Source organism: Ambystoma mexicanum, chromosome 2p (genome assembly GCF_040938575.1).
Source record: "Ambystoma mexicanum isolate Mex_15411 chromosome 2p, UKY_AmexF1_1, whole genome shotgun sequence".
Classification (NCBI taxonomy): Eukaryota; Metazoa; Chordata; class Amphibia; order Caudata; family Ambystomatidae; genus Ambystoma; species Ambystoma mexicanum.
The window spans coordinates 48754011-49042368 of record NC_090923.1 but is presented as its reverse complement, the minus strand read 5'-3'; the positions used below and the strand labels follow the sequence as shown (position 1 = coordinate 49042368).

At 46.2% G+C, this 288358-nt stretch overlaps 2 protein-coding genes and 2 long non-coding RNA genes across 6 annotated transcripts; 2 read left to right on the top strand and 2 right to left on the bottom strand.

Annotated features, from left to right (window-relative positions):
- The first annotated feature begins 59552 nt into the window (after window positions 1-59552).
- LOC138566184 (mitogen-activated protein kinase 14A-like) lies at window positions 59553-251360 on the top strand. Of its 3 annotated transcripts, none has more exons than XM_069643222.1 (12): window positions 59553-59801; window positions 130204-130333; window positions 136385-136443; window positions 138632-138743; window positions 181672-181701; window positions 184103-184150; window positions 204798-204912; window positions 209814-209885; window positions 220514-220593; window positions 246931-247009; window positions 248283-248456; window positions 250866-251360. In XM_069643222.1, exons 1-12 carry the CDS (start codon window positions 59683-59685, stop codon window positions 250925-250927), a joined length of 1080 nt encoding a protein of 359 aa, XP_069499323.1. In that variant the 5' UTR covers window positions 59553-59682; the 3' UTR covers window positions 250928-251360. The 3 variants fall into 3 exon arrangements, with proteins under 3 accessions (XP_069499323.1, XP_069499322.1, XP_069499324.1); XM_069643221.1 differs by lacking the exon at window positions 59553-59801 and adding an exon at window positions 114513-114662; XM_069643223.1 differs by lacking the exon at window positions 59553-59801 and adding an exon at window positions 114769-114813.
- On the bottom strand, window positions 237715-239022 carry LOC138566185 (uncharacterized). The gene is made up of 2 exons (XR_011301861.1): window positions 238208-239022; window positions 237715-237825 (listed from the first exon to the last, which is right to left on the bottom strand). It is a non-coding gene; the product is annotated as an uncharacterized lncRNA (long non-coding RNA).
- Window positions 239786-243412, bottom strand: LOC138566087 (uncharacterized). Its single transcript, XM_069643103.1, has 3 exons — window positions 243226-243412; window positions 240138-242843; window positions 239786-239812 (listed from the first exon to the last, which is right to left on the bottom strand). The coding sequence occupies exons 2-3, from the start codon at window positions 241215-241217 to the stop codon at window positions 239786-239788; spliced, it is 1107 nt and encodes a 368-aa protein (XP_069499204.1). The 5' UTR covers window positions 241218-242843; window positions 243226-243412.
- On the top strand, window positions 245083-246390 carry LOC138566186 (uncharacterized). Its single transcript, XR_011301862.1, has 2 exons — window positions 245083-245897; window positions 246280-246390. It is a non-coding gene; the product is annotated as an uncharacterized lncRNA (long non-coding RNA).
- Window positions 251361-288358: the final 36998 nt, after the last annotated feature.

Here is a 288358-nt window from a genome sequence, read left to right as displayed (position 1 = left end):
TCATCCAACATGGCGCCTGTGCTTGCAGTCAATGGTCTAGTTCTCAGGACGGGAGACGGAAGCGAAGCTCTGCCTCCCATCCCGGAAACGCTACAAGAATCCACGTCTCCTGGACAACAACGCGTTGCTACTGCTATCAGAGGCTTCGCTCCGTGAGTTGCCGTTAGAAACCTTACGTTACTATTTCCTTAGAACCTTTGAATCTACTAACCCTTGATTTCTCTCCTTTCATTTTCGAGCAGGGAAGCCCCGCCTCCTCTGTCACCCACGCTTGCGTTACCGACTCCATTCGGCCACCGAGAGCGGCGTGTTCCAACCTCCACTCTTGTAAGCTCCTTTCTGTTTTGTACCCGGTAACCGGACTTATAGGTCAGGCCTTTCCCCCTCTAAATTTCTCTTTCCTTATTCCTCCCAAAGAAACCCGGCTTTTCAGCGTGCCATCCCGCTCCTTCTCGGAACCCCATTTGGAATCCATCTCTAAAGGCACACACACATACAAACAGCGATTGGAAATCCTCTGCCGATACCCAGTTCCTACCACTCGCTCCCAGTGGCTCTCAACCAGGTATTACTACTCTCATCCAACACTCACAGGAAATCCGCTATCATCACCTTCACTAACTTCTATACGTTTATTCCCAGTTTTTCCTGAGCCTGATACTTCATAGAAGAACCACGTACCTACCGTTAGAAGACATCATCCCGCAAGATCTTTGAGAGTTTGAAACCAGCTCTACACACAGCGCTCTCTACCGGCCACCGGGTTTTCTTCCCCACGAGGGTTTCCCGGCAGTCACCTTTCGATACCTGAGTTAGAAGGTGTCGGAAGCTGGTTCCAGGTAGATCTATCTATTCTACATTTCGGAACGAAGACAAGGTAGGCCTTGTTGTGTTGTTCTTGCCGGCGAGTTTGCATGTGGGGGTTCTCCAGAGAGTAAAGAGTTGAATTGTAACACCAGCTGCAGTGACGGAGAAAAGGTGACGGCACAGCTCAAATCCTTTGTGCGCCCCTCGTCTTCCCTGGTGATGCAGTATTGGTGAGAAACCATGCAAGAAAAAGGTGGAACGAGCCAAGACTCAATGGCCCCTTCATCGTAGAGGACTGCACCCGGTCAGCTGTCAAGCTCAAGGGCAGAAGAGCCTGGCTCTTCCTAAATGACATTAAACCTTACATAGGGGAGAGTCCTCCAGCTGCATCCAGCTGCAAAGAATCTACAAACTACAGGGAAAAGCCTCAGCACGTGCAGATGAGATCCATGACGAGGAAGAAGGACGCATGAGCAGAAAAGACAAGACGAAAGAGCTCCTTGTGAAAATCTTGGCGTGCACTGAACTTCTCCTCTAAGCACTGAAAGGACAAAAGCAATAAAGCGAACACTCTGTGCAGCCAAAGGTGCAGGGTAAAGAAGAGAATCGCGTACCCAAAGCCACAGTAATGCTACTCATATGAGCATTTAAAGCCACATTAAGCATTGAAAAGGCCCTAAGACTCTGATAAGCGGAAAATAAGACATTCCTGAGAACCAAAAGCGATATCCTGAAGAAACCAGTACCAAGACTTTGTCACAAAACTCATGGTCTCCCCCAGTAGAAATATTACAAAAGATGTGCTTTCCTGTTTTCGATTAGTATTAGAGACATATCCATCACTCATAGGGAGAGACACCAGTATCCCAGATTCTATCCAAAATCCAGCCAACAGGAAGATAATACGGCAACTACTGACTGTCCTCGCAGAGGCTTTTGCCGAAGTGCCAGAGTACTGGGAATAAGGACAAATGCTACCACCTCAAGTGATCTTCGATGAACTGACATAGACCTTATTTTTCCAAATCACAGAGGAGTGCCCAGGAGCTGTTGGGAGAACCACAGATACCCTAACCTTCATCAGAGATCCAAGAAACAACGAATTCCTAAACCAAGTGTGGTACAAACTGAATTACGTGGTCACATCCACGCAGCAGGAAAGTGCAAAAACTGTTCATGTCACAAGAAAGGCCTGTGATCTAGAGACTAGAAAATAAGAGCGAATATCGTTGTCACCAGAAGACAGCAGATACGCATATCAAGTCTTCTTCCACCTCATTGAGAACTTTCCAGAAATAGTGGGTAGACCCAACAATGTTGACGTATCCACATTCCTCAGAGACCCCGTAAAAAATGCACAATAAAACATGCTCCTGAGAGCTATCATAGCACAACTAAGAAGCAATTATGGACATCCACTGCTGAGAATAGCCTTAGAAGGAGGAGATCCAAAGTAGAATTTTTTGTCATCCTTCCGCCGTGAAGCAGATAGAGGAAAGAGACACTTCTTCAACTTGTCACCAAGAGACCGAAAGAAAGGACACAAGAACTTCACCATCTTATTTTCATTTCCTTCATTTTCTCATTGTTTCCTATTTCTTCCTATTTTTTCATATGTTCACTTTTATTTTTATTTCTGTTTTTATTTTTACAACATTTTATTTTGTGTGATTTTTAGCAGTTCCATCTCTTCATTCCTTCGCATTGAACAAGTTGTGTCCTTAGGACCAAGACAAATTCGAGGAGAACACTGGGACCTCACCTAGTATAGATATGCATAATGAATGTGATGTACCGAAGATGCTAGCCTAACCCTTTTCCATAGTCTAGCACAGGAACTGTACTGAGTTCCCAGAGACTACCGTCGTCACTCACATGAGTGGGGACATTTGGAGAATCACTCGTCCCTCTAATAGTAACAAACTCTCGATTCACGAGACCAGAGCAAAAGAAGGAATAAATAATTGACTATGAACTCAATCGAAATGGGGGCCCAGAACGGTAACTTGGTTTTACCCCCAACAGAAGGGCTCCCACACTTCCCTGGAAGAAAATGCTGCAAATTGTCGTTCCGAACGATTGTGTGTATATGTATAGTTATTATTATTGTTTTCTGTCATTAACAATCAGAACTGATTTCTTTATTGGTGCGCGAAGTGCCCCAATCTCAGTGCCCCAATCTCAGTGCACCCACCAGATAATGATTATCTGGGGCCTACGAATGCACCCAGACCCTACATAGTCATCCCAGTCCCAGTAAAACCTGATGATAAAAGTAACAAACTCAATTTAAATGTTAAAAACAATGATTTAGACAATTGAGATAACAAATGAAAAGAAAAGCTGGAGACAGGGTCAGCACGGAATGAATGAAAATGCTGCACTGACCACTGCACGCACTCACACACAGGATGCACACAGACAAGGGCAAGTGTCAATGGCTACAGGGCCTCCAATGAAAGCAGCAGAGAAGAGGAGACTGCATGCCGAACAATCTATTCCAGAAAACAGTGGTAGTACTCACGAGGAGCTAAGTGAACCACTAGAGAGAAAGGGCATAGCAAAATCCCTCAAAATAACAGAAGTGGCCACGAAAGAACTCACAGAGAAGACACACATGCTAATAGATTATTTGTTCCCATTCATACTCCAAGCGAAGAAACTGCAAGAGGAGCAGAAAAACAGAACTATAGAAACTATAACAGCAAGCACAACTGCTCCAACGCAAGGAACAAGCCGCAGTGCTACAATACAGCCACGAGTTGGGAAGTTGGTGAACAAATGGTGGTTACGGGAAGTTTATGTCAGACTACAGAAGGGAAGGAAAGGCAGCACAAATCCTCCTCCTACCACAGCGATGCAGTCGAGGCAGCCTGCTCCACCGAGACACCCAGAGAGGAAAAGCAGCACAGACGCATTTAGAGACATAGTCATAGCAAACTACAGAAGAACACTGAGAATCAAGAGAAGCCCACATGAAGATAACAATAAACTTAATGATTACCTGGTCAGCACAGCCTATCTCGGAAATAACATATGGTACCAGCACATGAAGGAATTAGGACGAACACAATCGGAAGGAGACTGCTTTGTCTGTGCTTTCCTACCATACAGCATGGCAAAATCCAAGATCTTTGTGGCTGTAGAAATTGATGTCCCTACAGCACATTGTATGTCACATGTAGCAATGTGCAACACCAGAGGACAATTTATGGGAAGAGAAGCCTCGTTGATGTGAGCCAATGAAAAGGATTACCCAGCTGAAGATGGCTACGTCCAAGACAATAAAACAAGAAACCGAGCACATACAAGGAATCACGTGATCAGGTACGAGAACCCTGGCATCAAAGGATCAGGGATAAGATGGAAAGTTAACCCTAGACTAAACGTTCAAGGAAAGACTGCTGAAGAGGCTCAAATCTGGAAGAACAGAGGCCAAATGCAGATCTGGGGGTCAGTGGTCTCCCCAGATGGATGGGAAGAAGGAGTAGTAATCTGCCGAGCATGGATGGTCCTTGGAGCCTGCAAGGAAGCAATAGAGAATTTGCAGAGGTTATGCAAACCTCTGTGGGCAAGGTTGGTAAAACTGCTAACATGGGTCGAAAAAAGAGGAGGACCCTGCAAACAGTACCACTGGAGAGCCCAAAAATAAGTTTCAGAAATGATGGCACAAGGAAGATGGGAGAGAACCAAAACTGCGGACGAATCTTTGAAGCTCCAGGAATGACACAGGGAACTGCAGTTATTATGGACCATTACTGGGCGTGTGGATCCAAGGCATACATAAGGCTGCCGAAAAACTGGGGAGGCATATGCAAAGTAGTGAACATCCACGTTCCCGCGCTAGTGATCCCTAAGAATGACCTGAAGTTGGACAGTTTCCCGAAAGCAGATGCTCATCTAAGAAGAAGGAGATCTGCGGAACAGGTATCCAGGATGAAGAGGGATAATTACTTTTCTGCCAAATCAGAAGAGGCATTCAATGCGATCCCATACGAGCACATGCTGTTCAGCCTCACCTCAACAGTATTCCCAACACTACTCCTGCCCCACATCCAAGTTGGAATGAATACTAAATGGTTGCAGATAACCAGATGGGAGTTATTGCAGACCATCAATACCACCATAAAAGGATTCAACGCAATCAAAGAAGAGCAGAGAGCAATCAGATTTATGACCCTCCAAAACAGATATGTGTTTGACATGATCACTGCAATGGATGGAGGTGTTTGTGCAAAAATCGGAGAATCATGTTGCAAATTTGTACCATCACACGATGAAGAAAACGGAACCCTGACAGAGGCCATAAGCATGTTGACAAGCCTAAAAAACCAGATGATCGATGAAAGTGATGAAGTGGACAATGACAGCTGGTTTGGGGACTGATTCCCATGGGTCCCACAATGGATGGCTGATATATTCAAGTTCCTGGGAGCCTTGCTAGCAATGGTGCTGCTAGGATTCTGTGTTATCAAAATAATCATCACACAGTGCCAGAAAACTGCAAAGAAAGCCATAGGTATGAAAATAATGATTGATGTCGAACCAGGATGGAAGCCCAGAGACCTGACTGATGAAGAAATAAGAGTCTTCGTGAAAGCCAGCAAATTTGCGCCAGAGGGAACAAAGTTCACATATCTTAAGAACCGAAGAAAGTATGAAGGAAAATGGATCTACTGCAGCCCAAATGGACAATGTCAGCTAATGACATGGAACAAAGACGAACATGTGAAAACAGCAGGGAGTTTGAAGGGAGTGATAAAAATATGGACTCCAAAGGCTCACACATTCACACCATCATGTACGAACGCAGAGGACGATGAACATGACACTGAAGAATCAAAAAATATGAATGCAAAGGAGACTGCAGAAATGGTTGATGAACCGACCAGAGGGGGGAGTGTAGAGGAGGTCCCAGACATGGCCTGCACCCCTTCCCCTCATTTCTAGGTATCAGGAGTGTACTCGCCAAGGTATGTGACGTATGAAGAGCGAATGAACCTACAAAGAGCTGCACTGGGACTCTGCCTAGTATACATCAGAAGATCCATACTGGTTGAAGCACCCATAACCAGACAACCCTGGGCAGCATGGTACCCTATTAAAAAGCCATACCAGCCGCTGATACGAGATGAGGAGTACCGACACACGGTCCATGAAGAAACCCCAAAAGCCTTAATGGAAGGCCAGTGGAAATGACACAAGAGCCTGAACAGACCTGTGAATGAAGAAAAGCAGCTGTCAAAGATAACACGCCAGTGCAAGTAACTACGAAAATGAATCTAATAGACACAGAGAGGAGACAATGTTACAATGTGAGGAAACAGTGCTACGAGACAAGATGGAAGCAACCGTCCTGTTAAACATGTGTAAATAGGCATGAAACGCAAGATGCTAAGAAATCGATACTGCTTGCAATGCTTAGTAGAAGATAGAGCGGCAAACGCCAACCTTATATCTACCTCAATAAGAGACATTATACAAGTGCGACTCCATTTTGTAAAAGCAGAAAGGTACTCAGGCGGCCAGAGGCCTGACAGGCCAAGTTTCAAAACCCAGCCAAAGGCAAGAGAAGGAGCGGAATCAAAACTCAACAAAGAGCGGCTCATGACTAGGAATCGAGGTCAACCAGATAAGGGGAGGAGAGCGTCAGATCACAAGACTCCAACTTCAGAGCATACCAGCCTGCCTCATGAAGGTCAAGATAAGGGGGGCCCATGCAGGTGGCTAGGCTGACACAGAATTAAATGCACTAAAAGCTGGAAACTGATGCAGATTCATGGTGAACTAACACGTGACCAGCCAGGCGCGAAGAAGTACCATTGCCTGATGTCATCCAGGACCCGAGGATGCCATAACTTTTCCCGATAAGAGACTACAGTTTCGAGGCCATCCTTAGCCAACTAATTGACACGTCACCCTAAAACAATGATTGATGGAAGGGAGGCAGGGTGAAACTTGGGACACCGGGCACAGGGGTGTCCATTCTGCATGCTGCTAATTAAAAGTGGACATTTATGTCTAGGGGTGTAACCTGCCCAATCACAATGGACCAAGTTATCTGGAGTCCTATAGATATTGTAACCAATAGGACGTCATAGTTATAGTGATGTCTATCACGCGTGATGTAGAGGGATGGGCGTAGACGCCCACCCGATAGGAGTTATCCAATCCGCATGCCCTATTATCATATACAGCTATAACACCTATACTTAAGTTACCTTTCCTAACCAATTACATTGCATGATGATTTTTGTAAAGTTAGACGTCAATGATGACGAGTTTTATGCATAAAAGTGGCTGTTCAACTGAAGTTCGAGGAAGTAGGAACGAGACAGGTGATCGCAATGCTGCTTATTTCCATTTATTTCTCTGTTTGATGTAATTGTCATTAAGCGGACTTCCCTTTGCCAACTTACTGAGTCCTCATTATTGAGTCGTGTTGGAGTAAGTGAATCCTGCACCCCCTGTCCTCGCATGGTGCAGCTATCTTGTCTTACAAGTTCTGGAGGGTGAGCGCTGACCAATGGGCCTGTCAGTAACTTCTTCCCCTCCTGAACAGGGGAAGCACGAGACTTGAGAGGAGGGGAACACCCCCCCCCCGACCCCACACTAGCAACGCCACTGTACAGCGGCCCATCAAATAATCAACAGAGTTCTCTGCAGATCAGTCCACACCTGCCCAGGAAACACCACATGGAAACAATTTATGTTGTATAGGCACCTTACAAATGGGCAATAAATAAAAATAAACTAAATTAGAAAAGCCAGGAATACTAGAGAAGGCCTTCAGACCCACCCCATGGACATCCCCGATAGTGATCATCCAGAAAGCCAAACAGCCCTGCCAAGTCTGGCCTATGTGTAGATATGCGTTTACCAGCATTGCTATCAAAAGAGAAAGACATATCACTCCAGTGATCAATGACATAATTGCAGACTCAGCCGAGCCTGATTCTTCTCCAAGCACGATCAGAAACCGAGCTGTCACCAGATTAAACTGCATAACTAATCGCAAGCAGTCCCCACCTTTTGGACCCATGTCGGACATCAAAGGTATGAAAGGCTAAGCCTCAGATTCTCTTTGGCTTTTGAGGTTTTCCAAAGTGCCAAGGAGCATCCTATTCAGTCTAAAAGGTGTCATAGACATTAGGGATGACATTCTGACATACTCCAGCTCCCATATAGATCATCCCCAGCATCCTCATGCAACATTCCAGCAACTTTTAAAGAATGGACTATGGTAATGCTCTTCTCTTAGGGGCAAATAAAGGGCACATTGCAAAATGTCAGACAATTCACAATAACGCGGTAAGAATCATAAAAAGGAAAACCAAAAAAGAGCACATCGGTGAAGAAGAAGAAATCTGCACTGGTTATCTGTGGAGGACAGAATTCAGTTTAACGCTCTTACCGTGGCACACAGGTGCCTACATGGGATAGCGCCATCTTACCTTAAAGAGAAGATCGTCCCCTACGTGCCAGGTTGGCCCCTTAGATCAGAAGCATTGGGTCAAATTGTGACCGCCCCGTACAAGAAAACTAATGCACTTAGCAAAGCATTCCATATTTAGGTTGCCACCAAATGGAATGACCTTCCTACATCAATAAGGCTTGAACCCATATACGCCACCTTCCTCGAAAAACTTAAAACTCACTTTTTTAGGTGATGACGTCATCGAATTAGAGCCACAACCCCCTAAACTGAATAATTGTTAGATGTTGTCATGTTTCAGTCAGTCGACTTGTCCTTGTCTGTTTGTAGCGCCCAGATTCCTGAGGGCTCACGGCGTGATATGAGAAAATACAAATAAATAAAAAGGCCTCACCCTGCACAAAGAAAAGTGTCAATATTTCAAGCACACATTAAAATTCTTTCGGTTCAAACTTCACCAAAAATGTATGCACTCTGACCCCAAAAAAGTGAGTGATATTAAGTTACTGTGGGCATTAAACAAAAATGATCGAATCTCTCCAGGATCTCACTGTAATGAAGTACCACTGAGGCAGTTATTAGATAGTACTTTAGTTTATTGTTGGCGGGTGTGTTTTATATACAGACCTCTCTTTACTTTCCTTACCTCAGTATATGCATTTGTTGAAAGTCTCACTGTGCTTTTATTCTTTCATACAACATTTAGAAATAAAGTTTTGTTACATGGGCACTTTCTCTGTGTTAATTGTGATGCAGAACCACCTTTTTGCCCCTTTTCCCAAACGTGTGTGCCTTATTACAGTTCCGTAACGTTGTTGCCTTGGTAACGTTACTAAAAGCAACGGCACTGTAAACAGTTCCTGAAAATGGCTGCCACGTTTTCGGCACGCTTTTAGGTCCTTTCCTTTAATTCTCATAGCTTTTACTGGCGTATTTCCGATTACCTTAATCTTCTTGTTTAAGGTGAAACGTTCACGTGCACTCTCAGGCAGGAACGCCAGGGCAGCAACACGAGCGCTCTGATCGTCTGTGGCACAGCAGCGCCTTTCCCTTGGTACAGGTATCGGGCAGGTTCCCTCACTCACTCGGTATGCCGCACAACTTCTCACTGGCCGGCTCTGGAGTTTCTGCCCTCCTGGGGCTCTTAAGTAGTGTAGATACTTCTCGTAGCCATGTGCAATGAAGTAGCCCAGGGGCAGTTATTAGATAGTACTTCGGTTTATTGTCAGAGCCCCCGGCGCATATGGCCACCGGGGCGTCTTCTCATCTGCAATGGTTCTCGAATGGCAACATTCCAGAACTGTACATTGTGCACAGCACTCTGGCACTCTAGCACTCTGGCACTCTGAGCAACGAGACCCGTAGATAACGCTCAACCGATTTAACACACCATGGAAATTGCTGGATCATCATCAACAACATGTCTATCAGAACATGACAGAAGAGATGTCCTGAGAAAAGACTTTGGAATACTTTGATAGGAAGAAATTCACAGAATTACTGGAAGATGTCAGTCCATGCAGCCTTGCCACCGTCCTGACACTGATGAATTTGACGAGTCAGCAAGAAATGATGGCTTTTGCCAGCAGAGCCCTAACTGAGACACAGCAAAAGTACTCCCAGACTGAAAAGGAAGTAAGCATCATCCTCTGGGGTACCTGGTACTTCCACCTCTAAACGTCTAGGCACCGGAGTGGACAACAACCACAAGCTACTAATACCCAGTTTTCAAGGGTCAACACAGAGGCCTCTGCCCCGTATTAAGAAATGGCTTCTCCAACTGCAGCGATACAATTTCTTACTGAAGTTAGGGCCAGGCTGTGACATAATGGTCATCTTTGAGAGCGGAATAACCTGAGCTTTTTTAATTCCATTTCACAAAAGGATGTGTGTAGTTCTATTTATTGAGGTGAGGCCTGCTAATCAGAGCTCACCTCTTTAATGCTCTGTGCCAGTAAAAGCATAGTGCAACCATCTGACTTTGCTGGGGCAGTCCCCTGACAGTCTCTGTAACTATTTTGCAGTGTCAGCAGAGAAGTTTCAAAGGTCACACGTGCATTCCACAGTTCAGCCTACTGGAGCTCAAATTTCTAAGAAGACAGTGGGATGCCCTTGTAGTCAAAGACACCCCTTTCCCAAAGTCATAACCATTTGTCTTGGGGGCCTGATGGCACAGTTCACTTTAAACATGAATCCAGGCTAGCTCGACAGGGTGGCTTTGAAGATTACACATGTATAGAGCCGCAAGCAATTTGATTCAAATAATTGTCCTTTTCCAGCCTGATGACCGGTGACTCATCCATGGCAGGGCTATGCAGACTGAGTTTGTCTGGCCAGGATCCTACCGAGGCACCACCTGGATGGATGCAAATAGCTGCTCTTTGATGTTCCAGCAAATGGGTTTCACCTCCTATCGAGCACAGGCTTTTCGAGAAATGTCTGCCAAGATACCACAAGAAGTCCTTACATTGGTGTTGATTACTGGAGTTATGTTGAAGTAGGCAGACAGAATTAGAGGACAGAGTAAGAGTAGCCTGGGACAGAGGTACAGTTCACTGAAGGGTTCCAACATCTTGGCTCTTGTTGGGGCATCTCAAGCGTCATGCACTCTCCATGCTTCTTGCAGACAAAGCACTCTAGGTATGATGTGACAAGGTAAAGCACATGTGTTACAGCAGCCCAGAATGGAGCCCTTACAGAAGGCTAGAAAGGAATCAATCGGAAGTGGCAATTGTCCAATGTAAGGGGGCAAACACTCCCCTTAATAGATTCATATTTCGACTATAAAAGTAGGATTCATCTGAAATGGTGTTGGAAGTAAAGTCTGCTCCAATGTCCCCTGCCATACAGGTGAAGACAAAGAACTCAAAGGAAGAGGCAATGGGCCTCATTACAAGGTTGGAGATAGCCTTGCTGGTTTTACCGGCAAGGCTACCTCCATATCGGCATGAAAATCTGGCACCCGCGAATGGGCAATTACTGGGGTATTCCAGCCCCGCCAGACCAGAGGATGCCTGTAGCACCGGCACCGTTCATAACGGTGCCGGTGCTACAGGCTTACTGTGCTCGCGGATGCCTTTCCTTCCGCCAGGCCTGGAATAAAAGGCACCCGCGAGCACAACTCAGAGTTTGCCGGTCCAGTAACAACAGTACCGGCAAGCATACCGGTACCGTTGTTACCGGACCGGCAACCTCGTAATGCAGCCCAATGTCTTTTCCCTAACCATTCGCAGGAAACATTGGGAATTACCAGTTGGCTGAACAAGGCCTACTGCAAACAATACCAGCAGTACCCAGGACCTGCTCAATGGAGGTGGCACACCCCTGCAAGTGACTCTACAAACCCTCCTGGATGTGCAGTCCAGAGAAGGACTACCCTTGCCTTTAGAAACCCTGGACTGAGTCTCCCATAATCCCAACTGCCCATAAGCAGCCCAGAGTCTGCTTTCCTCCTTGAGCCGACTCGAAAAGACAGACTATAAGTTGCTATATGGCCCATGGTGCCACATTTGGAACACAAAGAAGCTTTGATCCGCCTACCTGCTCTTTTGAGCTGCCTCAATGCTGGTTCGACCCATCAAAGTCAATCTCTCGACCCTACTCACCAGCCGGTCTACATTGAAGAAGTGGACTCGCTGCATCTCGACTGCCAACTCGATCCAGTGAAAGCCAACATCCCACTCATCTCTACACTGACATGAACCACTGTAAGCCACAACCTCGACCCATCTCTGTGCCACTCATCCATTGGGAGCCCCTGTTTTAAATGGTCTCACCTGTGACCCTCCATTGGGAAGACCGTACCAACACCATCTCGATGTGCATTGCTGTGCCTAGAAGCCCAGCGCCTGTTGAACTCCACAAGCTTTTGAAGGTACTGCCAGTGGATCTCTCCCTCTGATCCATCTATGAGGGCCTTAGTGACTAATAAAATCCCCTCTCTACCCTGGCAAAGCAGGGCACAAACAGAGAGGCATCACAGTCCTGGTGGAGAGGAAACAGAGGGTTTTAGCAGCCCCACCAGAACAGAAATAGAAGGATCTGGTAATGCGCGTACTGCACAAGCTTGAGCTTGAGGAGAAAGGGAGGCCCCCAGACAGTATTCTGAGGGGGAGGGAAGTGTATCAAGCAATGGCACTCAAGGTGAGCCTAGTCGCCATATCCCCAAGGCCCTGATCTAGCTATATGAGGTGGGGAAAGACGTCTCTGACTGTTCGAGGCATTGCAGTTACCCTCCCAACTTCTAGGGTTGGAGGAAGGATTGTGTGGTACAGCCCTGAGGAGTCACCTACCAACACGACGGACTGATGTCATCATTCACCTGGCACCTGAGGAAAGGTCTTTTTATTCTAGAATTAAAGCCACCATCCTCAGATGGTTCTGAAAGACTCAAGAACCATGGGTGTAATTTTAGGGGGGACAGGGTTGTTTGTCCCCCCAACTTTCATGGCACGCGATTTTGTCCCAATTCATTTGACTGGGGCACATTTTCTTCAGATGTCATGTCCCCCCCAACATTTTCAGCATAGTTACTCCACTGTCAAGAACAATACCTGAGGAGTTTTGATGAACTCACAAAGAGGGTTGGTCAAACATTTGAGACATTTGCTCATTTGTCCTTGTATCTGAGTAAATGGGTGACTTGAGGGGGCAGAAAGTGGACAAGAATAATACAAACCAAAGGCTGCTGCAAAGGCTGCTGGCAAAGGCTGCTGGCAAAGGCTGCTGGCAAAGGCTGCTGGCAGGTCTGTTAATATATGAGACCAGAGAAATCCTCAGGCAAGACCACCTGTGACGATTGCCATTTGGTAAGTGGATAGGAGCCCCGGCCTGTTTTTATTACATTAATAAAATGATGGGGGTTTTCCATCTCTGAAACAGAAATCTGCTGATCTGATTCCCCTTTCGTATGCTATATGCCAAAAGCATACTATTTACATGTGTCCTGCTGCATCAGTAGCCTGATTTGCAGTGCGTACCCTACCAGTGGCACAGAGCAGGTTCAAAGGTCACAGGTGCCTATTTGACAGCTGCAGTGACAGCCAAGTCTCTGCAGCACAGGGGCTGTATCTAAGATATGCACCCTTGATCCAAAACCCTATAATTATGGGTCTATATCCTGCTGTCAGAATAATCTTTAAATATCAACCATATCCGAATTAGGATATGGTGGATGGTATTTTCATAATTATTAAAGCCACATCAAATTTGATATCAGAAATGTGTCCGCTCCTGAGAGGCAAGCTCAGCTGTGGAAGGTGATGGGTATTCGGGCAAGACGGGTTGAGTCTGACAGGACAGGAACCTGAATGGGCATGACTCTTCTTTGATCTCTTTGTGAGGTCACCAACACCCTCTTGCAGGGACAGAGGCGCATCAGACAGCTGCCCTGGGCCGAGGCATCATAGGAGAACCCCCATTCCTAGGGAGAAGCCTCACACCAGGGTGCTGCATTTCTAAAGACATTTGATCCTAGTAAGAAGGAAAGGAGGCAGAGTTAGAGTAGCCAGAAACGATCTGTTCTGTTGCAGGAGACCTCTGCCATTTTGATTCTCTCTCTCCTTCCTGTCCCCTCCACTTCCTCTAGAGCCAGGCACTTTCGGTGTGATGGCAGAAGGGCAAAGTCTACCTCTTTCAAGAACAGTGATTGGGCCACTAAGGCAGGCTAGCTTCAGTCCAATCACCGGCTGGCTTTTGCCTTTTAAAGAAGCTGACTCCCACCACTTCTTAGAATTGTAGAGATGTGGAGTGTACGAGCACCCCCCTCCCTGTTCCAACGTGACAGGCATGAACGGTGCATATCGCTACTGGTGCCTACACCCTCCCCACCACTATACCGCCAAAGTGTCAAACACCACTCACTGAAGCAGCCCTAGAGACCATAGCCGGATGACATCACCGAAGCAATGAACCTGCAAGCGATGGGGCAACTAAATGAGTTGTAATTATGAAGACGCGAGCACGCTTACAGTCACTAAGATAGTGCTCACCCTACCTCTCTTATGCTGAACTGAAAATCACACAATAATACATATAACTGCTTGCTTGATGCAAAACACAACTAAACTGAGTGGCCATGTAAACCAAGATGGACGACCCAGCGATGTTAGTTGAATGGGAGCAATCAGGGGACCATAAGACTGTAGGGAGAAAGATTTATTCTTGCAGAGCCAGCGAAAAGAGACAAGTCCGGACCGCTCACCAATTGCCAAGGTCACCGTGGGAAGGCAGGTTTGAGCCTGCATTGGAAAAATACAGACGATAAGCAAATCCGGGGCGAGAGACATACTTCTATCTGAATAAACAAAGAAAGCAATGTTGCAGAAATCTCAGGTTCTCATCAGCTTACACCTGACACATAGGAGAAAACAGCCAGAATAAATCTCCAGGGGACACAAGAGGCAATATCATCCATAATAAAAACCAGCCAAAATCCTCACAAATTACTGAGCAGAATAATCTGAAACGCTGTCCCTACACACATGACTTGCCGTGTCAGAGAAGGCCTATTCCAGAATCTCCTTCCCATCCATTTAATTGGGACAAAACATACAATACAGTATGAAGGTGAAAGCTAGAATGTCCTTTGATGCAGCCAGGGGAGTCAGAGAGTGGTAACCTTACTGGGGCACGGGGTGCCCTTGGGCCCTTCTCACAACCCCCTATTGTGATCATGTGCTGGTAACCTTCCAAAGCACCAGGGCTGCAAGTCCCCACTGCCCGATCGCTACCCACTTTTAACGCTCGCACACACTTTGTTGCAGCAGCCACTCACAACACACTAGTGTGACATAATTTCACTTGCATCATTCTGTAGGTGGTCTCAGGCGGAACTGCCTGATATGGTCGGACCAATGGGATCATCCATCCTATATAGAATACCTAACCTAGCCATGCCATTCACCCAATCCCATCTCATCTGAGGTTTTAGAAATGTATCGCTTATTTGGGGGAGGAAGGATAGCTCAGCAGCAACACGTTTGTCTTGAAGTAATACAGCGCAGCGCAACAAAGGTTTGAATACTGTTCCCACAATTAGGAACCACTCGGTATTATAGTGTGTTATAAAAGAACAATTATAATTATTTGTGACATCACAGTCACATAAAACCCTGTTGACAAGCATGTAACCAGTTGAGAGCATTGTAACTCCTGAGCTGTCCAGTGCTATCCCCGTTTCCTGAGATCTCAGTAATAAAGCAGTGGTCCTGTCACATTCCTGTACTTCTATGTTTCTTGAGTGTGGGGTTTCCCTGGAATCAGACACCTTGCTTATATGATGCTTCCCCCTGTCCCCCCAACCCCACCCCCACTTCAAATTCATTCTGGAACCACCTGAGAAAAACTCACTGGACTTCCAAGTCACTTATTTATTTATTTATTTTCACAAACACGTGCCAAAAGCTATTGGGATAACGTACATTAGATATCCCACAGAGATTGAGATAGGCAGTATAGAGACTGAGCCGAAAGACAGTGTAAGGATCTGTGCCCTATAAGTGCATACATGTGGGCATTTACACACACTGCCCATGATTGTAAGAACTCGGAAGGTAGAGTACTGAGACGTCTTTTTCCTGCCCTTTGAGGCTCCTCGGTTTAAAGACATTCGGAAATTAATTGAACATCTGTAAACAACGTTTGTGGTTAACAATTGAACCTTTGGTACAAGATAAATTCCAGTATGTATGTGAGTATGAATTGTATTGTGTGATATAGGCTTGTAGTAATAAAACACTCTCCGTAGAAGAGGTGTTTGTGAAATAAATAAATAAGTGACTTTTATATATATAAATAACATCAAGATTTGGGACTATTTTCTTTGTTTTTTTTGTCTGTTGAAACCAGAGTCAGCAGTGATTGACTATAGTTGGTCTAGAGCATTAAAATACAGGAGAAGGAGTTAGTCTGTGATTCGTGTATATGATATTGTGATTACCCTTTTTATACCACAGAGCCCCCAAAAATAACAAATTAAGGGTTTGACCTACTGTATATACCTTTTTACAAGGACATCTTTTCAAAGACATTGCAGCTGAAATATTTCTGTCATCCACCTGTCTACAAAGCCCAGAGTGCTCTATTCACTATAAAGTCTGCTTTCTCTAAAGGGGGAGAGGGGGGTGGAGAATTTAATTAGTTGTGTGTATTCTTAGTTTGAACAAAGTCCATATAGAAGTTAAATGGATGTTATTCTGTTTTGGATTAATTGCACGTATTCATACCTCTGAACTCACACGCTTTTGCCACCCACCCTGCAAGCGACTATCTCACCCGCCCAGCTCCCTCCCCACCCATGTAAGTCAATGGGTTTTCACCCGCCAACAGCAAAATCGAGTGCTTTCACCCACCCAAGCATCACAAAACGTTGAAAGCTATGCGTATGCTGTATACATGTATAGACTGTGTTTTAGGAACATTTGCGCCAGCCTCAATCTTCAAACATGATAAGAAATTAGCTCCACGATGAATTAGTTAAATTCAGTCATGCTGCACCCGATTTTAAAGCTTGCTGCTAACACCAGACAGCACAAACCTACACCTGTTAATATCAGGAGAGGAAAACGCTGCTTGTTGTGGCACAATTATGTTACGGCACGCATGACGTCATCACGTTAGGCGGATGACATCCGACATAAATAACGTTTGCAAATGATGACCGCTGCCAGCCACGCTGAACGCGCTGGTTATGCTTATAAAATCTGGTAGATTACGGAGTCTATTGGAAGGTATGCTTGATATTGGGTATTTTCTCTAATCGTAATTCACAACTTTTTTTTGATCCTGGGCTCATACTTACTAATGACATCCAAACATTATACAAATCTTTGTTAACAGACATAACTGAAATAGAACTGAGGTTTACCTAAAAAAAGAAAAAGCATTATTGGAAATGCTGTTACAGAAAGAAACTCAAAATTGTTAAATGGACAGAGTTTGAACTAAACAAGATACATTTCTCAAGTAGGGCAGAAAAAAATAGTTTGTCTAACCAATCTTTGATTAAACTGTGGTAAGTATCTAACATACAGCTAGCCTTTGGTTTCAGACCTGTAAGGAATACCTGGTATCAACAGTAAAACAGGCACAAGTGACCACAGTTCAAGGGGGTTTATTGAACTTCAACCACGATATGATAAATACCTACCTAATCCTAAATCTACAGATGGGAGCACACTACGACAGTCAAATAATAATAATGTAGTCCTTGTGGAGTGGAGTCAAAATAAAAGGGCATATACTAAAAAACCTACTGCCAATCCTTACCGCTAAATACAAATAGTGTGGGGTAGAGTTCATGAAAAAGAAAGAAGTGTTCACAAAATGATATGTCAAGATGATCAGGCCGTTGGCCTCCCTTCCCCACGTTTTCTGCACGGGACAAGGCGGTACGCTCGGGCAAAGCACACACTCTGGCTTCTCCGGCATGAGGATACAGTTCCATTACCAGCATCAGGTCCTTCTGTGCCCAAGTCTCTTTACTTTAAAGTCTCTTGACTCAGAGGGCCTGATGTACCATACAAAAATACAAAGTTCCTTTCCTTTCTTTAAATACTCAATTCAGGTGACTCACCCTGTATCCCCCCTCTTCCGGGGTCAGATTCCCCCTTCTTACAATGTTCAAAGAATATACTTTGTGGGTGACTCAAGGTACACCCCAGACCCCCCTCAGCCAGGCTCAAATCCTTCCTCTTACACAATGAGTCTCCCTCAAACGGGCTTGGATCAATTTCAGTTTGCATTAAACTATCGAAGACTTTCTAATGTGCACAGAGTTAAAGGAGAGTTCCGGGACTTTTTTTTTATTGTCCCTACGGTTCTGCCATGTGTTTTCAAGCATAACTCGGTAGATCGTAGAAAACTTTCCTATGGACCTTACCCGACTTTTCGTCCATTAACGCACTCGAAATCAGCCGCCATTTTCTGATAATCCTATCATTTCCCCCCATCGCCCTGGCTCACCTGCTTTTGCGGCACTAAATCAAATCCCCCGCCCCTGAGCCTGACATCAGCAGACGCGTACCGCCCATTTCCCAACGCCAAAGCACGTTTCGTGTCAACAATCGCTGCGCCTCAGCTAATGAAGTGTCGCCATGGAAATGGCAGGACGCCTCTTTCCTCTATAAGTATAAACACACCGTTTCACAACACACAGCAGCAGATTTTCGATTCCATTACTCTCTGTGTGTTACTTTGAGTATTCTGTGACTCGTTTCTGTGCTCTGGTCAGCTACCTTCGTTGATTGTAGCCCGTGTGAACAGATACCAGTACCACCGCTATAAATTATTTTACTTTCTTTACCACACAATGGCTACAATAATGCCGTATATGTACGAGCCCGAGTACACCGAGGAAGAACTACTGGAAAGGCAAGCACGCGAAAACGATGGGGATTCGGACGGCAGTTGGGAGGACCAGTCAACGGATGAAGAGCCTGGACCATGTCGCATGGACGGCGTCTCCACCTGGTGCACGTGCAATCGGTGCGAGCTAATGCCAACTGAGGAGGAGAACTGCTGCTGCCGTGAAAATTCCGGGTGCTTGGCCTACATTTCGGAAGGCGAGCCAAGTCCGCAATGCATCACCGAGCTGCCAGAGTTCAGGGAAGCCTGCCTCTCACGGACAGTGTTGAGGATGATGATGGTGCTTATGCACGAACTTTGCGGCACTGTTCGTCCGCGTAATCCGAGTAACGAGTAAGTATACTCTGGTTGTGATGTCAGTGATGCCACTACTATTTCATGGTCGTCTCATCATTCGAATGCATGTAAATTGGTTCCATGTTGTGCATTTTCTAGATAGAATTTTTTTCAAAGCAGAATGACATTTTTTACCTGAATCGACAGTGATAAGAAAGTTTTGTCATTTTAATACAGTTTGCATCTTTCATTTTCACAGGTGGTACAGGCTGGTGGCCTATCGTTGCTTCACTTGGTGGCTTCACGGGAGGCTCGGACACCGCGTTCGGAGAGTAATACCTGCCTGTGCGGTACTTGCCATTAGACAACATTTCCCCAGCGACAGTGGACAATACCGCGGATTTTCCATGGATGTGCTGCAACCGCAACTTTACAATGTGTAATGTTTATTATTTATGTTCAATTGAAATTAAGATCTAAAATAAAACCCAACATATATTTTAACAATGGTTGTTTTGATTTTTTAAATGAATCTAGTGTGTCTCCATTGAATAGTCTTCCTGTGCCTTGTCTTGTCACACCACATGTCTCCGGCCAGCATCCTCCCTCACGCTGGCCGCCCACCTTCAATCCACATAACCGTTGAACCCATATGCAGCAGACATACATATGTTATTTTGCGGGTTGGCATCAAGCCTCCCGGCCTTGCCTCCTCCCCCAAAAATACTTACCACACCACTTTGTTCAAGCGTTGGCAATAAAAGGAAGGCCGTTGGATTTTATTGACACAAAACATGGTTATAGGTAAATAATCAACATGGTTGATCATAATAAATCATCCTTTTGGGCACCGGGTACAGAGATGACCCCCTCTGGCCCGTGCCGCCTTGCCACCACAGGCCAGCCTGCTGCTGACTAACTGCCTAGGCATCCAGGGTCTCCAGGGTGAACTGCACCCATATATTCTCCTGGGAGGCTGAGGTATTTATAAACTCACCCCCCTGCCTTCCATGTACTAGATCCTTCAGCCTGCCTCTTACATGCAGTTAGATGGCCTCTCCTTGGTGAGGCCCTGCGGCAAACGAGTCTTGTCTGCACGACCACCGCCCCAATCCACCCCCCGCCCTATCAAAGGCAGTTCGCACCGGGGTACTTGCGCTGGCAAGTGGAGCTGTCAGGGAGCGATAAAGGCCAAGAGGTGCCAAAGACCATGTACACTTCAAAGTGGTCTATAGAGCATGGGTTGTTGTTCCCATGTCTACCTCCAGACCCCGTGTCTCCTGCCAAGCATCCCCCCTCACGCTGGACGGCCCCCTGCAATCCACATAAGTGTGTCTCCATTCACGAGTCTTCCTGTGTCTTGTCTGCACGACCACCGCCCCAATCCACCCCCCGCCCTATCAAAGGCAGTTCGCACCGGGGTACTTGTGCTGGCAAGTGGAGCTGTCAGGGAGGGATAAAGGCCAAGAGGTGCCAAAGACCATGTACACTTCAAAGTGGTCTATAGAGCATGGGTTGTTGTTCCCATGTCTACCTCCAGACCCCGTGTCTCCTGCCAAGCATCCCCCCTCACGCTGGACGGCCCCCTGCAAACCGCATAATGCCACGACATATACACATCATTCATTCACAAACACACCCCTGTTTCGAATTCTTTATAACCCACTTCATATTTCGAATGAGAACTTCTTTGCGCTTTGCTAGTCAACCCGTGAAGGTGCTGGTTATCTGCTCTTCGTCTCTGTGAACTTCCGTGACCACTTCGAGCAAACTCGTCAGTTTGCAACCTGTGAACTGCTCCCTATTCTACGACAAGAAACTACTCTGATCCCTGCATCTAACTGTTTGTTCGTCAAGGTAAGGCCATGTACCCTAATCATTTTGCGTCCAATTTTTTAATTTATATCGATTTGCTAGTAGTCATCAAATTGCATCCATGTTTTCTTTTCGTTCAAGACAGTACATGCAAGGAACTAGTCACATGTTCTGAGTTTAGTCAAATTATTTTTCTATTTTTTTAAAGTTATTCAAATACTTATCTGCATGTGAATAACGTGTATAGTTACAAGAACCAAAACGAACCTTGCATTGGACCTTTTATGTGTCATTTAATTTTTTAACATGATCTTTACTTTTCAGAACTTTCCACAATGCCTGCCTGTTCCATTGGCGGTTGCCCTTCGAAGACCCATAATAAATCTGAAGGTACTATAATGCATGTTTTCCCTAAGACAATAGATCAGATAAGAGAATGGGTCCGATATTGCGGATATCCACCGTCTGAGCTTGAAAGTAGAGTCCTAGAAGTCTTTGCGGACAAGAGGGGTGATCGATACCGCATCTGCAGCAGGCACTTTAGCTCAGACATGTACTCCACATCATTGCTAATAAAGAAGAACACACCGCGAGCGAGGCGAAAATTGCTCTCAACCGCTATTCCCACTCTATTCGTCCACATCCCTCCACTGGTGAGTCAAGTTTACGTATTTATCTCTCGGCCTTGCGGTAGTGTGTAGCATTAGCTAACAATAATTTCCCCATTTATGTATCCACTCAATATGAAGGCGGAAGATTCTCCATCCGTGTCGTTATTGCAGTCATCAGCCACTTCAAGCGCCTATCGGGTAATCTTACTTGGCTATTCTGCCACTGACTTGTTTTAGGCATGTAAATCAATAGTTTTAATTTATCGTGTAATTATTTTACCTAATGGTACACCCTTGTACTCGTCCTCTAGTCTTTGTTTTCAGTTATAATTATTGTTATCCAAAATAATTCAAGTACTGTCTTTCAGGGAGATGCTGAGGAGTCCAACGTATTGACGACTACCGTTGATGTCACTCAGATGCTCGAGGTACGTTTCAGGACAGTTCCATCGATGGAGATCATCAGATCTTGCATTCTTGTAGCGTGATTGTTACACACAATGTTTCTTTCGTTTTTAGCCATTGATATGTCCTTCTGTCGTCGCCCTCCTATGTGTCTTCTTTTTTCAATGTTGTGTTCATTACTAATGAAAGTCCTATGTTTCAGGGAGTCGATGGAGCATTACTCCAAGAAGAAGGGGGAGCGTGCAGTTACGGGTCGGCGCAACAGCTTGCAGAAGTGTGCACCGCAGTTACATCGTCCCTTGATGTTCTTATGCATTTCGAGGTATGGATACTGACAGTTCGATGAAGCGAAATCATATGACGTGATTACATCCGCTATACTTCCTTCTTTATTAACGCAAGTACTATGTTTCAGGGAGATGACGGAGCTTCTTCTACAAGAACATCACCCCTAGTAGTTGATGCAGATTTCTGGGTGGTGACACTTCCAACGATCGAGCAAATCGAATCATATTTAGATATCCATTATTTATTTTAGACAACTGATCATTTGTGCAGGTCTATTTAGATGAGCCGTTCACGCCTGCACAAACTTTCTGTTCTTTTTATCAAAATAGAAAACCATACTAATGCAATTACTGTGTTTCAGGGAGTCACTGAAGCATCATCTTCAATAATATCATCAATGGAAGTCTATGAGGAGCCCGAGGTATGGATCTTGACAGTTCCATCTAACTAGATCAACAATGCGTGAATAATTGTCGTTTGAATGTTCTACACAAAGCGCTCATTCGTGTTTTGCTATTGAGATGTACGTGGGTATTGGTCCCCAAGTACATTTTGTGTTTTCGATATTATTATACATACTAATGAAAGTTCTATGTTTCAGGGAGTCCATGGAGCGTCAGTGCGTGATGGATGTGCTTATCAGGAAAACATAGTCGTTGCAGCGCAAGAGGAAGTGGAGACATGCACACACGAGTCGGAGCAACAGCGTCCTGATGTTGAAGTTCGAGGCAAGAAAGTTTCAAAGAAAAGAAAGCAAAAGAAGGTTAGTGTCCTGGTCACTATATTATGTTGTTTTTCACTGTTAATAGTTCAATACTGTAACGTGTGTTTAAACTGAACATCCCTTTTCCAATCTGTCCTCTAGTTGCGAGTGGGTGTACGAACTAGATCTACACAGACAGTGAAGCGAACGAGAGATGTTGCTTGTCAAACCTTTTGGCAGGGACTTGAGACTGGAGATGCATCGTGCCAATGGGAAGAATATGAAGTGATTGACAACAGAGCTATACCACCACCAGCCATTGATAGTGAATGTCCTCCTGGTAGTTCGGATGCAGTCGGAGATCAATTCACAGAATCCACACCCGCAAAAACTAAGACCGCGAGAAAGTTGAAGAAATTGTTTTATTCACCCATCGCCGGAGAAGGAACAGATGTTGCAATGGAAGAGAATGAAGTGGACGACAATGAAACACCATCAATATCACTGAACATAGCGGAAGACGATATCAGAGATTCTACCTTTCATGTGAGTGACATGTCCTCAACGTTACAGGCCGAACCAGCTGGGATGCAGAGTGACAGTATAAGGAAAGAGGCCAAATTCATTGTATTCGATAGTTGTTTGATTGATCTTATTATTCGGATGAAATGTGGGCATTCGGTTGGTGGGGAAGTATGTGGGGAGCCATTGATTAATGTGACTCGTGCAATTCGAGGCACTAACCTTAAAATACATGCCACCTGTACAAAATATCATCCTTTCACATGGTCTGCACAACCTATGCTGGGACAACTGCCAGCAGGCAATCTACTTTGTGCAGCGGCTGCACTTTTTAGTGGTTCAAGTTTTAAAAAATTAGAGTCTTTCTTTCAGTTTGTGGGAATCCATTTCATTGCGAAAACTCAGTTCTACAAATACCAAACCGATTATCTATTTCCAGCCATTAGCGAAGCTTGGAGAATGGAAAAAATGTCTATTGATAGTACATTCGCGGGCAAACGGTTCAGGCTAGCCGGTGATGGACAGTGCGACAGCCCAGGATTTTCAGCCAAGTACTGCACCTACCACTTTCAGGACATGGAAAGTAAGAAAATTGTGAGTTCGGTGGTCGTGCAGGTGTCACAAAGTACATCCTCAGTGGCCATGGAGAAAGTTGGCTTTGTAGCATCATTGCAAGAACTACAATCGCGGGGAATGGTGATCGACCTGATAGCCACGGACAGACACGTTTCAATTGCCAAGACAATGAGAGAACAGTACAAAAATATAAATCACCAATTTGACGTTTGGCATCTTGCAAAATCAATCAATAAAAAATTGTCGGCTGCAGGTAAAAAAAAAGAATTGCAAGGTATTTCACAGTGGTCCAAGTCAATCAGCAACCATCTTTGGTGGAGCTCAAAAACATGTGGAGGGTCGTTGGAAATTCTACTGGAAAAATGGCGGTCAGTAATGCCACACTGTACGAACGTTCACCGATGGAACACGAACCAACATTTTCACAATTGTGAACATGGCCATTTGTCCACAGAGGAGGCACGGAAGAAGAAGTGGTTGATTCCTTCATCACCCACTCACAAAGCCATTGAAAAGATTGTATTTGATAAAACTATAACAAAAGCTTTGAGGGGACTCATGGAATTCTGCCACACAGGAGATTTGGAGGTGTTCCACAATATGTGCCTCAAGTACAGGCCAAAACGATTGCATTTTGGCATGGAGGGCATGATAAATCGGACTCTTTTAGCGGTCTTGGCACATAACCATAATGTTGGCCGTCAACAAAGTAGGACGACCGGAACTTTAGGGACGCTTCGCTACAATAAGGCCTTCACTAAAAGAAGTAAACAATGGGTGATCAAACCAGTGTTTGAGGATATGCAATATGAGTTTATTGAGAAACTTATTGTTGACGTCCTAGATAGGCACATAAATGGAGTTGTGAACGAACCTGTGCAGGGGACAACTGCATTGCCACCCAACATTGCCTCTGTTCCATGTCCACCTAAAGAAGAACCCATTGAGAAATACACATCACGGTTTAAATGATTGTAATTTGATTGTCTGTTCTCTCGAGTCTCCTCATGTCGCAGGCCCATTGAATATGTGTATCTATCCAACCTTGTTCATTTGCGCATTAAATTAAACCAAACAGTAATATAAATAATTTTTCAAAAAATATAGAATGTCTCCGTATTTATGGTTCTGTGGGGCTGCAAAGCACGCAGACAAAATGCAAAGATGGAGTGTAAATTTCAAGTCCTGTGAGAATGCCTTACACTGAATGTATCTAACTAGGAATGTGTGCTCGTTCAAAGTGAAGGTCAGCTGCTTTGATTTTTTCTCGGGTGCCAGAATGGCCCACGACTCAGTATAAGGTTCTATTGTATTTTGACCTTGACAGGCCGGGACCACGTAAGAAACGATAATGAATAGAATTTCAGAAACGAAAGCCATTTAATGTTCGTTCATTAGAAGAAATAACGTCGGCATAGAAGGAGTGGTATTTCGGGGCTGCCCTACGCACAGACACAATGGAAAATGCAAATATAATGTAAGTAACTCTTTAGATGAGTTTATACCGCAATTTAATTACTATACAGTAGCTTTAAAGACGGGTTAAGTTGTACTTGTTCGTTCTATGTGGCATATTGTTTTGTACCGCGCACTATCTTGGGGAGAACCGTCTACTTTTACGGAAGCACCTCAAAACCTTTGCTTCTGCTTTCTCTCTCCCTCTCCCCTGCTACAACTGGTCCACTGTCTGCGATCTCGGTCCTGGGCCCTTCCACTCTCCACCTGCACTCCCTGTCAACCCCTGCACTGAGGGACTGTGTCAGTATCCTACAGCCCCCCCTTGACGTTTAAAACCCAGTTGCACTGTCCTAGTTATGAAATAATTTCCCGACCGAATATATAAAATGAATAATTTTAATAAAGATCTGATGGTGAGACTAATTTCATTTTTTATGTTTTTTAGGTACATCATTCACTACTGTCTGTGTCACGAGTACCAGACACCGGCGGACGGCTTCTACAGCCGCCAGTTGCTTCTCCGCGTGAACAACGTTACCACCCTGACCATTTTATGGGACGATCGCCAAGTACAAGTATGCCCTTACGCGGTACTAACGGCTAGATGCAACATACAGACCGTTGTGGTGGCCTAGTGCCTCGTTGTTGGAACAGCCATGCGATTATCAGTGCGACCGAAGAGCTTATTTTATCGTAAACCAACACCCTGTTTACTGCACACGAACATCGCTTGCCTCAAGACGAACTATTTTGGATCGAGAGCAAATAAAAATGAAAATCGCAGAATATTCTCTAAACATTTGATGTCAAATAAATGTACTTTACCAAATTTATAATCTTGCGGTTTGATTTAAAAGTACAGTTTCATATTGCGAATTGTGGCGCGCTGTGTTGTGTGAGCTGATCTGTGTTGATTTCCGGGTTCTGTGTGGAGTCGCGTAGAAGACGCCTGGGCGCGTTTGCCTACGCAGCACAGTCACGTCACGGATAGAGGCGGGGAATATGAATGTTTTGATAAAGTCTGTTTCAGGGGCGGGGGATTTGATTTAGTGCCGCAAAAGCAGGTGAGCCAGGGCGATGCGGCAAGTGATAGGATTATCAGAAAATGGCGGCTGATTTCGAGTGCGTTAATGGACGAAAAGTCGGGTAAGGTCCATAGGAAAGTTTTCTACGATCTACCGAGTTATGCTTAAAAACACATGGCCGAACCGTAGGGACAATAAAAAAAAAGTCCCGGAACTCTCCTTTAAGCTTGACCCGTTGCAGGACCACTACAATCTCAAAAAATTCCCTTTTCACGGTCGCCAACCATTTGGATACCTAACAGAAACTATCAAATGAGCACCCATGTGGCGCAGGACCACTCTGTCTACGGTATCTTTCTTGGCATCCAAAGTTCGGTCACTCCTCTGGATTTCAATTATATTCACATCGCTCATCACATACATTTCACACACTGTTATTTACCGGATTTTTTCATACATTGTAATTGTTGCCACTTGCAACCTTGGTCTTAACACAGGCTGGCCTGGTATCAGTCTCTCTGACTCACCGGCTGTGGTGGCTTTACTGGCACTGCTTTGTTGTAGGAGCAAAGGACAGTACCACAGCAGCAATCGCTCCTCCTCGCCTTGGTTACAGATGCAGAAGAGCCCTAGGTACCTACGACACACAATGCAGGTTTCTTCAGCTTCAGTCTCAGGTCCTAGGCTTTTTACTTTCCAAGGTTCATGTAAGTAACGGTCTGAAAAGGTCAAGGGCACTTCCCTCCTTCCAACCCTTTTTGGTCTTGCGGTCTTTCTCCTCGTATTAAGCTGCCATCTTGGAACTGCTGCTTCCTCGAGTGCTGTGCCTTGCACAGATTGTGCTTTCGTGCTCCGCCTTTTATCGCTGTGGAGAAGTGTGATGGAAGTCAGGTGTGTGTAATGATCAGTGATTGCCTGACATTGCCTGACCATTGAATTGGTAGATGTCAAGTATACGGCTCTGGTGTAAGTCCATTTTCGCTCACGGTGAGCTGTCCGGGAGAAAGGGTTTGTGTCGGGAAAGGAAGTGGGGTTAAGTTCCTAAGTATCCTACCTAGTAGGATAGGGAAATATGTTACAAGGAAGGGGATACCGCATCTCACCATCCGGTGTCCCACTCCCACCCCCCAAACAACCCCATTCTAGTTGATCCTCCCACAATGGTCCACCGCCAGGAACTGGATCCAAAAGCGATGGCCGTGTCCTGGCCACCTGGATGAGAGATCTTCTGGGACTAGCGGGTGAGACACCTTCAGGTTTCTCACAGAGCATACTGATTGCACACGCTAAAATATCCAATAGCTAATGATTATGGATGAAAGCTAACAAAATGGGAAAGACTTGTGTCTTGATTTAAATATATAAATCATGGAAATAATTATGATTAGATATGAACATAGAAACACTCAATTGATATGCTGTATTTCCTAAATTCTGTTTTTTTCTTCTCCTGATGCTAACAAGTGTTGGTTTACTAGGTAACTAACCATTCTATTTCTGCATTTATAACACGGTCTCCATTAATGTTCAATCGAGATTTTAATTTGTGGAGAAACTGTGATGTTTTGTTTAATGCACCAGGGCTGCACATGGACATATATGGCTGGCTGCAGATGGACCAATGGCATATGAAGGCAGTACATGGGCGCATGAGGTCTCATCTGCCATGTGATGGCAGTACCTAGATATATGAGGGGGACTTGGCATATAACAGCTGCACATGGGCATAAGGGCCTGGACCAAGGCTACACATGGACATATATGGCTAGCTGCAGATGGACCCATGGCATATGAAGGCAGTGCATGCACATGAGGCGTCATCTGCCATGTGATGGCAGTAACTTGATATATGATGGGGACTTGGCATATAACAGCTGCACATGGGCATAAGGGCATGGACCAAGGCTGCATGTGGACATATATGTCTGGCTGCAGATGGTGTCAAGGAGTTCCCCCCTTCTCACCTGAGTTCGATCTTTGCTGGATTTCTTGGTCGATGCCTTCTTGCGAACTGATCGAGTCTTGAATAAAGCTGCATGAGTCTCTTCGACTCCAGCGTGCGTTCAAGGTTCCGGGATGCAGGGATCCAGGAGTCCGGGAAAGTAACAGGGTGCGCAACAAGCACACGAGTCCAGTAACCAAGAAAGGAAGGAAAGGGACTAGGATGGGGTAAGCTGGTAGGAGCAAAGGATACAATACCGCGAGCTACGGAGCACACGTCTGGTGGCTACTTCGCAATAGCATTGAGACGCGCGGGGCCGCAGGGGCGTGGCACATTTATGGGACGTACAATGTCCGCTGTGAAGGCTGGTGCGAGGCGTGCCATGTGATACGGCCATGTTGGAAGAAACAATGAATACAAGCCCCCGTCGCGATAAGGACCAGGAAGTCCAGAAGGGGCGCGTTCTGTGGGTCATGACAGATGGACCTATGGCATATGAAAGCAGTACATGGGCACATAAGGCGTCATCTGCTATGTGATGGCAATACCTAGATATATGAGGGGGACTTGGCACATAACAGCTGCACATGGGCATAAGAGCATGGACCAAGGCTGCATGTGGACATATATGTCTGGCTGCAGATGGACCTATGGCATATGAAGGCAGTACATAGGCCCATAAGCCGTCATCTGCTATGTGATGGCAATACCTAGATATCTGAGCGGGACTTGGTATATAATAGCTGCACATGGACATAAGGACCTAGATCAAGGCTGCACATGGACATATATTGCTGGCGGCAGATGGAACGTTTGACATATGAAAGCAGCCAAAGGTGCTAGAGGCGTCCTCTGCCATGTGATAGCAGTACCTAGATATGTGAGGGGGACTTGGCATATAATGGCTATAGATGGGGATATGGGCCAATACCATGGCTGCACATGGACATACATGGCTGGTTGCAGATGGACCTATGGCATATGAAGGTGGTACAGGGGCACATGAGGTGTCCCCTGCCATGTGAGGGGATAGGCCAGGTCAAGGATAATATAAAATCTAATAATCTTTATTGTTCACATATTAAATCACATAACATATGGTGCTGAATCCATGGTAAAACAGCATAAAAACAGACAATGAATATGGAATATGTACGGATAAAGTGCATGTCGCCTCAATCAGCTGTTTACAAAATTTCTAAAAAAAATGTAAGTCCTCTTGAAATCTCCATGCTTGAGAGGGGTTTTTCGTTTGTACCCATGCAAAACCCCTCCAAAATGGATACAGAAATCGAATTACGCAGTCTCTTCCATAAAATCAGACTAAGAGACTATTCCGGGATGAATGAAAGAGAACAAATCGATGTGGAGTCTAACACTCTGCTTAGGTGTAAGTCCACCTTTACTCTTAGCCTTAATATGGTCTCTGAAGAGACAGCCATCTTTGAGAAGGCAGTACTCAGAGACTTCAACCTGCTATACAAACGCTCTGATAGTCATCCAGGGACGCCAAGCTTTAATTTTTCTAAAAACAAATGGGACTGCCTCAGAAAACTCAAGCAGACCCGACCATCATAATTAAGCAGGCAGACAAGGGCGGTGGTATCTGCCCAATACGATCAAGAGGTTATGCAACAACTTGATAATCCTTTATTTAATCAAAAATTGAGTGGAGACGAGACTGAAGGGAACAGTAAAGAAATTAATGTCATCTGTATGGTGGCACGTGAGGCTGAAATCATCAGTGAAAAGGAATTTCTATTCCTGACGGCCAAAGGGACTAGGGTCCCGCTGTTTTATGTATTACCAAAAATACATAAAGATTCCATCAACCCTCCTGGCTGCCCTATAGTTTCTTTGTGTAGTTCCATACTAGAACCATTGGGCCAATTTTTGGATTACTTTCTGAAACCACTGGCAGCGAATACTGACACATATATATTGGATACCACAGATGCCATCAAACATCTTGAAAACTTACCATTTAATCCGGAACATGAGATATTAATAACTTTGGATGTAGAGTCTTTGTACTCAAACATACCTCAATCTGAGTCTCTGTATATAATTAAAAGCTTCTTAGATAGCCGACCAGACATCCAACATGTTCCCAATTATTGGAGATAGCTCTTACCAAGAACTATTTCCGATTCAAGAATACGTATTATTTACAGGTTAAGGGCACGGCAATGGGGGGGCTTTCGCGCCCAATTAGACAATCTTCTATGTATACGTGTCAGTTTGAGAAGTCTCTCATTCTACATGATTCCAACCCCTTCCTCTCATCTATAAGAGGTACATAGACGATATAATTATCATCTGGGATACAACTAAGGGGGATCATACTGCCTTTTTCCCATGGATTAACACCTTAAATCCACACACAAAGTTCACTATGTCGACCAGCAAAATCTCGCTTCCATTTCTGGATTTGGCCATTAAGATTGACACAGATCACATATTTGTAGATTTATTTCGAAAAGAAACAGACCGTAACACCATTTTAAGATTTGATAGTTTTCATCCCCAGGCCCTGAGGGAGAGTATCCCCTATGGGCAGTTCTTGAGAGCCAGGAGAAATTGAACTAGAACCAGTGACTACTCTATACAAGCTGGAATCATTTACAAGAGATTGACGGCTAGAGGGTACCCTCCATACCTATTGAAACAGGCTCGTAAAAGAGCCAGATATCAACAACGCGATACCCTGCTTACCAGGCAGAGTAGGCCAGATATCACAAATCAACGCATTGTATGTGCCACTACCTTCAACTCTCATCACAAAGAGTTGAAAAAATGATAAATAAACACTGGCATCTCCTCCAACTTAATAATCCTGATCTAGAGCGCCCACTGTTTGCTTTTGAAAAGGGCAGAAATCTCAAGGGCTGGCTCTCACAAGCAGACCGTATGAAAACCGCCCCCCAGCCAGCGACCATCCGTTCGCAATGGGGGCTTCAACCAATATTAGGACACTTCCCATGCGGGTTCTGTAACGCATGCAAATCAACCTCGGCCTGCTCCACTGTTACCATCAATGAGAGATCATGGGCTCTCAAGCAACATACTATGTGCAATTCTACCAATGTGATCTACGTTATTATATGCCCATGTAAGAAATCATACATAGGAAAAACAGCAAGACCTATAAAAACTAGGATTTCAGAGCATAAGTCGAGAATCCGCCTCAACACCAGCAATGCCCCGCTAGTATCTCACTTTTTGGAATTTGGACACAATTGCGACGATTTTAAGTGGTGGCCGCTGAAACGGGTTGTAGGGACTGATCGACTCAACACTGCAGCAAGACTCTCTCAACGGGAATAGTGGTGGATGTACCAGACTGATAGTTACCATAATGGTTTGAACCGCCAAGAAGAATGGCTCCACTGTATTACCTGAGGGTCAAAGTGCTGTCCCCCTTCTTTTTCCAAACATGGGTGTTCACCCTGGTGGACGATCTGTGGCTTTGTATGAATGATGGAATTGGTTCAGGGGTAAGGACACCATGCGCTTTAACAGGCATAGTGCTCACAGGGCCATGTCTTGTTTGAGATTGAATATATAGTGCCTTGCTTAGGCTGACACTCCTTGTGGTCCAGGCCTGTGCCCCCTTTTCCATTTGTATGCATCTTATGAGACAAAGGGTTGCTCTCGCTATCTTTTTTATGATATCTACATCATAACACTGTTGCAGTGTTCTTATAACTAGGCACATATGGACCACTGTAGTGGGGTCCATTTGAATTTTCCAACCATTCATCAGAGGTAGAGCTGTGTTTTCCCCCATTATCCCTTTCCCTCTCCCCCCACCACTCCTCCCCCTCCCCTAACTTTTGCTGAAAAATGTGGGTTCTATTGTTGGACACCCATGGACTAACACACAGGTCCACTGTCTCTTTAAGAAGTCACTTGCTGGATTCCAAGTCATGTGACCACGACATGAGGTCACGTGACTTACAGGCTTCCACTATTTCAGGAAGCAGCAGCAGTGGGGAGTTCGGTTTTCAAACATCCCGGATGCACGCGAGGGCCGCCGGACCATTCTACATGCAGACCCACACACGGTCATGAACTCCGACGCACGCGATTGAGCGAACGATTGCCCCGCGCAGCAGATGCATTTTTCCTTCATCTCGAGCAAGGTATGTAAATGCCCGCCTTGCCCCGCCTTTTCCATCTCGGGTTCTTTTCCCCTGTCCCCAGTTTTGTGGTTATTGACACTCCCCGGGGCTCAGGAAATCTACGCTATGCCTGGTACAAACACATACGCACCATTGTCAGCAGCTGCATTGACTGGTGTGGCTGCACAATGAGGTGCATCCACAGCGGCATACAATTGCAGACTTTGGGACACAGACTTTTATATAAATGCGGGCGGACACAAATTGCCCGGTTTTTGGCTTAGGAGCCAGCTGACGGCGCTGTTGACCATTCAGCACCACCCTATAAAGGACATTTTGAATTGACACAAGCCCATTTTGGCTCGACGGTTAACCTGTTCAATGTGCTTTGCAGTTTAGGGCGAGGTTGAAGCGCAATCTAATAGAAGAATGAATGCTCGCGGATATATTTTGGCATGTCACGGAATATCCCTGCCTTTTTTCACAAGTGATTACAGCAGCGCACAACGGTTGCCCACCATTGTTGCTCACTGATTCCAACATATCAGACGTGAGCAGTACAGTGGATGGGACACATAGGCACATGCGGCTAGTCGGCCATAATATGGATCTATGATCTATAGATGTTATATGTGTTCCCACACCACATCCCCTTTGGCTGTATTAATAGGTTTTCTTTTTCTTCTTTCTTTTCAGCCAGCAGTCATTTAGCTGGTGGAAGCAAGATTGAACTCTTCTATCAATGAAGTGAACCTTACTCCATCAAGACACAATAACCCCGGTACTGAGGGGTTCCCTCTTTCCTGTGTTTTTCACCCAGGCGGAGTTGGTCTTCTCCCATTTCAAAAGGTTTGAATTTTATGTTGTATGGATACTGATTGGGTGTGCTGTCTTAGTTTTACATGTGTATGCCACTGGGATTGTAGTGAGGCTCTAAATTAATTTAGGCTCTCCTCTCCCGACCACCTGGTTGTTTGGATTTATTTATTTAAAGATCCACGCTGGGTTAAGTGGGGTGGATCACACTTCTACATCCCGCACCCTATCATGGGCTCTGCAGTATGATTCTGTATGGAGGCATTAATGCACTTATTGGATTTGTGATGAGAACCATAGTGTAACGATTTATGTCGAGCAACTGTGGGGCTGCTAGGCTAGGTTAAAGATTTTTTAATATGCGGTTTTGAACTTTGTTGCGTGTCTGTTTCTTTTCTTTTCTTTGTTCTTTTCCTTCAACTTTTTGATGTATTTTAGTGATGAATTGGATAAAGAAGGAACACATGGATTATACACAAATACAGAAGAAGAATTTGGCCATGGAAGGACACATGGACTAATTTCAAGATGTCTATCCATTGACCATACAGATACCAGTGTGGCACATGAGAACGGTGGAAGTCACACTAGGTACCGGTGGTTGACTGTTTAGGTCGAAATGGTGGCTAGCATTGCAGCTTGCACCTTTAATTAATTTTGCACTGCAAGCCAGTCCATTAAGTTATAAAAGTAATTTCTGCCACTTTAGAACACTAGATTGGAGAAGTGTTGTAATTTTACAAATTTTGTATTTTCTTATTTTCTTTATCTTCTATTCTTAATTGATGGAATAGTTGCAGCCAGGCTTAGAATTGATCTTTGGACTGTGCATGCAGTCTGAGACCGGGGTTAGGATTAGTACCCTATTAAGGGATCCTTCTCTCTAGCTTTATGCTCCCCGTCCCTCTCTTCCCCCTTCCCTTCAATTTGCGTTGACCCACCTGCAAGACTGTTTCTCCTTTCCTTTCTCTTGGGGGGCGATTGCACTTTGCACCTAGTATTCATCCTGCATTGCAGGGATCTCAGGCGGGCGACATGCACTTTATCTGTACATATTCCATATTCATTGTCTGTTTTTATGCGGTTTTACCATGGATTCAGCACCATATGTTATGTGATTTAATATGTGAACAATAAAGATTATTAGATTTTATATTATCCTTGACCTGGCCGATCCCCTCATTTGGGCTTTCATATCGTTGGTTACTTACCTTGCGTGATTCTTCTAGCAGTTTGCCCCGGGTTACCCCCTCTCCCTTGTTCTCTTGCTCAGTTACTCCCCAGGGTTTACGCGGTAGGGGACGCCTATCCTTGATCAAAAGCAGATTGACCTACGGCATATAGACTTTGCTTTACCGGAACTCACTTCCAACATCACTACTAACACTGTCAAAAACCTCCCAGTGTTTTTGTTCAGTCATTTTTCTGAAGAACAAAGGTGAAAAGTTGTTTGAGACCTTAAAGTCACTTCATGCCCTGGAGATGACTGCCCCACTAACATCTTCAAAGAGTCACTTGATCTACTGGTTCCTTGGGTCATCAAATTAATCAATGTATCTGTTGACAAGGGCTCTGTTCCATCCTCATTAAAAGCTGCCTGGGTAACACCTCTGTTGAAAAAGGACAATCTGGATCCATTGATTACAGATAATTATAGGCCGATAACCTATGTGCCTTTTATTCTTAAAATCTTAGACAAACTGGCATACATTAAACTGCAAGCACATGTAAAGGAACATAACATCTTGGGCACACGACAGTCTGGCTATCGAGCACAGCATGGTACAGAAACGGCCATGCTTGACCTTAAGTCAACTCTGGCTGGCATGGCAGGTAAGGGTCATCCTGCACTGCTAATGCTCTTAGACCTCTCTGCAGCCTTCGATCTTGTTGATCACGCTCTACTAGTGACTAGGCTCAGATAGGTCGCCAACTGCTCCTCTTTAGCATCCAATTGGATTGCTTCTTTTCTAGGACCTCGCACAGTTCGGGTCTGTATTGGAAGTGACCACTCCTCCCCATCACACAAACCAGTGGCGTTCCTCTGGGTTCTTGCTTATCACCGCTCCTATTTAACATATATACAGCCGGCCTTTGCTTGATCTGTTGAATAGTCTGGGAATCCAAAATACCAACTACCAACAACTCAGCTTAGCGGACTCTATAAGAAAGACCTCTGTGCTCTTAACACCTTATACAACGCCATTCAGAATTGGATGGCATGTAACTCTCTGGCCCTGAATTGCAAGAAGACCGAACACATGATCGTTGCCACCAAAAATAGTAGCAGCCAGCTTACATCTGACTACTCAGTTTTTTGATTGTGGGTCATACTATTTCGGTCTATAAGAAGGTGACCCTGGATGAGGAATTGTCCATGAAGCACCATGTATCTCACATTTGGTCTGCATGTGGTTTATCAACAAGCGCATACAATATATTCGTCCTTTTATCACCACTGAAAATTGCGGTTTGCTTTCCACTGGCTTAATCAACTCCAAGCTGGATTATTGCAACCTTTTTTTGGCCTGCACCACCACTCTCAACATCAGAGCCCTTCAGATCATGCAGAACAATGCTGTAAACACCACATTCCAGCTCTCTCTGCATACACATGTCTCCACATTTAGGAGAACCTTACATTGGCTCCCCGTGAAACAAAGGATCTCACACAAAGTCCTTACATTGGTTCACAAGTGCCTGTCTCGTTTATGTCCAGCCTACCTATCTGATCGTACTAAAAGTAACACCATCACCAGAAATCTTCGATCATCTGCAGCATCTACCCTCATCCAACCCAGATTTAAAAGGGTGCGTTTTGGCGGCACAAGCTTTGATGTTCAAGCTCCACTTCTCTGGAACGCTCTTCCTGTTTCCATACGCCTTATGAACAATTGCTCTTCATTTAAAAAGGCCAATAAGACTCATCTTTTTAACCTCAGCGATTAAAGAGTCTTTTTTTCTTCCCTTGTTCCTCACTGGTCTGATCTCTTTGCTTGTTGTGTGTTTTGTCTTGTTTTATGTGCACCCTGAGGTCTACGGGCATGAGGCGTGGTACAGAAGTAATAAATAAATATGAAGGCAGTACATGGGCACATGAGGCGTCATCTGCCATGTGATGGCAGTACCTAGATATATGAGGGGGACTTGGCATATAATAGCTGCACATGGGCATAAGGGCCTGGGCCAAGGCAGCACATGGACATATATTTTGTAAAATATCATACAAAATGTATGATATTTTACAAGTATATCAAGATGAAGTGAAAATTAGAAAATTGAGAAAGAGTTACAGAGATGAGCGAGACTACAAAGAAGATAGGGTTTATACCTTCCAAACAAAATATGATAATTGCATTAGAACACCCTCCCGCAACCTTACACCAAATACGTCATCTGCCAGCTCAGAGGCAGAATCAGAACCAGAAACGGTAGAAAACGAAAACTTACCCAGACAGGAAAAAAGTTACATGAACCAAATCAAAAGATACAAAAGGGGTAATAGAACCCAGACACAGAAATCAGTCCGTTTTCAACTATCCCCAAAGGCGAATGCCCTAACACCACCACAAGGAGGAGAGGAAGGAGGGGGGGCTCAAGCAACGAAGAACAAGAGCAGGTAGCCGACAAAAGACTACCCAACGAGGGCAACCTCGAAAGAATCCAACAAGAACAAATAAGTCACAATTTGGTACTTAACCTTTCATCAAGAACTCTTTCAGAAGATGAGACTACATTGCTTAATAAAGGGCTGTATTTTGCCCCGACACAGAGGCTCAATGATATTGATATACATATTGAGCTCTTCAGATTCATACGTAAACTGAGACTTAAAAAAATGTTTGCGACACGAGCACCCGGCCAATATCTGCCAAAACCAATCAAAATGCCAGAGAGTGAGTTTTCAATACAAGATATAGAAGACATTTTTACTTTAAGATCACTATCAGAAGATGATAATTTTGAAATGCACAATCTACATGAATTAAAAATCAAACCCGATCTTTTGATCATCAAAGAACTAAAAACCAAATCAAAATGTAATCCTCAATTGTCATCAGACAGTGTAATTGATACCTTCTATAAAGTGGTCACACATGACCTCTGGGAATTGTCTGCACAGAAGAATTATGCCAGAACTCAACATATGAATGATAATCTCACTAAGGGAGAGAGACGAGCTCTGAAAACTCTATCAGAAGACACAACTATAGTTATTAAAGAGGCTGATAAAGGTGGTAACAGAGAAGATTATCTCAAAATGGCCATGAATCATCTGACAGTACCCGGGTGTTATAAGCAACTCAATCCCTTGGACAGACAAACAACTTTAATACAAATTGAGGAGGCAATTATGAGCTGGCACAGAAAGTGACTCATAACGGACGAGGAGAAATCTTACTTCAGTTTACATAATCCTATCACCCCAACAATGTACTTTCTGCCTAAGGTCCATAAAAGCTATCAAGACATACCAGAGGGACGGCCAATACTGAGTGGCATTGGCTGGATCTCAGAAAACCTCGATCTCGGAATATCTAGATGAAATTTTGAAACCACGAGCGACACAGGTCAAGTCTTACTTACGGGACTCGACCAATCTTATACAAATGATCCAATCGGTTGTCTGGAAAGAAACCTTTGTATTAGCTACATTGGACGTTAAAGCATTGTATACATCCATACAACATAAGTGGGCCATAGCATCTATTCAATACACCTTTAGGAAAGATTCCGTGTCATATTATGGCCAAATCCAGATGTTGAAAGAGATGCTACAAATTACTTTAGACTCCAATATATTCACGTTCAACAACTGTCTATTCCAACAACAAAAGGGAGTGGCCATGGGGACAAAATATGCCCCCTCTTTAGCTAATATCTTCATGGGGATGCTGGAAGAACATACCATATACTCAGACATATTATTTCAAGAACATGTTAAATTATGGACTCGCTATATAGATGATATTTTCCCAATATGGGATGGACCGATAACTATACTGCAAGAATTCACTGAGCGATTGAACCATAACCAGTTTGAAATTGAATTTACGGGGGAAGCTAATACTAAATCTATTAACTTTCTAGATCTGAATATTTTTGTGAATGAGGATCACCTGGAAACAAGAACGTTCCGAAAACCAACAGAAGTTAATTCAATCCTACATGCACAAAGTTGCCATCAACGTTCAACCATCCGCAACATTCCCTTAGGGGAATATATACGCGCCAGACGGAACTGTAAGAATGACCGAGCCTTCCGACAAGAGTGTAACCTGCTGAGGGGTCGATTCCAACAAAGGGGTTACCCCAATAAGTGGATACAAGAAGCATTTGAAAAAACAAAAAATTTGCAACAAAAGGATACATTAATCCCAAGAAAAAGAGAGGAAGACCAACAGAGGAAATTTATGTTTGTGACACAATATAACAAAGATCATCATCTTATTAGAAAAACGTTGCAGAAGCACTGGTATTTGTTACAATTGGATGAACATTTGAATACATTTCTTGACAATACTCCTAATATGATATTCAAGAGAGCTAATACACTCAAATCAATAATTTTGTGAAAACAAGGATATAATATGAGGCAGGGTAACCAAAAAGGAAACACACCAAACACAGGTTACAAAGGAACATACAAAGCACTTTACTTTATACTGAATCCAGTTACAAAAGAACAGAACAAAATTCAGGTAGCTATCGACTCTCAGTACAACACAGCGAACTCCGGCGTGGTTCGGTGTGCTCAGTGAGTACAATTATTCATTGAAACAGTCAGGCTTTTATGCATTTCTCCAGCCTGTTGTCCAGCCTTTCTGCAGGTTAACCATTCCATAAATAGGTTACTGCTCTAGGGTCCCTTGCCATGTCAAATCTAGTTCATCTTAGGTTTATACATTAACAAGAAGAAATGGTAATAATGTATGCTCTAGGCCTAACATTACAATGCGGGACTTAATTTATACAATATAGTTAAGCAGGTGTTCTCATTCAATTATAGATCAGTTTCGGTGATACAGGTAATCCATTGCACACAGGCCAGCAGAAGGACAAGGTCTCAGCTCATGATCCTAACAAGTGGCCTGCAGGCAAGTTATACATTAGCTGTACAGAGGTCATGACAATCGAGTTCTGTTCTGAATAACATAGGCTACCATTTTAGCTCACATGGTGACTTTATAGAGCAAGAAAACCTAAAATGGCGGCTTGACCCAAAATGACAGTTTACATGGTTTCTAAGGTCAGGACCTTGCAATGCGAGTTTATTCACATGTAGTTTATAAGCAGCTTGTTAGCAGCTTGGCGTAGGCCAATATACATATATTCATAGCAATAGGAGGCACGATATAATTTCTAGTTTGACAAACCCTCCTTTTGGCCTATGCCAAGTGCTAAACTACTTCTGATCTCCCTGCAAATAACTCCATGTGTCATCGTCCATACACCCTGAATAGCTGTCAGAAATATCTATCGCCATTAGATCTTTTACTAAGATCTCTTTCAGTACATACTCCTTAGAGGTTTTATCCGGGGCATACACTTTATGTCCTATTGTACCTATCGCCTGAGCGCAACATCCTCCTAGCATTGAACATATACTTGGCAGACATTGGATACAACAACAAAGAAATAGCAGAATTCCCAAAATAATCAGCAAGACTGAAAGCACTTTCCAAACTCAAGACCGCAAGAAGTCCCAGAACCACGCGCTAAGATCCCAATTTCCCTCGGGAACATGCACTTCTGAACTAAGAATGTGCAGATTCTGTATTGCCTTAAAAATAGTTGGGGAGGAATCCGGTATGAAAACACAGCAAGCAGACCCCACTAGTTTACATACTCCACCACGTTCAGCCAGAATGACATCTAATGCCATCCGGTTCTGAAGCGCTACCAATCTGATCGCTTTCTGCTCTAAAGTCATATTATAGAGTATATCTGTGGTCCGGTTGATGGTTCTCTCCAGTACTCTCGCTAGTTTCCTGATATCCTCGGAATTCGCTATCTGCCCAAAGAATGGAAGGAATGATTTCGCTACATCTCCTAAAACCTGTGCTGGAGTGTCGCCATTCTCGTCCCGCCGTGGACGAGCCTTCGAAACCTCTACAGTACTTGCTATAAACACCCCAGGTAACAGGATTCCTAGATAACAAGTTCCCTGCCAATCCCTGGGCAACCATGGAAATGCTACATTACCGCAAACAAAATAGATAGGTTCGCCTACATACAAAGGTCTGTCTTCCCCAGTCAAATTTGCAACGTTGGCACAACCTTTAAAATCTCCCATTGACCGGGTGCCATTCCTCTGTATGCAGAAAGAAACTGAATCGGGGCTATGGTTAACAGTATAAGAAGGAGGCACGGCATCCTTATTGCCTATCGGAGCCATTTTAAAGGAAATCAAAGATTGGAAAGGACGAGACAGTCTATCAGAAGGCCTAATAGAAGCAATATTGAGCTTACTCCTATTTGCTAAAAGCGAGCATCCCAGGGGAGTCAGAACACGTTTCTCAAAACTATTCAAATTAGTGCCATCAAAGTTCCCCGAGATGCTATCGTTCCATCGGCCAAAGAACAGTGCTCTAAGTGAAGCATAACAAGCAGTTGTCAAAGGTAAAGGGTGAATATACCAACCTAGCCCCTTATCCCCATGTTGCAGTAAATGTGAGCAGACCCAACAATTAGACTTATTAAAAATGGCATGTGTTGCATTCATTATAAGCAACAAGGTATTATTGTGATACTTCTGTCCATGCTGTGAGTCCCTAGGTGACAGAGTATGCAAATGTACAAAAGCTGTAGGAACAGTGGGTACAATTTCAGTCGGCAGCAAAGACTCTAACGGATGAGTTTCTTCGAAATACCAAAGGCCTAAGACAGTGACTATTATAAAACCAAATATTATCATAAAAACACAGCAATACATTTTCGGGGCCCAGGCTCATTGTTCATTGTCCGAGTTGGTCACCCCCTTATTTATAAATCCAATACGAGCAGCAGCGGTGGCGGTAGCAGGCATTGTAGATTTTCAATTGACGACCCCAATGTTCGTTGCTGGCAACACTACGGTCGCGCGGCTTCTTAGTCCTTCCACATCCCCTAGCCAACAGAATCCCCTTCCTCAACTTTTTGGGCAAAAGCAAGCCCTTGATGATCCTTTCCTTCCTTGAATGCACAGCCGAACCATGCCGTATGTCTATCAGATGCACAGCAAAACCGTGCCGTATGTCTATCTTCGTGGCCGGAAGTTGTATCTTGCTGTGCCTAGTATTGTTTGATCCGAGAACAAGATGTCGTCACTTCCCGTTGGAAGCAACGTATCAGAGGCAAGTGAAGTTGGAACAGCAATTTCCGGGAGCAAAATTTTCGGAGAGTGCGGAGACAAAATGGCAGCTTCCCCAAGCCTCACAGGCTCAGAAAGATTCTCTGACGCACTCTCAGTGCTACTCACTGCTTTGGGATCATTGGTTTCAGTGTTAGCGAGGGGTTCTGTTTCTTCTGTAACGTGTGGCACTGGGTGAGGAAGTTTCTTGACATGCGTCGCGTGGATCCAATGCTTCCGGCCTGCGACATGCACCGCTGTTTGGGTGACCAGCAGGACCTGGAACGGGCCCCGCCACCGAGGTGCAAGGCAGGAAGATCGGTCAAAGGATTTGACCAAAACCCAACTTCTAGGTTGTATACTGTGGCCTGGTCCCTCGTATCGCGCGGGTAAAGCGTCTCGTACCTGGTGATAAATGAAATACAGGTTTTTAGTCAATTGGTTACAATAGTCGGAGAGAAGTACATTTTCTACATCGCGCAATGCGCAGCTTTTAGGCAAACCCCAAATATAAGAAGGTCTCCCCATTACCACCTCAAAGGGAGAGAGCCCAGTCTTAGTTTGAGGGGTTGTCCGCATTGAAAGTAACACGATCGGTAAGGCGTCCGGCCATTTTAGTTTGGTGCCGGCACACGTCTTAGCGAGCTTGTTTTTTATGATACCATTGTGTCTTTCCACTAATCCGGCGCTCTGAGCATGTCTGGCCGAATGGAATCGTTTGTCAATTTGCAATGCCGTACATATCTGTAGAATTACAGCAGCGATAAAATGCTGACCATTATCCGACCAGATAACTCTCGGCAAACCGAACCGTGGGAAGAATTCCTTTAACATGGTCTTTGCAGTGGTCATGGCTGTAGCGTCTTTAACAGGGAAAGCCTCGACCCACTTACTAAAGGCGCAAATGACCACAAGGACATATTTTAGATTGTTACATCGCTCCATTTCAATAAAGTCAAAGTGAATCACTTCAAATGGGACAGAAGGAGGCCCAAAGCTACCTCTTGGATTCTTCTAATGTGGTATCGGCTTGGATATCCCGTACAGACCCAACACCCTCATCCATTGCATAGGAATCTACAGTCTCCCTTGAAACATACATCTCCTTGAAGAGATCAGTGGCAGTTTGTCTAGCTATTTGATCAGCGAAAGCATTCCCTTTCCCTACATCATCTATAATCTTGCGATGTGCTGCGCACTTAATGATCGCTAACCGACTAGGGAGCGCAAGCGCTGAAAGCAATTGTACTATCAGGGAGTCATGTTGGATCTTGGTGCCATGCGAAGTTAAAAACCCTCTCTCTGACCAAAGTCTCCCAAAGTTGTGAGCCACCCCAAAGGCATACTGGCTATCAGTATATATGTTTACTGTTAGCCCTTCGGAAAGCTCACAAGCTCGAGTCAATGCTATCATCTCTGCGGCCTGCGCAGAGTTATGCGTAATTCTCTTGGTCTCCACAACCGTACTCAATGTAGTGACTGCATAAGCAGCTGTGGATGTACCATCCAGTAGTTTGAAGCAGGAGCCATCACAAAACAGCTCCCCTTGTGGGTTATCCAAAGGAGTGTCCCTCAAATCAACTCTGCCTTTTGTATCTTGTTCAGTAGTATACAGGCAGTCATGTGACTCTTCGTCACCGCAAACAGTATTTTGCGGGAAAGGTAGGAGTTCAGCCGGATTAAGAACGCAGCACCTCCTAATTTGAATGTGGGGAGCAAACAAGATTAATTCATATCTTGTCAGTCGTGCGGAAGTGAGGTGTTGCGTTTGGGTTTTGTTCAATAGAATATCTAAAGAGTGAGGCACCATCAGGGTTAAATCATGGCCTAGGACCATTCCCTCACTCTGTTTTACAGACGCAGCAGCAGCAGCGACAGCACGCAAACATCTTGGCAAAGCGCATGCAACAGAATCAAGGGCTGAAGAGTAGTAACCACATGGCCTATTCTTCCCTTCATGTTCCTGCGTTAATACAGCCAAAGCACATCCATCACATTCATGCACAAACAACACAAAGGCCTTCTCATAGTTCGGTGTGCCCAAAACTGGCGCCGAACATAATGCAGTCTTGAGCAACTCGAATGAATGTTGATGCTCCGTATTCCATGGCAATGGTGAAGAAATACCCTTCTTCGTCAAGGCCAACATCGGTTTTATCACTAGTGAGAAGTTTGGGATCCATAACCTACAGTAAGAAGCCATACCTATCAAGGCTCTAACTTCCTTTTGTGTATTTGGGACAAACATGCCAGAAATGTGTTTTATTCTTTCAGGTGTCAATCTTCTTCCCTCCTTTGACAGGAGATAGCCTAAATAGGCGACCTCCTGGCAACAATATTGAAACTTAAGCAAAGCTTTGTGACCATGCTTAGCTAGATGGATGAGCAACAACACAGTGCCCTCTTTACAAGAGCTCTCAGAGTCAGCGGCTAAAAGCAAATCATCAACATATTGAAGCAACGTACAAGTAGGGGGCAATCCAAGGGTATCAAGCTGCTCTTTCAAAGCCCTACTATAAATACTAGGACTCTCAGTATAACCTTTAGGTGCACGAGTAAATGTGAATGAGCGTCCCCCTAAGGTGAACACGAACAAGTATCTACTATCCTCATGTATAGGAATACTGAAGAAAGCATTCTTTAGGTCCACAACACTGAAGTGAGTAGCCGTAGCTGGAATCATGGTTAATATTGTCGTCACATCAGGCACAATTGGAAATTGCGGAGCGACGACTTTATTAATGGCACGTAAATCAATTATAAAACAAAATGGAATTGCATTATCACCTTTTCTGTACACGGGTAAAATCGGACTATTGCACAAACTTCCTGCAAACCCCACGATGCACAAAATCGGAAACAATACTCTTCAAAGCTCGCTCGCCTTCAACTGAGATCTTATACTGTGGAATACGGGGCAGCTTAATTCCCTGTTTCAAAACTATTTTAACAGGCTCAATCTGCAAAACACCGACATCATTGTCATCAACTGCCCACAAACACTCTGGTACATTACTGAATTCTGGCGGCAAAGGTCTAGTCAAGAATTGCGAAACAGAACATTGCTGTGGTGAAATCGTCAAACGCACTCCATCAGAAGAACAAGGAATTGCCGCATTTAATTCCTTCAACAGATTCAACCCCAGCAAATTCTCTCCACAATTCGAAGTCAAGAGAAATGGACAGTGGTCCGTAAAGGGACCCAAAGAAATAGGTACCGGTGAAGAAACCGGACAAACAACTGGTGTGCCAGAAAACCCTACAGAAACATTGGTTTGCCCTGACAGTGGAATGCTTGGAACCCGAGAATGATCAATGGAGCCCTTCTGTGCTCCAGTGTCTATCAAAAATTGATGTTTCCTATTTCCCACTACCATTTCAACGTAGGGACCTTTCTGATTTAACGGGAATAGGTGTAGGTTCCAAACCCTGCTTCGGGCAATCCTAACGAAACAAAATATCATCAAAAGGAAGCTCTTCAGATAGATATGCAGCAGAAGGATGATGAAATATGTTTCTAGTATCCACACTTGAAGTCTGATTATCCTGTGAAAAAGGTTGTTGGGGATCCTGCGAAAACTGTCCTCTACCAGGGCCCCCTACACCCGGGCGACCTCTGGATCGTCTCCCCATATTTCCAAATGTGTTATTCGACCTCTGTCGAAGGACGGGGCATTGTGCACACCAATGACCCGCCTGGCGACAATAGGCACACTGGTTAATATTCACAGGACCCAAGGGCACATTCCCTTGTGGAACATACTGACCTCTAATCTGCGAACTACCCCCTCTGGGGCCTCTAACTATTTGCTGTAACAATACTTTAGTCTTCAAATCACCTTTTCTCTTCTAGACTCTATCTTTTTCATTATTGACACGGTTCTCGTAGTACTGAGCCATGTGCAGTACTTCTGATTGGGATTTCGCCTGCCAAGCGCTCTCAGAAGACATAATTTGTGACTGGATGTCAGGCAGCAATCCACGTACAAATTTGTCCACAAATAATCTTTTCCCAGACTCTGTGCCTAAGTCTTGTCCACTGAAATCCGAGAATACCTGTTTGAACCGATTAAAGAACTCGGTAGCACCCTCAGATTTTCCTTGGACACAGGCCGTAAGCTTGTCCCAGATAATTCTCTTTTCGGGGATTATAGTTTTCAGTTTTGCAATGATTCTGTCAGGCAAAGTTAGTATCACCTGAGGTGGTCTCACACCAGCTGGCCTTTCCCCATCAAGGCTAACTATGTTAGCCCATGTATCTCCCAACCCTGGTACATCGTCTATAGTTCTAACTTGTTTCCACAAATCTATAGACAGGAGTACAGGGAATAGCAAATCAATGTCGCCTAGGGTAAACACTGAGGACTGCAAAACGGACTCTATCTCTTTATAGAATCCTGTTGGATTTTTCCTAATGTCAGGAATAATTTGTCTAATAGTATTCACTTCCTGTCGTGAAAACGGGACGTGAACAAACTGCGATACATAATGTGCAGGAATGTCCACAGCAGGTGTACCTGCTGCAGCATTAGCAGGAATCTCAACCTTTGGGACAAATGTCGGAGGAACCTCTCTCATAGGCAACTGAGATGTAGGCAACTCCGAACGCTTACTAAGCAACAGAGCTAAGTCGAGCGCTAAAGCAGTTGAAGAAGTGTCAAGTGAAAAAGCTCTCTTATAAATGCTCAATAACTCTGTGGGACAACTAACCTTTCTCTTTAAACATTCATCCTGCAGGTACTCTACCATTACCTGTATCACTTTCCTCTGCATTTCTAGCGTATATTGACTGTGTCATATACCTCAACTGGAGTTATCGATCTGTCTGAAATCCATCTAATCGCATCTTTTGTACAAATCCGCGCTTCCTCAGATGTCGATTTACGACACGGAAGAAATTGTTTCTGTACATACATACTTTCTTCTTCGTCATCCTCATTCCGTAACCTTTCCAACTCCTTTCTATACTCAAATATCCTCTCAACATGTTCATGTACCTTCTCCACAGTGTCTCTTGAAAACGCTAAAGTATTCAGGTCCCTCAACCCTTGTGGGAGGTCTGCATTATTTAATTTACCCCACATTACACATAAATGAATCCCTAAACCTTCAATGAAAACATTTTTCTCAGGAAAATTATCCATATTAGAAAGTGTGGCAAGAACATTAGCTCGATCATCTCTCTCCATACAATGCTTAGCCCATGCAAACAAATCCTGTTTCTTTTCTGTAGGAACAGTATTACGAGTAACAATCCTCGACCCTGCACCCTGATCAAGCGGTACAGACAGGCAAATTCAATAGACGTACTATTACTGGTGCAATGGGAAGAGGCAGAGGAGCAGTTGGAGGAACAACCAGAGGAATAGGAGCAACAGGTTGAGCAGGAAGAGCAGGAATAACAGCAGGAAGATGTACAGCAGGAGGAAGAGGAACATACGGAGGTGGTGCAGAGGCACCAGGCCTTCGTTCATTTAACAATTTGTCGATAAACTCATCAGAAACATGAAGATCTTTAGAAGGATAGATTTTATGAATACCGAGTGAGAAAGCACTGTCCATATTCCTAACCGACTCAGACTGTTTGTCCTGATCATATAACAACGCCTTTTCAGCGTTTGTTTTATGACGGCGTGCATGTTTTTCCCTACTTTTAAGCTGCTGCAATGCTTCTCTTTTCCAATTTTGCAAAACATCAAATGCTGCAGGTCTGGCCTTCTTTTTTAACAAGACTGACTCTAAATATTCAATATGAGGGATCTCAAAACTACCATTGACTGGCCACTGAAGTTCGGAGGCATGTCTGGTTTGTCTGTGCCAAATTTTATTAAATACTACACTTCCAATGCCATGCTTACAGTACATAGTACATGCCGGTGACCCCTCCTGTGGTGCCGGATGGCTAAATTCCAAAGATTGTCTATCGCTGTGGAATAATGCCCTAAAGCAGCTAGACAATTTCCCAGGCATTTCTCAAATACTGGGTGTTACCTGGTCAATAATTGTGTCTGCAGATACAATCCGCCAAATTCAAATTGTCAGGGTTGAATTAAGAGTCGGGTAACGACTCACCTGACCAAACCTAAGGAGGACCGATTGGTTTACAAAGGACTTACCTAACAAATTTTACTTTGTGTATGGTGATTTCGGCAAATCTTGACCCTCGTCAAGATGCCGTCTCAGACCACACGGCTATCGTCCAGGGAACAGATCGTGCAGCGCTGTTGAGGTGTTGCGTCTCGTTCAGTCGGGCCCGTTATGTCACACCGTCCGATCCCGGTCCGATAGCGTGCGTCAACCTTCAATAATCCTTCATCAATCTTGAGGGTCCCTATTCGGGCGCCAACTGTGAAAACAAGGAAATAATATGAGGCAGGGTAACCAAAAAGGAAACACACCAAACACAGGTTACAAAGGAACATACAAAGCACTTTATTTTATACTGAATCCAGTTACAAAAGAACAGAACAAAATTCAGATAGCTATCGACCCTCAGTACAACACAGCGAACTCCGGCGGGGTTCGGTGTGCTCAGTGAGTGCAAATGTTCATTGAAACAGTCAGGCTTTTATACATTTCTCCAGCCTGTTGTCCAGCCTTTCTGCAGGTTAACCATTCCATAAATAAGTTACTGCTCTAGGGTCCCTTGCCAGGTCAAATCTAGTTCATCTTAGGTTTATACATTAACAAGAAGAAATGGTAATAATGTATGCTCTAGGCCTAACATTACAATGCGGGACTTAATTTATACAATATAGTTAAGCAGGTGTTCTCATTCAATTATAGATCAGTTTCGGTGATACAGGTAATCCATTGCACACAGGCCAGCAGAAGGACAAGGTCTCAGCTCATGATCCTAACAAGTGGCCTGCAGGCAAGTTATACATTAGCTGTACAGAGGTCATGACAATCGAGTTCTGTTCTGAATAACATAGGCTACCATTTTAGCTCACATGGTGACTTAATAGAGCAAGAAAACCTAAAATGGCGGCTTGACCCAAAATGACAGTTTACATGCTTTCTAAGGTCAGGACCTTGCAATGCGAGTTTATTCACATGTAGTTTGTAAGCAGCTTGTTAGCAGCTTGGCGTAGGCCAATAAACATATATTCATAGCAATAGGAGGCACGATATAATTTCTAGTTTGACAATTTGTCTATCCATATTACCGGAGCCAACAAGAAATAATCAAATTACATGGCTCACCCAAATGGAGCATGGTTTGAGGAAGTGTGGACACTGTTCAATGTGTAAATTTGCTGGAGACAAAGTTACCTATATAGAGGGTAACAATGGACGGAAGTTTGTGATAAATCAGTTCATTAACTGCAGATCTAAATATGTGGTCTATGTGATCAGATGCGTTTGCAAGAAATTGTATGTGGGGAGCACCATAAGGGAATTGCACATTAGAATTAGGGAACACCTAGCTAAAATTGGGAGTCAGGATACCACCCTGCCACTGGCGACACACTGGCAAAAGAATCATCAACTAGATGATAAATCTGATATTCAGTTTTTTGGTATAAAACAAGTTAATATGAATAAGAGGGGTGGTGACAGAATGAGGGCATTGCGCCAGGCAGAAGCGCGAATTATTTATTTTTTCAATGCAACCGTATGGGGTCTGAGTTTAGATGCAGAAATGGCATCTTTTCTGTGAATGCACCTAATAGGAATAAGATCTATTAACGTGATGTTCCAACTATCATGTGTAATATGCGAAGTACTGCCACTCCTGTTAGTTGTAGAAGAAACGGGTATGAACCTAAGGTATTTAAGATTGGGATATCTGGATCCAGTACAAGTCAAAATGTGTATACCCCTTTAAGGGTTTTCTATCAAACAAGACTGCTGATCGCGCATTACCTAGACTTTTAGGTATTTTTTGAGTGAATTGTCATTTTAGAATTATACATTTATTATGTTTTGTCTTACAATGATTGATAGAGAGATATTGAATTAATGCGCAACTAGATTAGCACAGCTAGCGGAATGGATACGTTGCTTAGTAACACCTTGAGGCGCATAGTTACGGCTTCTGGTTGTCATGGGGACATATAAAGTAGTCCCAAAATGGCGCCGGCCTAGATCGAGAGAAGCCGACGCGTGAGACTGTCCTGCTAACTGGCGAGTGAGTAACTTTTACAATACAGAGTTCTGATAATGTGGTTGAGGATTTTCCTCTAAAATTGCCCCATAGCTGTTTGGGCGGGTTAGAATGTCATAAACGGGGATTAATGTTTACTCGTGATAACGCTGCATGGCGTAGTGCTATGCGCGTTTAACTGTATGGAGACCGTTGCATTTGGACAAAGCAATATGCTTGAATTAACATGAAGTGTAATCTTACCTACCTTTAATCATAGTATATGAGATGAACTAATTAATAACGTATCTGAACCGCGCAGTGCACCAGATGTGTGGAGACACATTAGAATAATATTAATGAGAAATAGAACAATGTCAGCAGAATTAAATGCAATTTTTGACGGAATGCAAGCTAAACTATGCTTTTCGATATCATTATACAATTTTGGGGATTTCAAAAGAAGTATGATATAGACTTTCCCGTCATTTTTTCTTTTTATATGAAATAGACTACAACGGGATATAACCCTTTATAATTGCGAAGAGTGAGGAATCATTGAACAGCCTAGTGGGTAAGTCTTTACCTGGAAGCTCTGTGGCCTTTGTGGTTGAGTATATAATATTTAGGTATTGTTCCTTACTCATATTACATTTGTTGCCTTTTCTCCCTTCCTGTTTGTTTCTCCTGCATCCACACCACCACTTGGGTAATTTTGCATTTTTTCATTTTTTAAATTTTGAATATGTATGATGTAACACATTGCCATGTGAATGTTTTTTAGGTTAAACCTAAGTATTCATTTTTTCAAGCCATATTTTGAGAAAGGCCTTTGATGGCCAAAACACGTGTAAAGCAAGGGCGAGTGTGATAGTAAATCAATATAAATAAATAAAGGCGTAATTTCCTGGACTCTCCTTCATGCTGTTGCATGTTATCTGTTCACATGGACATATATGGCTGACTGCAGATGGACCTATGGCAAATGAAGGCAGTACATGGGTGCATGAGGCGTCATCTGCCATGTGATGGCAGTACCTAGATATTTGCCAGACATGGCATATAAGGGGTGTACATTGGCAAATGAGCCTGCACCAGGGCTGTACATGGACATGTCTGGCTGGCTGTAGATTGGCCCATGGTATGTAAGTTAGTACATGGGCACATTAGGCCTCATCTGTCATGTGATGGCAGTACCTTTCTATATGAGGGAAGACGTGGCATATAATGACTATACATGGGTATATGAGCCTGCACCTGGGCAGTACACCGGGATATCTGTCCAGGGTCGGACTGGGCCATATAATTGTCTCTGGCACCAATGAAAAAGTGACCCACAGTTGCAAATGGCTATTTATTCCTTTTGTGACAATGTGTGAATAGTACTCAAGGGGGAGTTTTTAGATAAAATGTGATGCACGTTGTGCATTTTAAAGAATATTAACTCAGCAACACTGGTCAAAACTATTAGCTGCATAGTTATGTTATGTTATGTTACTTTGCATTTATATAGCGCCTTATGTACCATTGGTATGGTCTGAAGGCGCTGGTAGGTTGAACGCCCTTGGGAACCGAAGTTCAAGTCAGTAGAGAGAGTAGAGAGAGTCAAAGGGGCGTGTGAGCACCGGATATGTGTGCCAATGGCGTGGTATTTGTGTAATAGCTGCTTCTTAGCGGTAGGTGTGGTGGTTGAGAGATCAAGAGTATGTGTTCGTTCTGACAGGATTTATCCAGAACGATTGTGGCTGCGTTAGGCCTGAAGAGAACGCCTGGCTGGGGGTGTGTAACCAGTTGTGTTTACTTAGAGTAATGGGGAGTATGAGGAAGATGTTGGTATGAGAACAGCTATACCGAGTGGTGTCATAGTATCTCTGTGTTCTAGTTGAATGGTGGTGTAAAGAAGAGAGTAAGCGTGGGGATGTGATATGATGGGTTACATGCTCTTTCAAACGTCCCATGCATTCCAAACCATTCCATCTAAGTCACGCAATTCTATGCGCTCCTATACGCTCCACGCACTCCAGTCCGCTCCACGCACTCCAGTCCGCTCCACGCACTACAATCTGTTCCACGCACTCCAATCCGTTCCACGCACTTGAATCCGTTCCAAGCATTCGAATCTGTTCCATGTACTCCGATCCGTTCCGTGTATTTCTAAGTTGTTTTATGCACTCCAGCCACGTATTTCACCCGTACCATCCACATACTTCCCGTACCGTTCACATATTACACCATTACTTTCCACATACTTCATCCGTCCCATCCACAAATTTCACCCGTTTCATCCACATACGTCACCCGTTTCATCCACATACGTCACCCGTTCCATCCACATACGTCACCCATTCCATCCACATACATCACCCATTCCATCCACATACATCACTCGTTCCGTCTGCTCTACGCACTCAACGGCTCTACGTACTCACCCGCTCTAGGCACTCATCCGCTCTACACAGTCATCCGCCATAGGCACTCGTCCGCACTAGGCACTCGTCCGCTCAAGGCACTTGTCCGCTCAAGGCACACATCTGCTTTATGCCCTCTCACGCTCTACGCATTCACCCGCTCTACTCACTCACCCGCTCTATGCACTCACCCACTCTATGCACTCACCCGCTCTTACCTACCCCTCTGCTCTCACGCACACCTCCGCTCTAACGCACTCATTCGCTCTTATGCATTCGTCTGCTCCATACACTCGTCCGCTCTACCCACTAGTCTGTTTATGCTAGCATTCATCCACTATACATACACTTCCGTTCTTAAACACTCCTCCGCTCTACAAACTCTTCTGCTCTGGGCACACTTCCGTTCTGCGCAGTCTTCCACTCTGCGCAGTCTGCGCACTCTTCCGCTCTGCGCACTCTTCCGCTCTGTGCACCCATCACGCTCTGCGCACTCATCCGATCTGCGCATCCATCCGCTCTGCGCACCCATCCGCTACACGCAGTCATCCGTTCACCGCACTCATCCGCTCTATGCACTCGTTCTTTCCACGCACTCATCTGCTATATGCACTCATCTGCTCTACAAAAACGTTTGCTCATACGCACTCATCCGCTCTATACACTCATCTGCTCTATACACTCATCCGCTCTATACACTCATCCGCTCTATACACTCATCCACTCTGCACATTCATCTGTTCTATGCACTCCTGCGTTCTACACACTCCTCCGCACTTACGCACTCATCCGCTCTACACACTTGTCCACTCTACACACTCATCCGCTCTACACTCATCCGCTCTACACATTCATCTGGTCTATGCACTTCTGTGTTCTACATACTCCTCTGCACTTACGCACTCATCCGCTCTATACACTCGTCCGCTCTTACACTCATCCGCTCTACACACTCACCCGCTCAACACACTCATCCGCTCAACATACTCATCCGTTCTATACACTCATCCGATCTACACACTCATCCGATCTACACACGCATCCGATCTACACACTCATCTGTCCAACACGCTCATCCGTTCCACATGCTTCATCCATTCTAACGATTTCATCCGCTCCATTCACTTCGTTCATTCATCATGCATTATCGATTTCAGGCCATGTCACTTGTCATACGCACTGGATCCATTCCATGCTCTCTATCTGTTTCATGCACTACACTCGTCTCATGTACTTGAATTGTCTATTCTGTACTTTCCATTTATGCCATGCACTCACACAGTCGGTATCATCTGTCTGTGTACTCATCAACCTTGTATTCATCTTTCCATCCTCCTCTCTTTATTAATTTCGCCCATTTTGTTTATTTTGTCCATTGCACTCATTACATCCATTTCATTAATTTAAACCTCATTACTGTTTTCGTACGATTTATTCTTTTTATCCACTTCACTGCTTTGATCTACTTTACTCGTTCTATTCTGTTTGTCCTTTTAGTTTACATTAGCGGTTATTGGTAGTCGATTTCTCGCATGGATCTTGATGTTGTATTGTTATTTGGCTTATTGTTATTCAAGATCTAGTTGTTTGTTGGGTTAGTGACATTGAGATGCTGTTATTCAGTTTGAGTTAGTTTACGTACGGGTTGGTTTTGGGGGAAGAGCCAAGTTTTCAGTAGTTTGCGGAAAGACATTAGATCTTCAGTTAGGCGCATGTGGGGTGGGAGTGCGTTCCACAGCGTGGGGGCCAAAGCTGAGAATGATGATCCGCCTAACCTGTCTGAGTTTGTTTTAGGTATGACTAGGAGGCCGGCTGAGCTTGATCTTAGAGTACGTGGAGGGTGATAGGGTTTTAGCTTGTCTTGAAGATATTGAGGTCCGGTTTTATGCAATGCTTGATGAGAAATGCATAAGGTTTTGAAAGTCACCCTTCGGGCCACTGGAAGCCATTGCAGAGTTTTAAGGGCTGGGGAGATGTGGTCTCTCGGACCGAATGCTAGTTGCAGTTTGGCTGCAGCGTTTTGTGCTTTTTGAAGTTTATTCAGTTGGTAAGCGTGGACTCCGAGGTAGAGGGAGTTAGCATAGTCCAGTCTTAATATAACAATTGATTGGACCATAGAGAGTCTATTGGGAAAGGAGAGGTATGGAAAGATGCGCCTAAGAGTTTTAAGGTGGTAGTGGCAGGACTTTGAGACGTTGTTGACTTGGCGCAAGAGTGTTAGGTCAGAGTCAAGGGTTCATCCAAGGTTTTTTACTGAGTTAGAGGGCGTCTGTGAGTTGCCCATGGCAGATGGCTAGGGTAGTGGGTGTGGAAGAAGTTTGGCGTTGCCACATACCATGATTTCAGTTTTGGAGGGGTTTAACAAAAAGTGGATTTGGGTCATCCAGAGCTCTATGTCGAGGAGGCAAGGTCAGGTCGACGGTTGGGTTTTGAGTTCAAGAGTTTTAGAATTAGTTGAGTGTCATCAGCGTAGTTGTAACGCAGGATGTTGTGTGAACGAATTATTGGTGGGGGGTGCTCAAGTAGAGATTGAACAGAAGGGCAGATAGGCATGCTCCTTGTGGAACTCCCGTGTCGACTGGTCGGGCTTGGGAGGAATAGGTGGAGACTAGCATTATTTGGTACCTATCTTTGAGGATTTAAGCTATCCATTTTAGAGCGGTTCCACGAATTCCTAGGGAGTGGAGGCGGTCAAGGAGGATTGAGTGATTGATTGTGTATGGCGGATAGGTCAAGAAGGATTAATGCGGCGCATCCTGCGGAGTCTGCCGTGGTTTTAAGGTCATCCCAGATTGAGGTTAGGGTGGTTTCAGTTCTGTGTCGGGCTCTGAAACCTGATTGTGCGGGGTCTAGGAGATTGTTGGCTTCAATAAAGGCATTTAGTTGGGAGTAGGCGGTTCGGTCAATGAGTTTGGCGAGGAACCTGGTGTTAGAGATGGGGTGGGAGTTTTTGGGCTCGAGAGGGTCGAGGGAAGGTTTTTTTGTTAGAGGTTTGACATGAACCATTTTGAATTCGTCAGGAAAAATACCAGAACTCATTTATGATGGATCTTGCGTGTTCTCCTGCGCAGGTAGAAACGAAAATATCTTTGAGGGTTGTGGCCGAGCAAGGGTCTAGCGGAGAGCCGGATGGTTTGCGGGCAGAGAGAAGTTTGAGAAATTGGTCGGGTGATATTGGACTAAAGGAGTCGAATGTTGATTGCGCAGTGGTCGCAGGCGGTGGGTTGGCCAGTATGGGGGAGGGTTGCCTGGTGGATGTAAGAGAGCCAGTTTGGTGGTTAGCACATTTGTTCTTTCGAGAGCCGTGGCGTAAAAGTGGAGAGAGAGTGAGTCGCACAGTTCTTTGCTGGGGTTTTTGCAGTTTAGGATTCGAGGGTTGTAGTGGGCTTTTTTTGCTTTCCGGATTTCGGCCTTGTACTGATGAACGTGTCGGGCCAAGATGGCTCTGGTCTCTTGGATTTTGTCTTTCTGCGAATTGCGTTCTACGTATTTATATAGTTGTTTAGTGGTCTTCAAATCAGGTGTGAACAATCTAGGGAACAGGCCACGGTGGGCAGATGGTTTGCAGGAGGGTTTGAGCCACATTAGTGAGGTGTTGAGCCATGAGTCAAAGGCGTCGGGGGTTAGTTGTTTATTGAGTTGGCAGGTAGGTGGAGGACACTGGAGGAGTGCGTCGGCTAGGTCAGGAACGATTATTAGTTTTTTCCAGCATTTGCGTAGATTCAGAGGTTCAGGTTCGAGTACAGGAAGCGGGTCGGGTGAGCGAATGGCAAAAGAAACAATTAAGTGATCGGACCAGATGATAGGGGTGGGGGGTTTAGATGTATCAGGTTGTGGGAGCTAAAGATGACATCAAGAGTGTGTCCTTTATAGTGAGTCGGGCCGTTTATATGAAGTTGGAGGTTAATCGACTCTAGACCGGCAACCAGGGAGTGTGTCATAGGGTTGGTGGGGATGTCGAGCCATATGTTGAAATCTCCAAGAAGGGTGAGGTTGGGATGGTTTAGTTGAAGGGTGGCAATAGAGTCGCAGAGGTTGTTTGAGAATTGTCTATAGTAGCCAGGGGGTCTGTAGATTATTAGGAAGCTGTGTGAGAACGATGGGGAAAGGGATAGTTTAATGAGGAGTGATTCGCAGGAAGGAATGGAAGGTTGATTGTCGATGATTGAGGCGTGGAAGTGAGACTTGAAGACAAATGCTATTCCCCCTCCTCTAGAGGGACAGTTCAGTGGGATGAGGGAGTAGTCAGGGCGAAGGCTTCATTGGCGATTAGGGTGAAGTCGTCAGAGAACCAAGTTTCGGTGATGAAAACCAGGTCTGGTTTGTCAGAGGCGAGGAGGTCAAAGATGCTGTGTCTGTTTTTTGCTATGGATCGGGCATTAAATAGGATGCAATTCACTTCGGTAGGTGAGGTTGGTGTCGGAGCTGCAGTGGAGGGGGGTGGGGTGGGAGAGGGTGGAAACTGGGGAGGGAGAGGGATGGGGTGGTTGATGATCGATGGGAAAAGTGGGCAAGCAGAAATGTTGGCGGGTTTCGGGTGGGAGTGGATGGATGTGTGTGTTAGGGTGATTGGGTTTGGCGCGGGGGATTTGAAGGTGGGGTGTGGTCGGTTAGGAGTTTCAGTTGCGGTCGGTGAGAAATCGAGGGAGAGGGGTTTCAGGAAGGGTGAAGCGAGGGGGGATGGTGTTGATTGAGGGAATGAGGTGGTGGGTCGAGACAGGGGAGGCGATGAGTGCTGAGAGATTGAGGGGGACCAGGTACGTTTCCTCTTTAGTGTCTTTGTTGCGATTGGTGTGTGCGAGAGGGTAGGGGGGTGAGAGGGGGAGCGGGATGAGGCTTCTGTTCTTGCTAGGGCTAGGCGTGTGGTTTTTAGGGAGGGGAAGGGGTGTGGTCGGGGGGATGATGGTGAAGGTTAGTGGGAAAAGTGGGGGGTGCATGATTGCAGGGCAGGGTGTGCCCGGTATGATAGTGAGGGGAGCGGGCATGATCAAAGTAGGCTGGTCGTTGGTGGGGTTCAGGGGAGCAGTGGTTTTAGGGTGGTTGGCTCACCATCGTGCCCCTCTGGCTTGGTGTTTGGAAAGGGGATGGGTAGGGGATGTGAAGGAGGGTGGGATGATTTGGGAAAGGGGGACAGGAGGCAAGGCTGACCGGAGAGTGGAGGCGGTCCACGATGGTCGTTTCCGGACGACCCTGGTGGATTGGGTGCACTCATGGTTAGTTCGTGCTATTAGGTGTAGTTTCAGGTGCAACTTACACTTTATGTTGGATTTATAAGTTCGGCTATCTCACTGGATGAGATTAGTCTTGGTTTCTGGGTTCCGCTAAGCAGGGTGATATTATTCAGTTATTCTAGGTTTTAGTGTACTAATTGTAACTAGGCTGCAGATATTAGGCAGTTTTGAAGTGTAGCTAGACCTTAGGACATGCTGTTAGGGGGCCTATTTAGTTGCAACTACAGCACAGTTACGCCGTTGGGTAGACTTTCTTCTAGCAAGCTGGAGTACAGGTAAGCTATTAGGGAGAAATTGAGTGTGGCAACGCCACATGTATGCTTTTAGGTGGACTTTTAAGTGCAATTCAGGAGGACTTTCTAATTGTAGTTCTAAACTCAATCGGGGCACGCCATTAGGCGCACTTCTAGATTCAGGCAATGGCCGCTAATAGGCCCACTTCTAAATTTGAGTTTTGCGCAGATAGTATATTAGGGATGCTTCTATATTCAACTAATAACTCAAAGCTAATGGACACACCTTTGCACAGAGCGGGATATTATGTACACAGAGAGGGTATTAGGTACACTTCCAAGTTCAATTTGCACAGAGAGGGTATTAGGGACACTTCTGAATTCAACTAGGGCACGTTATTAGGCACACTTCTAAATTCGGGCAAGGTGCGCTATTAGATCTACTTCTACATTTAGCTTTGTACAGAGATGATATTAGGCACACTCCTAAATTCAACTTTGCACAGAGGGGATATTTAGGCACACTTCAAACTTCAAGTTTTGCACAGAGAGGCTATTAGGCACACTCCTAAATTCACCTTTGCACAGAGGGGATATTTAGGCACACTTCTTAATTCTTTTTTGCACAGAGGGGATATTAGACTATTAGGCACACTTCCAAATTAAACTTTGCACAGAAGGGATATTTAGGCACGCTTCAAACTTCAAGTTTTGCACAGAGAGGCTATTAGGTACACTTTTAAATTCAACTTTGGACAGAGGGGATATTTAGGCACACTCCTAAATTCACCTTTGCACAGAGGGGATATTTAGGCACACTTCTTAATTCTTTTTTGCACAGAGGGGATATTAGACTATTAGGCACACTTCCAAATTAAACTTTGCACAGAAGGGATATTTAGGCACGCTTCAACTTCAAGTTTTGCACAGAGTGGAAATTAGGCACTGTTCTAAATTCAACCAGGGTGGACTATTAGGTGCCCTTCTAAATTCAACTGTGTACAGAGAGGCTATTAGGGAATACTAGTCAGTTGGACTAGGGCACGCTATTAGGTACACTTCTAAATTAAACTTTGCACTGAGAGGTTATTAGGGACATTACTCAGTTCAACCAGGGAACGCTATCAAGCACACTTCTATATGCAATTCAACTACAGATGGAAGAGATTACAATGGTTTCGCTTTCGGCGGATGAGTGGTAGGGTAGTATGGTTTGAAGTAATTGTTGCAGTCCCCGCCCTTGCCACACTTACTTATTGTCGGCTTCTTGCTTCTCCTGCGGATACCTGCAGGAGCCGTCACTGAAAAAGCTGTCTTTTGCCTTGGGTCCTATAGCCGATGGGCTGCCGGGCAGAGGGCTGCCCTGGGGGGATTGGCAATGAATGGGAGTCCTCTTGTCAGGACCAATGAGAGGGGAGTTGGGCGGGAATGGGAGGCGGGAGGGCCAGGCTCCAGGCACGAAAAAGAACCGGTGCAAGCCTGTGAAGTAACTCATGAGACTGGCCCACATTGGCAAAAAAAAGTGCCCCACTTTGACCAAAAAAACGGGCCCACACCAGCATTTTGTGTTTTTGGTACGGCCAGACCGAGCCAGTATATGCGTGAATAGATCTCCTATAGGCCAGTCCGAGCCTGTATCTGTCTGTAGATGGGCCCATGAGGCCTCATATGACATGTGATGGCAGTACCTCGATATATGAGTGAAGACGTGGCATATAATGGTTGTCCGTGGGCATATGAGCCTGCACCGGGGCAGTACACCTGGATATCTGTCTGCAGATGGGCCAATGAGTCCTCATCTGCCATGTGATGGCCCTGCCTATATACATGAGTGTGGCTGGATGTGGTGGCTGTCCAGGCATCCCATGATGTCCTGTGACACATGGGTGATGCTGCTGTGCGGCATTGGTATAACGCCACACCTATGGGCTTTGTCAGTATTGTCTTTACTTTGCAGTGGCATTACAATCCTTCCTTAGATAAGACCCTGGGCCCCTCCTTCCCCCAGGGCGCGGCTGCATGCTGGGATGTTTCGGGAACACATTCCTTCCAGTCACAGATAAGAAACCAATCCTGCTCCCGGATAGCCTCCGCCCCCTCCCTGCTGCCCCATCACACACACCTGGCCCCGGGAGAGGGAGGGGCTCAGCTCACCTGGCTGCTTTGAAACAGCTCAGAGTCACCCACTGAGACAGACGGCGCCGTCCAGCTTAGAGGTGACATGGCAACTCCGGCCAAAAAGGGCTTCTGCAGGCAGGACATCAACAAGACCCTGTGGGAGGTGCCCCTCCGCTACAAGGACCTGCGGGCGGTGGGCTCGGGGGCCTACGGGACCGTCTGGTGAGTGCTTGGAACCTATCCACGCGCACGCTCACTGTGGTGCTTTGCCTGTGGTGGCCTGTGCAGAAGTGGTGGCGAGAAGACCACGCGTGGCTCGTCTTTGTTGTTACAAAATGTGTATGTTTGTTTATTTGTGTAGCGCGCTAAACCCTAGGGTATCTAGGCGCTGGAACTTAATTTCATTCAGTGAATAGTTTCACCTGTCCATCATTTGCCTAAACAGTGCTTCAGAGTTGGCGAGGTGAGGCAGTTATCCATATGCCTGGTGGGGGGGGGGGGGGGGAAGATTCTGCAAGTGGGGTTCATATCCCTAATCTGATCGTTTTGGGGGTAAAGGACCATTTGTGCTCTCTAGAGCTACAGACAAAAGATTCACAGGAAAGCTTGCATATTTAAACATTGTGCAATAGGCAAAAAGAACTGCAACTCGGGTGGGACTGCAGTGGTGTAACTGCACTCAGACCTGCAGGGAGTGGTAAAACTGCACTCAGACCTGCAGCGATGTGGTGTGCAGGGATGTGGTGAAACTGCGCTCAGACCTGCAGCGATGTGGTGCAACTGCACTCAGACCTGCAGGGATGTGGTGCAACTGCACTCAGACCTGCAGGGATGTGGTGCAACTGCACTCAGACCTGCAAGGATGTGGTACAACTGCACTCAGACATGCAGGGATGTGGTGCAACTGCACTCAGACCTGCAGGGATGTGGTGCAACTGCACTCAGACCTGCAAGGATGTGGTGAAACTGCACTCAGACCTGCAATGATGTGGTGAAACTGCACTCAGACCTACAGGGATGTGGTACAACTGCACTCAGACATGCAGGGATGTGGTGCAACTGCACTCAGACCTGCAGGGATGTGGTGCAACTGCACTCAGACCTGCAAGGATGTGGTGAAACTGCACTCAGACCTGCAATGATGTGGTGAAACTGCACTCAGACCTACAGGGATGTGGTACAACTGCACTCAGACATGCAGGGATGTGGTGCAACTGCACTCAGACCTGCAGGGATGTGGTGCAACTGCACTCAGACCTGCAAGGATGTGGTGAAACTGCACTCAGACCTGCAATGATGTGGTGAAACTGCACTCAGACCTGCAGGGATGTGGTACAACTGCACTCAGACCTGCAGGGATGTGGTGCAACTGCACTCAGACCTGCAGGGATGTGGTGCAACTGCACTCAGACCCGCAAGGATGTGGTGAAACTGCACTCAGACCTACAGCAATGTGGTGCAACTGCACTCAGACCTGCAGCGATTTCAGACCAGCAGGGATATGGTGCAACTGCACTCAGACCTGCAAGGATGTGGTGAAACTGCACTCAGACCTGCAGCAATGTGGTGCAACTGCACTCAGACCTGCAGCAATGTGGTGCAACTGCACTCAGACCTGCAGCGATTTCAGACCTGCAGGGATGTGGTGGAACTGCACTCAGTCCTGCAGGGATGTGGTGAAACTGCACTCAGACCTGCAGGGATGGATGTGGTGCAACTGCACTCATACCTGCAGGGATGGATGTGGTGCAACTGCACTCATACCTGCAGGGATGGATGTGGTGCAACTGCACTCAGACCTGCAGGGATGGATGTGGTGCAACTGCACTCAGACCTGCAGGGATGGATGTGGTGCAGCTGCACTCAGACTTGCAGCGATGTGGTGCAGCTGCACTCAGACTTGCAGCGATGTTGTGCAACTGCACTCAGTCCTGCAGGGATGTGGTGAAACTGCACTCAACTTGCAGGGATGTGGTGTAACTGCACTCAGACTTGCAGGGATGTGGTGAAACTGCACTCAGACCTGCTGGGATGTGGTGGAACGGCACTCAGTCCTGCTGGGATGTGGTGGAACGGCACTCAGTCCTGCAGGGATGTGGTGAAACTGCACTCAGACTTGCAGGGATGTGGTGGAACTTCACTCAGACCTGCTGGGATGTGGTGGAACGGCACTCAGTCCTGCAGGGATGTGGTGAAACTGCACTCAGACTTGCGAGGATGCGAGAGGGAGAGGGGCGGGTCGCGTTAGTATCAATGACCGTCCCCACCCCCTTCTGCGTTCCCGGAAACCTTACCTCTCTCCGATCACCCCAGCCCAGCCCCGCGGGCCTTGCATATTCTTTGCCTGACTTGTGACTGACGTTGCCTTAACAATCGAAGATTTGCCAACACCCCGGACTCCCCAAGAGACCAGTCCTCGCCTAATCACCACCACTTCGAAACTTGGGGTCAGGCTAGGAGTTCGGGGCCTGGCACTGCTGAAGTGGACACACGAATCCCCATGATTCTCGTGGGACAGGTGGACCCCCTCCTCTCTGCTCACACGAGAGGGGGGCTGTGTTGGTAGAGTGTGAATTGGTGGGATTACTGGGAGCACATGTGCGCGTCCCGTGAAAGGTGCACCCCGTCTTATTCACAGGTAGGTGGACACTATCGAGAGCGTGGCAGGGACGTCAGCGACGGGGATGATACCCAAAAGGGTTGGGAAATGACCTGAATACGTGTGGTAATCCCCACTACTCCAAGCGCTGCTCTTTCCTCGTCACATTCATAACTTAATAATGTCCACAGCCTTGTCAGACATGTCTAAGTGTCCCCTTTAAAAGTCATTGACTTCACCCCACCTTTAATATCTTATGGACTATAGGAGGCCCTTGCGCCCACCAGACCTCAAGTAGGGGGTTGGATCTGGAGAGAGATGGACGTGCTAACAACAGGCGACGGGCAGAGGGGGTAACATCAGGAGTTGGCTGTATCAGGAGAGGCGGTGGGGGTAACATCAGGTGTTTGCTGGATCAGGAGAGGCGGTGGGGGTAACATCAGGAGTTGGCTGGATCAGGAGAGGCGGTGGGGGTAACATCAGGAGGTGGTTGGCTCAGGAGATAGGGGGTAACATCAGGAGTTGGCTGGATCAGGAGAGGCGGTGGGGGTAACATCAGGAGTTGGCTGGATCAGGAGAGGCAGTGACATCAGGAGGTGGTTGGCTCAGGAGATAGGTGGTGACATCAGGAGTTGGCTGGATCAGTAGAGGCGGTGGGGGTAACATCAGGTGTTGGCTGCATCAGGAAAGGCGGTGGGGGTAACATCAGAAGTTGGCTGGATCAGGAAAGGCGGTGGGGGTAACATCAGGAGTTGGCTGGATCAGGAGAGGCGGTGAGGGTAACATCAGGAGTTGGCTGGATCAGGAGACGCTGTGACATCAGGAGGTGGTTGGCTCAGGAGATAGGTGGTGACATCAGGAGTTGGCTGGATCAGGAGAGGCGGTGGGGGTAACATCAGAAGTTGGCTGGGTCAGGAAAGGCGGTGGGGGTAACATCAGGAGTTGGCTGGATCAGTAGAGGCGGTGGGGGTAACATCAGGAGTTGGCTGGATCAGGAGAGGCTGTGACATCAGGAGGTGGTTGGCTCAGGAGATAGGTGGTGACATCAGGAGTTGGCTGGATCAGGAGAGGCGGTGGGGGTAACATCAGGAGTTGGCTGGATCAGGAGAGGCAGTGACATCAGGAGGTGGTTGGCTCAGGAGATAGGTGGTGACATCAGCAGGTGGTTGGATCAGAAACGAGGGAGATTGGGTAATATCAGCAGGTGGTTGGATCAGGAGAGAGGTGGAGCTGGTTGGATTAGGAGAGAGGGCAGGGTGGTAACATCAGGGTCTGGCTGGATCAGGAGAGAGGGGGAGGGGGTAACATCAGGAGGTGGATGGATCAGGAGTGAGGTAGAGGGGGTAACATCAGGAGCACTGGTGTAGAAGGGGCCGGAGCAGCCCCAGTGGAGCAGGGGGCCCTGCCACCCCATGTACTAGGGCCACCACATCCCCGTCGAAAAAAATACAAAATGTAAAAATATGTTTCTTTTTTAATTCACTATGGGCCTCATCATGGCCTTGACGGTATCCCAGCGGTAATGCCAACAGAAATATCATTACTGCTACTCAGCCCAGCGCAATTAGCGCCAGATCACGAGTAGCGCTATGGCTGTAAATCCCCATTGGGTCCATTGGACTAGCACTGTTCTAATAGCGCCGAAAAGGGCGGAAAGTTGAGATTTTTACCTACAGCAAAAATCTGCAGGTAGAACTCTGACTTTCTGCCCGGCTCATGATTGGGCCAGCCCTTAAATACAGCGGTAATAGCTTTACCGCCGCATTTAAGAGCTACCACACACATCGTGATGAGACCCTATGACTCCACAAGGAAATCAGTCCTGGAAATAATTTCTTTATGAAGGCAGAGTGATGACAAACAGAAACCATTTCTTTTTGAAGACCGAAGGACTCCCCCCCCCCTCCTCTCCCCTCCATGTCATGGGGTAGAGGGAGCCCTAGGATTTCAAAAATAAATGGTTTATTTTTGTCGTCACTCTGCTTTCATAAAGAAATTATTTTCGTTCCGATTCGTCCTTTTAACAGAATAATTTCTTCATTAAGTCAGAGTGACTTCAAAAAGAAACCGTTCCTTTTTGAAGTAATAGTGCTCCCCTCCATCCCATGACTTGGAGGCCTCCCGATCCTATGCAGATGACGGGAACAAGCAATCCTGGCTGTTGCAGGGACCTTAAGGTCTCGTTCCGTGGACCAACAGATAAATATAAGAAAATGTGTTTTCTGTGTGTGTGTGCATGTACTTGTGTGCATATATATGTGTAAAATGTAAGGTGGTTGCCTGGGTGTGCCTGTGTGAGTGTATGGTGAAAGGGTGCACACTTAAATGTATGGGTGGCTGGGTGTGCATGATGAATGGTGTTTGTGCTTGTGTTCATGGGCGTAACAAAACCCACATTTTGGGGAGGTTAACCCTTAAAATGTTGCAAGAGGCACTAACTTCATGGGCAGTGTGGGAGGGGCAAACTTATTTGTGTGGGGGCATTTAACTTATTTACGCATTTTAATGAGACTATTCTAGTGCAGCTTTAATGTTACAAGCAGTTAACTCTCTCCTTTAGTCTGAAGCACCCACTTACAGACTGCTGTGAGAATGAGCCTTCTCCTTTCCCCCTCTCTGCCCTTCCATTCACTCCCCTGGCATGCAAGTATTAAACCCACATCATGATTTCAATTGCCTGAAAAAGTATGCATTTGAATGCAAGTACTAACAGTGAAATACTTTACGTTAGTAATTGCCGGGCTTTTTTTTAACGGGGGAAACCCAGGTGCCGTTTAACATCTGGCAACTGCTCTGTAGGTCAGCCAGGTCGAGTCAACATAACCCCCAAAATTTCAGAGGGGGGAGATGAAGCCCAGTGAGATCAATGGTGTTGCACCACTGCCTGTGTTTAATACCATGTTTAATTAATGGTAATCTTCATTACTCCTAGCTCTATTCTTCCTCATCCCTGCACTTACCTATGAGGCAAGGTACCTCATACTTCAGCACTGGGACAAAGAAGAGGGGCATAGAGGTAATTCTTGGCATAGGAGCTTATTTTGGGGTGTGTGGCAGGGGGTGGGAGCGAGAGGGGATGTGTTGGCGGGGATTGCACGATCATTCGTAATTGTCATCCACGTCCAGGCTAAGCAGGCATGATATGTGGTATTAGTGGTTAAAGAGGCACTTCTTAGTTTGGCTTGACTTTTTTTTTAACTGGGCATATCTGATAAAACAGTCCTGCTAAGTGTAATTACCTGGCTAGACTGGCATTTGGGTGCTGCCAGTCTAGCCGTTTCTTACTGTGGCGTTGTACACTTTTCTGGGCATTTGTGAAAACACAACCATGATGAGTGTTATTGCTTTGACTAACATTTTGGGGCAATCAGTCTAGGCAAGTCTAAATGCAGCCTGGCATGCTTTACTAAAATATGTTACTACGTTTCTACAGTGGTCTATATTGTGCAGCCAGTTGGACATGTTTTCATTGCGGCATGGCATTATTAATAACAAAGCATTAAACGAATTAAAGCATTCATGTTCTTGTGCAGTGTTGGTGACTTGCATATATTGGATTTTTTGATTGGTGGTACCCTACAAAACAATTACAAACGCCCTGGCCTTTTAGCCAATTTCTCTCAGAAAGTGTGTTGCATAATGCATAAAACACATTTATCTTTCTCCTTGTGCAGTATGTGGTGTACCCCTGCAGCAGCACGTGTGCGCTTATAGTGCAAGCGTGGTAATCAGGGGAGTTGCTAGGTCTGGAAAAGACCCGGGGCTACGCTGATGTCGGAACTGTTGGGACTGGGGGCTAGCTAGTCTTTTGGCTGTAGCTCCTGAGATTCTATCCGGGGCTACAACCAAAAGATCAGGGGCTATAGCCCCCTTAGCCCCCCCTAGCAACGCCCCTGGTGGTAATCTAGGCCGGCCTAGAGTGTGGCACGACCCGTGATTTTTTCCCAGGCTGGGGAGGGGACTCCTCAGTATGGCTCTTAGGGGGGGCCCCCACACTTTGTGCTAGACCACTGATCAGGAGTTGGCTGGATTAGGAGAGAGGCGGGGGGGTAACATCAGGAGTTGGCTGGATCAGGAGAGAGGAGGAGGGGTAATATCAGGAGTTGGCTGGATCTGCAGAGAGGTGGGGAGTAACCTCAGGAGTTGGCTGGATCAGGAGAGAGGCGGAGGGGTAATATCAGGCGTTGGCTGGAGAGAAAGAGGAGAAGGATTCAGAGGAGAAGGTGGAACAACATCGGGAGGTGGTGGGAAGGAAGAGAAGGATGAGGTGGAATAGCACCAAGAGGTGTTTGGATGGGGAGAGATGTGCAGGTGGTCCTTTCAGGAGGTGGCTGAGGAGAAAGAGAAGGAGGAGGCGGAATAACATCAGGAGGTGTTTGGATGGGGAGAGATGTGGAGGTGGTCGTTTCAGGAGTTGGCTGAGGAGAAAGAGAAGGAGGAGGCGGAATAACACCAGGAGGTGTTTGGATGGGGAGAGATGTGGAGGTGGTCGTCTCAGGAGTTGGCTGAGGAGAAAGAGAAGGAGGAGGCGGAATAACACCAGGAGGTGTTTGGATGGGGAGAGATGTGCAGGTGGTCCTGTCAGGAGGTGGCTGAGGAGAAAGAGAGGGATGTGGCGATATAACATCAGGAGGTGTTTGGATTGGGAGAGATGTGCAGGTGGTCCTTTCAGGAGGTGGCTGAGGAGAAAGAGAAGGAGGAAGCGGAATAGCACCAAGAGGTTTTCGGATGGAGAGAGATGTGAAGGTGGTCCTGTCAGGAGGTGGCTGAGGAGAAGGTGGAGGCGGAATAACATCAGGAGGTGCTTGGATGGGGAGAGATGTGGAGGTGGTCCTTTCAGGGGGTGGCTGAGGAGAAAGAGAAGGAGGTGGCGATATAACATCAGGAGGGGTTTGGATGGAGAGAGATGTGGAGGTGGTCGTTTCAGGAGGTGGCTGAGGAGAAAGAGACGGAGGAGGCGGAATAACATCAGGAGGTGTTTGGATTGGGAGAGATGTGAAGGTGGTCCTTTGAGGGGGTGACTGAGGAGAAGGAGGAGGCGGAATAACATCAGGAGGTGCTTGGATGGGGAGAGATGTGGAGGTGGTCCTTTCAGGGGGTGACTGAGGAGAAGGAGGAGGACGAATAACACCAGGAGGTGTTTGGATGGGGAGAGATGTGGAGGTGGTCCTTTCAGGGGGTGACTGAGGAGAAGGAGGAGGACGAATAACACCAGGAGGTGTTTGGATGGGGAGGGATGTGGAGGTGGTCCTTTCAGGGGGTGACTGAGGAGAAGGAGGAGGACGAATAACACCAGGAGGTGCTTGGATGGGGAGAGATGTGGAGGTGGTCCTTTCAGGGGGTGACTGAGGAGAAGGAGGAGGACGAATAACACCAGGAGGTGTTTGGATGGGGAGAGATGTGCAGGTGGTCCTTTCAGGGGGTGACTGAGGAGAAGGAGGAGGACGAATAACACCAGGAGGTGCTTGGATGGGGAGAGATGTGGAGGTGGTCCTTTCAGGGGGTGACTGAGGAGAAGGAGGAGGACGAATAACACCAGGAGGTGTTTGGATGGGGAGAGATGTGCAGGTGGTCCTGTCAGGAGGTGGCTGAGGAGAAAGAGAGGGAGGTGGCGATATAACATCAGGAGGTGTTTGGATTGGGAGAGATGTGCAGGTGGTCCTGTCAGGAGGTGGCTGAGGAGAAAGAGAGGGAGGTGGCGATATAACATCAGGAGGTGTTTGGATTGGGAGAGATGTGCAGGTGGTCCTGTCAGGAGGTGGCTGAGGAGAAAGAGAAGGTGGAGTCGGAATAACACCAGGAGGTTTTCGGATGGGGAGAGATGTGAAGGTGGTCCTGTCAGGAGGTGGCTGAGGAGAAGGTGGAGGCGGAATAACATCAGGAGGTGCTTGGATGGGGAGAGATGTGGAGGTGGTCCTTTCAGGGGGTGGCTGAGGAGAAAGAGAAGGAGGTGGCGATATAACATCAGGAGGGGTTTGGATGGAGAGAGATGTGGAGGTGGTCGTTTCAGGAGGTGGCTGAGGAGAAAGAGACGGAGGAGGCGGAATAACATCAGGAGGTGTTTGGATTGGGAGAGATGTGAAGGTGGTCCTTTGAGGGGGTGACTGAGGAGAAGGAGGAGGCGTAATAACACCAGGAGGTGGGTGAAGCGAGAACCATAAGGATTAAGTGGCACAACCACAGGTGGGGCTTGAATTACAAATCGCATGTGTACTTCCATCCGGATGGGTCGGAGAGGGAATTATGAAAGTGACGAAGAAGAGAGGGACTTGTCAATTTCCATCATCGGTCTGGCATTATCCCTTCTTCCTGGTTACTTTCACATTTAATGGCCGAATAACAAAGCTGTGGTGACCGGAGGCGCCATGCCCTTTAAAGGAATGCTCTCAGGCTTATAGTTGCTGCAAAATGACAGTTTATTGACAGAAATTTGAGGAAAAGGAGTCAGACACACAGTTACTACAGTTGTTGCAGTTCTTGTGTCTTCCATTGTGTTGCTCTGCGTGTGGCAGGTGTGCGTCTGTCATGTGTGTTCATGCTTGAACCAGTATTAGGGAAAGTTAAAGCAGGCGAATGTCAGCTGCTTTGAGCTTCGTGGAACGCACACACCTTTGCAGCAATGAATGGCCGAGACGAGAAACCTCAGGGGGTCAAAACCCGACACGGACCCTGCAGGGAAGGCAGGTTGCCGGCCCCCACAGGACTTTGTTTTTACTCAACTTCAAACTTGAGTACAGTACAGGCTAGCTAGAAATGGGAGAAAAAACTCTTTCTATCTATAGGGTGAGCGGGCCCTTTGCAGGCCTTTTGTACCAGAACTAAGACTACACTTTTTTTATTTCAGCGCAAGCATCCCTCATAGGATACAATTTGGGGCAGGCACGGGTTGCTGGCCCTAGAAATAGTTTATTTTCCTCTTTCCAGAGCCTGCCAAGGCTAGAGATAAACACGGTATGTTTCTCTGACCTCTTTCTATTTCTAGCAATGGCGCCCATTTGCGCGGGAAGGAGCATTTTTCTATTTTTGACCAGCAACCTGATACCACCCTGCAGGGCAAAAAAGGAAGGAGATAAACGATAAGGGAAATGTGGGTATGGTTCGCTCCCTCCGAGTGCCTTACAAATACCTGGGAGCTACTGGATTTGTAAAGAGGTGACTTGTGAATAATCGCGAGGCAGTTCTAATAACCCGAGGCATGTTCACCTATCGTGCTCCTATACAGAATAAGCGCCTCACACCCACCAAACACTGCAATCTCGTTGAATTATCTACTCTTTCTGGAGCCCTGGCTAGTGAAGCTACATGTGTGAGCCCAGGGACTGTCAGCCTTTTGTATGCACTATATAAACAGTCCATATTATAATATAATATAAGGTCTATGTTCCATAAATTATGCATGAGTATTTTTCTGTAATGCACAATTAAGGAATCAATTTCTGTGTGACCCCAATTTTGCAGATTACAGAGAAAAACCAGAGCAATGCAAAGTGATTTGCTCAGGAGCACACATTTTGGGAAAGCCAGAATTGTAGGCATGTTTATCTATTCCACATTTTGCAAATTATGTGGCAGTTTATAATCCATCCCATCCCATCTTTAGATGTGCACCAACATACAATGCTGCACAGTTCTCTTTAAAAATCTATCCTGCGTTCAATAAAGCTACATTAAACCACATGGTAAATCAACCAAACAATGTATAAGAACTCTAAAGGGGAAAAAGAAACACGGCGTGTTTGCTCAATACATACAAAGCAATCCAGTAAAGTATGCAATTTCAAAATAAAGTGTTTGCCATTCTCCACAATGACATTTCACATGCAGGAAAGGCAAACGACTGTGAGTATGCTCAAATTAGTGAGCTCAACTAAAATATGAATTGGTGATTGATTCGTGTGGTGTGTTCAAACGCCTACATATATAAGGATTTGCCTTAGCATACAGGAATATGATGGTAATTTAGCTCAGTGGGTTGAACGCCCACGGCGGGGATGTGTGTGACTGTCAGATGTTTGAATCTTGATGTGCCCAACATTGTATTTCATCATCCAGTGTCAAAATAATGTCCATTATGTTAGGTAATACTTACTCCTATTAATAGCATGCAAAGACAAAGAGCTGGGACATGTTTATAAAGGGACAAGTTCCAAAAACCGACATTTACTACATACTACTAGTCACCACGTGGTATATGTTAGCCAAGGCTGTAAATATGAAATCTCCCAAGTACCTTTGCGGCGCAGCGACACGCCGTGCGGTGGGTTGCTTAGCAACCGTGTACTGTTCTGGATGGGAGTAACTGCCAGTAAGAATATTTTTGGTGGTCAGTAAAGCTAATGACCTTGACACACAACTGCTGACTTTTGCGATGTAACACAACTCCTTCATTAAGCCAGTATGATCTGATATGATATATCGCGCTCATACACAAGTGTTTCAGAGCGTGACCAGGCAAAGGGAGGGGAAGAGGGGAGGAAAAAAGTAAACGATCCTACTAGGCCCAGTGACATTGAGAACGCGCAAGTGCATGGAAAAGGGGAAAAGGGGTGAAGTGCGTGGAGGGGGGAGAAGTGGAAAGAGCGGAACAGAGGAGAGAGCAGAATAATAGGTGAAATAAATCAATAATGCAGTGAACAGTGGTAGTGTAGACTGCAAGTGGCAAGTGCATGATCAGTCAGATGGGGTGTATCTGATAAGTGCAGAGGAAGAGTCGGGGACTGTATGGGTACAGATACAGACCTCAGTGCCAGGGGTTGTCCGGAGGCAGTGCAGGAGGGAGCCAGGGTGGGCCGGTACCAGGGCCCGGGGAACAGAGGGTGGCCAGCTGCATAGTGCCGAGAGAGAAGCAGATCAGCAGGGGGGCTAAACGCGGAAACGAAGAGGAAGGTCTTGAGGTGCGTCCGGAACCGGAGATGGTTCTCAAACATGTGCCTCGACAGCAGGATCTGAGATGTTCTGCCAGTTCTGGTGCTTTGGCTCAGGCCATGTTGCTTTCTTATACAGTACTGAAGTTACATTTCCATATAAAATGCAGGACTGCAAGTTTCAGGTTTGCAGAATGCTGTGGATGTGGGTGCCAGGACTGGGAGAGAGTCTCTAGCCTGAAACGGAGCAGCCCGAAGAAATACTAAGATGGGACTAAATTAAAAGGCAATTAAGTAAACGCCATACAGCCCTGGCTGTTCAGTCAGCTGCACCTTGCATTCTGGGACTTGGAGTTTTCCTCCTTCTCATATCTTTGCATTTCCTCCAAATGCAAAGTGCTAGTGGCTAAAAAGCCAACTGCGAGAATTCGGCAGCTACTGTCCTGCCAGCGCTCAGTCCAGACTACAAGGAAAGACAGCATTGTAATAGCCAACCCTACATGTGTAAAGATGAGGCTGGAATGATCGAAGATGTCACGTGGTGTCAATCTCAGAAAAATAGAGGATCAACACATTGGTTACAGGGAGAAGCAGCCAAGGTCATCTTGCCCAGGCTTGGGACAAAGAAAACTCCTGACCAAGAGCACAGGGAAGTGCGGCAGCACTTTTAGGTGTAGTCTCAGACACCAAGAGTACAGCTAGCGGGGCAGCACTTTCATGTGTAGTCTCGGACACCAAGAGTACAACTAAGTGTGGCAGCACTTTCATGTGTAGTCTCAGACACCAAGAGCACAGCTAAGTGTGGCAGCACTTTCATGTGTACTCTCGGACACCAAGAGTACAACTAAGTGTGGCAGCACTTTCATGTGTAGTCTCAGACACCAAGAGCACAGCTAAGTGTGGCAGTACCTTCATGTGTAGTCTCAGACATCAACAGTACAGCTAAGTGTGGCAGCACTTTCATGTGTAGTCACAGACACCAAGAGTACAGCTAGTGTGGCAGCACTTTCATGTGTAGTCTCAGACACCAAGAGTACAGCTAGTGTTGCAGCACGTTCATGTGTAGTCTCAGACACCAAGAGCACAGCTAAGTGTGGCAATGCATTCATGTGTAGTCTCAGACACCAACAGTGCAGCTAAGTGTGGCAGCACTTTCATGTGTAGTCTCAGACACCAAGAGTACAGCTAGTGTGGCAGCACTTTCATGTGTAGTCTCAGACACCAAGAGCACAGCTAAGTGTGGCAGCACTTTCATGTGTAGTCTCGGACACCAAGAGTACAGCCAGTGTGGCAGCACTTTCATGTGTAGTCCCAGACACCACGAGTACAGCTAAGTGTGGCAGCACTTTCATGTGTAGTCTCAGACACCAAGAGCACAGCTAAGTGTGGCAGCACTTTCATGTGTAGTCTGGGACACCAAGAGTACAGCTAGTGTTGCAGCACTTTCATGTGTAGTCTGAGACACCAAGAGCACAGGGAAGTGTGGCAGCACTTTCATGTGTAGTCTCTGACACCAAGAGTACAGCTAGTGTGGCAGCACTTTCATGTGTAGTCTCAGACACCAAGAGTACAGCTAAGTGTGGCAGCACTTTCATGTGTAGTCTCTGACACCAAGAGTACAGCTAGTGTGGAAGCACTTTCATGTGTAGTCTCAGACACCAAGAGTACAGCTAAGTGTGGCAGCACTTTCATGTGTACTCTCAGACACCAAGAGTACAGCTAAGTGTGGCAGCACTTTCATGTGTAGTCGCAGACAGAAGGAGGAAGTGTCAATGGGTACTTAGTCCCTTGCGGGAGGGGGGAACGTTCTGAGAGAGAAAAGTGGCAAGGTGTTCGGGAGAATTCTCTGTTTAGGCTGAATTTCCTAACCTAGTGAGTCCCCAGCAGCTTTGCTGCATTTCTGGAGTTTATTTTTTTTCTCCTGCCAAGAGTGAGACTCTTTTTCTCCCACTCTTGGACATGATTTATGGTGTTCCTTTGACTGTTAATGTGTTTTATGGGCTATGGGGTCCTTTACTCCATAGGGTCTCATGTGTTTTTACTATGTGTGTTACACAGCACCCTCCGTGCAGTGAAACAGGGGTGTCATAGTGACACCCCACCATAGACTCCATACCCTGGGACTGACTACTGTCTCCCAGGGCATGTAAAGTCACCATTGGCTTTACTAGTCCCAAATTATGAACAGAAACCAGTATAAACCATCATATTGTGGACGTACTGGTCGGGGCAATTTGATTGCCCCGGGGTCTGTTAGTCGAGGGGGCACGTCTCTGTCCCCCCTGATCGAGTTTGGCTGGTGGCAGTGGATACTACTTTTTATATTCGACCGCGAATATATCCTTATGGGATTTTCCCATTGTTCGAGGCTACCAACTTTAATTATTTAATTCTCATAGCCTCGAACATACAGCCGGTTTATTTATTTAATATTAATTCGCCGGTTGGTATTTTTTGCCAGGACTCGATTCTAAAATGGCATTTGTGTTCTCTTCTGTGACTCCAACCAAAGTCGAGCCCTTTGTTCCACTTTTGGCGGGCTTCTCCACAGAAGCCTCCAAAAGTGGTGCCACTCTGTCTGGGTACCACAAGGGGTGCGGGAGGGGGTTTAGGCACCCTGGACTGAGTTACATTGGTAACTGAAGTCGCACTCTTGTGTGATTGGCCCAAGTGGTGAGCCGGCCGGCTCACCACTTAGCATGTTTGATTGACAGCTAGGCTGAGTGAATGGGGGTGTGCTGCATAAAAGCAGGGCTTTGGAGACTGGAACTTCAGAAGACGCCACAGGCCCTGAGAATCCGACGAGGGAGAAGCTGAGCTGACCTGCTAGGACGACACCACCGGTGGAGCCCTGCGGAACCGACTCACCACTTCCCGACGACAGCGAAGATCTCCCGGCTGGAGAGTCTTCTTCCCCTGACTGGTGGGTACAACCAGTTTACCTTCTTTTTCTCGCATCCCAGGACGTCTTGTGGTCGAATTGCCCGTGCCATGCACCCCGGCAACCAGATAGCCACTTACCACTGGACCGCGAACCAAAGGACCGCTCCTTTTAACTGAGAACTCTGCGGCTGGTTTCTTCCCTGGCAGTGCAACGGACTCCTGTCTTCCTCCCCGACGAGATCCTCTCTTCCCCCGGATGAAGCACCGACTTGCATCCGCTGCCAGGAACAACTGCCCCCGCTGTAGTATTCTCACAACTTTAAGGTACCGTGTCCGCCAGGCCTCCCTTTCTAAAGATTGCTACAAGGTAATAATAACCCCTTAACCTTCTGGACTGGGCTGGCCGCCTTGACCATCTAACCGGTCCCCCTTTCTTTTGGTCCAACTCTTTCTGAACCTTTTCGAGACTTTTGTGCACTTTTTAACCATGTGACCTTGGACACATTTCGTTCTGATCCTCTTAAAGTGAATCCGGCTTTCTGAACTCTAACTTCACGGTTTGACTCTGCCTTCCTCTCTTGGTGTGTTCTTGTGAAAGTGTTGGAATCTGTTTCATTTTACATCCTGCTTTTCTCTCCCTTTTAAAACGAATTATTAGAGTGCCATGTGCGTTAAGCGCTCACCGCTGTCTGAAAATAAGTGCAGCTTTACTTAAGACTTGTCTAATATTCTTTTAAGGGAGTGTATATCTTTTAGTGACCGTGTTTGTGAACTGCTTAATATTAGTGCCTTTGTGTTTTATTAGATGTGGTTTTAAATAAATAATTATATCTCTTTTACACCAAGCACTGGTCAGTATTTGCTTGTTCTACTATGTTCTTTTGACCTATTGTGAATACTCTGTATACTGCCTAACTCTTCTTGAGGGAAGTCTGACTCCTCAGCCACAGCTACCAAGTGAATCTGTGTGGTACAGACTGCTACCAAGTGGGTTTACTGCCAAACACCTGTAGTCTTAAATCTTTTGCAGTGGTCCCAGAGGGAACTGCACACGTTTCTGCCTAACACAAAGGGGGCATGCATTTGCAGGCAAGCATTGGCGTGTACAGCGACTAGCCGAAGGAAGCTCGCACAAGCAGGTTAAAGGCAGTTTGGTGCAGATGAACCTGCACTCTATCCTTCCTTGGGACCCGCAAGGTAAGCGGACTGGCTGTACCTGAGCAGGGAGGGGAACACAGAAAGGGTCGTGCAGATGGGGCAGCGTTGGACCCTGTCCTAGCCTGTGGAGTGTGTGGGGGCGCCACATCCTTTCACTTGCGGAGCCCAGAAGAGAGGCTGTGTGCCCGCTATGTGCCTAGGACAGGGGCGTAGCTTGTCGAGGGTATCAGGGGGGCCACTTCCCTTCACTCGTGGAGCCCAGGAGAGAGGCTGTGTGCCCGCTATGCGTCTAGGACAGGGCCGTAGCTAGTGGAGGGTGTCAGGGGTGCCACATGCCTTCACTCGCGGTGCGCAGAAGAGAGGCTGTGTGCGTTTAGGACCGGGGCGTAGCTTGTGGAGGGTGTCAGGGGCGCCACGTCCCTTCACTCGTGGAGCCCAGGAGAGAGGCTGCGTGCCTGCTATGCGTCTAGGACAGGGCCATAGCTAGTGGAGGGTGTCAGGGGTGCCACTTCCCTTCACTTAGAGAGCCCAGCAGAGAGGCTGTGTGCCCGCTGTGCGTCTAGGACAGGGGCGTAACTTGTGGAGGGGTGTCAGGGGCGCCACATCCCTTTACTCGCGGAGCCCAGAAGAGAGGCTGTGTTCCCGCTATGCGTCTAGGACAGGGGCGTAGCTTGTGGAGGGGTGTCAGGGGCGCCACATCCCTTTACTCGCAGAGCCCAGAAGAGAGGCTGCGTGCCTGCTGTGCGTCTAGGACAGGGGCGTAGCTTGTGGAGGGTGTCGGAGGCGACACATCCCTTCACTCGAAGAGCCCAGAAGAGAGGCTGTGTGACTGCTGTGCGTCTAGGACAGGGGCGTAGCTTGTGGAGGGGTGTCAGGGGCGCCACTTCCCTTCACTTAGAGAGCCCAGAAGAGAGGCTGTGTGCCCGCTGTGCGTCTAGGACAGGGGCGTAGCTTGTGGAGGGTGTCAGGGGCACCACATCCCTTCACTCGCGGTGCGCAGAAGAGAGGCTGTGTGCGTTTAGGACCGGGGCGTAGCTTGTGGAGGGCGTCAGGGGCGCCACGTCCCTTCACTCGTGGAGCCCAGGAGAGAGGCTGCATGCCCGCTATGCGTCTAGGACAGGGGTGTAGCTTGTGGAGGGTGTCAGGGGCGCCACTTCCCTTCACTTAGAGAGCCCAGAAGAGAGGCTGTGTGCCCGCTGTGTGTCTAGGACAGGGGTGTAGCTTATGGAGGGGTGTCAGGGGCGCCACATCCCTTTACTCGCGAAGCCCAGAAGAGAGGCTGCGTGCCTGCTGTGCGTCTAGGACAGGGGCGTAGCTTGTGGAGGGTGTCAGAGGCGACCCATCCCTTCACTCGCGGAGCCCAGAAGAGAGGATGTGTGCCTGGTGCGTCTAGGACAGGTGCATAGCTTGTGGAGGGGTGTCAGGGGCGCCACTTCCCTTCACTTAGAGAGCCCAGAAGAGAGGTTGTGTGCCTGCTGTGCGTCTAGGACAGGGGCGTAGCTTGTGGAGGGGTGTCAGGGGCGCCACATCCCTTTACTCGCGGAGCCCAGAAGAGAGGCTGTGTGCCCGCTATGCATCTAGGACAGGGGCGTAGCTTGTGGAGGGGCGTCAGGGGCGCCAGGGGCGCCCCGTCCCTTCACTCGTGGAGCCCAGGAGAGAGGCTGCGTGCCTGCCATGCGTCTAGGACAGGTGCATAGCTTGTGGAGGGGTGTCAGGAGCGCCACTTCCCTTCACTTAGAGAGCCCAGAAGAGAGGTTGTGTGCCTGCTGTGCGTCTAGGACAGGGGCGTAGCTTGTGGAGGGTGTCAGAGGCGCCACATCCCTTTACTCGCGGAGCCCAGAAGAGAGGCTGTGTGCCCGCTATGCATCTAGGACAGGGGCGTAGCTTGTGGAGGGGCGTCAGGGGCGCCAGGGGCGCCCCGTCCCTTCACTCGTGGAGCCCAGGAGAGAGGCTGCGTGCCTGCCATGCGTCTAGGACAGGTGCATAGCTTGTGGAGGGGTGTCAGGAGCGCCACTTCCCTTCACTTAGAGAGCCCAGAAGAGAGGTTGTGTGCCTGCTGTGCGTCTAGGACAGGGGCGTAGCTTGTGGAGGGTGTCAGAGGCGACCCATCCCTTCACTCGCGGAGCCCAGAAGAGAGGATGTGTGCCTGGTGCGTCTAGGACAGGTGCATAGCTTGTGGAGGGGTGTCAGGAGCGCCACTTCCCTTCACTTAGAGAGCCCAGAAGAGAGGTTGTGTGCCTGCTGTGCGTCTAGGACAGGGGTGTAGCTTGTGGAGGGGTGTCAGGGGCGCCACATCCCTTTACTCGCGGAGCCCAGAAGAGAGGCTGCGTGCCCGCTATGCATCTAGGACAGGGGCGTAGCTTGTGGAGGGGCGTCAGGGGCGCCAGGGGCGCCCCGTCCCTTCACTCGTGGAGCCCAGGAGAGAGGCTGCGTGCCTGCCATGCGTCTAGGACAGGGGCGTAGCTTGTGGAGGGGTGTCAGGGGTGCCACATCCCTTTTCTCGTGGAGCCCAGGAGAGAGGATTTATTCCTGCTATGCGTGTAGGACAGGGGCGTAGCTTGTGGAGGGTGTCAGGGGCGCCACTTCCCTTCACTTAGAGATCCCAGAAGAGAGGCTGTGTGCCTGCTATACGTCTAGGACAGGGGCGTAGCTTGTGGAGGGTGTCAGGGGCGCCACTTCCCTTCACTTAGAGAGCCCAGAAGAGAGGCTGCATGCCCGCTGTGCGTCTAGGACAGGGGCGTAGCTTGTGGAGGGTGTCAGAGGCGACACATCCCTTCACTCGCGGAGTCCAGAAGAGAGGCTGTGTGCCTGGTGCGTCTAGGACAGGTGCGTAGCTTGTGGAGGGTGTCAGAGGCGACACATCCCTTCACTCGTGGAGCCCAGGAGAGAGGCTGTGTGCCCGCTATGCGTCTAGGACAGGGCCGTAGCTTGTGGAGGGGTGTCAGGGGCGCCACTTCCCTTCACTTAGAGAGCCCAGAAGAGAGGCTGTGTGCCCGCTGTGCGTCTAGGACAGGGGCGTAGCTTGTGGAGGGGTGTCAGGGGCGCCACATCCCTTTACTCAAGGAGCCCAGAAGAGAGGCTGTGTGCCCGCTATGCGTCTAGGACAGGGGCGTAGCTTGTGGAGGGGTGTCAGGGTCGCCACATCCATTTACTCGTGGAGCCCAGGAGAGAGGCTGCGTGCCTGCCATGCGTCTAGGACAGGGGCATAGCTTGTGGAGTGTGTCAGGGGCGCCACTTCCCTTCACTTAGAGAGCCCAGAAGAGAGGCTGCATGCCTGCTGTGCGTCTAGGACAGGGGCGTAGCTTGTGGAGGGGTGTCAGGGGCGCCACATCCCTTTACTCGTGGAGCCCAGGAGAGAGGCTGCGTGCCTGCCATGCATATAGGACAGGGGCGTAGCTTGTGGAGAGTTGTCGGGGGCGCCACATCCCTTCACTCGTGGAACCCAGGAGAGATGATGTATGCCTGCTATGCGTGTAGGACAGGGGCGTAGCTTGTGGAGGGGTGTCAGGGGCGCCACATCCCTTCACTCGTGGAACCCAGGAGAGAGGCTGTGTGCCTGCTATGCGTCTAGGACAGGGGCGTAGCTTGTGGTGGGATTCAGGGTCGCCACGCCCCTTCACTCGGAGAGCCCAGAAGAGAGGCTGTGTGCCCGCTATGCATCTAGGACAGGGGCGTAGCTTGTGGAGGGTGTCAGGGGCACCACATCCCTTCACTCGCGGTGCGCAGAAGAGAGGCTGTGTGCGTTTAGGACCGGGGCGTAGCTTGTGAGGGCGTCAGGGGCGCCACGTCCCTTCACTCGTGGAGCCCAGGAGAGAGGCTGCGTGCCCGCTATGCGTCTAGGACAGGGGCGTAGCTTGTGGAGGGGTGTCAGGGGCGCCACATCCCTTTACTCGCGGAGCCCAGAGGAGAGGCTGCGTGCCTGCTGTGCGTCTAGGACAGGGGCATAGCTTGTGGCGGGTGTCAGAGGCGACACATCCCTTCACTCGCGGAGCCCAGAAGAGAGGCTGTGTGCCTGGTGCGTCTAGGACAGGTGCATAGCTTGTGGAGGGGTGTCAGGGGCGCCACTTCCCTTCACTTAGAGAGCCCAGAAGAGAGGCAGTGTGCCTGCTGTGCGTCTAGGACAGGGGCGTAGCTTGTGGAGGGGTGTCAGGGGCGCCACATCCATTTACTCGCGGAGCCCAGAGGAGAGGCTGCGTGCCTGCTGTGCGTCTAGGACAGGGGCGTAGCTCGTGGAGGGTGTCGGAGGCAACACATCCCTTCACTCGCGGAGCCCAGAAGAGAGGCTGTGTGTCTGGTGCGTCTAGGACAGGTGCATAGCTTGTGGAGGGGTGTCAGGGGCGCCACTTCCCTTCACTTAGAGAGCCCAGAAGAGAGGCAGTGTGCCCGCTGTGCGTCTAGGACAGGGGCGTAGCTTGTGGAGGGGTGTCAGGGGCGCCACATCCCTTTACTCGCAGAGCCCAGAAGAGAGGCTGTGTGCCCGCTATGCGTCTAGGACAGGGGCATAGCTTGTGGAGGGGTGTCAGGGGTGCCACATCCATTTACTCGCAGAGCCCAGAGGAGAGGCTGCGTGCCTGCTGTGCGTCTAGGACAGGGCCGTAGCTTGTGGAGGGTGTCAGAGGCAACACATCCCTTCACTCGCGGAGCCCAGAAGAGAGGCTGTGTGTCTGGTGCGTCTAGGACAGGTGCATAGCTTGTGGAGGGGTGTCAGGGGCACCACTTCCCTTCACTTAGAGAGCCCAGAAGAGAGGTTGTGTGCCTGCTGTGCGTCTAGGACAGGGGCGTAGCTTGAGGAGGGGTGTCAGGGGCGCCACATCCCTTTACTCGTGGAGCCCAGAAGAGAGGCTGTGTGCCCGCTATGCGTCTAGGACAGGGGCGTAGCTTGTGGAGGGGTGTCAAGGGCGCCACATCCCTTTACTCGCAGAGCCCAGAAGAGAGGCTGTGTGCCCGCTATGCGTCTAGGACAGGGGCATAGCTTGTGGAGGGGTGTCAGGGGCGCCACATCCATTTACTCGCGGAGCCCAGAGGAGAGGCTGCGTGCCTGCTGTGCGTCTAGGACAGGGGCGTAGCTTGTGGAGGGTGTCAGAGGCAACACATCCCTTCACTCGCGGAGCCCAGAAGAGAGGCTGTGTGCCTGTGCGTCTAGGACAGGGGCGTAGCTTGTGGAGGGGCACCAGGGGCGCCCCGTCCCTTCACTCGTGGAGCCCAGGAGAGAGGCTGCGTGCCTGCCATGCGTCTAGGACAGGGGCGTAGCTTGTGGAGGGTGTCAGGGGCGCCACTTCCCTTCACTTAGAGAGCCCAGAAGAGAGGCTGCATGCCTGCTGTGCGTCTACGACAGGGGCGTAGCTTGTGGAGGGTTGTCGGGGGCGCCACATCCCTTCACTCGTGGAGCCCAGGAGAGAGGCTGTGTGCCTGCTATGCGTCTAGGACAGGGGCGTAGCTTGTGGAGGGGTGTCAGGGGCGCCACATCCCTTTACTCGTGGAGGCCAGAAGAGAGGCTGTGTGCCTGCTATGCGTCTCGGACAGGGGCGTAGCTTGTGGTGGGATTCTGGGTCACCACGCCCCTTCAACTCGGAGAGCCCAGAAGAGAGGCTGTGTGCCCGCTATGCGTGTAGGACAGGGGCGTTGCTTGTGGAGGGGTTTCAGGGGCGCCCCAAGCCTTCACTCGTGGAGCCCAGAAGTGAGGCTGTGTGCCTGGTGTGCGTCTAGGACAGGGGCGTAGCTTGTGGAGGGGTATCAGCGGCGCCACTTCCCTTCACTCATGGAGCCCAGAAGTGAGACTGTGTGCATGCTATGCGTGTAGGACAGGGGCGTATCTTGTGGAGGGGTGTCAGGGTAGCCACATCCCTTCACTTAGAGATCCCAGAAGAGAGGCTGTGTGCCTGCTATACGTCTAGGACAGGGGTGTAGCTTGTGGAGGGTGTCAGGGGCGCCACTTCCCTTCACTTAGAGAGCCCAGAAGAGAGGCTGCATGCCCGCTGTGCGTCTAGGACAGGGGCGTAGCTTGTGGAGGGGTGTCAGGGGCGCCACATCCCTTTACTCGCAGAGCCCAGAAGAGAGGCTGCGTGCCTGCTGTGCGTCTAGGACAGGGGCGTAGCTTGTGGAGGGGTGTCAGAGGCGACACATCCCTTCACTCGCGGAGCCCAGAAGAGAGGCTGTGTGCCTGGTGCGTCTAGGACAGGTGCGTAGCTTGTGGAGGGTGTCAGAGGCGACACATCCCTTCACTCGTGGAGCCCAGGAGAGAGGCTGTGTGCCCGCTGTGCGTCTAGGACAGGGGCGTAGCTTGTGGAGGGGTGTCAGGGGCGCCACATCCCTTTACTCACGGAGCCCAGAAGAGAGGCTGTGTGCCCGCTATGCGTCTAGGACAGGGGCGTAGCTTGTGGAGGGGTGTCAGGGGCGCCACTTCCCTTCACTTAGAGAGCCCAGAAGAGAGGCTGTGTGCCCGCTGTGCGTCTAGGACAGGGGCGTAGCTTGTGGAGGGGTGTCAGGGGCGCCACATCCCTTTACTCACGGAGCCCAGAAGAGAGGCTGTGTGCCCGCTATGCGTCTAGGACAGGGGCGTAGCTTGTGGAGGGGTGTCAGGGGCGCCCCATCCATTTACTCGCGGAGCCCAGAAGAGAGGCTGTGTGCCCGCTATGCGTCTAGGACAGGGGCGTAGCTTGTGGAGGGGTGTCAGGGGCGCCCCATCCATTTACTCGCGGAGCCCAGAAGAGAGGCTGTGTGCCCGCTATGCATCTAGGACAGGGGCGTAGCTTGTGTAGGGGCTTCAGGGGCGCCAGGGGCGCCCCGTCCCTTCACTCGTGGAGCCCAGGGGAGAGGCTGCGTGCCTGCCATGCGTCTAGGACAGGGGCATAGCTTGTGGAGGGTGTCAGGGGCGCCACTTCCCTTCACTTAGAGAGCCCAGAAGAGAGGCTGCATGCCTGCTATGCGTCTAGGACAGGGGCGTAGCTTGTGGTGGGATTCAGGGTCGCCACGCCCCTTCACTCGGAGAGCCCAGAAGAGAGGCTGTGTGCCTGCTATGCGTCTAGGACAGGGGCGTAGCTTGTGGTGGGATTCCACAAGCTATGCCCCTGTCCTAGACGCATGGCGTAAATTCACACTCTAGTGCAGTGGTGCCACTGCACTGGTGTGCATGCACACTCTATCATTGAGGGGAGGGCCTGTTGAGTGATTAATTCACTGCCCATGTATGCCCCCAATGCCTTCGTGCGCTCGATGCCTGTGTGCTTTCTGTCACCACTCTCTGGGCCAGCTGCCCACACCAGCCCTCAAAGCAGGCAACCGGGCAACAAACCCACCCACACGCCTCAAATAAACACGTTCCTACCAGAGTCTGCTAAAAGGAACCCCCCCCTGTCATACGCACCTCACAATAGGGATTTAATTGCCACTTTGGAAGCACCTTCCACTTTCCCAATGGCTGGCACACAAATCAGTCATTCACTGTCTAACCACCATAGCGGACAGTCTGATGCCTCTTGGCTAACCATGAAATGCCACTGACCGTATCATGCATCAGTGAAGAATTGTATTATTTCTTTTTTATTTTATTCCTTAAGGCGTGCACCTAGCTCAAGAGCAGCGGAGCACAGTACAGGGTCTGGGTAGCCAGTGTTTGGGGCTGGATATTTTTCAACAGTAGCACAATACTGTGTGAGTGGTGATCTGTGCATCAATTCAGATAGTCCTTGGTCAGGTGTTGTTGGAAAAGTCACATTTTCAGAGATTTATCAAATTGGAGAATTGTGGGGGTATTCTGAGCCGACACTAGGATTGCGTTCCAGAGGGTGGGTGCATGACAGGAGAAGACTTGTTTGTGAATACTCTCTTTGTGGACGTGTTACCCTTCGAGCCGGTTCGCGAATTGGCTGTGCAAGAAGCGTGTGCCATAAGAAATGTGGAGCTTAGCTGCCAGGTACGCTGCTGTGCTACTCGTGATTGGTTAGTAGATGGTACATTCAGTCTTGAACATTATCCAGTTTACTTAAATAAGGACCATCCTCTACTTTGATCGGGACTGGGGAAGTGTAGAAGATTAATGCAAAACATGGTGTCGCAACCAGAAAGTTATTTTTGTATGGAATGTAATCACTTACACAATAATAGAGGCCTGCTAGTTCTGGGAGGTTTGTAGATTCACCGCCAATCTCATGGAACCTGTGATTATCTCAACATTAATCTGCAAGGGCTGGTATATTTTGTACCTTGTTTCCCATCACAAAATTCGGTTATTTAATCAAATTTATTTTTATTCTTTGTAGATTATAAAAATGATTAACCAAACCAATTTCTCAATAATGCAAATGTAATCGATTCATACATTCAAGGGTAATACAGTGGCAAGTGTGCAAAATAATTTAACAAAGACATAAAGAATAAATAACGGGAAAAAAAACATATTAAGCATATTGTCATGCTAGATCATTACTAATGAATATTGTTAGAAAGAGTCCTGGCCATAGAAATAAATAGTGGACCCAGGGGTCTACATGGGTCTCAGGCTGTGCATGAAAGAGACTAAACGCCCAGGAAGGTGTGATTATTCTGTATCACGCAGGGCCTCATACGTTTCGGCAGGAATTGATCATTGGTTCCGCCTTCTTCAGGATCAATAAATGAAAGATTTACAAGCAACCCCTGAGGAATAAAATTAAAACAAAATGTTATTTGTGGCCAGGCCAATCGAGAAGGTTTCCTTGATGTCAATCCTATGAGATCTACTGTGCTTTAGAGGATAGTTCAAACATAAAATCCGCTTTACAACCATGTCACACCTATAGTACTATTAAAAGAAGAAAATTCCAGCAAGGGTGGGTGAGGGAGAGACTACAGCATGCACTGAAATTTAGTGCATTGTTCTAATGCAACCCCAGAAGCAAATTGATATTAGGAGTTCCAGAGTGAAGGGAAACCCATCCAAGGGAAAGTGTCATGAGTGTACTTAAAAAAACTCAATTTACCCACTTTACAGAAACACCTGAGTGGCTGCTTCTGGATGGATGTGGGGTGAGAAGATTGCTCAAGAGTATCCTGGTCTGCGGAGGAGGCCAATATAGTTTACATTTAACGCGGTTGATTCAGTCAAGTTTCTGTGCACCCGCTATAAGACATGCTGCAACGTGCTGGGTGCGCCATCAGGAGAGCATTTTCCCCATCGATGTGTGAGACCACAATAGCCTGCACTACGGTCTGGAAGTCCTGCGATGGGATGAAGGGCTTGATTTTGTGAAGGGCGAAGATTTGGAGATAGGCCATTTGGGCATTCTTGGCTGTGTGCTTATGGAAGGACAGGCTGCTGTCAATGGTGAAGCCTAAATATTTTTCTGTAATCTGAGAATTGTGCATCAAATGTGTTCTATCGTTTAGCCCTTATTGGACAAGTTGTTGTTTAGCGGTGGGTCTTCGATGGGTTAAGTTTGAGGTATGCTATCAAAATCCAAGAGTGGATGATGGCTATGTAACTGCAGTGACGACTGATGTCCTGGGGGCTTTTTAGTGTCATGTACAACTGAGTATCATATGCGTATTAGTGGATGGATATTTTGGGATCTTTGAGAATTGTGGCAGAGGCTCCATGTAAAGGTCAAAAAGGATCCGAGAGAGGATGGAGCCTTGGGGGGACTCCACATGAGACTGGGAGTCATTTAGAAATCAACTTGTTCATCTGAACGGCTTGGTGTCTGCCTGAGAGGTAGGAGGTTAACCAATTCAGGACAGTGCCATAGAATTCCATCTTGTCAGCGAGAAGGGAGAGGAGGATGCAGTTGTCCATTGTGTTGAATGCAGCCGAGAGGTCAAGGAAGACGAGGAGGCATGGGTTGCCCTTATACATGATTTGCAGGGCACCATCCACCACCTGGATGGTGGCTGCCCAAATGCTACATTTGGGACGGAACCCTGACTGATAATCGCTTAGGAGGTGTAGTTGATTGATGCTGGTGAGTAGTTGCATAGCAACTACTTTTTCAAAGATTTTGCCTAAAAACATGAAGTTCATAGGTAGTTGACCAGGTCGTCCTGGTCTAGAAACATTTTTTTCAAAGGAGGTCATTTGAGAACAGTCTTGAGGGAAGGACCCTTAAATGAGGATGACATTAATGATGCTGAGTGCGGTAGGTGCCAGAGCCATCAATTGTTTAATGATGGAGGGCGGTATATCGTCAAAGTAGGAAGTAGGTTTGACGGCAATACGAGAGAATTTAGCTGAGGGGCAGTGTACACACTGAGGTGCAGGGGGGATAATGCTGTGGGAGGTTGAACCATGATCTGTTGGATTTTGTTGATTCCATTACATTATTTTGTCTGGGTCGCTGGCACCTACGGTCGGGTGAGGATTTGTGACAATGCTTTACTGCTTCAACGAGGGCTTTGCTCCTGTTGGAGGCTGCTGCGATGATGGTGGAGTAAGCATCTTGGGCCTCGTTAATCAGGAACCTACAGTTGGCACAGAGAGATTTGAGGTTAGTGAGATCGCCAGGGTAAAGGTTTTTGTGCCACCTTTGTGGTACCTGCTTTCTCTTCCAATCCAAGAATGTCCCTCTTTAGGATCTCATGCCTGGTCCACCTTACTACCCATCCTGAAGTCTGAATTTATCCAAACAAAAGCTATTCTCTGTCCATGAGACCATTTACAAACGATATGGAGTAGAACTCTTCATGTAAAGGGCTAGACCCTCTGGAATGCCCTCCAATCTCACCTAAAACCCCAGCAATATAGTTATAGATGTGGACCCCATGGACTTCATTGCTACACAAGGCAAATCGTGACAACAACCGGTCAAGCTCCTGAAGCCAGACAAATGACTGTCCTCATCTAGCAAACCAGACCCGCCTGGTCCTCCTTCTCCTTCAGTGCACCTTAAACCCATTTCTTAAGTACACTGAGGGTGCCTCAAGATGGCATGTTCCACATACCAATACATTTCATCTGGTTTTAAAACAGTCACATTACCCCACTTTGCCACCAATGCAGTGGTCCCTGTTAAGCAGCACACTGCTGGGTGGGCAGGTCTAGCCATGTGCCAGCACCCGGGTTACTTCTAGGAACCATCTCATGCCATCCTCCTAACAGTAAGCACACATTCCCACTTCAATCTGTCAGGATAAAACAGAGGGAGTTGAAGTGTTCCTGAGATTCATCCCGTCCGCGTTACATGTTCTCACTTCTGAGACACCACCCACCACACTTAGGCCTGGAAAACAGATTCCAACAAACACTGGAAGGGGCTGAAAGTGTACTTGATCCTAGTTCTGCGAGGACGATACCACCATCCCAGACATTTGGGCCTCATTAAGAGTTCAGTAGTATGGGAAATAATGTAGTGAAGATCCTTTCATCACTGCCAATTTTTTGCCCTTCCGAATTCTAGTTTTATTCATTTATTTTTTATTTATTTTGAATTTTTGTAATGCACCTCTTGCCCGTTGACCTCAGGGTGCACAGAAAAAACAGAACACGACAGACAACAGAGTTGTTAGGACAATCTAGAAAGGAAGGGAAGCCAGGTGACCAGATATTTAATCTGGTGTAAGATTGAACAGATGGGACTTGGTCAGTTTCTTAAATTCCTTGAGGGAATTTGCCAGTCTTTGGTCCAGAAGAAGCTTATTCCAGGTTAGTGGGGCTTGGACGTCAAAGATGGTTCCACCGAAACTCGAGAGCTGGAACCTAGGTTGTGCAAGTTTGTGTGGGTCGTGAGATCGTAGTTTGCGGCTCAGCGACAGACCTATGAGGCGATCGGCCAGAAACTGAGGCGCCTCATTTTTCCAACATTTATAGGTAATAGACAGACGTTTATGCGTGACACAATGTTTTATGAATAACCAGTGAAGTTCCCTCCTGTACATGATCTCTCCTAGTCAACCCATGAACAGGCCTAACGGCACCGTTTTGTGTAACCTGAAGCGTCTTGATGTTAGTTTTCGATGTGTCTAGCACCAGACTATTACAGTAGTCAAGGTGTAAATTCACCAGGCCAGTAGCCAGCAGAGATCTGTTACTGAGCGATAAGTATGGGTGGATGTAGTTAAGGAGTTTGGTGATATAACCTCATGATGCACAAATATGAGTTACCTGTGGCTTCATGGTAAACTCAGCAACCAAAGTAACGCCCAGGGTCTTAGTACTTTTGGCTACTCTGATGTTACAGCCAGAGATAGTAAAGCTCTCATATTCCGAGCCAAGCTTTTTGAGTCTTTGTCCAGGAATCAGTAGCTCAGATTTACCAGTGTTCAAAGCCAAAGAATTTGTAGCCATCCATTCCTGGATGGACTCATACATTGAGCTGATGGCTCAAGAGTGCTGTGTGTAACATCCAGACAATTCCAGTATAACTTGAGTGTCAGCTGCATAATTAGTGGTCACCCAAGAGGGCAAGGAGGGGCCTGGTGTATATGTTGAACTATGTGGGGAAAATACAAGACCCCTAGGGGATCCGACAGGTAACAGTTGCCGGATCAGAGCTAGCACTATCCATTGCCACCCTGGCATTCCTGGGACCCAGGAAAGATGATATCCAGAGTGTGGCAGAACCGGAGCAGCGTGGCTGTTCCTCTAACCTGCAAACCAATAATGAATGATCAACCAAATCGCAGGCCGCAGAGAGGTCAAGTAACATGAGAAGGGCTGGCAGGCCTTTAGCAACAATAGGAGCGAGGTTGGACTTCAGATCCAGCATGGCGCTCTTGGTGCTGTGCCTGGCTCTGAAACCCGATTGTCGTGGATTGAGAATGTTGCTACTTTCAATTAACTCTTCAAGTTGGACATAAGCAACTTGATCCATGATCTTCAGTAGAAGAGAAATATTGGTTATGGGTCGATAGTGTTTAGCAATGGCGGGATCCAGATTGTTTTTCTTCAATAAAGGAGTGATCCAAGTTTCCTTGACTAAACAGGGCACATTGCCTTCTGTAAAGGAAAGGTTAATAGGTTTGGTGACCCAGAGGGCAACGATGTCCATATAATCCTTGAAGATGCTAGAAGGGCAGCTGTCACCAAGGCAGGACGACGCCTTCATTCCAGTTATAATCTTGCAGATCCGAGCTTCAGTGCAATGTCTGAACTCGAAAGGAACAGGTGAAACATTGTTTGCGAACTGGACCATTGGACGGGAGAGAAATGCCAGTGAGGCAGGGAGAAACATGGGCATTTATAAACTAGAAGAGTGTTTGGTACTGCCATTATAGATGGACATGTACATCTACTGACTAGAAGAGTCTATGGCAGTGAAGCAGGGAAGAATATTGCTCCCTGCTTCACTGCCATATGCCCATGTTCATGCCTGCTTTCATGCCATAGACTCTTCTAGATTCTAGTTGCTTGTATATGGCAGTACCATTGACTCTTCCAGTCATCACACTCTCATTATAATGTAACTGACCTCGGGAAGACGAATATGCTTTCCTAATGTCACTTCGGGGTCTCCCCCAGAACACTCTTTTTACTTAGGACCCCTTGTTTTAGAAGCATGTTGGAGGGTATTAGAGGGGATGCAAAGTGGTCATTGTGTATATCCATCATGAGACAGAGATCAACGGGATGGTATGAATGTTTGCATGAGGCCAATGGGCCTCATTCCGAGGTTGGAGGTAGCCATGGCAACCCCCTTACCGTATACCGGGTCCGGGTTCCCTGAATGGGGAATTACCGGGCCATTCCAACCTTGGAGCCCCCATAGGGCTCAATGGGAATGGGGACCATGCTAACAACGGGAACGTTCTTAATTGTTAGCCTGCTGGTCCTTTAGCGGCTCCCACTAAGGGTGGCTGGTAAAACCAGCCGCCCTTAGCGCGACCCGCTGAAGGACCTCATAATGCGGCGGTAAGGGGTTAACGGCACCAGCACCTTTGCTGGTGGCGTTAACCCCTTACCACCCACCTCAGAATGAGGCCCAATATCTTTCGTGTTGCTTTTATGGAATGAACTCATACACAGGCTGGCGAGGGTGGTGGGGTGGGCTGGCGAGGGTGGTGGGGTGGGCTGGGCTGGGTGATATCCCCATGAGAGAAGGCAATTTGCTGTTTTCACATATGTTAGATTACGGTATGGATTCAGGTTGGAATTAGACGATGCCGGCAGAACAGTTCCTTAGAGGATTTGTCTGCCTCGCCTTGCGGGACTGTCATTTTGCCATTTTTGTTCTTGCGTATGCCGGTCTAAAGGGTTAATGAACCTGACTTTCAATCAGGTCGCCCAAAAGTTCGGCCATCATCTATTAGGTTCTAAGTTTTTTTGGACAAATATACCACTTGGCATGAGGTGGGTTGGCGGGAGCTAAGGGAGGGTCAGAGTGCCAGGGTGGCTTGTCTAGTTCCACTCTGCATTGGGGAGGATTTAGTGGGGTGTCTGGTGGTGGGACATGACTGGCATGTGGGGACTGGCTGAAGGAAGTGCATAGCTGTTGCTGAGGTCGCTTCCCATGAGTAACTAGACCCTCACAGGAGTAGATATAGAGTTTCTATATATGTAGGGTATACATAAAGCACGGGACTAGCTGGGAAGCAAAGGAGAGCGGTGCACAGGGGTGACACCCAGGAGGTTACGGGTAGGGAGCTGGGGTACTGAGGCTTGGCTTGGGCTAGCTTCTTTATGAATGATATCGTTGAGTTACCGATGATCTGACCATAAGAGTGGTAAACAACCCTTCATGTGGTCCTCCGCAATCACGACAAACTGCTGGTCGGGATTCTAGAGCTGTCCAGCTAGGAGATGGAGGCATAAGGGCTGCGATCTCCCGGCTCAACTCAAGACACTGCAAACTGGACTAGAAATCCTTTAGGACATTTTTACCTGCATGCAGCAGCAACACCCACCGCACACCACCCGACTCCAGAGAAATGGCCGTGATAATCAACCGGCAACTGCCCAGAGCTCAATGTAGGTTCTGGATCACCTTTTCAGTCTCCAAAGAGGTCCTCTAGACGAGATCGCCACGCGACGAGCATCTCATCCGTGTACGATAGTTCAGTCTTTGAGATACATTTTGTTCTGGGCTGGTGGTGAAGCGTAACTACGAGGCGGATAGTGAAGTCATCCAGGAGACCAAGACTCTTTTGGCTAAAATCAACTGATTGTAGATTGAGCAACATTGGGCTTCATTCCGAGATTGGAGGTAGTCATGGCTCTATTTGCGCCATGACTGCCTCCAACAACGGTACCGGCACCGGTCTCGTTCAATGGGGATTTACCGGTGTAGTCCGGCCTTTGCGGGACCGGTAAGTCCCCATTGAAAAAAACATTCCCCATTCCCATTTGCGCCCCCATAGGGCTCAATGGGAAGGGGGAAGTAGCTAATAACGGTACCGCAATTTGTGGTACCATTATTGGCTCTGATTTCCCTTAACGGGTCCCGTCCATAACGCCTGGTCAGACCAGGCGTTAAAGGAGGGACCCGCAAAGGGAACTCGTAGTAGGGCGGTAAGGGATTACCGGGTGCCCGTTATCCCTTACCGCCCCACTCGGAATGAGGTCCATGGTGTATGAATTAAGGATACTCATGCTTTATTGAATGCCTAATTTGAAATTAACTTAAAGCTAAAGATTGATGATCTATTTAAGGTAATACTCTGTAAATGTACCACCTCTTGTCTACAAATGTTAGTTCAATCTCTATGCTTATCTCAATAGTAGGAGGCCGTGGGTGACGGCATGCAGGGGAGAGAATTTAAATGGAAAGGCTGAAGGATACGTATCTTCCTAAAATCCCCCCTCACCCTCTCGAGGCAGAGAAAGTCATTTTCTGAACTTCAGCAGATAGAAAGGGCCTCATTACACGGATGGCGGTAAGGATTTACTGGTACCGGTAAAATACCGGTACCGGTAAATCCTTACCACCTTACTACGAGGTCCCTTTGCGGGTTGGGGGATTTAACGCCTACTTTTTGCAGGCGTTAAAAACCAACCTGCAAAGGGACCCAGGGAGCTAATTACGGTACCGCAATTTGCGGTACCGTAATTAACACCTTCCCCATTCCCATTGAGCCTATGGGGCAAAAATGGGAATGGGGAAGGGCAATGGTGGAAGGGGGAATGACCGCCCCGCCAACCTTGGAATGGGGCGGTAATTCCCAAGGCGGTGCCGGTATTTTACCGGCATGAACCATGGCGCTAATAGCGCCATGGTTCTCCGCCATCCGTGTAATGAGGCCCAAAGTGTTCAGCCCCTGCCACCTGGAAAGTAGGCTTTCAGCATGACCCTAACTTCCCGATGCATGAACACAGAAAGAGGAGAGACCCTGCCCTCTAGCAGTAAGGGGGATGTAGTCTTCTTATCCGCCAGAGTACAGTTGGTATATGCCAGCCACACACCATCTCTGTTTCTATGTATTGATACTTTGTCGATTCAACAGAGTCCAGTTGATCTGGTTTGTTATAATGATTCATGTGAGTGTCACAAAGGTCCCTTTGAAGCTGTTCAATTTGTCATTATAGTATGTATTTTCTAACTGTATAATAATATTGTAGTATTCTGCCACTTTTTTTCCCACCAAATCTTTATTGCTCAATTCAGTTTACATATGTAATTAGCTGTGCAACTCCATGTCATTTTCCGTCACTTTTTTTGATCAGCACGGTCTAACTTTACCCCGAATCAGTGCTCATTCCGTATGATGCATTGTTATGACCCCCCCCCTACTTGAAGGCAATGACTCACGAGCACAGATTAATGGTGAGTGGTTTGGGAGGTACCTGTAGTCACCCAACGTGGCATGGCAACCCACGGTGGCATTGCTTGAACTCCTCAAGGGCTGTATGCTCTTCAGCTCTGGCTCCCGGGCATGGTACGAGGAGGCACCACGGGCAGCAGTCGGCTTGCTCCCAGTCTCAGCTGCCAGACTGGACTCAACATGTATTTTCCACCTTGGCGTCATAGTGGAAGCTTCTGTGACACACATGTCTCAATCATGCGCGCTTCGACGCCTTCTCCACCTCACATTAGTTATGTTATGGTGTGGAGTGCAGTACGCAGAGTGTTACGGTTATGGCCATTTATTAAGCGCAGGGTTCACCCAACGGGCATCTTGGCGCTAGCTTAGGCAGGGAAGCGAGTAAGACAGGAACTAAAAAGGATGCTTTTTAAGTAACCATCTAAAAAAGAGATAAATGTCTGTTGGTGCGCAAGGGGAAGAGAGTTCCACAGCTGGGCCGCGGCTACAGAAAAGAATCGACCGCCAACGCAAACAGATTTAAACCGTGGAACAGAAACAGGCCAAGCAGCTGCCAATGAAGCGTCCAGGCTCGGATGTATGGATGGAAATTAACCTGGAAGTATTCCGCACCAGTGCCAGATTCGGGTGTCCAATGTAGATGGCTCAGTGCCGGAGGAATATGTGCACATCTGGGGGTAGCGGTGGCTACTCTGGCCGTGGTATTCTGTAGAGCCTGAAGCTGCTGTATCACATAGGCAGGTTACGCAAGAAATAAGGAATTATAATAGTCCAAAGACCACATAACTAATGAGGACACCACAAGTGCCCGAAGCTGAGGAGGAAGAACCTTGTGCACGGTTTTTAGTTGAAAATAACCCCTCGGACAATCCACGCTGATCTGAGGTTCCACGGACAGGGACGCACAAATCCTTCATTAACAGGACGGGGGAAGGGAAAGGGCCCAAAGAGGACGGTCAGAAGTCGGGGTCCCAAAAAGCAGTGGCAAAGAGGGCCCACCACAAGCACCTCAGTTTTCCCGCCATTTAACTTAAGCCAGTTGTTACACATCCATTCTCCCATGACTGCGATGCACACCCTGAATTTGTTCGCAGTCTCAGGAAGAGAAAGATCTAAACGGATCCAGATTTGGGTGTCATCTGCATAAGAGTAACACGGGAAGCTGTGAGAGAAGATGAGTTTAGTCAAGGGCTGGATATAGATGTTAAATAGTACCAGTGAGATGACAGACCCTTGGAGGACCCCGTATGAAAGTACCGTGGGCGTAGAATGGAAAGGAAGGAGAGAGAGAGTGAGTGTGGTATGATCAGAAAGAAAGCAAGAAAATCAGGATAGAATGGCACCAGAGAGGCGAGATGATCATGCATGATGACAGGGTCGATCGTATCAAAGGCAGCAGATAAATCAAGTAATAGTAAAGCACCAACACCGCCTTGATCATGCAGCCGAGCCAGATCGTCAACGACGGAAACCAAGACACCCTCAGTGCCGTGTCCTGGCCGGGAACCAGACTGGGACGAGTGAAAGAAGGAAGATTCCTGAAGAAAAGAGCTGAGAAGAAGACAGACTAGAGATTCCAGGAGCTTCATCAGGAAAAGGAGGAGGGAAATGGAACAGAAAGTAGCCAGAACCAAAGGGTCTAGGGATGGCTTTTTCGGAAGAGGGTCAATCGGGCATGTTTAAGAGAAGCAGGCATCTGACCAGTGAGAAATTAGGTACTAACAGCCTGTAAGACCAGAGCGGAGACCCGGGACAAAAATGTCCTTCAGAAGAGAGAGAGGAATAGGATCTGTGTGGGAAGAAGATTTGAGCCTCATGCAGCTGCTATAACGTAAATACAGGAAACGCAGACTAAGAATGAGCACAGGTAGGGACAGTAGCCACAACCTGAGGATCTGTGGACCTTAATCCAGAGCAACAGATGTTCTCCCGAATTTGGTCTATATAATAGTTCGAAAGGGAATCAGATAAGGAATAGGACGGGGCGATAGGCTCAGATGGAACTGTAGACAGAAAGCGAACCACTTAAAAAATAATTTAGGTTGGTTAATAGAGATTTCCACCTGATGTGAAAAATGGGCGCACTTAGCCTCAAAAATGGCTTTATGATACAGAGCTGAGATTTGCCGCAAGACCTTGCAGCAGGGCAATAATTCCAGTGCCATTTGCGTTTGGCTTGCCTCTGTTGGCGGCGGGGTGCATGATGATGATAATTAAACCAGGGCCCAGATACGCTGTCCTTAGTTTAAGCATTTTAAGAGGGGCAAGAATGTCAGCAGTTGCTAAAACGGCCTGCTGGGCAGAGATATCATCACAAGAAACCAAGCAAGAGTTTCGACAGGAAGGGAGGCGGGGCTTGTTTGCGGACTCAGTAGTACGAGTCCATTCCCAAGAGAGAGTTGGTGGGGTGGGCAGTTCTCTTTCCTCGGCTGGGGCCTCCCTCTGGAACAGCCTCCCTGCCTCTCTCAAACCTGAGCAGAACCGCCTGCAGTTCTGGAAGCAGCTCAAGACCTTCCTTTTTGCTTCCTCTTTCTCCCTTCCCCTCCCCTGCTGATACCCTAATTGCTCTGCCCACTGGTCACCTGGTCACCCTCGGAACTCGGGCCCAGGCTCCTGCATGTCCAGTTGCCCTTGCACTGCCTCCGGGCTCGCCAGCACTTAAGGGTCTGTATCTGCAACCCTACAGTCCCTTCTCTCTGCACTTATGAGCCACCCTCCGGTAGCACTTATTGATTTACCTACACTTCTACCCACTCACCCCCTTGGCACTTCTTCCCTCCCTCTTCCCTGCTGTCACGTGTTCTGATTGACACAACGCCTAGTAAGATCATTGTTTTGTCATCCTTCTGTCCCCCCTCCTTATCTTGTCGACCCTAGAAACACTTATGTACAGTCGCGTTATTAATTACTTATCATATCATATCAAGAGAACAGCACCAGAAAGTGGTCAGACCAGGAGACAGAGTGTGCCGGAAAAATAGTGACCTCAGTCTTGGGAGCAGAAATCGGGTCCAGTGCATTGCCTAATAGGTGGGTGGGGCCATTGACCAACTGGGAAAGCACCAATGAATTAGACTGAGATGAATCTGCAGGTGTTGGTGTCTAGAAGGTTGTTGGGTTTTGGATTGAAATCGCCAACAACCAGAAAGTGAGAAAGCTGAAGCTGAAAATCGGCCGCTAATTCTAAGAAAGAGTCGCCAAAGGTAGGATCAGAACCTAGAGGGCAGTAGTTAGGGAAACAACAAACCCGGCGAGCAATGCCTCCATTTGAATATTCTGATTCAAACCCAACAAGGTCACCACAAAAGGAGAATTAAAAATAATAGCTACTCAGCCACCACGGCGAGGAGCAATACAATCTAAATGGGAAATGCTAAAATGAGTGGGCAAAAGCTGGAGCATGGTAGGGCCAGAAAATTCGCAAAACCATGTTTCGGTGACACAAGTAAAAATAGGAAGGTAATCGCATAGTACATGTGGCAGTGCGCTGCATGAGGAACATAAAAAATTGTAAAAAAATAAGTAAATAGGTGCACACCTAGTTATCTGTTAATAAGGAAAGTAGTTACAACACTTTCAAAATTTCGGGTGCTGGGGAGGAATACAAGCCCTGACACTGGAGCCTGTGTAAAACATGAACTAAGAAAAGTGTCTAAATTTAAAGACACTCCCGTCCCCTGCACACCATTAAAGCTGAAATAAATCAGTCAGTACAATACTTAGATATTCAAAATTATATAATTAAATGTTGGGTTATGTTATGGCAATGTCTCAGTTTAGGCTGACAATGCAGATCTGATCAGTAGAATGCTGTGAGAAGAATGCCATGACATACACTCTGTAGCATCATACGGAATGGTATTGCTTGAGGAGAGACAGTTGATGTTATGCTGGGCAGAGGGTTGGGGGTCTCTATCTTAGTGACTTGTAATCTATCAATAAACCACTTGTCACTTCTCTGGCTGGTCTGGTGCCTCTACATATGGCGACGAGGATGGGATATGGCACGCTGGCGCATTGAAAAGGACTGCTGCCGCCCATTTAACGGACCCGCGTTTCAGCAAAAGAAAGCGGTCCCGAGGCTCTGAGACCCCCAGCCACGAGGCCTGATGAGGAGAGGTCCTCCCACCACCTCGCACGACTGAACTGTGTATCTGCGGATCCACACCTGCTTGCTGGCCCGCGGATGCCAAGCCATGTGCAAGCCTGAGCGGCGACCCCAAGCGGAGCTCACCTGCCTAGTGAACGGAGCGGTTCCCAGTACGCTGCTCCCCGGATCGCTGTGCCATCTGGTGTTATACTTGCGGATGCGGTCCCGTGTGAGGTGATCGGGGGGAAGCGTTCGCCTGTCCCAATCTTTTTGGAAGGAGGCCGGGAGGAGGCTGGCATTGTCGCGAGGGGCGCACCCTCGTGACAGAGGAGGCCGGGAGAAGGCCGGCATTGTCGCGAGGAGCGCACCCTCTGATTTCGCGCGCATGCGCACATCACGTGTGCGGAAGCGGCGCACAAACTTGAGCGTACGAGTGGAGAGAATCTGCGCACTGCGCTCGTGCACATCACGTGTGCGGAAGCAGTGCGTGAACACGCACGGCCGAGGGGAGAGGATTTGGCTGGCCTCCCTTGTGCACGTGCTGCGTGGAGAGAAGCTGATCTACGTGCCCGTGGGAAAGCCTACATTGCGAGGCAAAGCTTGTGGAGCTGGTCGGAAGCCCGGCGCCTGCCATTTGAATTGCAGTGGATACAGTGACTTCCAACTGAGGTGAGTGCCGCCTGGGGGTCCCAGCACCGCCTGGGGGTGTAGTAGTGTGTATATTGGTGGTTTTTCCTGTTCCTGTAGTGTCAGACACCGTGCTGAGCACGCATGACTTTGTCAGGCATACCGGGGCCACAGATGTTCTTGCCCTCCCCTGGTCCTCCAAGGATAAAATGGGGACCCTGGAAGAAGGGTTTTCTCCACTACGTGAAAGCCACTTGTGGGAATGGCATGTCAGTGGAAAGGAAGGAGTCTATGCTTATGCACTTGCTGGGAAATGAGGGGCAGCGGATTTTTGAAACTTTACCCAATGTCAGTGAGTTGGATGCTGAAGAGGGCATGAGCGATTTTGATGCGGCACTAGCCAAACTGGATAAACATTTCGAGTCAAAATAAGTACTGTTATGGAACGGTATCATTTTGGGATGAGATCACAACATGAGGGCGAATCGGTAGAAGACTACGTCACTGCTCTGAGGCATCTGTCTATGAATTGCAAATTTGGGGAAAGCCTAGATGAACACATTAGAGATCAATTCATGTTGCACTGCTCCAATGACGAGATTAGGGAGGAAGTCTGGCTAAAGGATGATCCCTGCCTGGATGAGGTTATCGGCATAGGGAAAAGAATTGAACATACTCTACAGTGTGTTGCAAAATTGGGGACGAAGGGTACCAAAGTTGAGCAACAGGTTGAGGTTCTGAGAGTGAGTGACAGAAAAAGGGATGTGGCCAAAACACAGAAAAGACAGAAAGGGAAAACATCCAAATCTGGTGATGTGTACCAAGGGAAAGGTGGCAATGCGACCCAGATATCTAATAGAATTCCCCAAAGGGAAGCTATACAGAAATTGGGAAAAAAGAGAGATGAACGTTTATGCTTTCGATGCGGAAGTCTTCGCCATCTATTTTCATCACCGATATGTCCGGGGAGGAAGTCAAAGTGTAACATTTGTAAAAGATGGGGACAGTTCGAAAACTGTTGTTCTAATTATAATATTGGTGCTGGGAAAAGTATATTGTTAATTGAGGAATGTGAAGGCTCAGATAATGAAATTGTGACGGTGAATATGGTTCAGTGTAAAGATATAGATGAGTGCGAGCACCCTTCAGCATGGGTTGAGGTAAATGGGTGTCAGGTTAAGATGCTTGCAGATTCTTGCTCTAAAATTACCTTGATGTCAAAAGCTGTATATGAGAATGTGGTTGGTGGAAGGATGGATGAGTTGAGCCCGTCGGACAAGACACCTGGTGGCTATAATGGTAGCAGAATTGAGGTGTTAGGGTGTTGTACGGCAAGGTTCAAATTTAAAGACAGAGTTACGTATGGCAAGTTGTATGTCACAAAGAATGGTGAGACGTTATTAGGATGGAAGGAACAAAGGGGTCTATGTATCAAGTTAGATCCCAATAGCGAAGAACAGGTTTTGAATGTAGGGAAGGAATCTGTGTGTGAGGGTTCAGAAGTGATTCCCAACAGTCTGATTGCTGATTATCCTGATGTTTTCAACAAATGTGTTGGTTGCCTCAAAGGTATGATTCATAAAATTGTCTTAAAGGATGGTAGCAAACTGGTGGTGGCTAAACTCAGACCACTGCCGCTATTGATGCGCAATGCTGTGAGTGTAGAATTGGAGAAATTGATGAAAGCTGGTATCATTGAACCAGCCAAGCGGTTCAGTGGATCTCCCCTGTAGTTGTTGTTAAGAAACCAAGTGGGGAGTTGAGGGTATGCATCGACCTGAGAGAATTGAACCGTTGTGTGGTGGCAGATCGACACCCTCTACCCAACATGGGGGAGCTGTTGAGCAGGATTGGCAATGCCAAATTCTTTGCCAAATTAGATATGGCTAGCGCCTATCATCAGATTAACCTAGATGTTGAGTCACGCAAACTGACAGCGTTCATTACGTATGACGGTATTTACCAGTTTAAGGGCATGCCATTTGGTTTAATTTCAGCGTCTTCTGTTTTCCAAAAAGTGATGGATGGGTTATTCAAGGGTGTTACCAATGTGTGGTGTTTCCAGGACGATGTGTTAATCTGTGGAAATACCCAAGATGATCTAAAGAAAAAAGTGGAAACAGTATTGGAAATATTTAGAGCCCGTGGAATTACTTTGAGAGGGGAGAAATGTGTCTTTTCCACTCGGGTAGTGGAATATTTAGGTCATCAAATATCTGAAGAAGGATTGAAACCAAAAAGAGAGCTAGTTGATGGTATAAGGAAAATGCAATCCCCTAAAAATAAGGCAGAACTACGGTCTTTCTTGGGGACAATAGAATTCTATCATTGTTTCATAAAGAATTATGCTGATAATGTTACTGCGCTGAGGGCATTATTGAGAAAGGGTGTAGAGTTCGATTGGAGTTTGGAGTGCAAAAGAGAATTTCATGAGATTAAGTCGAAAATTGACATGGCCAAACCTTTGGCCATGTATGACACTAGGAAAAAGACAATACTAGCGGGGGATGCAAGTGAAACTGGTATTGGTGTGGTGATGTCTCAAGTTGGAAAGGACGGATCAGAGATGGTGGTGTTACTTGCTTCACGCATGTTGAGGGGAGCTGAACTCAACTATTCTGTCTTGGAAAAAGAGGCACTAGCATGTCATTGGGGAATTGAAAAGGTGAAAAACTGTGTGTGGGGCCAAGACTTTGTATTGAGAACAGATCATAAGCCTTTGAAAGCCATATTTGAAAGTAAGGGACTGGACAAAGTGTCAAGAAGGGTTGCATGTTGGGTAACCAGACTACAATGTCATACGTTTAGTATAGAGGTTGTTGCAGGAAAAGACAATTTACAAGCAGATCATGCGTCAAGAATAAGAGTGTACGATGAGCATGGCATCAAGGATTATGCTGATATTGAGTCTATGGTTTTTACCACTGGAGGAGGTGTAATTCACAAAGAAGAATGGAACAATGCATTTGCTCTGGATGACATGTGGAAGCGCATAATGTCATTCATTAGAGGGGGTTGGCCAGAAAAGAGGTTGATGAAAGGGCCTTCTGGGAGGAGAGGTGTGAATTATCCATGAAGGATGGTTTGATATATCGGTGGGACAAGTTAGTTGTGCCGAGTTGCCTGAGGAGAAAACGTATTGATATTGCACATCAAGGACACATTGGTACGTATAAGACCAAGGAGGTGATTAAGGCCGATTATTGGTGGCCGGGGCTGGACCGTTAGATTGAGAGGGTAATTGGAGGTTGTATTGATTGTACCAAGTCAGGGAAGAACATATCAGCGGTGGCACAGCCAGTGAAGGGAACTGAAAGTCCCAATGGTGTTTGGCAGGATTTGGCAATGGATATTTTAGGACCTGTAGACATGGGCAAGGGTAGAGGTAATTTTATTGTTGCACTAGTGGACATGTTCTCGAGGTGGACAGAGTTTAAAATAATGAGGGACGTCACACGACGGTCCATAGTGGCATTTCTGGAGGAAGTGTTTGAAAGGGAAGGATTGCCTAGGAGTATGTTGACGGATAATGGTCCACAGTTCACGGGAAGCTTATTTCAAGAGTACATGTACAAGTGTGGTGTTAAGCACAAAAAGACGGCATTGTATTATCCCCAAGCCAACGGCATGATTGAGAGGATCAACCGTAGCATTATGGAGGATATCGGAAGAGGCAGTACATGTGGTTTGGACAGGAAGGTGACTGTAAAAGAACGAATGTATGCTCTGAGAATGGCTCCCAATACTGAAACGGGAGTTAGTCCATTTGAGTTGATGAGAGGGCAGAAGGGAAACACAGTATTGTCGCAAGGTTGGTTGGGCCGAGCGAGAGAGACAGATAAGGTAGTGGAAGAAGTAAAAAAAAAGATTGATGAACGGAAAAGTAAGTGGGTTGAAAAGGTCAATAAGAAATTCCCTAGAAAGAGGACAAGTGTTGAAGTAGGTGACATGATCAGAATAAGAAAGGCGGTCATAGCAAAGAAGGGGGATCCTCTGTATTCAGATCCTGTTAAGGTGGCTCAGGTTTTTGAGGGTGCTGTGAAATTGGAGAGTGGACAAGTGTGGAATCTGTCGTGGGTTGCCATGGTGAGGAAATAAGGTGGGCTCACATTTGGCGACCCCACAATCTTATAAGTTTTTTTTTTCTGCTTTGCTTGAAATGTTTAAAATGAATGTATATAGTTTTATTTGAGAAGGGAGGGGGTTGTGTTATGGTAATGTCTCAGTGTAGGTTGACAATGCAGATCTGATCTGAATGCTGTGAGAAGAATGCCATGACATACACTCTGTAGCATCATATGGAATGTTATTGCTTGAGGAGAGACAGTTGATGTTATGCTGGGAAGAGGGTTGGGGCTCTCTATCTTAGTGACTTGTAATCTATCAATAAACCGCTTGTCACTTCTCTGGCTGGTCTGGTGCCTCTACAGGTTAATAAACCAGAATTGAAACACATAAATACTTTTTACAAATTCACATAAATAATAACAAATTTCACATATGGCCATCATAAAAAAGCAATGGAAAAAAAGAGCAAACACAATATTCTTTTGTTGCAATGTGATTTCCAACTCTACGCGTTTCGGGGAAACTCCCCTTCTTCAGGAGCAAAAGAAATCTGCAATAACAAATATACATACAATTAATAGTCACCTCTGCATTTGGTAAACACACAATTATACTTTGTGCAAATCATTATTAATAATCACTTCAAAGAGAGCAAAATAACCTTGCTCTTACTCAATATTTTCATCAATTTTGTATTTTCATCAATTTTGTATTCATGGTTGAAGAACCATAATTGAACGTTGGTGTGACTCCAACACATGAAGCAAAAGCAAAAATGGTAAAGAAAATTACCTCTGGTGTGTTTTTCTGTGTAGTCTAGCCCAATGCAAGAATCTTATCCAGGTTAAGAGGCATCGACTCCTGAATCAAATCTAGAGTGAAACCATGAAAGGTACTGGATTTAACAAGAGAGTCTGTATAATCAACTAGAACCGCAAAATGCCAAATGAAGAACTAGAGGCTTACCCAAACGTTTAAAGAGGAATCAAAGATCCGTAGTTGGATCCACAATAAAGAAGCCACAGGGCTATGGGAACTACGATATATGTCAAGATGGAGTAGATCACCACAGGGCTATAGGAACCATGATGGAATTCAAGGTGTAGTAAAATCAGGAGAGATGGAGATCCTAAAGGAAACCGTTAAACCAGTGATTAATATCTTCTTGCCGGTATCTATCTGACTAAAGAAATGACATAATCTATCAGCGGACAACCTTTACCTCAAAAAATGAGCAAAATGCTCAGTTGTTCATGTTGTCGCTTAACTCGCCATGGAATAATGACTCCCATATTCAAAAAACATTTTAGCCACCTTCCGATCCAAAATTGACGTACTGTCAAGAGAGACGGATATCTACCAAAAGAATAACCATAGAAAGATAGTGAGTCACTATAGCCTAAATATCAAGCTTCGAAAGCGCCCCCAAATATGTTAATGATCTCAGTACTTACAATTCAAGGGATAAGCTGCTATATAAACGTAACTGTGATGCGTGCACCACACACCTGGTGTCCGCATACTGAGTACACATACTGAACCGGTTTAAATACAACCAGGAAGAGAAGCGGTCACATGACTGAAAGGACAAAGAATAGTCATCCGAAACTGGAGTACGGGTGATGATGAATATATGTAATTAATTCATTGATCTTGATGCACAATGATCCAGGGTAAAACTAAAGGACAAATGATTAAATAGCAACGTCACATGGCAGTGTCATATGACACTGTCACGTGACGCAAAAGTAAACATACACTGCCGTGAGGAAGAATGTATCACCTCCTGAATGACAGCTTGAAGATGCAAAATAAATAGAGATGAATGACGTTGATGCACAGTAATCCAGGGTGAAACTAAAAGACAAATAACTAAATAGCAACGTCACGTGGAAGTGTCACATGATGCTGCCACGTGACGCGGAAGTAAATATGCACTGCCGTGGGGATGAACGTATCACCTCCTGAATGACAGCTTCAAAATGAAAAATAAATAGAGATGAATAACGATCCAAATGATAGTCCATATGAAAAAGTAAAAAGGTAATAATGCCCAATAATGAAATGGACATAGAAAAAAGACTCAAAAGTCAACCACTGAGAAAAACTGGTTCATCAACCATACCGATGAATATCTATAAACTTATAGATTCAATTGACAGAGAATACTCCATCAGTCATCAGATGATCAACACAATGAGTGATCAAACAACTCAAAAAATAGACCTAAACTCAGCTTCAGATTTTAACCACTTCGAACGAAATGTATTTTTGTGGGCCACAAGTCAGCAGGCATTCAATAAAAAAACCTTTTAAAAATGAAACATGAAAAATATGTGCACATCTGGGCCTAGAAGTGGTACTCTGGCCGCAGAATTCTATTGAACCTAAAGACACCGCATCAGATATCAAATAGCCGCCATATCACAAAGGCAGGTTACGCAACAAATAAGGAGTTATAGTTGTCCAAAAAAGACATAAATAGGACACCACAGGCGCCCGAAGCTGAGGAGGAACAAGTTAAAGAACCTTACGCAGGGTTTTGCAACAGGGAAAGAAGGGAGAGTGAAGAGGATTTAATAGCAGGGGAAAAAACATTAGGGAATAAAGTAGAAGGGGGAGCCGGTTGCAGAAGCAGCTGGCGTGAAAAAGTAGATCAGAGGGTACTTACAACATTTGTCCAAGGGATATTTTTCGGCAGTTCGGCTGAGGCCCGGATGGGTACAGACGGGCTAGACTTTGACGTGACTTTGGCACGCAAGGTACGTCCTGCTGCACTCATTCGCTGGGCTTGTCCGCTGTGCTCCCGGATGACAGGAGACCTAAGAACACACATAGTATTTCAGAGGCCAATCCCTGTGTACCTCAAGAGTAGACAGGGAAGGCAGACTATGTTGTGTGCAGGTAAGATAACAAATAATCATTTCTTTATTGTGTATTTAGAATTGACTATATATCACATCTGGACTTTTCTAGTCACTATTACTCTTATTCCAAATCCATGGCTGATCTTCTAAGTGGCTGGAGAGGGGGAAACTCAGAGGTGCCTTATGCACTGAAGCTCTGGGCTTTATGACTTTCGCTGGAAGATTTGATTTACTAGGTGGAAACAAGTGGATCCATCTATAACACACAGTGACCCACACAAAGTGTTAACGATCAATACGAGGTTCGGGTGGTCCCAGGTTACCACAGTCTCTCAGAAGCATAGTGCGGGCCGGCTACCGTATGCAGCTGGTACAAGAGGAAATTGCAAAGTCCCAGTGCTGGTGGGCTATTTTCACACTCCCTTCAGATACCTGGATTCCTGTCCAATGCAAGATAGGGGGAAGTTGTGAGGGAGGGGTAGACCCCTTTAAAAGTGAGAGAGAGGAGAGCGAGGGGGGAAGATAGATTGAGAGAGAGAGAAGTCAGAAATGAAGAAGAGGAGAGGGGGTGAAAGAAAGGATGAAGGAGACGGGGGCACACAAGGACAGATGGAGGGAGAGAAAGAGAGGGTGAGAGAGAGTAGGGAGAGGAGAGAATGTGGGTAAAAAGAGTAGAATGAGTGGAAAGAGAGGGGAGAATGAGGGGGAAGAGGAGAGAACTAGGGGGAAGAGGAGAGAATGGGGGGAAAGGAAGAGAGCTAGAGAGTGATGACTTAGAAGGGAAGAAGATGAAAGGGGGTGAAAGAAGGGATGAGAGCGAGAGGGGGAGCGGGTAACAAGAGGATAGCTGGAGAGAAAGAGAGAGAGAAGGGAGAGGGGAGAATGAGGGAAAAGAGTAGAATGAGGGGGAAAAGGGGGAGAATGAGGGGGAAGGGAGAGAGCTAGAGAGAGAGGAGTAAGAAGGGAAGAGGAAAGGGGGTGAACGAGAGGGTGGGAGAGAGGAGGCAGAGGGTAGCATGAGGGGGAAAAGAGGAGAATGAGAGGGAAGAGAAAGGAGTAAGAGGGGGAACCATGGGAGAATTAGGGGAAGAGAGAGGAGAATGAGGGGGGAAGAGGAGAATGAGGGAAATGAGAGGAGAAAGAGGGGGAACGAGAGAGAGGAGAAGAGAGTAAAAAGGGGGGGAACGAGGGAGAGCAGAACGAGGGGGAAGAGGGAGAGAATGAGAGAGGAGTCAGAAGGGAAAAGAGGAAAGGGGTGATAGAATGGATGAGAGAGAGAGGGCGACAGGGGAAAAAGAGGAGATGGAGGGAGAGAAAGAGTGGTTGAAAGAGAGAAGAGAATGATGCGAAACATAGAATTGGGCGAAAGAGAGGATAATGATGGGGAGCGGAGAATGAGGGGGAAATAGAGAGAGTAGAATAAGGGGCGAGAGAGAGGCGAAAGGGAGGGCGAGCGAGAAAAGGCATCAGAAGGGAAGAAGAGGAAAGGGGTTAAAGAAGGGATGAGAGAGGGGAGGAGTGAGCAAGAGGAGAGATGGGGGAGAGAAAGAGAGGGTGAGAGAGAGGAGCATGAAGGGGGAAAGAGTAGAATGGGGAAAGAGAGAGGAGAATGAGGGGGAAAGAGAGTGTAAAGAAGTGGCAGAGGCACTCTTAGCAGTCACCCCGATTACCAGCAAGAGCGTACTTTGGCCCCAACAGCATCCTTGCCACAAGAACAGAAGACTCAACCATAAGGCACTGTTTACTGTCTTTATTATCAATCAAATTGACAGGGATCACACAGGAACAGCATCTCGTTCTAGAAGTTCTCATTCTCCAAACGTGGGTTACACCGTTTCAAAGGCTAGTGACGTCATAAAAACAACTTACATCCCAAAAACCTATCAGGGATTGGGATTGGTTAGTCAAGGAAAACTATATATTTAATCCATAGAGTAGGTCTGGTTATTGGATGGCCATATCTGGTGGCTCTTCCTAGGGCCACCTCTAAATGTTACAATTACAAAGTTGCAGGTTAATGGGGAAATTATTGGCCACTGCAACATAGTGTGCTTAATGTGAAAGGTAGCTACGGATTGGGCAGAACAGGTCTTCTCGGCCTTGGGACCTTGGGCAGCGACCAGGCTGAGTGAAACTATTCAAGGCAATGGGAAGGATCATGAAGGTGCTGTGTGTCCCCAGTAAGTTGCCATCTCTGATCGCCGGAGCCCTGAGAGCTTACATTCAGCTTTGAACCTCGGTAGTAACTGTATTGTTCCACCTCTGGTTCGATGGGAAGAGCTTTCCCCATCTGTCTCGAGTGAATGGGCATTGTCCTGTTTTTCCAGGGCATGTGTGTATGGACCACGGAATGGAGCTTTCCTGCTTGTAATTATGGTGATTTTAGTCTATATTCCTTGCAGGTGGTAAACTGGAAACTTTCCGTCTCAGCTTGTCCTTGGCAAGGCTGTGCACTGTGTCCGTGCTGGAAGCTCTGTCTGCTTGCCTTCAGCTGAATCAGGCTTCTCCGTGTATTCGAAGTTCGTCTTGCTTTCTCCATTCAGTTCAACACACCTTTGGATTCCATCTTTGTTCTTATGGCCGTCGTTGTTAGTTACAATTAAAGGGATGGTCTAGTAAACATTTTTATTTAAAAAATAGATAGGCAACATAAAAAAAAATACTAGCATTCTCCGTTTTAAAACTTCCTATGTAAAATTTTGAGCTATTCAAGCTCAAAATTCGCAAAAGCAAGCACATGGGCGCATCCATTTTGTGAAATGGAGGCCCTCCTGTGCTGGCTTTTGCTTTTGCGGCACTAATGAAGAAAAAGCCAGCCAGCTGTAGTAAACAAAGGCTACCGCTGGGTGGCTTTCCCTTCATTAGTGCTGTAGGCGGAGGACGGGGACCGGAGACCAGAGCAGGAAAGCTGCAGCTGAATCTCGGTAAGTGCTATTTATTTTTTTTTTTAAAAATAAGCACTAGCTGCGTTTTTTTTTCTAAGTTTTCCAGGCTGGAGGAGCCAGGAAAACTTAGAAATAAAACCGCAGCTTTACCACCTGCAAGGAATATAGACTAAAATCACCATAATTACAAGCAGGAAAGCTCCATTCCGTGGTCCATACACACATGCCCTGGAAAAACAGGACAATGCCCATTCACTCGAGACAGATGGGGAAAGCTCTTCCCATCGAACCAGAGGTGGAACAATACAGTTATTTTTTAAATAAAATTTTTTAAAATTTTTTACTAGACCATCCCTTTAAGCATGAGCAAGATAATTGTACGTATTCTTAAGATATTGCTGTTGCTGCATAGCTAAAGATTTACGGGTGTAAGTGTGTCAGTCCTCTAACTACTATGAGTCACGCACATTTGTTACGTGTCTATCTGCAATAAACTAAATTGTTCGTGTAGCTTCATGCATGGATGCCTATATGCTTCATGTCTAATGCATCTGTGTCATGGTGTCAGTGGTGACCTCTCATCAGCTTCTTCAGGTTATAGTCAGTTGACTCTTCTGTCGATCACAGCTGGATCTCTTCCATATTGACAGTCGGGTATGGTTTGAATGGCTGCCTGAGTGAATAACATTTCTCCCATCTGCGATACAACACTGATGGTGATGAAGCGTCCAGGAGCGATGTACATCTCTCATTTCTCTGCCTTCCGGCTGCAGGTCAGGTGGGGGTCACGAGGTCCACATTTGAATCTTCCACTTCAAGAGAGCAGAGAATGAGGGGGAAAGAGAGAGAGAGAGAGGAGTCAGAAGGGAAGAAGAGGAAAGGGGGTGATGGGATGAGAGAGAGAGAAATGGGGAGAGAGGAACAAGGGAAGAGATGACGGGAGAGAAAGCAAGAGTGAGAAAGAGAGAGAGGAGGGAGAGGCGAGAATGAGGGGGAAGAGAGAGGAGAATGAGGGGGAAAGGCAGGTGAATGAAGGGGAAAGAGGTGAATGAGAGGGGACGAGAAAGAAGAATGAGAGGGAAAGAGAGGAGAATGAGGAGGAAAGAGAGAGGGGGAAAAGAGGGGGCAAGAGAGAGAGGAGAATGAGGGGGGAAGGGAATAAGAGAGGAGTCAGAATGGAATTAGAGCAAAGGGGCTGAATGAAGGGGAGAGAGAGAGAGGGGAGATGGAAAGGGGAGAGAGAGGAGGGAGAGGGAAAGAAGAGCAGAAGTGGCGGCAGAGAAATAGAGGGTGAGGGGAGAATGGGCAGAAAAAGAGTAGAATGAGAGGGAAAGAGAGGAGAGTGGGGGTAGGGAGGAGAATGAGGAGGAAGAGAGGAGAATGAGGGGGAAGAGAGGAGAATGAGGGCAAAAGAGAGAGATAAGAAGGGGGAAGAGAAGGGAGAGGGAGGGTCAAGAGAACAAGAGCGAGGAGTCAGAAGGGAAGAAGAGGAAAAAGGGGTAAATGAAGGGCTGAGAGGGAGAGAGAAGAGGGTGAGGGGAAGAAGAGGGTGAGGGGAAGAAGAGGAGAGGTGGAGGGAGAGAAAGAGGGGGTGTGCTAGAGAGGAGGGAGAAGGGAGAATGGCTGGTGAAAAGAGTAGGACGAGGGGGAAGAGGGAGAGAAAGAATGGCGGAGAAAGAGAGAGAGGATAATGAGGGGAAAGATAGAACGAGAGAGAGGAGGGGAAGATAATAAAAGGGGGAATGAAGGGGTAAGAGGGGGAGAGAGACAGGATGGACACGGAAAGAATTTGGGAGGTGGAGAGCGAGGGAGAAAAGGAGCAAGCGAGAGTGCAAGGGAGAGACAGTGAGGGAGGGAAGAGGGAAAGAATGAGGGGGAGGGAGAGAAAGAAAGATAGAGAGTGGTAGAAAGTGCGAGAGGAAATAAAGAGAGTAAGGAGGCAAAGGCCGAGGAGAGGTGAGAATGAAGGGGATAGAAAGAGAGAGGTAGAGGGAGAAAGAGGGGAGGATATTGAGAGAGAGCAACAGAGAGACCATGTGAGAACATAGGAGCGGTATTGGAACTAAGCCTGTGTTTGGTTGAACCTGGCAAGCTTGTGAACCATAGAGATGTGAAGACCCTGTTCCTGAAGGAGGCTCTATCCAGAGAACACCTGTAACTAAGAGGCATGTTGTGCCCCTAAGGGTCACCTTCAATCAAAGGGATACTCAGCCCTGAACCAGAGGGTGATGAGACAGTGAAAAGACCCTGAACCAGAGGGTGATGAGACATTGAAAAGACCCTGAACCAGACAGTGACGAGACAGTGAAATGACTCTGAACCAGAGGGCAATGAGACATTGAACCAAAGGGTGATGAGACATTGAAAAGACCCTGAACCAGAGGGTGATGAGACAGTGAAAAGACCCTGAACCAAAGGGTGATGATACATTGAAAAGACTCTGAACCAGAGGGCAATGAGACATTGAACCAAAAGGTGATGAGACATTGAAAAGACCCTGAACCAGAGGGTGATGAGACAGTGAAAAGACTCAGAACCAGACGGTGATGAGACATTGAAAAGACCCTGGACCAAAGGGTGATGAGACATTGAAAATACTCGGAACCAGAGGGTGATGAGACAGTGAAAAGACTCAGAACCAGAGGGTGATGAGACATTGAAAAGACCCTGGACCAAAGGGTGATGAGACTTTGAAAAGACCCTGAACCAGAGGGTGGTGGGACATTAAAAGTCCAGGAACCAGAAGGTGATGAGACTTTTAAAAGACCCTGAACCAGAGAGTGATGAGTCATTGAAAAGACCTAGGATGAGAGGGTGATGAGACAGTGAAAAGACCCCGAACCAAAGGGTGATGAGACTTTGAAAAGACTCTGAACCAGAGGGTGATGAGATGTTGAAATGATCCTGAACCAGAGGGTGATGAGACATTGAAAAAACACCCTCAACCAGAGGGTGATAAGATATTGAAAGGACCCTGAACCAGAGGGTGATGAGACATTGAAAAGACCCAAAGACAGTGGGTGATGAGACATTGAAAAGACTCGGAACCAGAAGGAGATAAATCATTGAAAAGACCCTGTACCAGAGGGGGATGAGACATTGAAAAGACCCTGAACCAGCAAGTGATGAGTCATTGAAAAGACCTAGGATGAGAGGGTGATGAGACAGTGAAAAGACCCCGAACCAAAGGGTGATGAGACTTTGAAAAGACTCTTAACCAGAGGGTTATGAGACATTGAAAAGACCCTGACATTGCACCAGCAGGGTGAGAAAAGCCTAAGAGAACCTAAATTAGTCTCACTAAATTATTGATGAAGTCCTCAGAGAACCTTAGAGTGGTGATAAGACTCGGCAACAGAAGTCTGAGGAAATCCCAAGTGAACCTAAAAGACTTTGAACAAGAGAATGGTGAGAAATTGCAACCAGAAGCCTGGTGAAACCTTAGCAAAACCTAAGAGCGGGATGAGATGGTATACCAGAGGGCTGGGGAAAAACTGTAAGAATACCTTAAAGGTTATGTACACTGAACCAGAGGGCATTGAGGCACTGAACAAGAAGCTTGTGGAAAACCTTGAGAGAAGAAGAAATAAGTTGAGACACTTGTGAGACCAAAGGGAGGGTTGAAGAAACCACTAGAATATTGAGAAGAGGTAAGCCGTAAACCAGGTGTCGCTTGAAGAAGAGCACACCAGAAGACATTAGGTGCACTGGAGAGAAGAACATGTTTGGGAATAAAACTACATATGTAATAAATAAAGAAATAAGACCAAAGCAACTGAAGGTCCTCACCACCACTGAAATGAAGGATTGAAAAGCAGTTTCTTCATTCAAATCTCCCCTCAGCCAGACTCCCCAAGACCCAGAACAAAGAAATCAATTGTTTGCCTTTAAGAGAGAAATGAAGAGTGAACTGACATCGCCCTCCCCATGAAGCACACCTGGTTGACTCAAAGGCTTGTAGATTCCTGAGGGATTGGGTAGGTCCTGAACGGCGCAACTGTGGTTCTTGCAGATCACGTGGAGCAGGCATCCTGTTTGACAGGAAGCTCAGGGTCTCTTCTGGCTATATATGCTGATCGAGAAGGGCATTATATAATGCCCATTATATGTCTAGGAGAGACCTGAAAATGTGTACTATTCAATGTGTGCTCATAGTTTTTGCCGCCACTGAAGAAGAGGTTACAGCTTTTTCCAGGTCTGTATCATGTTGGTTGGTTATAACACAAGCCTCACCGCGCATCCAGTCCAGAGCAATAGCAATATGGTGAACGCCCACCTCTTTAACGATAAAAATGGCTCTGCGGGTCACTTTGAAAATTACGTCTACGACTGTCGTTTTTCTCTCTACTTCACATTTTATTTCAAGACTATTGGCCTCATCACGAGTTGGGCGGGTTCCCGGCGGTATTACTGCCGGCATACTGCCCGGAATAATATCGTCACTGCCACCCGGACCAGCACTATTAGCACCACATCAAGGGTTGGACGGTAATGAGTATTCCCCAATCAACCCATTGTGGCATTTTTGGCGTAATTAGCAAGCGCTAATAGTGCAGTGCTAATTGTGCCTGAAAAGGGGCGTTAAGTTGGCGTGTCTACCCCCAGCTTAGAGGTGGGGGTGAATTCTGGCAGAGTCGTAATTGGTGGACCTTTAAATGCAATGGTAATAGCATTACTGACGCATTTAAGGGCTACCACCCAACTCGTTAGGATGCCCTATTATCGTGAATTATTATCACATCCTCCATCTTGAGCTGTGGGAAAGATGGCACTGCCCTGTCAGACCACGCACCGGTGCCCTTTTTATGCCCTACTGTGGCTGGCTTCAGAGACGTAAGGGTTAATCTCTCTCGTAGACTAACACTCAACATTGTTGGGTGTCCCCATAGTTTGTGGGTGCAAGGAGCTCCTTCTGGCATGCCCTGTTTGTGCATCTTAGTAACTGAGCAGAGCAGCATCCAAGTCCGAGGGCTTGAATCCTGGTTCAGGGGTCTAGTCCTTGATGGCCAAAGCTTTGGAAAGAATCAAGATACGAACCATAGCCAACAGTTTGGGCTTTTGTATAGGCAGGGGATATGCATTTGCCACGCACTGCCATTATGGTACTACCTGGCATAAGAAAGCAACAGCTGAAAAATGGTGTGATGGCCTGCACACAGGCATTAGCTGGGCACTGCTATCCTAACTTATGCCCGTAAACAAGCCAAAACTATTGGCTTTATTGAGGCTAACTTTAAACAAAACTTCAGTGCAAGGAACAGATATAAATCAAGCGACTGAAGGGACTCTTGTTTAAGATATTTTCATTACACCCATGGCACATTTACAGCTGCAGCTAAGCCATAGTGGGCCTGATTCATGGAACGATTTCCTATGGGATTGCGCCATTATGAAACTCTTCCATGAATCAGGCCCTAACTTTCAAGAGACTGCTTATACATAACACTGGCGCAGCACAGTTTGATGTTACTGCTTGCTAGAGCTAGCTCAAAGAGCTCATCGGAGGACGTGGTTTGGCCTGGGAGGGGCATCCAGTGAGTGGGAATGGCCATGGCAGTGAAAGGGTGGGTAAATAATGAAATAACACCCATACATTGTAGGCCCCTTCCTTCTCAAGTCATCTCCATCCTCTCTGGGCCCAAATGCAATCGTTTTGCTTATAGTTCAGATTTAGCGCCTTCTCGTAGCCAAAACGTAACAGCTAAATGTGATCTGGGAATATACCACTCAAGGAAAATAGAACTTTCCCAGCTTCCCTCCATAGTCAAGTATCGGTAGAGAGGGGGCACGGTGGATGAAATGTCTCGCAGAAAGAATGGCAATGATGGTACACCCCTGCCTTGCTTAGCAACAATGGAAGCCTACTACAGGTCACCCCTGCCTTGCTTAGCAACAATGGAAGCCTACTACAGGACACCCCTGCCTTGCTTAGCAACAATGGAAGCCTACTACAGGACACCCCTGCCTTGCTTAGCAACAATGGAAGCCTACTACAGGTCATCCCTGCCTTGCTTAGCAAAAATGGAAGCCTACTACAGGACTCGCAATATTTAAATGGGAGCTTCACAGAATTGCATACACAACCGAATAGTGCTCGATATCCGTAAATGGTGTAACCAAGCCACCGCACTCCGGTCTCCCGAACCTTCACGTCGCAGTACAGATACCTACGGACGGGGCTAAGCAGAAAATGCTTACTTTACTCCCCTGGACAACCTGGTCAGAATGTCCCTCACACTCGTCCCATTGCAAGAAGCTCACTGCTTCCCGTCAAATCGGATTTCCCATCTATTGTACGTTCCTCCCGGTGTGTGTATATATAAATATTTAGCACAAGGCAAAGTCCACCAACAAGGTGCCAACTCGTCTGGTAGGTTGCTAATTCTTATGCTACCCTGCTAAATCCAGCGGCAGGGTGCTCACTCTTCTGGTAGGGTGCCATCTCTTCTAGTAGGGTGCTCACCGTTCTGGTAGGGTGACAACTCTTCTGATGGGGCGCTCACTCTTCTGGTCAGGCACTCACTCGTCTGGTAGGTTGCTAATTCTAATGCTACCCTGCTAAATCCAGCGGCAGGGTGCTCACTCTTCTGGTAGGGTGCCAACTCTTCTGGTAGGGTGCTCACTCTTCTGGTAGGGTGCCAACATTGCTGGTGGGGCGCTCACTCTTCTGGTAGGGTGCTCACTCTTCTGGTAGGGTGCCAACTCTTCTGGTAGGGTGCTCACTCTTCTGGTAGGGTGCTCACTCTTCTGGTAGGGTGCCAACTCTTCTGGTAGGGTGCTCACTCTTCTGGTAGGGTGCCAACTCTTCTGGTAGGGTGCTCACTCTTCTGGTAGGGTGCTCACTCTTCTGGTAGGGTGCCAACTCTTCTGGTAGGGTGCTCACTCTTCTGGTAGGGTGGCAACTCTTCTGATGGGGCGCTCACTCTTCTGGTCAGGCACTCACTCGTCTGGTAGGTTGCTAATTCTAATGCTACCCTGCTAAATCCAGCGGCAGGGGGCTCACTCTTCTGGTAGGGTGCTCACTCTTCTGGTAGTGTGCTCACTCTTCTGGTAGGGTGCCAACTCTTCTGGCAGGGTGCTCACTCTTCTGGTATGGTGCCAACTCTGCTGGTGGGGCGCTCACTCTTCTGGTAGGGTGCCATCTCTTCTGGTAGGGTGCTCACTCTTCTGGTATGGTGCCAACTCCGCTGGTGGGGCGCTCACTTGTCTGGTCAGGCACTCACTCATCTGGTAAGGTGCTTACCCTTTCAGCAATATGACCACTCTTCTGGTTGGGTGCAAACACCACTAGAAGGAAGTGATTTACCACAGTGCAAACGTTTTTGGTATGGCACCCACTTTCCCAGCGATGTTCAGATTTCCAGGACACCCTGGAATCTCGCCCAGCACAGCAGAAATTCGCCCAGCATGTCGCCCACTTCTCCAACATATTCCATACAGTCAGCAATAGCCAGTGATGGATGGAAAGGGCACAGCCAATGTTTTTCAACCATCTGGAATTCCCCGGGATAGCAGCAATTTCCCAACATGTTATAGCTTGCCCATACAAGTGCAGAAAAGAGCTAGCCATGTTCAAACCGTCAAGAAACTGGAGGTGCTGCATAGCCGGCAAGATAGCTCAGCGGGTTGAGCGCTTGCTGCTGCAATCTATGTGTGATCCGGCAAGGCCAACTCAGCCATTCATCCTTCTGATGTCGATAAATGAGTACCAACTTCGGTTGGGATGATAAATGTATGGACAAATGTTCTCTGTATAGCGCTTTTGTTTAAGGCGCTATATAAATAACAAATCATAATCATTATCCCACTGGATAGAGTCCTTTGTTAAAAATGGCACGTGTTGTGCAAAAGCACTGTGTCAGGTGTCAAACAGCACCCACACAGGAAGCAAGTAAAATGGTAATACTGCTCCCCAAATTAATTGCAAAGGGAATACAGACCACGTAGGGGGCCCCAGACAAATAGCAGGAAAATAAAGGATGAACACACAACCATTTCGCCACCCCTTAATTGCACAATAAACCCTGATGGTGGTCGGCATTGCTGACCAGGCAATGGTGTGGCGCCCAAGTCACCCTGGCCCTAATGTGGGCGTCTATCCATCATCTGACAGGTAACGCCCACCCGCAGAGGGGTACGTACTGCTATTCTTAGCACCCCAGCATGTTTTACACAGTACTAATAGTGGGCTTGGTTTAAGTTGAGAAATGGTCCAGTTGCCATTTTGCAACATGAACAAAATACAAACCAAAATGGCTGCCATGGATGTACGGAGAAGGGAACTATATGCAATGGCCCCACAGCAATGGCCACGGCGGCCGTTGCTCTGTAGAAGTATGGCTGGAACAGCAAGAGTTCCTGCTGTTGGCGATGACCACAGGTAAGGGGGGGTTTGAAGGGAGTGGGTGGGGCAGTGGAAATGGTGAGGGGATATGGGAAGGGGATGTGATCAGGGAGGGATTACCTACCCGGGGCCAAAGATGGCTGTCGCCTGCTTTTGAGGAGACTAGGAACACCAGCAACACGATGAGGTATAACCACCCTTCGAGCTTCCGGATTAACTGGGAGGCTAAGTATTACAAAATCTAGATTCCAAAAGGGGAAAGTCCCAGAGAAAAAGACAGGTGCGAAAACTGCAGTCATGTGTCCTGGCATGAAGGGGGGGGGCGTCTAAGATAAACCCATTTTGCGGTCTCTGTCTGTGTTGATGGTGAATAGATGCCCGTGCAGAGTCCATCAGAATAACACTATCAGTCACGCAATGAACCGAGGGTGCCAAACACAACGGGCATCCCTTTCCAAACCCACGTTGGATAGCTGTACCGTGTCCCCCCAAGAGATTTGGATTGCTCCCTGCCCTGGTTTGGTGACCCACGAATTCCTCGGTGGCAGGCGGGTGTCCCACTGCCCAGGCTGGATGATGCCTGCAGCGGGAACCCGCCTGCTTTAAAGGGGGTAGCTCCGCCCCTTTCCATTGTTGCCCTTCGCGGGCTTTCTCCCCATTTTGCCGCGCTCTTTTCGCGGGATTTGCCGTTCCCTCCCCTCCTTTGAGGAGGGGGAGGGAGAATAGGAGGAGGACACCGCCCGGGTTATCGGGGTGCCTCCTCCAGTTTGGAATCTTCGTCATCACTTGTCAGGAAGAGCCTAGAAGCCATGTATTTTGCGTAACTGTGCTATGTGACTGTTTTATGCGTTCATGTCACCTTGTACATACAGCACGGACTCTGCGCACGTGACAGCTCCTCCATGAGACACCCTTCCTGACTGCGCATCCGAGACGAGCGTGAAATTCCACCGCGACTGAGGTATGCGGGAGAGGAGTCTGAGCTCGCCCTCCCGCCCACCTGCCGAAACCTGCAGACTGTGACCTCTGAACCGAGGCAAAACACCCTCCATTCTATTGAGTTCAAAATACGTGAGGACATAGAAACCCAAGGTTCGGCCGAGAAGATGCATTCCAGCCAAAGCCCCGTGTAGCCACTTACTGGGTAGTTCCACCCCACAACCAAAGGGCTGCCCGTAGCTCGGGGTTAAGATGGATGGACGGGTGCGTCTATAGACAGCCCGGGGGTCAGCACAGAATCCGAGGACGTGCACATTCCCACTCTGAGGTTTACTGGCTACCACGCAAAAGACCCCAAAACAAATGTATGCATGAGGCAGGGTACCACCAATCTCCGACAGACATCTCTCAAAGATGACCAGAAATCACAGACCGTCATCTCTTTCCTTTTCTTTGGGGCTTGGAAAAGACGTCTGTGATTGCTGGTCAGTTTAATACGCGACAAGTGAACACGTATGGCAACCACTGCAAATCCATGTTATTTTCATGTCTTGCTTGGAATCTGAAGCTGTAATGAAATCCCTGGCTGAAGTGATGCTGACGGGATCTTGTGATGTGCAGATTTGCACACAAAATGCACCTTTTCTGTTTCTTTCTAAGATGGGCGCACAGGACTCGAGCCACTTTCATATAAGAGAACTTATTGAGGTATGCCATCGTATTGTAGTGCAGTCTCGGCTCGGCACACTTCCAAAATCGATAACTTGAGCATGTTTACATTGGGAAGTAAAAAGCATCATTACAGTGCTTAGAAGACAGCATCTGGCGTATAGCGCTACACAAAAACCTGATGTTATTATTAATGGTCGGGACCCATTGCACTGAAATCGGCAGTGAATCTCAGAGTTATTTCGCTTCCCGAATACAACTTCAAAAAGAGGAATGCATTGAGAGAGATGAACAGCACTAGCAGAGTGCTTCCTGTGCCCCTGTCTTGTGGCGTGCACGATGGGCGGGGTCTAAGACTTGAAGGGCGGGGCCTAAAAACGAAGATGTAAAAATGGTCTGGCCTATATAAGTGCATTTCCCAACACAGTCTGCTGGGCACAAACTAAAGAGCTAAATCGGCATGTGCAGCCGGTACACAATGCATAAATACATAAACTGGGTTGTGTATGTAGGTGAGGCCTTGTGTCCCAAGAGCTGTTCCTGCTCGGCGCACTAGCAGGTGTATTTATTTATGCATCGCTTGTCGGATACACCTGCAAACACCTCCATCTAGTTGTTCAGGTTACCCAGCACGAGCAACCATGCAGAACCTTGGAAGTGCATGAAAAGACCACAGTGGAGGTAAACTGGAGCCGGGGGGCATGGGGGTGGCAGCATGGGCTTGGTGACTGAGGGTGGCTATGCTGTGTAACACAACTCTCAATGTGACATAGGATGTAGAGGAAATGTGTGGGACCAAACACTCCAGACTATCAAAATACTAACAAGGTTGCAGGGACAATCAAGCTTCAAGGAAAACCAAAAAGAAACCTGCATGTAGTTGTTGAGTGCCTGTGCAATGAGTCTCTCTATGCCTGGATGAGGTCAGACTGCTGTTAGGTCATCTTTCATTATTTAAAGAAGTGTCTTACGATGAGCGTTTTGCCAGTTACCTCTTCTCCAGGCTCCCTGTCTTCCTTTTCTTCTTGCCTTTCCTCTCTTTCCTCGCTCTCATTGCTTCACTCGTCTGCTCCATTCTCTTCATGTCTTTCCTTTCCTCTTCTCAATCCTCTGTCCCTCGTCACCCGTCTCACCCCTCTATTTCCTCTCCTTCCATCTCTCCTCTCCTCCTTCTCTTGCCCTTTGTCTCTATTCACACCCATCTTCTCTTTCCTCTCCTCCTCTGGTCTCATTCCTTCACCCCTCTTCTCCTTTCTAACCTTCGACTTCCTTCTCTTCCTTTTCTCTTACCTAATTTCTCTTTCATTCTTCGATAACATCATCGTTTTTTTGTCACTTTCTTGTTTTATTCCCCCTTTTCATTCTCTTTCCATAGTTTTCTCCCCAATATATGCAGCCCTCGACTCCGTTGTGTCCCTGTCTTTCCTCCCTTTATTTTCTCTTTCTCTCGTTTCCTGTTCTCTATTTCATTTGAATATTGCTCTCCTTTTTTTCCTCTCCTTACCACATCCCATTGCCTCGTGCTTTTCTCCTTACTTGCTTCTCCCCTTTTCGCTCTCACCTTTCATCATTAATCTGCTCATCTGCTTCGTTAGTAATTCCTGTGCCCTTTTCTCTCAAGTATTTTTCATGCTCCAATTTTCTCTCACCCCGTAGTTCCTCTCGATATTTTACCTCCCTTTGCTCCTGCATTTTTTTGTTCCTTCATTCCCCTTGCTCGCCTTTCTTCCTCTCTATGTTCTCTGTTTTTCTTATGCTTTTCTGGCTCTCCTCCCTACCCCCTCTCCTCTTTTCTTTCTCTGCATAACACAGCTTTTCCCTATTTATCTCTCTTTTTCATCAATCTGCTATTTTCTCTCCTTCCAAGTTTCCTTTTCTCTTTTATCTCCCTCTCTCCATCGCTTTTTTTAACCACTTTGTTTTCTCACTCTCTTGTCCTCTCCTACTTTTCCCTCTAGTCTCACTTGTTACTCTACTCCCCCGCCCCCCACCCCTCAACCTTACTTAATCCCCTTGTTCCTTTCTCTGTTCTCGCACCTTTGGTTTCACTCCTTGAACAGACTGGTTTATTTATTCATGCATAGTTTGTCGGACACACGTATCCGACAAACAATACATAAATAAAACCAGGTTTGTTCAATTGTGGGCTCAGTTCTCGAATTTGCAGCGTACGGCCCCCATGTTCGCTGACGGTCAAAGACGCCTCAGTGACATGGGCAGGGGGTTTAGTTTAGTTTATTTATTTGTAATGCGCACTGAACCCCGAGGTAACTGGGTGCCAGAATTTAAGAGGGTGTTACAGGCATACAAAGGATTAACAACAAACAATAATTGCAGGTCGACCAGTGGTTGCAGTCAGGTCAAAGGTTGATACAATACGGGAAAGAATACAGGTAGGCCAAAAGACGAACCACCGGAGGTTCCAGTTTAGGCGACCGTACCAGGCTGATAGTGTTACATATAGACATACAGCAGGATTGAGCAGGCACATAAGTTTGTGAAAAGTAAGTTGGTCGTCCGTTTACTTTGGCTCTGAAGGTCCAGAACGAGGGTTCATTTCTGATGGTGAGGGGGCGGGCATTCCAATATTTGGCAGCTAATCTAGCTCCTCCAGCTCTTTTTAGTTTGAACCTCGGGATAGTGAGGCAATGAGAGTATAAAGCTCTGGTGGGTCTGGCTGTTTGGTGTTTGTTGATTTTATCTGACAGGTACTTAGGGGCAGAGTTTGTCAGACATTTGTGGGTAATGACTAGTGTATGGAGGGATATTCGATCACGTACCAGGAGCCAGTGGGCATCATGTCTGAAGCCGGTGATGTGGTTGGATCTGGGGATGTTCAATGCAGATCTCAGGGCGTTATTTATTAAGACCTGGAATTTAAGGTTCCGTTCAGAGGTGCCTAGAAAGAGTGTGTTGCAGTAGTCGATCTTGGAAAGTACTAGGGCCCTGGCTAGCGTAATGCAGCTGTTAGGTGACAGAAATGATTTGCAGGACTTAATCAGCTTATTGGTGAAGGCATTAGGGGAGGCGGTGGCATTCACTTGCTTCTTGAGTGAGAGGGTAGAGTCTATGTTTTGATTTCCTTGGCAACTTTAATCAAATTCCCATCGATGTTGAAGGATGTGTATTGTGGGTCTAATTTGTTTAAACGTATTTGGGATCTGACGATCAGCTCAGTCTTCTCATCATTGAGGCATAGGCTATGGTCTGCCATCCATGCCTGAATCTCCAGATATATGTCATTAATCAGTTTGGAGTCATCTTCATAGCACCCTGTCAGCGTAATGAGAACTTGGGTGTCATCAGTGTAATTTGTATATGTGACACCCACGTTGTCGAGACAGTCAAAGGGGAGCTTAGTGAAGATGTTGTAAAGTGTCGGAGAGACACAGGAGCCTTGCGGCATGCTGCAATAGATGGGAATTGGGTCAACTGAGGCTGAGGGTGCGAAGACCCTAGAGGTTCGATTGGACAGGAATGACCAGGTAGAATGTTTCCAGGTAGATGCGTTACTAGAGAAGACAGCTGCTATGGTGTGATTCTGCCCACAGGCAACAAAGGAACTGTAACTTTGTCTTCTGACCCCTCGTGGGGGGTCAGGAGAGGAAGTTACAGTTTGAAGATGCTGCAGTGTGTTTCCTGCAGGCATCTGTGACTGACAGAAGTGTCAGCCAGCCACAGCATCGCATTAGCGTGACACAGTGACTGGCTGGCACTTCTGTCTGTCACAGCTGTCTGACTCAATCATGGTGACGGGATCATCTCCTGTCGCAGCTGCAGCCATGGCGGGCTAAAGACCCACCATGGCATGGTGGGACCGGGGGGCCTGGGCAGGGCCCCGGCTCAGTCTCCCTTTTTGGAGACTGCCAGGGCTCGGCCCCGGCCCACTTAAAGCACTGGATATACAAGAATGGATCACCATATCTATCGTTAATAGCAGCTTGTATAGGCCCATATTACCAAAGTACTGTGAATGCAAGCCGACGTCCAAGGCCAAATGATAATGATGTTATATAGCACCTAAGCTTAAGCGCTTTATATAGAACAAATGTACATATGATATCACCCAACCTGTGTTGGTACTCATTTATCAACCTCAGTAGGATGAAAGGCTGAGTTGGCTTTGCCAGGATTCGAATCTGCCACCTGCAGATCACACACATCACAGCACTGAACGCTCAACCCACTGAGCTATTTTACCGGCTATTGCCATCTTACTGGCAGGGAAAGCAGCACACTCAGACAGCATCCCCTACTCTGGGCACTCGTTACCTCATACATGCAAACAAACATCCTGAACAGAATGCCTGTGGGAAAGATAGACACATTACAACAAAGCATTCATTTTAACACAGTTAAATCAAGGGCCACGTTATGTGCTATGGTCAAATATTTCTATACTTTACACAAGCTTTTAGGCACAAGGATTTTGTCAAGTGACCGAGGACACCAATATGGAATGTCTTGTGATGATATCGTGGTGGTCAGTCAAAATGTCGAAAAAAAAAGTCAAATGCCAAAAATGTCGAAAATAAAATGTCGAAAAAAGTTGCATTTATTATTTTTTTATTTATATGTTTTTTTTGGGTTCGGTAAGTAAAAAAAAAGGGGTAAAATAAAAAAAGAGGGGTGGCGGTTGAGGGGAACCCCCCCATTTAAAAAAAAAACGTATTGAAAAAGAAATTCGACTTTTTTTTTCGATATTTTTTTTTCAACATTTTGACTTTCGACATTTTTGTTTTCGACCAAATCACTATAAACCGATGATTGTAACATAGACCATGGCAGAAAACAACCTGCTACAACTGCAACCTGTGAAAAGCACAATACATAGTCCGAAATTAATGCTTATTCTACTCTAAATGCTTTTTGGAAGTTTTTGTCTGCATTATGAATTTGAGGTGTTTAAGAAAAGACTAAATCAGTGACTCACCCCCTGAAGTGTGCCTGGTAAAAACCTTTAATGAGTCTAGCAATTATTGTATAGATTTCCAGAAAGACAAATTATTTGTTATTCTTCTTCTTTCTTATTTAGGGTCACTACTCAAAGTGTTAGACTTGTGGAACCCCCTGCTTTTTTAAGAGGCCTGAATAAGAAAGCCAGACACTCTAGAAACAAAGAGCCACATGGCACTGGCCAGAACCAAGGAGCTTCAAGCAAAAAAGAAAATACATGATTTTATGATATGATATGATATGATATGGCATTTGTAACGCGCCTATACACAAGTGTTTCAAGGCGCGACGAGGCAGGGAGGGGGGAACAAGGGGAGACAGACAACGATCCTACTAGACCAGGTGTCATTCAGATCACGCAAGTGCATGAGTAAGGGGGACGGGAAAAGTGCAAGGGGGAAAGGGAGAGGGGAAAGTGCAGTACAGGGTTAGTAATGAACAAGATAAATAATAAGGGCCAGCTGGTGGTGTCAGGCTTTCTCAAATCTGATGTTGTCCCCGGAAGCTGCTGAACCCCCGCAGTCCCCTTTGGATGCTAACCTCTTAACTGGTATCAAACAGTTCAGTTGAGAGCACCCCCAAGGGAAAGGGGGAAAATGGGACAAAATAATAAACTTCAGGTTTTGCTCAGCTTCTTTATCTGTCAACCTGTTGGTGAAAATAACAACAAATTCACTTTAGTCACTAACCTTTGAATTCCTTGGCTCTGACTTCTCGTTATAATATTAAGTAAATAAACACGCCACCATACCTGATTATCCTCTGTGAATAACTTAGAGGACGTGTGTGTGAATTCAAATGAAGAAAACAGAAAAATAGAGTCTCAGATGCTCTTACTAATTTCTTCAATTCGGTTGTGAAAAAGCTGCTAATCTCTCTCAGTTTAATGAGTTAATCTTCAAGCAGTTCCAATGTCATTTACCCAAACAACCCGCTGGAAATATTATACATGTAGTTTGTATTGATGATTTCTAGCTGCTTCAATACCAATTCCAAAAATGACACTCTGGCTATTCAAGTTAAAATGGTTTGTTTCCTGAATATATAAAAGTGTTCATTAATTGGATCTTTTGCTGGCAAAGATGATCGCTCATAAAAGAAGCGTTCTTTTAACCAGAATATGCGCATGCGTGAAGATATTGTTTACTCCTTCTAAAATGGAAGCGCACAAAAACAAGGAAATGAGTTCAAAAATGAAACTGGCATGGGCGCATGCGTAAATGAATAGTATTCCACTCTTCTTAATATGAAGTGTTCAAACAGGAAGGAGAAAGTCCTCAGTTCCGGACACTAATCCTTGAAGAGGCAGCCCAGTGATGATCACGCGCCAGGTTAGAATGTTAGTAAATTAAACATAACGCTTCAGAGTCGCGTGGCTACCACACTGTCACTTGCGCAGACAGTGTAAGATTTCTAACGCTAGTCCGACGCTAATAAAAGCACTGTTGCCGAAAAAGGGTACAATACTCAATATTTTATACGGCCGAAAAAACACACGACGCTAAAATGATAAACAGACCTCCACACTCCAACTAGCCAATTGCAAAAAAATGTGACGCAGTTCAGTAAATTTAAATACAGTTCTAGAAGTTCAAAAATAGATTCATGAAAGAACGAAATGAACTACTATTTTAACAAAAACTAATAAAAACAGGAACAAGTTAATTAATGGAATTAATATTTAACTCCTGCTTGAAAATCACAAAGATCCATAAAAGATAATGAATTCACTTAGCTTGCTTCTTTCTTTCACCGGAACGTTTTCTAAGTTTCTTCTTAAATCTCCAACACTTTCCAGAACCAAAATAACTAATTTTAGGCACAAGGGCCTAACTAAAGTTTTCTAAATCTTAAGAGCTTCAAACATAGGACCTTCCAGCTGGGCTTCTGACAATGAAAGGCGGTTTAGAATGTTCCAACAATGCCTTTCTGTTACTTCTGACCAATCACTGATCCTTTTGGAAGTCTCCATTTTGACTTGGGAAGCTCTCCACACTCTGCACAGAAAGTTAAGGCCCAAACCATACTTTATGTTAATCATATCCTCATTCTACCACATTCAACCAAATCCCATGAAACCTGACAGTACCCCCCCCTTAATGCCCTGTCCCAGGGCCAACTTTAGAAGGATACTTTCTATGAAATTTTGAGACTAATTGTGGTGCATGCACATTCACCTCGTCTTCCCATGTACGTTCCTCAGGTCCGAAACCTTCCCAGTCTATTAAATATTGTAGTTTCCCTCTTAACCTCCTGGAATCTACAATTCTTTTCACCACAAACTCTTCGGATGAATTCTCTAACTGAACTGGTGAAGGTGGATGTACAACTCTAGTCCCCGGAATCACAGGTTTTAATAGACTAATGTGAAAAGTTGGATGTATTTTCAAGGAAGTAGGTAGTTTTAACCGTACTGACACTGGATTGATTATCTTTTCTACTTTAAATGGACCTACAAAACGTGGAGTAAATTTGTTTTTGCCCTTAATTCTCAAATGTCTCGTCGAAAGCCAAACCAAGTCACCAACCTTATATTTAGGACCCAACCTCCTTTTTTGATCTGCAAATCTTTTGTACTTCTGTTTACTATCGAAAAGTACCCTTTTTGCTCTTTCTAAATTTTTTCTCATAGTTTTTAATCGAACCTCAACTCCAGGATTTTCTGACTCTTCAGTAATTTCAAAACTTAAAAACCGTGGGTGAAAACCTCTTCCAAGATAAAATGGAGACATGTTAGTTGAATCTTTAGCACAATTATTATAAGCAAATTCGGCAAGCCAAATCAAATCCACCCATTCTTCCCCTGCCTGTAGATAACACCTCAAATACTTCTCCAGTTCTTGATTTACTCTTTCTACTTGTCCATTGGTCTCGGGATGATAACCTGATGATAAACTGACTTCCACACCCAAATCCTTACAAAAAACCCTCCAAAATCTAGAAATAAATTGAGGACCTCTATCTGAGATAATTTGATTAGGCAGACCATGCAGTCTAACTATTTCTCGCAAAAAGACTTTGGCCAAATTGTCTGCAGTAACCTCTCCCTCCATTGGAACAAAGTGAGCCTCTTTTGACAAGAGGTCCACCACAACTAGAATAGATGTACAACCCTTGTCACAAGGAAGATCTGTAATGAAGTCCAGGGAAATTGTATGCCAAGGACGAGGTGGAATAGGCAACGGCTCCAACAACCCGACTGGTTTTCCGGTTTGACTCTTCATTTGAGCGCAAATAGCACAAGTTTTTACAAAATTTAAGATGTCCTGACGCATTTTTTCCCACCAGAAGCTCCTCCTGACCAATTCTAGCGTCTTTCTAAAACCTGGGTGTCCGGACAGCATAGATTCATGACAGTCTCTTATTACTCTCTCTCTCAATTCCAAAATAGGTAAGTAAAGTTTATTTTCAAAGAACGGCAATCCTTTCTCAATTTTTCGAACCGGATCCTTTCGGACCCATTCCTCCATTTGTGCAATTGACATGGACTTTCGAACTTCTTCCTCAACATCCTCAATTTTCTGTATTCCGGCAGAAATAAAACAGCATGGATCGATAATGGATATCATCTCCTTTTCTGATTCCATCTCACTTCCAGGAAATTGACGTGATAAAGCATCAGCCTTTCCATTAAGCCTACCTGGCTTAAATGTCACTACAAAATCGTAATCAGCAAAGAACAATGACCATCTTAACTGCCTTGGTGTGAGAGTCTTGGCTGATTTCAGAAAAAGCAAATTTCTATGGTCTGTTAACACAGTCACTGTATGTCTTGCTCCTTTTAAAAAATGCCTCCACTCTTCAAAAGCAAACTTGATTGCCAATAATTCTCGATCTGAGATCGTATAATTTTGTTCTGCCATAGAGAATTTTTTAGAATAGTAAGCCACTGGATGAAGGTTTCCGGTCTCTCGATGTCTCTGAGAAAGAACAGCCCCCATGGCAAGATTCGATGCATCCGCTTCTACATAAAAAGGCTGAGATGGATCTGGATGAATTAAAATAGGGGCCGAACTGAACCTTTTCTTTAATTCTTGAAATGCCTCCTCTGCCTCTGTCGACCACACAAATTTGGCACCTTTCTTTAAAAGTTTTGTTATGGGAGTAATCAATCTAGAAAATCCTTCAATAAATCTTCTATAAAAATTCGCAAAACCTAAAAAGCTTTGAATTTCTTTTACTTTCGTTGGTGTTGGCCAATCCGTGATGGCTTGAACTTTGTTCGGATTCATCTCCAATCCCTTGGGAGAAACAATGTATCCTAAAAATTCCACTGAATTAGTATGAAACTGAGATTTTTCTAATTTAGCAAACAAATGATTCTCTTTGAGTCTTTGTAGAACCTTTTCCACATGAATTTTATGCGACTCTAAATCCTGAGAATAAATCAAAATATCATCAATGTATACTACTACGAATATATCTAAAAAATCTCTTAAAATTTCATCCATAAAGAATTGAAAGGCAGCTGGAGCATTGCATAAACCAAAAGGCATCACCAAGTACTCATAAAGCCCAAATCGGGTTTTGAATGCCGTCTTCCACTCATCACCCTCCTGGACTCTCACCAGATGATAGGCACCACGTAAATCTAGTTTTGAAAAAATTGTGGCTCCCTGGACCTGATTCAAGATTTCCGAAATTAGAGGGAGAGGATACTTGTTTTTGATTGTAATTCTATTCACAGCTCTATAATCAATGCATGTTCTGAGAGACCCATCTGGCTTTGGTACAAAAAATAATGGAGATGCGGCTGGAGATTGAGAATGACGAATTAAACCTTTAGCCAAATTTTCTGCAAGGTACTCTTTAAGATAATCATTCTCCTTTTCAGTTAATGCATACACTCGACTACTTGGTAAAACCGCCCCGGGCTCCAAATCAATTTTACAGTCAAAACTCCTATGTGGAGGTAATTCTCCTGCCTCCTTTTCATCAAACACCTCCTTGTACCCTTGATAACACTCCGGAAGATGTCCTAACACCGCTCCTATATTATGTCCTGTAATACCTGCATCAGTCAGAAAAGAGGAAACTAAACCTTGTGTTTCTTCCCTCCCAGGATTACCTTTCAAAAGGCAATTTTCTAAACAGAAACTAGACTGTAATTCTACCACTCGTCTACTCCAATCAATGTGAGGATTATGCAAGGTTAGCCATGGCATGCCTAAAATTATTTTCAAAATGGGTGTATCAATTAAATCAAATGAGATTTCTTCTCTATGACCTCCAAGTAATTCCATAACCAAGACACCAGTTTCATGAGTTATAGGACCTGATGAAAGAGAAGTTCCATCTACAGCCCGAACTTGTTCCACAACTTCCTTCCTCACTAGTGGTATTCCCAATGCCTTAGCTACTCCCCAATCCATAAAGTTCCCGGTGGCTCCTGAATCAATCACTACCGGTCCATACCCTTTCTTTTCCTCCTTCAAATACAAGGATACATTTACAGTTATATGTGGAACCGCTGACTGAACTGTATTTGCAACCTGCTGTGCTTTTCCTCCGGCTGATGAACATTTTTTGGGTGTAAAGGGACAATTTCCTAAAAAATGACCGCCCCTACCACAATATAAACACAAATTATTCTCACGCCTCCTAGTTTTTTCCTCTTTTGATAAAGGACCTTTTATTCTAATTTGTTGATCATTCACCCTTGGTTTCACTTCTTTACTACCCACCTCAAGCTTTGAACGCTCTCCTCTAATGACTGACCTCACCTCCCCCTGAGTACAACGACGCCTTTCTGCTTTCCTTTCACTTATACGGTAGTCCAACTGAACTACTAAATCAATCAATTCCTCACAAGAAGAAGGGCGTTGGACTACACTGGACAAGGCATCCTTCAACTCCTCCTTGAGGCCTCTATAAAAAAGAGATGACCTCTTCTCTGCTGGCCACTGGGATTCTAAAACCAAAGACCTAAACTGTGTGATATATGTAACCAAGTCTCTGTTTCCTTGACGCAAATCTAATAATTCACCATCAATTTCTAAGGACATTTGTCTTTTATCAAACATTTTCTTAAATTCTTCCATAAAAAGAGAAACATTTTTTAAAGATAAACTCTTCTGCCTGACCAATAAACCTGCCCAAGTAGAAGCCTCTCCAGATAAATAAGACATCATAAAAGTAACTTTGGAAGCATCAGAAGGAAATAGTTCGGGCCTACTAAGAAAGTGCAACTCACATTGGGTTACAAATGTCTGAAATTTACTTGAATCTCCGTAGTAACGCTCTGGAGCTGCCAAAGGTACTGGCATAACTAATGCCCTAAAACCTCCCTCTGCCCCATCACCTCTACCCACACCTCTCTCCTCACCAACCCTTACCAATTCCGGGGGAAATTCTTCTCTCCCAATTCCCTGCGTCTGTGCCATTTTTTCACTTAACTCATCTACTCGTTGTCCTAATTTTTTATTCTCTTGATATGCCACCTTTAATTCTTCCTGTAATTCCCTCACTAAAACACTTAACGCTTCCATTGAGAACTCGGGGTTCATGACAGCTTAGGAGGACTATTTTTTATGGCCTTTCATACTGTCAGGCTTTCTCAAATCTGATGTTGTCCCCGGAAGCTGCTGAACCCCCGCAGTCCCCTTTGGATGCTAACCTCTTAACTGGTATCAAACAGTTCAGTTGAGAGCACCCCCAAGGGAAAGGGGGAAAATGGGACAAAATAATAAACTTCAGGTTTTGCTCAGCTTCTTTATCTGTCAACCTGTTGGTGAAAATAACAACAAATTCACTTTAGTCACTAACCTTTGAATTCCTTGGCTCTGACTTCTCGTTATAATATTAAGTAAATAAACACGCCACCATACCTGATTATCCTCTGTGAATAACTTAGAGGACGTGTGTGTGAATTCAAATGAAGAAAACAGAAAAATAGAGTCTCAGATGCTCTTACTAATTTCTTCAATTCGGTTGTGAAAAAGCTGCTAATCTCTCTCAGTTTAATGAGTTAATCTTCAAGCAGTTCCAATGTCATTTACCCAAACAACCCGCTGGAAATATTATACATGTAGTTTGTATTGATGATTTCTAGCTGCTTCAATACCAATTCCAAAAATGACACTCTGGCTATTCAAGTTAAAATGGTTTGTTTCCTGAATATATAAAAGTGTTCATTAATTGGATCTTTTGCTGGCAAAGATGATCGCTCATAAAAGAAGCGTTCTTTTAACCAGAATATGCGCATGCGTGAAGATATTGTTTACTCCTTCTAAAATGGAAGCGCACAAAAACAAGGAAATGAGTTCAAAAATGAAACTGGCATGGGCGCATGCGTAAATGAATAGTATTCCACTCTTCTTAATATGAAGTGTTCAACAGGAAGGAGAAAGTCCTCAGTTCCGGACACTAATCCTTGAAGAGGCAGCCCAGTGATGATCACGCGCCAGGTTAGAATGTTAGTAAATTAAACATAACGCTTCAGAGTCGCGTGGCTACCACACTGTCACTTGCGCAGACAGTGTAAGATTTCTAACGCTAGTCCGACGCTAATAAAAGCACTGTTGCCGAAAAAGGGTACAATACTCAATATTTTATACGGCCGAAAAAACACACGACGCTAAAATGATAAACAGACCTCCACACTCCAACTAGCCAATTGCAAAAAAATGTGACGCAGTTCAGTAAATTTAAATACAGTTCTAGAAGTTCAAAAATAGATTCATGAAAGAACGAAATGAACTACTATTTTAACAAAAACTAATAAAAACAGGAACAAGTTAATTAATGGAATTAATATTTAACTCCTGCTTGAAAATCACAAAGATCCATAAAAGATAATGAATTCACTTAGCTTGCTTCTTTCTTTCACCGGAACGTTTTCTAAGTTTCTTCTTAAATCTCCAACACTTTCCAGAACCAAAATAACTAATTTTAGGCACAAGGGCCTAACTAAAGTTTTCTAAATCTTAAGAGCTTCAAACATAGGACCTTCCAGCTGGGCTTCTGACAATGAAAGGCGGTTTAGAATGTTCCAACAATGCCTTTCTGTTACTTCTGACCAATCACTGATCCTTTTGGAAGTCTCCATTTTGACTTGGGAAGCTCTCCACACTCTGCACAGAAAGTTAAGGCCCAAACCATACTTTATGTTAATCATATCCTCATTCTACCACATTCAACCAAATCCCATGAAACCTGACAGGTGGCAAGTGCAAGATAAGTGCAGACAAGTGCTGGGAAGGGGGGCTGTAGGGATACAGAGACAGTCACGTAGTGCAGGGTTTGCCAGGAAGGCAGTGCAGGGGAGAGTGGCTGGGCCAAGGACCGAGGTCAGTGAGAGTGGCCCAGGTGCAGGTTCAGTGCAGTTTCAGTGATTTAGCAGGGGAGAGGGAGAGAGAAAGCAGAAGCAAAGAGGAAGGTTTTGAGGTGCTTCCGGAACCGGAGATGGTTCTCCTCAAGTTTCAGGGAGGCAGGAAGGCTGTTCCAGAGGGAGGCCCCTGCTGTGGAGAGAGATCTCCCCCCAATTCGTTGCTTGGAGAAGCGGCTGACCCTGAGGGAGTTGGAGGCGGAAGAGCGTAGTGCTCGAGAAGGAAGATATTTAGGAAGGGAGAGTTGAAGGTAATTTGGCCCCAGGCCCCAGAAGGCCTTGTGGACAATGCAGAGGGTTTTGAACTTAATCCTCGCAGCCACAGGGAGCCAGTGTAGCGATTTCAGTCCTGGAGAGATACGGTCCCTGGGCTTGAGGCCAAGGACAAGTCTCACAGTCCTGTTCTGGATGAGTTGCAGAGGGCGGAGAGTAGAGGCAGGCAGATTTTTATTTTAGGGGTGGCAAGGGGGACATGAGGGGTCGCATGTGCCACCCCTGGTGACCCCCAAATGACATCCATAACAGAATGTACTCTGCACTGCAGGGCCAAGGTGGAGGGATTGCTTTGAAGTGCAGCCTTGTGATCTTGGGCAAACACTATACAGTCTGCATTCTTAGGCTCCAAATGAATGCATTTCTAATTCCAGCATTCTTGCCTTTCACCTCTCTCCTCTTGCCTCCACTTAGCTCGGCCAAAGACCAGGCCACCGGGGAGAAGGTCGCTATCAAGAAGCTTTACCGCCCGTTCCAATCCGTCATCCACGCCAAGAGGGCGTACCGCGAGCTGCGACTGCTGAAACACATCGACCACGAAAACGTAAGGCCTGGCATAAGCACCACCTTCTCCTTTATGTGACGCCGGCTCGTGTTTTTCATAACGTAGTGGAAAGCGTCTACTGTATATGTCATTTTAATAATAATGTCATGGTATTCTATATAACTTTATGTCTGGTCATCGTACCACTAAAAGCTGTAATAATACACCCTTAGAGAGTGAGGAGTCATTACTGCTGGGCAATGACCGACCGCTGCAGGTAAGTTGGGGAACGGTCATGACCGCAAATGATGTCTCCTCCAGAGCTCGCTAAGGCTGTAAGCACAAAGCGGCAATGGCGATATGGAGTTTGGAATTTTGGTGGTCAAGAAAACAAATTTCAGCCTTAAGCATGAGCGGGGTGGTAACGGCCTGGCCCCGAGTTTAAGAGGGTCCTGGTGCTGTTACCACCCGTTCCACCCTGTGGAACCGGTTCTTATGGCTGTTAGCACCCTTTGTTTGCAATCTGGAATCTCGGGTGCTGATAGTTATGTTTTTAGTACAAATTAACGGGACGCCACTCAAACAAAAAAAGGACTCAAGATGCCCGCCGCAGAGCTGGAATATGCTTCCAAGGTGGCCCGGGAAATGAATGAGAAGACGGAGGGGGAAGCAGCCATCAATCCGAGCGACCGGATTGGTTGCTCTTCCCGCCCCGGGTGCTAATATTTTAATAGTGAGGACAATAGATATGCAAAAGTTGTTAGCAAAGTAAACATGCAACATTGTATGAGGCTCTCTACTGAGAAGGTAACCTGGTTTGTGGGACTGATGCCACCCTGGTCACACACAGCCATGTTTTAGCTCACTATGCTTTTCATAGAGGAGAGATCTCCATTTGCTGATGCATCGGGTCCCACCCACAAGGGCAGTCCAGCAGCGGGGAGTGAGGCCAGGCCTAGATGCGCTGCTTCTTGCTTCGTAAACAGCAAAAAAAGGGGGAAATCAGTGTTCACCTAATTTCTGTGATGTTCAATGTTATGTTATATGCTACGAGCAGTGCTGGAAATGGAAAAAATCTGGTGGGGGATCCCACAAGGCCCAGGATGGGGCGGAGTTTTGGGGGTGGGCAGTGTCTCCGGAGGCGGGTTTAGCGGGGCGGAGCTGGCCGGTGACCTCCGATCAAAGGAAATGTCCAAAAATAATAGTTTAAAACAGCACAATTTCTTTCCTGCCACTTCTTTTTCAAGCTATATATCAATTCCACTTTAAACCACTTCCATGTTGCTGGTGCACACGAAATATGATATCATTACCACTCCCCACAAACCCCACCGCCACCCTCGCACCCTCCCACGCACAATACAAACCCCAAAACACATGTGCCTGCTAGGGTGGCCAATTGTCCCGGATTTCGCGGGATTGTCCCGCAATTAGGGACTCTGTCCTGCAGTTTGCAGAGTGGCTGTGCAGGACGCAGTTTCATTGGGACAACCTGCCTCCAGCACAGCCACTCTGCAAACTGAAGTGGCCATGTACACAACAGCACGGCACTGCCGCCTGCTGCTTTGTTTCTCTGGGCGGCTCCACAGCCCTGGCTCCTTTTGAGCCTGTAGGTCGAGCTGTAAAGCTCTGACACCTGGCTTTATTCAGATGCCAATGCTTTATTCCTGGGGTCCTGAAGCTCATGTTTGCAGTTAAAAACGTGACCATCACCTCCCAAGGACAAAACATTTGCATTTCAATTAAGCCAGGAATTAAGAGCCATTAAAAATATTTACATTAAAAAAGGGGCTGGTCAAATGTGAATGATGTGATGTCATCACTGCCTTGTGGGCAAGTGTCCTGAGAAAGACTATCAAAGAGTTGGCCACCCTAGTGCCTGCTGTTTAGGGAAACGTGCAGTGCAGTGCAGTGCACTAAAAGTGCAAGTTTTTCATCCTACACTATTTTAAAATGAAACCGTTCTGGATCGGTTTCATTTAAAATAAAAGCAAAGGAACGCAGAATTTTGCATTCAAATCAATGCCCTGTGCGAGCACTGAGCACAAAGAGTAACCTACTCTGTGCGCACTGTCCTAGCACAGAGCAGAGTAGATCTGCCGGCCCACGAGGGTGGGGGCTGTGCTGCTCTGAGCAGACTGTTCGCGGGCCCGGCTGTGGTGCCTGCATGAAGAACTCGTCGTGAAAGTGCAGGACAGCCTTCCTTAAGAAGGTCTGTTCCGGTGTCCTGCTGTTGTGGATACATAGGGGGGCGAAGCCAGAAGAGCGCTAATGGCGGCAATGAGCTGCTCCGTCCCCCTACGCCATGCCATTGCTGGATTGTTTTTTTTTTTTTCTCTCCTCGAAACCCAGCTGGAGAGCATGGGATTGGTGTTTGGGCCGCTGACTCTGGCCGGATCCCGAGATCTGGCTTCACATCTCGTGCCGGATCTCGGATCCGGCGAGAGCCGGCCCAATGACCAGCACTGGCTACGAGCTCAATTTGAAGTAAATCTCTTTTTCTACTTCACCTGTCACGCAAGCAGCAATGTGCAAGAAAACGAGACGGGGAGAGGAGAAGGCCTCCAGGGTCTGGGGGAATTGAACCAGTAAGGCAGATAATCAGAAAAATGACACATCTGCAACTTCTCAAAAAGTAGTAATTTGACATAATAACTAGCAACCTTGTGCTGGAGGGTGAGAAGGCAATATTTCTGTTGTTATTAACCCATTGAGTGCCAAGGACAAGTATGCTTGTCCTTTTTGCATAGACTTGCATAATAGCCTGGCAGTTATGATTACTTTTGAGGCAAGCAGGTGGGACAGCAGCTCGAAACTCGATTCAAGCCAGCATCCATGGGTGTGCGGAAGTCACTGTGCCTTATAAGAGATGCTGACTGGCCCTAGGGGCAATCCGAACATTCCTCAACAACCTAATGAGTTTGTACAGGCCTGTACGAATGAAGCAGGGTCAGTCGCATGTCAAGCAGCCTGACTGTTCCCCAGCCCCACTGTCCTTCTATAGGCAACACCAGTATTGTTGAAGCCATTTCTGCTCCCATTTAGGTCAGTCAGGTGGTGCTTCATTAGCTGGTATTTTGTGTAGGGTCTCTGTGAACCCTCCTCCAAATCCATTTGTTTTCTAAGCGTGTGCCCCCTATAACTCAACCCATCAAGTCAATTTAAAGGACCAGGCAGAATGGTAAGAGCGCCCCACTGGAGCAGAAGGTCACCTCCTGAACCCTGAGTCCATTGAGAGTGCGGAGGACAGGACTGGTTGGGGGACCAGAAAGCCCGGGGGACGAGGATACACTCCACCAGAGGAACTTTGGATCCATGCCATTGCAATCAGGCCCCCTTCTGCCAAGTGTTAGGGGCTGTTAAGAATACAAAGGGTCTATATAGGGGGTGCAGTGGTTTATTGGGGGGTTTGGTCATCCATGTAGCTGAAATTGTCTACTTTTCACATGTTGTGATGCAGAGGCAATGTCGGGGTGATGAAAGGTCTCATATTTAAGGGTTTTTGTTTTTATTATCGAATCATGTTCAGAGTCTAGAGTTTCTAATGTTTGGAGGGAAAATGGTTGATATGATGGCGTGGTCCCGAGGCATAATGAGGAGGTGGGCTGTACACATTGCAATACTGTTCCATATGTATATATCATAAAATCACTTCGGTTCCATGTATGTTGTGTGTCAGTTCAGCGCAATCCCCTTTTTTTGTCCAACTGCCTTCATACTTTATCTGGTGTGACGAATCTGGGCCATTTGTCCCTTATCCCCAGAGGGGAGCCACCCTCTTTGAGGCTAGGGAGGTTAGACCGCTAAGCAAGACCCTCCCCAGGGGTCTGGGCAAGTGGTATGTCCCTGGAAGTGACTCCGTTCTTGGGGACAAGGACTCTCGTTTTATGATGGAACTCCCGTTCAAACCACCTCGTCCGCTTACATGGATATTGGAAAGACTTTGGTTTCCCCTGTAGAGTCTATATTCAACAAAGATCTGTCTTTGTCTCTACTGGCTTCAGGTAATGCTGAACACTGCCTGAATACTATGGTCAAGGAAAACGAACAACTCTTGTTGTTACAATGACGTGCATAAAGAGAGAGGGAATTGTGCCTGGAGGAGAGACTCCCATGGAGGGAGTAGAACAGCCGCTATCCATAGGTGATTGTCTGTGGCAATGCCATCCTGGTGGGGCAGAGTCACGTTGAGCCACAGAGCAGTGTTGGTGTGTGTGAAGAGAGACCCACTAGCTGGAGACTGGACAGGGAGTGTCTTGACCGAGGAAGAGGCTCTGGTCAGGTAACGAGACTCAATGGGAAGACAACCGTCTTCTCTGGTGGTGCGACCACTGACAAACAGCGCTGAGCCTAGAGCTGTGCAATGGACGCTGAGACCAGAGACTGGAGAGAAGCCAGGAACCCTGAGCTCCACCAAACAAGCACCTGTTCTGCTGGAAGTAGCACAGTCTGGAACACAGCCGCTGTTGAAGTGAGACACCAGGAAGGCCTGGACCTGTTGGTTATACAGAGTGCGGAAATGACACAGGTTTAGAAAATAGTGGGAAAACGTAATGAATATTGCATGTCATGGGTGGAATAGTCGCCAAGAGTATGAGACTGTAAGCAAATTTAGCAGGTACACGTCCCCACGAAAACAAAGCGAAAAAGTTACGAACATCGCATGTCACAGCTGGAAGAGCCACCAAGTGTGTGAGAATTTATCGGGCACACGGCCCCATGAAAACAGAGTGAAATAGATTGAACATTGTATGCCACGGTTGGAATAGCCGATCAGACGACTTAATATTGCAATTGAAAAGAAAGATATCCACGAGAGAACCACAGGAGTGTGGGGAATTCCCAATAGCCGAAGGTTGGAGTCTGAGAGTTGCCTTGCCGGGTAACCCTGACGGGATGTGCACAATGGCATATGAAGCCCGAGAAGAATACCAAAAGAAACGGCTTTCTTTATCAATGGGGAACGTGAACCCCATTCCAGAGGATATTTAGAATTTCTACTAAGAGATTCTATCCTAATATTGTGAGAAATATACTGTTGCACACTAAAAAACGGTGGGACTGAGAGCAAATCTACTACCAGTGGGCCAGGCAGAAGCCCACACCGGGGCTGTTGTGCGTGTCTCCCCTTTTCCTTTAGTTAGGTATTTTCAAAAGTGATAGGGCCAGTTATTGGTTAGGTTTCAGACAGAAGGTTTGTACTTTGGACTTGACGTACACCCTTAGATTTTGATTTGCAAGGTAGGGAACTTGCCTCATAGCAATAGGGCAAGTTAGGCATGTTCCTTTTAATTTAAATAAAATCCATTTGATCATGTCCATAACTTGTCTAACATCTTCTTCTGGTTCGCCACACTAGTTCATGTTTCTGCCACTGTTACCTGCACTCATGTAAGGTGCCTACATTGGGTCTTCCCAGCCAGCCATACTTGCCTATGTTTTCTGCTGCATATGGTTAATATACTTGCCAATGCCACTTGTCCTAATGTAAGGTGCCCTGCTCTGGCACTGCCCACCTAGCCATACCTACCTATGCTTTCTGCTACATCTGGTTAATGTGTCTACCACTGCTACTTGTACTAATGTTGGATGCCCTGCATTAGGACAGGCCATCTTGCCATGCTCAATAAAATAAATAAATAAATAAATAACATACTTGCCTATGTATTCTGCTACACCTATCTGCCACTCCTACTTGTACAAATGTTAAATGTCCTACATTGGTACTGCCCGTCCAGCCATACTTAACTACGTTTCCTGCTACACCTGGTTAATGTGTCTGCCACTGCTACTTGCACTAGTCAGACACCTTCCCTGGCACTGCCCAGCAAGCCATATTTGCCAATGTTTTCTGCTACATCTGGTTAATGTTTCTGCCGCTGATACTTGTACTTGTGTCAGACTCCCTGCTCTGGCACTGCCCAGTTAGCCGCGTGTGCCTATGTTTTATGCTTTATCTGATTAATGTGTGTGCCACTGCTACTTGTGTTATTATTGTCCTGTTATTGTGTATATTGTGCACTATCTTTGACTATGCCCGCCTCCATTTAATGTGTCTGCGTCTTCCATATAGCGCTTCTTTCTCACGCCGCCTTATCCTTCGCTCCGCAGGTCATCAGCCTCCTCAACGTCTTCTCTCCAGATGACTCTTTGGAAACATTTCAGAACTTGTGAGTAAAAACAGCCCAAATAATGCAATGATGGCAGCTTCTGCAGATGGGAGGAGAGAAGGAGTAGAGGATTGGGGGGAGGAGAATAGCTGAAATGATCACTCATTGGGTGGTCTACCAGCTGCAGAGGTCTATCTGTAGCCTTCCAAGATATGTGCCTATCTCCTGGTTGGTCCAGGTAGCCTCCCATCCTTCTGAGGATCATAAAATGAGTAGGTGACAATTAACCACCCCCACATGTTACCACGCGATATCAGACCTCCCCTCCCTTCCTCCAAGCACACGATACTTGGGTGTCTACTTTGATCAGGCTCCAAACCCTGTTGATATTGGTCTCGCTTCCCTGGAACAGTTACTTCATAACTTCACCCCGGTGCTTGCTTTCTGGTAGCGGGGCCGAGCGCAAGGCTACTTTTCAGAAGTGTGCCACGACCATGATAAATCTAATCAAATTAAACGTAAAAATAGTTATAGAAAGCCACTACAATGAAAATGGAATTCATTAACTTCAATTACCAGTGAAAGGCTATGGCCCCCGTGCCCATATGGGGTCAGGAATGGTTGGGGGAAAGACTGAATAAAAGCACAATATGTAGGGATGGGGCGAACCATGTCATATGTCGCAGGGGTGGACATAGTGTGCAAATGTTGCTGAGTTAAGACTCTTACCCCAACCTCCCATGGAATATTCTTAAGAAATATCTCACTCTCGGGTCAGCAGAAAGTAACTGTACTTCTTAATTATCCTTCCGAATACTTGCAATGGTGGGCTTGCTTGGCAGGGCATCTTTGGGGTCCGAGTGGCACAGGAGTCAGATGGTGATTTGGAGCAGTTTTCCAGCAGTGCCTTGGGTCACCGTTCCAGCCACTATTAGTTTGAGATAGGCAGTACTCTGCGTATCTCACCCAGCCATATTGCAGGCTAAGAACAGTCTCAAGGGGCGAGATGGAGCAAACACAGTAGATGGAAGTGCCTCCTTCTTTGTAGATGGGAGGTTTTGGGGTGTCTTTCCTGGCGTCTGTTGAGTATCATTTCCAGGTCGTTCCCCCGCCTACGAGTAAGAGGGTTCTTCTGAAGGCTCAGATCCTTCAATGGAGTCACCCTTCTATCACCAGATGGTATACATCAGGGTTGTCCAACTCCAGGCCTCGGGGGCTGGATCCATGTCGGATTTTCAGGATACCCTTCATTAATATCCATGAGATAAATTTACATAAAATGATTCTAAATGAATGCACATGTGTTTTTATGAATATTAGTGAGGGACGTCCTGAAAACTCATCAGGACTCCTCTGCCCTTGAGGCCTGGAGTTGGAGAACTGTGGCATACATCTTAATTGTTTTCCAAGATCATGGGCTGGGGGGTAAGAATGTCCACAAACTAGTGAGTGTGAGTTTTCAAAGCTCCTCAACTCAACTAGGATCTAGCTGATCCTCATGTTCAAGACCCTGCTGGTCCGCTACAAGGCCAAGGTCGGACTGTAGACACTGCAAGCTTTTCTTGATGGCCCTAAGCAGAGTCAGGGAGCACTGACGGAGCCCATTGCAAACTTGCGTTTCCATGGTGCAAAAGGCAGTGGTAAAATACAGGCACAGGACAGGGGGCATGGCCGAAAGCACCCAGTGTGGAAAAAACACAAATTGAGGAAAGATGACTGCGTGCCTCTGCCCGTTTCTTGCCACAGGCGATGGGGCACAACCTTTACTCTTCTTTTAAAGGGGGAAATGAACCCATAGTTCCTGACTATTAATACTTTGTCTTCTGCCTAATTTTCTATGAAAAAAATCCATCTATTCTATTTTCATAATTTTTGTAGGCATTTTTCTTGCTGCACTTGCCCTCCATTTTGTGAGATGCTTTCAAGTCTTTAAAGAGGAAGTGACATCACAGGAGGAGAGGAAGTGCAGTCTGTAGCTCCATCACAGCAGCTAAGGGTCAAAGTAACAGGTTGCAGGCAACTACAAGTCTGAAACGGGAAGAAAGCAACAGGACTGGATAAAGTGGCGATGCTTAGAATGAGGACACTTCCGAACTCTGCCCCCAGGAGACTTGCATGCGGATTGAAGCATGTCGGGGCCGGAAGCAGCGCACCCGTGGACCCTAGGCAGAGATGCCAAGCACTGGCGGTGGTTGGGGCCCCAGTCCTCTTTCCTTCTCGTGACCTCACCCTTGATTTTCCATTGCAGCTACCTGGTGATGCCCTTCATGGCGCGGGACCTGGCGCAGGTGATGAAGGTGCAGCGACTCACCCACAGCGCAGTCGTCTATTTCCTCTACCAAATTCTACGGGGGCTCCAGGTGAGTGGCGCTAACCTGAGACAGTAGGTGTACCCCCAACACCCAGACCCTTCCCGCCATATGCTTCAACAATTAAAGCAATTCATAAGAGTCTGCATGTTATGTTTGACCCAGAAAATAAATATGCGTTGGTAAATATTAGGGCTTTGTAACAGCTGTAGAAGTTTCTAGGAACTAAATACAACTATACAAATTAATAAATAAATACAATTAGGGCTTTTGGCTCCATAGCCCATTTCATACATATCACACAAAAAACTTGCCTGGTCAACCTACAGCTCTCGCGAGTGACATGTGATGACGTAATGTGCCTGCTTGGGTGGTGAGGGCTAGTCTTGGGAGGAGATGAAACCCATGGCTGCATAATAGACACATACCTTTTGGTTCAGGACCCCCACATTTCAGACAGCAACCTAATGAGGTTTTGGGTCTTGCCATGCTCGAGCAAGGGGCCTTGGGAGAAGCTAACCTCCCATTTCAGTCACTGGACCATGCATTCAAAGTCCCTTTTCCATGTTTACATGCAAAAAAGAAAACATTGCAGATCCGACTGCAATTCACAAAGGGACCTCTGAAATGACACATCATGGATGCACACATAAATATACATTTGGGGAGGGGGGGTGGGTCTCCGGCTGTTTTGTTCATTTCGATCTTTCAAAATAAGATGTACGCAATTGTCCTCTTCCTGCATTTCTTCCCAACAGGTGCAAGGAAATGCACAATTCCCAGAAAGTGCATTGCTGATCCTTCTGTGCATGTTTCCAGGCGGGGACACCAGAAGCAAAAACGAATGCTGTCCCGATGGATTTCGGCCCTTTTTTTCAGGGGCTGGACTTTCTTTAAGTTACCTTAGGGAATTGTGTATTGTGTCATGCAGCAGTCAAATGTTGCACCCTGCATTTCTGCAGCTTCTGTGGTCATGTGGAGTAAGACGGTGGTTGTAAAAGCAAAAGGAAATATCAAGGCTGAGTACCCCAAAAGGAAATACATCAAACACGGGCTTTTAAAGATTCACAGATCTTTATTCTAAGACTGTACAGTTTACAAAGAAACAAAGTCAGATCTGATATAGATAGATATCTGGCCCTCAGTACATCACAGCCAATACCAGCCCTTTCGTTGTGAGAAGTGACAGGTACTGGACATCTAAACAGTTCCACATTTTATACGTTTCCAATCACAATGTCCAGCCCCCCTACTGGTTAATGATACTCGGTCTAAGGTTCGTGCCGAGTTCACTTCTAGTTTGTCCAACTAGATGCATGTGGATCATTTTCAGTTTGTACAAAAACAAGTCACAATGGCAACAGTGTATTCTCGGATCTAACATTAAGCCTAAACTCATGTCCTATACAATGTAGTTCAACTAGTGTCCACGTTCAGTATTTAGACCGCATTGTAGTTGATGTGTGTCCGTGGATCAGGTTCGTTGGCGGAGACAATCCTCTATCTACAAGTCAGGCTTGGGACAAGGTCTCTTTACTTAACCCAAAGATTCGGCCAACGGACAGTTATACATTAACTTATGTACACAATTTAGGACCGCTCAGTTACAAGCAGGAAACACTGTCCACCATTTTAGAACACAGAATTACTTTGCAGTAGAAATCAAAATGGCAGATGGACCCAAAACGGCGGCTAAGTCGATCTAATATCGGAACTTTGCAACACAGATTTCTTCACAGAGCGACTGGGCTTAGGCCAATATATACAATAAAGGAGGCACAATATGATATCCCGTTTAACAAACCCTCCCTTTGGCCTAAGCCAAGCGCTAAACTACTTCTAGTCACTTTACGAGTAACTCCACGTCTCAATGTCCATACATCCTGAATCACTATCGGAGATGTCAATTGCCATGAGGTCAGATACTGAGATTCCCTTCAGCACAAATTCATTAGATATTTTCTCTGGGGCGTATACCTTGTTTCCTAATGTACCCATCGCTTGTGCACAACATCGTCCTAGCATCGAACACATACCGGAAGACACTGTATCCAACAACAAAAGAACAACAGAATACCTAAAATAATCAGCAAGACTGAAAGTAGCTTCCAACCGCAAGATCGCAGGAGGTCCCAGAACCAAGCGCTAAAATCCCAGTTTCCCTTGAGAACATGCAGATTTTGAATTTCCCTAAAAGATAGTTGGGGAGGAATCTGGCACGAAGAAACACAGCAAGCGGATCCCACTAATTTACATACCACACCACGTTCAGCCAGAATGACATATAATGCCATCCGGTTCTGAAGTGCTACTAACCTTATTGCTTTCTGTTCTAACGTCATATTCTAGAGTGTGTCAGTGGTCCGGTTGATGGTCTTCTCCAGTACTCTTGCTAATCTCCTGATATCTTCAGAGTTCAGTATTTGCCCCCAAAATGGCACAAAGGATTTGGCTACATTGCCCATAACTTGTGCTGAAGTATCACCATTCTCGTCCCGCCGTGGACGAGCCTTTGAAATTTCTACAGTGCTAGCAATGAACACCCCGGGTAACAGAATCCCTAAAATAGCAGGTTGCCTGCCAATCCCTGGGTAACCATGGAAATGCTACATTACCGCAAACAAAGTAGACAGGTTTGCCTACATACAAAGGTCTGTCCTCACTAGTCAAATTTGCTATGTTGGCGCAAACCCTGAAATACCATTCCTTTGTATGCAGAAAGAAACTGAATCGGGGCTGTGGTTGATAGTATAAGAAGGTGGCGTGACATCCCTATTGCCGATAGGAACCATCTTAAAAGAAATCAAAGATTGAAAAGGACGGGACAGTCTATCAGAAGGCCTAATAGAAGCAATGTTAGGCTTGCATCTATTCGCAAAGAGTCAGCATCCCAGGGGCGTTAGAACACATTTCTCAAAATCGTTCAAGTTAGTTCCATCAAAGTTCCTCGAGATGCTATCGTTCCATCGGCCAAAGAATAGTGCCCATAGAGAAGCATAGCAGGCAGTTGTCAAAGGTAAAGGATGAATATATCAACCCAGCCCCTTATCCCCGTGTTGCGGTAAATGTGAACAGACCCAACAATTGGACTTATTGAAAATGGCATGTGTAGCATTCATAATGAGTAATAGAGTATTGTTATGGTAACTCTGTCTGTGCTGAGAGTCTCTAGGAGCTAGAGTGTGCAGATGCACAGAAGGTGTAGAAACAGTGGGTACATTTTCAGTGGGTAACACATTTACAAGAGGATGTACTTCCTCCAGATACCAGAATCCTAAAGCAATGACTATTGTAAAACCAGTTAACATTATCACAAGACAACAATACGTTTTCAGGGCTCACGCGTGCGATTGTTCATTTTCACATCCTGTCACACAGTCTCTTATCTGTTCCTTACGAGTGGGAGCAGTTGCAGGCATTGTCTCTTCAAACGAATGCATCAAAGTTAATTTTGCTGGCGACCTCCAGGCTGAGCGTCTTCTTAGTCCTTTCACAAACCCTAGCCAACAGAATCCCCTTATGTACAAAAGATCATGCCAAAGAGACAAGCCCTTCAATGATTTCCTTGATGGCATAGCCGAACCGTGCAGTAAGTCTACTTCCTCGGACGCAGATCGTAACTTGTGACTCCTGGTACTGAGTGATCTGTGAACAATGTGTCGCCACTTACGATGGAAGCAACGAATTCAAAACAAGATCTGATGCAAGATTCGGAACAAATTTTAAAGACGGAACTGTTGGAGAGTGTGGAGGTGAAGTGGCTGTTTCCCCAGGCCCCACAGGCTCAGGGACAGTCTCCGACGCACTCTTCATGCTGTTTACTACTTTGTGATCGTTGGTTGCAGTATTGATGAGGGGTTCTGCGTCTTCTGTAGTGTGTGGCACAGGGTAAGGAATCCTCTTGATGTGAGATGCATGGATCCAATGCTTCCTGCCTTCCACTCGCACCGCCGTCCGTGTGACCAGGAGGACTTGATGGGGGCCCCGCCAATGAGGTGCAAGGCAAGAAGACCGTTCAAACGACTTGGTGAGGACCCAGTCCTCTGGACGTATGCTGTGACCTGGGCCCTCGAATTTTACAGGTAAAGCCTCTCACACCTGGTGATAAATCAAATACATATTTTTAGTTAACTGCCCACAGTAGTCAGAAAGAAGTACATTTTCAACCTTGCGTAGAGAACGGGGCTTCGGTAAGTTCCAAATGTTAGCTGGCCTACCCATGAACACCTCAAAGGGTGAGAGCCCAGTCTTAGTTTGAGGGGTCGTCCTCATAGATAATAATGCATCGGTAAGGCGTCCAGCCATTTCAGTTTGGTGCGGGCACACGTCTTAGCGAGCATGTCCTTGATGATGCCGTTGTGCCTTTCTACTAAACCAGCACTCTGTACATGTCTAGCCGAATGGAACCATTTATCGATCTGTAATCCTGCGCATATCTGCAGAATTACAGCAGCGATAAATAGTGTGGACTATTGTCTGACCAGATTACTCTTGGCAGACCAAATCTAGGAAAATATTCCTTCAGCATGGTCTTCGCTGTGGTCATGGCTGTGGCATCTTTGACAGGAAAAGCTTTGACCCATTTACTAAAGACACAGATAACAACTAGCACGTATCTGTGGTTATTACAATGCTCCATTTCAATAAAATCAAAGTGGGTGACCTCAAAGGGGACAGAAGGTGGACCAAAACTACCCCTAGGAGTCGATGTGCCATTTCCCACATTATGCTGCAAACAAATCATACACCCTGGAACGAAGTGCTCAGCTACCTTAGGGATTTTATCATTTACCCACACATTTTGCAACATTTTGGTGACTTTTCATGCACAGATATGGGTGGGACCATGAGCCATAACAACCATCATCGTAATGTATGCATCAGGCAGTAACCACTTCCCTTCTACTTTGTCCACCCAACACCCATCATCATCATCCAATTTTGCCAAACCCTCAGCCCATTTCTTAGATTCCTCTAACGTGGCATCAGCTTGAATGTTTTTCACAGTTTCAATACCCTTACCAAAGTACAGGCATTTGTGGCTTCCCTTGAAGTATACATTTCTGAAGAGAGATAAGTGGCAGTCTGTTTGGCTATCTGGTCAGTGAAAGCATTCCCTTTTCCTACAATATCTATAACCTTCTGATGTGCCGTGCATTTCATAACTGCTAGCTGAGTAAGGAGTGCAAGCGCTGAGAGTAACCGTACTATCAAGGCGCCATGCTGGATTTTAGTGCCATGTGAGGTCAAGAAACCTCGTTCTGCCCAAAGTCAGCCAAAGTTGTGAACCACCGCACAGGCATACTGACTGTCAGTATATATGTTTACTGTAAGCCCTCCGGAAAGTTCACAAGCTTGGGTCAATGCTATAATCTCTGCGGCCTCCGCAGAGTTTGCGTGATTCTTTTGGTCTCCACGACCGTGCTCAATGTGGTGATTGCATAAGCAGCTGTGGATGTACCATCCGGGAGTTTGAAGCAGGAGCCATCACAAAATAGCTCCCCTTGTGGGTTATTCAAAGGAGTATCTTTTAGATCGATTCTGTCTTTTGTCTCTTGCTCTGTAGTGTAAAGGCAGTCATGTGACTCTTCATCACTACAAGCAGTACCTTGCGGGAAAGGTAAAAGTTCAGCTGGATTAAGGACACAACACCTCTTTATTTGGATGTTCGGTGCAAACAAGATCAATTCATATCCCGTTAATCATGCGGAGGTGAGGTGTTGTGTTTGTGTTCTGTTTAATAGAACATCTACAGAGTGAGGTAGCATCAGGGTTAAAGCATGGCCTAGGACGATTCCCTCGCTCTGTTTTACGGATGCAGCAGCAGCAGCCACAGCGACAGCTCTCAAACATTTTGGCAAAGTGCATGCTACAGGATCAAGGGCGGAAGAAAAGTAGCCGCACGGCCCATTCTTCCCTCCATTTTCCTACGTTAATACAGCCAAAGCACATCCATCACATTCATGCACATACAACACAAAGGCCTTTTCATAGTTTGGTGTGGCCAAAACTGGTGCCGAGCACAATGCAGTCCTGAGCATATCAAATGCTTGCTGGTGATCCAAGTTCCACAGCAATGGCAAAGAAATGCCCTTCTTTGTCAAAGCCAACATTGGTTTAATCACTAAGGAGAAGTTTGGGATCCACTGTCTACAGTAAGAAGCCATTCCTATCAGGGCTCTGACTTCCTTCTGTGTATTTGGGACAGACATGACAGAAATGATTTTTATCCGTTCAGGCGTCAACCTTCTTCTCTCCTTTAACAGGAGATAGCCTAAATAGGCGACCTCCTGTCAACAATACTGACATTTTTTAAGTGAAGCTGTTGACGAGGAGAGGAAATTACTGACGGGCCCATTGGTCAGTACTCACCCTCGAAAACCAGTTATACAAGATAGCTGCACCATGTGAGGACAGAGTGCAGGATTCACATACTCCAGCAAGATTCAATAACCAAGACTCAATAAATTGGCAAAGGGAAGTCCGTTTAATGGTAAACACATTAGCAAATGGAAATCAGCAGCATCACAAACACCTGCCTCACCCCGATTTCCCTGAACTTCAGTCAAGCAGCCTCTTTTATGGACCAAATTCATCATCATTGACGTCTAATTCTACAAAAAATTATCACACAATATAATTGGTTGGGAAAGGTAACTTAAGTATAGGTGCTATATCTGTATATGGAAATAAAGCGAGTGGATTGGATGACTCTTATCGGGTGGGCGTCTATGCCCATCCCTCTACAACGTCTCATTGGCTACAGTGTCTATAGGACCCTAGATTACGTGGCCCATTGTGATTGGGCAAGTTACACCCCTAAACATAAATATCCATTTTAATTAGCAGCATGCAGAATAGACACCCAGGTGCCTAGTGTCCCAAGATTCACCCTTCCTCCCTCCCATCAATCAGTGTTTTAGGGCTATGTGTCAATTAGTTGGCTGCGTATGGCCTCGGATCTGTAGTCCCTTATCAGGAAACGTTATGGCATCCTCAGGTTCTGGATGACATCACGCAGTGGTATCTTCACGCCTGTCTGGTCACGTGTTGGGAATTGGAATGCACAATCCTCCTTTTCCTTCTCTATACCTCCTCGGTCTCTCGCCGGGGTGGCGTTCCCGCCTTGCTGTCTACCTGGCAATGCCCTTAATCTATCTGTATAGGCAGGTGCTGACACCCCCCTCTGACCGTGGTGTGTTTCTTCATGTTGGCTGGACTGTCCAGCGGACTTCGGTGTCCTATTTATGGACCCGCCAGCATCTGACCATCGTACCTCTCAGTTCCCTGGGAGCCGCTTTTCGCACAGTCTCCCTTCGTCATGCATCACTTCCTCCGCTTCCCCATCAGAGTCAGACTCTGATTACTCCCAGTTTACACAACTTCTTGCATCATCTTCGTTCTGCCCAACTTCTAGTCTATCTAGGGAACGTCCCCTACTCCCACTACTTCGGGTGACATCCTCAGTGTCATATAGCTGAGTGCTCTCTAAGCGTTCATCTTCCCTTCCCTCTTGGGAGATTAGTTCCAGTCCCATCTCATCATATATTTTATCAATCGCTTCCCCGATGCTTCTGGTGTCGAAGTCATCATCAATAATTGTCCCGCTTGTACCTGGTACCGCATCGCTTGCAGGAAAGAACTCTTCTATGTCTTCCCAGTCTATAACAGGATTGGGTTTTTTAACTTCCCGTTGCAAATATTCTAAATCTCGCACCCTTTGCCTGTGCTTACGCTCTGCTTCCTCATCCATTTCTCTTCGCTTCTTCGCTTCCTCTCTAGCTTTATCTACTTTCCTCATCCGTTCATTTCTATGTTCTTTTGCCCTTCTACTTTCCTCATCTTCTCTCTTCTTCACTTTCCTTTCATGCTCTCTCCTTTCTTCCTCCAACTTTAGCATGTTCTGCCTGTACTTTTCATAGGCTGCATATTGCGTGCGACTGAGCGGCATAACTTGCTCTTCGCGATATAGTTGTTCTCGCCTCAACCTATCCTTCTTTCTTGCCCTTTCGTCTCTTATGTCCACTTCTTTCTCCCTTTCCTTTGTTTGCGCCTCGTCAGACCGTTCACTCGGCCTTGCACCATCACTTCCTTTTCCATCTAATTTCAATAGTATCTGCCCTCCCATCCATTCGTCCTTTGCAAATGTTAACTCATTGGTTCCTTTCCGCTTCTTTCCCTCTCTCTCTCTGTCGAGAGGTGCACTCGTTTGTGCCTGGCCCTTTCTTTCCTCACCTCGTCTCTCTTTGTCCCACAGGATTGTGGAGGCCGAGTCAATTTCCTGTTCCTTCTCTTTCGCCTCGTCACTGCTACATGCAGGTGACTCATATGCAGGGTTGCTATAACCTGTGGCTGCCTTAAGTTCTCTTAGTGGGTACAGACCCTCCGACTCACTTCCCTCAGCAACTGGTTCCGGTGGGGCAGGTGGCGCGGTAGGCATCTCACCCCCCTCCGTTCATACATTTAATATCCAGTCTGCAGGGGGTTCTTCTTCCTTTACTTGTTCAAACATTTTCCAAAGCTCGAGAACAGCAAGGCGTTTCTCGAGCTTCTTCCCACTATATGTGGCATGTAAGAAGGTGGTCATGTGCTGTAAAACAGCCTCAGACAATGACCCATTCTGGGTCCACGGCATAAACATTTTATTTGCGGTGCACTTAACCCACTCCTGGCTATATTTCCTCAGTTTTGTTGCATGCTTTGGCAACTGTTTGCACAAATGTGCAAGTGGGCTAACTTCCTCCATTCTTAATTTTGTCACCAACAATGTTGACACAGTTTTTCAACTTTTCGCTATTAAGAGCGAGCACCACATACGCAAGCTCCAATCCAACTTTTCACAAAATCTTTATACCAACAGTTTACTTAAGACTCATCAATTCAGTGGCGATTCCCTCTCATTTACAGAATCGCGTAAAGCAAAACTTCATTGCTATCAATGGATAATACAACAATTCCACATTCAGCATACACAGGACATATAGGACAGACGCTTGACAGACTAGACGGACCGCACCTGCCTTCTAATCACTATCCCGTCATGGGATTTGAACAAACCCCATTATGGTGTCTTTACCCGCCATCATAGCCTAATGTCCCCCATCTGTGGGCTCTGGGTTCACGTTTCTTCTGACCACTCTTTAAAGCGCAGGAACAAGGTGAATTTTACAGTTTTCTCTCGGGTGCCCCCCCCTCCCCCACCTCCAGTATTCCTTACAATTTTTAATTTCAGGTGCCCCCCTAATATCTTTCCCCAATTACTTCAGGTGCTTGTGTCTTTACCCCCTATATATATACAGTCTTCTCTACTTCTAGCTGTTTTATTTTTTCTCCGCCACCCTCCGTTACCTTTCCCCTTCTTACTCTAAGGGCTATAAGACCTTTGCCAGGATAACGAGTTTCGTTGTTTCACTCAACGATCGCCTCTTTTCCTCTCTGGAACTTCAGGATCACCGCCCCTTCCTCTTCCTGATTTTAAGGGTTTCGTCCAATCCGCTGCCTGTGGGAATGAGGAGGGTGATGCTGGGAAAGGCGGGTTCCTTCAGACCCAATGCAGATTTTTTGAATATTTACACTATCATTGTCCAGGGGGAGCTTCTCAGCCTACTCAGCCGGAATGGCGAAAGGACTCGTGATGTAACCGAAGGCCCAGAGTTACTTTGTGCCGTCGGTCTAAAGGTGTTTTATAACTATATCAATCGATGATCTATAATCGATGGCCGAAACCATCCTCACGCTACGAAGTGTTGACGAGGAGAGGAAATTACTGACGGGCCCATTGGTCAGTACTCACCCTCGAAAACCAGTTATACAAGATAGCTGCACCATGTGAGGACAGAGTGCAGTATTCACATACTCCAGCAAGATTCAATAACCAAGACTCAATAAATTGGCAAAGGGAAGTCCGTTTAATGGTACACACATTAGCAAATGGAAATCGGCAGCATCACAAACACCTGCCTCACCCCGACTTCCCTGAACTTCAGTCAAGCAGCCTCTTTTATGGGCAAAATTCATCATCATTGACGTCTAATTCTACAAAAAATCATCATGCAATATAATTGGTTGGGAAAGGTAACTTAAGTATAGGTGCTATATCTGTATATGGAAATAAAGCGAGTGGATTGAATGACTCTTATCGGGAGGGCGTCTATGTCCATCCCTCTACAACACACGTGATTGACGTCACTACAAGTACGACCTCTCATTGGTTACAGTGTCTATAGGACACTAGATTACATGGCCCATTGTGATTGGGCAAGTTACACCCCTAAACATAAATCTCCACTTTTAATTAGCAGCATGCAGAATAGACACCCAGGTGCCTAGTGTCCCAAGATTCACCGTTCCTCCCTTCCATCAATCAGTGTTTTAGGGCTATGTGTCAATTAGTTTGCTGGGTATGGCCTCAGATCTGTAGTCTCTAATCAGGAAAAGTTATGGCATCCTCGGGTTCTGGAGGACATCAGGCGGTGGTACATCTTCGCGCCTGTCTGGTCACGTGTTGGTTCACCATGAATTTGCTTCAGTTTCCAGCCTTTTGTGCATTTAATTCTGCGTTCGCTTGGCCACCTGCATGGGCCTCTCTTATCTTGACCTTCACTGGTGGGCTGGTATGCTCTGTAGTTGGAGTCTCGTGAGCTCATACTCACCTCCCTTTCTCTGGTCAATCTCGATTTCCCCAGCATGAGCCTCTTTGCTGAGTTTCGAAACTTGGCCTGTCGGGGCTTTGGCCGCCTGGGTACATTTCTGCTTTCACAAAATGGAGTTGCACGTGTACATTGTGCTGTATTGAGGTAGATATATGGTTGGTGCTTGCCGCTCTATTCTTCTACTAAGCATTGTAGGCAGTATCGACTTCTTAGCATCTTGCGTTTCAAGCTTATTTACACACATTCAACAGGGCAGTTGCTTCCATCTTGTCTCATGGCACCATTCTCTTACGTTTTACCAGTGTCTCCCCCCCCTGCATCTGTTATAATTATCCTTGTAGTTACTAATACTGGCGTACATGCTTTCAGTAGCCAATTCTGTTTGTTCTCGGGGCTGCTCAGGCCCTTGGTTTATTTCCATTGGCCTTCCATTAAGGCTTTAGGGGTCTCCTCGTGGACCGTGTGCAGGTATTCCACATGTTGCATCAGCGGCTGGTACAGCTGTCTGATAGGGTACCGTGCTGCCCAGGGTTGTCGTGTTATGGCTGCTTCAACCGGTACCGATCTCCTTATGTACACGGGGCAGAGTCCAAGTGCAGCTCTCTGTTGGTTCATTTGCTCCTCATACGTCACGTACCTCGGCGAGTACTTTACTGGCAACTCTCAATGAGGGGCAGGGGTGCAGGTCAGATCTGGGACCTCCTCTACAAAGCTTTGTGTCCATGTTGTGCTAGATGAATAAGCAACAACACGGTGCCCTCCTTACAAGCGCTCTCTGAGTCAGCAGCTAAGAGTAGATTGTCTACATACTGAAGCAGTGTATAAGTAGTGGGCAACTCGAGTGTGTCGAGCTGCTCTTTCAAAGCCCTACTGTAGATGCTAGGACTTTCCGTGTAACCTTGCGGCGCACGGGTGAAGGTAAGCGCGCGTCTCCCTAAGGTGTACGTGAACAAGTATCTACTGTCTTTATGTATAGGAATACTAAAGAAGCCGTTCTTTAGATCCACAACACTAAAGTGAGTAGCTGAAGCCGGAATCATGGTTAATATTGTTGTCTCATCAGGCACAATGGGAAATTTTGGAGCAACAATCTTATTGATGGCACGTAAATCGATAATGAAACGGAAAGGAATTGCATTATCGCCTTTTTTGTACACGGGTAAAATCGGACTATTGCACAAACTACCTGCAATTTCCTCAATTACCCCACGATGCACAAAATCAGACTATGCGTTTCAAAGCTTGCTCACCATCAACCGAGATCTTATACTGGGGAATACCTGGCAACTTTACTCAATGTTTCAGAATAATGTTAACGGGCTCAATTTGCAAAACACCGACATCATTGTCATCAATTGGCCACAAACACTCCGGAACATCACTGAATTCCAGCGGCAAAGGTCTGGTTAAGAACTGAGAGACATAAAGTTTCTGTGGTGAAATCGTCAAACGCACTCCATCAGAAGAACAATGAATTACCGCATTTAATTCCTTCAACAGATTCAACCCCAACAAATTCTCTCCGCAATTCGTAGTCAAAAGGAATGGATAGTGGTCCATAAAAGGACCCAAAGTAATAAGTACCGGCGAAGAAACCGGACAGACAACTGGTGAGTCAGAAAACCCTGCAGAAACATTGGTTTGCCCTGACAGTGGAATGTTTGGAACCCGTGAATGGTCAATGGAACACTTCTGTGCCCCTGTATCTATCAAAAATAGATGTTTCCGATTTCCCACTATCATCTCAACGTAGGGACCCTTCTGATTAACGGGAATAGGCGTTGGTTCCAAACCCTGCTTCGGGCAATCCTAGCGAAACAGAAAGTTGTCAAAAGGAAGTTCTTCACAGAGGTATGCATCAGAAGGATGATCAAAAATGTTTCTACTATCCACATTTGGTGCCTGATTGTCCTGTGAAAAAGGTTGCTGTGAATCCTGTGAAAACTGACTTCTACCAGGACCCCCTGCGCCAGGGCAGCCTCTGGATCGTCTACCCATATTACCAAATGCATTATTCGACCTCTGCTGCAGGATCGGGAATTGTGCACACTAATGAATCTCTTGTCTACAATAAGCACACTGCTTTATGTTTACAGGACCCAAGGGCGCATTTCCCTGTGGAACATACTGTCCTCTGATTGCAAATTACCCCCTCTAGGGCCTCTAACAATTTGTTGCAATAGTACTTTTGTTTTTAAGTCTCCTTTTCTCTTTTCAACTCTTTCTTTTTCGTTATTGACACAATTCTCATAGTACTGAGCCATGTGCAATACTTCTGATTGAGACTTCGCTTGCCAAGTGATTTCTGAGGACATAATTTGCTACTGAATGTCAGGCAGCAATCCACGCACAAATTTGTCCATGAATAGTTGTTTCCCAGACTCTGTGCTTAAGTCTTGTCCACTGAAATCTGAAAATACTTGTTTGAACCGATTAAAGAACTCGGTAGCATCCTCAGATTTACCTTGGACACAGGCAGTAAGCTTGTCCCAAATAATCCTTCTTTCAGGAATTATAGCTTTCAATTTTGTAACTATCTATCAGGCAAAGTTAATATTTCCTGTGGTAGTCTCTCACCAGCTGGCCTTTCTCTATCGAGCCTAATCATATATTCCATGTATCTTCTAACCCTGGCACACCCATCGTCTACAGTCCTAATCTGCTTCCACAAGTCAACAGGCAGGAGTACAGGAAATAATAGATCAATATCGCTTAAGGTAAACACTGATGATTGTAAGACAGACTCTATTTCTTTATAGAACCCTGTCGGATTCTTCCTAATATCGGGAATAGATTGTTTAATGGTGTTCACTTCCTGTCTCGAGAACGGGACGTGAACAAACTATGACACATAATGTGCAGGAATTTCAAAGGCAGCTGCACCTGTTCCGGCATTAGCTGGAACCTCAACTTTTGGGACAAATGTCGGAGGGACCTCTCTCATAGGCAACTGAGAAGTAGGCAACTGCAAACGCTTACTAAGCAACAGAGCTAGATCAACCGCTAAAGCAGCTGAAGAGGTGTCAAACGAAAAAGCCCTCTTATAAATATTCAGTAATTCTGCGGGACAACAAATCTTTCTTTTCATACATTCATCCTGTTGGTACTCTACCATTACCTGTATCACTTTCCTCTGCATTTCTGGCGTATACTGACTATACGTGTCATATACTTCAACGGGAGTTATCGACATGTCTGAAATCCACCTAATTGCATCTTTTGTACAAATTAGTGTTTCCTCATTTATCGATTTACGACAAGGAAAGAACCGTTTCTGTACTAACATAGCGTCCAAACTATCACCATCTTCATTCCATAACCTTTCCAACTCCCTTCTATACTCAAAAACCCTCTCGACATGCTCATGTACTTTCTCCGCAGTATCTCTAGAGAATGCTAAGGTATTCAAATCCCTTGCCCCTTGTGGGAGATCTATATCATTCAGCCTGTTCCACATTATACATAAATGAATTCCTAATCCTTCAATAAAAACGTTTTTCTCAGGAAAATCGTCTAAATTATAGAGTGTGGCAAAAACATCAGCTTGTTCACCCCTCTCCATGCAATGTCTAGCCCATACAGTCAATTCATGCTTTCTCTCTGAAGACCCAGTATCACGAATTACAACCCTCGATCCCACTCCCCGATCTACTACAAGCGGTGTAGAACCACTTGGAAGAGGGAGAGTAGGAACATCTTGTACATTTGGTAACAGAGTTGCTATCACTGGTGCAGCAGGCAAACCCATCGGACCCGTAACAGCAGGCAAAGGTGGAGGAGCAGGTGGAGGAGCGAAGACAAGAGGAGGAACAACAACCGGAGGAAGAGGAACATTAAGAGGAATGATAGGAGGAGCAGGAGGAACTACAGGAGGAGGAATAACAGCAGGAAGAGGCAAAACAGTAGGAAGAGGAACATACGGAGGTGGCGCAGTGGCACCAGGCCTTCGTTCATTTAAACGTTTGTCAATCAGCTCATCAGATACATGAGTCGTTAGAAGGATATATTTTCTGGACACCAAGTGAAAAAGCCCTATCTATATTTCTAACTGACTCAGACTGTTTATTCTGGTCATATAACAACGCTTTTCCGGCGTTCGTCATATGATGGCGCGCATGTTTTTCCCTACTCTTAAATTGCTGCATAGCTTCTTTCTTCCAATTCTGTAATACGTCGAATGTTGCAGGTCTAGCCTTTTTCTTTAATAATATTGATTTTAAGTATTCAATATGAGGGATTTCAAACCTACCATTGATTGGCTACTGAAGTTCGGAAGCATGTCTATTTTGTCTGTGCCACATATCATTAAACACTATACTACCAATGCCGTGCTTACAGTACATAGAACACGCCGGCGTCCCCTCCATTGGCGCCAGTCGGCCAAATTCCAAAGATCGTCTGTCACTGCGGAATAACGCCCTGAAGCAGGCAGACAATTTCCCAGTCATATCATATACATTAAATTATGTACACAGTTCAGGACGGCTCAGTTACGAGCGGGAAACGCTGTCCACCATTTTTGAACACAGAATTACTTTGGAGTAGAAATCAAAATGGCGGATGGACCCAAAATGGCGGCTAAGTCGATCTAAGTTGATCTAAGATCGGAACTTTGCATCGCGGATTTCTTCGCAGAGCGACTGGGCTTAGGCCAATATATACAATAAAGGAGGCGCAATATGATATCCCGTTTAACATGGTGAGGCATGCCTCAATCTTTATTTGCACACCATACACCCAGACTTTCTTTGAACCACTCAGCTGCATCAGGGATTTACACCCCAGCATCAAGTCGTGATCACACACATTGCAAATGCAGTTTCACTGGGGACAGCTTCAGTGCTTCCAAACTACACCTCAGAATCATGTCTACATGTCCTCGGTGGGTATGTTGCTCCCATTGAATGAAACGCTGCTCACTACATCCCTTACTTGCATGTGAGAGAGAGAGAGAGAGAGAGAAGGAGAGAGAGAGACAGTGAGAGAGAGAGAGAGAGAGAGAGAGAGAGAGAGAGAGAGAGAGAGAGAGAGTGCACGCACAGGCGTTTATCAATAACACTGTGTGCAGGCCACCCACCTGCTCGTTTTTGGGGGACAGCACCAGTTGTTCACACCACGTGTCCCTGTCACTGCAACGGTCTGAAAACCAGTACAATGACCCTGCGTTTAGTTTTGGCTGTTAGGTGGTGCTGAAAGCGCTGCCTATATACAGCAACGCTATTGTCATGTTTAGAGAAGATAGAAGAGAGATTGGATGTGAGGAGAGACACGCAGCTTGTGAGTGTTGTTTGGAAATGTACCCACCCATTGATTTCCCATGGCTGTACTAGCCCCTGTGGCTATTCCCAACCAGTACCTGCCCCTCCCACCAAAACATATCCCCTCTGATCTCTTTGAGCTCGCTTTATCAAGCAGTAACATCAAGATAGCTACAGTGCTTCGAGGCATTGATAATTATGTATCAAAGGTATTTCCATGGATATGATATCTTTCATCTTGCTTTAACAAATATATGTTCTTGGTGCAATTGTGATATTACTAAACCCGGTCTATTCTCTGATGCAGCTATGGCCGATTACGTACGTAATTCTCTCTACTCCTAATCCACCATATGAATGAATGGCTCGTCGTCCTTCTTAGGTTGGCGTCCATCCCCCACCAGACTCGCTTGCCGCACGTAAGGCTACATCCTGGGCAATGTTCTTTGCATGCTTCCAGACCCATCTGTCAGTAGGCCTGGGTAGATCCACGTATATAAATAAAGCCGTGGAGCTCTCATTTTCAAATCCCTCTTAAACACTGCGGTCACTCATTCATCATGCCGACCCTTTACTGGGTTATTTTTCATATATTGCTTCCTTTAGCACTTCTGGATACTGTATCCCTGGTTTACTCGTCAGAAGTATATAGCATACGGCTTTCTATGTCTTCATTTACTAAGGACTTTGACGAGGCAGGGTGGACGTGAGGTAATGGCCGATTACATACACTAATCCCTCCAATGCCTCCTGGTGGCTGCAAGGATCAAATTAAAGACCCTTTGCATCACCCACAAGGCTGTCGGGGGCCGGGGACCATGCTACCTGCAACTCTCTCTCACTAAATACTCTCCTTCCAGATCCATTCTGACTCCTACTCTCTGCAGATCAAACGCTTCTCCAAGCCGAGAGCTGTGGGAAGATCTCTCTCCTCCGCTGGCTCCCTACTATGGAACAGTCTCCCTCCCTCTCTCTCTCCATCTTGAAGTGGACCACCTCAAGTTCGCCAAACAACTCAAGACCTTTCTCTTCTTCTCCTTCCCTCTCTCCCTTCTGTGCTAACCATTTGTTGCTGAGATTAACGTCCTGGTCCCTCATGAGTCCTATATGATCCTGGTCTTCTGCCCAATTGCCCCCAGGAACCCCTGCACTGCCATCTGGGCCCACACTCGCCTGTCGGGTGGTTTGTCTCTGCATTGCACTTATCTGTTTGGCGATAGACCTCCCTCTTCGTCTGGGGTGTCCCTGCAGATGCACTTACCAGTTGCCTTCCCAATGGGCACCTCTGGCACTTCCGCCCCCTAAGGGGCTGTAATAGCCCTTACCCCCACCCCATATTTTTTTCCTTTTTTCTTTTCACTGCACTTGCACACTCCATATGTCAGAAGGCTGCTGTCTGCTTCTATTTATTCATTGTCAGTTTTATTGTTTATGTCCTCACTTGTTCCTGTCCCTTGTGTCTTGTGATGCTTTGAAACACTGTCTTGGCTTTAAAAAAATCCAATAAATAACTAATTACTCAAGGTCAAGCTGTCTTCATAGTCCTCCTCTATCTCCCCCCTGGGTTCTTCAACCTCTTTATCTAGAGATAGTAAAAACACAGGCAGAGGACGAGGAGGGACGGGGCCAGTGGTAGAAGTGTCCCGAAAAAAGTAGTGGAACTGTGGTTTCGTCAGAGGAGAGGGTAGGTGGAAGCTTAGTGCAACATGTAACAAGTGTTGCGGCTGGGGCATTGCAAGAGTCTATAACATAGGCTCTTATTACAGATCTGCGTGTAATTACCGAATACAAAGGTCCGACTACCAAAAGTCCGACTTTTTTATTTTTTTAAATATATATGTGAGGGAGACCCCCCACATTCCTCCCACCTTACCCTATACATTTTTATTATCTTTACCCCCCCCCACATATATATATGCAGAAAAATGGGGGTCAGACTTTTTGCATTCGGTAATTTCGTACAATACCCTTATTACAACTCTGCACCTGCACAGGGACATGAATGGACAAATCCTGTATATGGAATGGTGAATATGGTTGGAAAAAGTAGAGGGATGGTAAGCAGAAACAAATTAAAGTAGTGGAACACCGCTCCCGACCGTTTCCACTCACTTCCATCACTGGACGGGGAAGAGTAGGAGGGGCGGAGCTTTATACTGTCCTTAGGGTGTAAGGTGAAATTCTGGGCATTTTTGCAACTCATTTGGTTTCTGTCCGGGAAGGAGGACTGTGGCGAGACAAGGGTGGAATGGGAGGCAATAATCCCATCTCCTCTGGGCAGGTTTCCAGTGCTCAGCCATGGCGGGGTCTGGATTGTCAAAAACCTGCATTTTTATTTAGATTGGTTTGTTCTTGCGCAAGTCCTTCGTGAATCTCTGGTTATTTCCTCCCCAGACCAGAGGCCCAAGTGGGCGGGAGCGGTGCTCCTCTACTTTTTTAAATTACATTTCACTGTTCTTATACTTTTACTTTAAAAAGAACTTCCAGAATGGTTTGTTTTAAAATAAAAGTGTAGGAAGAAGTTGAAACTTGCACTTCAGTGCACTGCTCTGAACATTCCCTTAAACAGCAGGTGTGTGTTTGGGGGTTTGGATTGTGCATGGCAGGGGAAGTGGTGATGGGGTTTGTGGGGAGTGGGTCCGGGCCAGCCGGGCCAGCCGGGATCATAGTTCCACTCCTTCTTTTCATGCACTTCGACCACTGCCCCAGACTCCACACTTCGGTGTCACGAGCAAGCGGCAGGAAGTGAGGGCCTAAGGAGAGTCTGTGGGGGAGGGGGCGGGAAGCTATTCAGAGAGACTGCGCATGCCAGCACAGGACTCCGTGCTCCCTTTCTGTGGAGTCTGCGTGTCCGTGTGTTTGCATGGAATGCAGGTGGAATGCCGCACAAAGTCAGCCCTGGGGGGGGGGGGGGCAGTGCGCATTCCACGGAGTCAGGCATCCGGAAAAGCTTAAAAAGGAATCCGAGCGTTCAGCTGCCCTGGAAGCAAAGAGACCCGTTTTAGCAGCCAGAGGGGCGCAGGTCATGTCAGCTGTCCTGAGGCTCTATTTAGGAAGAAACACACTGTCATCATATGTCGGTTGCACATGCTTACCAGTGCTGTTTTCCCCTGCTTTGCACCCATGCAGAGAGTGTACAAGCGCATGCCTAACATGTAAATGGTTATTGCAGTGCTTTCACAATCACACTGTCCCTGCACATATACAGTGACAACACCTTCTGTGCAATGTTTTTTACTCTGCTTTTCAGCCGTGCATATGTGGAGCAACTCTATAGTCATTAGGATTTTCCATTGTAATACCATGACACATTAACATGAGCTTTGAAGTGAATCAGAGTCACTTGCAGAGCTGCCGATAAAGCACAATGTGATTAAATGATTTGCTCAGGATCACACACTTGGTTAAATGGTGAAACTGGGATGTGGACAATTTAAGCGACGGCGAACATCTTTCCAGGTTTAGTTGATATAGATATTTATTAAGGTTTTGCTTTACATTTCATGTGCTATTACATAATTATTAATAGCAAAGCCTTGGAAGCAAACCGCATTACATAATAAACTAGCCTTTCATAGTAAACTAACCAAACACTATACACATTGTCATAGAAATATGTTGAGCAATGGTAGTATGGCTTTAGTTTTATTCTCCCCATCCTGCATGCAAAGTCACAATAACATCATGTGTATTAATGTGAGCCTTACAAATCCCCCTTGGGTTTTTAAGCCATAGTCATTATTTCATAAAGCCTGCAGCATTATGCACCCTTCTCTCTTCTGATCACTCCCTCCCATTCACATTTCTAAAGGGACAAAAGTCCCTGCTAATAGTCACCCCTCCCTCCCATCAGTGCCTAAAGGCTCACATTGTAACACTCTGTTGATGCACAGCAAAGTGATAGCCCCTCTGCTGCCCGGGGCTCCTTGGGACATTGTCCTGGCAGCGGGACACCTCTGCCATTCGAAACGGGTAAAATGTCCTGCTGCCAGGACAATGAGCGTGCTGAGCAGGAATTGCTCAGCACACATTGTCCTGCCAGCGGGACACCTTTGCCGTTGGGCGCCCTCTTTGATGTACCAAATGGGAGAGTTGTCCCAATGAAAAATGTCCCGGTTTGGCTCTTAAAAGAGCCATGGTGGGTAGCTTGCCCCCCCCCCCGTCTCTCCCGCTTGGTACTCCACTGCTTGGAGCCATTTGAACACAGGAAAATATACCTTAATGTTCATCAGTCAGAATCTTGTAGAAAAAATCTATCAGCATGTACAAATATAAGGTGCTGTGCAGAACCCAGGTTTGGAGATATGTGGCATTTAAAAATGTATACCAGGTATACTTGGTCACCCACTACGCTGCATTAACCGATGGCTTCTGCCTTTGAATGAAAGGAAATATTAAGGGAATTGCTGACATTCCAGTGAATCTGTTCCTTTCAGCCATGGCTTTATAGTTCAGCTAGGTCAAGTCAGCTTAGCCCAAAATTTCAGGGACCAAGGGTGATAAAGTCTGGTCTGCTCGATGGATGTTGCACCACTGTTTCCATGTGTTATTGGATATGTACATATAAATGTGTGCACACAGTGTATGTCAATGGAAATGCTGGGTGCATTTGTGTGTGAGTGAGAGTGTATGCAAGCATGTGTGTTTACTTTTTTGTCTGAATTATTGATAAATAATGCATTGTTTGTATGTTTTATTGGAATTAAGTTTGTGAATGTTATGTTGTGTCGCTGGGTGCATGGCAGGCCGGCTGGAGATGTGTGGGGGCCCAATTGAATTTTATAGATGCCACCAGTCTTATGAAAGTTATAACAGAGCGTCACCAATGGACTCTTGTGGTGTAGTAGTCTAGTGCTATCCCTCAGGGATTTAGGTTGTTTGACCAAGGTACAAATTCACAGAGAAATTGTCCGTAGTCATTTTTGCTGCCAGTACACCCATAAACCCCCTTAATACTTACCTTTTCTCCATCCGCCGCCTCTCCTGTACCCTGCAGGATCAGATCCATCCATCTAACACGGGTAGGATCTGACGCTGAAGGGTCCCTTTTTCTTCTTTTTTTTTGTTGGGTCCCCTGTCACCAATGCTGAGGAACCGAGGACACCCCCGCAACTGCCGAAGTCAAAAATACCGTACATGGGGGGCAGAGGACACTCCCGCAATCCCAGCTCTTCATGTTCGGTGTCTTCGGCTTCAAACTAATGGGGGTGAATGAATTCAGTCAAATCTACCATTCTACCACATTTTATCTAACAATTTGGGAGGAAACGATCGCTAAGAGCCACCACCCGCTCTCCCTCCACCCCGTCCCTGTGCCCTGCAAATTTTCAGCAAAGTTACTCCACTGGTGCAGGGCATGCACACGCTTTAAAACCATATGCTGACAGCAAAGGCATCAAATGTAAATGGTGATTGCACAGTCCTTACAATCGCAGTGACTGCGATTGTTATATAAGCATTCAGTGACCGCAGGTGCTTTACATGCATATGTAGATTGCAGAGGTTTCACAATCACACTGTGACTGCACATGCATTGCAATGCTGCTTTCCAGCCGTGCATGGATTGCACAAGCTTTCAAATCATAGAATGACAGCTCGTGCTTGCAATCATATGATATGATATGAAAGTTATTTATAACACGCTTAATACCCAGAGGTTTCTAAGCACGGACCCGGGGATTGAACCTGTGTTGCTCTGCGTCGTCTTGCTTCCAAGGCGAGCACGTTGCCCCTGAGCTATCCCCCCGAGACACATACTGATTGTACATGCTTTACAATATCACTGTGGCTGCACGTCTCTTTGATTTCAGTCATAGGCTCTGAAAAACTCTGTTTCTTCTAGGCGCTGCTCCAGTGTATTTAGGTCATCACCACTAGCGCCATGATGCCCTCGTTGGTGAAGGCCGAGCATTAAAGTGTACCCAACATAACCCTGCTTCTAGTTTTCAGAAGGTCCTGGGCCCAGCCCTGAGTGCTTGTGGTCATGTGGGGGAACTGGAGGCACCACCATGAGATTCCCATCTCTCCGTCTTTTGCATCAGGTCTAAGGGACAGTCAGTCTCAGGTGGACTTCGAACTTAGGGTTCTTTTTGGACAGTGGGGAACCGATATTTGCGTGGAGCTAAGTGGAGGCTCCTTTGTCCCGCCATTTTTAAACGAGGCACAGGGTTGCTCCGCAGATCCTGGACTGCATGGGGAGCCAGTGGAGGAATCGGCTGGTGACTGATTAGCTGTTTCTCAGTCTGAATGTTTATTGGTGGAACCGGAGGGCCCCCTAGAAGGTATTCATTGGATTAGTCCAGTAGGGGCGGGACTAGGAAGGAAAGGATTCATTTGGCCAGTGTAATTTGGGAAATTGATGCATTGATCACCATCCCAGCCAATGAAGTCCACGTTCAGTTCCACCGCCAAGTTTCTTACTTTAGCTGTGAGAGGGAACAGTTTCCAACAAGGGCAGGAGGGTGGCACAGTGTGGCAATTATTTTAAGAAGCTGGCAGCACGAGGACTACAATTTCCATTTTGGACCTTTTGTTGAATTAGAGGCTATTTTGCCCCATTCCATTTTCAATGCCTGCCTTCTCGTTTATTGCCTTTTTGAATTGGCCCTGGTGGCCTGTGGCAAGCAGATGTCTTTGTCGGCTGCAAATGAAAGGAATTGTAGATTGTTGGAGCGGTGCAGCTTCAAGAAGGATTTAATGAACCAGCTAAAAAGAAGTGGCGAGAGGGGAGCTCCTTTCAATCATCGGTCTGGTTACTCGGCTGGGTTTCTGGGCCACGGCCTTAGGCCAGGCCCAGCGGACCTGGCCGATGGCTATGGCCTTGTGGCGCTGGTCTACTTAGTAAGTGGCGCAACATGGCCATGACCAGTGCTCCCTGGAGAAGAAATATCATAACAAAATCGCTGAAAATTGAGTGGCAAAACTTTAGTTAATACAGAGTTAAGATGATCCTATTCGTTGCAACAAAAACCAGGATATTCAGGGGGTGTAGAAAATTAAGACCCTCCTTAACTCTGAGCCCCCCCACTCCCCGTTGCTCAGCCCAGGAGCACATACATGACATCACAGCAGGGATCTACCAGGAGATATAATGACATCATGGGAAACATTTATGGGGGAGAGGGCACTCAAAGTTAAGATGGTTGTCACTTCCATACATACTAAGACCCTGATTCATGGATTATTTGCGCTGAAAAAAACGGAATTTGTGTGCCATTCTGCCCGCAAATCCTTGTTTAACAAATGGGGATTTGCAGGCAGAATGGCGCACAAATCCCGTTTTTTTTGCCGCAAATAATCCATGAATCAGTTGGAAAGTTTCCTGTGTTTAGTTGTGATCATATTTTACTCTTCACTTTTTAACTCTGTTTAGTAAATGTATACAACTGCAAGCAAGGGACGCAATAGCACATAAGTACTAATGATGGCGGTTCGCTGAATGCAAATAACACTTTTTGCAAAATGACACACTTGGTTTTAGCATACATTTTGAAAAGTGATCTTCGGGACCCTCCCTCTGTTCTCTTGTAAATTTACAGTGAAATGACCTTACAATTACCAGTTAGTACTGTGATTTTACAGTAACCAATCATCGATGAATAAACAAGATGGCGGTATCACCGCGGGAACGGGAAAAACTAATACAATTTAAAAGTATTCCTCACACCCTCTACAATAGCCTTTTTTCTTTCGAGCCCTCCCTTGTGTAACTCCTCTTCGATCCTCTCCTATTGGGTTCATTTGACGCATCTTTTCTTTTTCAAGGGTATCCAGCAGAAATCCTGTGGGATGACCCCGGGAAAACGAAAAAGTTCTGGCACAAAGGGGCACTCCAGAACACGCCCAACTCTGATAGTACACATGTGGTCCCATTCCTCCTCCCCACCTCTACCCTGATATAATGCCCCCCCTATCCCTCCTCCAAATATCATTCTGAGCACTTTTCCTTTTCCGCTTCCCTCGTGATTACCGCAGGAATCACTCCCATGGAGAAAAAGGAATGGCAGCCTTTGATTGCAGGAAAGCCTCAATGATGCAAAGCACCATGGCGGAAAGATACACGTTTTATTTAAGCTAGGGCACTCTGCAAATTAATTAAATTAAAAACTGCTGTACAGATTTACAGAGTAGATTGGGAGTAGGTGAAAACAGCTTTTTTCTCTTCTTAATAACTTTGAAACCATTTCATGAATTTTTCCAAAAGTTCTAGTCTGGTAGTGCAGGTGCTAGACATTTATTTTTAAATGTCATCCACATCCTTCCAGCAAGTAAAAATTAGCAAAAGATTTTTGGAAAAACGAAATGAAAATTGCTTTCGGAGAGAGAGAGAGAGAGAGAGAGAGAGAGGGAGAGGGGAGGGGAGGGGGAGGAGAGAGAGAGGGAGAGGGGGGAGAGGAGAGGAGAGAGAGAGAGAGAGAGAGAGAGAGAGAGAGAGAGAATCTCCTGAGAGCTAGAAAATATACGTGCAGGTCTGTGACTCAGTAGACACATTTATGTATGTATGTATTTATTTATTGCTTGTTAGGCGCTTATACAATAAGAAAATACTGTTTCCAAGTGCCCACAGGGCAGGGAGAGAGCAAAGAAGGGAAATACAGTTAAGTCAAATATTTAAGAGCAGTGGGGGCAAATGGGAGAGGGGTGAACCTACTATGCCTTGTGAGTATTAAGAACGTGCAAGTGCAGCAAGGAAGGGGGACAAGGGAAGGAAGTGCGGGGGACTCCAGGCTCATGGGAGAGCCACAAATGAAGTGCTAGGAATGAATTGAGTGCTACACGGACTGGGCCGTGGGAGGTGTAAGTGCGAATCCTACAAGCGGAGGATGTGCAGATGCAAAGTGCTATAGATAGACAGGAGCCAGGCAGAATTGGTGTGGGAGGTCAGGGCCCTGAAGGATGCATAAGGGCCCAGGGCACCAATCACAGCAACTGTGAGATTACCCCAGGAAAGAGGAAGGAAAGGAGGAGGAAAAGAAGAAAGTCTTAAGGAGCTTCCGGAATTTAAGGACGTCTTGCTCAAGGTGCAATGGGAGGGGCAGGCTATTTAAAAGTAGGCTGCCCGCAGAGGAGTGAGCAACCACCTGCCCTCTGTTTAGCAAAATGCTTTACACATAAAGAGTTAGTGCCCGAGGGACGTACTGGTCTAGAGGGAGGTATTTAGAGAGATAATGCATCCACTACGGGGGGCCTGTGTTTCATCAAATGGTCACAGGTTCAAATCCTGGGAGGTCCAATCAGCCCTTCATCCTTCGGAGGTTGATAAAATGAGTACAATTAAATTGGGTATCAATAAACATCTGTTATCTGTCAATAGCGCCAAGATGCCCTGTTCGGGGGTGAACGTGTGCTTTATAAATGCACCGGTTATTTTGTTAACACATGTTTTAAAGACCTCTTTAGAGCTTCCTTGTGCTTTGTTTATTTATTTATTTATTTATTTATTTATTTATTGCATTTGTTAGTAGGATCGGTTTGCATGAGAAGGATTGGGCATAATTATAAAACTTTATCAAAACAAAGATGTGCTATGCAGATGATGTCTGGGTACTGACTGCTGCCAGAAGAAATCGATGCAAGCGACTTCAGATGCCTTTGGAGGCAGGACATTCAATGACGGATTCATTTGCAAGGACCCTGGGTATGCCTCCCTCGCGGTGTTCCTCGCATCTACGTCCCGCTTTCCCACCCTCTCGTCTTCCTGTCGCTCATTTTCTTTTCCAGAAATGTAAGGTCTGAATATATTCTGGTGGGGCTCCGTACAACACTCCACGGGTAAGCCAGGTACTTTAATACTAATACAGTGGTGATTTGACACAGTATATATGCATAGTGGCATAAGTGACATAGATGCCTTGGTGTATTTGGATTGGGCTGGAGTAGTGCTGCCATCTTCCAGGCAATGGCAGTGATATAATAATGATAATGATAATGATATGATATGTCATTTATAACGCACCTGCACACAAGTGTTTCTAGGCATGACAAGACAAGAAGGGGGGAACAGAAGGAGGACAAAACGACCTTACTAGGCCTTGTGTCATTCAGATTACGCAAGTGCGGGGGAGTAGAAGGGGAGAAGTGCTAGGGGGGAGTGCAGATAACTTAATGAGTGCTGCCAGAGGGGGGCTCATAAGTGCAGTGAGAAGGGGCTGTAGGGTTGCAGATACAGACCCTTAGGTGCTGTGGGCCCCAGAGGCAGTGCGAGGGCAATTGGACATGCAGGAGCCTGGCCCAGGTTTCAGAGGGTGAACAGGTGACCAGTGTGCGGAGCAGTCAGGGACATCAGTAGGGGAGAGGAAGAGAGAAAGAAGAAGCAAAAAGAAAGGTCTTAATTTGCTTCTGGAACCAGAGGTGGTTCTGCTCAAGTTTGAGAGAGGCAGGAAGGCTGTTCTAGAGGGAGGCCCCAGCCAAGGAGATAGATCTGCCCCCAACTCTCCGCTTGGAGGAGCGTCTGACCAACAGAGAATTGGAGGTGGATGAGGGGAGAGCTCGAGAAGGAAGATGTTTAGGAAGAGAAAGTTAGAGGTAGTGCGGTCCCAGGATCCAGAAAACCTTGTAGATGATGCAAAGGGTCTTGAACTTGATCCTTGCAGCCACGGTGAGCCAGTGAAGAGATTTCCGAGCTGGAGAGATATGATCCCTGGGATTGAGGTGAAGGAGAAGTCTTGCAATACTGTTATGGATAAGTTGTAAAGGTCGAAGAGTAGAGGCATGCAGATTTAGAAAGAGGCTGTTGCAATAGTCGAGCCTAGAGAGGACCAGGATTCTGGAGACAGTGAGCTTCTGGAGGAAAGTGAGAAAAGGCAGAATACCTCTGAGAACGAGCAGCTGATAGTGTGACTTCTTAGAGACGTCGGAGATATGAGGAGAGAAGCAGAGGGTGGAGTCGGAGATAACACTAAGGTTCTTAGCCTCACAGGAAGGAGCAGGAAGAAGGCCCAGGGTGGGCGGCCAGAGAGAGGAAAGGAGGGAGCAGGTGTCCAGATGAGGAGGATCTCAGTCCTGCTGGCATTAAGGCACAGATCATTGGTGGCAAACCACTCCTGAATTGCAGCCAGTCTGGTATGAGAGAAGGAGCAGAGGTGGCTGAGGGGAGCCTGAAGGAGAGCTGGGTGTCATCCGCATAAGACTGAAAGTTAGAGCAGAAAGTAGCGATGTGTACGCCTTAGCTAAATATTCATGCATTGCCGTTCAGAGTTGACCTCACAGCACTACCTTAATATGCTATAAATCACATATGGCTCAGAACCTCCAGTCTAATGTAAAGTTTTTTCAGGGAGAGTATTGATAATGGAACCCTCTGCCATTACCTCTCCAGTACTACAACTACTCGGATTTCAGGAAAGTGGTCAAAACTCCCGTTTCATTGAGCCAAGTCCATAAACAGTAGCCACCAAGTGTATAGAGGTGGCTCAGTTTAAACGCGTCCTCTCTGTGGGTTTATAGCACCAGAGCCGGCTCGAGGAATGTGCAGTGTGTGCGGTGGCATAGGGCCCTGCTCTCGGGGGGGTGGATGGGGCGCAAGCATCACTACCTGCCTTGACTATAGCAGGTCACATTATTTTAAAGAGGGGTTGTGCTGCTTCCTTGAACGATTCGTTCTTTTTCTGAGCGAGGACAGTGTCTCCGTCCAAGCCATTGTGATGCTCTTAAGAAAATTGCCCCCTCCCACCGGCCCATCAGATGCTGCAGGCCCCATCATTCCTGTTAATCACTTTCTTTGCTCTAGCCTAGCTTTTAAGGCAGTAGCGATAAACATGTCCTGGCTCATTTAAGAGGCCATTGTTTTGGGCAAGGCGTTTCCGTGTTAAATAATGGAAAGGGTCATTTTTATTCTAAAAGCACACACAAGGCACCAGTTATCTGCCTAAATTTACACCCTCCTCCAGGACACTTAAATATATCTCTCAGAGCAGTTTTAAACTAACTACATTATTTTTACATGTTCATATTGAACACACCAAAATAGTTTATTTTTGGTAGTATGTAATATGCTCATTACACCATTATATAAAGCCTACATTTGTGAAACATTGAAACACAAACAGATAAGGAACCTTTTCTCACAATAGTCTTAAGTCTGGAAAGTACATTTTCAAAACTCAAAGGACATGTTTTGCCTTATGTTGAATTGCATTCTGGTATTTGGAGTCTCCCATTCAAAAAGAGCAGCATACTGCCACAAATGAAGAATAATTCATAATGGGATCCCCTGCTTCCTCTTTCAATTCCTGCACCCGGCCAAACAGGTGCGGCCTGCTCACCCCCTCCAATGTAGGCTCAGGGGGTACATTGATAAGACTCCCTTTTCATTTTGTCTGCTGCTACAGAATAAAGCCTCACTCTTGATATTGCCACATAGATACAAGTTAACAATGACAGATCATATACTGACGTCACATTGTATTTGTCTCCTACCTTACTAATGGCAACATGTTTTTAATGTAACTGCCCATGATATTTTGTATATTAAATACTCATCTGGTGAAATAATGTTTCCGCTACGAGGAACAGTGCAAGTGACGGAACACTGAGTACATTGACTAGAACAGAACCCTAAAAGTGAAGAGTATATCGCTCATTCATCCTTTATCAGAATCCTGAAAACCCTGCCGCAACCAGCATCGAATAAACGTGGACTGCAGGAGTGCCGGATGCTTAGATCCGACCTGATTACCCGTTAATGAAAACAACTGACCTGGATTGAAGAACCACAGACATGTGTCGAATCAGCAAACAATATTACTAAGCAACAGAGAATATTCTGATTGTTACTATATGATTGCCATGTTTGATTAATGCAAATATCACTTTGAAAGAAGAAATGTTGATATGAACAAACAACTGTCTATTGAACTACTTATATTACTGCCTTGAAAAAGCCCAAGGAAGGGTGAAACACACGCATGTGCATCCTAGTGGAGTTATCTTGGTACAAATGTATGACTTAGGCACAAAACTGAACGTTTTTAAGAAACATTATACAGAAAGGTTTTTTGTAAAATCTGTAACAGAATACACCAAAGCAAACTGAATAAAACAGAAAAGTAAGATTCACTAAGAAGTGTAAATTGAAATTACTGGAGAAACAAACTTGTGAATACTGTATATAGAAATGTGCTTGCATAGAACCCCAACTTCCAAGTTATAAGATTGAACCCCACCATCATACACTTCAGGGCGCACCTGGGGGCCCATCCCTTCAAAGAATATCTGGCCAATGCCTGATCGCTCCACTCAACCCTTTCTCCCCCTCTGGCGCGCCTCCTACCCATCCCCAGCTCTTCTATCCCTGCACCATTATTTGCATCCTCCTGGGCGGGCCCCGTACGCAGAACACTCCAACATTGCACAGCTAGGTGTGCACTCGCAAGGGCGAGCAATGACACTCTCTAGCACCTACCCCGCCGCCCCCTCTCTCCCATCCCTCCTCTCTGCACTTGCACGTTCCGAATTAAGGGCTAGCAGGTCCACCTCTATCGTCCAGTGCAATATTTGCCTTTGTATTTTATTTATTTGTAAAGCGCAGCCGAGCCCCGGGAAAACTAGGTGCTCATCTTAAAGGTTACACAGGCATGAGATAAAACAGTCAATGCATATGGACATAGGTTTTTATTCCCATGCTTCCTCCCCGTGGCCCTGTGGGCGCTTTGAAAACTAATTTACTTGATGTATTAGCAGCTTTCAAATTCACAATAAATAAATAAACTGCATTGTGTGCTCTGCGGAGAGGGTTGGGCCACGGTCCGGTGCTTTGTTCCTTGACTGCGTGCTCCCATGGAAGCGCTGCCCCTCTCCCCGCGTTCATTTCCAATGCCCCCCCCCCCCACCCCAACCCGCTCCCACTAGTCCCAAACCACCCAAGGCCAGCACAATAAATCAAAGAGTCTCAGACATGCGATGCGCCGGGCCCTGGAGACGAGCTGGATCCGAGCTGAGGGGGCTGCAGGGATGAAGGGACTCAGGTGTGTGAGAGCGGTGGGGGAGGGGTCCTCGGAAAGACCAAAAATAGCACCGACTGGAAGGGGCGAGATTAAAGCTGACATGTGCGACCCCCCCAGATGACGAGGGGATGAAGCCACTGCGGTGGCAGAGGGGGCGCTCGTGCTTTCTAATTAAACAGATTTATTGGATGCTTGGAGGGGTGGGGGGTAGTATGTGTCTGCCACCTGCTTCTAAACCAGACCAATCTCAGAGAACTTCAATGGTTTCATTGGTGAAGCACTGCCGTCCAAAAAAGCCTCTAAGCCTCTGCGCCGCTGAGGCTGCCGATGCGCGCGCTTTTTCCATTCCAGAGGCGCCTCGTGCCCTGCATCTGTGTTTCATGGCGGAGAGGTGCAGCTGTTTGCCCCAGGGCAGGACAAAGACTAACATGCTTGAAATATTTCTTCTCTGTGAAAGATAGTGAGCTAAAGACTCTGGGTAAGTCTCTCGCAACCAGAACTAATGTCTGGCAAAGGGACTCCCAGGACCCCCCTTGTTAATTTGCATATTTAAGTAACTTTGGGTCTCACCCTAAGTTACTAGGGGAATCCAGACATGGAGCCCTTGCTCACTATTCTTAGAGAGGCACAGCTACACCCTACTGATGAGGTTCAACCAGACTGAAACACGTGTCTGGGGTTTCTGTAGGTACTCTTGTTCAGAGGAGAATTGCCTAGCAATTTGGTGCTGGACTGCCCCAGGGCAGGACAGAGACTGATATGTTTGGAATATTTCTTCTCTGTGAAAGATAGTGAGCTAAAGACTCTGGGCAAGTCTCTCGTAACCAGGACTAATGTCTGGCAGAGGGACTCCCAGGACCCCCATTGTTAATTTGTATGTCATCGGAAGGCCAGTCTTTCTGTGGAGTCGCGCATGACATGTGATGTAAGGTCATCCTTCTTCACCCTCCCGCGGTGCCTTAAGTGAGCATATGGGCGATGGTGGGGCAAACGAGTCACAGAACAGTATGTGAAATCCGACCTAAAAAGTGTCAGCCGCACGCTAACTATAGCAATTAGCCAAGGGACTTTTAAAAGGCACGTGGCCCATGCTGTTAAAGGACGGCCGTATGAAAAAGACCGAAATGTATAATAACAGTAAATGATAAACTGGTCTTATATAGTGCCATGTGTGTTGTCCTTGCTCCTCATGTCCCTGTAAAGGGGGTGGGAGGAGGTAATAGGGATAGTGGTAGAGGCAGATGTGAAACCTCTTTCTATCTATTCAATTTTTATATAGCTCCATACGACCATGGGCCTCAAGGTGCTCACATGACAAAGACAACAGAAAATGACACAACCTGCCAGATGCAGGGGATTAAGATCAGGTTAGGAAATATGGTAAGCCTGGAGAGAAAGAAAGAGCTTAACCTGTGCCCAGATCAAAGAGGTACGTTTTCAGTTGTTTTTTTGAACTGGGCCCTCAACACACAGCCCTTCAGAGCAGAAGGTGGCTGATTCCAGAGACTCGGGGCCCAGGCATGAAAGCTGGAGACTCCAATCTTTTTCCGGAGGACTCGAGGTTGCTGGATGATGGTGTCTTTATTAGAATGAAGAGTTCGCCTAAGAGGGACCCCAGAAACTCTGGGTGAAAGATAGTCGGGGGCTTCACCTGCCAAGCATTTGAAGACTAAGGTAGTGCCTTTAAACCCGATTCTTTGACTAACAGGCAGCCAGTGCGGTTTCCTACGGGCCTCCGTGACACAGAGCTGGCGACCAATACCGCAAACGGCACATACGGCTCCATTCTGGATCACCTGAAGACTCTTATCATTTGCCTGCAAAACACTTGTGGTGTGGGTGCAGGCGGGTCTGGAGTACCCAGTCCTGTAAGTTGGTATATTTCTACAGGGTTGGCAAAGTTATTGGGGCGTGTTATCCAGGAGAGTCCAAGGACTGAAAATGTAAACTGTTTCTTAGGGAGGCGTTTCCCACTAATGTAGGGGGAGTGTGACAGTGCAGGGCACAAGTCAAAGCTTGCTAGTAATCCTGCAGTTTTGACTAGGCCTCTAATTCCCATTAGCAGGGGGCGCTGAAGTGTGATATAAGGTGATAGGGTGAGATTTCTAGAGGTAGGACTGTTAGTTGTGGGAAGACATGTGCGGTAAGGGAGTTGAAGGGACGGGGTAGATGTAAATGTGTGTGGGGTGGCACGCGCCTGCTTGTGAGGCGCGTTGGATGCTTGTCGGATGTTCTTGTGTTCGCTTTTGGTTGCAGCCAGGGTGAATATGGTTAGTTATCCAGGTAAGTTGCTTTGTGTGTGAAATGGCTCCTGGCGCATTCTGTAGTTTTCAGGCACGTTCACTGGGAGTAGGAGGAGGTGAGTAGTCCATGAATCATGGCGACATCCCGAGCACAGCTGGCCTCACCCGCACTTCAACATGTCTAAAATTGGTTGTCCTTAATCTATGTAGGTCCACCCACGTGTTGTCCCCGCTGACTGTTCCATTTACTTCCCTGCACAACCTGGTCAGAATGTCCCTCAAATCTGCAGTTAGAAGCTCTCTGCTTCCTGTCAAATGCGATTTCTTGTCTATTGTACGTTCTTTTGTGATCAAAAGAGCATTGCTCCTCCCTGTATATAAATAAATAAATCTAGGATGGGGGATCTGAACAGAGTTCCGGTAATCCTGTTGGGCAGTTAGTCGAAGAGCCAGGTTTTAGCTGCTTTCTAGAGGTTAGGTGGGCTTCTGCTCTGTGCAGACTTGTGGGTATGGCGTGCCAGAGTGTGGGTGCCAGGAGCCGCCAATTTGTCTTTGGTTGCAGGGTGGCACCGTTACTAGTGCGCTTTTGCTAGATCATAGCCTGTAAGGTAGCTTAGGGGGGTCATCACTCTGTGCTTTCATCTGCAGGTCGCAGGTTTCAATCCCGTCGAGGCAAACTCGGCCTTTCATCCTCCCGGGGTCGATAAATGAGTACCAACTTCGGTTGAGTGACATTGTATGTAAATATGTTCTATGTAAAGCGCTTTGGCGACAGCGCAATATAAATGACTGCATCATCATCATCATCTCAGCGGTGGTTACGGTATGCAGGATGGATTCTGGGCCCTTGCCATGGTAGGGACAGTGAGTGAAGCATGGGTAGTTGAAGTGGATCCGCTGTTTGATTGGGAGCCAGGCTAGTGAGCCGTTACTAGGGTGATGGGTTTGTGTCTTTTGAGTCTAAGTTGTAATTTGGCTGCTGCGTTTTCGACTCCTTGTAATCTAATCAGTAGGTAATCTGGTAGCCTAATTTAGAGTCTGTTGGCAAAATCAGGTCCTGATATTACCAGAGAGATGACTGCCAGGGCCATGTAGAGCATGATGGATTGTAGACAATGGGAGTGTTGTTTGCATATTTGAAGCCAGTGTTGCTGATGAGTTCCAATAAGGGGCGGGAGGCATGTATATGTTCAGTGATCACGCAATCCAGCGTAAGGTAATTCACGTAATCCCAATGTCCTCTGGTCTTTTTGGTAAGACCCCACGACTGATGGCATCGAATGCTGCAGAGATGCCCATAAGGATCAGTGCACTGGCTGTCCCTACCACTGACTGCACCGTTCTTTAGTGTGTCCTAAATCAAGTGACAAGTTCATTCTGTTCCTCGCATTGGCCTGAATCCATGTAAGGATTTGTGGAGACGAGTTGATTCTGTTCCTGGCATTGGCCTGAATCCATGTAAGGATTCGTGGAGACGAGTTGATTCTGTTCCTTGCATTGGCCTGAATCCATGTAAGGATTCGTGGAGACGAGTTGATTCTGTTCCTCGCATTGGCCTGAATCCATGTAAGGATTCGTGGAGACGAGTTGATTCTGTTCCTCGCATTGGCCTGAATCCATGTAAGGATTTGTGGAGACGAGTTGATTCTGTTCCTCGCATTGGCCTGAATCCATGTAAGGATTTGTGGAGACGAGTTGATTCTGTTCCTCGCATTGGCCTGAATCCATGTAAGGATTTGTGGAGACGAGTTGATTCTGTACCTGGGTTCTGCCTTCTCTCTCCCTCTCCCCTGCTAAACCTGCTTAACTCCCCACTGAAATTCTGCACTAAACCTGCATCTTGGCCACTCTCAGCGACCTCGGTCCAGGGCCCAGCCACTCTCCACTTGCACTGCCTCCCTGGCTCCCCCTGCACTGTGGGACTGTCACTGTATCCCTACAGCCCCCTTCCTAGCACTTGCTCTGCACTTACCTCGCACTTGCCACCAGCTGGCCCTTTTATTTATTATTTATTATTTTATTACGCTACTTACCGTGTACTGCACTTTCCCCCCCACCTCCCCCCCTGCACTTTCTCCTTTTCCCCTTACCTCTGCACTTGCCCGATCTGAATGACACCTGGCCTAGTAGGATCGTTTGTCTGTCTTCCCCTTGTTTCCCTCCCTCCCTGCCTCGTCGCGCCTTGAAACACTTGTGTATAGGCGCGTTACAAATACCATATCATATCATATCATATCATACCTCTCATTGACCCGAATTCATGTAAGGATTTGTGGAGACGAGTTGATTCTGTTCCTCGCATTGGCCCGAATCCATGTAAGGATTCGTGGAGACGAGTTGATTCTGTTCCTCGCATTGGCCTGAATCCATGTAAGGATTCGTGGAGACGAGTTGATTCTGTTCCTCGCATTGGCCCATTGGCCCGAATCCATGTAAGGATTCGTGGAGACGAATTGATTCGGTTCCTCTAATTGGCGTGGACGAGGTTGTTGGCTTCAAGGTATTCATGAAGCTGTGTGAAGATTCATTTTTTCAGGATTTTTCCAGGGCGAGGTGTGATGGAGATCGGTGAGTGGTTGGTTGGGTCGCTCATTTCTCCTGTGGTTTTTTTGAGGAAGGGTTTCACAACGGCAAGTGACTTGGTCCATTGCTCGATACACGTGTGGACAAAGCCTAGGAAATTGGGGGCAAGACCTGGGTGTTTGTTGATTGTTTTGTAGATGGTGGGGGCGGGAGGGCACGGATTGGTGGGAGTTAGTTATGGACTACAGTTCTTGAATGGAGAGCAGGAGTAGACAATAGAATGGCAGTGGCAGCACAGCTGTCTATTATCTAGGTGTGGAGGGTGCTGTTGGCATTTCTTTTCCTGTTAAAGTGGTTTTAGATTTGTTGAATTTTGTTTTCAGCTTTGGGGTGAACCATTTGGAAACTTGTTTATTTGTCAATGTTTTTAATGTTGAGCGTGATATAATTATTCTGCAGTCAAAAAATTGGCAACTAAATTAAACAAACATAAAAATGAAATCAGAATAACTAATTGGAGGTTCTAGTCCATAGATCTTGAGAAAAAAATCCATGATTTGTGTGTACTTATTCCTTATATTAAACATACTAATGATAAGACTTAAATATGTGTGTCAAAAACAGTGAATGCTCTATAGCTTCCCTTTACAGTATTACAAATGAACTAATCTAGCCCAAATGACCTATGACCTGATACGACTTGTGGGTGATAGTGCCATCTACTGGGAAAGAGCAGTATTGTCACTCATCTTTTCATTGATTTTCAGTGTGGGGGAAACACAGTCCAGTCTAAGTCCCATCTAACCCCGGCCCACTGAAAGCCTTGCCCTTCCCCGTTCCTTTACTCCTGAGGCTCCAGTCTGCACACCACTGGCAAGGGTACAATTCCCAAACCCGCAGGCGGGCTTCGGCACATGGAGAGCACTGCGCTGGGCGCAGCACAAAAAATGACTTCCCCATTTATTGGGTGGGTTCCAATTAATTCTGATGGGGGAATGGGGAGCATACAGAACACGGATGCCGACTTTCATTTTTTAAATTTGGGCAGAAATCCACTTTACGCTTGTAAATATTGGCAAACAAGTGAGGAAAGGTAGAGCGCCCCACCCCTCCCCAACGGTTCGGGAAAATGCCCCATCTCTAAAATGTCTTTTAAAGAAAGGGTCAAAATGATGAATTTTACAGCACAGTTTTCTGAAGAAATTGGCATATGATTTCCAGAGCGTTCTGTACACAGGAACACTCGGTCAACCTGCTGAGCTACCTTTGCAGATTGTAAGGAATTCAGCATCAGATGTGCACCCCCTGATAATACTCGATATCATGGCATTACTAGCCGTGCATTTCCTGTGAATGGCCCTGTGTTTATACATATTGGCCTTGTCTCGTTACTATGTTTGTAACTTTGGGTCTACGTTAGCGCCCTGATGCCCACGGGCATAGTCGCTTTAGAAAGTAATATATATATATATATATATATATATATATATATATATATATATATATAACAATCTTTATTTCGAAGCATATACAAACTTCATAAAAGACATTTAAAAAAGAAGCATATCTTGATGTTCCAGATACTTATTTATTTGCATTTATAAAGCGCACTGGCAGCCCAAGGGCATCGAGGCACTATCTAGATAGCTCAGTTCGCACTGCTCATTGTAGAACCTTCTCACTCACTGACTCCCTCACTTCCATCTCCAGCCACGTCACCGCTGCGCACAGTCCCATTTAGGATGGACAGGTGCACCGGCAGGAGGTGAGGTCTATTTACCCACAGCGTCACCACAAATGCATGGGAGGCCAGTCCCGGCATCTTTGTGGCAGCCTTGGCTCTGGTCCCTACTTGACCCCAGGGTCCCTGGTGCATAGGCACGCCTGTGCATTTCTGCAGCATTGTTCGCCTGCTTGTCTCCTAATCGTCCTCAGATCCTGTCTAGTCCTCTGATGTATGACATGCATTCCTTTTATAGACAACTTCAGCCAATTAGAATGCTCCGAATGCAGTCAATCATCTCTGGTACAGACCTCGTTCCTAACATTCTATCTGGAGCAGCGGCCTGGCAAGCCGCACAGACAATTGCCTTCAGCTGTGTAAAGACAGAGGCCCGTGCAGTTTAATTGCCCAAACTAACAACCACAATCATGTGCTAATTGTCTCATAGACCACTGGAGGGGTCATCATCACTTGGGATAAGGACCCTTATCCAAATTACAGCTCTCAGCTTCACCTTGGGCAATAACTTGGTGCCGGTCATTATCCTACGATAATGGCCCCTCCCTTGGTCTGTAAGTCTTAATAAAATGCCTTGAAGACTTAGGTTGCCAGCATTAACATTTCCGTCTACCCCCTATGAGTCTCTATTCATCTACTATGCATCATAACATTACAGACTATACTTCATTTATGAGACCCTCTTTTGCTATTAGTCTGACCGATAGTACCATTTTTGTTTTTGTGAGAAGCTTTAATATGTGAGATATATTTAAGGCATATAATACACTGAAAGTCTGTATGTACAGCGCTTTCACCACTGGAAGGTCTGTTTGTTATTTAATGGTGATGTTGTGTAAAGCGCTAGAGGAAAGACCAGGGATTGAAAAGAAATCCGCGCCCCACCTTCGCCACCAGTGATGAAAGCCTAGTTCTCATGTTACCAAGGATCCCTGGATGTTTCTCATGCCAAGTGCTTGCCATAACATACAAGACCACATTACATAACAACATACATATCTTGGAGCTGTGCTAACACACAGCTACGGGCATATGAACCCACTTGCACGTATTGGGTGGAAGGATAGCACAGGGGCAACACGTTTGTATTGGAAGCAAGACAACGCAGAGTAACACAGGTTTGAATTACGGTCGTGCACTTAGAGAATAGTCTCCGGTGTTAAGAGCGTAATGAAATATTTATTGATTAATTCATTATGCAAAGGGTTTTCTATAACACAAATCTAGCTGGGTCCATTAGAACCTTGTACAATAGAGTGTCCCGCGCAGATGTCCCGCCATGTGATCTGCGCTTGACTAGATCTTTGGAGAATAGTCGCCCCTCTTGACATGCGATGGTACTTTGCTCACAGTAGTGGTGAAGCTTGCTGTCTCCTTCTGCCATTTCTTATTTTCCTGCCTGTTGTAACGGTTTATTGAGAAGCCACCCTCAGCACTGGGAGTTTCTTTCCTCCCCACTCAAGGTGTCACGCAACACTTTAACAGATTTATATTTGTATTTATTTAAATAAAAGTAATAGCCATTACAACGAAAATTTAAAACACCCCTTTATCCATGGCAGAACACAATCAACATCTCTCAGCATAAATAAATCACAAAAGGGAGTTGAAAAGAACACAATCACAATCCTGCACTTTCTACAATTTCCACTTCAAGCAGTAATTACACTGACCAATAACGAAAGCAATTATCATGTAGTGTTGTGTGATGTTGATTTTTCCTGCAGACTTAAGAGGCTACCATTAGGATTTCAAGATTGGTTCAAATACATATGGCAATTATGATTTTGTACACAATTTTGGTTTAAAATAAACACAGGGTGATTTAGCGGTTTGATTTTCAGTCCCCCGCCCTACTTTGGTCTGTGTTGGGGAAGTTGGACAGAAAAATTAGAATGATTTGGGCAATTTTGGATTCCAGACCCCCACGCACTTACTGAAAGACCTGTGTTGGGGAAGCTGAATGGAAAGGTTGGACTGATTTAAGCACAAAGACACACCCCTCTTCCTGAAAGAAGTCAAGGTCAGCTGGACAACAAGGATTACCCAATAAAATTATAGGCTATAGTTTTCAGCACACACTGGGAAGTGAGCTTTGTTAATTTTGAATTTTACCAAAACTCACCCCGTAGCATTCTGCCAAAGGGGGCATTAATTACATTATATTTTTTAGTTAAATAGGCTATGGATCCACACAGTTTTGCCACCCTCCCCAACTATAAAGGGAAAGGATTCAAGGCAAGCAGAGTCCCCCACCTTTTGGTTTTAAGGCTCAGGACTTAGTTCTATTTACATAGCAAGCCTCTCTTTATAGTTCAGGAAAGCCAGCTACATCTCAGGGCACTCTGCAAGGATAGAGCTGGGGTCTGGTCACTCCACTCTCAAAGATGTCCTTCCGCTGTCCACCATAGGACCCAGTCAGCTTTGAAGCCTTCCTACAAATACAGCTCCACCCAGATGCACTCTCAGCAATCTCCTCTGGTGTTTCCTTACAGCTGTCATATGGTAAGTTTCAAGAGCCCTCTCTGTCTGTCTGTTCCTGGATGTGCCCTCCTCCTACTGCAGTCCCCCTTATAGAGCAGTGATGACACCACCAATTTTACAATCTTTGGGAAGTACCCTGCAATACTCACCACAACTAGGATTGGACAGTTACCTTTCTCTCTCCTCCCTAACTCAGCCTCCAAGTCAGGATTGGTTTAGGTGCCTGGAGCTGCACCTCACTGAGGAGGCCCAACAAGGCCGAAACATGTCTGGGGTTGCTTGTGTTTCTGTGCAGAGGGGACCTGGCCTAGCAGTTCGGGCTGGGCTGCTACCATTGGTGGCAGTACCTGACTGATTTGCATATGGCTGGACCCCTTTTGCAATGGCGCAGACGGGCTAAACTAAAAAACGGTGGTGTGGAAGGTTGCCCAGAGCATTGCCAGTGGTACAGATTAGTTCAAAACCTTCCACCCATCACTTTTGTGGTCAAAGTTAGGGGCCTGGAGCAACATATGGCAATTCCCATTTGTAATCGCCATTTGTTCTCCTTTCAAATTTGTGTCAAACACTAGTTATGTATCACAGCTTCATAATTGTACTAGCAACTACCATAATATACATATTGTCTGATTCAGCTAATCATGGGGAATTAGGTAAGCCAACCACCAAACCTGCATCATGTAGCACTGCCATGTGCCACCTTTCTGTCGTTTCCATCAAAAGCACAACCGTTATGAATATGTAAGTTATTAACCATGTCCCTAATTTTATTCTTCACCCGCTCACCAATTGTCACATTTGGAACATGTTCAGATCAGCCAGAAACCTATTTTAAGTGGCCATTACAGTTTCCTGAGTCACATGTGGAGGAATTCACTACATCTATCACTACATTTGCCTTGTAATTACATAAAAAATGGTACGGAAATTAAGAAAATCTGCCTTATGTTTGCTGAGAAAAAAGGCCTAATGAGTTAATTGTGAATCTTCATGTTGGACAAATGGCCAGCCTCCTGCCTTCCGGCCATTTGTTTTCACTGGGGCAGCTTGTACCCAGAGTTTTTTCTGTGAGTCTCTTTGTGTTGGAAGCTTGCTATTTGAGGTTGCTGCCCCCTTTTTCACACATATTGGTTATGCTCCAGCCAAGGGAACTTCTCCTGCCGTCAATGACTTCAGAGCCAGCAGGTATGGAGAACACTGAATTTTGACACCTTTAGCAGCATGCTTTATTGCAGTTGATAATTTGATTGGAGATGTAACATCCAGACTGGGAGTGGGAGATTTCCTTGTGAAGTTTTTCCCAAAAGGTTTTGCTTGTGCTGATATTTTTCCATGAAAACAAAGTGGCTTTTCAAATGTGAAACATAATATTCCTGGCTTTTTGTCAACCCACACATTGTGTCTTTTCCCTGACATTGTTCTGTTAGCAGTGATACATTTTCATATTTAAACTGCTTTTATTTGCACACACCTGTGCAAGCCGTTTTTGTGTCACTGTTTTAAAAATCCTGTTTTCATGTAAAAGGGATTTTTGATTCCTCTTTCTTTTGTGAATTAAAATGCAGCTTTTTGGTAATGACAGGTAGGTCACTTTTCCACATGGCTCTTCAATTTTTACTCAAAGAAAACAAAAGCCAAGCCGTTTTTGTTTCAGTGTTTAAGATCCAGCTGTACATGTAAAAAGAACTTATGATATAGGCCAATTTCCCTTCTGGATACGTCATTCAAATATCTGGGGAAGGTAGTGCTGAGGCATTTGGAAGACTGGATCCTATCAAATTCTATACTTTCTGATGTCCCGTTCGGCGCTGGGCCTGGCGTGGGATCAAGCTCTCAATTTGTATTTATCGGTGACTCAATCTGTGTAGGCCAGAAAAGAGCTGATATTTTGGGAATTCATGGACCTGAGCACCGCTTTCGACAAGGTCAACAGGGTAAAACTGTGGAGGGTTCTTTGGTCCACGAATTGCCCAGAGGGACTGTTAAGTGTGATCCAGGCAGTACATAGGGATAGTCGGGCGTGTGTGAAATATGGTGAGAGGGGCAAATGTACACAGCACTTTGATGTGATGTAGGAAGTGCGCCATGGATGTGTATTGGCCCCAGTCTTGTGCACTCTATACATTAACGGCCTCGATAAAGCTCTCTTAGACTCCAAGGGAGATTATCCCAGATAAGGCAGCAGGGCTTTTCCTATTCTCGCTTCTGCCGATGATACTATCTTAACAGCTCGTACCCCAAATGTCCCCCCAAAAGCTGATTAATGCGAATGACATGGATTTAAAGGTCAAGTTGGCAAAATGTGCCGTTATGGCATGTCCTCAAGGGAAAAGGGCTATAGAAATGAACTAAATGTTGAGCAATGATGCAGTCAGACCTAGAGTTCGTGATCACCTAGGTCTGCGCTTTTGCTCATCGATGACTGGTAAAGCCCATGTCAAAAAAAAAGAAAATTCAGATCAGCCAATCACTGAGGGGTGTCTCTCGCTTTATGTCAATGTGTCAGGATCACCCTCTACAAATGACTCTTAATGTCTATGATACACAGACAAAAGCGGCACTTAATTATGGTGCTTCGTTATCGGGATATAAACATGCACACTATGGAGAACACATTTTTCAAAACGTTACTAGGACTTCCTGGCTCAGAAGCTAACGTTGCATTCTATGTGGAGTTGGGAGCGGTTTATCTGGAAGAGGATTGGCGATTGACCCCACTGCTTCATTTGGCTACGTATCTGGGCTAACCCGAAGGTGGCCCTTACCCAGTATATAATCAGGGAACGCCTACGGAGAGAAGGCACCATGAAGGTCCTGTGCCCATGTGTTTCATTAAAGGGAGCCTGTCTCCGATGAAGGCGCCTGCACTTTCCTTACCTCGCACTTTCCTTACCTTGCACTTTGTTGACCAATGCTCAAGGGAAACTATTATTAGGACCGTTTCAAAGCATTTGCTAAGGAGCGGCGGGAATCCAGAGAACTGCCAATAAACGCCAACAGGAAGCATGCAAGTGTTAGCTGTGTTGACTCCATACGACCATAGCACGCTCAAAGCCATACCCATTCTGATGGCTGGCTGACCACTGGAGGCCGTGTTGGCTGCTGCCTTTGACTGAGAGACAGCACTGCTGAGTGCTAAGGTTTTCCCTCTGATGCCGCGTGTCCCCTTTGCAGTGCAGGCGTAGAGGACGTGTTGCACTTCCTCTTCTTTTGTCCATCATACTCGTATGTCTGGAAAGTGACGCTTTAACAGGTGTTCTGACAGCAGCTCTTTGCACGGTGTCTCCCGGCCTGATATTATCCTCTGGCGGATTCAGGTTACGCTGCTTGGGCGTCACTGTCTTTTCCTGGGGTTGGGGGGCGAACAAAGAGACTATAGGATATCATTTGCACTGATGTTTTTATCCCCTGTCTGCTGCTACGTTTTTTAATGTATTTTCACCTTGATGTTTTGTATTTGTCATCTATGAATGCAGGGTGTTTTTTAATAGATTTTATCCGAATAAACGGGGGGGGGGAGGGGGAATATACAATGTTTATTTGCTGGTTGAATGGTAGCCCTCTCCAAAGGGTGTTTAAGTATAACAGACTGGTTTCGCCCTGCTTTTAACTCGTTGGTGTGGGGCTGTGAGTACGCTTGGAGCTCAAGGTTATGGCTTTCAATGATGCAACCGCACAAAGGAGCCCTTGAAATGTGCGCTAGGAAACCCATTAGCCGAGGCTATTATGCAAGTCTATGCAAAAAGGACGAGCAAACTCGTCCTTGGCACTAAGTCCCACTCCTGTTTCAGCTGTGCTATGATATATTGATTGCGTGATCAGACAGGTGTCAGAGAAACAGAACTGCCCCCAAATGCACCTGCTTGTACTTGCACCAGAAAATGTATTTACATGTTTCCACTGTCGATTTGTATCCTACAAAACCTGAACCTTCCTGGAGCTCAGTGCCTTTTCGTCGTTAACATATGCAGGTCTGCCCAGCTGTGGGCAAAGAGGGCACACTCCTCGTCTGCCAGCCCTGGCGCTAACATGCATTCTGAATGTGTGATTGCAAATGAATTGCAGCCAAATGCGTTCCACATGAAAGTCCTTTCCAGTGATGTCCTTTCTCTGATTTGTCTGTTTTTCTTCACAGTACATCCATTCGGCTGGAATAGTGCACCGGGTGAGTAGGAGTTCGCCATTACATTCCCAGAGTGTGTGTGTGTGTGTGTTTCAGGCCTATCCTAATCTCGGTGGCCTTCCCTGAGCTCAGAGGAGAGTGCATTAAAGGCTTATGTGGGTGCCTGCATCACTCAGCCTGCTTCACGGGTGTATTCCCCCAGTGTGGAGTGTATAATGGGCTGTTTACAGAAGGGCTTGTTTTGGAAAGTCCAGGAAAGAGATCCGTTGGGAAATGTGTGTGTTTGTGTGTGTGTGTGTGTGTGTGTGTGCTCACTTGCATACCACTTGCATGCCAATAGCTGGGGTGCTTTCAGTTCAGTGTGGCGCCCCTTTCTTCAGAGCAGCGACCCCCCCCCCTCTCCTCCTACAGCATTGAAACTGCCCCTGTTGCTGTGCTGGGCTGCTTCCAAGGAGGGGGCAGCACAAGGCCTGGACAGAGAAAAAAGAGACGCACAGAAAACAGCACCGATAACTTTAGGAAGCCAGGCCTGTTGCTACACACAACAATGCACAAATGTCGAACTGGACATTCATATTTTCAAATTGTTGTGCTACCATTACCGACTGAGTTCTCAAGAACGGTATCCTACCAAAATAACGGCGGTAATAATTCAGAGGGCGAAAAGGCCGTATGTCGAAGGATGCACTTCACTCCAAATGTGTGGGGCGGGGGGGGGGGGGTATGGGTAATAATGCACGTGGAGGGTGTGGGGGCTGCGGGGGTCGCCCCCTCATATATCTATGCAGCGAAGTGCATTTTATTTTTACAAATCACCATTTTCGTCCTCGGAATTTCTTTTCCGAAAAAATCACATAGAACGCTCTAGAACTACTGCTGCAAAGTCCTCTTTCCATTACCACATCCGGTCTGTTCAGGGAGCAGAGAGCTCTTCGGATTTCTTGATTAATCTTGTTGAAGAGTCTTTCATAGGGGATTTGTATGTTGTGGGTTTGCCACTGAGGTCCGTTAGTAGGGGCAGAGTGAGGGAAGAAGACCAATTGACCGTTTTAAGTCATTTTGTCAGCACCAGCCCATGGTGAATTCCATTTCAACTCTACATATCTCTGTGACCCTGGAATTTCGATCAAGAAACAGCGCCAACGATTCAACATGGCGGCAAGCACGAGAAGGTCCAGAGGAAGCAACTAAGATGGTGCAAAAATGAAACTGAGAGAGTTGGGGAGAGGCCATGACTGGCATCTATTTGTTCTGGGAGCGAGGAAGGTGAGGAGAGGTATGAGGTTGACATGTAAACACCTAGGAGTATAAATACAGTAGAGGAACTGCATATTCCATCAATGCCGGACACTAGTAAACGCCACGATAGAAGATGTCCGAGCAGCGTAGGGAAGTCCTTCAAAGTTTCAATGGTTAAAGCGTAGCTCTGGCTTCTGACAGTGTCCACACTTGCTAGAATTTACCAAACAATGCCAGGTTCTGACACTGCCCACATGCCAGCCAGCACCACCTTCAGCCGAGCAAGTCCGAATTCCTTCACTGCCCTCGATTGCCAGCTTCACGCACTGTCCCCTAGAGTCACCTTCTTTCCACCAAATCCAGCTTATAGCACCATTGCAGGCTTCTGCCCACCAAGGCCAGCGTATCACGCCAGTGTAAGCTTAATCAACATTTGGGGCAGTGGGGTAACTAGACGGATGGAATTTTAAAAGAACCCCAGACAGACACAAGGTTCTGGATGGACTGGGCCAGGGCTAAAGTCGAGGGTACACGCGGGGGACAGAGTCCACCCACTTTATTCAGAGGGTGGACTCAGTCCCCCCAGCAAAAATGAGAAACATTGAACGTCCTCGTTGAATTTATGAATTAAAGCCGTCCTCGGCAGTCGGCAGATTTGTAGGCCGGACTCTTCATCTCTACGCTATTTAACCCGATCATAAACAACTAGAGGTCAAATGTGCAATTCCGGTACTGCAAGTTCCAGGGAAAGCATTTGTATTGGTTCTTGGAGTTTAAAACATGCACACCTTTTAAAGTTTTCAAAAACACTATTAGAATAAAATATCCTCTCTGGGTTTTGTGTGTGTGTTGATTTTATGAAAGGCAAATGCCATTCGTCCTGTTCAATTTGCGTGGTTATCCAAAGGCAATTTAATGAAATGTGCATATTTCGCCTTGATATTCTAATTTGTGGTGACGTCACATCCCATTGCATTTGTTGATGAGTACCCCCACTTTAATTTTTCGGACTTGACCCCTGGATTGGGCTCTCCAGCGGTTCCGTAATCAGGGAAATGGGCAGCCTGGACCATCCGGGAGTCCTCCAATTCTAACAAGGTCTAAGTATTTATGTTTTTACCCTGGCAGTGTCGCCTTGGGAATGATGAGTGTGTATCTCCCAACAGACCTCCGCCTGAGCTCTGCTTCACTTTCTCTGTTTCAGGATCTGAAGCCCAGCAACCTGGGGGTGAACGAGAACGGGGAACTTAAGGTGAGCATCGGATATCCCTGGATGGTAAAATGTCACACTTTGATGCTGTCGGAGATGTGGGGGTATTTAAATTAAGGGGTGCTCCACTGCATGATTCTTTAAACATCACATCATTAATTCCCTCAAGGTATTGCATTGATTTTTATTAAGCGTGACAATCTACCTGTTCCTTCTTTGACACCGACTATACACATGAATCCCTCTGCATGTCCCTCTACTATTAAAATGTGGATGTCGAGTCGACTTTCTTGTCCTTGATCTGTCTAAGAATGAAGTCCTCTTTTTTCCTACTAATACTATTCCACTGCGTGTTTCTCCTCCCTTTATCCTGTTTTCCCCATTATCGTCTGCCTTTTTCTCTTACCGCCCGCAACCGTGGCTTTCATCTTGACACTAATCTTTCTTTCGCTCATCACATTTCGATCACATCCCGTTCCTGTCGTTTCCATCTTTTCAATATTCGGAAAGTTAGACCACTTCTCACTTTCAGTGCCACTAAGCTTCTAATCTCTACCTTAATATTTTCTCGATTATTCAATTGCTCTGTACTCCTCTTTGGTCTTCCTGTCTCTAGTCTAGTTCCTCTTAAATCTGTTTTTAATTCCTCTATCCATCTCCTGTATTCCTTACCTATTCACGACTCCATCTCTCCTTCTTTGGCCTCTCTTCAATGGCTACCCTTCCACTCTCAACTTAAATGCAACTTTCTCTACATAGTATTAAGATCCCTTCATGGACTCACTTGTATTTATCTTACCTCTCTTGGTTCTTTTTATGTTCCTTCTCTTACTCTTGGTTCTCAAACCCACTTTCTTTTAACTGTACCTCGCCCTCCATGTGCTTCTGCTCGCATCCGTTCTTTTTCTGTATTGACTCCTCCTTACTGGAATACTCTCACTCTCTCTCTGCAGTCTATTCACTCCTACTCTACCTTCCGTGCCGCCTTAAAACGTCCTTACTTCAATCTCAATTGTATTTTAACTCTCATTGTAAGTTATATTTTTTATTGCACTCCCCTGCACATTTCAATTGTACTGTAAATTGGTTTTGTACAGCGCTTGACGTAAGGCGCTATATCAATAACAAACAAATACGAAATACAATCACCCAAAGGTAACTTGGCTTTATCAAAAGACAGGTATAATGTGACTGTGGAAAGGATGATATTTCCAGGATGCCAAAAAGACGTTTTCAGATGTTTACGGAAAGACATTCAATAAGTTTAGTTCCGAAGATATATTGGTATAGAGTTCCATAGTTTGGCTGCTTGGACAGAAAAGGAGTGGCACCTTAATATTCTCTGCAGTCAGATAGGACGATTACAAATTTTTCATTACTTAATTTCAAAGATTGGTTTGGGATGTATCATTTATATCTGGTACTATTTGACGTGCACGTGTAACGGTTTACTGAGAAGCCACCCTCAACACAGGGAGTCCCTTCCCTCCCCACTCACATGGTTATGCAACAAACTGTTTAACAGATTCTTTTTTTAGCCCTATCCCAGACACATATCATGCCCCTTAGATCCCTCGTCCCTGAGCGAACAATGAGCCAAGAACCAGGCCGGTGCACAGGAAGTATATTGGAATTTATTTAAATTAAAAGTAATAGAAATTAGCACGAAAATGTCAACGATCACTTTATAGCGTGGCACAACACAATCAACTTTTATTAGCATAAATAAATCACAAAAGTAAAAATAAAAAGAACACAATCACAATTCTTCACTTTCTGCAAATTTCAATTCACGAAATAATTACACTGTTCAATCACAAAGGCAATTATCATGTGATGTTGTGTGATTTTGATTTTCCTGCCGGCTTAAAAGGCTAGCAGAAGGATTTCAAGATTAGTTCAAATACATATGGCAATTATAATTTCGCTCACACTTTTGATTTAAAACAAACACAGAGTGATTTAACAGTTTGTATTTCAGAGACCGGCTAGCTTTGATCTATGTTGGGAAGTCAGACAGAAAAATGTGAATGGTTTGGGGAATTTTGGATTTCAGATCCCCCTTACTGAAAGGCCTGTTTTGGGGAAACTGGTAAAAAGGTTGGACTGGTTTAAGAACAAAGAACAAAGACCCCCCCCTTCCTTAAGGAAGTTGGTATCAGCTGAACAACAAGGGTTACAAAATTAAATGATTGGCTATAGTTTTCAGTGCACACTGGGAGGTGAGTTTTGTTAATTTCGAATTTTAACAAAATTCACCCTTTAGTGTTCTGCCAAATGGGGAATTACTTAAATTAATATTTCTGGTGAAATACGCTAAGGATCTACACAGTTACCCCCCCAACCCCCCACTATAAAGGGAAAGGATTCAAAGCAAGCAGACTTTTGGTTTCCCAGGGCTCAGTTCTACTTACATAGCAAGGTTCTGTTTAAGGTGCAGGAAAGCCAGCTGCATCTCAGGACTTTCTGGAAAGATAGTACGGGGTCTGGTCACTCCACTCTCAAAGATGGCCTCCCGCTCTCTACCATAGGACCCAGTCATCTTTGAGCCCTTCCTAGAAATAGATAGCTCCACCCAGATGCACTCTCAGCAATCCCCTCTGGTGTCTCCTTACAGCTGTCAGGTGGTAAGTTTCTGCAGCTTTCCTGATGGTCTGTCTCTTTTCTCTGTCCTGTCTTCCTGTCTGTTCCCGTCCGTCTGTCTCCTTTTTCTGTCTCCCCACTGCTAGTGCAGTCCCCCTTATAGCAGTGATGACACTGCCAATTTTACACTGTTGGGGAAGTACCCTGCAATAATTATTGCCACTAGGTTTGGACAGCTACCCTTCTCTCTCCTCCCAAACCCATCCTCCTAGTCAGGATTGATTTAGGGGTCTGGAGCAACATATGGCAATTCCCATTTGTATTCACCCTTTGTTTTCCTTTCAAATATTTGGTAAAAACTAGTTATGGATCACAACTTCATAATTTTACTAGCAACTGCCATAGTAAACATATTTTCTGATTCAGCTAATCATGGAGAATTAGATAATTCGAGCACCAAATCCATACCATGTAGCACGGCTATGTGGCACATTTCTTCAGTTTCCATAAAAAGCACAACAGTTATAAATATGTATGTTATTAAGCATATAACATACATCCCTAATTTCATTTTTCACCCGCTCACCAACTCTCACATTTGGAACATGTTCAGTTTAGCCAGAAACCTAGTCTAACTGGCCATTACAGTTCCCAGAGTTACAGGAAGATGAATTCTATATCCTCAAAATCGCCGGAAATTACATAAAAATGGTACATATATGAAATCCATCCACCTTATGATGGCTGAGAAAACGGCCATTAATTGTGAATCTTCATGTGAGACAAATGGCCATACCCCCGCCTCCAGGCCATTTGTTTTCACTGATCAGCCTGTACCCAGAGTTTTTTTTATCAGTCTCCTTTGTGCTGGAAGCTTGCTCTTTGAGGTGTGTGCTCCCATTTTCACATATATTAGTCATGCTCCAGCTAGGGGTAACCTTTCTTGAAGTTAATGCCTTCAAAGCCAGCTGGTCTGGAGAACACTGAATTTCGACACCTTTAGTAGGACATTTTATTGCAATTGGTCATTAGATGGGAGATGTGACATCTTGGCTGGTAGTGGGAGATTTCCTTGAGAAGTTTGTTTTTTCCACTGCCAGCAAAAGGGTCTGCCTGGGGCTGTCACTTTGCATGAAGACAAAGTAGCTCTTCAAATGTCACTGGAGCTTTGTGGGTAAAACATAATATACATTGCTTTTTGTCAACCCACACATCATGTTTTGTTTTCATGACATTTTTCTGAGAGCAGTGATACTTTTCTTAACACTTTTAAACTGCTTTTATTTGGACACACCTGTGCAAGCAGTTTTTTTGGTCAATGTTTAAAAATACTGTTACAGGGATATTTGATTCTTCCTTCCTTTGTAAATTAAAATACTGTTTGTGCATTGGTAATGACAGGTAGGCCCCTTTCCACATGGCTCTTTAATTTTAGATGAACAACAACAACAAACTCCAGGCCGTTTTGTTCAGTGTTTAAAATCTTGCTATTCATGTGAAAGGGACTTTTGTTTGGGGCCTTTAAATGCAACCCACAACAGAGCTCTTTATTCCTCAGGCACCTAAAAAGAAAATAACACAATCATAGACATATCCTAGTATTATTATAAGGGTATTTATTAAGCACAGACTGTCATATATCGCCCATGGAAAGTATGGAGCAGATGGGCGCTATGGAAGAAGGACTAGACTCTGAGTCACTGCAAGGTGCGGTCTAGTCTTTCCGTTGTACTGCCTACAAGTACCTGAAAATGGAGAACACCTGTGCGTTGCAACTTTCTTGCTGCTTTCGAGAGTACACCACGTTTGTGCTCTGCTTCCAGTTGTTTCTCTGTGTTCCCCGTGCCTTCCCTTCCTGTTCGTCTGCCCATGTCTTTCCGTTACCGCTGTTCACGGTTTCCTCCTCCCATTTATTTTCCGCTTACCTGTTTGTTTTCTGCTTCCGCTGTTTACCCGCGCTCGGCGCTGCCTTCTTGTACTCACTCCTGCTTCAGCGTCTCAGCTGCCATCGGACGCTCTCTGCTGGGAACTCTTCGTTGTCCAAGTTCTTTGGAGTACTGTACTGTTTGTGCTGTTCCGCACTGGACCGTTATTTCCTTATCCGCTAAGAACACTTACCAGTGCATGCTGGTTATTGAAGTACGGATACACGCCGACAACTTCCTGCCAACTACAGCTACACAATCTTCCAGGGTTTTTCGGCAAGGCTTTTCCCTGGTTTGGGGTGGGCTCCCCGGAGTCCCCGCTGCCAGGCTAATTGCTTATAGGCAGGGTGGCCTCCGGGGGAGCTCGCTCCTATTTCGTCAAACAGAAGAATAAGATCGTCAGGACAAAGACAAAGACAGCCTGGAGGGAAAAGCCGGAAAGCTCATCAGACGAATCCGTAAAGACCCACACAGAATCATCAGGTGAGGAGGGGGCTAGTGGTAAGGAAAGTGTGAGTGATAAACCTACAGAATCTGAGACAGACCTAGCATCTGCAAGCAATGGAGAGCTTTACAATCATAGGGGGGGAAACAGGACGAGGGAAGCAGAGAACAGAGGAGCTAATGGCGGAGGGCACCAAGTTTGGTAGCAAGAGCTCTACAAGTAATCAGGGGAGGAAACAGTGGGGAGCAGATAACCTAGTCTCAGATGGAATGGGTGTGGCGGGTGTGTGGAGCTGTGAGGGAGGAACCATTCCTTGAAGAGGAGGGTCTTGAGCTCCTTCCAGAACTGTAGGAGCATGGGGGCAAGTCTGATATTGACAGTCTGATTTTCTTCTAACTAAACAATCCTTTTGTAGTGCTAAAGTCAAGGGTGCTATCAACCAGCCAAAGGCACTATTTGATCTGGTACACTCCCTGTCCTACCGCGCAAAAGTTACTCTGGTCTCTCAGGTGTTTTGCTAATCTCTGTCTGGTTTCTTCGTTGATAATAATTGCTAATGCTTGTTCACATTCTGCGTTACCCACCTATTCCTCTTCTAACTCTATATCTAATGCTAATTGGTCTACTTTCCCTATATTCACTAATCATAACATTCTCGCCGCCATCAACAAGCTGAACTCTGCCTCACCTCTTGACCCTATTCCTCTTTCTTTGCTCAAAGAGATTTTGGCTGAGATTATAACATGCATTATGCTGGTAGTCAATGACTCTCTTTCCTCAGGTCAAATTCCTACTGACCTCAAACATGCATTGGTAATTCACCTGTTAAAAAAAAACCCTCACTAGACTCTTCTATCTTATCAAATGTTTGTCCTATTTCACTTCTCCCTTTTCTCATGAAATTACTTGAGTCTCTAATTTCCCCTCTGCTTGGCACCTTTCTCGAATTGTCTAAATTCTTTGATCCTTCCCAGTCGAGGTTCCGACCTGGTATAGGGACGGAGTCGGTTCTTGTGTCCGTGGTTGACGATCTTGCCCGCCAGGTAGACCAGGATGGTGTGGTGGCACAGAGATTATTAGACTTGTCAGCCGCATTTAACACCGTATACCACCCCACCATGATCACCCGTCTGTCAGGCCAGGCGCTTGCCTGGTTTACTTCCTTTTTGGCTGGTCGCTCACAGTCCGTTTACCCTTCTGCTTTCTGTTCAAAACCAGTGCCCCCGTCTTGCGGAGTCACTCAAGGCTCTGCTTTATCCCCCACCTTGTTCAACATTTATACTCAGCCACTTCTCAGCCTCATCAACTCCCATGGCTTCATGTGCTGCTCCTATGCTGACGATATACAGATTATACTCTGTCTGGATCTCTCCCAACAGGACACAGCTGCTCGGCTTAGGGATTGCCTTGCATTGGATGGCAGAGAACTGGCTAAAGTTTAATGGTGAGAAGAGAGAGGTACTGGTTGTGGGCTCCTCTCATCCTCAGTCCTTTTGGACTCCTGATTTCTGGCCCTCTATTCTTAGTGCCTTCCCTTCTCCTGTAACCTCTGTGAAGGATTTGGGGATAAAAATATCGGCCTCACTGTCGATGCACAATCATGTGGCCTCTTGTTCTTAGTGGTATCGATTACTGCAACGCACTCTATCTGGCCCAACCTGCCTATCATTTTCGCCGCCTCCAGCTGTTTTAGAAGTCAGCGGCCCGAGCAGTACTGCAACGCCTGTCGGCTCACACGTCACCTCTTCTACGTCGGTTCATTGGCTTCCTGTTGAGAAGCGTGTGTTGTTTAAGGCCCTGTGCATCACCCATAAAGTTTTAATTAACTTTGAGCTGAATATATTCAAATTGTTTTCCCCTTATGTTCCTCTCAGAGCTCTTTGATCCCAATCGTCTTTGATGATTCAAATACCTCGGGTCAGACTCTCTCGTATTGGTGGCTGTGCTTTCTCTGTGGCGGCAGGCAAGACATGAGATGCGCTCTCTCTACTCCTGCGGGCAACTATTAACCACCTATCCTTTTGTCATGCTTTGAATACTCTCCGCTTTTAAATTTATGCCCCTTTTTTTCTAGGCTCATGTCTGTTAGATGAGCGCCATGATGCCTCTCGGTGAACGTGCGCTTTATACATTTCATTAACATAACATAACAGTGAGGTGGTTCCCGAGTCTTGGGGTGTAGACAGAGGAGGCCTGGCTTTTGGTTATTTCCTTCCTGTGCCGGTGGAGCTCAAGTCTGCACATGCCCTTACTTCTGGTGGATCGCAGACCTCCAGAGATGCTGAGTCTCTCAGTGAGGTAGCTTGGGGGCTTCAGGGTGAAAGCTTTGTAGAAGATGCAAAAGGAATTGAAGATGATAAGGGCTTGCAGTGGGAGCCAATGAAATTCGATATGGGTCGAAGTGATGTGGTCATTCTACTGTAACATTTGAAAAACGTGCCAAAAGGTTGCAGGCTCTGACAATTACCCAGATGGAATGCTTGCACTGGTGCTGCTGAGGGCAGGCAGGATTCCATAATTTATGAAAAACATATTTAATAGTCCAAATGAAATGTGTGCTAAACTGAATGTGGGGGTAAGCAAAGGAATGCCTGAGCGGCAGGACGCAGGTAGAAGCCACAGCCCGAGCCTTCTTCTAAGACTACCGGCCGCCTGTGAAAGACTGGGGTGAATTCTGACGCTGTGCGTATCCTTCCACCAGATGGCGCTAGGGTCCTTGTGCATTCCACGCGTATTGCTGCCCTTGCACAATAGCTCATTTTATCCGTGGCATTGGTAAAATCAAAGTAAATGGCCTTTTAAGGCTCATCTGCGGCCTATTAGCTCTGTGCAGTCAATGGTGGCACTTCATAGTGTTGCTTTGAAGCTCGGCCCGCTAATAGGTATCGGGGAATATGCAGGCATAGTCGGCAGCGGCCGGGCAACCGGCACTCCTCAAACATGCACATGTCCACTCTTTGGATTAAGGAACCGTTTACAGACTGAATTCTCTTAGAATGTCTGTGCATTGAGCCCTGGCTTTGTAATACACCCTCACATTCCGTGAGACTCTCGAACCCAGCAAGACTCTCCTCATACGGGAGAGGAATCATTTTAGCAATGAAAGCAGGACTCTAAAGTGACATTTTATCATCACATGAAAATCCGGAGGCTTTTCCAATCCGCATGGTAACTAACTCGTTAATGTTAAAGTGAATGTGGGTGAAGATGAAAGAAGCTCCAAGAGCAGTGTCCATTATGCAGTGATTCCCGCGTAAAACCCTTATGTCAAATATAAAGAACTGTGCTCGTTCCTATGCTCTAAAAATGCTCTTTGATTGTATGTAAAGCAGCCAGGATCCCTCATTGGTGCTGTTTGTCCGTGCCCCGTTTTCATAGTGGTATTTTGAAAGTATAACAGAGTGTTACAGACTGTCCACCTTGGAATGCTAATCTTATACCAGGAAATAATTTGTATGGTTATTCTAGGTTTTGATGTGTTTTGCTCAGTAAGACAAAGTAATGATTCTGCTGTGAGCACCAACGCAATATTTCATGTTGGGTGCTGGCCACTAAACCCACACATGTGTTACAATATATTAATTAATACAAAATAGACAATAGAAAATGTTTTGGCAGACCCTGAAACCTGGTCATCTGGTCCCATACAAGGACAGTCAAAATGCCTGCACCACTGCAGTGCCACTCACCTTTCCTCATCTGGACAATGCACCCTCTGTGTGAGGGCAACATTCCTGCAGGTCACACACAATGGCAATGTATGTCACCACCTACAGTGAGATACGTCTGTCACTGCTGCCTTCATTCTGCTGTTAACCATAAAATTCACAGTAACCTCATTTTCTCCGGTCGTGCCGCTGTCGGCAATCGCCAGGGTGACTATAGCAAACATGCACCTGACAACGCAACGTCTGTCCCAAGAGAGAGAAAGAGAGAGAAAGAGAAAGAGAGAGATAGAGAGAGAGAGAGAGAGAGAGAGAGAGAGGGAGAGAGAAAGAAGTGGAGAGAGACAGAGAGAGAGACAGAGAGAGAGGGAGAGAGAAAGAAGTGGAGAGAGACAGAGAGAGAAGGAGAGAGAGACAGAGAGGGAGAAATACAGAGAGAGAAGGAGAGAGAGACAGAGAGAGAAGGAGAGAGAGACAGAGAGAGAGAGAGAGAGAGAGAGAGGGATGGAGAGAGAAAGACACTGTCAGACTGAAGAACAGCATGAGGCAGAGAGAGAATAACAGAACAGAGAGAAAGAGAGGCGGAGAGGAGGAGAGACGGAGCGAGTGAGAGCACACGCTAGATTGGCGTGTGATACGCCGGCTACAGCTAGCTCGATGATATTTGGCAGAGGAGTTGGGTCATAGGGCACCAGTGGGAAGTTGGGGGTGTACTGGTCACACGCGGGAAGGTGTGGGGCCACGTGCACAATAATTCAGCAATGCAGGCCCCGTCATCCGCGCGTTATCTTGGGAATAGGGCAGGGCAGAGGCGTTGCTGGGGGGAGGGAGTCTGAGGGGGCTATAGCCCGGGTCTTTTGGTTGTAGCCCCGGAAAGAAGCTCAAGGGGTTACAACAAAACAGCTAGCTAGCCCGAGTCCCGACAGTCCCGGCATTAGCTTGGCCCCGGATCGTTTCCAGACCTAGCAACACCCCTGGGGCAGTGGGTCTATGGGAACCGAAGCACAAGTATGTAAATAGTTTGAAAAGGCATTAAGTTGAAGCAGGACCATGCAGTGCCCCGCAGATGTATCTAATGGCGAGTGGGGAGCCCTCTGCATAAGCTCTCATATGCATGGTCGGACTGGGCCATACAATCGTCTCGGGCACAAATAAAAGTGGCCGCAGTTGCAAATGGTTATTCATTCCTTTTGTGACACTGTTTGAATAGTACCCAAGAGGGAGTTTTCCTGATACAATGTGATGCAAATTGTGCCTTTTAATGAATATTTATTCAGCAGCACTGGTCAAAACGATTAGCTGCATAGTGAAGTAACTCATCAAACTGGCCCACATTGGCCAGAAAACTGGCCCACTTTGACCAAAAAAATGTGTCCCACACCAGAATTTTGCATTTTCGGTTTGGCCATGGGCCTATTGCCCAATAGGCCTGTCGAGCCTGCCCATGTGGAGCAAACGGTGCTAGAGGTCTCCTCACTTCTGAGCAGGCTTTGCACCCAGGGTTTATGTGTTTGCATTCCACACTGGACTATCCTGCCCCTAGTGGCACACCAGTGCCCCTGCAGGCTTCCAGACACACTGGGGAATGTGAGGAGGAATGAGCATTGACTTGTGGGAACCGGCCCGGCCCTACAACAACTCATGCTTCTACTGAGTCTCCAGCTTTACCAAACCGCTCCCACTGCTAGATCGTCTCTTTATCTGCCCCAGACCTACAGCTGAAGCCAGATGCTGTATGTCCTAACTAAATAAATTATTATATAGCGCAACACTAACCCGAAGGACTCAGGGCGCTCCTACGCCGCATGCAGCCATGCGCCGTAGGAGAAAACGATGGACAAACTACTTAGTAAGGAATTCACAATTGCATATAGTGTTTGAAGCCAGAGTCATCCAACCACTTCTAAGCACTTTAATAATAGGTGTTATCAATACCCAACTTATTAATACTTAATGTGTCGCCTGGGTAAGTATTAAATTGGCACTAGCAGGATTCAAACCTGTGGCCATCAATGGCGGGGAGGTGGGTGCGTGGGTGTGTGTGTGTGTGTTTATTTTGTTGACCAGGGATGTCATTCATTTGAATAGCAGGGGTGGCAATTTCAATCACAGAAGGATGCATGTACAATAGCCAGAAGATAAGAACACGTGGTGAGTGGGTTTATGAGGGTATGATCGAAGTGGAAAGCGGAAGGAGACAAAACCAAGCAAAAAGAATAACAAACAGGTGTGATGCAAAGGCAACATTCCCCTAGGGGGGGCAAGTGCTGCAAACCAAAGAGGGGTGATTTATTGGGTATTTATAATGTGCCTATACAGCAAATGGTGTTATACCACCAAATGACATTATTACGCAGCACTGGAGGCAGTGGCGGGTGGGGTCAGGCAGCAAGGGTGGGGTACTGGGGGGGAGCTTAGGTTAACTTTAAGCCAAGCTTTCAATAGATCCATAGTTGGGCTGTAGGCAGCGGGGTCGAGAAGAGAAAATGCAGTGGAAGCAAGAGACAGCACGGGGAAGGAGGCATGGGACAGTGAGAATAAATGCAGAGAAAGAGCGGGGGGAATGAGATGATGAGTAGAGAGTGACCCATCCATATGTCTGGAGTCAACACTTAACTCATGGAGCTATCTCCCTGGCTATGGAGGGTAAATCAACAGAGACAATCGAAACCAAGCACCATCGGAGGCACGCACTGTAAGAAGGGGCAGCTTTTAAAGACACTCTTGCCCGGCTATAGGTGGACGTTTTGGGTTAGATCTGAAAACACCACACTTTAAAAGAACTATTACCTCGACATTGTTCTTCCGCGTCCTGGTCCTTACTATTGTAGTTGGGGTAATTTCCTCTGGGGACTGGTATGACCCCATGGCTGCCTGCAGGAGGATGTCTCACCCCAGTGGTAGAGCTGGCTACCCCTAACTGCCTCCTGGTGCCACGTGCATGCCCCAGCCTCTCGCTGGTCCCTGTGATCCGTCACCCGCAGGCACCAAAAGCTGCCTCTGCTACTGTCTCACCCATGATGACTTCTGTTGTTATCGGCTCCCTTCGGTCTCCAGACTTCATCCTACATCCTTCCGTAATGGAACTCCGCATCAGGGGCACAGTTAGGGGGTCTGTGCGGAGGTTTACGATTCCTAGAACCAGGAGTTTGAGCACCCTTTCTAAACAAAGGGTTGGCTTGATTCAGAATCTGACCTCATGGGCAAATGCATTTATAAGGAGGTTCTGCCGATTATGAATGATTAGGTGAGTGCTAACATGAGTCTTCCGTAACCCGTCTGTGAGGTATCGCGAGTAAGACTCGGACACAGAGGTATACTGTTGATTGCTATAAACCTTTATTTAAAGAAATAGGTTGGAGCAAAGCCCATCTTTCCCTGTTTCTGAGAGGGGCTTCCCTGCCTCAACAAAGCTGACTACGGTCTCTGTCAAGATGCCCAAAGTAAAAGTCTTCTGACCTATGTCCAAACCCCTACGCTGGCCCTCTCACGCTGAGCCTATCATTAAGTGCAAAACGGCTTAATGTTCTCTAGCGGCCACTGGCAGCTCTAGTTTACACGTTACACTCAAAGATCCAAAAAGGTGTCAAAGAAAAAGCAACCAAAGGTTTCAGCATCATTAGATGGGGGGGTTCCCTTTGCCTAAGTTTCTTAGTTCTTTGACAGTTCACACTCTCATGAGTGCCAAGAGGGTGTTCATCTCATCTCAGCCTTTCCAGCACTTCCAAATATATGGTAAGGATTTCATATCAAGAGATTGCCTTTCTTCTCCTTACAATCTCTTCCTTTCAAGGGACATGTTTCTCTTCCCCTGAGTATCACACATTTGCAAGGTGTCTATACTTTCTCCTCTTGCTTTCTTTCAGCACAGTGATTTACAAGGTTAACCCAAAAAACACCAAAAAAGTATTTCCGTCCTCTTGGTCTTTCAAGTACTTTAAAATAATTGGAAATGGTTTGCCTTGTCTAGAGATTACCTTCGTCTCTTGGTAGAAAGGGATTCTCTCTATCCAAGTTCACAACAAAAGAAAAAGAGACCAGAAAGTTGCTTCTTTCCTGCTTGGTCTTTTCAATCCTTCACAAGACTTGCTTTCTTTCCTTGTTTGTATTCAACACAGTTCAGGGGCGAGTCTCCTGACTCATAAACAAAAGGGGTCTGGTGTACTCTCCTGCCAAGACTTGGTTAAGACCTGACTACTTGTATTTTGGGTCCGGGTACCAGTCTCGCATTCACAGTGCCTGGCATACTCTCCTGCCAGGACTTTATCAGACTTCTTTATTTTGTTGCGGGTCCCAGACTTGCATGCAAGGTGCCTGGCATGCTCTCCTGCCAGGACTTTACCAATGTTGTAACACTCTCATAGGTGCATATTCTTTTCCATTCAATATTGGGTCTCTGCCCGCCTTTCATTCACACCTTCACGTGTTTGCCAGATTCTCTCAGCTCCCCTGCTCGGGTTCTCACAGGCTTTTCAATTACTTTCAACTGGCATGCAGTGTATGCCTCGAAGCGCCCCGGTGCCCCAATCTCCCTGTGTGGGCTCACCGGTCTCTCCTGGCTGCTTCAGGGTTCTCTGTGGTCTGCACTTTGCCCAGTGGCAAGCTTCGTCTTCTGGCCAGCGTCACGTAGTCTTCCCCATCCTCACACTGCTGCGGCTCTCCCAAAAGAGCATCTCTTTTTTTCTTACTTCAGCGCAGCAAAGCTCTGGTCTTGGAGCCTCTTCCAACACTGCAATGCTCTTGCCTGCTCTCCGGTTTGCTCGGCTTCCTTCCGGTTTCCCCACTGGGCTCGGGTATGGTGCGTCTCCATCTTCTCGGCTTGTCAGGTGTTTTCAAGTTCTAGGAATTGGTCAGCTGTTCGGAACAACTAGCCTGCACTGTGTGATTCTCGGCGGTAGTGATGTTCATTACTCGGGCCCTCTTCCTCCTCCCAGTAGGCCCTATAGGAACAAGTATGTGTTTGTCTATGGTTTCTAACAGGAAGTTCCAGTTTACAATATGCCATACATAGCTGGGAAGGCAATGACTGGTGACTAGTATCCCTCACAAGGGGCAGGGGGTCTCACCGGTCTTCTAGTAAGCCTTCTTCGCCCCACGGAGGTTGGTCTCTCCCCATTTGGTCCACCAGCAGATAGCTACCCCCAGGGTTGGAGTCAGGTAACCTCTGCCCTTCCCTGGCCACATGGGGGAAGACGCTCCCCGGGGTCTAGTGACAACTTCACCAGATTCGTCATACCGCACCAGATTCGTCATACCGTCCCTCCAGATATGTTGGTGGGGCCAATGCTTTAGCTGCACATGCAACGGAGAAAAGAAGGTCTCTGATGGCCCCCATATGTCCGGAGGGCCATGACATAATTAACATTGCTTGAGTCCTGTGCAAATCTTATCCTCTGATTGGGTCTGAGGAAGTTTGGAAGTTGCCTCTCCCCTGTCCAGCCTCCCTGGGACTCCCTCTGTAGTACTGTTCGCAGATCCAATAGCCGAGAGGGTGGATCTTGAGAGATAATCCGCTAGCGTGCAGCCAACGCTCAAAGCCAATGCCCCTGTGGCGTAAACTTCAGAGTGGAAAATTCCAGTATTCCATGCTCTCCACAGAGCAGGGGACGACGATTTACACAGTCCGAATGACTCGGCTCTGTGCGGAAGCCTATCCTGTCCCCTTTTCAGCTGGCCTGCGATGCGGATAGACCGGCCGCATTGACATCAGGGGCTGACAAGATATCACTTGCGCATACATGAGTCAAACACCAGCCAGAAATAAATAGCCCTCCAGTCTCTATGAAGGAATAAAGGTTTTCATTGATGAGCTCGACAACACAGTGCACAAAATGTTTCCATCAATGATGAGGGGGGGAGGGGGAGACAAAGATTGTATTCTTTAGGACCAGGCCTGTCCTAAAGTGGTATCACCTCAAATAAGACTGTGACGAGGAGGAGTAGGACTAGGAGTAATGAAGATTATGCAACAGTAAATCCGGGAAACACCGCTCTTGCTGTCTTACAAGATACTCAATTGTGGAACAATCTAAATGCATTGTTTAGTTTTTGTCTTTGTCTTAACAGTTTTTATATAGATAGATAGAGTAATAGATACAGAGGTAGATAGAGAGATAGATACAGAGGTAGACAGATGGATGGATGGATATCTAGAGAGATAGATAGAGGTAGATAAGGAGATGGTGAGATCGTTAGATAGATAGGGGGATAGATAGATGGATAGATAGATAGATGTATTATTACTGTTTTCCAATACAAACTAATATATTTAAACAGTACAAGTGATATTGTAAGAGTGATAACAGGGCATGCTTTGTTTGCTAGCCTTCGGCAGAGGTGGATTGGAAACCATCATTTTCAAAGTGGCCCCATATTGCACTTTTCAACATGCCCAACCCTTTACCTATGAGACCATTTGGACATAAAATAGGTCACCAAACAAAAGAGCCCAGGATGCAGAGGCCTACCGGGAAATCTCCAGAGTCCCCTGTGGGCCAGTCCACCCCCGGCCAGGGTGCAGATACCTACTCGGAAATCTCCATAGTTCTCGGTAGGCCAGTCCACCTCCGGTGTTCAGGATCACAGAAGTGCCCTCTGCAGCGGGGAGATGAGCTGGGATCGCATTTCACCACAGCCATCCCATCTGTGCAATGTTAAGCTGTCACAACAATTTTTCTGAGTTTCGCTAGTGTGATAAATAATTTTAAAGCACAAATAGAGTAGACCTCTGTTTGGGGCAGGCTGGTCGCCGACACATGCTTCTGTGGTTGTTATTGAGGGTGTCATGCTCATTTCACCCAGGTTTTAGGCGGTGATCATGTTTGCACCACAGGAGCTGTGACCGCAGTCCTCCCTCTGGGGAATGAGTGGGTACTGGCTTGGGGAGTATTACAGCGTAGAAATCCGGGTGCTTCCGGTTACCGTGCCTTGTTCCACCCCGGGTAAGAAGCAAGCGGTAACGCCGGGCACCATCGATGTGCCCAGTGGCCGCCATTACAATGAGCCCTGTGGATTCCACCAGCTTTTTACAGGTGTAAGCAGTGGTCGGAGAGAGCGAGAGCGGTTGGGAGGGGTGCTCCTCTACTTTTTAAGTTACATTTTAATGTTGCTATACTTTTATTTTAAAACGAAAGCGTTCCGGAATGGTTGCGCTTTAAAATAAAAGTATGGGAAGCTGGGGAAACTTGCACTTCAGTGCACAGCACTGAACGTTCCCATAAACAGTAGGCACATTTGTTTGGGGGTTTGTTTTGTGCGTGGGAGGGGGCTTGGCGATAGAGTGTGTGTGGAGCGGGGCCGACCAGCAGGGAACATAGTTCCATTACTTCTTTTCATTCACTTAGACCACTAAAAAGCAGACATGCCTGTGGTGTGTCACCCCTCCTGGGAGCATGGTATCTCCCAGGGCTCGTGCAAAGGTCACATGTGAGGACCATGTGACTTAAAATAATAAAAGGGACGAACCACTTCCGGCTCGTCAGTTGATGTAAAAGAGCCCTGCCTGCCATGTGTATCGTTACTGCAGCGCGATGCTGGCGCTGCGTAGCAGGCGAAGAGCCTGGTGCGGCAGGACCCTCCACACGGAGAGTGCCCCTGCCGGGCAACACTATCCATCATGCCCCCTCACTCCCCTTATGTCTGCAGAGCCCCTGGTGGGCAACTTTGCATCCAATGGTCCCAGAGTCCCTGACGGGCAACTCTGCAACGGGCTGCCGGTGCCCCTGCTGGGCAATTCCAGCGCCGTCCTTTGTTTGCCTGGGTGCCCCCAGGCCATGGAAGAGACTGTGTGCTCACAGTCTGACAGCGTGCCCCCTGTCCCGAGATGTCAGCTGGGTGCCCCCAGCCTTGGTCTGCGAGGATTTAACAATGGCTCCATGGCCTGGGGAGTTGCTAGATCTGGAAAAGACCCGGGGCTAAGCTGATGTCAGAACTGTTGGGACTGGGGGCTAGCTAGTCTTCTGGCTGTAGCTCCTGAGATTCTATCCGGGGCTTCAACCAAAAGATCAGGGGCTATAGCCCCCTTAGCCCCCCCCTAGCAACGCCCCTGTCCATGGCCGTAGGCGGACTCAAGCTTATTCATCAGCATCAAAATTAGATATGGGCAGAGAAGCTGGCAATTTCACTGCAGCGATTGGGACTAGCAGATGTTCCACCCCGATCCAGGCACATCCTGTCTCCTCCTTTTTTTGCATTTGTCTTTTGCCCTCACACAAAATGTGGCCACTAGCAAAATATTAACTGTGGATCCCACCAAAATTGGCGGGCAATGAGGGTTGGAAAACACGGGAGATTTTGCTAACCCCTTCCTCCATTAATAAACATTTTATTTCAAGAGATTAATTAATTATTAACAGATGGATCATAACCGAAGAGAGGAAGCGTGTTCCCTATCATGGTTCAAGCAATGTATAAAAGGTGCGCACCTTTTAAATCTACAAACCTTACTTAAAAATGTTCTGCAGAGGCCAATCCTAACAGGCATGTTCGCATACATCATGAGCAGACATTCAAGTGGTGTGGTGGGTAAATCTCCTGATTTTTATCCCGAGGGTGTGTGTTCGAAACCCTGCTCCGGCAGCGCAACTAAACAACTTAAAACCATTAAACCCATGAAGGGTGTAAACAGTATTCCGAGATCCAGGGAGACATATTTTGCCGGATATCGGATCCAGGAAAATCCAGCCAATTGACCAGCACTGGCGCCTAATCCGTCCTTACCACATGTATTAATACTGCACGGGAGCGATAATAGACCATACTAATGCTGCACAGTAATACTGTGTCGTGTTACCGCTTGTGATAAAAATGCAGAACTTAAAAAGACCTGGACATGGCAGCTTGCCGTACAGCTCACATGTTGTTTCATACTCCGAATGTGGAATTCCGTAGAATGGCCTCATTCTGAGTTTGCCGGTATCCGAGAGGTAGAACCGCACGGATACCGGCAAATGTTGTTACTGTTTCCGGCACTCGGTGTAAATCCCCATTCGTGGAGTTCCATAGAGTATCCACGAATACCGGCACTTTTTTACCAGACCAGTCAACTCGGAATGAGGCCCAATGTGTCTATGAAACCCCCATCATACATTCCCAGTATGACGGGGAGAGGCTGAGGAAGAACATTCGGACGTTTGTCACAGAAACAATGGTATACGCTTGGAAGTGATGTGGCAAGGCCTCGAGCAGGAGTGATGTGGGCAAAGCGTGTGGGCAAACCTTCCAGCGGGAGTGATGTGGGCAAAGCCTCCAGCAGGAGTGATGTGGGCAAAGCCTCCAGCAGGAGTGATGTGGTCAAAGCCTCCAGTGGAAGTGATGTGGCAAGGCCTCGAGCAGGAGTGATGTGGGCAAAGCGTGTGGGCAAACCTTCCAGCGGGAGTGATGTGGGCAAAGCCTCCAGCAGGAGTGATGTGGGCAAAGCCTCCAGTGGAAGTGATGTGGCAAGGCCTCGAGCAGGAGTGATGTGGGCAAAGCGTGTGGGCAAACCTTCCAGCGGGAGTGATGTGGGCAAAGCCTCCAGCAGGAGTGATGTGGGCAAAGCCTCCAGTGGAAGTGATGTGGCAAGGCCTCGAGCAGGAGTGATGTGGGCAAAGCGTGTGGGCAAACATTCCAGCGGGAGTGATGTGGGCAAAGCCTCCAGTGGAAGTGATGTGGCAAGGCCTCGAGCAGGAGTGATGTGGGCAAAGCATGTGGGCAAACCTTCCAGCGGGAGTGATGTGGGCAAAGCCTCCAGCAGGAGTGATGTGGGCAAAGCCTCCAGTGGAAGTGATGTGGCAAGGCCTCGAGCAGGAGTGATGTGGGCAAAGCGTGTGGGCAAACCTTCCAGCGAGAGTGATGTGGGCAAAGCCTCCAGCAGGAGTGATGTGGGCAAAGCCTTGAGTGGAAGTGATGTGGCAAGGCCTCGAGCAGGAGCGATGTGGGCAAAGCGTGTGGGCAAACCTTCCAGCGGGAGTGATGTGGGCAAAGCCTCCAGCAGGAGTGATGTGGGCAAAGCCTCCAGTGGAAGTGATGTGGCAAGGCCTCGAGCAGGAGTGATGTGGGCAAAGCGTGTGGGCAAACATTCCAGCGGGAGTGATGTGGGCAAAGCCTCCAGCAGGAGTGATGTGGGCAAAGCCTCCAGTGGAAGTGATGTGGCAAGGCCTCGAGCAGGAGTGATGTGGGCAAAGCGTGTGGGCAAACCTTCCAGCGGGAGTGATGTGGGCAAAGCCTCCAGCAGGAGTGATGTGGGCAAAGCCTCCAGTGAAAGTGATGTGGCAAGGCCTCGAGCAGGAGTGATGTGGGCAAAGCGTGTGGGCAAACCTTCCAGCGGGAGTGATGTGGGCAAAGCCTCCAGCAGGAGTGATGTGTGCAAAGCCTCCAGTGGAAGTGATGTGGCAAGGCCTCGAGCAGGAGTGATGTGGGCAAAGCCTCCAGCAGGAGTGATGTGGACAAAGCCTCCAGTGGAAGTGGTGTGGCAAGGCCTCGAGCAGGAGTGATGTGGGCAAAGCGTGTGGGCAAACCTTCCAGCGGGAGTGATGTGGGCAAAGCCTCCAGCAGGAGTGATGTGGGCAAAGCCTCCAGTGGAAGTGGTGTGGCAAGGCCTCGAGCAGGAGTGATGTGGGCAAAGCGTGTGGGCAAACCTTCCAGCGGGAGTGATGTGGGCAAAGCCTCCAGCAGGAGTGATGTGGGCAAACCCAGAAAAGATCCGGCAAAGGCGGTGGTTTCTGGGTGGCATTGAAGATGTGCTCCTTGTTAGCTGTGGTACCAGGAGACTTGAGTTCTAATCCTGGCTTCTCTGCATGACGCATTGTGTGATTCATGTCAAAATCATGTTTGCGTATTTCCTGCTGTGCAGCATTAAGTGGAAGCCAACTGAACTCCAGAGTGAAGCAACCCCCAGTGGCACCTTAAAGAATTGGCATTAACTGCGTGGAAATGTGCAAACTAGGGTGCAAAGTGAGATCACTTCTCCTATGGACTTCTGGGAGGAGCTGGGACAGCGCGTTTAGAATTAATCTTTGCCGCTCTGCAAGAACAGATGGATGGCTGGAGGACTGGCATTGGGTCAGCTGCGGCCACATCCTGCCTAGAAACCGAGTACAGGGCGCTACATTGTACGGCCGGAGTAACCCTCCAGCCAGTGGAGTAACTTTTCTGAAAAAGTTGGGGGGGAGGGGTGGCAATACATCTGAAGAAAAGGTGCCCCAGCCAAATGAATGGGGACAAAATGGTGTGCCATGAAAGTTTGGGGGGGGGGCAAACACCCCTGAACCCCCCCCCTAAATTAACGCCCATGCCTCCAGAGAGACAGTGGCCCAGTTAGAAAGATTCATTCGAGGTTTCTGCTGTCTTTTGCGCAGGTCAGTGACTCAGCGTGACCCAGCGTGTCTATTTTAATTTATAAAGTTCCACTATAGACTTGTAATGGCCCGTCCATTATCATCTCTTAATTTCCCGCTGCTGAGGTTGCAGTCGATCAATTCAACACATGCGATTAGACATAACTGCGAATCACTGGTGGGTGCAGAGAGGGGGTTGGGCTGTCAGGACTGCAGTATAGAATTATGCTGCCATCTAGTGGCCGCCTGGGCAACTCACGCCGCAGCTAACCTGCATCGAAGATTTGTGTTGTGTTTATTGCATGTTAGTTCACAAATGGTACCAGTTTAAGCTCCAGGTTCTCATGCGCAAATGCATACGTCTGAAATCATAGATCATTTCAGCGGCAGGGCTCCCTTCCCTGAACAGCGTCCCATCCCAACATGCAATAGTCAAATCTGATTGAACAAAGCCATTGATTGTATGTGCATCGCCGCTTTGTGGCGCTGTAAATATGCACGCGCCCTGTGTCATCTGCTCTATGTCTGGCTTCTAGGGGCCTATCAATAACTCAAAAAAAATGCAATACACATAAAACACATTTTATACTCCAGTTTATTCCTCAAGTGTTCGTTAGATTTCACATCCTGCAAATATTGTACAGTATTTGTGTTCTCATCTGAACGTGGGCTGTTTACACTTACAGATGTATACACACACTAAATCCGGGTAACAGCTGATGCCCCCCTCACCTGCTGTTGTTTTCCTCCCGTCAGATCCTAGACTTCGGATTGGCCAGACATGCAGAAAATGAGATGACCGGATATGTGGTGACGAGATGGTACCGTGCCCCGGAAGTGATCCTCAGCTGGATGCACTATACCCAGACAGGTATAGTAGGCCACGCGTAGTCTGCAAAAGGTGCTTCAGAAGGCAGCGGCAAAGCATGCATACTCTGCGACACTACACCCATGCAGGAACGGCATAGCATATGTATCCTGCAGACCACTCCTGCGATCTACACCCAAACAAGTACAGCGTTCATAGTCTTCAGCCCAGAATCCATGAATCTACTCCCACATGGTACAGGAGAGCATACCGTTTGCAGCCGAGTCTACACCAAGAAATAAAGCGCAGTCCCCAAACTGTAGACCCCACTGTTCCAAGAAGATCTCACCAGTTGCTGTTTGCTCCATGAATCCCCACTTCTCCAACTGTTGGAGCTCCCCTTGTCCATCCCAGCTCCTCTGCTGTCTACGGACCCTACTTCCAACCAGAGGCGCGGGGTGGCATGTGCTAGCACTGGAATCTGATTGGCCACACCAGGTGCCACCCCACTATCCTAAATTATGACCATTATGTGGGTGTGAGCTCATACTTCGTGCCACCCCTGCATAAATCAGTGGCCCACTTGGGCCACCCCAGTCAAGAGTCTGGACACGCCACTGCTTCTAACCCCTTGGCTGCATCCTCTATGCCCAGTGCTCCGTTACTGCCCAGTTAGGTTCAACGGTCTATGTATCGCAGACATACTGCACGCCATGACTATACCCATGCAGGGAAAATCGAGCACACACAGCCTGCACTTCGTACATAATGAATCTACACCCAGAGAGGGCAGTACAGCATGCACCATCTGCATACAGCACTCCCGGAAACTACACCCCGACATCACGAGCAAAACATGCAGAGTGGACAAACTGTACTCCACAAACCGATAGACAGACGCGTGCAGTGGAGCATGCATCTGCACACAGTATTCTATTCATCTAAACCCATACAGGAGAAGCAGAGCATGCAGATTCTGCAAACTGATGGGTACAGTTCGCATGCACAGCCTGCTTATTACACTCCAGGAATGTAAACCCAAAATGCAAAGAGGAGAAAAAGGAATTATCTAAAAACGGTACTCCACGATTCTGTATCCAGACAGCTATAATAATGCATGCATAATCTGGAAGCTGTACTCCATGAATCTACACCCAGTGGGATATAATAATGCATGCACAGTCTGGAAGCTGTACTCCGTGAATTTACACCCAGTGGGCTATAATAAAGCATGCACAGTCAGGAAGCGGTACTCCATGAATATATACCCAGTGGGATATAATAATGCATGTACAGTCAGGAAGCGGTACTCCGTGAATCTACACCCAGTGGGCTATAATAATGCATGTACAGTCTGGAAGCTGTACTACGTGAATCTACACCCAGTGGGCTATAATAATGCATGCACAGTCTGGAAGCTGTACTCCATGAATCTACACCCAGTGGGCTATAATAATGCATGCACAGTCTGGAAGCTGAACCCCGTGAATCTACACCCATTGGGCTATAATAATGCATGCACAGTCTGGAAGCTGAACCCCGTGAATCTACACCCATTGGGCTATAATAATGCATGCACAGTCTGGAAGCTGAACCCCGTGAATCTACACCCAGTGGGCTATAATAATGCATGTACAGTCTGGAAGCGGTACTCCGTGAATCTACACCCAGTGGGCTATAATAATGCATGTACAGTCTGGAAGCGGTACTCCGTGAATCTACACCCAGTGGGCTATAATAATGCATGCACAGTCAGGAAGCGGTACTCCGTGAATCTACACCCAGTGGGCTAAAATAATGCATGTACAGTCTGGAAGCGGCACTCTGTGAATCTACACCCAGTGGGCTATAATAATGCATGCACAGTCTGGAAGCGGTACTCCATGAATCTGCACCCAGTGGGCTATAATAATGCATGCACAGTCTGGAAGCGGTACTCCGTGAATCTACACCCAGTGGGGTATAATAAAGCATGCATAGTCTGGAAGCTGTACCCTATGATTCTACACCCAGTGGGGTATAAGAAAGCATGCATAGTCTGGTGGCTGTACCCTATGAATCTACACTGAGTGGGGTATAAGAAAGCATGCATAGTCTGGAGGCTGTACCCTATGAATCTACACCCAGTGGGGTATAAGAAAGCATGCATAGTCTGGTGGCTGTACCCTATGAATCTACACCCAGTGGGGTATAAGAAAGCATGCATAGTCTGGTGGCTGTACCCTATGAATCTATACTGAGTGGGGTATAAGAAAGCATGCATAGTCTGGTGGCTGTACCCTATGAATCTACACTGAGTGGGGTATAAGAAAGCATGCATAGTCTGGAAGCTGTACCCTATGAATCTACACTGAGTGGGGTATAAGAAAGCATGCATAGTCTGGTGGCTGTACCCTATGAATCTACACTGAGTGGGGTATAAGAAAGCATGCATAGTCTGGAGGCTGTACCCTATGAATCTACACCCAGTGGGGTATAAGAAAGCATGCATAGTCTGGTGGCTGTACCCTATGAATCTACACTGAGTGGGGTATAAGAAAGCATGCATAGTCTGGTGGCTGTACCCTATGAATCTACACTGAGTGGGGTATAAGAAAGCATGCATAGTCTGGAAGCTGTACCCTATGATTCTACACCCAGTGGGGTATAAGAAAGCATGCATAGTCTGGTGGCTGTACCCTATGAATCTACACCGAGTGGGGTATAAGAAAGTATGCATAGTCTGGAAGCTGTACCCTATGAATCTACACTGAGTGGGGTATAAGAAAGCATGCATAGTCTGGAGGCTGTACCCTATGATTCTACTCTGAGTGGGGTATAAGAAAGCATGCATAGCCTGGAAGCTGTACCCTACGATTCTACACCCAGTGGGGTATAATAAAGCGTGCATAGTCTGGAGGCTGTACCCTATGAATCTACACCCAGTGGGGTATAAGAAAGCATGCATAGTCTGGAAGCTGTACCCTATGAATCTACACCGAGTGGGGTATAAGAAAGTATGCATAGTCTGGAAGCTGTACCCTATGAATCTACACTGAGTGGGGTATAAGAAAGCATGCATAGTCTGGAGGCTGTACCCTATGATTCTACTCTGAGTGGGGTATAAGAAAGCATGCATAGCCTGGAAGCTGTACCCTACGATTCTACACCCAGTGGGGTATAATAAAGCGTGCATAGTCTGGAGGCTGTACCCTATGAATCTACACCCAGTGGGGTATAAGAAAGCATGCATAGTCTGGAAGCTGTACCCTATGAATCTACACCCAGTGGGGTATAATAAAGCGTGCATAGTCTGGAGGCTGTACCCTATGAATCTACACCCAGTGGGGCATATTAAAGCATGCATAGTCTGGAAGCTGTACCCTATGAATCTACACCCAGTGGGGTATAAGAAAGCATGCATAGTCTGGAAGCTGTACCCTATGAATCTACACCCAGTGGGGTATAAGAAAGCATGCATAGTCTGGAGGCTGTACCCTATGATTCTACTCTGAGTGGGGTATAAGAAAGCATGCATAGTCTGGAGGCTGTACCCTATGATTCTACACCCAGTGGGGTATAAGAAAGCATGCATAGTCTGGAAGCTGTACCCTATGAATCTACACCCAGTGGGGCATATTAAAGCATGCATAGTCTGGAGGCTGTACCCTATGATTCTACTCTGAGTGGGGTATAAGAAAGGATGCATAGCCTGGAAGCTGTACCCTATGAATCTACACCCAGTGGGGTATAAGAAAGCATGCATAGCCTGGAAGCTGTACTACATGCATCGCCTGAAAGCTGTACTCCACGAAGCTACACCCAGTGGGGTTTAATGATGTAATCTCCTTATTGGTGGGTCTTGATGCTGAGGTCAGTGAGGTGGCCCCACAGCGGTTCCTTGTGCAGTTTGATAATGACTGTATATAGGTCTGTTTATTTCTGTATTAATACCACAAAGGACAACAGACATCTGTAACCCATGATTGTTAGCACAAAGCACTACGCAACTGTGACTTCCACAATTAGGTCTCTGATGACACTGTCCTTTAGTGGCCTGCTTGGACTTGTAACCTCATTCCATGCTGTAAACCCCTCTTGTTTTGGAACTTTTGTATTATAATGTTTTCACCCAGGTGCTTTGAAGTGACCCTCCCCTGGAGTTTGCACCTCAGAAATGTCCAATGAAAATAAAATAAAGCTGGGTAGTTGCAGGACTTCAAGGCTTACGGAGTTGTGTTGGGATACGTGTCCAGCAAACCACATTGGAGCCGTGACGTCAAATCACATGAGGATGGCAAGGATGTTTAGGAGCGCCCTTGTAATGAACAGCGTGAAATGCTGGACAAAGTAGGCAATGGGATCCCTGCATCTAATGTGTAAAGGGTCTTGCCTCATGGATCCTTGTGGTTTTGACTTTATACATCAGTCATGCGTCTTTTGGTGGTGTGTGTGTGTGTGTGTGCGTGTTTGTCCTGTCCAGTTGGTTTTGTTTGCCCTGTGTTGTCTTGATGTTAAATGTTATGTGCCCTGATTCTCATGGGTGTGTTGGTGCTTTACAAATAAATAAATAAATAAACAAATGCCATTGTTGATGGTTTGCATTCTGGACGCCTCAGTATTGCATCTTGGTTGGAGACCCACCTGGCGAGCATCAATGAGGTTGTGTGGAGTGAGATATTGTGTGGACGGGGTGGCAGGCGGTGTTCTCGATCTTCCCCGTGAAGTAGCTGTGTGAGGGGCAGTCATTTGCGGTGTCATCTGAGTCAAGTGCGGGATATTTTAGCAAGGGCAGCATTTGCTGATTTTCCAGAATGCCAGGTACTTGCGTTGGGCCTCATACATGGAACTAGCTTCATGGTGCACAAGAGCTGGTGTTCGTAAGATGTTCCTGGGATTATTACGCAGAGCAAAGGGTTTGACGATGATTCTGGAGTGCCCAGGTTCGAATACTTACCTCTACCCTCTGCTTCCTTCCTTTGCAGTGGACATCTGGTCTGTTGGGTGCATCCTGGCGGAAATGATAACCGGACACGTGCTTTTCCCTGGAGGCGACTGTATCCTTTATTAATTAATTAAATTCTTTAATGTGATGTAGTATGAAATAAATTCAAACTTTACACATATAATTTTTACATATTACAAATCACATATACACAACCTTATGCTCAATTAAGCTATTTACATATTTATGTTAAAAGAAAATAGTAAAAACCATATAAAAACTAAACATCCTAACTGAGGATTTAGCATTGACATTCTATCACCCGGGTCTAATTAAGGCCTTTACATATGGACTATCAAACTTACTCATTTCAGTCTCTAAGTGGATTCATCATACACCCCCTTACATTTCCTCCATCTTAGGATGGTACTAATCCACACTTCAACTCCCGCTCAGCTTGTTGCCAGATGTTATAAAGGGCAATAAATAGATGCATATTGCTGGTATTAGTGCAATATAGCCAAAAGGACATTTCAGGTGTAGTAGCATGATCATGTGCAAAATCACCCAAATGACGAATGATTGTCGCTCTCAATTTCAGACATTCCGTAAGTAGGTGTCGAGCTGTCTCTAGGTGATCAGGGGATTTACACAAGCGACATATACGTTTGTCGGACGGGATTTTTTCCCAAGCCCCTCTGTTGTACAGGGTGGGCAATTGCTCAAATCTAAATAAGAGAATAAAACGTCTAAGTTTACTAGAGGGACAGAGGGATAAATAGGTTTGCGGCTTCATAAAGTTAAACAAACGATATTTAATAAACTGGTACGACTTGAGGTTGCTCATATGATTATAATTCTCAAGCCAATCCCATAAGTCCACTTTTTTACCTAGGGCATATAGGATTTCCTTGGAGGTGTTAACCCTTCTATGTGTCCATCCAATGTCAGTTAGGAATGTCACCATATCTTTATAAAGGGGTGACGTAGTATATTTATTGGTCACCTCCTGATGGATCACCGATAGGAGTGGATTGATCGGATCATCAGTCATCTTGAGATGTAAACCAGCTCTTTTCTTCAAGACCATGGCTTTAAGGGAGGGTAGTCCCAGTTCTAATCTAATCAAGGCCATCGGTATCCCCGGGTGTAACCCGAGGATCTGTCTCCAAAACTTACCCTCCAATACTTGTAACCATCCTAGGTCCATTGTATGTAGTGAGTCAAGCCCACATATAATCATTAGTGCCTTTACTTGGATATAGAGCTGACGCGTTCCCCAGAGGGTAAAGCCACCCTGTTTTTTTGTAAATGAGGCAATGAGCGAAGTGACTTGCATGGCTCTCATGGAGCGCCCCGGTCTGCACAATGAGTAATCACCTAAGGGCTCAATATCCACTCCGAGATAGCGGTAGGATGGGGCATAAGGGATGACACTTCCATGTACCATAAGATTCACCCTGGATGTTTTTTTACTTGTGAATCTTAGTACCTTCGTTTTATCTAGATTGATCTTTAATCCATTTATTCTGGCATAATCCCACAGAGCGGTAGCAGAACGCCTCAAACCGCTTATGGTATTATCAAAGATCACAAGATCATCCGCATACGCTAGTACCATACAATGCACCTCACCCACTTTCGGGGGACAGTTATTCACTTCAGCCAGGGCTGCAGGGATGTCGTAAACATAAAGATTGTATACTAAAGGTGCTGTAACACATCCCTGCTTAACCCCACTATCTTGTATCACATTACGTGTTGAATTACCTTCCTGGTCCAATCTAAGGCATGCCGTTGTGTTATAATGGAGTAATTTTAGATAGTATAATAGGTTAGATGGACATCCCAATTTCTCAAGTTTGGCCCATAACCTTATTCGCGGAATAGAATCGAATGCAGCCTGAAAGTCAATAAACAAAGCATACAACGGGGGCTGCCCCTTACTGAGTGCCCGTGTTCGAAGAAGTTCCATGACAAGTAGATTATGGGAGGTGGAAAACTCTCGTCTAAAACCGCATTGGAATCTACTAAGTATTTTAGCCTTGTCAACCCATTGTTGCAATTCACTGAGTAACAGTGCCGCAAACAATTTACCAGAAATATCTAGCATAGATAATAATCTATAGTTATTAGGCTCCATACGGTTGCCTTTTTTGAACACAGGGATAAGGATAGCTGTTTGCCAGGTGCGGGGGATTATTCCTTGCTCTAGAATTTTATTAAAGAGCAAAGAGAATAAATCAGCCCAAAACAAGGGATGGCTCTTAATCACTACATTCGCCAAACCGTTGGGTCCAGGGGCTCTGGATGATTTGAGGCTAATTATTTTTTCCAATATTGCCTCAGGGGAAACATCTATGGGCGGAGGAAAGGGCACCTCTATACCCTCTTTATTTGGGGTTTCTATATCACCTCTGTTTCGGTCCAATAGAAATTTTTCCCACGTCTTCTTACTTATTGGGTTGATAAGGGGGCCCTTAACCTTCTCTCTATTTTCATTAAGGAGGGACCAGATACCACGAGGATTTCTAGTGCAGATAGTTTGCACTAATTTTTGGTACCTAGTATTTTTCTCGCGGGCCTTGATATTTTTAACCACTGTTCTATACCGATTTTTAATTTTTCTTAACTTCTCGCGGTACCCGGTTCCATATGCATTCCCCCATTTAACGCTCCGAATGGCCGCTCTTAAATCTCTCTTGGCATCCCTGATTTCTTTGTTAGAATAGGGCGTTGCTCCCCCTGTTTTTAACATATATCCCTTCTTGGCTAAAGCATGTTTACGAGTGAATCTGGATATCCAATCCTCAATTTCATTTATAGTCATATGATCAAAATCGTGGTAGCCCAGAGTTGCAATGGTTTTAAGTGACTACGTAGCCAAATTGATATTTTTCTCTGACCACACAATTCTGGAGCCTGCCACGTTTGTTTGGATGGTACCCGTGTTCAGAATCGATGGAGGGCATAAAGGGATATTGAATGAGCACTGCAGTGACGCATGATCGCTCCATTCATTTTGCCTCACAACCATGTCGACTACTCTTGTCTGGAGCTCGGGGCACATAAATATATAATCTAATGTGCTAACAGCAGTTCCATTAGACCAGGTGTGTTTCCCCGGTCGATCTCCCAAAGGTCTGCCATTAATCATGGCCATGTCCCAAGCTCCAAACAATTTGAGCCAGCCCAGACCCTCAGCATATCTCTTTCCATGGATCATTTCGCATCTTGTGTTGAGGTCTGGATTTGAAGATATGAGTGATTCATCAGACATATGGCAATTGAAGTCCCCCATGATCATCACGGCAACATTTCCTGCTTTTAGCCACCAATTGGACAACAAATCCTGTATCGCCTCCTGCAGAGAGTCACATACCAAGTCTCCTGGTGGATTATATAGATTGATTAATAAGTACCTATCCAGGCCTTTCTCACGATGTAATTCAAACTCAACTGCCAATAGCTGTTTCTCAGCTTTGCACTGTAATTTGCGAGAGGGAATTGAATTCACAATCCCGATTAGAAGCCTTCCAAAGGGGCGCCCCTTACCACCCCGTTTAGCGGGCGCTTGATGTATCACAAAGCCGTCGAATAATAACGGGTCAAGAGACCACGTCTCTTGTAGGCAAATACAGCTATATTGGGCTATCATATGTGCAGAGCCTTCCGACCTCAACAAGTGAGAGAAACCTCTGCAATTCCAGGAGAGTAATGATAGGCATCAATGGTTCTTAATCAATTGCGGAATTGCTTCTAGTAGGGACTTCAGAACTTGCTGTATTTCCCTCAGAGCCGGGTTTTCCCCTCCCCTTATTTTAGGCACAGTGTCTACCACAGTTACTGGTGTAGAAACCTCGGGTTCCTGTGAAGGATCCTTCTCCAGGGGGTCCACGTCAATCTCAATGTCCACTACTGTCAACTCTTCTTTATATTTCCTGATCAATTGTGCCGTGGTTGGAAAAACACAGTGTATTGCTGATACATTGGGATTCGGACATCCCAGTGGTTCAATAAACAAAAAATCCTCCGATTTTAACACGCGCAATTGAGGTATATGATACAATCTTGCTAGCAACTCCGAGCGTACTAACCAGGGGTTTTTGCCACTTGGGTATAAGTTCTTAATGAAGCATATACGCTGGGTAGATTTCTCGTTCCCAACTTTTTTCTGGTCCATTAAGCTAAGTTCATCGGGATCTTTCGCCTGCATCTCAGGGACGTCTTCCCCATGTGTTTGTATACTGGATTCAAGGTCAGGATCTTCATATGTCACGGAAGCTTCATTGTCGTCCACTACAATTGGCTTTTCCTCAGATATCAGCCAATCTGTCAAGGGGCCCTTAGTCCTAGCGGCCCTTTGGGCGGCTCTTACCATTCTTTTTCTAGCTTTTTTTGATCGTGGCTCAATCGCTGGTTTAGGGCTAGATGGAGGATGCTGAACTTCCAATGCAGCTACTTTGTTCTTCTGTGCCTTTTTAGCCAATCTGCGTTGTTTACGAGTGATGGGAGACCGGGGACTGTACTCCCGCTCCTGTTCGTCCCCTTCTTCTTGGAGTAACTCAGGTATCATATTATTATCAAATACCTCCGGATCTTCATTTTCCTCCATCGCCACTTCTTGATCATTAGTCTCGTTACCTATACATAATGCCGCCGATAGGTTAATCTCTGCCTCTTCTCGTGGTAGATCTTTATGATCTAGCGCTATGGTAATGGCATTCGTATTAGCCAAGATGCGTCCAGACATCTGTAAGAGTATCTTGAAGGCGAATTGTAGAGCCGCCACCGAAGATTGCAGCTCAATTATCTTAGAAGAGCTAGGGTGCTCATCAATGCTGTCTTCTATCTCGTTGTCAGGTTCATCCTCCATCGACGCCATTGCTAAATTAGGCGAGACAGACAGACGTTCACTCCTTCCCACCGTGTCTGACTCCCCTATGACCTCGGTCATGCTGATGTCTTTGGGGGTCATTATATTACTTGAAGGTCTTGATGGAGTTGGAGCCCGCATTCCTCTCTGTATAGATAAGCATAATTCCAAAAGGGAATTGTTGTCAATGTCATCGAAGTTAGAGGTGTTTAAAGAGTTATTACCCCTAGGATTTGATGTTACCATTTCCTCAATTGCTGTTGAATTGATGGGAGGGGAAGGATTCTTCGAAAAATACTCAGTGATGGCCCCTTGCATCACTGCTAAAGTGAGTTTGACATTCTTCTTGATCTTATCCCCTTTTTTCAGGCATTCTTTAATTTCCTTAGTAGGGGGGCACTTAGATTTACGTAAATTGTAAATCGAATAGGGGGCTCTTTTGCCCCGCTGCATAGCTATGTAGCGGATCACTAGATTTTCAGAGTCCCAGGGATGTCAATTAGTCTCCACTAGTGTTTATACAAGGGGACTGCAGATTAATAAGAGGAATAATTCCCCCCGAAATTACACTGACAAGTAGAGACAGATTACCTCCTTAATCTGTACTTTCCCCTTATCCAGCAGTCTAGGGGGCTGCCAAATCCGGCTCAAGAGCTAAAAGCCCACAGTCTCCGGGTAAGTATGTTGAGTTCCCCTGTTATAGGAGCCACGTATTCACTCAATACATCTGTGTATTGTGCATAGATTGCAGGAGCGACCGTGGTGGAATCAATAGGTAGCTAGCGGTAAACACCCCAGGCTGAGATATGGGTCACCGCACGGGTTGGATTCCAAGTCCCCCCCACAGAGGTCCAGTGGTACGCTCACCCTCCAGCCCCTCGTTGTAGCTCCCCGCTCACCTCTCTGGGCTCCTATTTGCCGCCTTATTGCCGCCCTCCGTGACCTGCTCGCAGTCTGCAACTTCCTCCCCAGTCGCAATGTATGTATATATGCAGGCAGCACCGGGGCAGGCAGGCGACAGGCAGGCGGCAAACGGCGCCGAGGTAGGCACCTCAGGTACCTGGCAGTAGGGACCCCACGATATGGAATGGGCCTCCGCACCTCAGGGGTCCACCCCAACCGCCCAGAGCCAAGCTCACGGGTCTGTACTTCTTCACGGCTCCCCCACTCGTCACATGGCCCTTTCAGCGCTCCTCCTGAAGCGTTCAGCAAATGCAGCTCCTTCCGCGGCCGCGCTGCACAGGTTAGGTTAGAGTAAAGGACCCTACGTCCCCGTGACCGTCAAGCCGACGCTGCTCTTCGGACAGACACGTCCTGTACACACATCCCGCAGCCGCTTCCGACAGTCAAAAAACTGTCCTTTATTGCTAAGACTATTTCCTAGGAATGTGCAGGTGGATTACGTGTGTAAGGGAAGAATGTGACCTTTAGCATGACTAAACGGGTGCAGCTTTTGATAATCTTCTCTGTATTTGAGTATCATAACATATTTAGAACGCTTTTTTAATATTTTTATCAAATTTCTGCTCTTGTCCAAAACTCTGAACTCATAATTCAATAATTGTTTGTGTGAGCTACTCACCACTGCTAGCGTCGCCCTGCAGCCATTGTTGAGCGCTCCATCAGCGGGAAACGATGAACAACGAAGGATTGCCGCGTCAATATCTATACGAGCGGCGTAGAATGATGGGTCTTACATGGATCCCATGGATGCAATATGCTTAGACTCAAATATGTTGACATGTGGTTAGTAACGGAGGCGCATAAGGAAGGGGAGGCGATAGTCCTTCAATGTATGTAGTTTGCAGCTTAGTGTCCAGCCGAGTGTCTGTACTTCGCATGTTCCTGGAGCCAAGAGAGTTTGCTTGGTTTTGGAGGCTTGGCTTCAGGGTGCTGCATGGCTTAGGATCCTGGACTGCTAAGCCCTGCCACTGTGCATTGGAGCCTCTTTTGACGAATGACCTGGGATTTGCTCATATAAAGGGGTTCAGGTTGGAGCATTTTTGGGGCTAATTCCTTCAAGTGTACAGCACCTCTATTCAGGATAGATTTTATGCTTGGGGCACAAAGCTTTAAACCTGATCCGTGTGACCCGTTGCTGCCAGTGTACGGATTTTAGCCGAGGCTTGAGGTGGTCTCATTTTGTCAAGTTGAGGGCCAGTATGCTGCCCAGACTTACAACCTATAAAGTTTGTCAGACCACATTGCAGTAATCTAGTCAATCGAGCACTAAGGATGACTGGGTTTCAGGGAAGGTAACATTTTGTACAGCATGGAGAGCTCAGATGTGGTCTTAATGACTGCATTGATTTGGGGAGCAAATTGTGCAGTTAAAGAGAACAGCCCCAGATTTCGAGCCTTCTGTTTTTTAGGTCTGGGGAGTCTCTGGTGCCCTAGGCTGATCGCCATCTCATTGAGTCCCCTAACAACAACATCTGGCTTCTTGCATCGTTGAGGAACAGGACTCTTTCCCTCATCCAGTGATAGATGTGGTGAAGGCATCTAGGAAAACTGATTGGCCCTTTCCTTCTGCATCCCGATAAAGGTAAGTTTGAATGTCCTCTGCATATCACAGGTACTACAGTTAATCGTGTTTCTCTAGTTGGGCGTAGTGCGCGTCTAGACATTGAAGAATAGTGGAGGGTGGCAAATGGGGATCCCTTGTGTAGTACAGAGGGGACCCTATGATTCTGGGATTCTGTAGACCCACATCATGATCTTCTGGTTCCCTTTATGGAATGACAACATGACCCACGCCAAAGTATTTCCAGAAATTCCACTTCGATGCCTTGAGTCTTTTGTCCAGGATACCATGGTCCATGGTGTCATAGGATGCCAAAACCGCTGGGAGCACCAGGACCGCTGGAAGCACCTTGTTTGTTATTGTGGTTTCACTAACTTCTAAGGGTCTGAAGCACAACGGAGGATCAGGAAGCAGGTTGTATTGTGTCAAGTATACCTAGAGGGGTCTGATGGCCTTTCTCTCCAGTTCTTTGATGAGAAGGGGGGGGCTGCATATTGGTCTGTATTTGGGTCGATTCTTGGGACTGGAGCGTGTTGGAATATATCCATTGGTAATCGCTCCGTTTATGATATTGGGGATATCGGATACGAACATCAGGATTTGGGCACTTGGCAACAATCTCTTGGCACATTTCAGCTTTTCATTTGTTGTCTCATTTTGCGAACTCCTCCGTCTCTAGAGGCTCGATGCTAGAAAAGACACAGGTTTAACTGGGTATACGGTGCGGTGCGGGGGCAGGATTGTTTGCAGCGGCCTGTCAGATTTCTGTCATTAGGGATTTGAACATGGCGAGAATCTCTTTGCAATGTTGTCGGGGGGACTTCAGTATGTTTGAGGACTTCTTGATGTATCACTTCGCATATAAGTATTGCCCCCAGTCAGACAGCGGGAGTAAAATGTCCCCTTTGCTCTCCTGGCGACACTCTCGCTTTCTGTGGTCCAAACAGGCCTTCTTCTCCATGTGAAGGTTTGATCTGCGCCACTGTGGTGCCAATTGGAAGTCCATTTCCTTTTAGCGAGATTCAAGAGAAGAATCTATTGATATGTGTCCCTATCCCTTCCACATTCTTTCTGCAATTGAGATTACATGTCTGAAGCAGGTCCTCAGACACTGGGGCAGTACTTGGGGGGTCAAACTGAGGACTAAGAGTTGCGGAGAGAATCTTTATCAAGACTTGTCAGTAGCACGTTAGGCCAGATGACTTCCACTTCTGCGCTATTTAATAATCAAAGTTATTGTAGCCCAATTTAAAGGTTTTCAATTGATCGATCTTGATAGGGTGGGGGCTGAGTCATCCCTGGCAGTATTTGAAATTGCGATGCGCAGTCGTGCACCCATGTCAGAATTGGGCACTTACCGTGTGAGTTTGTCCTTCTAGACATCAGAAAGAATGTTTTTTTGTATGTTTCAAAGGTGTGTGCTCCCCTTTGCTTGGAACAAACCAGGCCTAATGCATCTGGTGAGGAAGGATAGCTCAGCTGCAATGCGCTGGCGTTGGAAACAGCAGTGCAACACAGGTTCGAATCCCGATCCTGTGCTTAGAAACCACTGACTGGTATCATGCGCGTTATAAAAGAAAAATTATAATTATAATCTCCTTTTAATTTACATTTTTTGAAGTAATTTGCTGGAGGAGTGGCATATACTTCTGTATTAATAGCTGAAAGCCACATTAAAATAATGAAATCGATGCTACTCGCTGTTGGTGATGCGTTCAAGGGTTGGTTGTTACCCCTCCCTCCAGTACCCCACCTGGACTGTTTTCATGCCTCCCCCCTCCCTTTGTCTGTACACTGGTTGCGGCGCCCTCTATGTGTTGCTGTATAACCCAGCCATTTGTCCATTATTATACCAACATACATTATTCTTGTTAATTCCTCTTGGCCCCTTACTTTCCCCAACCATTAAGGTGCAGAATGAGACATGTTGTCACTGGTCGCCAAAACACTGCCTTGCCGTCCTGCGACATCAACGGCCAGGCCTTGCCGTAGATGTCCTTTCTGTTGGATGGGTGGAAAACGAAAAACCACCTTCCGTTGCGGCGGGCTACGTCCTTCTGCCGGAGTGACTGGAACTTCTTGCCACTGGCTGCTCACCGCTTATATGGGGCATAGCTCGCCCCTTTTCTTTGTTCCCCCTTCGCGGGCTTTCCAGCACTTGGCACGCTTCTCATTGTTCCCAACCCTTACCCACGGGGAGGGAGGAGAGGAGGACCCTGCCCGAGTTATCGGGATGCCTCCTATATTTTTTGGGTTTTCTCCGTCGTCCCCTTCAGATGCTGCTGTGCAAGAAAGCCAGCGAAAAGTAAGACGCAAAAACTAGAGGGTGCCCACTCAATGACTGCCATTGCCTCTGAGAGATTCAACGCTTTCAATTGCCAGGGAGGTGATTTATTTATCCCTGCACCCCACAAAGCCTTCCACCAACATATTCTTGGACTGGATTTATGTACAATAGTGTCCCACAGTCCTAGAATATTTTAGGGAAAGTGCTTGATTTTCCTAACAGTGCTAATTTGGGGGTAAATATCACCCCCTGTTGACCATTTCTCCGGGGACTTTATCACTGGGTGCCCTTCCTATCCATCCCTTCGATGTTCCAGAAGAGCCTTCATACACCCAGCATTGTCGCCTCCTTTACTTGAGGCGCACGTGAAAGCAAGTCCTTTCATATCATAAGACTTGGAGATACAGGAGACAACCCACCTGGTGATGGAAGCCTTAGCTGCCTGATTGCTAGGAGAAGCACCCCCGTAAGTAATGAAGAGCTGGTCTGCTTTTCTAAACAGTTTGCTCCTTTCTAGATAAAATGTTAAAGCTCTAACAACATCTAGGTTATGTAATGACCTTCGGCTGCAGAAGCATGCGGTCTAGGAAGAAAGACGGGAAGACATAGTTCCTGATTTAAATGAAATTCAGAAACCACCTTAGGTAGAAAGGAGGTGACCGTATAGAGGACTACTTTATCCTTATGGATCACTAAATAAGCTTCCTTTGAGGAGAGAGCTTGGAGCTCTACAATCCTTTTAGCCGAAGTAATGGCTACTAAGAAAGTTTGAAATTCTAATTCACATGAGGCCATAGGCTCGAATGGTTTTCGCATTAGGGCTGACAAGACCACATTGAGATCCCACTGAGGTGGAGGTTCACGAATAGGTGAATGTATGCGTAGGATGCCCTCGAAGTGCCTTCCAATGGCTTCATCAGAAAGAGAGAAAGACTGATGCTCTCTATTTAGGTATGCACTAACAGCTGATAGGTAATGTTTGCACGTGTCTACTTTGACCCCAGGGGGGGTCTCCAGCAAAAGTGCTTGCTTTCCTTTTAACTTCGTGTACAGATTTCGATGAATTGAACAAGATAATCGACCTGACAGGAAGCCCCCAACCATCGCTGATAGACAAGATGGACAGCCGAGATGTGAGTACCACCGCCTTTCAACCTTTGCATGTATTCAAAGTATGTGTTGGGCTTCATATAGCGCCACTTTAGCGGGGCAGCAACGAGCCGCTATATAAATAATAACACAGATGCCTTCTGAAGGAAAGTCTACTGAAGGTTCAGGAGGTTCCGCCCATTGCCCCTCTGTCACGTGCTCCTCGCGCCACCTGCACTGATTCGTAACGCTGGGCCCCTCTATCACTGTAGACATAATGCTCTGCATAAGTGGACAGGTAAGGACCTCAAACTAATCACATCAACAGTAACCCATGTGGTCTCAAACACAGCAGATCAATATGTTTGCTGTTAATGAATGTAGCACCTCCGTATCAGCTGCAGAAATGTAGGGTTATACTTCCGGTGCGGAGGACCACCTATCCTGGGGCTGCATTTGCCAGGGGTGGGAAAGGCCTAGAAGAGGCCGCAATGGCAGAAAAGTAAACAAAACAGGGAACAGCAATGGCAGCTGATTGGGTGGTGAGTTTAAATGCATGCCTGCTTGAGGGTGGGTAAGTGGGTGGGAGGATTGGGTTCTGGGTTGGAGGTTTCACCAAGATTTCCATCCCGGTAAAAGCAATGTAGGTTAGGGTTTGAGCACACTGGAGTCCCCCACCATGTGCTTGGCTTGAAGGGGGGGACGGGGAAGTGGGGTGTATGCCCGTAGCAGAGAAAAGAGAGTCTGGGGTGAGCTTTGAGATGTGTCTGTCACTCACCGGGCTTGTGTCGACTGAACCATTCTGCATGTGGCATGAAACCACTTGTGCAGGCATTCTTTCCTTTGTGGATTCGATCTCCGGCAGAATGCAGCCTTTTAAGCACTGTCTTCTAGTTTCACCTTTGCACCTTTGAGTGGCATGCCATTGTACTGCTGTATAAATGTGGCGATATGTCAGAATTACTGTAGCAAAACATACCCGTCCCACTTGGGGTGACTAAAGCAAAACAAAACAGGCGATGGCTGGTCTCAGGCATGGGACCCACGTCTAGGCATACCCGTCCGACACGGGATGACACAGTATGCCCAGATGTGGGTCCCATGTCTGTGACCAGCCATCACCTCTTATGTTTTGCTATAGTCACCCCGAGGTGAAAACGAGGGTACCCGTCCCCACTGGGTGACTATAGCAAAACAAAAGAGGTGATGGCAGTTCTCTTGTCCCAGCAAGCGTCGGACTCAGGTCTGGGCATACCCGTCCCACATAGGGTGACTACAGTAAAACAAAATCAGTGATGGCTGGAAGGTTTAGAATTAATCTTAACCTCTGGCATTGCTCTGGCCAATGCTCCAGACCATTGTTCTTCATCTGCCAAGCCATTACAGAAGGGGAAACACCATATGCAAATCAGGCTTGGTCCCACCCCAAAAGGGGAAGTCCAGCCGAACTGCTTGATCCTAGGATGCTGCTCACCCGCTGTACTACTGTCCCTCCGCTACCACTCTCCTTACTCCTCTTGCTCCAGCCACCACTCTTCTACCACTACCTCTGCTACTATCCCCTTGCTTCCTCCTCACTACTATTCCATCTCCTACTCCCACTCTACTCTTACCACCACTGCCTCTCTGCTGTTCCTACTGCGCCTACTACCACCACTACTCTCACTAACTCTCTCTCCCGCTACTTGCACTTCCAGTACTGTCACTAACGCTCACTACCGTCCACTACTACCAACTACCACTTCCTGCTACTACCACCACCCCCAACTACTACTACCTTCTACTCTATTGCTATTGCATACACTCCTTACTCCCACATGCAAACACTCCGCAGACCCCCTCTAAAGTAAAAGACTTTCTGAGGGACCAGAGACCCCGTTTATTAAGGCCTTTTAATGTTAATTTCCCTGGTTGGTTGGTGGGAGTTTCATTAGGAAGGCCTCCATTTATGGATTCCGTGTAGACTCGTAGAATCTCCATGACATCCCTTTCTCTTGCGTCTGGTGTTATGCCACTTGCCGCATCCTGCGGAAAAGTGCAGACTTCTGCTGCGTTGCAACTTCCTCCTACTGCTCCTCATTACGGCTTCGGCCGATATGTGTTCTCCTGCAGCGGGGATGCCACCATCATCACAGGTAAAGTGGGGAGGAGATGGGGCTGGCACACACTCGCGTGGCCACCGCAGGTTGTTTGTGGTGGGATCCCGCTCCCTCCCTCCCCTCTCAGGGCCTGTACACAGGGCCTTGTCACAATACATACTTAAATCTAGGGCAGAATTTGTACTTCATCCGGATGAAGATCTCTGTGGGCCAACGTAGAGGCGCCGCCCATCTCCACAGTACAGCCACAGGCCTGTGTTCATGCACTGCGTGCACCCATTGCGAAGAAATAGGGAGACTGCAGAGGACAAAGAGCAGATAATCTCTTACCTCAGTGTTGAGCTGCAGGGAAATGAAAGAGCAACATGAAACTGCACGTGGAATGGTACAGATGCCTCCTTTCGTGAGTGGGGTGGGGGGGTGACGATCAGATAAGAGCATAGGCCCATGTCTCCTGTTGCAAAACCACATGTTAAAATGGGGAGAGTCACGTAAGGCTGTGTGGGAAAAACGAGGTGATCATTGAGCAGTGGAAAGGAATGCAGTGTCCTTTCAGTGTAAGCGTAAAAGGATTGATACAGTGGATAATACAAAAATAAAGTAGGTGCAGCCTAGGGAAAGGATTCTACAAAAACATGACAGAAAAAAAGAACATAAATAAAATGAGAAAAAATGGATGAAGAGTGAGTCTGGCAAAAGGTTGAAACCTTCCATGTAAACAAGGAATTAATACCGAACAAAGGCAAAAGACCTGAACTAGGGAGGTGGCTGGGGCTGCAACTATTATGTTTGTGTATTATCCTCACCTCAAGAACTGATGCTGTGTATCGGGTGTCTGTGGAAGGTATTGTTGTCCAGCACACCAATTAAACATTTTAACATAATTACCAATGGTAGCCAAATGCTGCTTTGAAGTACACGCAAACAGAGTCCAAAAATAAGCAGTAATTCAGTACACAAAATATATTATTTTATTGTGTCATGGCAACACCAGTGCCCAAAATGTTTCACCCTCTGTTGAGGGCTTGCTCACAGGTGCATCCAGCCATTGTGAACAGCGGGCATCAAATAAGGCTGCATACAACATTTCATCTAAGAGCAGTCCTTCTTCAATGTCAATTCAAACAAGATCACGCATTCATGGTAGTGCAAAAAGGCCGGCCATCTTAGAACATCAGGCCAGAGAATGGATACTAATGTATCTAACATGCAAAAGTGTACACTTTGTATAGAAATGTAAACATCATACTACACTTACATAGCCCCAATAGCAATCACTTTTCAAAATGATATCATGTGACAAATACCCGGATGTCATCACCTCTCCCCAAGGGGGAGCATGTTCCCATGAGGCCATGGAGGTGAGGCAGTTACCCGATAGTTCCCATGGGGGTGGTACTGAGCAGGTGGATCTCAAGTTGAGGGAAGCCCCCTGTGGGATTAGTAATGACCTGGGGAGAACATGGCATCCCCATAGCCCACCTAATCCTAACACACCTTCCTACCACTCTAACTGTAACACCTTCCCTGGTGTACCCATGTAACATTGCCATATCAGTAATATAGAAAGTACTGGGACGAGGAAGAGTGAAGACTCCAAATGGGACTTGTATCCCCCATGTACTGAGATGAGGGAGAGACCAACTGACCCAATGGAAGTTCTCAACTTAGTACTATGACGAGGAAGAATGAAGATCACCTTCGGAAACCAATGTGAGCGGTCTAGTCTACACAGACTTTCTACTGGTCAGAATATACCTGAAAGAGAAGAGGGAAATCCGAACTGAGAGAGAGATCCTCCCTCAAAGAACCTGAAGCTTTGTGAGCTGCTGGAGGGACTGGGACGCCAAAAGTGCAACAAACAGGCCACTTGCCTGATGGCAGAGGCATCCCTGACAGATCTACTGCAGTCGAGTAGAAGAAGGAAGCCAGAGCTTGGGCAACCAGCAGGACAAAGGAGCTGGAGTGTGTCATCCATGCGGAGGACGCCACCCAAAAGCCTGAAGCTGCTGCTGGCTCATGCAGAGCAAGGGAGAGAATGAGGTGCCGGAGCAGACGGAGAGACCCAGAAGCCGCGAACCAAGACCGGTGAAGACAAGAGAAGGGTTGGGAAACCAAGAGGCTTGCTAGGAACCCTGAGGAATCTTACCACAACAAGACACGTGTCTGGGACCCGCACCCAGTAAGAAGTGACATCCATAGTAATATTCTTTGTGGCAATCCCTGGGGATTGGGAAACCAAGGCTGCCTAGGCTACAAGAGAGAAAAAGAAACTAACAGCAAGAGGGTCTGAGACTCAATGAAGGGAATACCTGGCAAGATAGTGAACTGGGTAGAAACGAGAAGAGCCAAGAATAACAAACTACCTCTGGGATCATCCCTACAGTCACATTACTTGGCAGAATAAAGAACCAGGTGGGATGTGAACTTGTTGTATACTGTGGAGAAAGGTAGGGGAAGATCAGGGGAAGAGAGAGATATCCTCTGGTGGTGTTGAACATTGTAAAAGGTCTAAGAGATATGGGGCCTCATTACAAGTACTCCGGTCCGGAATTAACACTGCCGGTAAAACCATACCGGCACCGTTTCCATGTCCGCGCAATCATGACCGCGACCCCGGTAATAGCACCACCCTAAACCGCCACCGCGGAAATAGGGTTCCCGTTAAGTCCGTCTGCACAGAAACCCCTCCGTTACCGTCAACACGAAACACCGTGAGCATCACAACTAGCGCGGACACGGAAATACCGGCAAAAAAATGGCGGAAATACCGTGATCACGGTGGCGGAACCGCCGTCACCGCGAACATGGCGTTATACACTGCCTGCTGAACTGAATCAGGGCACAGGTGCACCAAATCAGCCCAGCTGGACCTAGCAGGCCACTGGGAGCCTACAAAAGGGCCACACCCAGCCCAACACAACACAGAACCATGCAGGCAGCAGGTCTAGTAGCACTGGGACTGGGCCTACTCAACCAACAGGCAGCACTGCACATGGTGGCAGTAATGGCGCAGAGGAGGAGGCGTAGGCGGAGGAGGCGCAGGCGGCAACCAGCCAACCCTGCAGCTATGGCAAACCCCATTGCCCAGCCAGCCCGACCCCGCCGCCAGCCACCAATACCACGCATCAGCTGACGATGCTACAACCCTGTCGGAGTGGTGTGTGTGTGTCCAGGCCAATGAGCATTGTGAGTGTGCCGCTGTGACCGCACATGCATCACCCCCCTTCCATCTACCAAATACACAGCGGATGCCTCACCCTGGAACCTCACCCCAGGACAGATCCACACCCTATACCGGCTGGACCGTGCAACAATCCTGCACATCACCGCCATGATTGAGGACAACATCAGCAGCCTAATTGACACCCCCACCGCCATCCCCCCCCTCTTGAAGGTTGTCTCAGTTCTGCATTTCCTTGGCACTGGCACCTATCAACACACGGTTGGTGAGCTGCACGGCATATCACAACCGTGTTTCTCAAAAATCCTGGTACAGGTACTGGATGCCCTGTTGCGCCATGTGTCGGAACACATAGCCCTACCCCGCACCCTCCCCGAGGTCATTGCCACCAAGTTGGCCTTCCATGCCATAGCAGGCATGCCAAATTGCATAGGCGCAGTTGACTGCACCCACGTCGAGCTGACAGTACCACATGCAATTGAGGCGGTGTTCCGCAATAGGAAACAGTATCACTCTTTGAATGTCCAGATGGTTTGTGTGATGCCATGCAACTGATTACACACTGCTGCGCACGTTTCCCAGGCTCATCACATGACTCAATGGTACTGCGGAATTCCACGTTGTCACGGTACATGGAACGCTATGCCGGACAAAGCACATGGCTATTGGGTGAGTACAGCTGACGATGCTACAACCCTGTCGGAGTGGTGTGTGTGTGTCCAGGCCAATGAGCATTGTGAGTGTGCCGCTGTGACCGCACATGCATCACCCCCCTTCCATCTACCAAATACACAGCGGATGCCAAACATCATAAAGGAAGACATGACAGGGCACCACAATGTGCCCGTGCACACGCTGCCACAGCCAATCCCGTCACTGTCCCATGAACCCTGTGCCACTGCAGACACCCACCCTCAATTGAAACACTGCCCCAAAAAGCATTAGAGGCGTGTAAATGAGACGACGTGTATTGACTACTTCCGTACAGTGGAGTCACTCTGCCATGTGTGGACAGCACTGCACCATGACATGCACACAATCAAATGTCACCCGCAGGGCACAGTAAACATGCAAGTTAATGTGTAGGCCCATATGCAGTCAGCGACATACCTCGTGATGCCCAAGACATACCTCCATACACTGCATGGTACATATGCATGAATGAATGATGATACACGAATGCACAGCAGCAGATGAGGACATGATGCCACAAACACTGACATGTTCCCCCATCTACATCCCATGTAGGTGATGCGGGATATGCACTCACGCCATGGATGATGACACCTGTACGGAGACCAAGGAACAGGCATGAAGAGGCATACAATAGGGCACATATCCGCACACGTGGAATGATTGAGAGGACATTTGGACTGCTGAAGGCCTGTTTCCGCTGTCTGAGCAGATCTGGCGGATCACTGCTGTACAGCCCAGTGAAGACGGGCAAAATCACGCTCGCATGTGCCATGCTGCACAATATATGCCTGCGCAGGAACATCCCAATGCCACCAGACGCAGATGAGGAAGATGGGGATGGGGATGGGGATGGAGATGGGATGGCACCGCCTCCCCCTGGGGGTTCACATGATGGCCAGAGAGCACGGGATGCCCTGATTCGCATTTACTTTTGAGTCACAGCACATTCACAGAAATGCACAAACATGGTGACGACAATGAATTAATAGTTGCACTGCAAAATAAATGATCAATGTCCACACATGTATGTCTTGATTTGAAATGGTGATGTATTGATGTAATAACAACAGGGAAGAAGGTGCATTGGTTAGGGAAGCTGTACACCCGGGGCCACCCACCACCCAAACGTGCCCACCCCCACCCAGAGCCCATTGTCCAAACCCCCAAAACTACCTACCCCACCACCCAAACGTGCCCACCCCTCTCACACCCTTGTAGTCCACATGTGTCCTGCACTGCCCCACACACATGCCATCACTTCCGTGTGCGCTTCTGTGCCTGTGCAACCTTGCCCGAGAGACCCGTTAGCCTACTCGAGCGCCTCCTTGGACTGGCAGTAGTGGAGCTGGATGGGGTGGTAGTGTTTGATGGGCCAGAATCTGGGATTGAGGGCATCCGTGCCAGATTTGCCTGTTGGCCAACCAACATGGCCTCTACAAGCCTGGAGGTGTGGTCGTTGCCCTCCCGCACATGGCGTGCAAGGGTCACTATGGTGCTCGCAAAGCGTCCAATGGACCTCGACAGGCGACGCACTGAGGCGCTGTAGCTCTAACTCTGCAGCCTGCATTCCTCTAGCTGCCTCTCCACCAGCTGGGTGAGGGTAGCCTGCTGGTCCTCCATCCGCTGCATGCGGGCATTCAGTTCGGCCATGGATGGGGTGGGCGACCTCATGGGACTCCCCAGTGAAGTGGGGCTGAACCCCAGCTCATGGAAGGAGCCCAGGTCTTCCAATGTGGGCATCTCCCCCTGTGGCCCCATTTCCGAGTGCTCTTGCGGGGCACTGTTATCACTGCAGGCCGCGCCCTCTGCAGTGCTGCTGCCTTCGGTGTTGTGTTGGGTGGCCATGATAGGTTCCCGTGGCACCTGTCTAGACTCAGCCAGTGTGGAGATGGTGGGGATGTCGGTGGTGGTGGTGTGCCACACATCTGTAGTGGCTGGTAATGTGGCCAGAGGTGCAGAACTGCCGGCAGCATCCTCCTGTGTGGTGGCGGTGGCTAGTGTACTTGCCGATGCAGATTGGCTGGCCTGTTGTGCAGTATCACTGTCACTTGAAACGGCTGTGGGGACACAAAGGGCATGCAATTAGTGTTGTTGTGGTGGCAGATGGGTGCATCACATGCGTCATTAAGATTGTACATTGAATAGTGTTAGTCACATGCATCTGATTGCTGGTGTCTGCATTCAGTGATATTGGTTGCCATACGGATCATGATGGGTCCTTTGGCCCACACAAGCACTGCCTGGGGGGGGTTGTTAATGGGTCCTTTGGCCCACACATGCACTGCCTGGGGGGGGGGGGGTTGTTAATGGGTCCTTTGGCCCACACATGCACTGCCTGGGGGGGGGTTGTTAATGGGTCCTTTGGCCCACACATGCACTGCCTGGGTGGGGGGGGGGGTTGTTAATGGGTCCTTTGGCCCATACATGCACTGCCTGGGCGGGGGTTGTTAATGGGTCCTTTGGCCCACACATGCACTGCCTGGGGTGGGGGGGGTTGTTAATGGGTCCTTTGGCCCAGTACTCACAACGGCATATTTACATGTGGCATTCATGTTTGGGCACTTACCGGCATCTGCAGGTGGGCTCACTCCTGCCCGATCCCATGGATTCCCTCTAGGTGGAGGACGCTGCTGCAACGCTCCTCCCATGCTTGCAGCCTCAGTGGGGAAGGGGGTCCTCCGCCTGTCCCACTGCTGCGTTGGCGGTGCGTGGAAATGAGGTTGCGTACCCTCAGCCTCAGGTCGTCCCAACACTTGTGGCAGTCCTTCACGCTCCCCACTGCCACGCCCACGGCGGTGCACTTGCGTGCAGCTTCGGCCCACACCTCCTTCCTCCGCTGCTGTGTGGCACGCCGTTGGTCGGCGCTGAACAGCATCTCAGCATTGTCCACAATGTGCTCCACCAAGACGGTTAGCTCCGCCTCGCTGAAGCGCTGTTTGCGCTGCCTCTGAGCAGGAATCCTGGCAGACATGCTGGTGGTCCCTTTTGGCTTCTCAGAGTTAGGATTGTGCTTGTGCTGGCTCTGGATGGCAATGGATTGTGCTTTTACATGATGGCCGCCTCTCTGTTTCCTGTTTTGGCGGTCATGGTATTTCCGGTTCCGTGTCCGTGGTGGCGGAGGCGGAAACGGGTTTTGCGCCACTTGTGGCTTCGTTATTTCCATTTCCGTGGGGTTTTCCGTGACAGCGGTAACAACGTTTCCGAGTCTGTGTGGTGCGCGCGACCGACAGCGTGTAATCGGACGGTTTTTCCGCAACCTTGCGGACACGGAAACGTTTTTACCGCCGTCACGGATTTTGCACGGTCCCGGACTGGCAGGTTGTAATGAGGCCCATGGAGTCATTCTCTTGGCACTGTGAAGAACTGGAAAAAAACCAGAGGTAGGAGGAAATATCCTCTGGTTTTGTGAACATTCTAAAAAGAACACATTTGGCACCCCAAAGAGCTAGAGAAACAAGGGGAAGAGAGAATATACCCTCTTGTGTTGCTGACCAAGTGTACAAAGAGGAAAGAAAAGGGATACATTCTCGTGGCACAGTGAACATTGGCAAACAGGCCAAGAGAAGAAAGGCACTTGTCCTGGCATTGAGAAAACTTGAGAAAGGCAAAAGGGCGAGGGAGTCATCCCCCTAAAACTGTGGCGAAACAAGACTTTTTGTTCAGAGTTACTTGCTGGAAAACCCAACCCAAGGAATACTTTTTGAAACTTTGATTTGTAATTTCTGAGAACATTTGGTTTCTGCATCCTCTGCTGGTTAACTTTGGCTGTCGCCCAGAACAAGGCAGACATTATTCTGGACCAAGAAGACCATCTCTTTATCTTAGTCAAGTTTCTAGTGTAAGAGTCGGGAATAGGTTTTGGACGGTGAACTCTTTTGCTTTATACAGACACCCTGGCATATTCCTGAGTATTGGTTGAGGAAGGGAAACCCCTCTTAGAACTAGCGTCAGACAGGTTTTTCTCTTTTATTTCATCATCAATAAAAGTCTATAGTCAAAGGCATGCCACCTGTGTGCCAGTCTCCTACTTCCAAACCCTCATATCATAAGAGTGTTATATTATAAAGGTAGCGTGTGCAAATAATGGCCAGGTTTCCTGCCCCAAAGAAAACAGTTACTACTCATGTTAAATACCTGCGCTGTACTCATCCCTGCAATGACATTAGGATAATGTGAATAGCCTACACACATTTACACCAACAACTCGTCAGCCTAGTTCCTAGTTATATCAGCCCCAATATCACGAGTTGCCGCCATGGTTGAATGTTAATCGTATACACTTTTGCCCACTATGGAATTGCAGACAAAACAGAATAAAAAAAGACCTATATCAAACAGGGTTCTTTATAAAACGCAAGAGAAATATAGCTGCCTCAACATCTGACATTAGCTCATGAGTTAGTATATTTTCTCATACATATATATATTCAGCACATGTGTTATATTTTAACGTTCTCAACAGCACAGTGTACTGATTAAATGCCTTAATACAATCAATATTTCTCAGCAACATAGGAAGGAGATCCATGCATCAATTTAGCCTAAAAGGCTATGTAGCTCGTCGTCATAGTTATGCCCACGTGGAGCCTTTGTGTTCAAATCAATAGCGCATTTAGTTTCCATTCTTCTGAAGGTCAATTTGAGATCCCCTCACATTTCTAAAACCCACAAAAGAGAAACATTTTAGGGCTTTATTGGGTCCCTTTCTATAATGTTGAGCAATCGGGTACGACCGATTCTCATTTCTCGCTCCAATGCGCTGTAAGGTTCTGCGTTTAGGCGTTACTGGCCAACATAAGCCATGAATTGTCACCAGTAAAACATCAGGAGGCGTTAGAGGGCCAGCCCGGTAGTTGAGGTTTTTTCTGAACCAAATAAGACCCTTAATGACCTTAAAATCACTGTTCTCAAAGGGAATGTCAGGATGGAAAAAGCAAGGTAAAATTAGGAATACAAAGGCATGACAATTTTCCATTCACTGACAGGCATTGGAGCGTCATAAGTCACTATCCCAATTAAACCTGCACTCTTTCTGCCCATAGATATGCAAAGATCACAATATCCAGAGATATTACTTAATATTAATTTCAATATGACTTTTGTTCTGGCATCTAACTGAGACAGCCCCTGCCTCCCTATTTCCGGGAGGCAATGGTTAAATGCAAGACTCCCCTGAACCCACATCTATTAGCTTTTAAAAAACACCACAGGAAGCAACACAAGTGAATCTCAGAAGGGCGAGGCTAGACCAGCCCCAAGAAGCCATGGTTGTGTTAGACTGGGAGGACCTCACAGTAGTTACAATCGTGTGAAAGAATGAAACTCTTGTTCAGAAGACCTGCACAAAAACAAGGAAGACGTCAGAGGTTCATTAAATAATAGTATTTATAAATGCACCAGAGCTCAAGTTTGTGGTCTTCAGTCACGTGGAGGGTTGAAGCTGGACGAACATGATGAACCAGACCTACGCAAGGTGACGGAGCGTGCCTCCACTCCCTCATATTCTCCAGAGGAAGGAACATTTCCAAGGCCAGGTTCAAAGCATTAATTGAAGTGCAGACCACGGAGGTGATGATAGATGATATGCTAATTGGTGGGATGCAATGGTTATGTAACGCTCACCTGATTCTCGCAGAGGCGCCGGTCTTGACTGGGCGACTACCGTATCTTCAAAGGTGATGTGTAGCACCCGGTTGGCTCTTTGGGCTGGACCTCTGTGCACTGTATGCCTGACGTGTAGAGTAAGATGTCTGCAGATAGAAAATATGGGGTTAATGAACTGGGGTTATTGGGGTGTCCCTATCTCTTTCCTCTTCTCCTCTCCGGTAGACCCCTAAAGGTTAACGCTCTCACCTTAGGTAAGTGAATGCCGAGCTCTCCATCTGCCTCGGGGCAGGGTGCTGTAGCCAGTTTCTTCACTGGATAGGTAGCGCAGGCCTCTTGACTTCAGAGGACTGCTGTCCGTCGTTTACTGCACGAACGGTAAGTTTCGAGTCATTCAAATGTCTTTTTAAAGTCTTTAGTAATGATGTCTCTTGTTTTGCAGGGTTCCGGCGATGGCGGATGACGGGCTGAAGTGAGTTGAAGATGGAGCCCGTGTGATGAATAGAAGCGCCTGGAAGCACGTGAGTAAGCGCTTGTTGCCTGCTTCACGATGCGGTCTAACTGTCTTTTTATTTTGCAGGTACGAGTTCGGAGCGGCTGCAGGGTGCCGGAATACCCACTGGATTAGATGCGGAAAGGAGTAATGGCATGTGAGTATTTAAGTTCCCCAATGTCTTTAAACGCACCTTGTTTTGTCTTTCCGATGCGGGATGCAGCGCCGAAGGCCTCCGGAGCGTGCAAAGAGTTGGTAAGCTTTTGTCTTTCAGATGCCGGAATGCAGTATGAAGACCTCCGGAGCGCACGAAGAGTAGGTAAGCCTTTGCCTTTCAGATGCCGGAATGCAGTGTGAAGACCTCCGGAGCGCACGAAGAGTAGGTAAGCCTTTGCCTTTCAGATGCCGGAATGCTAACCTGTTCTTTCTTGTCTTTATAGGTGTTGCTGAAGACTGGATTCAGGATGGTAAGCCTTTTTCCTTAGGCCCAGGACTGGATGCAGAAGACACGATGAGCGTCCTGCTGCAGAGGGTGCAGAATAACGCAAAGCAAGATTCATCCACCGGGTGTGGTTTAAATAGCCTCCTGTAGTGCTTAGGTGTCTCCTTCCACAGCCACGCCTAAGTAAGAAAAGAGTTCCTGGTAAGAAAAGAGTTCCTGCCTTCCAGAAGAGTTCCAGTGTTCTAAATCTAGGGAGTGGCTCCAGCCCCACCCAACAGGAAAAGTAGTTCCAAACAGAAGAGGATCAGAGGCTCAACTGGCAGGCAAGTAAGCAGCATGGTCTGCTGCAGGTAAGTCCACCCAAGCATTATGAGCCCGGCGCTTCCAGCGCTGGGACTGGGCATATTTATGAGCCTGGTGCCACTGGCGCCAGGACTGGGTCCAAAAGGTCCCAATTGGGACTGGTTGGCACTCGGAACCTGGGTTATGGATCTGCTTCCAAGGGAGTTGGGAAAACCCTGACCTTTTGGAAGCAGGGATCATGACAGGTTATGACCAACCCACCAGCACCTGGACGTCCAGCTTGTGTGTTGCTAACGTGGGTGGAAAAGTACTGACGGATGAAAGAGTGCCAGCCAATTATAGGGGGCCGCGTAGTTAAGGGTCCTATAGTTTGTGTATCCAATGAGACGTTGTGTATTTAGTGATGTTCATAGTGACCTGTTTGAGGGGAGGGCTTAGTAGCCCCACCTGATGTTAGAGACCCTATCACTTTCTTAGACTAGTATGGAATGTATACCTATATATAACCCTTTAAGTCTATCACATTTGCCACTAGTTTTTTGTAGTTTTCCACGTAGGATGACGTTAGCAAACACTTAGGTTAACGTCAGCAATGACAAGTTTTTGCTATAAAGATGTTTTTTAAAGAAATTTAGTTGACATCATGCTGTGAGACGTCCATTGATGTCTGTTGTACTCCCTGTTTTAGATAATTGACATTAAAACAGTCAACTTTGTCAACTTCCTGTGTCGTTTGATTATTGATGCCTGAGTAACTTCTGCTTTCCCATTCATCTCAAAGTATTGCTAACTCATCTTAAAGGGCTTGGTCGGCTGTCCCGGTTCAACCGGGTCGACGGGGGCAACTTCCCAAGGTAATTTTCCCTAAGATTCAGGTGTGTAGCTAGCTGCTGGAGTGGACCTCTTGGCATAGGTGCTGTTTAAAAAGCAGTAGCAGAACAAGCATTCCAGGGGCCTGTGGGGGGCCACTGTCCCATGTCAGACTTTGTTCTTCGGGTGTGGCAAAACACAATCTCAATATGGCATTTTATGAGAGAGGAGGATAGGGAGAGGGAGAAAGAGAGGGAGAAGGAGAGGGAGGGCATTCATCTCAAAGTATTGCTACCTCGTCTTAAAGGGCTGGGTCGGCTGACCCGGTTCAATCGGGTCGGCGGGGGCAACTTCCCCGAGTAGACCTCTGGGTCATTTTCCCTAAGTTTCAGGTGTGTAGCTAGCTGCTGGAGGGGACCTCTCGGCATAGGTGTAGTTTAAAAAGCAGTAGCCGAACAAGCATTCCAGGGGACTGTGGGGGCCACTCTCCCATGTCCGTCTTTGTTCTTTGGGTGTGGCAAAACACAATCTCAATATGTCAAAAAAGGTAGCAGGCGCTCCTCTCCAGAAAGAACATGGCATGATAACCTGTTCTGAGATGGGAGTTTGCAGCACACGCCTTTTGCTCACTGTACCTTTCACAGATGGAAAATATCCATTTGCATATCAGTCTTTGTCCCGCCCACATGGGCAGTCCAGCACCGAAATGCTATGTCAATTCCTCTCTGAACAAGAGTACCAAAAGCAACCCCATACACGTGTTTCAACCCCCTTTTTTTTTTTAAACAATCTCAATATGGCATTTTACGAGAGAGGGGGAGAGGGAGAGGGATGAGGAGAGGGAGAGGGAGAGAGAGGGAAGTGTGTGTGTACAAGTGCATGTGGGATTTATAAAGTATAAACCATGCTGGGAACCAATGGAACAATGTCCTTCGGGGATCCATGCAGGGGGGGGCGGAAGAAGGGTGCAGCAGTAGCAGAGAAGCTGGGATGGGGCCTTTGTTGATGACTGGGCTATGTACGGCTCTGTTGTTGATGCATCCTGCACCGGATACTCCAAGAGGCTCATATTCTTTGAGCATGTAACGTAGGGTAGTTGCTAGGTCTGGTAAAGACCCGGGGCTAAGCTGATGTCAGAACTGTTGGAACTGGGGGCTAGCTAGTCTTTTGGCTGTAGCAGTGCTATGACGAGTCATTTATGTGCGCCAAAAAGAGACTCCCTGGTGAAAGTGCCACCCACCTAGATGTTCTTGTTGACTTGCAGGTCTGAGGTTGGGGGGGGGGGGTTGTTCCTGGTAGTCCAGCCCCTCCTAGCAAGCCTACAGCACACGATGACTGGTAATCTTTACTTTGGTCACCACAGGCTGTAGCGTTGCCTCCCTTCGAAGCCCCCAGACCCTTCTTCCAGCAGAAGGAGAAGGCATCGAGTACTGGCAATGATGGGATCACTGCACACAATGGCAAGTGGCCATGATGTGATTACAGTGTAAAGTGGGCATGAGGTACATTATACATTAGGTACCAAGTGGATATACTGGAAATCAGCCATGGTGCACAAACTGGGTATAATAGAACCGGGAACCTATCTGCTTAGTGTGGATATTGGCGTCCCATAACTGGGAATAATGTAAACTTGCATTAATGTGGTAATGGTTATGCTGGAAACTGGTGAGGCCGTGGTAACTAGCCATTCTGTAAACGTGCAATGATGTGCTGACCAGTTGTAAAGAAAGCTTGATATGATGTGCTGATCAGGTGTAAAGAAAGTTTGCTATGATGTGCTGACCAGGTGTAAAAAAAAGCTTGCTATGATGTGCTGAACTGGCGTAAAGAAAGCTTGCTATGATGTGCTACCCAGGTGTAAAGAAAGCTTGCTATGATGTGGTAACCAGGTGTAAAGAAAGCGTGCTATGATGTGCTGACCTGGCGTAAAGAAAGCTTGTTATGAAGTGCTACGCAGGTGTAAAGAAAGCTTGCTATGATGTGCTAAACAGGTGTAAAGAAAGCTTGCTGTGATGTGCTAAACAGGTGTAAAGAAAGCTTGCTATGATGTGCTGACCCAGCGTAAAGAAAGCTTGCTATGGCGTGCTACCCAGGTGTAAAGAAAGCTTGCTATGATGTGCCAAATAGGTGTAAAGAAAGCTTGCTATGATGTGCTAACCAGGTGTAAAGAAAGCTTGCTATGATGTGACAACCAGGTGCAAAGAAAGCGTGCTAGGATGTGCCATTGTTGGGTTCAAATACGCATACATACAAACAAACAAAATATTTATCAGCAAAGCATTCAGTGACTTGAAGTGGCATTGCCAGTTTGGTATTTCTTATCAGCAAAGCATTCAGTGCCTTGTAGTGGCATTGCCAGTTTGGTATTTCTTATCAGCAAAGCATTTAGTGCCTTGAAGTGGCATTGCCAGTTTGGTATTTCTTATCAGCAAAGCATTCAGTGCCTTGTAGTGGCATTGCCAGTTTGGTATTTCTTATCAGCAAAGCATTCAGTGCCTTGTAGTGGCATTGCCAGTTTGGTATTTCTTATCAGCAAAGCATTCAGTGCCTTGTAGTGGCATTGCCAGTTTGGTATTTCTTATCAGCAAAGCATTCAGTGCCTTGTAGTGGCATTGCCAGTTTGGTATTTCTTATCAGCAAAGCATTTAGTGCCTTGAAGTGGCATTGCCAGTTTGGTATTTCTTATCAGCAAAGCATTCAGTGCCTTGTAGTGGCATTGCCAGTTTGGTATTTCTTATCAGCAAAGCATTCAGTGCCTTGTAGTGGCATTGCCAGTTTGGTATTTCTTATCAGCAAAGCATTCAGTGCCTTGTAGTGGCATTGCCAGTTTGGTATTTCCTATCAGCAAAGCATTCAGTGCCTTGAAGTGGCTTTGCCAGTTGGGTATTTCTTATCAGCAAAGCATTCAGTGCCTTGAAGTGGCATTGCCAGTTGGGTATTTCCTATCAGCAAAGCATTCAGTGCCTTGAAGTGGCATTGCCAGTTGGGTATTTCTTATCAGCAAAGCATTCAGTGCCTTGAAGTGGCATTGCCAGTTTGGTATTTCCTATCAGCAAGGCATTCAGTGCCTTGAAGTGGCACTGCCAGTTTGTATTTCTTATCAGCAAAGCATTCAGTGCCTTGAAGTGGCACTGCCAGTCTGGTATTTCCTATCAGCAAAGAATTCAGTGCCTTGAAGTGGCATTGCCAGTTTGGTATTTCCTATCAGCAAAGCATTTAGTGCCTTGAAGTGGCATTGCCAGTTGGGTATTTCTTTCGAATTGCAATGAGCGACAGTCCATGCAATTCCAATTGTAAAACAGTTCTAGAAGAACGGCTGGATACCATTACATTATCTATTGAAAAACTGTGGCTTTGAAAAACCTTGCTCCACCAGGGCGACTCCTTACAATCCCGATAGTTATACGTGCAAGATTAAAAGTTTCAAAATCCGGTCAATGAAGTCGCAGGTCAACTGTATAAGGACGGTAAAAAGCCTAACCGTCCCATACGTTGAAGAAATTAATTAATGAAAATACAGGACTCTGCGCCAACAACTCAAGTTGAGTTAAATCTTAGATTATGCTTTATTGATCATCCATGACCATTGAGCCCATAATTGATAACATGTTTCGGCTCCACTGAGCCTTTTTCAAATCCGGGCTACCCATAATTGTAATATAGGACATACAATATATCATAGTCAAAAAACAATTTGTATGAACGACATCATAAAGTATAACATAATACCAGTTTTCAAATATCGTGACCACAAAATATGCATAATAACATGAAAGAAATTAGACAGAAAAACAAGGATGGGCAAAAGGGAAGGGTTCATGGGTGTAGAAAAATAGGCAAACATATCATAATACATTGTTATGTTTGAGTAAACAGAAAAAGAGCACAAAAAACAGAAACAAAAACACAAACAAAAAGAAAAAAGAACCCATTAGTAATCATTATTCTTCAATTCATTGAATAATATAACCAAATTCTGCAATGGTCCCTTGAGACAAACTGACAACTTGGTGGATGTCCTTACCCGAAATTTGATGTAACCAGTTCTTATGACTATTTGTCCATGTAGTAGTAACGGGGTGCAATCCCCAATATCAATCTAAACAAAAAATGTAAGTAGCGAAGGTAAATAAAACTGATTGTCCAATTTAGAATATACATTAATTGTGTATATCAAGGTTGCCTGTGGCAACTAGGCATTTTCATGAGAATAAATCCCGCCCTTCACCAAACGGGCAAAACAACTCTTCTTAATGGTCACAGGCCATTTCTGCCTTATTCAAAACAATTCATTATAAGTTCCGTAGTGAAGACAATTGTAATTAACCATCATTACGTGAAATGATGACGCATTTCCAATTATAGAACACGTATATCAAGTACGGAAAGCACAACATATAGCTTATTTTGTTGCTACTCGTCAAGTACCATTAAAGCTAAATCTCATTGAAAAGTAAACCATGAGATAAGCGGTCCTCTCTTACCAGTTCCTGGAACACAAACAGTCACACGCGTCGGCAGGTAAGCCGAACGCTTACCAGGTATGCCTTCTTATACTAGGCGTCATCACTGTGCGCGGTTACCACGGCGACGCAAGGACAAGCGTCGTCATTGAAAACCGCATTCTATCCCCCAGCATTCTACAAATTACATATGCTATATAATTCAAAATATTTGAATAAAGCCTGAGAAACTAACAAAGCATGTATACGCTTCTCCTGACCCAATTTATATTTGTTGAATACTTAAATGGTTACTATCACAGTAATGTATAATCACGGGCACTAATGCACCTAACTACAAAAGGTTGGTGAGCATTACACGCAACATTCAAATAAAATACTGAGCTACCAATTATGATGGGGTATCCCTTTAACAACACCCTGAAATACATGTAACCTCCTAATAAACAATGAGCCGTGTTCTAAATCAAGTATAACAATGAAAATTATTCGAGCTTGAGAAGCCAGATTGCAATGTACTACATCTCACAAGAATGAAACCATTTCATTATCTGTATTAAGTCCTGTATTTGTCGAATTGAAGTAACAAATTGCTCTTGCTTCCGCTTGTCGTAACGCCTTCACTCTGTCACCACCTCTTTTGTTCAAGGATACTTGTTTAAGACCAATGAATCTAATTTCCGATTTGAGATGTAGCTGATGTGTTTTTTGCCAATGTTCAGCTAACGGAAGTGATGGGTCTTGACTGCCAATTTTGGCTAAATGTTCACGGATACGGATTCTCAACTGTCTCTTGGTGCTACCAATATATAGTTTGTGGCAGACACAGATGATGCCATATACTACAAAAGTTGTTTTGCAATTAATTCCTTGTTTAATGATCCAAAATTTTTCATTTTTATCTTCGAATTCCGTTGTTCTTTGGTATGCATATTTACATTGTGGACAGACTCCACATTTCCTGAAACCAGAATCTTTCTTGTGTAACCATGTACCTTGAGTAGTGCTCTCAATGTCCGGTAATAACGATGGACTAAGGATAGATTTAAGTGTATTTGCTCTTCTGAAGGTAATGCGTGGATGATCACTCACAAACTCACCAATATGACTGTCCAATTTAAGTAGGTACCAATGTTTGTTCAAAATTTTTCGTAATCTCTGGTGGTCTGAACAATATTGAGTGATAAAGCTAATCGGCATGTTAGCTTCCAAATTATTCCCTTGTCTCTGTCTCAAAGTATCCTGCTGCTGCATCAATTTGGTTCTCTTGTATGCTTTACTTATGTCTTTTTGGGCATATCCCCTCCTTCTAAAACGTCGTTGTAATAGATTACATTCCTCTTCAAATTTTAAGTTACTATTACAATTTCGTCTCGCTCTGATATATTCACCCAATGGTATATTGGTGATAGTTGGTCGAAAATGACAACTTTTAGCATGTAATATTGAGTTAACTTCAGTTGGTTTTCTGAATGTAGTTGTTTGTAGTACTTGATCTTCCAAATATATTGTCAAGTCCAGAAAATGTATCCGCTGTTTGTTGCATTCTCCAGTAAATTGAATATCAAAAAAATTAAGATTTAACTTGTCCACAAATGCGTGAAATTCCTCTATGCTACTATCGACGATGCAAAAAACATCGTCGATGTACCTTGTCCAAAATTGGATTTTCTCAATGAAAAATGATTCAGTGTATATTGCTTTGTCTTCCAACATCCCCATGAAGATATTCGCCAATGCTGGGGCATATTTAGTACCCATAGCTACCCCCTTGGTCTGTTGGTATACCTTGTTGTCAAAGGTAAAGACATTGAGATCAAACGTGAGATGTAACATTTCTTTAATCATGTTCAAATGGTTGTAATACGAGGCTGACTCATGCCTGAAAGTGTAGTCAACTGCAATCATGGCCCATTTATGCTGAATAGACGTGTACAGTGCCTTCACATCTAGAGTCGCTAGAAGGAAGGTACTCTGCCAAGTAAAGTTTTTTAGTTTCCGTATAAGGCTGGTGGAATCTTGCAAATATGAATGAAGTGACATAGCCCTTGGTTTGAGTAATAGATCCAGATATTCCGAGATATTCTCTGTGACCCACCCAATCCCACTCATGATCGGGCGGCCCTCTGGTATCCTTTCATAGGGTTTATGTATTTTCGGTAAGAAGTACATTGTTGGAGTTACCGGTTCTTTTATCCATAAATAAGTGCGTTCATCATCCGTTATCAATCCTTTTCTATGCCAATTGAGTATGTGCGCTTCAACTTGCTCCAATGCTGATTTTCGAAAATCATCCGTTCTTAATTCATAGCACCCAGGGGTATTTAAATGTCTGGATGCCATTTCCAAATAATCCTCCCGATCCATTAGCACAATATTGCCTCCCTTGTCAGCCTCTTTAATTACTGTCCGTGAATCCAATTTAAGCGAAACAAGTGCTTTCCTTTCCGATTTAGTTAAATTGTTCTGAGTAATCCAATTCTTATGTTTTTTACAATTAAGATTATATAGATCTCGTGAAACTGCTTGTTGAAAAGTGTCAATGACGTTGTCAGATGCCAACTGTGGCATGAATTTTGAACGTACTTTAAGTTCCTTTGTGGTAAGGGTATCAGATTTTATCTTGAGTTCATCTAATAAGTGAAATACATGATATTGATCACCTTCGGTCAATGAACGCAATGTATATGTATCTTCAATATCCTGGATCGACTTATCACTGATAAGTATGCTAGCCTCTTCAGGTTGAAAATCACCCGGTGCTTTGGTTGCAAAAAATTTTTTTAACTTCAATTTTCTGGTAAATTTAAATAAATCGATTTGTACGTCCAATGGACTGAAGTTACATGTGGGTGCAAAGGATAAACCCTTGTTAAGAAGAAGTCTTTCCTCTTGAGATATAGTTTTTTTAGACAAATTGAGAACAAGATCATCTGTTATTTGTTGGTGCTCATCTCCTTGGAGCTGGCCCTGGTTTGTCTCTTGTTTGCTTGTAAGCTTCCTATGTTGCCGTCGTTTTCTACACCCCCTCCTTCCTCTTCTCCTAGCACAGGTGTCAAAATACCCATAGTTGGTGGTAGCTGAAAACGGACTGTTTTCTGAGTAGAATTACGATTCCCTTTCTTGTATCTTTTGATCTGATTCAAGTATCCTCTTTGTTCAATTGATTTGGAACTAGCATTAGCTTGGTTGTCTTGGTCTGAGTCTGCATCAGAACTGGCCGATGATGTATTCGGGGTTGAGTTTCTGGACATTGGTTTTGAACTTGAGTCATATTTGGTTTGGAATGTATATACACGATCTTCCCTGTAATCACGTTCATCTCTATAGCTTTTCCGTAATTTCCTTATTTTTACTTCATCTTGATATATTTGCAACAGTTCATACATCTTCTCATAGTTTTTGGCTTTAGTATCCTCATTAGATTTCATCTCAGCAATTTCTTTGCGTATGCCTTCTATACCATCTAATGCCCTTTTATGCTCCCTAGTGGCATGTTCAATCAATAGGTCAATCATCTTCATGGAGCTGTTGCTCAAATTAGCTTCCCAGCCTTCTGCTAAATCTTTATCCAATTCATTGTTGAAATTTGGAAATATGGAAATATAAGAATCCTCAAACCCCTAGGTACTCTTTCATTAGCGACATAATTCTCAAGTGATACTTTTTCCCAGTACTTGTCAATTTCCTTTTTCGATATTCTTTCCAGTTTTATAAATTTCGAACGTAAATCTTCTCGTTTCGTAGGCATACTTGAAAATGCATGTGACATATCCCCTCGGGGGGTAAACAGGTTTTTAGTTTCTTCTTCACGGTTCTTCATATATGCTGCCATCATAGAAGAATGTTAATAAAGGTAACGGGTCAGCCCAATTTGCAAGTTAAGTAAAGTTTTGAAAAACTGTGGCTTTGAAAAACCTTGCTCCACCAGGGCGACTCCTTACAATCCCGATAGTTATACGTGCAAGATTAAAAGTTTCAAAATCCGGTCAATGAAGTCGCAGGTCAACTGTATAAGGACGGTAAAAAGCCTAACCGTCCCATACGTTGAAGAAATTAATTAATGAAAATACAGGACTCTGCGCCAACAACTCAAGTTGAGTTAAATCTTAGATTATGCTTTATTGATCATCCATGACCATTGAGCCCATAATTGATAACATGTTTCGGCTCCACTGAGCCTTTTTCAAATCCGGGCTACCCATAATTGTAATATAGGACATACAATATATCATAGTCAAAAAACAATTTGTATGAACGACATCATAAAGTATAACATAATACCAGTTTTCAAATATCGTGACCACAAAATATGCATAATAACATGAAAGAAATTAGACAGAAAAACAAGGATGGGCAAAAGGGAAGGGTTCATGGGTGTAGAAAAATAGGCAAACATATCATAATACATTGTTATGTTTGAGTAAACAGAAAAAGAGCACAAAAAACAGAAACAAAAACACAAACAAAAAGAAAAAAGAACCCATTAGTAATCATTATTCTTCAATTCATTGAATAATATAACCAAATTCTGCAATGGTCCCTTGAGACAAACTGACAACTTGGTGGATGTCCTTACCCGAAATTTGATGTAACCAGTTCTTATGACTATTTGTCCATGTAGTAGTAACGGGGTGCAATCCCCAATATCAATCTAAACAAAAAATGTAAGTAGCGAAGGTAAATAAAACTGATTGTCCAATTTAGAATATACATTAATTGTGTATATCAAGGTTGCCTGTGGCAACTAGGCATTTTCATGAGAATAAATCTCACTTCATTCATATTTGCAAGATTCCACCAGCCTTATACGGAAACTAAAAAACTTTACTTGGCAGAGTACCTTCCTTCTAGCGACTCTAGATGTGAAGGCACTGTACACGTCTATTCAGCATAAATGGGCCATGATTGCAGTTGACTACACTTTCAGGCATGAGTCAGCCTCGTATTACAACCATTTGAACATGATTAAAGAAATGTTACATCTCACGTTTGATCTCAATGTCTTTACCTTTGACAACAAGGTATACCAACAGACCAAGGGGGTAGCTATGGGTACTAAATATGCCCCAGCATTGGCGAATATCTTCATGGGGATGTTGGAAGACAAAGCAATATACACTGAATCATTTTTCATTGAGAAAATCCAATTTTGGACAAGGTACATCGACGATGTTTTTTGCATCGTCGATAGTAGCATAGAGGAATTTCACGCATTTGTGGACAAGTTAAATCTTAATTGTTTTGATATTCAATTTACTGGAGAATGCAACAAACAGCGGATACATTTTCTGGACTTGACAATATATTTGGAAGATCAAGTACTACAAACAACTACATTCAGAAAACCAACTGAAGTTAACTCAATATTACATGCTAAAAGTTGTCATTTTCGACCAACTATCACCAATATACCATTGGGTGAATATATCAGAGCGAGACGAAATTGTAATAGTAACTTAAAATTTGAAGAGGAATGTAATCTATTACAACGACGTTTTAGAAGGAGGGGATATGCCCAAAAAGACATAAGTAAAGCATACAAGAGAACCAAATTGATGCAGCAGCAGGATACTTTGAGACAGAGACAAGGGAATAATTTGGAAGCTAACATGCCGATTAGCTTTATCACTCAATATTGTTCAGACCACCAGAGATTACGAAAAATTTTGAACAAACATTGGTACCTACTTAAATTGGACAGTCATATTGGTGAGTTTGTGAGTGATCATCCACGCATTACCTTCAGAAGAGCAAATACACTTAAATCTATCCTTAGTCCATCGTTATTACCGGACATTGAGAGCACTACTCAAGGTACATGGTTACACAAGAAAGATTCTGGTTTCAGGAAATGTGGAGTCTGTCCACAATGTAAATATGCATACCAAAGAACAACGGAATTCGAAGATAAAAATGGAAAATGTTGGATCATTAAACAAGGAATTAATTGCAAAACAACTTTTGTAGTATATGGCATCATCTGTGTCTGCCACAAACTATATATTGGTAGCACCAAGAGACAGTTGAGAATCCGTATCCGTGAACATTTAGCCAAAATTGGCAGTCAAGACCCATCACTTCCGTTAGCTGAACATTGGCAAAAAACACATCAGCTACATCTCAAATCGGAAATTAGATTCATTGGTCTTAAACAAGTATCCTTGAACAAAAGAGGTGGTGACAGAGTGAAGGCGTTACGACAAGCGGAAGCAAGAGCAATTTGTTACTTCAATTCGACAAATACAGGACTTAATACAGATAATGAAATGGTTTCATTCTTGTGAGATGTAGTACATTGCAATCTGGCTTCTCAAGCTCGAATAATTTTCATTGTTATACTTGATTTAGAACACGGCTCATTGTTTATTAGGAGGTTACATGTATTTCAGGGTGTTGTTAAAGGGATACCCCATCATAATTGGTAGCTCAGTATTTTATTTGAATGTTGCGTGTAATGCTCACCAACCTTTTGTAGTTAGGTGCATTAGTGCCCGTGATTATACATTACTGTGATAGTAACCATTTAAGTATTCAACAAATATAAATTGGGTCAGGAGAAGCGTATACATGCTTTGTTAGTTTCTCAGGCTTTATTCAAATATTTTGAATTATATAGCATATGTAATTTGTAGAATGCTGGGGGATAGAATGCGGTTTTCAATGACGACGCTTGTCCTTGCGTCGCCGTGGTAACCGCGCACAGTGATGACGCCTAGTATAAGAAGGCATACCTGGTAAGCGTTCGGCTTACCTGCCGACGCGTGTGACTGTTTGTGTTCCAGGAACTGGTAAGAGAGGACCGCTTATCTCATGGTTTACTTTTCAATGAGATTTAGCTTTAATGGTACTTGACGAGTAGCAACAAAATAAGCTATATGTTGTGCTTTCCGTACTTGATATACGTGTTCTATAATTGGAAATGCGTCATCATTTCACGTAATGATGGTTAATTACAATTGTCTTCACTACGGAACTTATAATGAATTGTTTTGAATAAGGCAGAAATGGCCTGTGACCATTAAGAAGAGTTGTTTTGCCCGTTTGGTGAAGGGCGGGATTTATTCTCATGAAAATGCCTAGTTGCCACAGGCAACCTTGATATACACAATTAATGTATATTCTAAATTGGACAATCAGTTTTATTTACCTTCGCTACTTACATTTTTTGTTTAGATTGATATTGGGGATTGCACCCCGTTACTACTACATGGACAAATAGTCATAAGAACTGGTTACATCAAATTTCGGGTAAGGACATCCACCAAGTTGTCAGTTTGTCTCAAGGGACCATTGCAGAATTTGGTTATATTATTCAATGAATTGAAGAATAATGATTACTAATGGGTTCTTTTTTCTTTTTGTTTGTGTTTTTGTTTCTGTTTTTTGTGCTCTTTTTCTGTTTACTCAAACATAACAATGTATTATGATATGTTTGCCTATTTTTCTACACCCATGAACCCTTCCCTTTTGCCCATCCTTGTTTTTCTGTCTAATTTCTTTCATGTTATTATGCATATTTTGTGGTCACGATATTTGAAAACTGGTATTATGTTATACTTTATGATGTCGTTCATACAAATTGTTTTTTGACTATGATATATTGTATGTCCTATATTACAATTATGGGTAGCCCGGATTTGAAAAAGGCTCAGTGGAGCCGAAACATGTTATCAATTATGGGCTCAATGGTCATGGATGATCAATAAAGCATAATCTAAGATTTAACTCAACTTGAGTTGTTGGCGCAGAGTCCTGTATTTTCATTAATTAATTTCATTACATTATCTACTTTCTCTTTTACAAATACAAAATTGAAGGCAACATTTTAAAAAAAATCAAAGGTAAAGATTAGGCGAAATGTAGGGAGAGAAGCACTGGATCAAACATTAAATTGAATCAGCAAAGGTAACGCACCTTCACAAGCAGCCAATTCACCCCTGTATCTGAATACAAGATTGAGCAGTGGTTCCTCCAGAAAATAACTGATGAATTAACAGCAGCAATGTACACATAGAAAGATTATGAAGCGCCATTCAGCTCTGAGTAGGCACTATACATGTAATGAAGAATTGACTCTCATAAACATTCAGTGAGTTTTAACCTCCTGGTGTACTGTGTCCACCTACGATATATGAGGTATTCACACCGCTGACAGAATGCAGCATTGTTCATAGTCACAACAAAGTATGGGTCCCCTTTTAAATTACCCCCTCCCCCTAACACGCCCCTCTCCATACCGTCAAGCTATGCATGCTTAATCTTTTCTCATTTCTGTTTTTAGGCACAAAAGTATATAAAAGCACTTCCTCAGAAGGCGAAAAAAGACTTAAAGAAAGTGTTCCCAACTATGAACAGAAATGGTAAGACAGCCAGAAACTTTAGTCCTTGCAGAACACGCTGGCCATGTTATGCCCACCAGACTCTTCAAACTGTGGTGTGGTCCTTGCAGTGGGCTCCAAAGGATTACCAGAGGGGACTCGAGGCTCTTGAAAAGGGTAGTACAGTCACCGCTTTCATTGGAAAATACAAGCAGATATGCCATCTGCTGGGGGGCTCGACATCAAAATGTGTATTGAAGGTGGGGCTCTGCCTCAACAAGTTTGAATACCACTGATGTACAGAAACAGGAACATTATCTGTATTATTACAAACATTGTTTTCACCGAAAAAGGTTTTAGGACCAGCCATATGTGTTCAGCAGCATCCGCTTCCGATTTGTGTCGTGTGCACTGGAAACTGATCAATCAAATCGTTGCCATAGTGACCAGTGCATGCTATGGCATTAGAAGCGGTGGGAAAACCAATAGTGGGGTCACAAACAAACCTTTCAGGTGCACAGATGGCTGAGGAGAGTTGGTGTCGGGGAGCTGTCTCTAAAAGACTTTTAGGGTTTGGGGTGAGTCAGGCATGAGAGAAACTCGACACATTTTGATATTAGCCAAGTCAATAATGCTCCTTTCATTGACCTCAGTGGATATGGGTTGAATGACCTTAAACACTTGACCTACTGCCATTTGACCTAATTTTGTTGACCTTCTGCGGAGAGAGACCCCCCACGAACCACCCTAATGCGGGGGGAGACCCTGTACCGCTACGACTCATCCCAACCTCAACCTATTCCCTAACCCAACCACTATTTTTTAAATAAAGTGTACCATTTGACCTACCGAATTCGGATTGTCTGTGACTGATTGTGCACCAGGTCTGTGGTCTTTTGGGAGGTACATGTCTCCCAGCTACTCTTCTCACTCACCCTTGCGAATAAGCATTTCTTTGGCGCCTCCATCCATGGTATAAGTATTCAAATGGATTAGGCTCGGCCTTCTCCGGTCCCACCACCATGAGCGGAACAAACTCTTCCTGGCTCTGTGAGGAAAGTCTCGAGTCTTCTCCTTCTTTTAGCATAGACATCTTTATCCAGGGCCGTCTCAGGTCTCATACAATCAGTCCCCGTTAGGAGTCCAGGTTGGGGATAACAATGGGTCCTTAAGGGTGGATAAATGCCTATACGATTTGGGGAAAGAATGCCACCAAGTGCCACTAACCAGATTGGTTAATCATTTGGATATTTACAATTTTTCTCACTAGAATTCAGGTTTTTGATGGCGTTTCTTCTTTCCTCCCAACCCCTAGAGATCGACCTCTTGGAGAACATGCTGCTTTTGGACCCCGAGGAAAGGATAAAGGCGAAGGACGCTCTCCTGCACCCATACCTGGTCGAGTACCACGACTCCGACGCGGACCCTCCGGCGGAACCGTATGACGACACCTTTGAAAATCTAGACCTGGGAGTTGAGGAATGGAAAAGTAAGCCTACCACAATCCATGAGCGTAGTGTTTAGGACGCAGTAGATAGTATAGCGGGCTGAGTGCCGATGCCCCGCTGAGTAGCGTGGTGAGCGAACAGTGTGCATGTTGCACGGAGAAGCCGCTGAAGGGAGCTCTGCGTTGCTCATAGACTAAACATGTGCCCCCTCCAATTCTTCAGACACGGGGAGTGCTGCAGCCCTGTTGTCATCCTAGATTTCTGACATAATAATGAAAACAAAAAACGGACAATTCCAAAGTTCTGAGATATGAAAATAGATGCAGGGTTCGAGACTACGCACACATGCTCTCCAAAAGCGTTAGCGTGATGCATTAAACGGCCCCGCGTGCCAGATCACAGCAAAAGTTGTACTATTAGCCATGAGGGTACGACGTATCTCAGTTTGTAGCTACGTGGCAGAGAGTAGCATAGTATTACGGCTGTGTCTGCCGCTTCGTAGGGGAACGCGCGTTGCCGCCCTGACCTTGGCTGCGAGTGGAGTAGAGACTCTAACATTGGGAGAGGGCACAGTTTGGGGCTTGAGGTTTCCTAGAGTCTACAATCGGAGCTCTTTACTGTGGAGCGCAAAAGAGGAACTATTGTTGGTTGGCCTTAACCTGCAGCCCTAGATAGGGTGACCTGGCTAATCTTCCTTCCTGGGGGCAATTGTGTCGGGATGAGGTAATGACCTAATCGAGTAGCAGCCTTTCCAAGATTACGGCCCCAGAATGCCGTCTGGCAAAATTACCCTAGTGCAAAAAATAAATAAATTCAATGCATCTTTGCAGCAGGGCAAAGTTTGCCCTAGTAGGATACCATTTTGTATTAGCACTCGGGCAAACTTTACCCTGCTACAGAAATGCAGTGAAAATGTGTCTTTTTTGCACTAGGGCAATTTTTACCCTTGTGCTTATAAAATGCAAAACTACACTTTTTATGGTGCTATGGTTTTCTAGTATGTCCCATATTGCACTTATAATCCAGAGCCCCCCCTTTTTTTCTGCACTTATCAGACACCCCCTGCCTGTGCCTTAAACCTAGCACTTGCCACTTACCGGCTGCACTACCACTTTTCTTGTCTTTTATTCCTTTGCTCAGCACTTTGCACTTCTCCCACCCTACACTTTTCCCCTTCCCTCTCCCCTGCACTTGCGCGTTCTCAATGTCACTGGGCCTAGTAAGATCGTTGTTTTTATTCTCCCCTGTTCCCCTCCCTTGCCTTGTCGCGCGCTGGAACACATGTATATGAGCGTGATGCAAATAAAAGATCGATATCCCAGTGTTTTTACAAAAAGAGCCAACTGGGCCCTAGTGCCAATACCGTGCAACTTTGCACGTGCACCGGTGCAAAGTTTCTGTAATCTGGCCCCTGGTGCTGCTTACAGTGGAACGTGATCCTCACTAGTACAGACAAAAAAAGCTATTGTTAAGAAAGAAATAACAAAAAAATAAATGGTAACTGAGCTGTGGTTCTTGGTGTACATGACTGTGGGGCAAACAAACACATACCCTTTAGGCTCTAAAGCTCTCTAACTCATTTCCACCCCTCGCCCCACTCTGAAGCCCCACTCCTTTAAAATGCTTGCCGCCTACCATTGACCAAGAACCCCAGCCCCATGCCTGCGTTCCTGTCTGCCTGCAAACAGCACCGATTATCCCTGCCCACTGGAGGGGAGCAAACGAGGAAAGGGAGGGTAAGAGGGTGGGATGGGAGGAAATAGATGCTCAAGCGCAGAGAAGGAGGGATGCACAGGGCGGGGAGGAGGGGTGTTATACTTTGCCATAGCACGGGTGCCTGTCAGTCCTGTTGGGGGGACCATAGTTCTGCAAGGGGGGGGGGGCGGGCATGTCCCTAAAGGGTTTGATTATGGGGTGGTGTTTCCAGGTAGATATGGAGAATCGCACGTTGGTACGCATGTTTTGCCTCAGTTATTATTTGAAGGTTTGCTGTGCCGTGCTTGGGTGCTGTCCTGCCAGCTGGACACTGTATGCAACCCCATTCATACATACAGACGTGTTGGTCATGACTATAAAGGGTCACAGGCATATCGGATCATCAAGTCATACTGCACACTATGGCCAAGCACACAGAACTTCTTGAGAGAAGTCCAGCAAAATCTAGCTGGGCCAGGGGTCTTTCAGAGCCTCTAATCACAAGCAGGGAAGGCCTTCTTGGAGGCCCCCCCTTCCCCTGCTCCACACACCTGGTGAACCACGCTCGACCACAATAGGTTGGGCACAGAAAAGTGGAGGCTTCAGGGTTGTGCAATGTGGTTAGTACCCCGGCTCGCCTTCAATGTCTTGGTTCAAGCGCACAGCGATGGCGCTGAAGGTTGAGAGCCTGGCCTTGTTCTGGGGGAATGCTAATGAGTACGTTTGATTGATGCCCCAATTCTCTGTCTCCACAGGCCTCAGTCATATGGAAATCATCACCTACGACCCCAAGAACCCAAGACAAATGGCTACATAACCGGAGTGCTGCGGCCCCGCTGCATTATTCAGATCTTCTTTGGAGCGGATTGTTTGCACGCGGTTTCCATGGAGACCGAGTGATGGGAGTTTGGAAGGCGTCCACCAGCTCCATGAGTAATTGCAAGACGCGGGACCCTACCTAAGCTGCGGATGCCTGAAGGTCATGGCGGAGCAGAGCGTAGACCTTCCCGCCGCTTCCGCCGTAACCAGGGAACATGGCTGCTGCCAAGCAAGACCACTTCCTGAGTTCTTTAGCAGCTGCTGGAGCGTTGCGTTGGCTCGAGTACTGACTGGCATTTATATTATGCATGGCCCCTGGCAATGTCTTGGACTTTGCCCCTTGTATTTGCTTCCTAAATCCGGACCCGGGGAAATGGAGGCCATTGTTCTCACTTAGATGATGCTTTGAAGAATAAAGAATTGATCTTTGAGGATGAGTTGTTTCCTGACTTTATGTGAGTGACCAAAGCAGCTCAGGGCAACTGGTAGCTTGAATGTGCGTTTCCGAAGAGGCCAGTCTCAGGAGGATAGCTCAGGGGCAACGTGCTCGCCTAGGAAGCAACAAGACATAGAGCAACACAGGTTCGATCCCCGGGTCCCCGCTTAGAAACCTCTGGGTATTAAGCACATTATAAATAACCAATCATGTCATGTCATTTTACACTCGTAGAGCCGTGCATGAGCTGCAAGCACATCCTTGCAGCAGAACGGTTCACTTGTAAAGAATTAAAGCATACTTTGCGTAAACGTTCTACAAACTGGGAGATGGGAAAACATTTCTAAATATTAAGCTACTTCAACTGAGGTGAAGAATGGACAATTACATTGTTTGTAGCATTGGTCCTGTAAACATCAATGAAGAACCATCTTAATTTCTCTTATTGGATAAGCAAAAAAGGTTTATTACAGTATGATCTTACAAGACAGTGTCCTAACATTAACCCATTCCCAACCAACTGGCCCACCCGACCACTAGAAGAGCTCCTTTTGTGCACTGCATACCACTGACCCTGCTACGTCAAAAGGCACTTACCAGGCCTTCCAGTCTTGTGTTCCCACCTTATCTAGAACAATCACTTTTATTGTCTATGGGGATTAGTCCCTCGTTTATTTTCATGTCCCAGGGGAATCACTTGATTAGCCTGTTCTGGGACAGTGATGTACTTCTGGTCGCAACCTCCTGAGGTGAGGGGAATTGGCCTCGGGGCCTATGACAGCATACAGCGTATATTAGCAACCCTTGTGTTTAAACTCGTTTTTGCCGGCATGATCCACAGGCGCCGAGTCGGCACCTTGTCCCTTTGGCATGGAACGAGCAGAATGTTCGGAAGTCAGCACCATTAGTACATCTGCATAGTCCAATATGGTGACAGCAACAGTATTGCCTAGTGCCAATACAATCAGGTTTGCCCTAATGAAGCGTGTGATGCAGAACATGCTTTGGAGGGACAGAGCCCCCTCGTTCTTGTCCCACTACTTCCCTGTTGGTGTTTTTCTGCCACAGGAGCATAGCCTGGACCACTGACAGTGCAGCCCTATCACAACGCCTCTGGGTCTGCCTGAGCCAGCCCTGTCTGAAACTGGAGTGAATGCAGCGTGTGCTCTGAAAGGCTGAGAGTTGCCGCCAATACAAAGCCCCTGTTTGGAGTGTCTGGTTTTGGGTGAATGGTCTGAATGCCTGTGAGCCTGATTGCTGATGAATGACCTAGTGTGGTATTGGCTGACTGAGCCTAGCTCAGCCTGAGTGATTGGGGGGGATTTGTGAATATCAGTAGACCCCTCAGTTACCTCTGTCAGAAGCTTGGAATCCTCCTGTGTTTGAAGTCTGGAGTTTCCCAGAGGTATATCCCGAAATCAGCTGGAGGAAGACGTTCTTCTGCTGCAACTCTTCACAAGATACAAAGGCTACTGTGCTGATTCAGGACTGATCAAGAGAAGACCTGGACAGGCATCCTCTTCCCGTAGCTATGAGGGGACATCATGCAATGCTGTTCTTCACCAGAAGTGTCCACAAGCTTGTCCCGAGTGATTCCCGTCCAGCAGTGGTGCCTTCATGTGTTCAGAAGAAGAGTGACCGGACATGGTGTGCCCAAGAGGTCCACCAGCATAGTCACGTGTCCGGGGGCTGTCCGTGACCAGAAGAAAGCCAGATTGGTGTGTATCATCCAGAAGAGGGGGTACCTGGCATAGTGCTGCTCGATGCCCAGAGCTTGCCATGTTCCAACCGACTGAAGAAACCTTCCATTGGCAGTGCAGCCATGTCATCTGCCCACTTATCCGCAGCAGATGACAAAGTCCAGTGTCGTTGCCTGCAGAGAGTTGCCCGACAGTGGGTTTCCCACCATTCCGAACTGAACGACGAGTCTTGAGGGTCCAAACCTGGTGGTGATGGGCGGAGAAGTCCAGTGCTCAAGTCCACGTTGGCAGAAGCCCTCCTGTCATCCAAAAGCGAATTGCAAGCGTGAAATACCAAAACCCACTTCTGTCACTACACCCGTTGCAGTGTAGGTCATTGATGAAAACGAAAGGATGCTTCCTCACCTCCCAAGCCTTGTCGAGAGCCACAATGAGTTTCAGCTTCGTGGGTCATCCACAGCCAGCGTAGCATCCCGACCAAGGAGACGACCGCGACACACCTTCACTGCCGCCTTCCCGACACTGCTTGGGTCCCTTCTTCTGCTCGACAGCAGCGACCCAGCGACTACTTCTTCCAGATGGGGTCCATCCTCGTGGGACATCCTCAAGTAAAGCTGGGACTCCACCACTTTGCCTTCCATGGCACCCAGGGTACTGTGACGGGGAAGAGGGGACTCCTCCCTCAGGGTCCTTCCAGGGGTCTCGGATTTGTCTTGGGCTCGGCTTCCCTGTTGCTTAACTGGTACTTTGGGGTGGTGGGATCTGTAAAAACAAAAGCAGACAATTCATGACCACAGACTGACTGTGCATCTACACAAAAGCAAAGTATAACTTGACTTTTCTTGCGGGTTGCCCAGGTGAGGGGGATCTCCACACAGAATTGTATTTTTACTCTGAAAAGTATTCTGACAGTGTTCAAAAGTATAACCTGCCTTTCTACATGTATGTCTGTGGGGTTAAACAGTGTTTAGTAATTCTAATGTTTCGTAATAGCTATTACTGGTTGGTGCATTATTGTTGTACTAAGAATAACTGTAGTATCATATAGTGTGTTAACTATTTGAGTAGAATTTCACAATACAAAGTGAGTCTTATTTATTTGCATGAATTCATTTAAACCTAATCTATGTTAGTTAATAAAAGAACTTGGCTAGCACCTGACATAGTGTTTAGACATTCCTTTGAGGAGGCTTGGAGATCACTGTACACAATACCAGCCTGCACCACCGCCATTGAGTCTCAGCCTTGCTTGCTCGTCCACTGCTACCATTTGAGAGCCTTGGCTGGGGCGTCCCGGTGCCTCTACCCCAAACATACATATAGTGGGTAGTATCTCAGACACCCCCCTCCAGTCTTCACAAGGAAAACACTTGGATCATGCAGGGGTGTGCCATGTCAATCTGTCCCAAGAGAATTTCAAGACATGCTCTAGAAAGGTCCTCAAACCCACCACTACCCATGCCATTACCCCCTTCATTGTATTCTTTATTATTTCTCTAATTTACTTATTTTACTACTTTTGTTAGGCTGGGGTTCTCTGGCCTTCAACAGAACCCTGTTTGATCTTCCTGCTCAACTATAAGAGCAATGTTTTATTAATAGCATATCTCCATGTTGTTCTTACAGATGTAGAGAATTTGTAGGAGTAGGGCCATACACTTCTGCCCTTTAATATTTCTAAAAACAAACAATCTAAGCATAAGCAAAACTTCATTTGTATGGCATTTTCTATGTAATATATAATGGACCATAAAAGGTTCTCTGGAGGACACCTCTTTGTCAACCTCATGCAGCACACATGAGGGGTACAGATCTGGAGCTGTGGAACTGAACAGGAGGGCACTGTATTGATGATGGTAGTATGTATTGCATTGCAACACCATCAACAGCAGGAGACAACACCTGCCAATAAGAAGAAATAAGTTATACACACAGCAGAGGTGATGCAGGGTTTCTCATAGACTTCATTGTTAACATCACATACAATATCACAGGTGCGCATAGAGTGGGTGTACGATGCCCGACTTCAAATGCACTCTACTGCTCATTAAACGCTACTACTAGTACCTATCCATTGATCTGAATACCAGAAATGTCTTAACCTTTGCATCATGCACAAGGCTGTCTGGGGCCTGGGACCGCACTATCTGCAGCTTTCTCTCACTAATACTCTCCTGCCAGAACCCTTCAATCTTCTCATTCCTACTCTCAGCTGGTCAAACACTTCTCCAAGGAGAGAGCTGGGGGCAGATCCCTCTCTTCAGCTGAGTCCCCTCTCCAGGGGTGTTGCTAGGTCTGGAAAAGATCAGGGGCTAAGCTAATGTCGGGACTGACGGGATTCGGGGCTAGTTATAGCCTTTTGGTTGTAGCCCCTGAGCTTCTATCCGGGGCTAAAACCAAAAGACCTGAGGCTATAGCCCCCTCAGCCACCCCCCTAGCAACGCCTCTGCCCCTCTCCCTCTCGGTCTGAAACCGGAGCACCTCAAGTTCTGCAAACAATTCAAGACCTTTCTCTTCTCCTCCTCCTTCCCTCTCCCCCTTCCGTGCTAAGCATCCCCCCCTGTTGCTGAGTCTGGCGGTCTGATCCTTTGAGAGTCCAATATGATTCTGGCCCCCGCCTAAACGCCACCAGCACCCGCCCCCCGCGCACTGCCCTCTGGGCCCACACCCACCTTTCCGGTCATTTGCCTTTGCCGTGCACTTACTTGTTGGGCAGTTCCTTTGCCTGAAATGTCTCTGCCCATCCACTTACCTGTTGCCTTTCAACAGGCACCTCTGGCACCCTACCTTCACGGGTGGACCCTAATAGCACTTAACCCATCCCACCCCATTTTCTCTTTGTCTTCACTGCACTTGCACGCTCTGAATGCCACAAGGCTTAGTAGGACCGTTGTTTGTATCTTTTTATTCAGTGTCAATGTTTCAATGCATATCTGCTCCCTTGTTCCCCTCCCTTTTGCCTTGTGGCGCTTTAATACACTGTCTTGCAGTATAAGGACCTCATACATATCCAATAAATAAATAAACCTGTGGTATTAGTTTCTCTACCTCCTCAAACCTTCTTAGCACTACCTTAGATGATTCTTTCACAAGTTCTATCTGAACATGCACAGACTTTCTACTGCAGGCCAATAAGCCCGGTTTGTATAACGAAAGGAAAATCTGTAAATGGCATAGATGTTAATGTTAAAGGTATTTATAGCGCACCGTCACCAACAGAGTTGGTCCCTAGGCGCTCTGGCAGATCTGTAAACAAGAAGGAGGGCAGGTACGGTTAGTCGGGAGGAGAGTGGGAGAAATGGTGTGCTGTTGGCGGCTTCAGTTCGGTATACGCCGGTCGCTGAGCTTTGTTGTGAGTTTCGAACCGGGACAGACCACGTGTGCTGTAGGTGCTGTTTGTGTGTCGTTTGTTTGTTGTTGATGCAGTGTGGTAAAGTGCGTGTGGTTTGCTGGGCGAGAGATGGTTGTGTGAGGTTTTGGGTGGGTTGGGTATGCAGAAGTTTGGAAAGATTGGGTTAGTGAGGTCAGTATCCTGGTTCAAGTACATCTTCTTCCATTTGAGTTGTATTGCTGTGGGTGGGGTTATTGCTGATTTCCTTTAAAGGCCATCTGACTGGTGTGTGATTGCACAGCACCCTCGCAGTTGTTTCCTAATGAGCATTGTATAATATGATTGGTGTGTCTAAGTTTCTCCCTGTTTTCGATCTATCTGTCATGACATTGGTCTGTTGGAGTTTGGGAGCAGCAGGGAGTGGTACAGGGGCAGGGTGTGATGGATGGATCGTCCTAGAACTTACGTCTTGGTCCGCCTGTGCATATAGTTTTTTTTTTAGTTATATTTTGTCCTCCTGTCATGGCTCTCTCTCAGTTAGTCGTTCGTGGAGCGTCTTCCTTGGATTCTATGGTTTAGTTGGTCACCTGTGTATGCTGGTAGGGTGAGCTCGCCGCGGTGTCTTGATGAGTTTTGTCTAGTGTGGTTATGTGTGTCTATTTCTCAACCTCTGGTGTCGGAGCAGAGGGAAGGGGGTCCGTATTCCATTCCTATCTTATCAAGTATTGGTTCTGTTGGAGCTAGGGTGTGGGTTAGTGCTGGGGTGCTATTGATGAGTCACCCTGGTACTTCCGTCTTGGTCTGGTTATGTATGCGGTCTTAAGTCCTATCATGGCTATGTTTTGCTCAGTCATTCGGTATGTCGTGTGGTGTCTTCCTTAGATTCTTTCCAGTCAGTTGCTTATGGGAGATCGGGTCTGTGTCTTCATTCATCATCGTTTTCGTTATGCGTGTGTTTCTGTGGGTGGTCTTCTAGTTATGACGTGAAGAGCCAGGATTTGAGCAGTTTCCTGAATAGTGGGTGGTTTCTTGTGTTGCGTATGTTCTGAAATAGGTTGTACCATGTCTTTGGCGCCTGGTGAGAGAAAGAGGATCCTCTGAGTTTTCTTTTGTTGTAGGGTTTTGGTTCCAGGCGGATGTCGTTGCTTGATCTGAGCGTTCACATTGGTTGGTGTAGATGTAATTGGTCTCTCAGGAATTCAGCACCTTGGTCATGTTTTGCTCTGTGCGTGATGCACATGGTTTTACATTTTATTTGTTGTTTTATTGGTAGCGCAGGTGTGAAGTGTTCTCTTCGGGATCATTTGAGAAGCAATCTGGCTGCCGCATTTTGTATGCGTTGTAGTTTTTTTAGAGGCCATTCAGGCATGCCCAAGTATAGACTATTGGACATGACAAGAGCTATGATGGTGGTTTTTTTGTTGGCAAATGATAGGAACGGTAGGATCCTTTTTGCCACTCGCAGGAGAAAGAAGCATTTCTTCAGTGTATCGTTAACTTGTGGCTCTAGGGTAAGTTTGTTGACCATCAGGATCCCCAGGTTTTTAGATACTAATTCTACACACTTATCTTTACCACGAAACATTAGTCTATCTGTCTATGGAAACCTAGTGACATTACCATCCCAACTCATTCTGTTACCTACCAATAACACACATCCCCCTGCTAGCTTGTTCAGACATTGCAACTTGGGTGGTTGAAAGGGCATAACTTCTATGTCGACCCAAATCCCAGCCCCAAGTTGGGGGCTATCCCTGGGGCAGACATGAGGTACGTAGCCGGGCAGTCCCGTAGTTTCACTTCCCACACTTTTCTGTGGGTCACTGTAGGGGAGGCACTTTTATCACAAGTATGACACTGACACTATGGGTACAATTTGTAAAACCTTTATTGAAATGGATGGGGTTGGAGAAACTCCTAGTCTGCCCTATAACTAAGATGGGAGTAGTCTCGACCATCAAATAATAAATAACGCAGTCCTAGTGGAGTCTGTCAAATCGGAAATATATACAAATGTTGCCCTTATTTGTGCACCCACGCAGTCACTGCGAGTTTGGGGGCGCACAAAATACCAACTCCCATTACTATACCCAAACAGAGCAGGGATTGCGGGGGTCTCCCCCGATCTTCTTGGGCACAGTAACGTGAGTCAGGGTTTGCAGGGGGTTTCCCCCGCTTACCATTATGGTAAGCGGGGGGACAAAGTAAAATTTCAAAACAAGCACCCTGTGCTGTCAGCTCCAACCCATGCAAGTGGGAGGAACCGACACCACAGGGATAGCGGGGAGTCGGTGGTGCACTCAGAAGTGTGCCGCTGCAATGGTAAGTGGGGTGGGTGGGTCGGGTAAGGGAATGCGGTCCAGGGGACTTGGGAAGAGTGATCTATTTGATCACTGCGCCACTCTGTAATTGGCGTCGACATTTTCACACAGTTTCGCACAGTTACGGGTGGCGCAGTGATCACATAGATTCGTCAAATCAAAATGGCCTATGGTAACAAAACCTAATGCCTGCCATATCTATTGTAAAAAAAAGTGAATGAAGGAGAAATGCATGCAAAAGGAAAGATCAGTGTTCAAATGAATAAATGTGGTGAAACCAGCTCTCCTCCCCACATTAGACCTCACGGAGTAAGGCTGTCCCTGTAGGCAGGATGACACACTCTGGCTTGGCTTTCAACACAATAAACAGTGCCAGAAGATGGATCGAGGCCCGCCTGGCCTTCCACGTTTGTCGGGATTAGACCTTTCACCACACAGTTCTTGTAGGTCCCCCTCTGCCAGGCTCAGACCTCTCATGATAAAGTACAAGACAAACTTGCAAGGGGAGGGGGGGGGGGGGGGAGTCCCTTCCCCAAGCTTACTTCACTTCGGATCTCCCTCCGTCGGGCTTGGACCACTTTCGGATGTCGAAGGCTTTCGAATGTCTGTGGCTTACTTTTCTGACCACTGCAGGACCACTTCGACTCAAAATGTATAGTTCAATTTTTACTTTCCCCTTCTTTAGGAGTTAAACTTCCTTATATCACTTTTGCTGTATATTCGCTTTCTCGCTTCAAACAATTTGCCTTTCATAGAGACTATTGAGTGGGCTTCTTCCTTTCGCCGGACCGCTCTGTTACTTAGTATTGCTGAACTTGCAACCGTCTTGTACTTCAAAGTTCATTCACAGGTCTGCGTTTCCTCGTGTCTCATTCACACGCGTGCAGTCTTTACTTGTGATAAAATGTTGCTATTTCAAACTTTAACACACACCAGTCTTTCAGGTTGCTTGCCAACTCACCTGCTGTGTCTGTTTCTTCTTTGCTTTACGATTTCTAATTCATGACTCAAAGTTAGTACCACAACATTGGCCTCACCTCCTCAACTCTGCCATTCACAGAGGAGGGTTGCTGGCATCCTTGAAACACAATGCAGTTTTCACTTGCAGGATCTGTCCTTCTCCACGGGTCTCATGCGGCCTTTCGGAGGCAACAACCTCCAATAGGGAACTCTGGGGTTTTCCGACCCACTGCTCTCGCCCCATGGTCGGTCGCTCTGCCCCAATGGGTTTGCCTTTGTCCCGGAAGTCTTGCTCAGAATGTGTCTTTAGGTGTTGCCTTTTATTCATGTGAGGAGCGCTAACTGGTATCAGGTGTATGCACTTAGTGTAAAGTGCCTGACTTTGTCTGACCCGATTAATGGGACATGTCCAGTACGATGAGAGAGAGTTAGTCTGGTTACTCTGTTACCCTCTTCCTCTGCCAGTTTTTGTGTAAAAAGGGCGTGGGGGAGTTGGGACTTTGGAATATCCTACTCCCCGAAGACTCCTCACCAGGGTGATCCTCCCGCACTGGCCCACCCCCAGGGTCTGCATCCAAAGATGATGGCTGTGCCCTGACCACCTGAGAGAGAGATCCCCGGGACTAGCGGGTGAGACACCCTCTGGTTTATCACGTCACCCAGTCCCTATTGCATTCAGCCTGTGGGTCCAGTATGGTCTTGTTGGTGACACATGCCTCTGACTAGCTGTGAAGGCATATTCTTGACATCCACAGGACCAGCTGCTCTACTGCCAGAATTCTTTCCAGGGTACTAGGTCTTTAAGGTCACTGGAGTAAATTCCCAGGATTCGCAGCCAGCTGGTGTGCTGCATGTCTTCACACATGTGTAGCTGTTAAGAATTCAAGTAGTCTTGTACTTCTCTACATGCAATGTCCCACTGTAGAGGTCGCCCTACCATTGCCACTCCATGGATCAGCTGGATATGGTTATATTGTGTAAGCTTGCAGAGTGTCCTGATAACATAAAGCCATCCAATGCTGGCATTGGCGTTGGCGAACTGTGCCCAGAGATCAGCCTCGTAGCTCGTTCTAGGCGACCTAAATGGCCTTTAAAATGGTGACTCTTGTAGACACCCCATTCTGCAAGAGAGTATTTTCCCCCATCTCAAATTCAATCAGCTACTTCCGTTTTATGTCTTCCTCTGTGCGAATCCTCTCTCTGTTGCTGAAGATGGATGGCAGCTCCCTCATTGCAACTGGGGAACTGAGAAGTGACCTGAAATGCAGACAGAGGGACAGTACATATCAATGTGGCCAGAGTGGTGCTCAAAACAACATTCTGAAATCCTGGCTCATCTATTTTGTTCATAGTGTCATACTCACTATGTTTTCTGGAGTTCCATATAAAGTAAATTACTTCCAAAGTCAGTAAAACAAGGTACCGTATAGAAGTAAAGGTTATGTTCACTAAATCTCCACTGTACTGCCATATAGTATGACTGGTGTTAGAACATACCCTTGACATCACTGTGTTGTTTTTAGGGTTCAAAGTAGTTTGCAAATAGCAGAGCAGCTCTACAGTTATTATAGTACTTCCCTAACAATACACTCTGGTCTTCTATTCTGCACACTCTGGGTAAAGCCACGCTATAAAGGCTGCAGGGAAGAGGCACTATATCAGTGGCTCAGCTCCCATCACTCCGAACATACTCTCTACCACAACTGTAGTATGCGTTTGGAATCTATACAACTAAATAGTCTTCAGACTTTTCTTCCCAACCCTTTATGCAAAACAGAACAGCAATAATGGGTTAGATTAGTACCATGAGATGGCCCAGGGTATATTTCAGCTGGTGTGGTAGGTTTAACAAAAGTGTGGACACTTTCTAGTTGATCTTTGGAAGGGGGGGGGGTTAGATTTGGTGGCCGTTTTTGACATTTATAGCCTGTAGTTTAGGAGTGCTTCACATGGGTAGGGAACAACCACTGGGGGGCATATATCAGGTCTAGGAAGTGTGACGATTTGCAAGGTATCGTCACTTCTCCTCAAGAGGAAGCCCTTTCCCATGAGGTTAGGATGGTGCAGCCACTACCCAGTAGTCCCTCTAGGGGTGGTTTAATGCTGGCGAACCTCATGGGGAGGGAATCCCTCTCTGGGGAAATGGACTAGACTATAGCCCGTTGGCCAATAGCATACCCCAATCTACCCTAAACCCCCTTCCATGTCAAACTACTTTCTTGAGAGTAGACACATGTATTTCTGTAGTGTAGGAGAAACAGCCCCAACAGAAAGTACCAGGACGAAGAAGAGCACAGAGGACATTAAGATTTACTAACTGTGCTAGTACTGGTACAAGGTGGCCCTGAGGATGCTTGAAGATCAATTCATCAAGAATAACAAAGGACTGGGACAATCCACCTGGGCGGGACTGGCAACATTGTATAAGAAGGGAAGAAGGGCTGAAGAGTTTGTGAAGTCCAGTCGGGAGAGGCAGCAGGTGTGGAATCCATCCACAGGGGGAGCTTCAAACACTGTCGGCTGACCAGGGATCCTGAAGAGTGGAGGAGACTGGCAAAGCATTGAGGAGTTGCTTGAATGGACCCGAACATGAAGCAGGAAGAGAGCAGTGGAGCACAGAGCCACCGCAGTGCTACAGAAGCCAAGGAGAGAAGCCCAAAGAACCCCACAGACGCGCGCCTCAGTCCCAGGTAACCCCAGTGGAATACCGAAGTCCCAAAGAAGTTAACTGGAGATACGATAAACCCAGAAGGGCACAGGGGTGGAAGAGAGGCAGGCTCAGGAGGCTCTCTGCTAGCCCTTTGGAAAGGGCTCATTGAGCATCCGAGGAGAACTTCTTCATCCCAGTGGCAACAAGAAGACCACTAACCACCAGAGAAGTGCCTGGGAAAACAAGATAAGTACATTGAGCATCAGAGGAGAACTTCCTCGTTGCAGTGGCACCAATATGACCACTGACCACCAGAGAAGGGTCTGGGCCCCCAAGATAAGTGTGTCGAGCATCGGAGAAGAACTACCTCATTGAAGTAGCAGCAACAATCCCACTAACCACCAGAGAAGGGTGTGGGACCCCAACATTGGTATACTAAGCATCCGAGGAAAGCATCCTCATCGCAGTGGAAGGAAGAAGTCCATTGAGGCCCCGAGAAGCTTTTGGCACTTTGCCATTACCAGGAGAAGGAAGTAATTCTTCTGGTACTAAAAGTTGAAGAAGTTGAAAGCCTTCTTGATCAAAATACAACACAGGAAGGGAGTCATTCCCCCTGGCTTTGATGTGAACGATATTAGGGTGTGGGACTTTGCCAACACCAGGAGAAGGGAGTCTTTCTCCTGGTTCTGAAAGTTGAAGAAATTGAAGCATTCTTGATCAAAATACACCACTGGAAGGGATCATTCCCCATGGCTTTAATGTGTACTATATAAATGTGTCTGTATTAATAACAGGAGAAGTACATAATTCTCCTGGGCCTGAAAGTTGAGGAAGTTTAAAGACATTTTGATCATGTCACGCCAGGGGAAGAGGGTCATTCCCCCTGTCTTTTGTGTGAAATATATTGAAGTGTGGGGACCACAAGCCAGGAGAAGGGAGTTATTCCCCCTGGTATCCTTTTGCCAGAGAGCATTGTATCCATTTACTAAAGAAAATTGCTTGGACTATCACCAAAAACAGGGGTAAGTGAGTCATTATCTTGGAGAAGGTACTTTCCGTTGACTTATTCTTTAGTTGCAGTGTGAGGGATAGAAGTAGGTTATGACACAGGATGGTGGAGATTAATTTAGACAGGCATTCTGACAGACCATTTTATTACTAGTTTGAGGCAGGGAAGCCCTTCTTAGAAGATAGGGATAGCAAGGGTTTCTGTTATTGTTCAATAAAGTCTTCGCCAACCAAAATGCCACCCTTGTGTCAGCATCCTTCATTGACACCCTTACAGAAGACACCCCAAACACATTTCTATCCCCACATTCCCATGCCCCATTCATATCACATGTCCCTTCCTGCCAATGAAATACAAACCGTTTCTTAGACTATGGCCAACTCTACCTCAGCCGTGGCTACTACATTATAGGATTGCATCAATTCAGAAGAACTGCCACAGTTGGCATTTGGAGTGAGGAGAGAGAAGAAACAGAGGGAATATACAGAGTAAATAATGTGATCATTTTCAGTTTATTGGTGATTCAGCCCACTTACACTGGGTCACATGGACACAGGTTGAGTGCCAATCCAAATTTACTGCAAGATTTGATGCCAGTAACACTTGGAGAGTGCCCTTCCATCTTGGAGCCAAGGTGTCTTTTTCTGATGTATCTTCACGAAGACCCAATCGCCTGGTTGCAGATAATACATGTACAAGAGGCTCCTTAGGGACAGAGCCTTCACATAATACCCAGTAATCTATTATCCATCAAGTGAAGGTGATCATTACGAATGGGGGCAAAGGCAATTACATTTGTCTGCACTACAGCAATTCCTGAGGGTGGAGGCCGGTTCTTCGGTTTGCTGTACTTTGGATGCAGAATAGTACCAGTGGTAGGGCAACAGGCCATTTCAATCCAGTCTCTCAGCAAAGTTTGGACAAGTTAACTTTTGATCACTCTATTGCGTCATTACTCTACCGCTCCTTCTCCTTGAGGGTGGTGTGAATTGTGCTCTACGTTCGACTTGGATAGTGTAAGGAAGGCATGGTATCAACAGTAAGACAGACACAAGAGACCACAGTTCAAGGGTGTTTATTGAACTTCAACAACGGTATGATAAATACCTATCTAATCTTAAATCTACACATGGGAGCAAGCTACAACCATCAAAAAATAATAACGCAGTCCTAGTGGAGTCTCTGTCAAAATAAAAGGCCTATACTTATAAACCTATTGCTAATACTTACTTTTAAATACAAATAGTGTGGGGGTAGTGTTTATAAAAAAAGAAAGAAGTGTTAAAAAATGATATGTTAGGATGTTCAGGCCGTTGGCCCCCCTTCTCCACATTTTCAGCACAGGCTAAGGTGAGTCACTCGAGCATAGCACAGTCTCTGGCTTCTGTGACACGAGGATACAGTTCGATCATCAGTATCAGGACCTTCTGTACGCAAGTCTCTTTGCTTCTCAAAGTCTCTTTATTCAGAGGGCCCGAGGCAACCAAAGAAAATGAGAAATTCTTTTCCTCTTTGAAATTTCACAAGTATTCACTTTTAGGTGATTCACTATTCACCATATCCCCTCATTTGGTGACAAGATCCCTTGGGTGACAAGATCCCTTGGTAACACAATTAGTCTCCGTCAGCCGGGCTCAGACCAATTTCAATCAAATATCGAAGACTTTTGAATGTGCACAAGGTTTGGCTTGACCCGTCGCAGGACCACTTTGTTTTTACAATTCCTTCCCTTTAAATGTGTCCCCTTTTTGTTGGATACCCAACAGAGACTTTCGAAGGAGCACCCACGTGGTGCCGGATCACTCCGTTTACAGTATCTGTCTTAGCTTCAAAGTTCAGTCACTCATTTAGTGCATTCATTATATTAGCATCACTTGCCACATACACTTCATGCACTGTTCTCTTCAATTTCCTTTATACAAAGTTGCTGCTTGCAACCTTGGTTTCCAGACAGACCGGGCTGGTATCAGTCTCCCCAACTCACCGGCTGTGCTGACTTCACTGGTGTTGGTGTAGGTCGCAAGGTGGCAAACGATTCCCTTTGCCTCGACTATTGACACGGGAGAACTCTGGGTACCTCCAACACACAATGCAGGATTCTTCAGCTTTTAATCCAGGTTTTAAGTTCCCTATTCTCGAAAGCTCATGAAAGTGACTGTCTTTCGGTGAAAATGTCAAGGGCACTTCCCTCCTTGCAATCCTCTTCGGTCTTGCTGTCTTTCGCTTTGTATTATACTGCCATCTTGGAACTGTTGCTTCCTCATGTGCTTTGCCTCACTCAGAGTGTGCTTTCGTGCTCTGCCTTTTATCCATGTGCGGAAGTGTGATGGAAGTCAGGTGTGTGTAATGATCAGTAATTGCCTGACCCTGCCTGACCATTATATTGGGACACGTCAGATATATGGCTCGGATATTAGTCCATTTTCTCTCACAGTGAGCTGTCCTCGAGAAAGTGTTCGTATTGGAAAGGGTGGGGGGGGATTGAGTTCCTAAGTATCCTAACTGGTAGGATGGGGTAAAGATGTTATAGGGAAGGGGATACCGCATATCACCATCCTGTGTCCCACTTCTATTCCCCAAAGACCCCTCATCCAGGTGATCTTCCCATACTGGTCCACCCCCAGGAACTGGATCCAAAACCGATGGCTGTGTCCTGGCCACCTGGATGACAGATCCCCAGAGACTAACGTGTGAGACACCTTCAGGTTTCTCACAATAGTAATGATTTAACCACACTGTTCACAAACGCATTGTCCCGATCGCTGTTGATTCTAACCGGCACTACAAATCTGGGCACACAGTCCCTCACAAGAACTTTTATAACCAAACGGTACTGCCGGTTATTAGATTAAGGGAGCTGGAGGAAATCTATTTGAAGACAAACAAAAGGGCAGTAGGGAGTGCTCCCTGAGTGGCTGCTACAGCCTTCCCATATTAAGTTGGAGGCAGATATTACAACACTTACAACACTCACTGGCCATTTTACAGAACTCTGGTGCAAACCAGGCTTGGTTCAGTGTCCTAACCATCCCTTCTGTGCCCACGTGGGCCTGTCCTTGATACATCATAACAAGGTGTGACAGTAATACTCTGGGAACCACTAGCTGATCTTGGTCACCTCGACACACACAATCATCATGTGATTGGCAGCCTTTTCGTACCCAAGTGCCATTCTTGCTAGAGGGAGCATTGACTTGCATCTGCACTAAATCATTCAGAGCTTGGTATGGGGAGGAGATAGAACGGATTTTGATGGTGAGGTTGTATGCATCTTCAGATTCTATCAGTGCTGCCAATGGGGCAACCCAGTCTGCCAAGTCATTGCCAGAACTAATCTCATCTAAGGACTGGTGTGTGGCACACTTGATGATGGCTTTTCAGGTAACACAATAGCACTCAAAAGGGCCTTTATGTATTTGCTGTTTTTAATAGGGGATATGGTCGATGTCAGCAATGCACTCTGCTACCAGAACACACCAAACTTGTGGGCTACCCCGAAAAGGTAATGGGAGTCCATTTATATATTGACAGACTGTGGCACAACTCAGGGGCATGCTTTTGTTAAGGCTATTAGTTCTGCCACCAGAGCTGAGGTGAACCGAGGGAGATTTCCAATCCCCATCACCTCCCTGGGCTCTTATACTGCGGACACCACAAGCAATCTACGATTTTGGTCTCAAGAACTGTCAATGAAATAGGTAAGATCCATCTCAGGCAAGGGTACATCAGTCAGGTCAGTTTGAGGTGTCAACAGACAAATCATTACGGCTATGCAATCATGGCCATGAATTATTGCTATGATATTATGGCCATGCAATCATGGCCATGCCGTATGGCTTTGCAATCCTGTCTATGCAGTATGGCTATGCAGTCACGTCCATGCAGTATGGCTATGCAATCATGTCCATGCAGTATGGCCATGCAATCATGGCCATGCAGTATGGCTATGCAATCATGGCCATGCAGTATGGCTATGCAATCATGGCCATGCAGTATGGCTATGCAATCAGTTTTGTGTGGATCCCCATCATCTAAAGCAGAGAGTAAACATGCTGGATAAGCATCTGCTCAGGGTAACATTTGAGGAATTCAAGAGAATAATCTCATATTTACTGGATACAGACGTGCTGAGTTTTGTTTTTCAGTGACAGGGAGACAAATGAGGGGTGACCCGCAAGGGGAGTCTGAGACTGATCCTAGGCCAGGCGGCATTCCCGCAGCAACTGGGCAGAATTCTTTGCTGCAGTAAGCTATTTCTTATGGTGTATCTTGTGCTTTTGTGTCAGAACAGGCAAGGCAAAGGCATATTTTTCATGACAATCTAAAGTAAACTCCTCTTCAGCAGGTTTGGACTAACCTTGCAAGATTTTGACATGCAGTCCTCATCTAGTTCCTTTTCCTAATCAGAGATTGAGTGTGCAAGTGGGACTTCATCTGGTAGAAATAGCATGTAGGATAAGGAGATGTCACAAGTGCCTGATATGAAGCAGTTTGGTACATACCAATGATCTTGGTCTAGATGAGGAGACTATATATAATTATTATAGGACAGTGGTGTCACCACCCTATAGTTGAGATAAAGGCATTGCCATTTGCAAACATTCTGTAACAAAGTGGCTTCCCTAGGCTTCAGGTAAGTTCCAGTAGCTTTATTGCATATTCTTAAGTTTCATTAGGTTAGCTCAGCAGGAACAGTTACTAGGAACAGACACGGTCTCCCATCACCCAGTCAGGGGCTCTCCAACTGCCTGGGCTTAGAACCCCCATCACAGGAGCTCCCTCACTCCCACCATAACATTCCATCTCTCATCACATGCTTCTGCATTCACTACCAAGTACATCACAACACATCTCCCTTTCTTCCAGAATCACCACGTACACACAAAGCACATCACCCTTTCTTCCAGCATCACCACGTACACACAAAGCACATCACAACACATCTCCCTTTCTTCCAGCATCACCACGTACACACAAAGCACATCACAACACATCTCCCTTTCTTCCAGCATCACCACGTACACACAAAGCACATCACAACACATCTCCCTTTCTTCCAGCATCACCACGTACACACAAAGCACATCACAACACATCTCCCTTTCTTCCAGCATCACCACGTACACACAAAGCACATCACAACACATCTCCCTTTATTCCAGGATACCACATGCACGCAAATCACATCACAAAACATTCTGTTTCTATTAACCGAGTCAGGGGACACATCTGGTTGAAATTTCCAATAAACAAATTGCCCGGCAGGGCCTTGCACCCTTCTCCACCTCCCTCAGCCCTTGCTGCCAAATTGGAATTTGTGGGGCAAATTCGTCAAACAATTCAACAGTTATTAAGCTTAGAACAAACCCTGTTTTCAGCCTGATCCCATTCATTCTCCCTTAATGAAAGAAAGATGCTTCCTTTTAACTGGCACAAGGTAAAACTGCTGAGCGGAATTCAGCCATAGAAGAAACAAGTTGGGCAAAAAGTATTGAAAATGTTACTTTGATTACTGTGGTGTAAATTTGTCCAGTAGTATTTAAACAATGTTGCTGGAGAAAGGGGTGCCCTTAGTCCAAAAACCCTTATACATGGTGAATTGCAGCAATGAGCCTTTTCAGAAATGAAAAGTCTCCATTTGTTTTGGCTCTATGCAAGAGATTCCAGCGATAAGGTGAAAAACTAAAGGACTCCAAATTATTTTTAGAGGGAAAGGGGAAGCGTCACATCATGGTACAGGTGCCGTGGGTAAAAGAGAACCAAATAGTAAGTTAGGCACCTTGAGGGGGCTGGCAAACCCATTTTAAGTCAGATCATTTTTGTCTTACTGTGCAAATCATGCAGGTTTCCCACTGGAAAACCTCAAGAAACGATCAGAAAGAAAAAAGTCACATGAAAGAGGATAATGGGAGAGGGCCAGGGGGAATTTCAGAGTGGGCGGGGGTAGGAGATCCTAAAAAGAGGGAGGGGATGAACATGTAGAGTGGCAGAGGAGAAGGGGAAGTCTTTATTTTTCGAGGATTTTACAATAATAATCTGAAAATGTGTTTTTGCAGCAACCATTCTCGCGGCAATACAATGTGGCGCCACAGATGTGTTTCCATTGGACATTTTTGGGGAAAAATATTGCAGAAATGAAAAATAAAAAAGAGAAGGCATTGGCCAATAGGCCTTTGTGTTTAAGCATCATGGTTGTATCGGGGCAGCCATAAAAATCTAATTGGTCTAAAATGGTTGGGGAAACACAGCCAAAGGCCATGGCCACTAGCAGGTGCCCAAGGCCATGGCCAGTGGGAGATGATAATTTACAAGTGAAGGAGATTTGGGCTATTGCCAGTAGAATGCAATCGTTAGGCCTAATTGTTGTAAGACCCTCTGCATTGTCCACAAGGCTTTGTGGGGCCTGGGGCCGCACTACCTCCAACTTTCTCTTCCAAGAGATCTTCCTTCACAAGCTCTTCGCTCCTCCACCTCCAACTCTCTGAGGGTCAGAGAACCCCAAATCCCTTGTTTCCCTGCTCCCTAACCTTATTCCTCCCCCTATGATTGTAAACCGCTCCGTTGCTTCCAGGAGCTAGGTCTGCACTCAAGAAATACCCCAATAATAATGAGCACACATAATAAACAGATAACGAATGCGCCAAACGTCAGTGACCCCAACATCCCCTTCTCCAAGCATTTCACTTTAGATTGAGAGTCAGAGATCAGGGCCAGCCTCTCCACATTCAGACTACCAATGCTTACAAAAGGGCAGAGTTTATTGATGGGTCCTCCGAGTCAGTCTGAATTTGGCAGTATATGTGTACAGTGAACACAAAGACACTATGTTCATTGTGGGCCTGGTCTCCCTTCCGATTATACCATAAACCAGCGCCACTGCTTCCGCAGCACCACAGGCCTCGTGGGGCAGTTGGGTGATGGACTTCAGCTTCTCCTGCTCTATAATGTGGGAGAGCTTGTAAATCTTGCATGAAAGGTTTCTGGTGGCTGTAGCTACTGGCATTAGCCCAGCAGATGTTTGGGCAACGATCCCCCTTTCCTTAAGTAAAGTATTATGCATACTTGAAAGGTGTTCCCGTATGTCTAACCATGTTTAGTTTCTTTTAATTTTTTATTTTTTATTGTTTGATTCTTAAAGAATCTTTTAGCTACAGCTTAAACCAATCAAAACCAGTCTAAAATATGACAATACAATAAATACACTAAAATGCTGGGACACACAATCCACTACTAAAGCCAATGCATATTTAAAACCAATCACAATTCCATAATAACATAATTTCTTTCTTTCCTTGTTATTTCATCCTTTCGATCATGGAATCCACGAACCTATTAAAACCATTGTCAATACACTATTAAAACACTATAATCATCCTTATTTAAAAGGTAAACATATTTGACTCAAGTTATATGCCTATCAATTATTGCAATTGGAGAGGCACATTAACATTAGGCCCATCTGCTAATAACAGAGGCTACATAAGCAATACTGATATAAGAACGTTTTCACATATCAGATTATTTTAAATCACAAGATGCACCTAATTGCTTTAGAGTTTTCGCAAACTGCCACCAGACCCTGTATAAGTCTATGTGCAACAGTCACTATTCAGGAAATATGACCAAAATGACTCACTCTTAATTGTGTCGTAGTCGTGTACATATTTACCCAATAAGGTCATGTAGGTTGGGCCCAAGACTTTACATTCTGTTAGAGCGTGTCTTGGAGTCTCAGTTTTCCCCCAAACCCGGCATGTCCTTTGTTCCATGAAGATTTTAGTATGTGCCCCTTAAAGACCATCAGAGGAAGCTGGTTTGTGCGTAACCTAAATCTTAGACTACTCACTGCCGGGTGGGTGCACTGTTTTAAATAAGCTTTTTCAGTATAGTCATATGTGCTCATTGATGATAACCGAATATGAATATTGGCCCAGTCCCACCACTCAGGTTTTCTAATGAATATGGCTTGTAAAGTAGCAAAATTCGTACTGCTCACTAAATCCGGGTGCCAATGTATGCCGTTGTATAATTTATCTAACTCCTGATGGAATCTCTTGCTGCTGTTATCAATGGGCCTCATTATAAGTATTCCTGTCCAGTAACAACGGTGCCAGTAAGCTACAGCACCACCTGGAGACTTTCACAGTAGCACCATTATTAACGGTGCTGGTGCAACCGTCCTCCCCATTCCCATTGAGTCCAATGGGACTCGTATGGAATGGGGAGTAATTTTTTCTGGCGCCTGACGTTGGGGTATTACCGGGACCCCCGAGGCTGTAACGCGCTGGTGATTCCCCATTGCCAGGCGCCGGGAAAAAAATTACTCCGGCGGCAGCCGAGCCATTTTTACCAGCACAGCTACCACCGGACTCATAATGAGGCCCAATGTCTTGACACCCGTCTCCAGCACCAATCTTCAATAATGCACATTTTGGATTTGAGTTAGTTTTTATAATTCAAGACACCCTGTCTCTTCCACAACTGCGCTTTCAATTATAGTAAACCCAACTGCCCATCCAGCTTTTCTAACCAACTTACATCTCCCTAGGCTATGTCTTCCGGGTCGTATAGGATAGCCGGGCAATAGCTTTGCTTATAAAGCATGAGTATACCCTCAATGGTATACCCTGCCAACTGGTTCACACATTTGGCTACTAGGTGCATTTGGCGATATGCCTTATTTTGCTTCGCTTCGATAATATATACATAATCTTGCTTTGCACTCATCAGTAGCCCTACATAAAGATATGTGTCTGCATAGGCCAGATTGCCCAGGCTTGTAGAGAACGTCAGTCGGTTTACATTTTTAGGGGTTATGGCCATGGCCTTTGTTTTATCCATGTTAATGAGCAGCTCATTTAGAGCTGAATATTTCACCAAATTCTCAAACATCTGTTCGCTCCACTGTATGTGTGATTGGATAACACCAGATCGTCGGCATATAACATGCAGGATATGGGGACCCCTCCTATTCTAGGACAGCATCCGACAGTTGTTAAATGTTTATGGGGGTGGTTGGCCATGTACAGGTTATACAGCATTGGGTCTACAATACAACCCTGCTTGACCCCTCTTACTGATCGTGACCGTTGCTGATCCGCTGCCTCGATCATCCAGTCTCACTCTGGCCCCAATCCCTTTAATATTGATACTAAACATGTGGGGCATCCCTCCGCTTCCATTTTACTCCAGAATTTGGTGTGATCTATACTGTCAAATGCAGCCCAAAAATCAACAAATGCTATGTATAACGGTGCCCCACCTTAGGCAGCTTGCCCTACTTATAAGTGCACCCAGGATCCTAAGGTTGTGAGTAGTCGCGCTCCCCGGTTGAAACCCTGTCTGGACAAATTGCAATATCTTCCTTTCCTCCGCGGATTGAAGCATGCTCGATACAAAGTACGAGAATAACTTACCTGTCACGTCCAATAAGGACAACAACCTATAGTTTTCGGGGAGCATACGATCACCTTTTCTAAAATTGGACGGCAGGATCGATTGCTGCCATGAATACGGGATCATCTGTGACTGCCATACCTTCCCAAACAGTACCTGCAAGATCTCAACCCACTGACTTGAATCAGATTCCAAAACTATGCTGGCTAAGCCATTTGGGCCTGGTGCTCTGGAGCTGCTTAGGTTCTTGATCTTGACCTCTATAGCAGCCCGTCTGATATTTAGCGGCCATCCCCAGGGGCAACCCCTTATCATTTTTCACCTCCTTTTCCATCAAGTGGTCTAGCCACACCTGTATCTTGATTGGGTTTAGTGTCTGTTTCTTTACATCCCCTTTAAAGCCTGCTAGTACCGTCTAGATCTTTCTAGGGTCCCTTCTTTTGAGAAGACCAATCATATTCTGCAACTGTATGTTTTTCATCAACAGTCTCCAGTGCTTTAACCAGCATTTATAATTACAGATGGTTGACCTTATACGATGGATCTGCTCACTATGGTCATATCCTACCGTCCGTATGGCTGTCAGCCTCTTTCTCATTTCTCTTTTCGTATCTCGTATTTTGGGGTAATACTCCTGAATCGGTTTGTCCACTGCAAACAGTTTCCCAGTTGGGAAAGTCCCTGTTTGGGCCACTATGCTGTGCAGCCATTGTTCTATCTGGTTGGCACTAAGTTTATACACTAGACCTGGGTCATCAGCCAGTGTTTTCCCAAGTAAGGTGTTTACCTTTTAGACATGGCTGGTGGTCTAGCAGATACGATTACCGGCACAGTTGGTCTGTATGCCTGCACAGGCTCTTGGGATGGTTTCCTTGGCTGGCCGTTGGATTGTCAAAGACAAAACGATCACTATGGTGGTTCTGTGTAACACTTAGATCTGAGACCACTTCTAGGCGTTCGTTATTACCAAATAAGTAATCCAGAGTGGCCCTATGATTGTGCTGTGCTCAGCTGTATTGCCCCGGTTGCTCGAGCATTTACAAGAGTTAGATCCTGTGATCTAAGGAAATGTACCCACTTGTCTCCTTTAGTGTTACCAGCTTTTTGAAGCATCTCACTTCTCTTCGCTACATGTCTGAAGGGCGCGCCTTTTAACCCATCTGTACAGCACGTCTCCAGCCAGGAGAATTAGTTGACTTTCATTCTCTTTCCCCCACTCCGAGAATAAATCCACTAAGAGAGAATGGATTGGTTCTAAAGGCTGTGTGTCTCGTGGAATGTAGGTGTTTATCAGTAGCATTTTACTCTTATCATGTTTGTTTACCCAATTTAATTTGATGGCTTGCAACGCTTTACAACCAGGGGGAATGTCACCTGACGTGATTCAATGCCCTGTCTAACATCTATAATAAAGCTCCCAGAGGGACGGCCCTTCACACCTCTTTCTGACATTACCTGATAAGTATGGAAAGCATCACTGATCCCGCTCGCTCCCACTAACTTCACCCCCTGCCCCCTTTTCCTTTCCAGATCCACCAGAGCGCCAGGGGGCCACTCCGGTGGTGATAGTGCACGGTACAAATATTCTTTAACGTTAACATAACATCCACATGCAAGGTGGCACTTAGCCAGGTTTCTTGCAATAGGAATATATCATGCACGGCTAACCGGGACATCAAGCCTTCCTTCTGAATAAGTGACTATACCACCTGGTGTTCCAGCTTGCAATACTATAGGTTCAGGCACTCATGTCACCCCTATATCGGAGGCCGCTTTCTTGACATTCCAGTGTTATCTCGTCCCCCAACCTTGATGTCATGGTATGCATGCTAGCAGTTGGAGGGACACTATAGTGTGTCCATGTTTAGGACAGCGCAGGTTACATATAGACATATCAGTCTTGTTGTAATGCAAAAGTTGATTCAATACAACTTCGATGCAATTTTTGCTTTTCTAATCAAAAGGTACATTTTAAGTCACATGTTTATCTAGCGAGTTGCACTAGGGTGAATCTTTGCCGCTTAATGCAACTGCTTATGCTTGTATTGAATTTTGAGGATTTATATTAAAGTATCAGACCAATACATCACACTCATTAACTGGAAATTAATATGCTGCCTCCCACGCCCCTTCCTACGTCATGAAGCATTATATCCCGAAGGCATATAGGGGATAAAAACCAACAAGCATTGTCAATGCCAACAGTTTGGCTTTTGTGGGGCCTGGGAAAGACAGGCCAGGCCCTGCCGTAGTGGCATTAAATGGCTATTGAGCCACTGAAAGGTTGTGCTGGAGATTGCGCATTCCCACCTTACCGGGGGGGGGGACTTAGGACAAGCTAAAACCCAGGCATATATTTAATGGGAAATGTTACTGGTCAGGTATCCAGGCCGATATAAAAACATTTGTCCAGATGTGCAAAATCTGCCAAAAGACCAGCACGCACTTCCCAGAACCTGCCCCTCTGAACCAGTTTCCAATTATAGATGGTCCCTTTTCAAGAATTGGTATGGACATAACAGGACCTCTAGAAACATCTAAATTAGGCAATAAGTATGTCTTGGTAATCGTGGATTATGCGACCAGATAGACTGAGGCCTTCCCAATGCAAAACAATACCACACAGCAGATCCTTAAACATCTTCTACCATATTTCTCTAGGGTGGGTTTTCCCAAGGAGATACTAACAGACCAGGTTTCAAATTATACGAGTACACTTATGGTCGAAGTCAGAGAGCTACTCCACATCACCACCTTGCAAACTTCTGTTTAAAATCCCCAGGGCAATGGTTTGGTGAAAAGATGCAATTAGACCCTGAAGCTAATTTTATGGAAATTGGTAGACAAGGACGGGAAAGACTGGGACCGAATGATCTCACCTCTTCAATGCTGCACACTTCTCTCACAAGGCAACCATTTGGATCACATCCTTCCTTGAAGGTAGGGCCATGAAAGTGCACTCGGACCAGGCCAGCGCCCCCCCACCACTATAAATTGTGGAGTCCCACAAGGGTCTTGCACTGCACCGACCCTTTACAATCTATTCACCAAACCCCTCTTTGACTTATTGGACTCCCTCAACATAGCCTACACAAATTAAGGCCATGACACGCAAATTCTCCTCCCCCTCTCTGGAGACTACGACCTAGACTCAGAAGCCCTCCTCAAAATCTACTCCACTAGCCAAACCTGGATGGCCATCAATGGTCTCTGCTTAAACGCAGACAAAACCGAAATCATCATCCTAGCCCCCAGCGAAACACTAACTAAACTCGGCCCCGATTACTCTCACATGATTATCGACAATATTAGCATACCTGTCTCCTCTGCCGTCAAAACCTTAGGAGTCTACATAGACGCCACACTCTCCATGACCAGACAAACCAGTGCCATCTCCTCAGCATCTGCTCTGACCACCAAACTCATTTATGCCATAAAACCCTACCTTACCATGCCGAACTGCCTCTCCATAGCCAGAGCTACTATAGGAGCCAGATAGGACTCCTGCAACACCCTCCAAGCAGGCACATCGACTAGAAACCTAGGCAGGCTCCAAATAGTGCAAAATAATGCCCTCCGCGCTGCACTACGCATCCCCAAAACTGACCATATTTCAGAGGCCAGAAGACTCGTCCATTGGCTCCCAGTCAAGGAAAGAATCAACTTTAAAACTCTCACTCTCACACAGAAGTGCAGCAATCACACAGCACCCCCCTACCTATCTGAAACTATAACAAAGAACTCCTCCATCCATCCCAGAAGAAGCCATCACACCAACCAACTCCGAGTACCCACTGTAAGAAGAGCCAAAGCCGGCGGCATTGGCTTCCCACATATAGCACCTAAGCTCTGGAATGCCCTCCCCAACTCACTCAGAGCAGAACCATCACTGCACTCCTTTCACAAATCCCTCAAAACCACTCTATTCAACTAAAATACTCCCTCCCTCACCTACACTAGCTCGCATACGTCTGATACGAAATGTGTTCTGTAATGATAATTGCTTGGTAACCATCTTCCTTCCACTGTAACCAGATTATGTCTTCATGTAACAGCGCCACGATGCCCCTGGGCTGACGTGCACTTTAAATAAATTCGAATAAATAAATAAATAAATTCTCCGGGAAACCCGGGAAGAACGAGAGGAGGCACCCAATCCAATTTCGCAAACCACCACTCGAATGCGAGAACACATGAAGTTTATGAATCAATTATGATTAAAAAAGTAGAGTTAAGATCAAGTACCCACTTCAGAAAACAAACATGTCTCCAAGTGGCACAGAACGTATGAGATAATAGAACGAACGGGAACCTGTATGTATAAATTAGCCCAACCAGACAGAAAAGCAAAGGTTTCCTTATATCACATAAACCTCCTAAAGGAGTGGAAAGAAAACCCGTCAGCCACCCAGGCCAAAGTACTATCCTGCCTGGTTCCCGAGGACATAGATACCTTTGACTTAATTCCTTCAAAGTTATCTACCCAACAGAAAGAAGATCTAAAAGATGTAGTGTCTCATTTCCCGATGTATTCTCAGAAAAACCAGGAAGAGTGAAAGGTACATACCACTATATTCGAACACCTAAAGGTAAAGTGGTTCACTTAAAACCATATCGTCTACCAGAGGCCCGTAAACAGATAGTGATTGAGGAAGTCAACAAAATGTTGAAAGCCAACATCATTGAGCCCTCCTCAAGTCCATGGTCCTCTCCTATCGTGTTGGTCACTAAGCCTGACCGTTCCTGTAGATTCTGCATAGACTTCTGTCAAGTTAATGCCATATCGAACTTCGATGCCTATCCCATGCCACACATCGATGACCTAATTGATAGACTCAGGACAGCCAGCTATCTATCTATCCATCTATCTATCTACCCTAGATTTGACCAAGGGGTATTGACAAGTAGCCGTGTATGGGCCAGGTAAGGAAAAACCAGCACTCTCAATGTCCCTAGGATTATTCCAGTTTAAAGTCCTTCCCTGCAGCCTAGATGGTGAGCCAGCTATGTTCCAATGACTCCTAGATACAATTTTAAAGCCCTATTCTGATTTCTGTGGAGCTTATATTGACGATATCGTCCTTTATTCCTATTCCAACTTTACACCATCACGAAAGTCCTCCGAAACGCTGGCCTGACTGCTAATCCGGCTAAATGCAGATTGGCCCAGTCAGCCGTAAAATATCTTGGCTTCTTCGTGTGGAATGGGAATGTACAGCCCCAAAATGAAAAGGTAAAAGCCATCTTAGATACACCAATTCCTTAGACCAAAAGAGACCTTAGAGCTTTCATGGCGTTTATGGGGTATTACTGTAGGTTTATCCCCAACTTTTCGAACAAAACGGCCCGGCTGACAGATAAACTTTAAAATGCCGAACCTCAGAAACTTAATTGGAATGACGACAACGAGGTATTCTATAACATCCTATAGCAGAATATGTCAAAACCCAATCCTGAAGGTGGTCGACCTATCACAGGAGTTTGTGTTACAGACGGACGCCACCCTTACAGGGTTAGGAGCCGTCTTGCCCCAAATTTGCGATGGACCGGAACATCCCATACTATACACCAGTCGCAAGTTGTTCCCACGGGGAGAGAAATTACTCTGTGGTGGAACTAGAGGCCCTAGCTATCAAGTGGGCCATTATCCTTCTTAGGTATTATATATTGGAACGAACGTTCACACTCGTTACAGACCACTCACCCCTAGTTTGGATTAGCCAACGCAAGGAGTTAAACCCTCGAGTATTGCAAAGGTTTCTAGACCTACAAACCTATTGTTTCACAGTGGAACACCGGTAGAGAAAAGACCAAGGAAACATGGATTTTCTTTCCCGGTTCCCCTGTGAAACAAATGTGGCTACATTGCATGGAGGAAGGGTATGTAAGAAACCTGAAGGTGCCTCCCTAGCTAGTTCCCAGGGATCTGTCATCCAGTTGGCCAGTACACAGCCATCGCTATTGGATCCAGTTCCCGGGGATGAACCAGTGAGGGAGGATCACCTGGATGTGGGGTCATCGGGGAGTGGGACACCGGCGGTTGAGACACGGTATCCCCCTTTTTCAAAACCTTTTCCCCATCCTGCCACTTAGGATGTTAAAAACCACTGCCGCAGCCCCCCCCTTTTCATAAAAGAACACTTTCGCAAAACACGAAAGACAATGGACTAACATCAGAGCCATTTACCGGACATCCCAATACAAGGGTCAGGCAAAGTCAGGCAGTTGACCAGAACAACACACACCTGTCGGCCCTTTGCCTTCCTTTCAGGGATAAAAGGTGGAGCATGAGAGCACAATATGAGCAAGGTAGACCTCACAACGAGACAGCTATCAAGGCACAGCAGTTCAAATGGAGGAGAAAGATGGCACGAACTGAGAGGGTGACAAGGAGAGAAGTGACCTTGCCTTTTCTGAGCCAGGCCTGTGAGACATCAGTAGAAGGAATCGTAAGACCGCAAACAATAGCTCAAGTGTGTTGCAGCAGATGTCAACGGTACACAGAGCAGGTCTAAGCTGATAAGCAGGACCAAGGGAGACTCCTGCTACCTTGGTGCTGGCCTTGACTCCGGATATGAAGAAAACCAGGCGGTTCATCACAGCCGGTGAGTCGAGGGGAGAACCCATAAAGAAACCGAACTGTGTTGAACAAAAAGTAGCAAGCGACTATTTGAACAGTGAATTGTTAAGGGAAGACCAGCTGCAGTGGGTAGAGGCATCACATGGGTGCTCACTCAAGAGACTGTGGTGTATCCTGTGTTGAATGAAACTATTAATACCCGAAGGTCATAGGAGAGCCGCCAAGACAGGTCAAAGTGGTCATACAGGGGTCGAGCCAAATCCCTGTAAAGTCTTTGACCGACAAACCATTGAATCGCAAGGGAAGTGAATCCCACATCAAGATGAAGGAAAAGGAATTGTAAAGTGGCAAGAGTCAACTCGGCGTAGGGTTGCCAATTGAGAGGGGCAAAGTCTAAAGTCCCAAGAAACAGTGTGTTGACAAAAGTGAACCAGGCAGAGGGATGCCCACGCAGAACTATTTAAAAAGACATTAAGATTTGCGAATGCTAAGAAAGCCATAGTGAACTCGGCGGAGGGAGGCTGAGATTCAAGAGGGGTTGGCGCCCAAAGAGGGGGAGACAGGGGTGAGAAATCATTACCCTAAGTGCTACAAGGAAACAAACCTTTATTCTGTTAATTGGAAAGCATCAGGTCTTCAATGGCAAGAGGCTTTTATTGAAAAGAGACATAGCCATCAAAGAACCCGACAGCTGGTACGAAGCTGTTGGCTCGTGTTGGGAGAGCTCGAGTGTGTGCTCTGCTCAGGTGATCCGTCTTGTCCCGTGGTAATGGTAATGTTTATTTGTATAGCTCTTATACACAGGCAAGTGTTTCAAAGCGCTCAAGGAGGGAAGGAACATGGGAAAAAACAACAGTCGTTCAGAGTCCTTGAATTTCTGAACGATAACGGTCTGCACATGCAGATTAAGTGGATATTATACATTTAACAGTTAAGATACAGCAAATAGGCCTGCCGGCGATTCTGCATTTTTTTTCAAGTGCACATTAAGGGGTCAAGACAAGGGAGAACAGACAGAACAATCTTCAGGCAGGGCTGTATACAGATCGTGCAAGTGAGGGAGGGGAAGGGAGTGGCAGGGGACCAAGTGCGCCCAGTCAGTAGAGACTGGTGCAGTGCGGAGAGAGAAGCTCTCAATGTTTTATTACAAGTCCAGTGGGATGTAGGGCTTTGCGGCAAGTACAGATGGACTGGCAGGGATGCCTGGAACCTACCTATGAGACTCTGAGGTACACCAGTTGGCTAGTCAATAAGCTGTGTGGAAGGAGGGAGAGAAGGAAGAGCAGAGAGCTAGGTTAGCAGGGTAAGGTGTGAGAAAAGAAAGGAGAGAAGAGGATGGGCTTGAGGAGTTTCCAGAACTTGAGAATTTCAGGCTCAAGACGGAGAGTGGCAGGGAGGCTGTTCCAGAGGGCGTCACCAGCTGAGGAAAGGGATCTCCCTCCAAATCTCTGCTTGGGGAACCGGCTCCCTCGCAGTAGGTTGGAGGTAGAAGAGCGGAGGGCTTGAGTGGGGCAGTATTTGGGAAGGCAACGTTGAAGGTCAGTAGGTCCCAAGCCCCAGAAAGCCTTGTGGACTATGCAGAGGGTCTTGAATTTCATCCTTGGAGCCACTGTGAGCCAGTGAAGGGATTTCAGCGCCGGAGACATGCTGTCTCTGGGCTTGAGGCCAAGAATAAGTCTTGCGGTTCTGTTCTGGATAAGTTGAAGAGGGCCAGGGTGGAAGCAGTGGGGAAAAAGGTGCACAAAACGTCGGGAAGGGAGACCCTTGGCAATCACATGATGACTTATTATTTGTAAACAATTCTTTCTTTATTGAAACCCTTATCCCACACTCTTTCTATATTTAGTTGTAAGGATTGACAATAGGTTTTTCTTAGTATAGCCCCTTTATTTTGACAAGACTCCACAAGGACTATCTTATTTTTCATTTGATGGTCGAAGCTTGCTCCCATCTTAGATTTAGGTTTAGATCAGGTGTTTTTTCTAAACCGGTATACTCTTTAAATAAACACCCTTGAATCGTGATCACTTGTGTCTGTTTTTACTGTTGCCACCATGAGTTCCTTACAAAAGGAAACACAGCTCAGAAAGAGACTTGTTAGAACAGAACTTCACGGAGCAAATATGCTCGAATATCTAAAAAATAAATCACTTCCCCAAGGCTTAACTGTCCCAAATGAACCTCGTCTCTTTCTTGACAATGCCAAATTTAAGCTTCAATGGAGCTACATAGCTAACCGCTGTGGCTGTGACTGGCTGATTTTAATTATCGACACGGCTAAAGAAGTAGCTCGAAAAAATCGAAATCGACCTCAAAAAAGTGGAAGATGACATTACAAAATTGATAGCCCTAGACGTTCTCAAAAAAAGATTAGAAGAGATTGACAAAGAAATGAATGAGTTTAAAACAATTAACACCACAGAACGCATCCAACAGCTACAAAAAGATTTGGCTAAATTTAGCCACGAAAAAGCATACCCATACACCGTAGAAGGATATAAAAGCACAGGTAATCCTACCAACGGCCCACAAAAACAGAACCGAAGAGTGAGATTTCGACCTACATCTTTTAGCTCCAGCAATGGCAGTAGTGATCTTGATAATTCGAACTCAGGTAACCATCAACCGACATGAGGCAGAGGGAACCCCAAACAGGTCCCTTATAATCAGAGCAACAGATCCAAGAATTTTTTATATCAAGGCCCAACGCGGGGCCAACAAAACAGCGACCAACGGCAACTAAGGAGTGGGAATCGCTCGTAGTTAATATCTCACAATACACACCCACAGTCCTTGAAGAAAAAGTTCTCAATAAAGGCTTGGGATTCGTGATCTCTAAACACCATGACCCGTTTGAGTTTCGGGTAGACTTTCAGAAATTGATGCGGAAAATTCATCTTAAAGAATACTTTGCCGAAGTCACTAACACAGCAGGCCCGACACAAACTATGAATCATACAGGACTTAGAAATCTGTCTTTGTTTTGTCCTCCTAGCTCTGCTTTTTCAGCAGAGTCTAGAATCTTTGAAAAAAAGAGTCCTTTCAGAAATAGAAGCTCTAGAAATAAAGAACAATCGTAGTTTCCACAATCTAAGCAAAATTGAAATGGAAACGCTTAAAACTTTGGCCAAAAATGAAAAAATAACAATGAAAAGAGCCGACAAAGGCAGTAGCATAGTGATTCAAGACACCCAAAACTATGTCAACGAATGTCTTAGCCAACTGAATAATACACAGTATTATAAGATCTTAAAAGAGAACCCGAGCGCTAAACTCCTAGCAGCTATTAACCTAAAAGTCACAAAAGCAGCCGAAAGAAATTAGATTAGCAAACAAGAGAGCGAATTCTTGGTGAACAAAGAAGCTTCCACACCTACCTTCTACTGTCTCCCTAAAGTTCACAAAACCCTTCTTAACCCTCCAGGTCGACCAATAGTGGCAGGGATCAATTCCATCCTAGAACCGTTATCTAAATTTGTGGATCATTACTTGAAAAACTATGTCATGTTAATGAAATCCTATTTAAAGGACACTAAAGACGTTATAAAGAGGTTTGAACATCTACCCTTCGATACTACCACCCAGTTTTTGATTACTTTCGATATAATCTCTTTATATACCAATATACCACAAACGGCCACTTTGGAAACAATTGAAGAAATCCTTCTTACTCGTACAGATAATGACCCAGTTCCTACCTCTTTCATAATGTGGTGCCTAGAAATGGCCCTTACACAAAATTTCTTTGAATTTCAAGGAGTGTACTATCAACAGATAGAAGGTACTGCAATGGGGGCCACTATGGCCCCAAGCGTGGCCAACCTTTATGTGGAATGCTTCGGGAAATTGCACATCTACACAGATCATCCCTATATGGCTAACCTTATGTCCTGGGCACGTTACATCGATGACATCATAGTGATATGGAAAGGCACTAGTCAAGAGGCAGAAGAGTTCCTCATTTGGTTAAACCAGAGGAATCGCCATTTGCAGTTTACGATGACCATTGACCAAAGCAGGATTAATTTCCTGGACGTCACTATTTTTCATGACTCGTGGACTCCCCTAGTTCAACCATATCATAAGAGTACCGAAAGAAATTCACTACTCCACCATCATAGTCACCACGTCAAGCACTTAAAAGACAATTTACCGTTCGGCCAGTTCCTGAGGCTTAAAAGGAACAGTAGTCAAAAAGAGGCCTATGAGAAAGAAGCTAATATTCTGGCAGATAAACTCAAAGAAAGGGCATACTCTAAAACACTGATACGTCGAGCAGCAAAAAGAGCTTATAACAACAATCGCCAAGCCCTACTAGAGGATAAAGTAAAAAAAAACAGGGATGACAGAATTGTAAGTGTAAATACTTTTACCAATCTAAGCCTGACCATTACGAACATTGTGCGGAAGCACTGGAAAATATTTAGTAATTCTACTGCCCAGCTAACCTGCCCACTTTTCGCCTATAGAAAATCGACGAGTATTGGTAACCACATTAGTAGCAGCAAGCTCAAAACCAATCTAAGAAAAAGCGAAACACTCACACAAAGCTGGGGTTTAACCCCTATTACAGGACACCACCCATGTGGACACTGCAGCGTGTGTAAATACACAGCCAAATCAAAAGAAGTCGAGATAGGTTTGAACAAAAAATGGCAACAGATCAAGTTTTCTAACTGCAACACAGAATACGTGATCTATATGATCAGGTGCCCATGTGGCAAAAGATACATAGGCAAAACCAACAGAAAGGTTAAAACCTGTATCATTGAACACAGGAGCTGTATTTATAATAAAGTACTTACAGCTCCAATGGTCACACATTTTGTAGACAATCATACAGGGGAAGACCTATGATGGACAGTTCTTTACATCATGACGGGCACTGATATTAATAAAAAGAAACAAGCGCTGATCACAAAAGAACAAAGACTAATTTTTTTAACACAGAGCGACAAGGAAGGGTTGAATGATACAGTAGATTGGGGCAAAATCTACTTGAAATCTATGCGCCCTTTCTGTCTAGCAATTTATAATTAGATGGACCCACTCAGGTGCATCTATACTTTCCCCTTATGAATGAGCTCTAAATAGTCCCTCCCGGCTTTGAAAATCATAGCCTGGATACTGTTTGAATCTTTACAGATCCAGTGCTTTAGAATTTTTGCCACCAAAGTCAACTATTGGCCTGATACTATATATATCTTTTCCACTTCAGGATTAGTCTCTGAGATTTAACACGTAACGTTGGATCGACATAAAAAAGGACTAATGTCCTTATATAAATCCTCACTCAAGATGGCGGTCGCCTATCCGTTAGGACACGAGGGGAATACGGCGAGTTCTAGCGAGGAGCCTTAATGGACTAGACCTACCGGGATACCAACTCCAGGTAAGGTTTTCTCTACACACTACACTCGGTGGTACTTAAGCACCCCCCCGTCCTCCGAGTAGAATTAGAAGAATATCAAGCTATCGCGTCTGGCATGAATATCAATACTAACAAAGGTCACCCCGCCTACATAAACATCTCTGTGTTTATCCCGGCAGGTACTAACAAGACGCTTCATTAAACGGAAGCCCGCGCAGTAGACTCAGTCCCATTGCAGTCTACTTTAAGAAATAAGTGGAACCATTTTAACGACCCACGGTAAGATCCTAGGCTACTAGGTCTTTTACTGGCTATATTACTCACCCAATAACCATTAAGATACGAACACATATTTTTTCCGACTCTTCCTCATAGCCATGTCTGCCAAACGAAATACATTGTCGGCTACTAAGTGAGCCCAACCTATCCACCTCTCCGCAAGGACTCGATATTCATAGCCAGCCTTAACCCACAGGTAAATGTTGTGTTAGAGATCCTTTAAGTAATGCTAAACTATTTTAGTAAACACTAGTGTGACTTCTTCACGCCGGCCCGCTCAATACAACCTCACAGGATAATTCTAAATTTCTGCAAATTTTTTTTGCAGGGTGTTTACCCCTAAATAGGGATCCTTCACCTACAGAAGCCTTAATGATGCTCTAACTAAGCCAGCTTCTGAATCTACTCCACAGAGGGGACAAGGTAATTTATATCCCTCGCCTTCTCAAGAGATCACCCTCTATATGAGATCATAGCACTAATAGCTTTTCTCGCTCTCTTTTTTGCTGTTTTTTACCAACAGTTACAACCATCTGAACACGTCAGAATTGTCGTGTACACTATCCACAACCAGCCAGAAGAATCTTCGGCTTAATAGATTTAAAGTATAGGTTGTGGTTGTGTTTTAATCATAAGTGACAATACTCCTGATGAAAGTTCTGCATTAACTGACTTAGAACAGAAACATGTCGAGACAACTCTATGGTTAATTATACCACCATATCGGAATGAGAAATGTCGAGAGAAGGACAATATTAGATCAGAGATTTAAATGTTAGATACTCTGCATTACTATCGATCAGACTTACATTGATATTAATCCTACCTATTAGGTTACGATTTGTCACTGTTTTAGAGTGTTTTATCAAGTGATTTATTACAAACTTGTAATTTTGTATGTCTTTATTAAATACTTAATGTGTCATAATTAACAGTTGATGTTTAATGATTATAACTCTTGTGTAAACTTAAGCTATTTATCTCTTGTTTAATAAGTCTCTACTTCCCAGAAAAAGATAGAGCTACCACCTAGGTGGTACTTTGGGAATCCCCCTTTATATGTTGTATAACACCCACATTGAGGCATTTTCTCAATTGCACTCATTATGCGGTAATATGTAGTTCAACACATTTACCCACATATCCAGATTGGGCAGCAAAAGGAGGGTGGGTTTTGATGGACACTTAGGCAGCTTAAAGCGATACAGGAAAACAAATATGAGCATATAATGAAGGCCTCAGTTATTAGAGTAGTCTGGAATCTTTGCGGCAATGAGTGTTAAAAAAGAAACAAAGGTATAGGCATAGGTCCAAATGTAGCTTACGGTTTAAAAAACATTTCACAAACCTATGTCATTGCCATAGGCAAAGTATATCAATTAATGGCGAAGCAAACACCTCTAAATGAGGTTGCTAGCGAGAGACACACATGGGGAACAACAAGCAATTGGTCAGTAATCCTAGACAGGATAGGTCACCTAGAAAGGGTTAGGAACAAAAGGGATGCGAAAAAAGTAGAACCTACTTGGAAGAAAGCTGTCCTGAATATCCAGGGACTGGCTAGACTGCCCATCGAGATGAGCCTTTATGCTGCTGACGACAGCTTTGTTGCATTGCAGCAGGGAATCTACAAGTTGAGAGATATGGTAGTGGATATGGTGCAGATCATTCAAGACGACTTGAGGGCATCATTACAAGTTGGCCGGTGTGGTAATAACATGCCGGTAATAAAGTTTACCGGCATGTTATCACACTGGCCAACTAGAGGTTTGCTGGTGGGGAACCCAATATACTACTGGCTAAGAGCTGGAGTTAAGTCAGGAGACTTACCAGCAAAAATTGCCAGTTATAACGGCAAATTGCCGCTATTGACTGCAATGGGACTCCATGGAATGGGATTTACAACCGTTGTGGACACTTGTAATCCAGAGGTCATACCGCCAGACCAAGTAGCGGTAATGATAATACAGTTTGGTGGTATCTACGCAGATTTACTGCTCAGATAACACCAAACCCGTAATGAGGTCCTTGGATACTTTACAAGATGAACAATAAACAATGGTTGAACTTCTGAAAGTCACAGACTTCCTGGACACACTGTCTACAGGCGTTCCAGATTGGACTACCATCACATGGCCAGAGCAACTGACAGAACTGAACCTATAAAGACAAGCTCAGAGACGGGCCTTTCAGAGTCTACCTACACTCTTCTGAGTGCAATAAGAAAGACTTTCTATGGAATATTGGTGTGGGACAAAGACTTTATGTCATGGAAACTGCATGGGATCCTGAACAATCCTGTGCGAGCAAGTACACTTCAGTTGTGTGAAGAATTGCAGTCCCAAGGCACCATACACCAAGTAGAAAATCAATGAATACACGCCATCTATGAGGTGCCCTATACCCATACCCATGTGACTCAAGGGGACTCAACAGTACAACTGTATTCCCTGTGGAAGCACCCCTTGCCAGATGCCAGTACATGTCAAATATCAGCCCATGTAAGCAGTAGTCAAACTCAACCAAATGCACAGTGAGTGCAGTTCGAATGGAAACTTTAGTAGCAAAGTTCTATTATTACCTAATGGATCCTACATTGTGCAGTTTAACGCTTCATGCTGTGGTGTGACTGTGAGAATTAACAGCTTGATCACCGTCTCCATGGTAAGAAAATGTTACGATATCCTTTATCACCTAGTGTGGACTGAACAGGTGCTATTAAATTGGCCTGAAGTAAAATTATGACCTCTGAAGTTCCTGAAAATATTGCTGAAACTGGCATATCCCCTGAACATGAAGATACACATCACTAGCACTACAGAAACCTTTGTTGAATCATCAAACAGAGCACTGCAAGCGGCCACACATCTACTGGAGAGAGCACCAGACTAGGCAAAGGAAATTCAAGCCCCACTGGAAAGCTCCACGCCAACCAACGGGAGCCCATACTGAGATCCATTACAGACTGGCTGGTGAAAACAGTGCTTTCTTTCAACTGTGAGAAACCTGAAGGTTGTCTCATGTCTGCTCCGCATGGATCTTCTGTTCAGGTAGCCAGAGAAGAGGCCAACACTGTTGGATCCCGACCCTGGAGGTGGACAATTGAGGAAGGATCACCAGGGTAGATGGTGTTTGGAGATTGGAGAGAGGGTACCTGGAGGTGAGACATGGTATCCCCCCCTTTCCTAGTACTGAAATACCCTCCCCTCCCATAACTTTTACGGGTTATTGTCAATATTAGTCCATTATTCCCTACGACTTACCTTTAAGTACTGAGAAGAAGAAGAGGCACCTAGGAGTAATGAAGATTTTCTATTTTAAGTACCACTCTGGTACTGTGACAATGAAGAGCGGTCAGGCATGTCACACTAGTTGGCCTGAACAAGGTCAGGCAAT

What these genes read in the sequence shown, in the direction of transcription:
- LOC138566087 (XM_069643103.1), bottom strand. Translation starts at nt 241,217, where the DNA reads ATGCCACAGTTGGCATCTGACAACGTCATTGACACTTTTCAACAAGCA. An exon ending in CAATATATTTGGAAGATCAA is followed by an intron (nt 239,813 to 240,137) that starts GTACTACAAACA and finishes AATATTGTTCAG; the next exon opens with ACCACCAGAGATTACGAAAA.
- LOC138566184 (XM_069643221.1), top strand. Translation starts at nt 114,514, where the DNA reads ATGAACAAAATACAAACCAAAATGGCTGCCATGGATGTACGGAGAAGG. An exon ending in ACGAGAACGGGGAACTTAAG is followed by an intron (nt 184,151 to 204,797) that starts GTGAGCATCGGA and finishes TCCTCCCGTCAG; the next exon opens with ATCCTAGACTTCGGATTGGC. An exon ending in GCTTTTCCCTGGAGGCGACT is followed by an intron (nt 209,886 to 220,513) that starts GTATCCTTTATT and finishes CTTCGTGTACAG; the next exon opens with ATTTCGATGAATTGAACAAG.